The sequence below is a fragment of the Balaenoptera musculus genome, chromosome 5 (genome assembly GCF_009873245.2).
Source record: "Balaenoptera musculus isolate JJ_BM4_2016_0621 chromosome 5, mBalMus1.pri.v3, whole genome shotgun sequence".
Taxonomy (NCBI): domain Eukaryota; kingdom Metazoa; phylum Chordata; class Mammalia; order Artiodactyla; family Balaenopteridae; genus Balaenoptera; species Balaenoptera musculus.
In genome coordinates, this window is record NC_045789.1 from 136,195,290 (window position 1) to 136,423,504 (window position 228,215).

The window sequence follows — 228,215 nt, forward strand, 5'->3', positions numbered from 1 at the left end:
GGTGGGTTTCTACAGGAGGATTCGAATTGTGTTCTCCCCATCTTTTTCTTTCTGGTTTCTGGGATGTGTAGGCACGTTTTTAAATGCCTTCTCCATCTTAAGAGTAAAAAAATATTCTCCCGCGTTAGGTAGAGCAAATCTCTAGAGCGTGCATCTTGCAGACAAAGACCAAAGCTGAAGGAGTCAGCTTCACTTTTCCCAGCTAGCTGAGCGGCCGCCTCGACACCGTCGTCTGTGAAATCCTTCCCCAACCCGACTGGAGGTGACATCTGTAAAGGGAACCCCAGGGCTGAGCACTTAAAGCAGCGCCTCGTGCCCAGCAAGGCCCCGAGCGTTCGCTCGTGGCTGAGCAGCGGGTGGGCGTCATCCCGGGATGCGTCTGCATCCTCGCTGGCTGAACTGGCCGAACTCCGTCTTCCTTGGTCTGGACGCGGCGCCCCGCTGGGCAGTGTGGTGGCAGCCGGCCGCCCTGCCGGAGGCACTGAGGCAGGACCGGAGGCTGGCGGGGCGGCCCCGTGTGCGGGCGCGACAGGAGACGTCACAGGAGTGTGCCCTCCGCTGCCGCGTCCAGGACCTCTCCCGTCCGTCAGCTCCTTGCACGGGTGTGCGCCTCGTGGCCACGCCGACCATTGGCCCCACCTGTCGTCGTGGCTCTTTGAAGACCTGCGAGCGTAACTGCTTCACAAGTGCCCTCACCCGCAGAAGCAGGGTGGGGTGTCGAGCTGGACTGAAACGGGGCTGCCCTGTGCACAGCGGCTGGAGGCGGGGCCCTGGCCTGTTACTGTTCCCAGGAACTGTGGCGTCGCAGCCGAGTGAACAGCGAAGGGCCGTGAAGGCCCCTGCTTAGGTGTCCCTAAGGTGCCGGGCTTGCCCCTTCTGCCACTGCAGACGCCGTCCCGGCGGCCCTGGGCCCGTGGGTGAAGTGGCTGTGAGCAGGCCTGGGCGGCTGGCGGCTGCACAGCGGCCGAGGAGGAGGAGGAGGAGGAGGAGGGCCCCGCCCCGGCTTCTCTCGGGAGCAGCTGGTGGACGGCCTCCCAGGCTGGGCTCTTGCCAGCACGGACACCAGCACCCGAGCCTCTGCTTCGGAGCCCGTCGCTGGCCTTTCGTCGCTGGCGGGTAGTTAACAGCATTTCTCAGGGACAGTTCCCTCCGTGAGCTGACAGCAGCTCCTGGCACGCGAGCGGGGTCGGCGTCACCAGGACCAGCTGAGCACGTGCCGGGCGTTCTCGCAGACGGTCTTCGGTGTTCATTCTCAACGCCGTGGGCTAGGTACGACTGCCCCACTTTACGGGTGAGAAAGCATACACGGGGGGAAGTTAACCACCCGCCTAGGTCTCACGCCTCGTGAACGGTGGAGCCCATCCCAAAGCCTCCATCTGGCCAAAATGCCACTGTGAAAAGTGTGCTGGGGGGGGGGGGGGGGGGAGGTGTTGAGCAGCTGCCTCTGCCCCGCCGTCTCTTTCTAGTCCTCGTGAGTTACGTAATCGTAAGGGCGTCATCTCCAGGAGTCCAGACTGAGTCAGGATGCCGGGGGGGTGAGTCCTGGCTCTGCCACCCGCTGGCCGTGCGCTCCTGGGCTAGTGTCCACGCCCCGGTGTCCTCGGCTGTCAGTGGAGATCACGACAGGACCTCTCATCAGGGCTGGCTGTGAAGATGAAACAGCGCAGCCGCACGGGCTAGAGTGAGCGTCAAGACTCCTCCCGGAAGCTGCCGTGCCCAGCCCTGTGACTCAGGAAGATCACAGCTTCTGCAGGCTGCCCCTCGCTTCCTCCCCTCCCCTCCCTTCAGCCAGTGGCAGCAAAGCCCTGGGCTCAGGGTCAGGCCCTGCAGAGGCCTGTGCCCCTGGGCGCTCACCACGGTCACGTGGCCATCAGGTGGCCTGCTCAGTCCTACCCTGTCACCCTCACGAGATCATACTGTCCCTCCTGGCGGGGGCTGGGGCAGCAGCAGAACCAAGTGTGCCCATCGGAGCGGAGCCAGGGTGGCAGGAGGGCCCTGACCTTCTGGCAAAGCGGCAGCTGGGACCCGGCCAACACTTGTCTCCCTGGGGGACAGGCACGTGGCCGGCTGCAGCTCACACTGGGCTGACCACTTCATGTCACGGTCCCGGGGACCCAGAGCTGGGGAGGCCTGTGTGGGAGGGACAGAGGAGGCCCCACCCTCTGGCCTGCCATCCCAACAGGCTCTGGCTCCCCTGAACCCCAGCCTCGGTCACAGAGGGGGACTGGGGAGGGGGCAGAGGAGGGCACGCTGACCGCTGGGCCTCTCGAAGGAAGAGGCCGGCCTACCTGAGCAGGGCCCCTTCCTCCCCGCTTCTTGTTGCCCCGCTGAGAAGCTGCGAAGTGACCTCGGCCAGCCGTGTGGCCCTGAGCTGGTCCCTCTCTCCGCCGACTGGTGGCGGGCAGGTGTAGCTGCCTCCCCCCCCCCCCCCGGCACGCATGCGCTTCTCTCTGTCTCCAAGCCAGCCAGCGCGCGGGTCTGGGACGCGCCCGGGTCTGGGACGGGTGGAGGAGACCAGGCCCGCCCGCGCCAGGACCTCCTGCTCTGACCCGCCACCGTGGCCAGAGCAGACCTGCCACGTGCCCGGCCCCTCCGCCCCTCGCTCAGGAAGTCCGGGGGCCTGGCCAGGAGCACCGCCAGCCGGGGTGAGCAGGCCTGGGCTGACTGCAGCACCGTGGGCTGGGGTCCCCTCGAGGGCACACGGAGGCCTGGGGGCCGCAGGCCGCGAGCCCCAGGGCGACAGCGCAGGGTGTTGGGCTGGCTCAGCCGGGAGGCCAGCTTCGGGGTGCTTCCTCCCTTTACCGAAGAGGGGCCCTGGACTCTGTGCCAAAACCCCCAGGCTCACCGAGGGCCTCGAGCACGTCCTGGCCCCTCTGGTCCTGGCTCTCAGCTCTTCTCATCCCAGCCCCGGGGGCACCTCCTGTGGCCCTGCTCAGGGCCCAATTCCTGCCGGTCACAGACGTCAGGTGTGACCACGGCGTCCTCCCACACACCGGAAGCTGCGAGCCAGCGATAGGGCGCAGCCCCCTCAGCGGCTCCCCCTCTGGGCTCGCGTGCGCCCCCGGCGCCACTGCAGCCTGCAGCGATCGCTCGCAGACCCCAGGACTACTCAGAGAGGTTGGGGACCCTTCAGGAGGCACACTCGCAGTGGCCGGCCCTGGCTCTTAGCAGCAGCGCTGCCCTGCACTGGTCACCACCCCTCACACTCACCTGGGCCTGTCTCCATGCCCCAGCCTTGGGAGCCTAAAATTGCCTGGCACTCAGTCCCGCTGGCAGCCCCACCTCCCCCCAGTAAGGCCCTACCGGGGGTGCTGGGTGAGCCTGGCCTCTCTGCCAGCAGGTGTTGGTAGGGTCTCAGGTGGTCTCCTTCTGGGCTCCTCACTTCCCCAGGCCCACTCCCCCACCGGGCCTCCCCTTCCTGAGCTTGGGAGGAAGTGGGGAGACCTGAGCCTCTGGGTCACGTCCTCATGCTGAACTCGGGTCCCCCGCTCAGAAACGCTTCTCCCAGGCTTGGTGGCATCGCGCTGGGAGGGTGTTTTGTTACCTGGACGAGGTTGGCGAGCAGTGGAACCTTGGAGTCTACGCCTTGACCTTACTGAGCCGTCACGTGGAAGTAGGGACAGCAGTTTGGGACCTTTTGGGGGCCAGCGTGTCTTCATGTTGGCATTAAGCTACTAATTAGGAAGAAAAGGAGGTCTCTGGGCCTTGGTTGCAAAAATAGGGTTTGGAAACATTCATTCATTCAACAAACACATGTTAAGAGCCTACTAATGTGCCAGGCCCTCAACCTGATGCTGGTATGAATTTTTTTTTTTTTAACATCTTTATTGGAGTATAATTGCTTTACAATGGTGTGTTAGTTTCTGCTTTATAACAATGGTATGAATTTTATTTTTCTAAGCCAGTAAGCCTCCCTCAGCCCTAGCTGTCTGGTGATAAAGATACCACAGTTTCCTCTTTCATCTCTCCTCGATAAACTTCGGAGGGTCTCTGCAGCCTGCCTGAGCTCTGGCCATCTGAAGTTTTCAGCAGTTTGAAGGAAAGCGGTGAAGCCCCCCAAGCCCAGGCAGCCCCCTTCCTTAGAAGGCTGGCTCTTCCTTATCTTGCCCCCAGATTTCCCTGCTTGGAGGCCCCCTAGCCCCACCCCACTCAGGGGCCTCGGAAGTCAGCAGGCTAGGGGTGCAGGGTGAAGCATGCAGGGCCCAGCTCTGCCCTGAACAGCTGGGTGGCCTTGGCAAGGCCATGTGATGTCCCTGGGCAGGGCAGAGGGAGGAAGGCGGTGCAGTCGTCAATTTCACACACTCCAAGGGCATGCATGCGGCCCTTCCTGTGGAATGAGTTACGCGGTTCATCTGGAAGAAACATACTGGGGTCCATTTCCACCCCATCACTCTGCAGATTGGCCGTGAACAGCGTGGTTTCCTTCCTGGCAGTGACCGCTCTCCAGTGCGCTGCAGATGACAGAAAGCACAGGAGACCAAGGCCCGGCACAGGGAGCTCCGACGGCGTGTGGAGTGGAGGTCTCCGCCACACTTTCTGGGGCCCACATTTTCCCAGCCCTGGGGAGGCGGCTGCCTGGGGCCACCTGGAAGAAGCCCGGGCTGAGGCCAGCCTGCCCGGCTCCTCATGAGCTCCGGCCCCCTTTGGCAAGCCGGTCACCCTCTCCAAGCCTCGGTTTTCTCATGTGAAAGCTGGAAAGGTGAAACCCACTCCCCAGTGTTAAAAGCAATAACGTGCCTGCACACATGGGTGCTGGACAGGGGTTAACCCCCTCCTTAGTGCCCACTGAGATCAGCTGGTCAAGCCATAGCAGAAGTCTCCTGTTAGTGTATCAGAATCCGAGTTCGGTGTCCCAGTTGGGTTTGGCTGGGGTGGGGACGGTGATGTGGGAAAAGATGGGAAGAGAGACGTAGGAGGGGCTTGAGAGGGTTTGGGTCTCATCCTAGAGGCGGCAGGAGGCCTGAAGGGGTGTGAACTGGGCCACCACTTGTGGGTGAGCGGAGGGCTCTGAGGTTGGAGAGGGATGCTAGAAACAGCTGATGCACAGCAGAGAACCCTTCAGAACTTTCGTAGCTTTTAAAAGAAGATCACAGGGCCTTTCCTGCCTTCCCTGCAGCTGCATGAGCTCAGCATACTCCAGTGAACGGAGCTCTGGGTGGCGGCCCTGCCCAGGCCTGGCCTGCTGCTCCTATTGAGCTGTGGGGTCTTGTGCCCTTTCCCTTCTCTGATCTCAGCCTCCTTGTCTGGAGAAAATTATCAGAAGATTATCGATAAGTGGGGAGACTGGGATTGACTTAGACACACTACTATGTATAAAATAGATAACTAATAAGAACCTACTGTATAGGGCTTCCCTGGTGGCGCAGTGGTTGAGAATCTGCCTGCCAATGCAGGGGACATGGGTTCGAGCCCTGGTCCAGGAAGATCGCACATGCCGCGGAGCAGCTAAGCCCGTGCGCCACAGCTACTGAGCCTGCGCTCTAGAGCCCGCGAGCCACAACTACTGAAGCCCACATTCCACAACTACTGAAGCCCACGTGCCTAGAGCCCGTGCTCTGCAACAAGAGAAGCCACCGCAGTGAGAAGCCTGCGCACCGCAACCAAGAGTAGCCCCCGCTCGCCGCAACTAGAGAAAGCCCACGAGCAGCAACGAAGACCCAACGCAGCCAAAAAAAAATAATTAATTAATTTTTTAAAAAAAGAACCTGCTGTGTAGCACAGGGAACTCTAGTTAATACTCTGTAATGACCTATATGGGAAAAGAATCTAAACAAGAGTGGATATATGTATAAGTATAACTGATTCACTTTGCTGTACAGCAGAAATTAACACAACACTGTACATTAACTATACTCCAATAAAAATTAATTTTAAAAAAAGAGGAAGATTATCGGCCTGCCTCCAGCATAGCTGTGAGTTTGGTTATTCGGTCCTGGATGGGAAAGCCCTTTGTAAACGGTATGTGAGAAAGTATTAAAGTCATAATTGCATTACACTAAAAAAAAAATAGGTCTCACCATCCCGCAACCCGAATGGTTGATCTAGACCATGATTACAAATGGCTGCGGAATCATCAGGTGATGTGCTGACAGCACCGGGACCCCCCAGTCCAAGGCGATGTTGCTAAGAGTGGGATGCGCTGTCCAGTCCTGATGGGACATGTAGGAAGTACACATGCGTGGATGCTGGGAGTGACCCCTAGATGCAGACCGCTCTACTGGTCCCGCTCCCATCCCCAGTGCAGTGCCTCCTAAGGGACTCTCTTCAGAGGATACTGCAAAATGTTCCTTGGGGGCAAAATTGAGGACCACTGCTTGGGATGAAACTGAGTTTATAGGAAATACTGGGGCTAGAGGGGCTTGTTCAACACCACCACAAATGTACAGTCCTCTAAATCCATAATTCAGAAAGTTCTACGAGACAACGCAATGTCATCAACAAATATATCGCGTAGGAAAAACAAACCAAGGGAGAACTATTTCAGACTAAAAGAGACGTAATGACCCATCTACCAAGTGCAGTGTGTTGCTTTTGGAACCTGATTTGGAATCTTAGTTCCCCGACCAGGGATCGAACCCGTGCCCTCTGCGGTGGAAGCGCAGAGTTCTAACCACTGGACCGCCAGGGAATTTCCCAGAACCTGATTTGAACAAACTATTAGAAGACATTTTTAGAGGTAATTGGAGAATTATAAAACATTGAGGAGTTATTGTTAAGTTTATAGGTATCTGACGGTATTGTGATTATGCCTCAAAAAAAAAAAAAAAACCTTACTACTAAAGATGTGCATGGAACAAGCTGAAGTACTTTCATGGGTTCTGATATATCTGAGATACACTCGAAGTGAATCCAGGAAAAATAAAAATAACAAGAATATGGGGAGGGGACAGGAAGAGCAGCATATAACCAGTGTTGAGATGGGTACATAGGGGATCACTATACGGTTCACTGTGTATAAGTTTGAAATTTTCCACAATAAAAATGGCTCTCAAGATTAAAACAAATAAGTTAGAAGTGGACCGAGAGAACAGCAGTCAGCAGTGGAGCCTAATTCTGAAGAGTCCAGCTGGTTCTCAGCCCCCGCACGCAGGGCACGCCCCCTCCCAAGAGGCAAACGCACAGCTCGCCCAGCCTCGCCCTGTCTGGCCCGGGGAGGGTTCCCCATCAGCACTCTAAACAGAAGTCCTGCTGCTTGAGAATGGAGTGTAAAATCAGTGCCCAGCCCCTCCCTGGGCTGCCCCAAGCCTTGCTGGGCGGCAGATGTGGTGGAGAAGAGGGTGCCTTCCTTCCACCCTTTCAGACCCTGGGCCGCCCCCCAGCCACCTGGGCGCCAGGGGAGCAGCGCTTGCGGGCTCCACGGGTCTGCGCAGAGCTCTTCTTGCCGCGGGACTCTCGTTTGCCTCTGCCTGCCTGCATCCCTGGAGGGGTGGCCTAACTTCACAGATGCCTTCCTCCTGGCCCTTCTTTTTTTTTAAATATTTTATTTATTTATTTATTTTTATTTTTATTTTTATTTTTATTTTTGGCTATGTTGAGTCTTCGTTTCTGTGCCAGGGCTTTAGTTGCGGCAAGCGGGGGCCACTCTTCATCGCGGTGCGCGGGCCTCTCACTATCGCGGCCTCTCTGGTTGCGGAGCACGGGCTCCAGACGCGCAGGCTCAGTAGTTGTGGCTCACGGGCCTAGTTGCTCTGCGGCATGTGGGATCTTCCCAGACCAGGGCTCCAACCCGTGTCCCCTGCATTAGCAAGCAGATTCTCAACCACTGTGCCACCAGGGAAGCCCCCCTCCTGGCCTTTCGAAGCTGTACTTTCAAGGTACCCAGACGTCCTTGGCACTGCAGGCAGTGTGCGATCTTTGCAAACTGCAAAGCTGACCTCACCGCTCACATTTACCCCCTCTTCAGCCCCAGCCGTGCTGGTGGACCCTCCCCACGGTTGCTCCCGCCACCACCACAGGACCTTTGCACATGCTGTCCCTATGCTGGGCACTCTTTCCCCACCTTCCCCGACTAACTCCCACCGGCCTTCAGGTCTCAGCCTCCTGGACCAGGCCAACCCCCTTCTCCCAAGCCCAGTACATGTTTTGGTGACACGTGTCACAGTTTCCGTATCTCTACTTTGTGTGACTATTTGATCCACGTCTCCCCCCTAAAACCACAGGCTTCACGAATACTGGGACTGTGCCTGCCTCTGCTCCCCAAGAGCCCCTCACACTCAGGATGGGCGCTCCCGGAGGATGTGTGAACCGGGGCAGTGGGGGGTAGTGTAACCTCCCTGCAGACCTGTCACTCTGCTCCCTTGCACCACCTTATTTTAGTAAAGATTTAAAAACTCTGATTATGAAGATAAAATAAGGGACTTCCCTGGTGGTCCAGTGGCTAAGACTCCACGCTCCCAATGCAGGGGGCCCAGGTTCGATCCCTGGTCAGAGAGCTAGATCCCACGTGCTGCAACTAAGACCCTGCATGCTGCAACTTAAAAAAAATAAAATAAAAAGAAAGAAAAAGATAAAATAAGACTGTAGAGATTTTGAAAGTTAACAAATTATAAAGTGTATGTGGTAAAACCCCACCACAGGCTAATTTTTATAGGCATGTTTCACAGTCAACATCATTCCATAGGTTTGATTTTACACCCAGTGCTTTCCGTGGAAGTTCACAAAGCATCGTCTCACACCAGGAAGATGTTCTAAAACCTCCGTCAGAGAAGCAGCCCCGCCTCCCTAGGCTCTCCCCATTGGGGCTCGAGAACCACTGTCATTTATGCAAAAGCAATGCTTCGCCAGCTATCTCAGACCAACAGGCAGGCTTCGTGGAGAAGCAGGCGCCTTAGAGAAACTTCTCTTTTTACTGCAGGGGCCACAGCCCAGAAGGGGTCGGATTAGACGTTCTAAGGCCGTGCCCGGCCGTGGTGGGTCCCAGGCAGGAGAGGAAAAGGCTGGGTTCTCATCTTGGCTCCTGTAACCCTCTCCTCCCTGGGCCTCGGTTTCTGCATCCGGAGAGCAAGAGGTTGGGCTGTGACGTCGGCTGGCGATAAAGAGAAATTAATAGCCTCCAGATGCTCTGCTCATCGACACACAGCAGCCGCTGTCTTCCAAGCACCTGCCGCCCCGCCGGCTACACCGCTTCATGTTCACTGCCGCACTCGACTTCACACTGTCCCACGGGGGAGGGAATGCTTTTTAAGCTCTGTTTCAGAGATGAGGAAGATGCAGCTCACAGAGGCGGCTTGCACCAAGTAAGCAGCAGAGAAGGACCGCATCGGGGCTGTCTGACTGTTACAGAGGGTAGTCCACAGGAAGAGAAGACAAAGGGGACGTCTGAGTGGCTCACCTGCCAGTGGTTCTCTCTGGAAGGGAGGGTGGCAGGCGCCGTGTATTTTCTTCTGGGGACTCATCTGCATTCACCAAATTTTCCACGGTGGGTATTCCTCTCACATGGAGCTAAAGTAAAAGTTTGAAATAAATAAAATATCGTTTTACACATGTCTCCTCTATAAACTGAGAAGAGATTGTTCCTGAATCATTTCTTGGTCCTAAGCTTTTACCACATGACCTGGCACACACGAGATAATTTGGTAAATATTTTAGCAATGATAAAAGATCCTTGTTTTTTAACCTGTAAAAAGTACCTAGGGCAAAAATCACACCACCAGCCAGTTAACGAGCAGGAACCCAAACTACCTGGGCCCTCACCCCTTCAAGGGCCACTCAGGGTCTCCGTGAAGATGCTTTATATCTTCTGCAAATGGAAGGCCAGCCTTTCTCTCTAATATCTTTTTTTTTTTTTTTTCTGGCAGCACTGCATGGCATGCAGGATCTTAGTTCAACAACCAGGGATCGAACGATCAAACCTGCGCCCCCTGCAGCAGAAGCTTGGAGTCTTAACCACTGGACCGCCAGGGAAGTCCCTTCCTCTAATATGGAAACACATAAAAATGCAAGTGCTTATCCCTGTACTTCTAAGATCATCCTTGTGAAATTCTAGCTTGTCTCACTCCACACACACATTAGAGCTCTGTCTGTGCCACACACTCCGTGCCTCGGGTAAACCGCACACCTCCTGATGTGCCCATTTCACAGATGAGGAGACTGAAGTTCAGGCATGTTAAAGACGCCACCCCATCGTTACACTGGGATGGGGTGCTGACCCCAGTCTCCTGGCTCTTAGCCTGGGCCTCTTTCCTGACCCCACATGGTCTCCCTGCATAGGCCTCTGGAGGGGCTCAGGGCGGCTTCTTGGGCCCCTCCTATGTCTCCAATGTAGATGTCTGCCGGGAGCCTCGATGGGGCGCTGAGGGAGGCTCTGTGTCCCCCAGAATGTGGGCCCGGCTCAGGGCTCCCTGGCACACCCCCGCTCACCTCCTCTAGGTGGTGCTGCGCCTGCCCCTTCCACACGCAGAACCCCACCTGCCACTCCAGCCCCGCCTCTCCCCAGGGATGCACCTCCCCACAGGCTCCCAAGAGCCCAGGGAGGTGGCGACGGTCATCCGCATTTTACAGATGAGGAAACCGAGGCTCAGAGAGGGGCAAAGTCAAGACAAGCCAGTGCCAGACGGGTGTCTCCAGCCGCCACCATGTGCTGGGGGAGCAGAGGCCGGCAGGGCAGGGCGGCCCGGCCCTGCATGTCAAGGGCAGTGAGAGGGTGCGAGGCAGTGTGGATCCGAGTGTGTGGACCGCTCTTTCTGGAAGCTCAGCTGGGCAGGTTTGGCAAGAGGTAGCGGCAGCTGGGAGCAGGCCTCGGAAGAGGTTTGTCTCCTGCTGGGACAGGAGGCAGCTGAGCCTTGCATGGGCCCAGGGGAGGAGCTGGAGTTGGGGAGAGGAAAATGGGGACTGGCCCTGGGTGCGAGGAGGCCCCCAGGGAAGGCGCCCGGGGCCTGGTGGACCCTGAGGGAGTCCAAGTGACCAGCTTTTTCTTTCTCGCCCCTGGAGCCCAAACCCAGCTCTTGCTCAGCGCCCCCGGGCAGCCCCAGGCCCATCTTTTCTGGACGTCCCACCCAGGGAGTGGTTGTGCTTGTTGGGTGAAGCCTGAATCTCCCTGGAGGGCTAGGCCCACTGGGACTGGGGATGCCTGGAGGGGGGACCCTGATGCCTGGAACAGCCATCCTCAAACCGGCCTGAGCACTTCCTGTGTGCCAGGGTTAGGCTCACAGCCTAACGGGGAGGCAGGTGGACAGACAATTCTAGAGGCCACTGACCGGGACCCGAGGCTCTGTCAAGAGGGCCCCGAGAGGGCTCTCCGGGAGAAAACCAGAGGCCAGCGTGCTCGGCCTGGTCCGCCTGCGGCTGCAGACAGCGCACTTCACGTGTGGCTCTCGGCCCATTTTAGAGTTTAGGGGCAGCTCCTCCCACCCGCAAGCCCAGCCCCACCCCCGCAGGGCAGGAGGAGGACGGGACCATCGGCGGGTGTTGACGACGGAGCGCGCCCCAGGCCAGGCTGCGTGGGGTTGGGAGACCCCTACTCCTGCGGCTGCCACCCCCTCGGAGAATCTGGTTCACGCGCCACGTGTCCAGCACGGAGGGCCACGGGGATGAGCAAGGGGCTCCCGGGCCTCTCAGGAGGGCGTGGCCAGCTCTGCCGGGTGTGGGAGCTGGAGGTGGCACGTGGCCAAGGGGACCAGGGTTGTGATGGCTGGAGAAGGCAGGAGGGGGTCCAGGCAGAAGGAAGAGGACAAGCAAAGGCGGGCTCTGTGCAGCCAGGATTGTGACGTGTCTGGAAAACGCCAGTCTGGATGGGAAGGGGGCGGCGAGGCTGCAAGGTTCGGCTGGGGCTGGATTTGGGAGGGGGTCCTGGAGAGATCGGGGCTGGTGGCTGTAGGGGGGTGGGTGGAAGTGAAGAGGCAGCAGTTTGGAGGTGGGTCCGCCCCCCTCTGTCTCCTGTGTCTCCCTGGCCGCCACCGCTACGCTGCTCCTCTCTGGCCCACGCACCCTCACCTTCACCTCTGCAGGCCTGTCCTTGGGAAGTCCCCCCGCCCAGATTCAAACAAGAACAAAAGCCTCGCAGCCAACTGTCTCCCAGCCATGAGCTCACCCTCCGTAGGAGGGAGTGGGCAGCCAGTGCTCAGAGAATCAGCGCGACTGGCAGAATCTCAAGGCTTTTCCTGGAGACGTCTGCGACCTTGAAGGGCAGAGGTGGACCTCGTTCAGGCGCTCACCGGGCATCAGCTGGGCATCAGAACCTGGTGCAGAGAGGGTGCCTGCAGTATCTGGGGGTTGGGGGTGGACTGGCTGCGGGAGGGGAGGTCTCCTGATGGGTGACACTCGGTGGTGGGGGGGAGGAAGATCAGCCGGCCTGGGGCTTGTGCGAGGCCCCTCAGCGCAGAGACCCGGGGCGGGGAGGCTGAGGCCTGCTCCCTCCCCAGAGAGGAGGGGCGGCCGCTCTGGAGGGGAAACGGCAAGGAGCCGCCAGGGGGGTTTTTGTGAGGGCCAGGAGCATCCTCCACTCCAGGTGCAGGACGGAGGAAGGACAGGGGCTGGACTCGGTGCTGGGACATTTAGGAAGCCAACTTCTGCAGCCAGGAGGGAGCTGAGCCCAACTCTGTGTGTGTGTGTGTGTGCGCACGTGTGTCTCAGGAGCTGTTGGTTGGTGGGTGGATGAGTGAGGAGAAAATAGGGGCTGAGGTTTGGCAAGAAGAGGAACATGGGGTGCATCCAAGAAGGTTCCTCTAAGGCGGGCAATATCTAAGGTTGTCTTAGGATGGAGGAGCAAAGGGAGAGGTTGAAGTCGCTAGGTCAGGGTGGGTAGATGCGCCAGGAAGAAAGACGACACATATTAAACCCCTCCCCCACCTGAGGTATGTGGGCCACCCCTTCCTCTGAAAGAGGAAACCAAGGTTCAGAGAGGTTAAGTAACTTGCCCAAAGTCACACAGTAAACACCAGAGCTGGGATTCCAGCCCAGATCTGCCTGACCTGAAAGCTCATGTTCTCTCCTATCATCAACTGCTTCTCAGGGGCTGGAAAAAAGGGTCTCTTGTGGAGGGGCAGTGGGGAAGGAGGGGTGGGGAGAGTGTGGCGTAGGCAGGGCCTCACCCCAGGTGTCCCATCTGTCACCACCAAACAAGCACCACACTGTATGTTACCTGGAGCCAGACGGCCTGGTTGCCAATCCTGCCTGTGTCCTTAGCAGCTATAGGGCCTTGGGCACGGAACGTTCCCCCGCGTGAGCCTCAGTTCTTCTCAGCGACATGGGCGACTGTGAGGACGAAGAGGGTAGACACACACTGCGCAGGGCTCAGGCAGGCTACGCTCTTACCCCCTCGTCCGTGTGGGCCCTCGCTACCCGCTGGGGACCTGGGGACTGCACAGAGACCAGACAAGGCGATAAGGCATCTGGGAGGTGGCCCAGGGGCTGCTGGAGCCCTGCACGGCCTCGGGTGGGAGTTGGGTTAGAGTCGGGGATGCTGTTCTGAGGGTCAGAGCACCTGGGGTACCCTTCTGAGCCACACACCAGAGGGGACTAGGAAGTAGAGGAGAAGGGAATCCCAGGAGGTCCAGGCGGAGGGCAGAGCAGGTGCAAAGGGGAGGACTTGAGAGAGTTCGAGGTGCTTCCGGGGAGCCTCACGCGTGGAAGGGGGGTGAGAGTTTCCCACAGCGGATGATCGGGCGTGAGAAGCATCTGCATCCCCTGCCACCTCTGCCCTCTGCACCCATCTCACGTGGCTCCCACGTGAGACCTGATCCTGCAGCTTCTAAATCGGGTTTCGCTTTCTGAGGGTGGCGGCAGCAGAAGGCAACGGGGCGATGCTTTTAAAAAACAAGGCTATTTGGAAAATTCCACTGTGGTGTGCTGTGACGCAGAGCCCCACCCCCATGTGCTTTCTGTGGTTTCTTAGCACCTAGAGCCTTAAGGCCTCCAGCCCTGGGCTCTTCTTAAGCATCAGTGAGCCACAAGCCACAGGGGGTCCCCTGTACCACATCTCCCACCACCACCCCCATCGCCAGGTTGTGCATTCCATACTTTGCAGGGTCTGTTGGTTTCATTATAACTTACTTCCTCCAAGCAATTACTTGGGATGCTCTGAGAAGTAGTGACCTTTGAGTTGGGCACCAGACCCCACTGGTTCAAGTGTCCCCAGTAAAATGGGGCAACAATACAGCATCATGGGGCTGCTAGGGCAGCTAGAGACGCTGTTACAGACGGTAGAACACACAGACCGTAGTCACAGGGCTCTGTGGTCAGCACTCCCATCACAGCAAGTGTGTTTGGCTGTGCATTGATTACCTAACCCCCTGGAGCACGAGTGTTCCCACTGACAAAATGGTGACAGGACTTGTCTTGCTTTGGTGAGAAGGGCCAGGGTGCAGAGCCCTCATCCGATGGCCTCAGGTTACTGTGCTCCTTAAATCCTGTCGGTTACCCATCAGTCAGCATCTTAACACATCTCATTATAAATAGAGCACACAGGGAATTCCCTGGCGGCCAGCAGCTAGGACTCTGCGCTTCCACTGCAGGGGGCGTGGGTTCGATCCCTGGTCAGGGAACTAAGATTCCACAAGCCACGTGGCGTGGCCAAAAAAAAAAATTAATTAATTAAAATAAAATAAAAAAAAATCTTCAAGTAGTTTATTATAGCAAAGAGGAAATGCATAAGTTGTAAGAGTGATGCTGAATTTTAAATAAAATATAATCATAGAATATGGAATGTCATCCACAGAAACAAACAGGAAGAAACACTCAAATGATATCAGAACACACATGATTACCTTCTGATTATGTATTTTGAAACTTTTAGATTTCCCCGCAATAAACGAATGCTCTATTTATAGTGTTGTTTTTTTAAATTTTATTTTAATTAATTAATTAATTAATTAATTAATTTTTGGCTGCATTGGGTCTTTGTTGCTGCGTGGGGGCTTCCTCTAGTTGCGGCGAGCGGGGGCTACTCTTCCTTGCGCTGTGCGGGCTTCTCATTGTGGTGGCTTCTCTTGTTGTTGAGCACTGGCCCTAGGCGCATGGGTGTCAGTAGTAGTGGCTCGCAGGCTCTAGAGGGCGGGCTCAGTAGTTGTGGCGCACGGGCTTCGTTGCTCCGCGGCATGTGGGATCTTCCCAGACCAGGGTTCGAACCCGTGTCCCCTGCATTGGCAGGCGGATTCTCAACCACTGCGCCACCAGGGAAGCCCTGAAGATTTTTTTAAATGGCTGCATAAAAGTCTCTCCAGTTAGTTAAGCTTCCCCCGTGGTTGGACATCCACATCATATCCATTTCACTGTTGTAAGTAACACTTCAGTGAGCATATTTTTACAACAGTCTTTGCCTGAATTTGGGGGTATTTTTTTTAATAAGGACAGCTCCCTTCAAGTGCACTATTAGATGAAAAGGATTCAGTGTGTTATAATTTTCTCTTTTGCTAGAGCCACGCCTTCTCCCTTTTATAAATGTGCTATAATACTTCTAGGAGTTCCACCTCCCTGAATTCACTGATTTTAACCTCTGCAGGTAAGAAACAGGTAACTGCCCTTGTTAAAACTGAGTAAAATACGAGTTGATGGTCTGGTTGTGAGGGTCTGATGCTGCTTCTTTGCAGCAAACTGCAGAGGTTCGTGGTGACGACTCTGGTTGTTATGACACTTTTCCGTCTCCGTGTCTCTGGCCATCTTCTCCGGGCCTGAGGTTGCTGGAAGGCTTACCTCCAGCTACCTGGGCTACTCTTGACTTTGTTTTTTTTCCTCATCTTGATCAATTTTCAGAAGCGACAAGGCAAACCCAAGTTCCAGGCATTGTGTCCCAAAAACGAGAACTTCCATCTCCACAGTGAATTCTTTTATTCCAAGGAATGAAGACAGAAAAGATAGGCTTTCCTGGATTTCTGAAAGCCCCTGGGCCAGAGGAAAGCTCTTTTGAAATAAATGATGGTTGCGCAATCTGCCTCTGCCTGGTGGGGACGGCCTGCTGAGACTCCCAAGTGAAATGTGACTGCCGCTGGTACTTTCATTCACATCCTGGGCCCCCGGTGGCCCTGAACAGAAGCTGGGGGCAAGGAGGGTGGGAGGGAGGATGGCGAGTGGGCAGGAGCTTTTGGACAGTGGGGGGGCAAGCTGTGAGAGCCAAGGTGCGCGGCCTCACCTCACTGCGCCTGTTTCCTCACCTGTAAAGCAGGAGTCAACGTGCCAGTAGGTGTGGTAATGGGGTGAAACAGCCAGCACAGCATGGGGCACCTGGGAAGGCTCACGTGAGTGCAGGTATGACAAAGGTTTATTCACGCATTCAACAAATATTTAAGGAGCTCACATTCCCGGGGCTGGGGAAGAGTCGGGGGCAAAACATGCCTTTGGGAGACTAGATCCCCACATCTTCCGAGAAGAGGTGCACAGGGGGTTTGGCAAGGCAGAGGCTGCTGGCCAGGGTCCTGTACCCACCCCCTTCCCCACCTGACCTTGGGCCCCTCCCCATGTCTGTCTCTGGGCCTCACTTTCCCCACTGAATAATGAGAGGGGTGGGCTTGAGGACTCGTAAGGGTCCCGCCAGCTCTGACACCCTGCTGGTGACCCTTCTGGGGTCTGCCCCTGGTCAGTTACTATTTTCCTGGCGAGGGGATGTGAGTGCATTTGCGAGGTGCCACGTCTGTCTGCCCCTCGAGGGGCTCCATGGGCGCAGGAACTGTGGGCTGTCAGTCACTCTGATGTTCCCGGAGCCCAGGGCGCCGGCACAGAGTGGGCTCAGGCCTGGCTTCCGTGGGAATCAGTCACCCTGGGAAGGGCTTCCCACTCCTGCTTGGCGAGCTTGGGGAGGCTCAGAGGTCAGGCTTGAAGAAGTCCCTCCGAGGGATCCCTGGAGAATCTTAGCATCTCTCCTCACCTTGGCGGGTTGACTAACACACTTTCTCTACATTATATTGCTAGGAAGAGCTCCCTCAGATATGCCAGAAACTGACAAAACCAGACAGCTGGGTTTTTTCTTTTCTTTTTTGGTCCTGCCATGTGGCTTGTGGGATCTTAGTTCCCCGACCAGGGATTGAACCCGGGCCCTCGGCAGTGAAAACGCGGAGTCCTAACCACTGGACCACCAGGGAAATCCCCGGACAGTTGTTTTACATTTAATCCTCACACAGTTCGGGAGGCGGAGATGCTCAGAGCCTTGTTGAGGTGGGGAAAGTTGGGGGAGGGAAGGGAGGGAAGGTTCCAGGGCTTATCCAGGCCAGGCCACCACCCACCAGTCCTGTGCCTGGAACTGAGGCGAGGCAGCTGCAGGCCTGGTGCTTCTCTACATCAAGCAGCAGCTTTACAGCCCCCAAAGGAGCGACCAGGTGAGAATCAGGCTGGGACCCTGGCGGTTAGGTCTGCACAGGGGAGCCGGGATGGCTTCCCCTAGGCAGGCAGCGGTGAGCCAGCAGAGGGGGACACGGCGCTGACCACCCTGATACAGTTGTCATCTCCGTATCAGAGACGGGGGCTGGGAGGTGCTGTGAGTGCCCACTGCCACGCAGCTCATCTTGTTCACTGTCTTTTTAATTTTGTTAGGCTGAAGTTGCAATGAGGATTTATCTAGAACACTCCTGGGTGCTGATGACAAGGGGTAAGAAATAGGTCAAATCACACTGAGGGTGTTAAGTGACAGATGGGCTCCAGTGGGGAGCTCTGGGCTGGGGCAGGGGTGAGGAAAAGGCAGACAGAGGGCGCCAAATGCAAACCCATGGACCACAGACTTCCTCGGTTCTGGATGTAGAACAATGGTTCCTGTCATTGTGGGGTTTTAAAACCCTAAGACTGACAATGAGGGCTCGAAGGGATTTGGGGAGTCGCAAAGAACACTGTAAAGGCAGATTTATTAATCTGATGTATTAAACTGCTAATTAAGTCAGGCCTGAAGCAAGTCTGTACTTTCCTGCTTCCTTAAACTAAGCTCAGGAGGGCACACTGGGGTGGGGGGGCGGGGGGCGCTTGAAGGAGACCTGGTATTAGTTTTCCTTAAAACATCCAGAAATGTAAGCACTTATAAAGCCTCCATTATGCCCTAAGCATAATAGAAGCACTGTGAAGGGTGTTAGTGTATTCTATTAACAGATTTCCTTTTTAAAGTTCTCATCCCTCCTGCTATCATAATAGGTGCTAAGAGTTATTAGAGCTATGACCCAGGCAGGAGAAACAAGTCAGGGGCTCTTCGGCCCAACGCTAATGACCACAGCCCAAATTAATCTTCCACTGCATGCTTCCAGATGCTGTGATGGAGAGATCACCCTTCCTGTCCCTGACGGCCCTGCTAGACAGGCCCTGGCTGTCTCTCTGAGGTTTCCTCTGTGGTAGTTCTGGCCGTGACAGCCCTCACGGGTCCTGGTTGGCAGGAGCCAATCCTAGCTTGGAACCCAGGCCTTCCGGCTCCCAATCACTGGAGTCTTTCCTCTTGCCTTGATGTCCTCAGAATATAATCTTTCAGGCTCAGGGAACATACCAGTAAACAAGATAAGCCCGGTTTGGCTCAGGGAGCCTACATTCTAGGAGGGGGATGAGGAAGGGGTCAACAACCAGTGAACAAGAGCTTTCTTATTCAGGGCCTTGATCCTGGAAGGCGGTCTGGGGCGGGGCATCTGGCTGCTGACCCCTCTCAGCTACTGACCAGCCCTGAACCTTGGGTAAGTGACTTCACCTCCCACTCTGTACGACGGTTTTGATCACAGACCCTGTCTCTGGAGTTTCTGCAATATTGACGGGAAGTAATGCACATTAACGCTAGGCCAGCGGCTCCTAAACTTGTCTGCACATTACGCAGCTTCCAAAACTGTACCTTACCTCCAGAGACTGATTTAGTTGGCCTGGGGTGTGGCCTGGGTTTTGAAATTTTCTAAGATCCCCAGGAGACGCTTAAGTGCAGACAAGTTTGGGGAGGCACGGCGCTATGCATTGCGTAACAGCTCGATAAAAGACAACAGAAAAGCCCGTTTTACAGATTAAGAGACTAAGGCCCGGCAGGGAAGACCTCAAAGCGACTTTCCCGAGGCTGTACGTCCCGGGCCCGAGCTCGGAACTTGCCCACCTGGCCTCTCGCCTGCGGCCAGGTGGGGGCAGGGCTCTTCCTCCCCCGCACACCTGCTCGGGGCAGGGGCGCCCATCGATGCGCTCCGCTGCTCGGCTCCCCACGCCTGGTCGCTGCCCGCTCGTGCCCCTTCCCCCTCCCGGGCGCTTCCCACTTCCAAGATGGCCGCGGGTGGAGCCGACCAGGTAAGGAGGCCCCTGATGGGTGTCCACGGGGGATCTGCGGGCATGAAAACCCCCTCAGGCCTCCCTTCGCGGCTCCTCTTGCCCTTCGGGAGAGAAAAGGTCCGGCAACGCCGCTCCGAGGCCCGTGGCGGGCGGGCGAGCGGGCCGGAGGAGGGGCAGCTGGACGAGCGTCGAGCTCGAGGAGCAGCGGCAGCCCGGCTGGGCGCGGCAGCCCGGGCGGAAGAGCAGCCCGCGCAGGCGCGGGGCGGGGCGAGGGCGCGCGGGGCGGGGCGAGGGCGCGCGGGGCGGGGCGAGGGCGCGCGGGGCGGGGCGAGGGCGCGCGGGGCGGGGCGAGGGCGCGCGGGGCGGGGCGAGGGCGCGCGCCGCTGTTGGCTGCGGGCGGCTCGCGGGCACCTGACGGCCCGGCCCGCCGCCTGCAGCGCCGGGTGTCTTCGCCGCGCAAGTTGCGGGTCCCGCAGGGCCTGGGCTGCGGGCCCGCGGGCCCCGGGGATGGCGTCGGACCCGCGCTAACTCCGGTACTGAGGGCCTCCGGCGAGGGCCGGGCCGCGAGGGAGGGAGGGCGCCGGGGCGCCGGGGCGCGCGGGGCCGCTGCCACCTGCTGCAGCGTCGACCGGAGCGGGGAGGCGGCCTGAGGCGGGGCGGAGCTGGCCGCGCGGGTTCGGGTCCTGCCTGCGCGCCCTCTCGACGCGCGGCTGCCGCTTCCTCCCGCGCCGGGGGAGCGCGTGGGTCACGGGGAGCATCGCGGGGCCCGGGGGCGCTCGGCTCGCCCGCTCCTAGGTGAGACGCGCGCCCCGACCCGCTCCTTTCCCGGAACTTGACGAAAAGTTTTCCCCCTCAGACGCGCGGGGCTCCCGGGCCGGGAGAGGAGCCGGCTCGGCGCCCCCCAACCCATGAGAGCCCCCACGGCGTCGGGGCCACCGAACACCGGTATCCCGCCACTTCGGAGCCCCCCAGCCGCCGGGACCCCGTCCACCTCAGGGCCCCCGACCCCTGGGACCCCCGGCACTTTGCTGTCCCCGACTCGCCGGAGCCCTTCTCCCCACACCTCGGAGCCTCCGACCGCCCGGAACCCCCTCCATCTCTGGGTCCACCTGGCAGCTCTCGACCCCCTTGCTTCTCAGATCCCTGTTCTGGGGCCGCAGACGCCCCCCTTCTCTTGGGACCGCCTACTCCCCAGGCCGGGGACTCCCTTTTGCTTCAGGGGCCCCCGTACCTGGACTACAGCCCCCCTCAGCCTCGGGGACCCGCGCCTGGGGATGCTTTCCAGCGGGAGGCTGAGGGGCAGGAGCTGCGTGGGGACAGGGAGCTGCCCCGGGGAAGGAGCGGGGGGCTGCGGCCGCCGGGAAGGCTCCTCCTCACGAGGCCGCAGCGCCGGCCGGCGGACCCCAGACCCCGCGCCTGCGCAGCGGGCCACGGGCAGCGGCGTGTGTTTCAAAGTTGCACAGGCGCCATCTGCTCCAACTTGGACGTGGAAGTGGAAGCTTGGCTTTGGGAAGTTCTGTGGGCAGGAGGCTCCTGGGCACGGACTCACGCCCTTCGTTTACGGGGGAGGGCGGTGTCTTGGGACCCGTGTCTGCAGGCTGTTGGCACCTCGCCGTTGTCTTGGCCGCCTTTGTAGAGGATGGGTGGCTGCTGGGCACTGTTAGGGGCTGTGCATGGACCAGACCAGACCAGACCTTACAGCAGCCCCTTCCTCTTGCCCGGTTTATCTGGCCAGTACCAACCCGTGTCTCAGGTTTGGGTAGGGCTTCTTCCCAACTTCTTGGCCCCTGTGCCACCTGGGTTGCTCCTCCCTCCCACCCCCCAACCAAGGCTGTCTTACTCCTGTCTTGGTGGTGGTATGTTTGACCCCTTGAGACTGTGGGCTCCACCTGATTTCCAGCCCTCGTGAGAACCTGGCATGTTCTTGGGGCTCAGGGTTATTGAGTGAATGCACCCTTTGAGACACATCGAGGGCGGTCGGGTAACCGGTTCAGGGTCACCCAGCTGGAGAGAGGCAGGGACGACATTCACACTGAGGCAGGTCACGGGGCCAGGCTCCGCTCATCTCGGTGTCCTTCACGGCCCCAGCAGGTCCTGGCAGGTCCCTGCTCAGCACTTCGCATGGCGCCCAGCTGGGCTTGCTCCATGCTCGCGAGACTGAGTTTCTGCAGTCTGCCCCCAGCCCACCCTCTCACGCTCCGCATCAGGGCCGCCTCACCTGGCCCCCGCGGATCCCTGCAGTTCCCCTCAGGCACCCTCTCTCTACTTCTCCACCCCTCCGCCCTTCCACTTCTCCATCTCCCCCTCCCACTGCCCTACTCCCCTCTGTCCAGCGGGTGAATTCCTGCCCATCATACCTCCACTTCCTCTTGCTTGTGCTCTGCTGAAGACCTCTCAACAGAGAGGACACAGCTTACCAGAGCAACGCGTTTAAGAATCTGTCTTCCCTGTTGGTCAGAGCTTCTGACTGTCACATCCTCACCCTCGGCACAGAGGATGCCTGCCCAGCATGCCGTGGGTGCTCGCAGAGCTTTGAGACCTTGGAGAAGATTTGTCATCACACTAGACATTTATACCTAATATGTAAAAGAGGACTTTAGGAAAATGGCTACGTGTTGTCTGTTAATGTTTGCTGTAGGGAGGGTATAAAGTTTCTAGGGTCTGGGTTTGGAATTCTAGATTGTCAAGTTGGAAGGACCTCGGGTAGCTAATCACCGCATTTGACAGATGGGGAAGCTGAGGCCCAGCGCTCGGTCAGTGCCGCAGCGGAGGTGCAAGGAGAGATGCTGGTGACAGGGGGAAGCCGTACAGTGAGGCTGTGCAGACTGGCTGTGTCTGGGCTTGCTTATGCAAATGAGTTGCTAAAATAGGGGGCCTGAGCTGGCTGGCCGTGTCGGGTGCCCAGGGAAGAGTGATGCCAGCCAGCATCTTCCAAGGCATGATTCTAAAGGCTTTATGTGGATTTCTTCCCCCCATCTTGTCAACTGCCTAATGAAATAGAGTCTCTTATTGTCCCCCTCTTACTACGTGGAAATCGAGGCACAGAGAAGTTAAACTAGTCCAAGGTCACACAACTGCTAGGCGGAGGAGCCAGGATTTGAACCTATGCGGTCTGCCTCCAGAACCTGCATTATTTTTTCCCCTTGTGTATTTTAGTTTTAAAACTTTTCTATTGAAGTCTAACATACATACAGAGAGGTCTAAATATTGCTGTATTTAGCTTATTGATGATCACAAAGTTTAGGGTCCGTACTCTTAAGCACTCCAGCAAGCCATGTTTGGCCTTTGATGTCAGACCCGGTTTGAATCCTGTTTCTCTTGCTGTGTGACCTTGGGTGTGTCACTCAGCCTCTCTGAATCTCATAGTTTCTTGAGTGTACTTGGCAGGCTTGTGATGATTAGAGCATGTGATAGCTCCTAGTATGTTTGGTGTTTGGTAAATATTCAGTAAATTATTTGTCTTATTAATAATTAAGATTATAAATTGTGTTGGCTTTGTTAAGTGGACTATCTTCCGAACCTGTGAGTTGCCTCTCGGTCACTTTACAGGTACTTATGATGATTAGTTTTGGTAAATCACTATATGAAGCTGAAACATTTTGGGGTAGAGGGGAAACCTCCCCTGTGCACTGAAAGTCCTTAATTTAAAATGTCCCACCTATGCCTTTTAAACATCACCACCTTTGGGCGGTGTAAGTTAAATATCTGTTCCTTAGGGTTGGGAAGGAGCCTCTGGGGACCCTCAGCAGTTTAATGCCAGTTTCTGCCTGGTTTGCTGATGGATGGAAACTTATTGAACTACATCGTGTTGAGTTCCAGGTGCCTCAAAGTTGCCGTGCACCCTCCAGAGGAATATATTGGGCTTCTAGGAAATTCTTTTTTAGGATTGTTTTTATCCTAAAGAATAACTCTTTTAAAAAAAAACAAACTACTTTTCTAGTTGACTTTCCCATTCTGTGGTTTTTTTTTTTTTTGGCTGTGCCGCGTAGCACGCGGGGTCTTAGTTCCCTGACCTGGGATCAACCCCCCCCACCCCCTGCAGTGGAAGCATGGAGTCTTAACCACTGGACCGCCAGGGAAGTCCCGACTTTCCCTTTCTATGTAATGCACATTAATCCATTATTTTAGGCCGCTTGTGCAGCAGTGGAAAGAGTAAGCACCTTTCCAGGTGTAGGATCCAGGTCCGCCCCAGCAGGACCACTTCATTCTGCATTCCATCTGCGCCTCGGTCTTGTCTGTGAGATGGTGATGACGGTGTCCTCAGCTCTGGGAGTTGCTGGGGAGGTTACACAGATCATAGATGGTGGGCGTGGACACCAAACACAGTGCCCAACGTGCCGCGTGCACCGGTGAGCAGAGGCAGCTGCTTGTGTTAATTGTTAATGCCGAGGTGCCTGAGATCCAGAACGTCCTATGCTTTTCTTTCCAGGCTCTTTTCTGCCTAAGCCAGGACTTGAATTAAAAAGAGAAAGAGACTCACAGTGGTTGGTGCTTGTGAGCCCTCTACACAAATGTCTGATTCTCTTGGGAGATGTCTCATAGGTCAGTGGGTTGTCCTTGGTGTTTGGTCCAGGCTTGAGGTGAAGGCCTGGGGGAGCCACTCCTGTGGGGAGTCTGGCGGTCCCAGCAGCATCCTCACCAGGAAACGTGAAGGACCCCTGAGAGGCCTTCTGGAGGGTGACGCAGGTGTTGGAGAGAGAAGACTCAGGTGGGACCCTCCCTGCAAGACCTTGGGCAGGTCGCTGCCTCTGGCTCAGCCCAGCGTTGTTCCCATCTGTGGAATCCTCTTCTTTCACAGGAGGGATGAGGATTTGAGGAGGTGCTTGATGTCTGCATTAGGGCTGTGAGTAGCAAAGCTTACCAAGGGGCTTTGGGGTCACAGACTTGGGCTCAGGCCCCAGCTGCTGCCACATAAAAGTGGAGGCCTGGGTAAGCTGTGTGCTTCAGTTTCCTCCTCTGTGCAGTGGGGATAATACAGCGCAAAGGGCTGCTGAGGGCTCTGAAACAGAATGGCATGTTAGGAGCTTAGAACAGGGCCTGGTACTCATGAAATTGTAGTTTTATGGCGATGCTCTGGTGTTGTCAGGAGTTGCAGACCTAGTTCCTGCCCTCTTGAAACTTTGGATCTGTGACAGATATGCCCTCAGGCCATGGCTGATGGAAAGGGGCCGTGTGCGCCTGACCCTTAAGCGGAAGGGTACAGAAAGCAGCGGCAGGCCTGGGTTGACGGGAGGCTTGGCAGCGAAGATGAGCGCACCCTCCTTGGAGGATCAGGGAGGGTGGCGTCGTCCCCGTGCTGATGGGGGTGCCACAGAGGAGCTGGGACGAGGGAGGCTGTGTATAGCACGCGCCCCGTGGGCAGGAAGGAGCCACGGGAGATGAGTGCAGAGGATGTCTGCCTGGATGGGCAGAAGTATCTCTCCCTGAAGCCACCAGTGGGTGGACTTGTTTTCCCCTGGGACCCTAACTAAATCATTTAGTTTTGGTTTCATAGACTGTTTCTATTATTTATGAAGACTTGGTCAAGACTTAGTCCCATTACTTTTGAAGGAGGAGAAAATTAAATTGTTGCTTCAAGATGGACTTGTTTTCCAAAGCCTTATTCAGAGTCACTGGCAGAGCTGCTCTCCACTCTCTGACTTGTATTAAACTAAAGACGGGCCCCTGGGAGTGAAGGTTGTTTCAGTCTCTTGGGCACTTTTCCTCTTTGCTTCCTGCAGAACTCAGTTTTGTGGCAGGTAAATAAAATTCAGGTGGCCTTGCTGCCTGGAATAAAAAGTCTTCCTCTTAGCTGTGCGTTGTGTCTTGTGTGTTTCTCTCCTCCGGGCGGTGACGGCTGCTCTTCATCAGACTTGGATCTGGTGCCGGGCTGTGCCTGGGTGACTCTGAGAGCCCAGGTCGCATGCTGTGGCGGCCACTGCGCAGGGCGTCGTGTGAGACTTTGGGAAACAGCTGCAGAGGGAAATTTCGTTTTGCTTTCCTGAGCCGTCAGGTGTTGACAGTGTTCCTCGCCGGCTAGTCTAGCGGCGGGTACGGCGCACAGGGCGGTCACCGCTCACCTGCTGGGTCTGCTGTCTGCACGCACTGCTGGGAGCGCGATGGATTTTCTTCCTCTTCTGTGACCTCCCCTGCTCACCTTGTTCTTGAAACACAACCCAGCTCTCAACAGATGTTTCTTGGATGGATTGCCCCTGAAACCTGCCCACAACTAGAATGTAGTTGTTAGTAATAATTAATTCAGCAAATAGAATTTTTTTTTTTTTTGGCTGCACTGCGCGGCATGTGGGATCTTAGTTCCCCCACCAGGAATTGAACTTACGCCCCCTGCAGTGGAAGCGCAGAGTCTTGACCACCGGACCGTCACCAGGGAAGTCCCGCAAATAGTTTTTTAATCCTTAACCATGCTAGGCATTTGACCAGGCAGTGGTATCCAGAATCTGTTAGCATGTGCCCACCTGAAGCTTAGGAGCCAGGGGAGAGAGATACGGAAACTGCTGTAGGTGGGGTGTGGCCGCAAGGAGCTCAGGAGGAAGGAGGGCCTGCAGCCTCCTGGGAGAGTTGAGGAAGCCTTCTCAGAGGAGCGGCCTTGGAAACGTGCTGTGTCTCCTTGTGGCACACGCTCCCAGATCCCCAGGGGCGCTGATGGCAGAGCTGGGGAGAGTACCTGCGGCAGTGGCGCAGGACGGCTGCGTGTTGAGAGAGGTGAGGGTGACGGCATGAGGCTGGTGTGGCTGGCAGGGATGGATCCAGAGGGCCCTGGGCCGGCCTGGGGAACTTAGGCTTACTCTGTCTTTAGAACACGTGTGATTTGGAGGCAGGTCATCCGCAGCTGGTCTCCTGGCTGGCTTCCAGAGTCCACCCTGCCGCCTCTCTTGGAAGCACCCCCTTTGTGCAGCCTCCCCCTGCCGGGCCCCGTTGGAAGGCAGGTGCTCTGGAGTGCGGCTTCTGGTTTTATGGCACTGGTAGCACCAGGTGAAAGGGCTTGAGGACAGGTGGCCTTGGCCCTTGCGGAGTTCGGTCTTAGAGTATGTTGCAAGGGGAAGTACTTTTTCCCTTTTAGGTTTATTTCTCTGAAGGCTGTTCTCTGAGGCTGTTCCTCAAGTTTAAGGAACTTAAGCTGGACTTGGAACCATCGGAGGCCTCAAAGGTCCCTCAGCTTCTCCCTAGAAGAGGCCCTCGGGCTTCTCTCTGTGGCCCCAAGGCAGAGGAGAGAAGACGGAGGACGAGGCCACCGCCAAGCGGCTTTGGACTCTGTCTGACCTTGTTTCTTTCTTTCCTGTGCTTCCATCTTGGCAACTCAGAGGAGAAGGGGTCCTTGGGTTCACATAACACACTTGTTCCATGTTGCTGCCTATTCTCGTGCCAAAATTTCAGTTTAAATTCAGTGTTTTTTTTTCAGGTACTTCAGTTCTTTATGTGGCTGAAGTGGAGGAAATTCACATTTATTGGGCACCTGCTGTGTGTCAGGTACAGGTGTGCCGGTGCTTCACCAAACCTCATTTCATTTATCCTTAGCCAGCCTGTGAGGCGTATGGTAACGCCCCCTTTTACTCCTGGGGAGGAGGGAAGTTGAGGCTTAAAAAGGTTGAGCATCTCCCCAGCTAGTAAGTGCCAGGGCCAGAATTTCAGCTGGGGCTGTCAGAGGGTCTCAGCTCTGCTTACTGTGTTTTTCCTCTTGTGTTTATGGATTTTTGCCAGTTTGACCAGTTGGTGTGTTGATGGTATTTGGATAATTTTCATTACCTTTGACATTGCCAAAGATTAGCTCTTAACTATGTGCTAAAAATGTTTCTTACTGGATTTTTCTCTTAATTAAAAAACAAGAAAAGTAGAACTTCCAAATTGGTGTACAGATTTGTCTTCCTGTGTCTTCCCGTTGTGAATCCTGTTGTTTCACAGCATAGTTTGGTTCGGGAGTTTTCCCAGCACAGGGTTCCAGAGACAGTTTGCTATGGCCTTGCCTGGGAGGAACTCCTGGCTGGGGACTCAGGGTAGGGGCCGCAGCCCAGGAAATTCAGGGCAGTGTGAACTGCAAAACAGTTAAGACAGGTTCCCATGTGGTGAGGTGATGCCCAGATCCTTTCCGAGGATGAACTGAGTTTTTGCTCTGTAGGTTAGGGAAGCACTTTATTTTGTGCAATACCTTTATAATCTCATTTTTGTATTAAGCTCTAATTTTGCTTGTAGTTTTGTTTTGGTGTAGTTCTACCTTCCAAGAAAAATTGATAACCAATTAGTACGACACCGTGATTAAATAACCCTTCCTTACTCACTGGGTCATATTTCAAGTTTTTATACATAGTTCAGTCTATTTCTGAATTCGGCAATTGAATTCACTCCTTCTTATTTCTGTTTTTGCTCCAGTGCTGCACTGTGTGACTGGTTCCTTCAATGTCTGGGAGGGAGGGAGATTACCCCTCCCCCGTTTTCTGCTTTTAATGAATTTGCTTTGGCCGTGTTGACAGTGAGAGGCAGGCCAGGCTTCCTGAAGGGGAGCGGGAAGCTCATTGCAAAAGCTAAAATAACACCCGAAAGGGAGTGGTTATCAGTGTTATTGCCAGGCTTCAGACCTTCAACTGTTTGCTGTTTTATGATAGCAGCTACTAGCAGTGCCTGCGGTGGGGGCCGCCTGCTGAATGCGTTTCTCATGGCACTTTATTTAATTCTCCCAAGGCAACCTAGTGGAGTTGGGATTAGAACCCAGGAAGGACTGAGCCCAAAGTTCCCTTCTTTACGTGGTTTCTATTCCATGGATCAAATTTAAATGCACCACCAGGTTTCTTTAGTTTTTGATGTTTTAAAAGGACAGGAGAAGGTAATGTAACACACCCTAGGGTTCTCAGTCCACAGGGGACTGTGCTCTCCAGGCTGATGCGCCTCCTACCCCAGTCTTAGGCCAGAGAACCATAGGCGGGGCCTGGGTGTCAGCGGCAGCTCTGACTCTCCTTGCTCAGGTGTTTACTGCAGGTTCACGGCCTTTATTTTTTCCTTTATTGATCATCCGTCTTCACTGAGCCAGCCTTCTGACCCGGGTTTTTATAACCCCAAACTACGCCATTCATCCACTACTATGGCTTATTTTGGGGTCAGTCCTGTAGATCCCAGCTCTGCCGCTAAATAACAATATGATCCTGGACCCATTTCTTTTTTTTTTTTTTTTTTTGGTTGCGTTGGGTCTTCGTTGCTGCGCGCGGGCTTTCTCTAGTTGCGGCGAGCGGGGGCTACTCTTTGTTGTGGTGCGCGGGCTTCTCATTGCAGTGGCTTCTCTTGTTGCGGAGCACGGGCTCTAGAGCACAGGCTCAGTAGTTGTGGTGGACGGGCTTATTGACTCTGCGGCACGTGGGATCTTCCTGGACCAGGGCTCGAACCCGTGTCCCTTGCATTGGCAGGTGGATTCTTAACCACTGCGCCAGCAGGGAAGCCCCATGGACCCGTTTAACCTGAGCCTCAATTTCTTCCATGGTAAAGGGGATAATATGCCCCGCCTTGCAGACCTGAGTAAGGTGACTAAAACATTGTGGAGACCCACGGCTCACTTGAATGTGTTTGGGGTAATCTCACTGCACATGGCATACACAGTTCCTCTTATTTTCTGTCACGATGAAGGCATCTTGATTTTTATGCTGTCTCAGAACAAGTTGGACCTGGACTTATGTATGGGTTATGAATTCACATACTTTTGACAGAGGTATCCTGTTTATCATTTAAAAAAACATGGAAAGCAAAACCCCTTCTCTCTGCCCGGCACAGCCCTCACACTCCCAGTGCTGTCCTGAGGATCACAGATGTGACTGGGGGCAGTGATGGTGATGATAAAGATGGTTATTTTATATATTTTTACTCTAGATGTATCCTTTGTTTGAATTATCTTCCTGTTGTTTTATATCATGCTAATATATGTTAAAACTCTAGCTTCTGGCCGTGAATTAAAACTTGTGTATGTAGGACTTTTTTCAAGGATTCCTCTCTTAAAAGGGATGTCAGAACATTTGAACGTGCGTCAGAGGAATTGCATCTTTGGCTTTTATATTCACTCTCCTAATTTCCATTTTGGTGTTTTTTCTAGTTTTTCCTTGGACCAAGATGACTGATGGAAACCTTTCCACCACTACAAATGGCGTAGCCTTGATGGGCATTCTGGACGGTCGACCAGGAAACCACGTTCAGAACCTGCAGCACTTGAATCTCAAGGCACCCAGGTCCCTCTCGTTGTCTGAGTACGGGCCCAAGCTGAAACTTGGTGCTTTAGAGGATCGGCACAGCCTTAAATCGGTGGACTCAGGCATCCCTACCCTAGAGATCGGCAACCCGGAACCTGTCCCCTGCAGCGTGGTCCACGTGAAGAGGAAACAGTCCGAGTCGGAGATCATCCCGGAGCGAGCCTGCCAGAGCGCGTGCCCACTGCCTTCCTACGCGCCACCAGCTCCCACCAGTGCCGAGCGGGAGCAGAGTGTGCGCAAGTCCTCCACGTTTCCCAGGACAGGCTATGACTCGGTGAAGCTCTACAGCCCCACCTCCAAAACGCTGAACCGCAGCGACAATGTCTCAGTCTGCAGCGTGTCCAGCCTCGGCACAGAGCTGTCAGCCACGCTGTCCGTCAGCAATGAGGACATCTTGGACCTCGTGGTCACGAGCAGCTCCAGTGCCATCGTGACCCTGGAGAATGACGATGACCCACAGTTTACTGACGTCACCTTGAGCTCCATCAAGGAAACCCGTGACCTACGCCAGCAGGACTGTGTTGATGAAACTGAGGAGGGGAGGAAATTGAAAATATTGGGACCATTTAGTAACTTCTTTACAAGGTAATGCCGCCTTTATCTCTCTAGAAGAGCCAGGTTATTCAGTTCAGACCAGTGGCGTTGTTGTTCTTGTCTGCAGTGTGTCCTGTGTTTCCTGCCCACAGAGCAGACACTGTCATACAGATAACTATGCCGTTTCCAGTAGCCCAGAGTCCTGTGGACTTGTGCGGAGGACTGGTGATTCTGCTGTTTGATTCCTCACTGCTGGCTGTCACTTCTGTGTCCCTGTCGCTTGCACAGTCTCTTGTCACTTCCTGGCCTCTGACCTGCTGTGGCTGAGGCTGACCCGTAAGTGACCACCGTTACGAAATCAGCAGCCTTTGTCAGCTTTATCCTCCGAAGGGCCCTTTATGCTGATAACTTGAGTCTCTTGGGCCAAGCGGAGGGTGCTGGCGAGGGTGATATCGGAGTCAGTAATTCCAGCCTCTCCTGGCACACCCCGGGGCTGGCATTTCTGGGTGCCCCTGGACGCGGGCCCTGTGCTCCTGCCCGGCCGTGCTCCTTTGTTCGTGTTCCGGCCCTGGGCCTGCTGCTGAGCTGTGTGCTGTCACTGCGCTGCCGCCACACACGTCCCCACCTGTGCCAGGACCAGGCCATGCGCCCCACTCCCCGTGGTGCCCTGTCCCCAGGCGCCGAACCCGGGATGCTGGCGTCCCTGTGTCTCACCTTAAGCCCTGTGCAGCCGTTCCTACAGCCTCTTTTTTGTGCCCTCGTGTTTCCGTTCAACAAGTGTTTTGTGTTTGCGTCCTAGGCTCTGCCCTTGACAGGCAATATAGGAGTAATTCGGTACTGACCTTGGGTGGGCTTGCAGGCTGGGGGTGGTGGAAGTGGACTTATCAGTCAGTCACATAGGCAAGCGTGAACTCCCAAACTGTGGAGTGCCGCAGGGAAGGGCCGAGGGCCCTGGAGACTGTGCAGAAGGGCCGTCTGCTCCCCAGCAGCTCTCTGGAGGGCCTGGGCCCAGGGCCTGGCAGGTAGGAACGCCGCTGTGGTCCACCTGGCTGCCCCTGTCTGTGCCTGTAGCGGAGCCCGTGTTGGACACTTGGCGGTACGGGTGTCCCTTCGAGGTGGTGGACGTGCTGGCTTGAATCAGCCGGGGGCTTCTGCGGCTGTGGGCGCGCACGTCCACTTACGGCTGCCTCGGCTCACTCATCGGCTGAAGGTGGGGTCGTCTTGGATGAGCCGAGACCAGTCCTGAGTGAGAAGCTCTCCGATGGGGGCTGTGGTTTTATGGGGCACCGCTTCTCTCTGATGCACCCGCAGACAGGTATTGTGCTACTCCCAGGAGAATTCCTGGCCCCAGAACTCAGTGACTCCACGGTTGTCTTCAGTGGGAAGAACCCAAGAACTGTGGGGGAGACCCACGATCCTCACTGAGGCCATAGCCCTAAAATAGTGCTGCTGCAGATCAGATTTGTGTGGCTGAACTGCTCCCTTTGCTCAGATCAGTGTCTTCAGCTTTGCCTGTTTATGAATACCGTCTGGGTGCCGGTTAAATATGGCTCTTCAGGCTCCATCCCAGAACTCCAGGATCAGAATCTCAGGGGAAGGGCTTTGGGAGACAGGTTTTTAGAATCACCTGAGGTTCTTGGCAAATTTGGGAAACCTTGCTCGAAAATGGGGGTGGCTGGGAAACAGCATAGAGGAAAGAGCTTAGCTTTGGAATTCAGCAGATCGGCACCCACATTCTAGCTGTGTGACTTGAACAAGTTACTTCACCTCTCTGAGCTTTCTCATCTCTAAAATAGCGTTAGTAAATAACCTAGCACAGGATGCCTATTATGTTGTTGGTGTATTGATACCGTGTTTGTACTCTTACCTGCATTGTCCCCATCGTCATTTGCTTTCTGTCTCAGCTTCATCATCTACAAAATGGGTATGATGAGGCCTACTCCTACGGTGGTCAGGGGGACGAAGTGGGCTCACATGTGTGAACCTTAGTACGGACCCAGACAGAGTGAATGTTGAAGCATCCATTGCTTGTTGTGATGGTCGTGACTGCGTCTTGCTTTGTCTGCTTGCCTTTGTCTTACTGTCTATGTGGGAGCCTCATTTCCTTTGAAAGGAAACACCGTCAGTTACTGCAGATTGTTTCTTGAAAATCTTTCTCGGCTTTGTGCCACAGAAATCAAATGTCTCCTCTTTGTTTTATTTCTTAATTCTTGTCTCCTTCCCCTTGTTTTGATGACTGTGACATTATTATTGTGAGCCATTATTAAGTACCTTTGGGAAGCAGGTGGAATATTAATGACAAGTGAATCAAGATGTGTGATATCATGGGCCAAGTGTAGTGAATTTTTTGTCCTAGAGTCTTAAGTGTTAGAGAAGAGTTTCAGTCCATAATTCCTTTGAGGGGAAAAAGGGGGGTTCTGTGCCAAAAAATGTCTGGAAGCCACTAAACATTTTACAGGTGAGTTTATAGGCAGGGCCTGGCACACAGCAGGTGCTCTGAGGACGGTGGACCGTGTGAGTTCTTGTTGAGGGCAGGGCTGGGGCTGGAGCTGGTCCTTCGCGGCTCCCAGCCCAGGCTTCTGCGTCATCCTGTGTCTCCACTCTGTCCCTTCAACCCAGCGACTCCCTTGGCCCTCGTGCCCGTCTGTTGCCCTTGTCCTCACCGAGTCTGCTTCTAGGGTGTAGAAAGCAGTGTGGGCGGCATCGTGGAAGGCCAGTCTAGGAGAATGGGGCTCAGAGGAAGCAGTAGAGGTGGTCAGGGAACTTGCAGCCTGAGGGAGCAGACCTGTTGGTGAACCTGCCTGCTTGATGAGGGAGTCAGGAGCAGAGGAGCGCCAGGAGGGCTGGCTGAGCCCGGCCACCGCCCCGCGGAAGCCCAGGCCCAGCTCCCGTTTGTGCCTTTGCCCCTTCCTTCACATAGACTGCGGTAAGCACCGCTTTTGGAGACTCCGCCTTGAGCTTAGAGATAGTCCCTGCCCTTAAGGAGCTCCTTCCAGTGGGGGAGGTGGACACACACTGCAGGGGTGGGGGGCACGCGTCTTGACAGGGGTGTGTGTGTGTGTGCGCGCGCGCGTGAGTGTTGAGGGTACCGAGGTCAGGAGCGCTGGTTCAGGAGTTGGGCTGGCTGGGTTCAGTGTTAGCTGTCCTACTTAATAGCTGTGTGACCATGGGCAAGTTACTTCACCTCCCTGAGCCTTAAATGGGGCATAAAACTACTGTGCGAGGTTAGAGATCAAATAGGTGAAGCATCTAGCACACTTCCTGGCCCTCCGTAAGTAGTAGCTGTCAGTGATTCTAACATAAATATGATCATTTCTAAAAAATATGTTTTCTAAAGCTTTCTCTAGTTCTTATCCCCCTATTGTGCTTTACTTTGATCAACCCAGGATTGGAAAAGATCAGGATTTCTCCACTTTGGCTCTGTTGACATTTGGGGAGGGGTGAGTCTTTGTGGTGGGGGCCGTCCTGTGCATTGAAGGCTGTTTAGCGGCATCCCCGGCCTCTACCCACTAGATGCCAGTAGCACCTTTCCAACTATGACAACCAAAAATATCCTCAGACAGTGCCGAATGTCCCTGGAGGGCTGGGGTGGGGAGATGGGCAGAATCGCCCAGCTGTTGAGAACTGCTGAGCTAGCAGGTTGTAAATGTTGGTATTTAATTGCTTCTTTGAAGGAAATTTACTAACGTTATATACATATGTATACTTTTTATTAAAGTCTAGTTGATTTGTAGTATTAGTTTCAGTGATTCAATATTTTAATAGATTTACTCCATTTAAAGTTATTATAGGGACTTCCCTGGTGGTCCAGTGGCTAAGACTCCACACTCCCAGTGCAGGGGGCCTGGGTTTGATCCCAAGTCAGGGAACTAGATCCCACATGCCGCGACCAAAGATCCACGTGCCACAGCTAAAGGTCCCGCATGCCTCAACGAAGATCCCGTGTGCTGCAACTGAGACCCGGTGCAGCCAAATAAATAAATAAATAAATAAATACAAAAAAAAAAAAGTTAATGTAAAATATTGGCGATTTTCCACTAATGTAATATATTTTGAGCAGGATCCTCATCTTATATAGAAGAGAGGGACTGTGTTCAGGGCTCCTGTGAGCCCAGCGGAGCGTAACAGCCTTTATCTGAAAGGCTGCACAGCAAATATGAGAGGAATTCAGTAACACGCTTGCTTTCCACAGGAGACAGGGTTGGGATTTCTGTGAAGCCCAGGCTTTAAGGCTACTCATCTGCTCCGGGCTGGAAGGTAGTAATTAGCTTTGATCACTTACATCTTCTTTTGCGCAGCCCTTTATTAAGCTCTCAGAAGAGATGACCTGAGTATCCTTTGCTGAGAAGAGATGCTTGAACTGCATCTGAAGGGTGAGAAGGAGCTCGCCAAGTGAAGACGTGGGGGAGAGGGAACAGCTTGTGGACGGCTGGGAGGTGTGGAGCCCCTGGGTGTGTTTAAAGGACTGTAATGAAGCATTTTTCCGGTCCGCTTCCTGACCTGGCTGAGAGCTCCTCGTGGGCACAGTCTGTGTCTGGTTCGCCCTGGCACTGAGTTGTAATTCAAAGACAGAGAGGAGTCGGTGGTTCAGAGCCGGAGCTGCTCAGACCCAGGTTTGAACCTCAGCTCTGCCATTTTTGACCTGTGTGACCTCAAGAAACTTCCTTAACCTCTGTGGTCCCCAGGGTGTACTGGGTGACAGGGGGTTAATGGTACCTCTTGTGAAGAGTTGATGTGGAGGTTGAACGACATCCTACACGTGAGGCTCTGGGCAGAGCACATACCCAGTCTGAGCAGGTTGGATTCCTGGCCCTGCTCTCTGCTTTTGTTGGGTTTCCCATAAGATTTCACTTTTTTAAAAAGGGTGTATGTGAAAAAACTTGAAACCACTGGCTTAAGAAAAATAAATCTTGAGATGGGCACTTTGACTCAGTGGGGAAGTGCTCAACTAAAATTTTAGTTCCTGTACTGATCTAGGCATTTGGGATTTGATCGTTTGAAGGGTGACATGAGCAGTGCTAAGGAACACATCTGCCGCCTGCTTTCTTTTTAGGGAGGTGCGTTAGCTTAGCAACAGGGTGGACGCACTTCAGAGACACATGACAGCCAGAGCCTTTGGCACAGGGAGTAACAGACAATGTCCAGTGCTTGCCGGGTGCCATTCTCAGCACTTCTGAGGGGTCACCTTATTTAATCTTCAACTACCACACGAGGGAGTGTGGTGTGTTAGATTCAATGGGCTGGCTTGTTCATCCTTTTAGGGGCCGTTCCTGCACTGTGGAGCCAGAGAGTTAAAAATGTTGTGTTTCCCAGAGTTGCTTGCAGCCAGGGTTCTAGGCATGAATTAGGTCCCGTTGATGAAAGATTGGAGGCAGAAGTCAGGCGGAGACCACGTTTCTTCCCCTTTTGGCTGTTTTCTGCTGTTGAGTGATGTCGCAGAGATGCGAGGCTGCCCTGCAGCGTCCCCCCTGTGTCCCTCTCCTGAATCTGTAGAGGCAGCTGCGGTGGAGGAGGGGCTGCGTCCTGCATCCCAGGGTTGAGCGGAGTTGTGCTGGCTTCCTGATCCTGCTGCATTCTGGAATTCCATTCCATTCCAGTGGCACTTCAGATGTGGCCGCTCCCCTGGTGCGTCAGTTCTGTATCGTTCAGGGAGCCGTTCCTGGGGGCCCAGTTTAGAGGCGCCTACCTCAGCCCTTGCGACGATTTTGAAATCATCTAATTCCTTGGGTTAAATCCCTTTCTGCTTAAAATTCCTAGAGTGGGTTCTGTATGCTGCACTGAAAGCTGATGGATTCAGGTAAGTACCGTAATAATTCTCATTTATAGGTGAGGAAGCTGAGGCAAGAGGTGGTCAAGTAGCTTGCAAGGGATACAAAGATGATACGGGGTTTGGGACTCTGAACTTAGGTTTCTTTTCTGGAAAACAGAAATAAGTTCATGCTTCAAAGGATTAAATGGGGAGGAAATGTACATGGATGGGAAGCACCCAGCACATGGCAGGCATATTAATGTCTAATTTATTTATTTGTTTATTATTTTTTTGCTTGACTGTAGTTTTCTACTGCTTTGACCATTTTAGAATTAGCATCAGTGAATTGAGGTATAACATTGTAACTGTGAATCTTCTGTAAAATGTGCTTGCCGATATTCTTGGTGACTTTGACCTGGCATTAGTGATACACAGAAAACACCTGCTGTGTATCTGAGCTGCTGGGGTGTGCGTATGTGTACACACATGCACCGCTGTGATACCTGGAAGGAGCACTGATTGGTCTTCTCTTGATCTGCCTGTTTGCTGGCGTGGGGTCTCGGGTAAGCCATCCACTCAACCTCTCTGGGGCTTAGTGTCCTTGTCTGCAAAATGAGCTGAGGGTGTCCTCCTCTGAGTTGTGAAAATGAAAGGAGGGACCTGATCAAGGTGTTGAGCTCAAGTGCCAGGCGAGAAGATACGAAGATGGGCAGACACAGCTGGAGGCGGCTGTGCAAATCCCTATACTATGCCGTGTGATGAGGGTTTGAAAAGAGGTACGAGCACAGCAGCAAATGCCCTGGGGAGGTCCAGAAAGAAATACAGGGCTGACATGCCAGCAGGCCTTCAAAAGTGTCTTCCGTGTGCACAAGGTTGAGACAGTGTTTCTTCGTCAAAGTCACAGGAGCAGGGAAAAGCTCAGCATTTCTGGGAAAGCACCGTAGCAGGAGGTGCTCAGGATGGAGAGCAGAGGTGGGAGAGGAGATGGAAAGGTGGGCAGGAGCTCATATTGGGCGGGACCTTTAGGACCACATTTAGGCTCAAAGCACTCAAAGCACGTTAAGAGCCACACAGAGTAAGATGCAGGTCTGCCCAGGAGCTGCCTTGACAAGAGAGGGTTGAACCTGGTTAGAGGAGGGGCTCCCCTTGGGGGAGGGAGTAGCTGCCCTGTTCTGAGCACACCAGGCGCTTCACTCTCTCCCTCAGGTGCTTCACTCTCTCCCTCAGGCGTTTGTTTGTTTCACAGCCCTTCGAGTAGGGATTGTGACCTTTCACTTGTCCAACTCCAGAGTCCGTCAGCCCTGCCCCTTGTCACGTGTGTGTCGTGATCAGAAAGGGGAGGGGGGACTTGGGCAGGGAGGGCAGGAGGAGAGGAGCTGAAGGCAGAGGTGCGTGGCGATTCTGCAGGCCAGACCAGCAGAGACTAACCCGGGTGGATCGGGGGGCAGGGCTGCGGGACTTCCTCAGGGCACGGGAGCTCCTGAGGGGGAGGAGGGCGATGTGGGCAAGCAGGTGGAGAACGCCTTTCCTGGGTGTTCCAAAACGTGGCATGGGGCTGGGGTCAGCTCCGAGTCCTGAGGCTTGCTGGCTCGGGGGCGGGAGGTGGGGGGGCTGCGGCAGAGCAGGGTCAGTGACAGGTGCCGCCTTGGTCTTGAGCACAGGAGGAGCAGGAGGGTTTTAGCAGGCAAGGACCCCAGTAGGGTGGTTCCGTTGTCCCTAAGAGAGATCTGTGAGGTGTCTCCGTTACTCCGAGTGCTGCCCTTGCTGTGTGCCTTGTTTTCACAGGCACACGTTTACCCTGGGCCTTCTGACCCTGTTTTGAAACCCGCACCCCAGGGTTTTCAGTGCCTCCGATGTGAATTCTTGTACCAGATGGATTTTCAGTAGCTCAGCCCCCTTGATTACGGAATGCCTGCACTTCTTTTCCAACCCCTATTTGCCCAGCTCAGTTCTCACCAACTGTTGTTTAGGCACCTGGGAGGTCATCGGTGACCTTGACTAGAGATGTTTCTCTCTCTCCAGGTGAGCGTCAATTTGAGGTTGTCCTTTGAGTTTGGAGAGGATGCAGCAGATAGTGGCCCTCTGCCGACATGTGACGGGAGCCGCAGGAGGCCGGCCGTCTGTGCTGGACACTTGGGGGAGGTTGGGTGCCCCTGCAGGCGCCGTTTGGAGAGCCCTTCTGTCGGTGATACAGCTGTGCTCAGAAAGAACAGCTGGGTTTGTTGAGGTTGTGTTGCCTCCCTGTGTTTGCTAGGCTTTGTTTGTTTTCTTTTGGCAGCAAATCACAGCCATAGTAATTTATTTACTGAGTGCCTGCAGTGTACCAGGCCTTGAGCTAGGTCCTTAATTATGTTTCTCATCATACGTTCTTTCCAGAAATATTTACTGAGCATCCACCATACACCAAGGCACTGTTCTAGGTGCTTGGGATTGATTTGTGGACCAAACAAAGACCTTTGTCCTCAGAGAGCTTACATTCTAGTGGGGGGAAGCAGATAATAATCACCATTAATAAATAAGTGAAGCATAGATGTTGGCAGTGATGAGTGCTGGGAGGAAAATGAGAGAGGAGAGGTGGTAAGAGGGGCAGGGGGACTGGAGAAGGCAGGTCAGGGTTGCCCACCAAAGCAGTGCCCATCAGGTGAATGAAGAGGAGAGGTTTAAGCAAAGACTTGAAGCAGGTAAGGAAGTTCACGGAGCAGATGCCTGGGAGAGGAGCGCCTCAGGCCGGTTCGAAGGGCACAGGCAGGCCTGGAGCAATGAGGAGGGGGCTGAGGTCAGTGGGACCAGGTCCCGTGTGGGCCTGGAGGCTGCTGTAGGTGGTGACGGAGGAGTCTGGACTTGGGGAGTTGGGTCTGAGCAGGGATGCGAGTTTGGAGTTGTTGGCACTGTAGGGGGTTTGAGACAAGGTGAGGTCACCAAGAGGAACGAGAAGTGAGCCTGAGGCACAGAGCGCTGAGAGGCCTGCGGAGAGGAGGAGCCCCGCGGGAGGTGGGCCGGGGAGGTGGAGGAATGGAGTGCGGTAGCCCGGGGAAGCCAGGCGCAGACGGGGCGTCGGGGTGGGGTATGATCGGCTGGGCTGAGGGTGCTCGAGGGTCAGGGGAGATGAGGACAGACAGGTGACTTTAGCGAAGGGACCTTGGCCAGAGCTGTTCTAGTGGAGCCGTGCAGGACCAAGCATAACTGGAGCAAAGTTAAGGGAATGGGAGGAGGGAAGCTGGAAGCGGCGAGCACAGACAGTTCTTTTGGTGGATTAGCTGCATCGGGGGCAAAGAAAGGGGGTGATAGTGAGGATAGGGAGGAAGAAGTGGTGTGAGCTTGCTTCTTTTTTAAGATTGGAGGAAGAAATGGTGTGAGCTTGCTTCTTTTTTAAGATTGGAGAAATCCTTTTGTTTTTGTTACTGTTTTTGTTTACTGTGAAGTAAAAGAGTAGAAGTTGAACATACCAGAGAGAGGAGAGAATTCTGGAGCATTGTCCTTGAGTTGCCTCTGCCGGAGTGGGATCTAGGGCTCAAACAGAGAAATTGGCTTTGGCCGGGTGGCATCATCTAGATAGACAGGCGGCGGAGCAGAGTGTGTGGGCACAGATGCTGGAGGCCAGATGTGGCCAAAGGAGACTGGAAGTCCTCTCTTTCTCAGTGCATAGAGACTACTTTATTGTTTTTAATGCTGCTTCATTGTTTTGTGTGTGTGTGTGTGAATATAGATTTTAATCAACATATTTGCTTTTTAAAAGGTAGACTTTATTTTTTAGAGCAGTTTTAGGTGCGCTGCAACATGAAGCGGAGTTGCCATATACCTCCTCGCCCCACACCTGCGCAGCCCCCCACTGTCAGCATCCCCGCCAGAGTGGTACCTTTGTTGCAGTCAGTGAGCCTGCGTTGATACTGGGTTGGCAAAAAAGTTCGTTCTGGTTTTTCCATAACATTTTACGGAAAAACCCGAACAAACTTTTTGGCCAACCCGATAGGTAACATCATTATCACCCAAAGTCCATAGTTTACGTGAGGGTTCACTCTTGCTGTTGTACGTTCTGTGGGTTTGGACCAATGTGTCATGACGTGTATCCACCATTATAGGATCAGACGGAGTAGCTGCACAGCCCTAAAAATCCCTTTGCTCCGCCTCGTCATCCCTCCCTCTCCACTAACCCCCGGTGACTGCTGATCTTTTTACTGTCTCCATAGTTTTATCTTTTCCAGAATGTCATATCATCAGGATCATACAGTACGCAGCTTTTTCAGATTGGCTTCTTTCACTTAGTGATATGCGTTTAAGGTTCCTCCATGGCTTTCAGCGCCTGGCTGGCTCATCTCATTTTAGTGCCGAGTGACAGTCACTGTCTGGATGGACCACAGTTTATTTATCCCTTCACCTACTGAAGGACATCTTGGTGGCTTCCAAGTTTTGGCAATTCTGAATAAAGCTGCTGTAAGCATGCGCGTGCAGGTTTTTGTGTGGACGTAAGTTTTCAGCTCCTTCTGGTGAATACCAAGGAGCCCAACTGCTGGTAAGAGTATGTTTAGTTTTGCAAGAAACTGCCACACAGCCTTCCAGCGTGGCTGCAGCATTTTGCGTTCCCAGCAGCAGCGAGCAAGAGTTACTGATGTTCCACGTGCTCAGCAGCCTTTGCAGTTGTCAGTGGAATTCTCTTTCTGTTGCATCGTTTTCTTGGTGAAGTAGGAAGCAAGATCCTCAGCTGACAGTGAGGGTGGGGATGGAGGAGCAGGGAAGAGGTGTGAACGCCATCCAGGTGTGTGGGAGAATAAAGGGCAGGGCAGTGCGACTGCGGGGGCGTCAAGGGTCTGGCCCGTGACTGGAGAAGCTGTGCCTCTTCTCCCGTGTGTTCCCTGCACGGGTGCGCACGTGGGGCCAGGGGTGTAGTTTCGCTGAGTGAGTCCAGTGAAGTGAGAGGCAGGCAGGGGAGCTGAGGGTATGTGTGAGAGTGTGACCTGGCCTTTAAGCTGAGCCAGGGGTAGGGGGTGTCTGGAGGGTGAGGGGCAGTGAAAGGAGGAAGGCTCAGCAGAGACTCCGGTGGGCGGGAAATTAGAGGAGCCAGTTGGAAAGACGCAAGGCTCGAGGTTGGTGGGGTGTCTTCACCTCGTGAGCAAGCAGGCTTATGGTCACACGGCTAGATGGCAGTGGGGCTTGGAGGGGGTCAGCCCGCCTCCTCCGCAGCCCCAGTCTGTCTGCTCTACTCTGGGCCGCCACGTTGTTAGAGCTCTGTCTGATGACTCTGGTCAGGGAAGGTTGAAGAAAGGCGGTGAAGTGCCTTCATCCTGCTCCTCTTGCGTGCTGGGTAGGGAGAGGAGGGCAGAAAGGGCAGACCCTTTCTGTCCCAGGGACATTGTCATGATTGGCGCTGCTCTGGTGGGCTGGCCATGGGTATAAGAAAACCCCCATTTGTGAACAGCACCCCATCCTTAGGGAGACGCTGGCCTGGGGTGCGGGTCCCGTGTTTGGGGCCGGGGGAGAGCCGTGGTAAATAGCACTGAATGGGCCGTGTGGCTCCCCCTTCCGCGGGGCTCACTGCAGGCCCCACTGCTACGGAGCTGCATGGGACAGTGGTGCCCTGCTCTGGGGCTTTGTGCCCTGGAGTGGCCGCCCAGGCCAGGATAGCAAGAGGGGAAGGAAATGCCACAAAGAAAGGTCTGCGAGGAACGTGACCGTTGTCGAGCTGGACGCGAGGTGTCCCTTCTTCTTCTTCAGTCCTTAGTGTGCAGGGGACTCCACCCTCGCTCCAGCTGGCCGCCCGTGCCTTTGTGTTGATGTTCCTCTGGCCCTCCGTGTCCAGGCCCAGGCCTGCTCGCTCAGGGACACCTTCTCCATGCTCCTCTGAGGCTCTGCACCCTGAAGCGTTCCTGTAGATGCTTAGCCACTGTCAGGAGGGGCCGGTCCAGCCTCCACGTGGGGACCAGCCTCACGGGCCTTCTGTGTGCCCCGAGGAGCCCGTGTTCACACAAGAGGGGGGCTCACGGAAGATACTGGGGGCCGGGGAGCTTGTGTGCGTCATCGCAGCTGCCCGGTGCTGGGGCTTTGGCTGCCCTCCTCCTGGTGGGCCCCATCTCCTGGCTGTTCCAGGTCCGTGGGTGCCCCCCTTCCCCCCGCAATAACACTTCCCAGAATGTCTGTCGGGGCCACTCAAGGGCAGCATGGGGACTGCACAAGTAAAGGCCTGGACGTGCAGTGACACAGCAGCGGCTACCCTTTCCCGGGGGGGTGTGGGCTCAGCTGGAGTGACGTGTGGGAAAGGGCAGTGGGAACCTGATTGAAGCCCTCCCAGACGTCAGGTGGTGGCCTCTTCCTCAGAGCTCTGCCGCCTACCCCCTCCGCACCTGTGGCAAGTCGCTTTGCAGGTGCGGTGTCCCCACGTGTGAAACGGAGAGTGGGGCCAGGCGGCTGACCCGGCGGGAGGAGCTGTCTTGAATCAGCGTCTCATCTCCGTGCAGCGCCTGCTTTCCTCCCACAGGCTTGCCGACCCCTCCTGCAGTAGGTTCCTTTTCTGCCCCTCCCTGCTGCACACGCTTTAAACGAGAAGGATCTACCGCAGGTTCCCAGGGAAGAGCGGAGGGCTCCCAGCTCGTGCTGCTGCTATGGCAGCTGCCATCGTGCAGTGTCATCCGATGGGCTCCCCCCTCCCCCAGCCGGGGTGCCCCGAGGGACTACATCTCACTCATCCCCTGCTGGCATCTAGTTAGAACTCAGTAGATGCTTGTCAGATAGTTGAATTCAGATGTTCATTTCCTCAGTGAATAGCTACCCAGGACCTGGTGCTGGGGATGCAGCAGCCGACAAGCCCCTCCCCCAGTAAAAGTACCGAGTGGCACTTACAGTCTACTGTGGCCTCAGGGTTGCAGGAGGTGCTCCATGTCAGGCTTTCACTGCTGGGGAGAGATCAAAAGCACCGTATTGGGAGAGGGATGAGGGATGGTGCAGGGTCGGGCTGCGGGAGGTTCCGTTTTAAATAGGGAGGTCAAGGAGGGCATCACTGAGCAGGTGACATCTGAGCAGCGATCCGAGTGAGATGAACAAGAGTGTTCTGGTTGAAGGACACGGCAGGTACAGAGGTGCTGAGGTTGGTGGGGACTTGCCTTGTTTCTCTGATGTGTGTGTCTTATGGGCTCCACTAACCTATACCCACCTCCCTGAGAAGCAAACCAGTGGGCTCCACGTCCCTGGTTCCCCGGCAGCTTGTGCACGCTTCAGCAGAGGCGCCCTGCTTCGTTGTTTGGGTCCTTATGTTGGGACACAGTTGGTGCTTATGCTGGAGTCCAGACCTGAGCTGTCCAGCATGTTAGCCACTGGCCACACGTAGCTATTTAAATTTAGATGGAAACTTTGGTTCCTCAGTAACACTGGCCACATTCCAGTGCTCAGTAGCCACACGTGGCCAGGGTCTGTCACATGAGACAGCTCAGATTTATACATTCCCATCATTGTGGGATGTTCTGTTGTCCAGTGCTGGTCTAGATAGTCCAGATGACAGTCTGTGACTTGATTTTTCACCTTTGTTTTCATGTGTAAAAGCAGCACATGGTGGTTGTGAAACAAGCGAATCAGTAATGAGGTGTATGAAGCCAAGGGAAGCCTGTAGAAAGAACCATCCACGGGACCCCTAGAGAGAGGGAGGAAACAGACAGGGTGGCCTGCTTCCTCCTCGGGAACAGAGGGGTGCGGGGCGAGAGCTGCTTGCAGGGTGTTGAGGATCTGCCCTGCGGCCCTGTTGGACACTGCCTGTGAGCTCTAGTGCAGGTTTCAATATCCCCAGGTACTTGAGAGTGGACAGGGGGAGGACTTCCCTGCTGGTCCAGTGGTAAAGAATCCGCCTTCCAATGCAGGGGACGCGGGTTCGATCCCTGGTCGGGGAACTAAGGTGCCACATGCCGCGGGGCAGTTAAGCCCGCGTGCCGCAAACTACAGAGCCCATGCGCTCTGGAGCCCGTGTGCCACAACTAGAGAGAGGCCTGTGCGCCGCAACAAAAGATCCTGCATGCTGCAACTAAGACCCAATGTGGCCAAAAAAATAAAGAAAATAAGTAAATAAATAAGTATTAAAAAAAAAAGAGTGGATGGGGAGGCGCCTGCGCCCTCAGAGGTGTGTCCGGAAGGCGGCTGTTGTGCCTCCAGTGAACTCAGGGGGGATTCGGAGCGTGCAGTTGTCGAGCCAAAGATGTGAATATCCGTTCTGCCCTTCTGGCTGGGTGGCGGGCAGGTTGCTTCATTTTCCTGAACCTTGGTTCCCTTATCTCTGAAGTGGCGATAAGGAGGCAACGCATATAATAAAGTGCTTGGCACGGTGGCGGGTGCTGCGCCCTCTCTAGAATTTATTAGGGGTCTCTTCCCTGCTTCTTGCTTGAGTGAATGAATGAACGCTAGTAAGTGCGTGCCAACGTGCCCAAGAGATGAGCAGCAGGAAAGGGAAAACAGAAACAATGGATTCAGTCAGCCCTGAAGGGTGAACACAATGGATTTCTTTCACGTTACTGATGACTTGACTAAAATCAGGCCACTGGTTGGTTTTGTGTGGTCTAGCCAGTTCTCTGTTAGGTGTGGACCTTAAGGGAACAGGAAGATATTCTGGGAGATCCCAGCTGGGTTTGATGATCTGTTTCCTTTGCGTTTGTGGGTTAGGAAACTTGTCCGTATCTGAGGAAAGAAACCTTTTAAGTTCAGCCACTTATTGTTGGGTGCTGACGTTGAAATGCCGGTTGGCCCCCGGGGTGAGGGCAGGGACTTCGCTGCAGAGTGCTGGAATCGGTAACATTCAGGAGCGGCCTGAACAGAACCAAGAAAGAATGTCTTCAGCCTGTGCATATGTGTCCTATTCAGTAGCCAGACCATGTATGTTTCTGGTAAACCTCACAGGCTACACTGATTTCTCTGCCGCATTTCTGCCCTGGCTTCTGGAAGGTGTTCATGTCCTTAGAGATTTCACAGCCATAAGCAAGGTAGTTTTGGGGAGTGGGGGATGTGGAGAATGTATTTGTTCTTTTCAGGATTCATCTGGCTTCCTGAGTTTATGCAGCACCCTCAGTGTGCTAGCGCTGTTGGGAAATCATACACTGCGTCTTTGTGGAAGTTTGACGTTATGGTCAGCCTGGGAGGGGTGATTCACTGTGAAATGCAGGACACTTTGGGGGGGTATAGGAGTTTGTGGGATTTTGAGAAACCCACAGGCAAACGCATTCCTGCAAAGCAGTTCTTCAGCCGTCGGCTACTTTCTTTCTTTTTTTTTTTTTTTAAATTAATTAATTAATTTATTTATTTTTGGGTGTGTTGGGTCTTCGTTTCTGTGCGAGCGCTTTGTCTAGTTGCGGCGAGCGGGGGCCACTCTTCATCACGGTGCGCGGGCCTCTCACTGTCGCGGCCTCTCTTGTTGCGGAGCACAGGCTCCAGACGCGCAGGCTCAGTAATTGTGGCTCACGGGACTAGTTGCTCCGTGGCATGTGGGATCTTCCCAGACCAGGGCTCGAACCCGTGTCCCCTGCATTGGCAGGCAGATTCTCAACCACTGCGCCACCAGGGAAGCCCCGTCAGCTACTTTCTACTCATAAATTAACTTCCCTTTGCCCAGGTGGGTATAAAATCTGTTATACTTAAAAAATGTTAGTGGAGTGATACAACAATTAAAACTGCCTTATTCTGTTTTCTACCTCGAGTAGTGCCTATTCTAAAATGAATCCATGTTTGTTTGTAGAACACTGGGTACTTGATATAGCTAACATTAAAGCCATCTGAGCCTTCTGCGTTTTTCGTGGTACACATCCTACTGGATTGCCACATCAAATCAGCTAGTTCCTGTTTATGTGAAGGGAACTGGGTGTGTAACCGAGAGTTGTTTCAATTCCAGTTTTGCTGATTCTTTGTTGTGAATAGTTGTGGTTTGTCTCAGGATTCCTGTAAGGCTCTGTACATGGAACAATGATGAGTCAGGCAGACTTGCCTAATAGCCGTTTTGGGCCCCACAAGAGTCCAGTTTTCTGTTAATTCCCCTTTGCTTCCAGCCAGAGGCTTTTTAGAATCCAGGCTGTGTACCGTGTTACAGGGAATAGTAAATGTTCGTAGGGGTTTGAAAATTAGGATTTGGAATGAAGTCCTGATTTCCTTTAGGTTTCAGATTTGGGTGGTTAAACACATTTCCTACCAGGAGGGGAGGTCCAGGGGAAAAGGTCAGGAGGGCACGGGTTCTGCCTCCCAATCCACGTCCTGCAGAGGTGTGTTGACTGAAAAAAGATGCGCAACCTAAAAGTTGAGAATTATGTTTCACTCGTGGCTTTACTGAGGACTATAGCCCAGGAAGGCAGTCTCTCAGATAGCTCTGAGGGACTGTTCCGAAGAGATAAGCAAGGAGCCAGGATATATAGGAGTTTTTTGCTGGGGAAAAAAGAAAAACTTGCAGTCAGGCACAAAAGATTATTGCTAAATCACCAAAAAAAACCCCCAGATATCTCAAGTTAATGATTTTAGAGCTTTTCTGTGTATGGGAAGATAGGAGTGTCTGTGCTGATTGAAATTATTCCTTAGATATGCATCTTAACTATCTAGGGCCAGTACCCTGTTTTTCTCCACCCTGAATCCCCTCAGGGCGCCCCAGAGGGTTGGCCCTAGTGGCTTGATGACTTGATGGTGGGCAATGTTCCTTGTTTCCTGGAATGGCAGGCCGCATTTTTTTGTCCACAGGTGGAAGGGAGCCCAGAATGAGGAGGAAGAAGAGGGCAGGAGGCCAGTTACATGAGGAAAAATATTTCCCGATCCACCCTCGTGCTAGCACCTGACTGTTCGTTTACTCTTAAGTCTTTACCCTGGAATGAACAGGTTTCATTCTTTTTAGACGTTCCCTTGACAGCAGTTGTTTTTAAAGCAGAAGAAATTGAGTGGTGGTCAAAGTTTGTGAGGAGAACACACAAATATGTATTGATATTTACTTAGATGAGTGCTAGCTGCTGTAACAAACTTGAAAGATAATGGCTCAGGCACAGTGGAAGTTTATTTCCACACTCTGCCATGTTCTTTCCATCTGTGGCTCTGTCGATTGCAACCTGAGGACTCTGGGCTCCTCTGCATCAAGCCAAAGAGGGGAAAGAGCCCGAAGGCGCTGGGCATGGGAGGTTTTCTGGGCTAGGCACACTTGACGTGGTACACATCACTCCACTCACAGTTTGTTGTCTGGAACTCTGTCCCGTGGCCACACCTACCTGTAAAGGAGGTTGGGAAATGGGACCAGTTCCTGGGATAGTGAGGAAATGGGTTTGGTGAAGAGCTAGGAGCCTCGCCGGCCATTTTTCGGGATCATTTTTCTTGATTCCCCTTCTTCATGAGAATTAGATGCCTGGAGTCCATGAGTTGAATGCTGTGTCATTCTCTTGCTTACATGGTAGTTCTCACCACCTGCAACATAAACTCCAAACTACTTGACTGTAAGGGGCATTCTGGATCCAGCCGCTGCCCACCTCTCAGGCCTCCAGCTCCGCTCTGTGCTCCAGCCACAGACCCAACAAAATGTTACTCAGCATTCTCTGGGCGCTTCCCTGGCGGTCCAGTGGGTAAGACTCCACACTCCCAACGCAGGGGGCGCGGGTTCGAGCCCTGCTCAGGGAACCAAGATCCTGCATGCCGTGCTGTGCAGCCAAAGAAAAAAAAAGGGAGTTCTCTGAACCAACCGTGTCTTATCCCTGCACCTTTGCCCGCTCTGCTCCCTCTGCCTGGCAAACTCCTGTTGTCCTTTAGGATTCCGCTTAAGTGGCACCCCCTCTGGGAAGCCTTCTCTGATCACCCTACCCCCTTCCAGAGCCCTCAGACAGCACCCACACCCTCTGCAGCACCCCCCTTTTGCGACAGCACCCACACCCTCTTCACGAGCTTCTTGAAGGCCGGGGCTGCGTCTTCATTCTCTTTTCCTAGCCAGTGCAGGCACTTAGTAGATGTTCAGTAAATAATCTTAAGGGATGGAAGGGTAGACTGTAAGTCTAAAAAAGTAATAAAGAGATCTGGAATACTTAACTTTTAAAATCTAAATATTTTCCTTTTCGGCTCTATTACTGTTCTAGAATTTGGGAGAAGACCCTCCCCCTCAACAGTTTGGTCTCCCTTGTCAGGTCACCCATCAGAGTAGGTTTCAGACTGCATGTGTGGCATCCACACCTGGGGTGTCTGCGAAACTGGCATGTTCTTCTCAGAGGTTTTTGTTTTTTGTTTTTGACGATAAACCTTTTTAACCTATGTTTTCTTAAAGCTTCTCTTTGTTTAAAAATATGTAGGAAAATTTTGGGCTTTTTATGTTCATCATTCTGTTTTTGTCCTTTCCACTTTTACACCTACTACTAATTTTCCTTTTTACTGTTATCTCCTTACAGACTTTCTGTGAATTTTAAACATAAAAATGGGTTTTGTTTCTACAGCTTGGCATCCTGCTTTTCTACTTATAGAAAACATTTTCTCACATGATTAAAAATTAATTGTTCATACAGTTATTACTATCTTTGTGGTATTCCGTCCAGTGAATCATTTACTTATCCAACAATAAGGAAATAGTTTATGTTCCTGCTTTTTGATGATAAAATTACCTGTGTGCACCTCAGTGTGCATTGTGTGCATTTCAGATGATTCCCTGGGACAGACTCCCAGAAGTGCTTCTTGCTTCCTGACCACGGTCCTGACCCCGGTCAGCTCTGATCTGCCCTCTCCCGAGGTGATGACGGCAAACCTCTGGGAGCCCTCTGTCCTTGGTGCAAGTTTACTGGCAGCGAAAGTCCAGCCTTTGTTTTATGAATGAGGAAACTCTCAACGAGAGCTGATGGACTGTTAGAATTGCTCGTAGCTCTGGCCTCAGGTTACTGTAAATTGAAGTTTGGGAGGATTTGTCCTTCCAGGTCCTACGGTCTACAGAATGCAGAGATGCCTTTGGTTTCCTCCTCTGCTTCTCCTGGGCCCTTGCTCTGGCTCATGGGACTGAATGCTCTGAGCCCAGCATTGCTGGTTCACACTGCCCTGCCTTTACCTGAGAGTCTCTCTTCCCCTCTGCTCTGTGTCGCCTTGGCCGATTTCCGCACAGCTTTACAGCGCAGCACAGCTGATACCTCTTCTGTGAAGCCTTCCCAGCGTGGCCAGGGCAGAGGCAGCTTCCTCCTGGCATTCCGCTCTCTGTTCCTGCAGCCTCGCTTAGTCTGGTTTTGTTCTGTGTCTTGCTCTTACTGTGAGCCTCTCAGGGACAGGGCCTGGGTCTTTGTCATCCCTGACGCCCAACTGATGTCCCGTCAATGTTCTTGACTGGCCCTGGAACATTAGAACGTGGCTTGGTTCTGTTCACTTGCACAGTATGGACTCTTGTCCCTGGAGCCGCATGTAAGAGGCTGGTTTGTTTTAATGCCCACGGGCAGGGCCTGCTTTGTGTACGCTCTGGGCTAAGCGTTTTCCACACGAGAAAAGATAGGGATCTGCTGGGTTCCAGCAAATCCAGGGGACGTGGCCTGGATATGCTGCAGTGGAGGGAGAGGGCACACCAGGTGAGCTCCAGAGCTACCTGACCAGGTAGCCTGGTTAGTGGAAACAGAGGAGACTGGAAGACACTAGAAAAGTTTACACTGTAAGGCAGGTGTTCACAGTTTGGTTTTACTCTAGTGAGTAGAATTGTTGGAATAGTTTAAAGCAAAATCTAAAAGTAATTCACTCTTCATGGAAACTGCTGGAAAGGAGTTAATCTTAAATTTGTATGTGTAGATTAAAGCATCAATTAAAGAAACAAGATAGAATAGGAAGGGAACATTTATTAGCTAAGGAGCAAAGTTCTCAGCCCTTGCAGCACAATAGAATTGTTCGGGAAACTTAAAAAGCAAACCAACAAAAAGTGTCCAGGCCCTGCCCTCAGAGATCAGTTTTAATTGGTTTGGGGTGAGAGCTGGGCATTAGGATTTTTGAAAAAGCTCCCTACGTGATTCTAGTTTGCAGCCGGGATTGAGAACCACCAGGGGAAAATACTGGTGACTTAAGTCCAAATCCAAGCCTTTCGGTTTACTGCGTGACCTTAGGCAAGGTTATGTCTCTGAATTTCCTCATCTTGAAAGTCACACGGAAGCCCGTTGGGGATGGGGACCTGTGTCTCTGGTCGTCATCGATTGTATTCCCTGAACTTGACACAGCCTCGGACATGATCAGTGCTCAATGTGTACTTGTCGAATGAAAAGAATAACATGTATGACGCGGGTCAGGATGAAATGAGATGAGATGCTTGGCCCTGTATAATGAATGAATGCTTTTAGTGTTACTGATAAGCACACTTAACAGTCGCAAACCAGGTAACTGAGCGGTGGTGCCTCTGCTCCACTGAGAAAACTTGAGAGGTTCATTTCTTACCCAAAGTCAGGCAGCTTGTTGTGAAGCTGGGATCTGAGGCCGCATCTGCTTGAGCTGAATCCTGTGTTTGCTCTTTCCGCCTCAGGGCAGATCTTATTCCTTATGTTCCCTAAAAGTGAAAGAACGTGGCCATATCCTCCCTTCTCTCAACTTGTCGCTGCGGTCCCCAGACCACTCATGATTTGTGATGCTTACAGATTGTTACTGACTAGCAATTCTGCTTTTCCTCTCTTCTTTAGTATTCAGTCGGAGATTAAGAATAAATTTGTATTTTTTTCCTTAGCAACGTCTGTACTACATTACATAGGCATTTTCACCCTGCCTTCTCTTTCTCTCCTTGTAAAAACCTAAGCTGGTGTTAGAGAAGGCATCTCTATTTAATTTTTCCTTCCTGTATTTAGATGTTGGGAGCGTTCGAAGGAGATTTCAAGGAGGTCGTTACGCAGGAGAACACTGGATTTTGTTTTGCACTCTGACTTATCAGTGAGAGGCGCACAGGCGGGAGTGCGTTTCAGGGTTAGTTAATGAATTACCTGCTAATGCAGCAAATCCAGCAGGTTTTATGCCAGGCCTTGGGGGTACAAAGACCAAGGAGGACCCCTCCCCGTGTAGTGGGAGGTGATGCATAAATAACTAACATACAGTCCCCAGCTCTCTGTCAGACATCAATGTAAAATCAATGTAAAAGTGCTCTTGGGGGCACAAAGGAGGGACTCGGGAGGAAGGAGGCCCATCAGCCCGGAAGGCTCCAGAGGAGAGTGGCTGGAGCTGAGTTAGTGTTTGTTGAACATGGACAATGTGAGCCCTCACTCGTGTGCCCTGGAGAGTATCCCCAGTGCCCCCAGTCACACCCCTTCCTGGTCAGCACCTCACTCCCCAGAGGCAGCCATTGTTTTGAGTTCCGTCTCCCTGGATGAGTTTTGCTTTTTTTGGATGTTAGGTAAATGGAGTCATACAGCATATACTTTTTTTTTTTTTAACATCTTTATTGGAGTATAATTGCTTTACAATGGTGTGTTAGTTTCTGCTTTATAACAAAGTGAATCAGCTATACATATACGTATATCCCCATATCTCCTCCCTCCCACCCTCCCTATCCCACCCCTCTAGGTGGACACAAAGCCCCGAGCTGATCTCCCTGTGCTATGTGGCTGCTTCCCACTAGCTATCTATTTTACATTTGGTAGTGTATATATGTCAATGCCACTCTCACTTTATCCCAGCTTACCCTTCCCCCTCCCCGTGTCCTCAAGTCCATTCTCTACGTCTGCGTCTTTATCCCTGTCCTGCCCCTAGGTTCTTTAGAACCATTTATTTATTTATTTTTTTAGATTCCATATATATGTGTTAGCATACGGTATTTGTTTTTCTCTTTCTGACTTATTTCACTCTGTATGACAGTCTCTAGGTCCCAGCATATACTTTTGCATCTGGCTTTCTTTGCTCTACTTTGTCTGAGGTTCACCCAGGTGGTCATTGTGTGGCAGCAGTATTTGTTTTCTTTCATTCTGTATAGTTTTCAGTTGAACAAATATCTCTCTTTATGTTCTCCTATGGATGGATGTTTGATTTGTTCCGCTTTTGACTACTGGGGAGAATGCTAATCATAATGTCTTTTGGTGCACATATACCTCAGGTGGAATCGCTGGGTCTGCTTTAGTGGGCACTGCTAAGTGGTTTTCCAGTGTGGTTGTACCAGTATATACTTGGACTAGCAATTTTCAATTTTCTGTTTTTTTTTTTTTTTTTTTTTCTTTTTGCCATTCTGGTAATAGGGTAAGGGCATTTGGTTTTAATTTACATTTCTCTGATGACTAATGATTTGATGCACTTTTTTATATCATGTTGACCATTTGGCACCTTCCTTTGTGACCTGCCTATCTGGGGTTGTCTTACTGATTTGTAGGTATACTTTCTGTATTCAGGAGGAGAGTCCTTTGTGAGACATACGTATTGCAATATCTTCTCCTGCACGATGGCTTACCTTTTTATTCTCTTAATGTTTTTAACTTTTGTTTTCTTAACTAACAAAAGTTCTTAATGGTAATGAATTCTGCTTTATAGAATTTTTCTTTTTATGGTTAGTGCCTTTTGTGTTCTGTTTAAGAAATTCTGTGTTATCTTCTAGAAGCTTTGTTTTGCCATTACCAACTAGATCCATGATCTGTCGGAATTAATTTTCTGTTATAGTGTGAGGCAGTGAGTGGTTGATGTTTATTTATTGTAAAGATTATCCATCCCACTGAGCCTTTGAAATAAATCCGGTGACTGTATATGTTCCATCATCTATTTGTCCTCTCACTAATATTCTTTTAATTACTATTACTATATAATAAGTCTTAATATCTATAGAGTAAGCCCTCCTACTTTGTTCTTCTTTAACATTGTTTTGGTTATTCTAGGTCCTTTTCATTTCCATATAAATTTTAAAATCAATTTAGCAATTACCACAAAAAATCTGCTGTGATTTTGTTTGGGATTATGTTGACTCTGTTGGTCATTTTTTACTATATGAAGACATCTGATCTCTGAATATGGTATGTCCTTCCATTTATTTAGGTTTTTAAAAATTTCTCCACAGTACTTTATAATTTTTTTTATGTAAAGGTCCTGTGTTTCTTTCATTAAATTTACTCCAAGATATTTGTTATTTTTTGGTGGTTTTTAAAATGTCATTTTATAAACGTTTGTTGGAAGTGGAGTTAATTTTTGTGTGTAGACCTTGAATCCCATGATCTTGCTAAAATTCAGTTGTTCTGATAGTTTATCTGTGGATTCTTTCGGATTTTCTCTGTAAAAAATCACGCTGTCTGTGGATGAGTTTTGTTTCTTTCCGATTCTTATACCTTTTATTTAGTTTTCTTGCCTTATTGCATGACTAGGAACTCCCATACAGTGCTAAATTGCAGTGGTGCTGGCAGAATGCCTTGTGTGGTGCTGGTCTCTGGGAAAGCTTTCACCATTTCGTCATTAAGTGTGATTTTTGCGGTAAGATACCTTTCATCAGATTTCTTACTTTATAATAAATATTTTTATCAGATTAAGGAAGTTCCCTTTTATTCCTAGTTTTATGATTTAAAAAAATCATGAATATGTTGCATTTATCAAATGCTTTTTTCCTGCATCTAGTGACGGTTATATGTGTTCTCTCCTTTATTTTGTTTATGTGGTGAATAACGTATTTTTCTAATGTTAAGTAAGCTAACTTTGCATTCTTAGAATAATCCCAACTTGTTCTTGATAGATCATCCTTTATATCTGTTACTGGATTTGATTTGCTAATATTTTGTGTTTTTAAAAATTTTTTCTGTATTCATAAGAGTGTAGCCTGTAATTTTCCTTTCTTATAATGTCCTTGACAAGTTTTGGTATCAAGATTATGCTGACCTTATAAAACGGGTTGAAGAATGTTCTTCCTTCTGTTTTCTCAAAGAGTTTCTGTAAGATTTTTCTCTGGTAGGTAAACGAACTGACCAGTGTGTTAAAACTCATAGACCTGTACACCAAAAACCTGTACAGTTTTATTGTATATGAATTTTAAAAAATAATAAAAAGCTTTCATGGGAATATTTTAAAGTGTTAGGGTTAGGGTTAGGGTCAGGGTCCCTAGGGTTAGGTTAGGGTTAAGGTCACTCAGCTTTAAAATTTTTTAACCCTACTTGAAGTCATGGAGGGAGAATCCCCTAGTGATGGTTCTAATGCAGGTATTTGGACAGAGATTTATGTGACCGTGTTTGTGACTCACCTAAATACCTGGTTGCTTCTTCACAAAGTGCAGGGTCTGGCCCAAAGGAGTTGCTCAAAGTGGTTCCAGATACATTTTGCCTTGCTTCTCAGTCAGCAGTGCCCGTGAGTTTGGTGGTCGTTCGCCTGTCCTGGCGTGGTGTGGCTCTGGGTCTCGGCAGGGCGCTGAGATGCGAGAGCAGAGCTGTGCTGGGGCCCAGGAACCCGGTCACTCAGCTTTGCTTCCCAGACTGCCCGCACCCTCCCTCCCTGTGATTAGTTAGGAGTCAGAGCCCTGCCTACCCGCACTGCCTGCCTTTCCAGCTGCTCCGCTCCGCCCTGCATGCCTCAACCTTCCAGACGGTGTGGAGCAGGGCTCGGAAGGGCGCCCATGGTGCTTCCTGGGACTGTGGCTCCAGCTGGTCAGGAATGTTTCCAGGGGAGGGTCAGCGCCTCTGTGGCTGGCCTTGCAGACCCGGGTGCTTACCGTAGACGTGATGGCCTGCTCCCCGGCGCTCCTGTTAATGGACAGGTTTGTGGTTGCTGTCTTGCCTTTCTTGCTTTTGTAACTGGAGACTTAACTGGAGCAAGGTTTCTACCACGTTACGGAGGCTTTAACATGATTTAGCCCGCCCACCCCACCGTGGGCGCAGAGTTGTTTCCTTGGATGTTCCTCAGTTTAAAATGGGTCTGATCCAGCAAGGGTGTGCTGTGTGTGTGCCCGAGTTCTTGGGCCTGTGTTTACATCCGTGCTGACTGCCTGCGCCCCCCTCCCTTGCGTGTTATCACTGTTTTTAGGGGATTAAATGTTTAGCGTCAGATGCTACTTGGGTAACATTTTCTGAAAGAGGAGAGACTCCGGGTACTTTTAGTTGTGTGTGGAGCTGGGAATGTTTGGCACAATGATTTTGATCGCAGTAATAACGCCTCAGTGTCTTTCTTACTCATTTCCTATTTCCCACAGGGGAGGGAGAATTTTATCACACAGGAGGTTTGCTTTGCCCAATGCTGTTTTATCTTTGGTGTTTCTGTGGCAGTTGAAGTGGGCTAGCCTCTTCCCCTTGCGTTTTCAGAGCGGAGTCAGAGGCGCAGCGTAAGTATATGTGGCAGTGGAGCATGTCAGTTTTTGAGGGGTGGACATCTGGAAAAAATACCTATGAGGTGGAACTTTAGTGGAATCAGTGGAGATTTTTCCCTTCTCTACCTCAGATGAGCGTCACGATTGATATGTCCCTTGAGAAGCAAATTGCTTAACCTCACCAAGCCTGTGTCCTGTCTGTGTGGTAGTAACTATAATACCTTTCTTGTAGGGTTGTTTCACATATAAGATACACTAGAAGTGCCTGGTGCAGGACCAGTGCCTGACAGGTGATCTGTGATGCAGGAAGTGGTGGAGAAGATACCCATCTGGGCCAGGGAGTTCTCGGGGCAGCTGAATGCTACGTTTCCGCTCGTTTCTGATTGCTTTGGAAGCAGGATTTGCTAACAGTTTGTTAATGAGATAGGAGGGCGAGGGCAAGAAGAAGCCCCAAGTAATTACTGAATTACAAACGGGAGTTCAAGCGTACATTGTCTTGAAGGAGGAGGACTTTAGAGGTTTATTTCTTAAGACTCTGAGAAGTTTTGAGAAACCCCTGAGGACCCCTGAGGAGCGTCAGTGGCTTGTGGAACCTGCCCCACCAGGTCAGGGAGGATTGCGTCCTTCCATCCCAGCTGTCCTCTGTCTTCTGGGACAGCCCTGACTCCAGACCTGCCAGGGAGCAGCCTCGCTCTGCGTCGTTTAGCTGTGTCTCTCTGGGCAGGACTCCTCAACCTCTCCGAATCCTAGCTTCTCCTATTTTAAATGGGCAGGAATAATTCTCATGTAATCTTTATGAAAATTCCCTGAAAAAGCATGCACTCAGTAAGTTTGAGTCTTTTCCTATATGCCAGGAACTGTTCCAGACACTAGAGGCACCACAGTAAATAGAAGAGACAGCATTCACCCTCGTGGACTTTACATTCCGGTGACGAAGACAAAATCACAGGTCAATAGTATCTAGGAGTGTACTTGAGTGCCTGCTGTAGGGCCCACACTCCTATCAGCGCACTCACAGTGCCTTGATGCTCGCGAGCACAGGGACCCAGGTCTAGCACCTCATAGTCTCGTCAGCGAGCATTTTTAATTGCTCCCGGAATCGCCTTCTTTTGGCTTCGGTAACTTGGGAAAGTTAAGTTCGTGGCGGGTGGAGGTGAAGGTAACAACCTCAGCCTCACAACACCTATGAAGAAAGGGTATTGGTTTTTTGGCTCTACGATCGCTTGTCTAAAAACAGAGACATGGAACGTTAGACATAAGTTGGTGCTGGAGTTTCACCTGCTGGAGTTTCGTCACCTGTGAGCACCGGCAGCCACTGCGTCACTCGTCCCAGGTTTCAGAAGCCAAAGACATAGAATTGGGTTTATGACCACATTAATGATACTTAACCTTCAGGACCCCTCACTTGTACCTAATTAGGTTTTTTTCTTTAAAGAGGATTCCCCAGATTGTGTAAGCTTCAAGGCTCCCCTGATCCTTTAAGCCTGCCTATGAATAGATCATGAACCCTTGGGTTGTTTCAGTCTTTTTGTGACACTTGAAAGAAAATCTTTTTTAATCCAATACATCATTTCAACATGTGCACACTTCAAGTGCTCAGTGGCCGCATGTGGCTAGTGGCTCTGGTGTTGGTCAGTGCAGGGCCAAACCTTTTGTCAGGTGAGGGGTGTTCAAGTCTCCAGGTGTTGTTTTCCCCACTCACACTCAGCTGCCTTTTGCCTCTTCAGATGTCAGCTTTCTCTGTACCTCCTGTCAGTGGCGCACAGGGGACAAGCCTGCAGCAGTAAGGATCCTGGTGACTTAGAGTGCAGAGGAGGTTGAGGAAAGGGAAGGTGTGGTCAGGATCTGAGCGGGCTCATACCTGACTCTTCCTGGTGAGGACTGGGATCCTACAGGTCCATCTTGTCCCAGTTAAATGTCAGTAAGCAAGCTTGCTCCTAAATCTGATGGCGCTAGTTTCTTGCGGCATGGCGTCCGCGGTGCCTGTGTACGTCCAGCCCCACGGGGGAGCTGGCAGGACCTGACGCACTGTTAACGTTGAACATTACTTTGTCATCGGTGTCCCGTGTCTTGTCCTCTGAGTTGGTGCGTATTGAGACAAGAATAAATATTTTGCAAAAAGCCCTGGGATAGATGCCGGGGGAGACCCTGGCTCCTTTTTCTTGCCTCCCTCAGGCTTTCAGGATGAGGCTCTTCCCTTGCAGTTGGATGTGGCTTAACCGTTGACAGCCCCCAAAGTGTGTTTCCTGAGGTGGAGCCGGAGCCTCCTAGGTCACCTTCCTTCAGCCCGCAGTTCTTGAAGCCTTGCCTTCGGGTGCAGAGGGCTGGCTGGGCTGAAGGGCGTTGAGCCTGGGGACAGTCACTCCCTGCTCGCCAGCGCTCAGTCCCCAAGCGGAGTTTCGGTGGCCAAGTGTGTGTGCAAGTGCCTGTGCGGCCTGCGGGGTCCAGTGCCTCGTTTAATCCTCACGACCCCCCGTGAGGCAGGCACTCGTGGCTCCTCTTTCAGGAGCACTTTGAGGGCAGAGGGAACAGCATGTGTGACGGTGCCGCGAGCAGCTGGAAGCCACTGAAGGGATTTGGGGCCGGGGCTGCGAGGTCCATCCGTGCTTTCAAGAGACGGCCCTGGCCGCTGTGTGCAGAGATGGCGTTGGAGTTCTGCAGGCGCCCAGGGCTTGTTGGGTCACAGAGCCGTGCCCGAGGGACAGCGGGGGAAAGGGTGGGGCGAACACACGCGGGACCACAGGCCCTTAAAGGCCCGGGCCCGAGGGGGCGGCCAGACCATAGCCATTGGGCCCAGCGGTTTGCAGTTAGCCTGAGGAGAGGCCGAAGGTTTCTAAGCACATAAGGCTGCCTTTTCTGTTGTTCAGTATAGTTGCGGCCCTCAGAGAGTATTCGTTGAATGAATGAGGCCTGGTGGGTTGTTGAGGGGCATCTCCACTCTGGTCCCCTGCCTGTAGAGGGTGCTTCTGGGGCAGGGCTGGTGGAGGCTTGACGCCACGGTCAGCCTCTTGGGAGACATGCTTGTCCTCTGTCTTCGGAAGAGTCTTCAGGTGCTTCCCCTGCCGGCTGTGAGGAGGGTAGATTTGAGTGGATTTGAGTGGCCCCTTGGAAGAAGGGGGCTAGTGAGGAGTTAAGCCATGCCCTCTTGCACGCACGCATGTGTGTATGTGTGTGTGTGTGTGTGTGTGTGTGGTGTGTAGGTAGGCGGGGTGAGGGGTGCCATCTTGGTGTGCTTGTGTCCGCATGTGTGCAGGTAGGCGGGGCAGGATTCATCATCTGGAGTCCTGGGTGGCTCTCAGGGAACCTCCATGTGGACAGTTTTGGTAAGATTGTCATTGTGCCCTGTGGACTGGAGACAGGGGACGTATCCAGGAACGGCACGGTTTCTTTATTAGCCCTTGGTGGTCTGATTCCCTTCAGGTGCAGGTAAGCATCTCCTCCACTTCTGTGTTGTTTTTTCCCTTCAGGGACCGAATTGAGGCCATCAGCTGAGGTCCCTAATGCGTCCAAGAGAGGAAGTGCTTGCTCTCCTTACGGCGAAGGATTTTAGCCCTCGCACCGCAGGGCCCTTCACTGGGATGCCTGGCTCTCATCGCCTCCTTGGCACGGTGCTCAGGCGCTCCCCTGGAGCCATCAGCCCCCACTGGCTGCCTCCCCCCAGGAGCCAGCTGTGGTGCTCTCCTCTGCCACCCCCTGCCCCGACCTCGCCCAGCCCCCCGCCTTCTGCTGCCCCTCCTTTCCAGGGGGACTCCTACCCCCGCTCAGAGGCCACCTCTGTGTAATTCTCAGTCCTGGGCTTTGATTTTTCCAGATACGGCTCTCTTGCCTTGAGCCCTGCCTTGAGGGTGCCCACGCGTGTGCCCCACCCTTGGAGGTGGCCCCCGCTGGCCTTGGGGCGGCTCCCGCCCTGCCTCCTCACGTCCCCTGCAGACGCCTATGCTGGCTGCTCCATTTGCCAGCAGGCACATGCTGGATAGAGCGCTGGGGACGCAGAGATGACCCTGCCCTGCCGTCTGGGCCACCCCACCCCAGGGGAAGGGTGTGCGGAGAGGGGAGCAGACAGAGTACCTCCAACAAACACGGAATAACTTGGGGAGTGCTCTAGAAACGGCCGGGCTGGTGGCAGCCAGACAGGGAAGGCTTTGCAGAGTAACCCGAGTTCAGTAAGTGAGGACTTGCTAAAGGAAGCTTCAGTCACACAGCCCCCGTGTTCTGCCACCTGGTGAAGTGTCAGGGATGGCGGCTGTGACCACTGCCTTCTCCAGCAGCACGAGAGCGCTCTTAGGCATCTGAGGGCCAGGCTTGGGCTAACGCTGTGGCCACACAGCTCACGTGGGGACCTCCCGAGGGATCCACAGACGCGTCTTCCCTCTGGGCCCTCCTGGACTGGGGAGGAGCCTCGCCACTTGCGGGCGTCCCTGAGGGCTCCTCTGAGACCCAGTCAGGAAGGCGGCACAGGTGCCGAAGGGACGGCTCGCCCCGCCGCCCGTGTTCTCTCACTGCACCTGGCCCCCGGAGTGGGGTTGGGTCGTGTGATGGGCAGAGGCGGGTCCTTGGGGCCACCTGGCTCCTGGGCCCAGCAGCCAGCTCCATGCCAGGCTCCCCATGACCCTCGACTTGAAAGGGGAGCAGGGGGCCGGAACTGTTTTCTGGCTGGGCTTCCCCGCTCCCTGTGCCTGCACCAGGGCTGCAGATGGCACAACAGCTGAAGCTAGGGAGGGATTCCTTTCTGCTCAGAGCTCCTGGTACTTGCGGTGACCTCAACTTCACAAAAAGTAATATATCCAAAGATACCTTTTACAGACCTTTCAAAAGTCATGGCCCATTATGTATAGCTTAAGCTCTTATGCTAAAAATAATTCTGCAACTCTGATTTTTTTGGCCTCGCCATGCGGGATCTTAGTTCCCCGACCAGGGATCGAACCCGCGCCCCCTGCACTGGAAGCACGGAGTCTTAACCCCTGGACCGCCAGGGAAGTCCCACAACTTTAATTTTTGATAAACTTTATCTGCACTACATTTGTGTGAAATTATGTAGCCTTAGCAGTGGGTGGAGAAGCCAAGGCTTCTGTTCCTCCTGGTTCACCTCCTGCTGGTCGGTCTCAGCGAATAGCACCACCGTTTACACTCAGCCTCCCAGATCACAAAGCCCAGACTTCGAGTTTCCCCGTACCCAGTCCCTTCTTAGCGGTTCTCTACTGTTACCCCTCTAGACCCTCAGCAACTCACATCCCTCCAGAGCAAGGTCAGGGTCCTTTGGGAGGCGTACCTCTCACTCCTGGCCCCTCCCCTTTCTGGGTGCATTTGGTTTCCTCACCTTTTGTCCCTTGCACCCAGTTCCCTTCCTCAGAGGCAACTCCTCTTTAGCAAAATGTTAGCCTTTAGTGAATCCAGGCTCTGGATGCCCAAATTCTTAGAACCTTTCTGGGTGGCTGAGGTTTTAGCTTGGTTTTAATTGCGTAAGTCTTTCACGGCTGGCTGAATCTTAGATGTTCAACAGGTTGGGCCTGGAGACACCTCAAACTTCATTTCTTACTAATGTAAATAGAAATTGCCTTGGGGTATGAAACCATTTCTGAAATAGGTTCTATTATAACCACAACAGAAAAACAAGGAAGAATACAAAGAAACCTTGTTTGAAAGTTTTTGTATAATAACTTTTTTTTAATATAATTTCAAATTTACTGAGACTTTGCAAGAAAAACACAAGGAATTCCCTTATGTCCTTTACCCAGATTCACTAGCCATTTACATTTCACTCCAGTGTTTTATTCATTCTGTGAGTGTGGTATCTATTCTGTGTAAGTGTATGAGAATTCTGAGGAAGCATTAGAAGAATCATTTGGTGGCATCATGCCCTTTACCCCTAAGTAGGTCAGTATGTTTCCTAAGAACAAGGGCATTCTCTTCTGTAACCGTAGTGCAGTTATCAAGATCAGGAAATTTAATATTAACCCAATGCTGTTCTCCTCTATACTCTATGTTCAAATTGCGTCCGTTGTCCCGATAGTCTTCTTTATACCTTTCTAGGCCCATGGTCCAGGATGCGGTACAGGATCCACCTACCGCATTTAATTGTCAGGTCTCTTTAGCCTCCTTTTAATCTGGAACAATTCTTCAGCCTTTCTCTGTCGACTGAAAAAAAAAATGCACAACCTAAAAGTTGAGAATTATGTTTTATTTCGTGGCCTTACTGAGGACTATAGCCCAGGAAGGCAGCCTCTCAGATAGCTCTGAGGGACTGTTCCAAAGAGATAAGCAAGGAGCCAGGATATATAGGAGTTTTTGCTGAAAAAAGCAAAAACAAAAAACCCTGAAGTTGAACATCAAAAGATTACTGCTAATCACAAAAAACAGACATCTCAAGTTAACGATTGTATGGGGAGATGTAGGAGTCTGGGCTGATTGAAATTATCCCTTTGGTATGCATCTTCACTATCTAGGGCCAGTATCCCGGTTTTCCTCCATCCAGAATCCCCTCAGGGCGCCCCGTTGAGATGGCTACAGTGGCTGATGGCTGGACTGCAGGCAACGTTGTTTGTTTACCGAAACGACAGGCACTATTTTTTTGTCCACATGTGACACTGACATTTTTAGAGTCAGATTCATTATTTCATAGGCTGTCCCTCAGTTTGGGTGTGTCTGCATTTCCTCATGGTTACATTCAGGTGATGCATTTTTGGTAACCACTGTCGACATGGTGTGTTGTTCTCAGCATCAGAGCAGGTGACATGTGACATTGGGGATGCCAGCTTTGATCACTTGGCTAACGAGGTTTCTTGACTGTAAAGTTAACTATTTTTGCCTTTGTAATTACAAGTAATTTGTGGGAGGTACTTTCAAACTATGTAAAATTCCTTTTCTTCATCCAACTTTCACCTACTAGTTTTAGCATCCATTGATTAATTCCTAACCCCATCAATCTTTCTCTACTTATTAGGGGGCATTCTAAGAGTTTTCCTTCCTCCTCTATTTGTGTATTTGTATCCATATCCACTTGGGCTCATGGATTTCTTTTTCATTTGATGGGTTATAATCCCATTATTTATTTTGATGATTACATTGTTCCGGATTTAGCTAGTGAGAGCCCTTTTCAAGCTGGGTACTGTTTTCATTAAACTTGTCCCCATATTTCTTTGAGCACCTTCTTTCTAGCACACAAGATGCTTCATGCTCATCTTATACTTTCCAGTGAGCCCTAGAAACCATTTGTTTTTAATGAATGCACCAATACAATGCATTCCAAAACATAGTTTATTTTGTAGTACCATTTGGGATTTATTTATGTTATCTGGGTTTGTTTACATGTTGTTGGGAGAGAAGACCTTGTGATTATCTCATGAGTGGCTTTCTTTTTATGATACATGGAGACTCTTTATAAATAGATAATATAGATTTACCTTATAGATAATTTAAACTAAGCTAGAGGTTTAAGTAGTAAAACAACTGTTATCCTTTGAGCACTGATCATGTACCTGTAATTTTAATTCATATAGTGACCCTTGTTAGACATAAGGAAACTGAGCCTCAGAGAGGTTAATATACCGGTCAGAGTCACACAGCTAGTGAGTGATTGAGCCAGGGTTTCAATTCAGTTTGGTCTGACTTCAAAGCTCACTTTTTTGGATATGCTTTGTTACGCTATAATACATTTCCTTACTCTAAATGATAGAAATTGTACATGTTATTGTTGAATAACAAAAAACTTATTGTGGTTCAAGTCTTTTCACCTGCTTCATAATTCTTTGTCTACATGAAAATCAAATCTGCAGAATTAAAGTTTGTGATTCATCACATTGTTCTCTCAAAGGAAAGTCTACCTGTTTTCATTAGAGAGTGATTCGGCTGTCCTAGTGTTTCTGTAAATACCCAACAATTCCCTAACCCTTTTATTTTCTTCCTATAGGAATTTGCTTGCTAGAAAACAAAATGCAAGACTTGACAAACAAAATGACTTGGGATGGAAGTTATTTGGAAAAGTACCACTCCGAGAGAATGCTCAGAAAGAGTCAAAGAAAATACAAAAGGTATACAAGATACAAAAACACAGAAATATGCTGTACAGCCAACATTTATGAACCGTGCAAAAATGTCCATTATTGAGGCTTTGAAATTGGAAAGCTTTGTTTTAACTTGCATGCTAAGTACCTAAAATTTAAGTCTGTCTTCAGAATGTGGATGACTTTAACCTTTTTCATTTCTTATAGCTTGTATGCACACATAGGAAAGCTCAGCTGAGAGAGCTGGGCTTTAGATATTTATAACTTGATGAAATTTAGTCAGTTTTTTTTCAATAAGAGTTGCAAATGTGTTTACTATCAAATTTTTATTAATTGTGTTTGATGTTAAAGAATTCTCCCTCTCTGATCCCAGGGGTTTCTTGGGAAGGACTTAATCCTTCCAGTGCTTCCTTGGACCAGGAAACCTAAGGCCACTGTTACCCAGGCTGCAGTATGACCTCTTCCCCTCACGGGCCGACGCTGCCCACGTGTCTTGGGGGGAGAGGATGGGGTTCAGGGTCAGGCCAGGCCTGTGCAATGTCACCACCGCTGGGCTACTTCGCTCCCCGTGGAGGGAGTGATGCTAGCCGCTGGAGGCGTGTGCTCATCTTTACAGGGAGGGGGGCTCGAGCACAGACTCAGCCAGGCCGGGGCTGTCAGCGGCCTCGGCAGCCCTGATTGTTACCACCTGCATCTTCTGCTTGGCCCTGGGTCCCAGCCATCCTAACAGTGCGGTGCTTGCCCGGTGCTGTGACACTGCCCCGCAGCCGCCTTACCCCCCAACCTCAGTTTTGTATTCACGGACAGTTGTTCAGCAAACACTTCTAAGTGCCAGCACTGGAGTTAGAGAGATGGCACTGCACGCAAGCTCCAGAGCACCCCTCTGGTGAGGGAGTGATTCCAGCGCAGGTGTCGCAGGGAGCAGCATAGGTGCGTGGGGAGGGAGGCCGGGCCTGATGGGCGAGGCGGCACAGAAGTCTGAGTTTAAAGGTGTGACAGAGAATTAATAGTGATGGGGATCGTGTACTGAGTGATTACTATGTCCTGGCGATAAATGAGCTAGCACGTGGGTTTCTAGTTCATTTAAAACTCACAACAACCTCATGAAGAAGGTACTGTTACTGTCTTCATTTTACCAAAGAAGCCCTGAGACCAGGCTGAGTGACTTGTGCGGCTAGTAAGCGGCAGAGCTGGTGCCAGGCCCTTGCAGCTGCGCTGCCCCTGCAGGAAGGGAGGGGCAGGTGCTGGGCGGCTCGTGCAGCGTGAACCCAGGGAGCAGTGAGAGGGGCTGTCCATGGGGCCTGTGGGGCGGGATGTGATGCATTCGGAACCTGTCTCTAACCTGGAGGCTCTGGGGAGCCCCTGAAGGGTTTTACTTATGTAGGGAGTGAGGAGGTCCCCCTGGCGAGAGTGTGGCTCTTGGACTAGCCCAGGTGGGAGACAGTGGGGTCTGGCTCGGTGCAGTGGTGGCAGTGGGGCTGCAGAGTATTGCGGCCCTCTGAGAATAAACATGTGAGGTCCAGGGGTGCAGTGTGTGAGCACGTGCTGGGGCTCTGGCTTGGACAACAAGCTGGCTTTGCACATATTTCGTTTTTTATGCCTCGTCAAATTAAAGATGTTTTGAATGTTGTGTAGTGTTCCTTATAGCAGTTTTCTGGACCTAGGAAGCTCACAATGTAAGTCAGTGTTGGAATTCATTTTTATAGACTGTTACATTATGAATTTGAATCACTTATTGTGTAGGCTTGTTAAAATAGCATACAATTAAAATATGATGCGTTTGTATGCAGAGCTAAGCTATACATTTCTTAGGAAACTCAGTAGCTAAGCTGTTATAAAATTCTTAAAGAAATCTACGCTTTTCAAAAAAGTAACCATTATGCTAAATAGATTTTCCCATGGCTCTTAATGTCACTTGCATCATGTTTGAATTTCTTTGTTATGCGTGTCGTACCCTGTTTTTTTTAAGGTGAACATGGATTATGTTCTTGGACTTAAAGGATTTTTGTGAACTGAAATGACTAGGTCAGCTAATTATGTAGTAACACAGTACTGCAAAGAAGAGGACCATCTGTCTCTAACCATCAATAATAAAGGATGTAATCGTACCTGCAGCGTCATACAATCCTGCCTCTGTCCTGTTTGCTCGTGCTTTGTGTCTCTGGCCCTCTCATTTGTCACCCTGTCCCCTCCTCCCCCAAGCTGGCAAGGCCTGAGAGGGATCCAGAGCCAGGGACCTGCCCCTGGGAGGAAGCTCCTGGGCACCACGCTCGAGCTGGCTGCTGTCACAGGTGTCGGCTCACACAGCCTCCCGTCCCCACTTTAGAGAGCCCATCACTGGGGTCCGAGTGTCCAGACTTGTGATCCCAAATGGTGACAATAACTCTAGTTAGAGCTAAAGCATAATTAAGATATTTAGTAAACTCTAATTCCTTTTCCCTTTCTCTTTGGAAGTTTTTTGTACTTGAGAGAAGTAGCATCACGTAGTGATTTAAAAGCATGGACTCTGGAGTCAGACTTACTGCGTTTGGATCCCCGCTCTGCTACACTTTGGCTGTGTGACTTTGGGCAAGTTCCTTAACCCTTCTGAGCCTCATTTTCCTGCTCTTTAACATTAGGAGAATAATAGTACCTACCTCCGAGGTGGTGAGGATTAAATGAGTGAGTATACATCATGTGCTCCAAGCAGTTATGAATGTCGCAAGTGCTAGGAAGTGTTTGCTGGTATCATTGTTCGTTTCCTGTGAATGAGAAATGGACCACAGTGTGAGAGGGTGAGCCTGTGCCCTCCATAGATCCCTTAGTTTGCTTGTTCAGCAAACCTTGCGCCATTTTGGGGCCAGGTCTTGTACTGGGCACTGGAAACACAAAAGAGGATGGGTGGACATGTCTCAAGGAGCCCGTGGTGAGCCGAGGGTTCAGGTACGAACACCAGCCAAGATCTTTGGACTTGAAGGCTCGGGTTTGATTTCCGGCGTCCCCTCTTCTCGTCCGTATGACCTTGGGCCAGTGACTTCTCTGTTTCCTCATCTGCAGAATGGGCCTGTTAATTTATAAATTAACAGATAATGTATGTGAAGTATTTTTGCCCAATGTTTAGCACAGTGTGTGGCCCAGAGTTAGTACTCGGGGTGTGGCTGTCATGACCTTTTGTTAATAAATTGGCCCGTGGAGTGCACTGGGCGCTGTACGTGGTTTGCCCAGGGCGCTGTGGGCACAGCTGACTTCACTCTAACTGCGCCACATTCTCTTGGCTTGGGCCTTCTTTTTTGGCTGCCATTTTTAAGGAAATGATGAAATGTTATTGATACTTTCAGTTAACTTTTCAAATTTCATAAAAATTTTGAAATGCAAGTAATTTTCTATCAGCTTGCATTATGATTTTTCCTAGGGGAAGCAAAAATGACCAAGAATAACTATGAGAATCACACTAAACCAGTGGTTCTCAAATTGTGGTCCCCAAGCTAACATCATCATCACCTGCGCATTTGTTAGAAACACAAGTTCTTAGGCCTTTCACCCCAGACACACTGAAACAAACTCTGGGGCTGGGGCACAACAAGTTGTGTCTTAGCAAATGCTACAGGCATTTGTTCTAATGCACACCAAAATTTAAGAACCACTGCCGTGTGAGAAGGGAATGCTGGCTATTAGGAGGAAAATAGCTGTCTTTGCCCACAGCGGGTTAAATAATGGGCCCAAGTATGCCATGTACACTTTTGGCAATTGCTGGTGGACTGGCGAAGCTCTTGAGAATAAAGCTGGGGAGAATGTATTTGAAGATAGTTGCCTTCAGGTTTCCTGTCGTTGGGTTTGTGTGGACCAGGGCTCTGGCCAGCTTGGCGCGGATGGCAGTGCTGTCTCAGAAGTACAGTCCTTTGTTTTGTGAATGAAGAGGAACCTTCTTTCTTGGATTCCATGGTCCTTTCACGGGTTCCACAAATTTGAGACATTGTGTGGATCAATCCTGGTTATTATAATGAAGGGCAAAGACTCATTCGGCCCCTGCCTTCACTGGAACTTACCAGGGGTCGGGGAAAGAAAGATTTGAACAAATAACCCTACAGATAATTGTAGCTGTGATAAACGTTGCGAAGGAAAAGTAGAGTGCAGCCATCCTGAGACGCTTCTGTACCACTGAGCACATTTCTCTGAGACTGGTTTCCAGGTGACCTGCAGTTGCTAGGTCCAATGGTTATTTCCCTCAGCCCTTGTCCACTTCTCTGCTCCTTGGGAGGCTTTCTTACCGTGGCTTCCAGGTCACCACACTCTTCCCCCTTTTTCAGTTTCCTTTGCTGGGTGCCCTCAGCTTTCCAGCCCTCTGGGTGCCTCTCGAGCGCTTCCTCATCTGTGGGTGCCTCTGGGAGATCTCCGCTGGACTCAGGCTGTAAATGTCATGCCTACGCTGACCACCAGCCAGGCCCTCACCCCTGAACTCCAGACGTAGGCAGCCAGCTGCCTACTGGACAGCTCCACCTGGACGTCTGATAGACATTTCGTGGTTAACAAGCACCGAGCTAAACTCTGATTTTCTTTCTTTCTTTTTTTTTTAAATTAATTTATTTAATTAATTTATTTTTGGCTGCGTTGGGTCTTCAGTGCTGCGCACGGGCTTTCTCTAGTTGCGCCGAGCGGGGGCTACTCTTCGTTGCGGTGCGCGGGCTTCTCATTGCGGTGGCTTCTCTTGTTGCGGAGCATGGGCTCTAGGCACGAGGGCTTCAGCAGTTGCAGCATGCGGGCTCTAGAGCGCAGACTCGGTAGTTGTGGTGCACGGGCTTAGCTGCTCCGCGGCATGTGGGATCTTCCCCAGACCAGGGCTCGAACCAGTGTCCTCTGCATTGGCAAGCGGATTCTTAACCACTGCGCCACCAGGGAAGTCCCAACTCTGATTTTCTTTTTCCACTCTGTCGGACCTGTTCCCTTTGCAGCTTTCCCCATTTTGGTAAATGACAGCCTTAGCCTTCTTTTTCAGGTCTGAAACTTTAGAATTGCTCTTGACTTCTCTTTCTCATACCTCGCTTCCAGTCTGACAGGTGTTTTGTTTTTGTTTAGGCTCTGTGGGTGAATCCGATGTGCCGTAAGGTTTGAGAAGTAGTGACTTGCTGGGAAATTTTGAGCCTCTGCTCCAGTGAGGTCGTGTGGATGAAATCTTCTTAAAGAGGTGCTCCTGGTGTAGCCTTGGCAGGAGGTGGTTGTGGCTTTGTGGTCCGTTATTGGGAAATGGGGAATGGGTTCCTTTAGATAAGTTAGTAATACTTCTCAGTTATATATATATATTTTTTAAATTTTATTTATTTATTTTATTTATGGCTGTGTTGGGTCTTCGTTTCTGTGCGAGGGCTTTCTCTAATTGCGGCAAGTGGGGGCCACTCTTCATCGCGGTGCGCGGGCCTCTCACTATCGTGGCCTCTCTTGTTGCGGCGCACAGGCTCCGGACGCGCAGGCTCAGTAATTGTGGCTCACGGGCCCAGTTGCTCCGCGGCATGTGGGATCTTCCCAGACCAGGGCTCGAACCCGTGTCCCCTGCATTGGCAGGCAGATTCTCAACCACTGCGCCACCAGGGAAGCCCCCTCAGTTATATTAACGTGTAAAAGATGTATAAGATATTAACAAATTAAGAAAAAGGAAGCTGACTGTGATTTTCCCATCAGAAACCATGGAGGCCAGCAGGAAGTGATTTCAGCATTTTTAAAGTGCTGAAAGAAAAGAACTATCAACCCCAAATTCTATATCCAGCAAAAATGCCCTTCAGGAATGAAAGTGAAATAAAGATCTTTTCAGATAAAGGAAAACTGAGAGAATTTGTTGCCAGCAGATCTAAAAAAATTACTAAAGGAAGTTTTCCAGACAGTAGGGACATTATACTAGAAGGAAACTTGAAACATTAGGAAGGAAGAGGAATAGAAATGGTAAATGTCCAGATGAATACAGCAGACCATTGTTCTCTTAATGAGTTCTTTTAAATATGTTTGGTTTCAGCAAAAAGTATAATGTTGTATGGGGTTTTCAGCACATGTGGATGTAATACGTATTACAAATAAAACACGAAGGAGGAGGGGATATGATGGTAAAGTTTCTACATTCCACTTGAAGTGCTAAAATATTGATTCTAATTAGATTGTGAAAAATACATATTGTAAATCTCAGATCAACCACTAAACTACACAAAGAGAGAGTGAAAAACACAGTATGTTACAATAGAATTCTCAAAAGTTCCAAGAACTGAAATCAAGACAGGAAAGAGGAAATAGAGGAAGGAAAAATAGAAAACAAATAAGATGGTAGGCCCAAATTGCAATATACCAATAATTTACCTTAATGTAAATGGTGTGAGCATACCAATTGTGTGTCTGAATGCTCAGTCCTGACAGATTGCTGTCTAAAAGAAATTCACTTCAAATATAAAGCAGGCAGTTGAAATTAAAGGATGGAAAAAGATAACACTACCATGAAAACATTAGTCAAAATGAAGATGGAGTAGATACATTAATATCAGAAAAAGTAGACTTCAGAGCAAAGAAAATTACCAGGGATAAGGTGAGATGTTACCAGTGAAGACATAATGCTATTAAATGAGTGTGTACCTAATAAAAGACCTGCAAAAATACATGGTACAAAACCCTACAGATCTGAAACAGGTAGACAAATCCATAGTTACAATTGAAGTGTCAGCACCCCTCTTTGTAACTGATAGAACTATTGACAGAATTAGCCAGGACATAGAAGAACCTACCGTCAATGAGTTAACGGACATTTAGAGAACGCTCCACCCTCCAACAAGAGCACAACACACATTCTTTTCAAGCACACGTGGATGGTCACCAAGATAGACTGTAACCTGCATTATAAAAGAAACTAAATCGGAAAGGATTAAAATTACACAAAATACGTTCGCTAACCACAATGAAATTACACTAAAACAGTGACAGAAAGATAACAAGAACATCTCCCCAAACTTGGAAATTAAACAGGTAACATATTTCTAAATATGTTTTGGAACAATAATGATGTCACAAGGAAAATGAGAAAATATTTTGAACCGAACAAAAACACAGTCTATCAAAATTTGTGGGATGCAGTGCTTAGAAGGAAATTTATAGCATTAAACCAGTCAGATTAGAAAAGAAAAAGTTCTCCAATCTAATTTTCTACCTTAAGAAACTGTAAAAATAGCAAATAAACCCAAAGCAAGCAAAAGGAAGAAAATAATACATATAAGACCAGAAATCACTGAAATCGAAAGCAGAAAAATTAATAGTCAATGAAACCAAAAGCTAGTTCTTGGAAATTATCAACAAAATCAAATGCTAATAAAACTGACAAAAAGAGAGGAGAACCAAATTATCAGTAAGAGGGATGAAAAAAGGAGATACTACCATAGACCCTGAAGAAATTAGAAGGATAATAAGAGAATGTTATGAATAACTCTATGTACATAAGTTTGATAACTTAGATGAAATGGTCCATTTCCTTGAAAATCACAAATCACCAAAACTCACCCAGGATGCAATAGATAACCCAAGTTGTCCTGTAATTATTAATGAAATGGAAATTTTAGTTAAAAGCCTCCCCAAAAAGAAATCTCCAAGCCCAGAGGGGGTTTCATCGATGAGTTCTCCTGCATATTTGAAGAAAACTAACACCAATTTTCGAAGAGGAAGGAGTGAGTCATAATATGAAGCCAGTATTACCCTGATACCAAAACCAGACAAGGACAGCACAAAAGAAGCACACTGGAGGCCAGTATCCCTTATGAAGACACACAGAGTCCTCAACACATTATCAGCAAATTGAATTCAGCAATACATTTAAATGCGGCATTTATCCAGGAATGCAAAGCTGGTTTATTATTTGAAAATCAATCAGTGTAATCCACTATTTTAACAATCTTGGGCAGATCTCACAGGTATTATCTGTCTGTAGGAATCCAGTCTCAAAAGGTTACGTATGTGCTGTATGATTTCATTTATATGATATGCTTAAAGAGATAAAGCTGCAGTGCCAGGAGTGGGTACTAAGGGAGAGCATGGATGAGGTTTTGGGGAGGATGGAACCGTCCTGTATCTTGATTGTGATGGCTGCAAGACAGCGTGTTTTAATAGTCATAGAACTTACCCACCAAAAAGCTAACTATATGTTAATTTAAAAAATAAAACTAACATGAATGAATGACTCAATCAGTCAAGCAGTTAGGGTACTTTTTTTTTTTTTTTTTAATTGATTAATTAATTAATTTATTTTTGCCTGTGTTGGGTCTTCGCCTCTGTGCGAAGGCTTTCTCCAGTTGTGGCAAGCGGGGGCCACTCTTCATCGCGGTGCGCGGGCCTCTCACTATCGCGGCCTCTCTCGTTGCGGAGCACAGGCTCCAGACGCGCAGGCTCAGCAGTTGTGGCTCACGGGCCTAGTTGCTCCGCGGCCTGTGGGATCCTCCCAGACCAGGGCTCGAACCCGTGTCCCCTGCATTAGCAGGCAGATTCTCAACCACTGCGCCACCAGGGAAGCCCCAGTTAGGGTACTTTTGACCCAGCATTTCCACTTCTAGGAATTTATCTTACAGATGAGTTTCTGCAACTGATGGTTTTATAGGGTATTGATTGCGAAAGATGGGAAGATTACAAAAATGATTGATTAGAAAAGACCGGAAGCCATGTAAATGCCCGGCAATAGGGAATTGGTTAAATTCCTAAACGCAATACAGTGCATACCTTAAAAAAGCAAGCTGAATAACCATCAGTGTGCTCTGTATGCATGAGATACATGCATATGCTCGTAAGTGCGGATACTGTATCAGGAAGGCCCCTTAGGAAACTGATAATAATAGCATTGCTTTGGAGAGGCGAATGAACTGGGGGAGGAGGGAGACCTACTTTCACTGTTTACCCTTTTATACCTTTTGGATTTTATTTTGTGTGCACGTCTACTCTAAAAAAAGTTTTTAAAAAGTATGCAGAATGGTAGACCAAAAAGTGTTAAGGAATTTGGGCAAAGGACCACAAGACGAAACAAGAGCCTAATGGATACGCCAAACTACAGCTCACAAATTCCCATGTAGCTCGTAGAGGCACACTGCAAATTGGACACTGAGTTTCCTAGTGGTAGGGCAAAGAGGGAAACTTTACCCAGCTAGTGGTGATCCAGAGTAGGAAGCTGAGGCTGTTCTGGAAATTCTGGCTTGTCACGGCGGTAGACGGCACGCTGGTACAGGATCAGGGCCTTTCAGTTGAGGGTGAGCCTATCAGGAAATCACCTCATAAAATGTCTAAGTGCTATTAATTTTGGATTTTAGAGAGGCAGCGAGTTAATTACGTATCACATTTCTACATGATGCCTTTCTGGAAGAGAAAGAAAAGGGGAAGAGAGAAGAAAGGGAAATGGCAGCGTGGTCATTTAATTTGAATTTTGTTTTTATTCTATGGATAGATTGTCTCCCACTGTTGTCGTGGCAACAGTTAGTTGATCTGAGGAGTATAACTCTCTTACCTCAGATGCCTTTAATAATACAAGCTGAAGTTCTAGTGCATAGTGCTTCTTAAGTTTTGCTTATTTTTCCGAATGTGGACACTTCCCCGTCAGTCTGAGAGGGCAGCATTCAGAGCGCACTCTCAGTCTCACCGCCGTGGCTCCCAGGAAGAGACAGGAGTTCAGAGAACAGGAAATGGACAGATCTTTACTGGGACCACTAACAGTGCTGGGGTCAGAGGGGTCTCAGGCTTGGGAAGGCAGGGGGCCAGGGAAGGGCTCTAACTCTGGGATCACAGAGCCCCTTGTCTGTGTCCTGATTCTGTCACTCACAGTCAGCTGTGTGACTTTAGGCCGCCGACTTGACTTTGCCTCTCTGACCTTTGGTCTCCTCCTCTGCAAAGATGATGCCCATCTTGCCTGTGCTCATGAAGGTTCAGTAGGACAAAGTGTGGGTGTTCCGGAGCAGTGGTTGGTGTCCAGTGGGAGCTCAGTAAAGGTCAGTGGTTTCTCTCGTTCTGGTCTTACATCATGGCTACATCTTTACTCCTCTGAGTGGATAAAAACAAAAACTTTGCTGTTGCTCAGGCGTGTTCAGTGTGTTTTGGAAAGTGCAGTTGCCAAAATCAGCCTTGGATTCCATCTGAAATGGCTTAAAAATTGGGTTTTTTTCAAATTATAAAAAATAGTTCATGGGCTTCCCTGGTGGCGCAGTGGTTAAGAATCTGCCTGCCAATGCAGGGGACACAGGTTCGAGCCCTGGTCTGGGAAGATCCCATATGCCGCGGAGCAACTAAGCCCGTGAGCCACAACTACTGAGCCTGCATGTCTGGAGCCTGTGCTCCGCAACGGGAGAGGCCGCGGCAGTGAGAGGCCCGCGCACCGCGATGAAGAGTGGCCCCTGCTCGCCGCAACTGGAGAAAGCCCTTGTACAGAAACAAAGACCCAACACAGTCAAAAATAAATATAAATAAATAAATTAAATTAAAAAAAAAAAAACCTAATGTGTTTAAAAAAAAAAATAGTTCATGAAAAAATACCTGTAAAATACCCAAATGATGGCGGTGGGCAGAATCAAACGGGAAAGCCCTCTTCACCTGAGACTCCACAGCCCCTTCTGCGTTGTAGTCTCTGACCGTTTAGTGCCCACCCTCCCAGGCCTTTCTCTGAGCCATATTACGTTTGTGTACGTTTCACTCACATGCATACGTTTGTGAGACAGTTGTGCAGCTTCTCTCTGGTGTGTACACGATTGGTTCTCAGGAGACCTGCCCAGCACTGACCTTGAAGGTGCCGTGGCTGGGGCTATTCGGAGGCGACCGTCCGTGTTCTGAATCCACTTTCTGACTGACTCTGGGCTCAGGCGATAGTGTCTGCAGCTGGGTGGCCTGTTGAATAAGCTGAACCAGAAAAGTACGTTTCATGGAAGTAGCTGAATCGAGGCAGCTTCCTAGGAAGGCCTGGGGAGGTGGCCCTTGGGAGCTTTCAGATGCTTTTGCCCTTCCCCCAGCAACTTAATGTGTTGATATGAAAATATTGACAGCCAAAGAAAACTGCTTTTTTCACATTGTTCTAATTCCCGATGGAAGGTTGAGATTTTAAAGTATTTGATAATCTCTAAACACCGTTGGATCAGCAGGGGAGATGCTTCTTGGGTCTTTTCCAGGCCCGGCTGGCTTGTCTTGGGCTGTGGTGCGTGGTGCAGGGCCCGGAGCACAGCTGGCCCTCGCGAGGAGGCGTCATCGGCAAGTGCCCGCATAGACTTGGAGAAACCTCAGATTTGAGAAGAGCAAGGCTGTTAACCTTGCTTTCCTTTAAGTTTCCTCTAAACTCCCCTTTAAGTTGCTTGTCTAAGTTGGACTCAGAATATTACTTAACATCTTGTCAGCGTGTGGAAGCACTTTGGGTAGAGTCTTCTCTTTGGTGCTGGAAACTCCGTGGTATCCCTGATTAATAGGCAAGTGTTGCGTTTGTTCCTTGATCTTATGCCTGTGTCTGGTAGTTAACATGGCCTTAGGGCCACGAAGGGAACACTGTTTTGGGATCCTAGTTCAGAGGCAGTGCATCAGGGGAGTTGATAGAAAGAGGCTCTGGAGCCAGACTGCCTGGGTTTAAATCCCGCCCTGCACCTGACCAGCTGTTACTTAACTGGGCAAGTTACTCAGAGCCTTAGTTGCTGCATCTAGGGAGAAGAGGGGGGTAGGGGAGATGATGCTGATAGTACCTATATTTGTTTCCTGTTGCTCCTGTAATAAATTACCACAAACTTGGTGGCTTAAAACAATTCAGATTTATTCTCCTATAGTTTGGGGGTCAGAAGTCTGAAATGAGTCTTCCAGATTAAAATCAAAGTGTTGGCAGGGCTGGTCTTTTTAGAAGCTCCAGGAGAGAATCTGTTCTTTCTTTTCCAGATTCTATAAGCTGCTGGCATTCCTTGGCTTGTGGCCAAGGAATTTCTGTTCCCATCAATACACTGCCTTCCCCTTCTGTAGTCACATCTCCCTCTGCTTCCATCTTTTTTTTTTTTTAATAAATTTATTTATTTATTTTTGGCAGTGCTGGGTCTTCGTTGCGGCTCATGGGCTTCCTTGAGTTGCAGCGAGCGGGGGCTGCTCTTCGTTGCGGTGTGCAGGCTTCTCGTCACGGTGGCTTCTCTTGTTGCAGAGCACGGGCTCTAGGCACGCGGGCTTCAGCAGTTGTGGCACGTGGGCTTCAGTAGTTGTGGCTCGCGGGCTCTAGAGCACAGGCTCAGTAGTTGTGGTGCATGGGCTTAGTTGCTCCTCAGCATGTGGGATCTTCCCAGACCAGGGCTTGAACCCGTGTCCCCTGCATTGGCAGGCGGATTCATAACCACTGCGCCACCAGGGAAGTCCCTGCTTCCATCTTTTAAGGACACTTGTGGTTATTTTGGGCCCACCCAGATAATCAAGGATAATCTCCCCATCTCAACGTCCATAACGTTAATCCCATCTGCAAAGTCCCTTGTGCCATGTAAGGTAACAGTCACAGGTCCCAGGGATTAAGACATGGGCATGTTTGGGGGCCGTCACTCAGCCCAGCACAGTACTTACCTCATGGGATTGTTAGGGTTGAATGAGACTCATCGGGTCCTAGCTCAGATGCTCCCTCCTAGGTGGTGTCTTCTAAGAAGTTTTCCCTGACCACCCCATCTGAAGAACCACACGCCGTCGCCCCATCAGTTGTCACTCTGTCACAGAACTCTCAGATATTTTCTGCACAGCCCATGAAACCTAGGACCAGACCTTGTTTGGTTCTCACTTTATCTCCAGGGCCCAGAATAGTACCTAGCTTTAGTGAATGGTTAATACAGGTTTGTTAAATGGATGAATGTCAAAATTTCAAAACATACCACTTTGTAGACTTTCTTCTTATCTCTATGACAACAGAGACATTTCCCCATATCATTAAATATTCTTCCATGATCTCGTTTTTACTCACTAAGTAATGGCCTTTGTGTAGCTGTATCATGGTTCACTTAACCAGTCTCCCAGGTTGAAGTCGTTCCTTCAGTGACCTTTTGATCCTGTGAAACCCGGTCTAGCAAGGTTGGGTTTGTCAGCCTGTCTCTTAGGATGCTGCATCAAACAGCTCACCCAGTCTTACCTCCTTGATCTCAAAGGATAGAGACAACAATGTTGTAGGTTAATCAAATAAGCAAGTAAATCCAGTGTGCTGGTGGAGATACAGGAAGCCGGGGGATGAGCGCTGGTTAACTCAAAAACTTCAGGAGGAAGAATTCTTTTCAGGTGGATTAAGATAGAAGTCACATCTAATGCCAGATTGAGATAGAGAAAAAGGCTCTGTTAACGTCTTATTTTTGCTTTAAGTTTCAAAATTTAGTAAAAGTCAACCTGTCATCACATGGTATAATAGTTAAACGTTTATGAATGGTACCCAGTTCTGAAATATGTGATAGAAACTGTTGGTAAAGTAACCTGCAGGTTACAGCCTGTCAAAGGAGATAAGCAGTGTGCTTTGGAAGCACATCTTAATGTGTATTTAACACATGCTTAATGCGTCTGTCTCATATTTAAATTTAGTGAGCCTGTGGGCCCCGGTTGGCTGATGTCTACAGTATGCGTGGCACTAGGTGTTGGTAGGAGGCGTGGAGGGGTTGAGAACCCATGCCTCTCTGTGAGAAAGATGCTAGCTCTCTTCCAGTTGCAGGAATTATTTCTGGAAAGTCACCAGTAACTCCTCAGGCCAGGTCAGCTGCCTCCTGGGGCTCCTGGAGCCCTCAGATTTCTCTCAGTCATAGGACCGAGCACCCGTATAGTGTGGTAATTGTCTGTTTGCTGGTCTGTGAGGGACTCGAGGGCAGGGACCTTGTTCTTCTTTATTCTTAAGGCCAAGCACCAGAAGTGCTTATTGGACGGGTGCAATGAAGGATGGAACAGTGATGCTGAGCGTCTCCTCTGTGCCGTGTACTTTGTTAGCAATCGGCGGGGAGAAGACTACAGCAAGGCCCCGCCCTCAGAGGTTTCACAGTCTCTTGAGGGAAATAAATATTAATCAGAGAGTCATGTTATTACAAGTTGTGATTAAGTGCTATGAGAAAACAGAACCTGATGCTAGGAGAGAGAGGAACCAGGGCCTTGCTGTAGTTTACATGCGAGGGCAGGAAGTGCTTCTGTGGGGATGTGTATTTAAGATGAGATCTGAAGGACTGGTCATCAGCCTTCTTACTGGTTTATTCCCCTTGTGAAGAAAAATTTCAAACCTGGAGAAGGGTTCAAGGAATAATTTAATGATGAACAGCCATATATGCTCCACTTAGATTGAACAGTTGTTGACATTTTGCCATATTCATTTATTGTGCCTCTTTCTAGTTTTAAAAAATGGAATCATTTGAAAGTAAGTTGCAGATATCATGACATCTTATCCATAAATACATCAGCATTCATTCAGCTCTCTACACAACCATGAAGGTGTTATCAGGCTTAAGAAAATTATCAGTTAATTTCCATAATAGCATCTGACCATGACCATGTTCAGACCATGTTTGTGACCAGATCATGTTCTGCTTTCTCTAGTTACACCAAACTGTTCTTTATGAACCAGCCTCCAGTCAGGTTTGTGTATTGCCTTTAGTTATTTGTCACTTTATTCTCTTAATAGAAAACAGTTACTCTACCATTCTTTCATGACATTTACCTTTTATTTTTTTGAATGATCATGGGTTAAAGGTTCATTTAACACATTGAGGAGATGCATTAAATGAATCAGTTAAATGAACCAGTAAGATGGTAAAATTGATTCCAAAGGCACTTGAGGAACTAGGTATTTATAGACATAAAACCAAAAAACTTAGAATAAGATTGCTACATTAGATTTAAGAAAACATCATCTTCAGAGTTATCTATTCTATTGGACATAAATCCACAAGTTAATATGTCACTTCACAGTGTCTGGGCTCTAACAGAGTAGTAAGTAGCACAGGCACATTCTCCTAGAGAATTAAATAAACCTCAGGCAGGCATATTAAAAACGCCCAGGTATAAATGGAAAAGGCACCTCTCCCCCATGATTTTGTCTTATTTCCAAATTTTGAATAATTTTTTTTTAAACAAGGCTTTCCCTAATCATTCCAGCCAGAATCAGCCTCTCCAGTTTTATCCTCCTATTACTTTTAAAAATTGGCTTTATTGTGGTATAATTATTATACCATAAAATTCACTCATTGTACATGTTCATGACTTTTAATAAACTTATGCAGCTATGCAACTGTCACTGCAATCTGGTTTTAGAATATTTTCACCCCTCGACAAAGTCCCCTCATGCCTGTCTGCAGTGGATCTCCGCTTCCGCCTCCAGCTCCAAGCAAACGTTAATTTGCTTTCTCTCTAGAGAAAGAAATTTCACATAAATGGAATCATGCACATTACCTTTTGTCTGGCATCTTTTCACTCAGCACAGTGTCCCTGAGGCTCACCCGTGTGGTGTCCATGTGGTGTCCATGTGGTAGCGTGTATCAGTGCCCTTTTCATTGTTGTGTCAGTGCTGTTTATCCATTCCTCACTTAATGGGTTTTTGGAGGTTTTTTTTGGTGTTGGGCTCTTATGAATAATGCTGCTGTGAACATTTGCATGCAAGTCTTTTTGTGGATGTATTTTTTATTTCTCTTGGGTAGGTTCCTAGGAGTGTGGTAGGTGTATATTGAACTATGTAAGAAACTGCCAGATTGTTTTCGAAAACGGCTGCAACTACCAGTGACTTATGAAATTCCAGATTCTCCACATTCTCGCCATCTCTTGTCATTGTCTGTCTTCTCGATTATAGCTTGATGGACATTGTAGACTCCTTCTGAGTGAAGAAGTTTCTGGTGGCAATTTGGTAATGCTGTTATCTAGAAAATCAGCTGGGGAAAGCGTGGTACCATGGTCTGGGGACTTGTGAGTTTCCTTCCGGAAGAAGAGTCTGTGTTGTCTCAAACCCAGTTTGTTCAGCACTTGGACACTGGACCTATGGGCTGACCAGAAATAATTTTGACCTTATGCAAATTTTAAAGACTTAAAAAAACATTGAGGTATGATCTGCAAACAGTGGAATGCTGTCATCCGAAGTGTACTATTCAGTTAGTTTTGATGAATGCTTATCAAGATAATACTTCTGGGCTTCCCTGGTGGCACAGTGGTTAAGAATCCACCTGCCAATGCAGGGGACACGGGTTCAAGCCCTGCTCCGGGAAGATCCCATGTGCTGCAGAGCAGCTAAGCCCGTGCGCCACAACTACGGAGCCTGTGCTCTAGAGCCTGGGAGCCACAACTACTGAGCCTGTGCTCTAGAGCCCGTGAGCCACAACTACTGAGCCTGCGTGCCACAACTACTGAAGCCCACGCGCCTAGAGCCCGTGCTCCGCAACAAGAGAAGCCACCGCAATGAGAAGCCCGCGCACCGCAACGAAGACTAGCTTCTGCTTGCCACAGGTAGAGAAAGCCCACATGCAGCAACGAAGACCCAATGCAGCCAAAAATAAATAAATAAAATAAATAAATTAAAAAAAAAAAAACTTCTGTCACCCCCCTGGGGATACGTTCTGCCCCTTCCCAGTTAATCCCCAGAAGCAATCACTAGTCAGATTTCCATCATTATGTGTTTCTGTGTGCACCCTGACGCTTTGATTGCACTGATCTTACTGTGGAAAACATTTGAACCGCAGTAGAGTATACAGAAGAGAATAAAATGGCTCATAATCACTCCACTACCCAGAGGTTACTAGTGTTACTATTTTTATGTAGTTCCTTCTGGTAATGTACGTGTGTCATTTTAAAAAAATCTCACAAAGCAGAGCTTTGGCGAATGTTTGGCGTGTCACCGCTTCCTTTTTGGAGTGTACGTTTTCCAGCGTGGTATGTGTGTGCTGAGGACGCAGCCTAACTCGCTGAGCGCGAGCATTTAGGCCCGGTTTGTATCGCGGGCGGACATCCCGCGTCTGGACTCCCCGCCTGCGTGGGCACGTCCGGTGTCTGGAGGGCGCCGCGCGACCTTCCCTACCTGGGCGGCCAGAGGAGGGACCCCAGCGGGATTTGGGGGGCCCGGGTCCTCCCCCAGCCCCGCCCGGCGCCCAGGGTCCCGGCGAGCCAGGCCTGACGCACCGAAACCGAGCCGCGGATCGGCTGCGCGGCATCTGCGCGCGATTGAGCGGCCTGCCGCCCCCGCCCGGCCGCCGGAGCCGCCGCCCGAGGTCCCGCCGCGGAGCCCCGGTTGCTCGCTCGTTCGCCCGCTCGCTCGGGCATGGAGCCGCCGGCCGCGCGCCTCTGAGCCCCGCGGCGTTCATGGTGAGTGGGGCCGGGGCCCCGCCCGCGCCCCTCCGGGGGTCTGTCCGCCCGTCACCGGCCGGAGGCCCCAGCGTGGGTGCGCCCGTGTGCATGTGTGTGTGTTACACGCATCTGTTCCAACGAGCTGAAGCTTGCATGTGGCCGCGGTGATGCGCTTTCCTCCCCCCTGCCATTCTTTGTCTGTGATTCCATGTAATTTCCTCACAGGGTTGAGTTTTAATGGGTACAGTGGGGGACTGTAAGAGAGCGAGCCAGCGCGTCCTAATTCTTACCACCCAGAGGGGGATCGCACCCTGTGTTCAGACTGAGGTCAGTCCAGGCCAGGCACCCCTCTTAGAGGCCTGAATGGCATTCATTGCCCGTGATCCTGGGGGCAGGAAGCCTTTGTACGGAGCTCAGGCTGTACCCCGTTTGCTCCGGGTCCGAGTAAGGTGGTCAGATCACAACAGTAACCAAGCTTGTTAAAACCCTCAGTTCAGTTTTAACACATTTCATTCACTAGTCCACAGATGAACTTCTGTGTTCTACATGTTTTGTAAGTAACATGACAATTAGAAAGGCCTTCTGAGTTGCTGTCCCAAATGCCAACATTTCTGGTAACCTAGAGGATGCTTTATGGGAAAAAGACTGTGGTAAGGAGATAAAAGAGTTGAAGTATGAGGAGCCCTTCAGAGGATTCCGGAGGGTCCTTCTTACTGTGAGGTCAGCCTCATTGGTCACCAAGACTGTCGTTTTGGGAGCCCCAGCATTTGTAAGACCTGTTCAGGCCACTCTTACCCACTAAAAATGGCAAAATAGAACAGATCTCGTCCCAGATTGTGAGACAACACCCGTCTCCCCCCAAAAGTTGCTTGTTATAAATGGCAGAGTGTGAAGCCAGCTGCAGTGTTCTGGGCTCTGTACTTTCACCTACTCTTCACCACAACGTTATTAAGCACCGCTCTTGGAGGGAAATGTTGTGAAAAGTAATTTTGTAGCAAAATAATGACAGTAATACTCCCTGTCATTTTTGGGCACCTGCTATGGCCATGTGTCTTATGTTAATTCATTCTCATTTAATAGATGGGGAAGCAGGCTTGGAGGAGTGAAGGGACATGCCCAAGGTTACGCTGCTGGTGGTGATGATCTAGAGGTGATGGTTCAGACCCAGGCCTGCCGCCAGCTCCCAGTGCTTCCCCCGCAGGGTCCTCAGCCGGTGCCCTCATGGTTGCTGTGCTGTCTGTCCCTCGTGTTGGTTCGCGTCAGTCTGTTAATAGGTGCCACGTGGTGACCTGCTGTGCTTTATTCCAGACATACCTCTAAAACCCCCTGGTTATTTTAAAAGGCTAATCTTGATGCTGTAACCAGTTGAGTCCAAGGCTTAAGCACAGGTTTTAACTGAGGACCCTCTCTCCTTGTAGCTAACATAGATTTCCAGGAAGGCAGGGGGCTTCTGTTACCACATTTGGGCGTAACTGGCTGTCCTTTACAGCACTCTTCCAGTTCTGTGAGTAGCAGTGACACCCCTCTTGTCATCCTACCAGGAATACTTTGTTTTCACCGTTTGAGAATCTTGATCTTTTTCTCTTACACAAATGTCTGTCGAGGTAGACTTTTTTTTCTTTTCTCCTTCAACTGGCAGATTATACACTTTATTCAGGAGTCTAATGCCCTGTCCTTATCTTCAGCACTGTTCAGATCATGCACATGATGTAGACCTTGCCATTGGATGTATCTAATGGGCTCATCACACCTCACACTTTACTTTCCGGCTCTACACCCAGTCTAGCTCTTCCTTTCTCTCTCTCGCTTGGTCTCGGCTTGTCCCATCAGCTTTGGGTAGCTTGTTGTTGAGACCATGAAGTCTAGGACAGAACTTTGACTCGGCGTCATTCCCCACGTAAAGTGTTCATGCTCACCCACAGAGAAGCCTGTTCGCCGTCATCTCCTGGCTGCCGCTTGTGCTGTCGGGACGCCCCTCCTTCACGGCTTCCAGCCCGGCTCTCCCCTGTCCTTTGTCCACTGAGATGGCACCCGTTAGGAGCTGTTTTCTTTGATTCTCTCCAGCCATAGGTGTCCTGTCCTTCGGGCTCCCACATTTTTTATCGTCTGCTCTGGTTTCATAGCCTCTGCTGGCATCGTACTGCCCCTGCTAGAGTGAGCCCTTCAAGGTGGGGTCTGCAGGTCTCCTAAAGTGCCAGGCCCCATGCGGCCCCTTCACAAATGAACTCCTGGCCCGTGTGTGGAGTTGAGGCTCTGCTCAGCTGCCCTGGCCTACTGCTTTTTTCCTGAACCTTTGCTGCATTATCAGACCACACCCCGCACTTAGCCCCCAGCTGGGTGCAGTAGGCTTTGTTTGCTGCTGTCTCTCTGGTGTCGGCCTTACCTTCCCAGCAGGACACAAGGCACACCACTCCGGGCGGGGACCGTGACCTCTTCTAAATTAGTGACTTGTAAACTTTTTATTCTGACACAACACCCCACCCCCATCTCCGGGTTAGAAAATTTAGGTTGAGACTCAGTTCTCTCATGAAGGCATAGCTATAAGTAGGTATAGAACTGAAACAAACTGTCCTTACTATGTGCACTCTGTATTTTTGTATTGTTTGATTTAAAAAAAATACTGTCGTGACCAGTTAAACTGATTTGCCATTAGAACTTTGCAGAACCCTGTTCTAAATTCCCTCTAGGGTTATGCAGGGTGTTGGAATCTGTAGCGGTTCCTTGAATGGATGGGTTATACTGATTAGCCTGCAGGACTTCTGATGAGCACAGCAATGAATGGCATTGTTACTTGGTTTAAACCAAGAGACTTCAACTTGATCCCATAAGGGCCCCAAGAGGAGAAGAAACTTTGGAACGATGAGTTGCACCGAGGCTGGGCCGACCCCACCATTTGCCTGGCACACGGAAAGGGCTCATACTTTATGGGCAGCCGTTGAATGTATGTCTCGTGATCTCATCATCACAGGAGTCTTCCCAGTTGCTACCGTTTTATAGCCGCGAGAGAAGCAAGATGATTTGCCCCAGATCAGAGCCAGGACTTAGAACTCAGTCTTTTCGCTTCCAAAGCCCCAGCTCTTGCCATATCACATGCTGACCTCAGCGTTGATAACTCAACAGCTGAAAGTTGTTTGTCCTGAGAATGAATCGTCCTCTTTCTTGTTCCTGAAGTTGGTTTGTCTGGCTTGGAAGATGAGCTTACTGTCGACCCCCCTAGGTAGCAGCGTGAGAACTACATTTGGAGTAGGATCTGTTCACAATTTCCAAAGCCATTCGTATTCTGAAATGCCATTTAGAATTTTGAAAAGGCTTTCCCTGGGATTTCAAGTATGGACAGGCCAGGCCTCCTTTTTTTTCAATCATGCAGGGCTCTATGGGACTAAAACATAAGTATTTGCCTTGCATCTGCACTTAATCACTATTACAGGTTTGTGTCATAGTTGAAAGCTTTATTTAGACTGAATATAAATGATTAAACTGGATCATGCATTCTAGCGAGTGGCAGTCTGCGGTGAGCAGTGCGGGGGCAGAGCCGGGGTGCTTGGCTTCTGGTCCAGCTCCTCCAGCCCCAGCCCGGCCTCCACCTTATGGCAGCTCCTCTCTCGGGGTTGTGGGGAGCTGGTGTGAAGGGGAAGTTGAACCTATTTCGTGTGTGTAAAGCCCTTGGAAAGTGCGTGGCCTGTTGCAACTGTGCTGCTTGTTATCGTTTGTGATGGAGCCTCCGAGCTCTAACTGTGAAGAGACTGATTTTTTTAAAATCACAAGTCAAGGCATTTAATTAACTTTACAACGCGTCTTCATATCTGTGCTCTTTGCAGACTTTGCAGGGCTCCTTGATTGTTGTTTGGCCATAGAGCATTTTTTCTGCCTTATACAGTTTCAAGCCCGAGGAGAAAAAGGGACATGGCAGACAGCAGCCAGGGCCAGCCTTCATGGAGCACTTCCTCTGCACCGAGAGGCTTGTGCTGACTGCTTCACAAGCTTCTCCCCACTCCTTAGACAGCCCTCTCTGCTAGGTGCTGTTTCCCTTCTTGCAGATGTGGAAACGAGGTGCGGGGATTCTAAGCTGTGCTTTGCTGGGGGTCGCAGCTGGTTCCTGGTGGATCTGAATTTGCTCCCAGGCCTGTCTGGCCCCAAAGACCACACTTAACTCGAGTAGGACCCGGCCTTTTCCCTCCAGAACTGCACTCCTGTTTGTTGAGTATATCCACAGGAGAGGTTGGGCCTGCGCAGAGTGGCGGAGTGGGGAGTCCTGCAGGCCCAGCTCCTTGCTGGCTATGGACTTGGGGGCAAGTCACTTCACTCTGAACCTCAGTGGCCCTACCTGTAAAATGCGGTGACACTCGCCATGGAGATCGTTATGGAGATAAAGTTAAACTATGTGTGTAAAAGCACACAAAGCAAGTGGAAGTGGGCATCCACATGCTGGGGCATCTGACTTCGGGGCTCAGCATCTTTGGCCTTGGCATATAGCTCACTAGACCAGCATCAGCAAATAAGTAGCACCTTACAGGGCGTTCGCTAACAATTCTTGTTAATATGCAGCGTGCCTCAGGATCTTTCTCAGCACACAACTTTTGGTAGATTTCCTATAAAATACAAGATTTTACATTGGGTGCTACATATGATACTCCTGATGACTGTTTAGTACCATGTTAAGTTGCAGCTGAGTGCTTGGCTCGTGGAGGTGCTCAGATGTTTGAATGGATGAAAAAGTGAGCCCATTTTCTCAGCTTTGGGTGAGTGGAGGTCGTTTTAGATTTTAATGGAACCATTTTACACTAGGGTAAACAATGTTAAGACATCTAACCTTGTACATCCAGACGTACAGAAACTGCCCCACCCACCTGCTTCTTGGTACACACCCTTCTCATAGCCTGTGGGTTTTGAGGAAATAATTTTTTCTTTTAACTTTTTAGAAGCCTCTATAGGCTTTTCTGGCTGAGAGAATAATTGCTTGCCAAGTAATTTTACCAGTAACACCCCACTTGACAACTAGTGTTAATAAAATTCATTTAGCAATTCATCACTTTCCACTCCTGATACTGCTTCTATTGTATCTGGAGTGGTTATTTAAATCTTAGTTTAAACTACTCGGTTGTTTGTCCTGTCTTCCCAGTTAGGTTGCCTTCCCTTAAGGGAGGGTCCTGAGAGCCTTATCTATAATAGGCAACAAGAAAACACTGGTTTTTTATTTTTGCAGAGGGCTAAGGGTACACATGCACAGGCGCGCATACACACACACACAGTTTCAGAAACTGGGCTCTTGGGCACAAATTACTTGGCTCTCCTGAGCTCTGCTGGTTGGGTGTTTGGAATGTGGGTCACCAGGTGTGACTGAGGCTTTGTGGTTGCAGCTCATAGGACGAATTAGTGACCCGGAAGTGTGGAGGCCGCTCGTAGATTTCCAGGGCATGGCACAATTATTCGTGTAACAGCTTGCAGTGATGGCTTCACACAAAGATGTTAAAGAATTTCTTTTTTGACGTTCCTGCTTTAAGAAAATGAAACAGCTTTAATCATCTTTAAGCAAAAGATTTTTAATTTTTAAGCCCGTCCTCATTTCAGGAAAGGTTTGAAAGGCAAACAAAAATAGATAAAATGCGGTGGGGTAAAAGGAAATGCATTAGAAATTTAGGGTGGGAGTGGGAGATGAAGCCAGGGGTGGGGGTCAGATGAATGCTAGAATTGGCTATCACTCTGACTCTCAGCTTCCCTGTGGCCGCTGCAATGATCAGTTCAAATTTACGGTGTCCAGAAGACAGAATACACATCTCTTACCCAGAAGAAGCCTAGGAGACTCGAGTCGATGTTTGCGGGCCTTTAGAGGAGCAGCTGGGATGATGAGATCCTTAGTGACTTCCCTACCAGTATGGGAAACCCACAGTCCCCATAAAGTGATGGCCTGAACTGCAGAGCTGAACCCCTTTCATTGGCAGTTTTTCCTTCTAAAGAGCAAGAAATATTTTCAGTGCCTCATCCTCAAAATCGACTTAAAGGACTTCATAACAAAACACCTTTCTTACTTTGAAAAGGGCTTCGTAATATCAGAATTGGCCGGGCCTGGAGTTATCCCTGGTTTCTTTGTCCTAGGAATATGAAGACAAGGCTGGACGACCTAGCAGGCCACCCTCTCCAAAGCAGAATGTGAGGAAGCATCTTGACTTTGAGCCTCTTTCCACCACCGCACTCATCCTGGAAGACAGACCAGCGTGAGTCTGAAGAAGAGTCTGTGGAGAGTTTGTTTTCAGGGATAAGTACATTTGCTAGTTACCTTTTCATTAGAAAAGGGGAAGAAAAATTAGCACGTCACTTACTAAAAATGCGGGGCCCCTCTTTATACCCTCTACTAATGTGTATTCTATATGATAGCATGACTAATTTGGAAAACTTTCATTTAACATAGAAGTTTTGATCAGGATTTTCCATTCAGGTGATATTTTACTTTAATTTAGCATTTCCAAATGTTTAAATAGCTGTTATTAATTATAGACTGGCTTGTAATGGTAAGAAACACCAGGAAGTATACTCTAAAGTGGGTGTTTTGGAGGCACCCCGGTATTGTAGAACAATTCCTGGACTAGCCTGCTGGTTCTTTGGGATCTACAGAAAACAGGCTGGGTGATCCCAGCAAGTTCCCTTCCCTTCTGGGCCTCTGGTTTCCATCCATCTGATGAGGAGAGATGGGTTTTGATGACGGGCTTGTAGATCGTGTTTGGAGAACTTAGTAAGGGAAAGGGATTGCTCCATCGTACCAGGCCATAGCTTATCTCTATTTAAGCATCGAGTTTCCATAGAACACTGTATTTGAATAGAAAGATTCCACAGCTTTTAAAAAAAAGAGAGAGATTGTAAAACATTGGGCTAGAATCCCTAAGGTCCCTGCCAACCCTGACATTTAAAATTGATGAAGTCTGCAGAAGAAATGTATCTTCTGATGTTAATTTTTGGTCCTTGGAAATTGTGGATGTGTGGGTAGATGGGGAGAGAAACCCTGAAATGGAGGATTCACAAGGTAGGTAGAGATTATTGGTAAAAGCCGCCACACTGTGAGGATCAGTCCTTGTAATGCTGTCTAAAACATGAGCTGTGGGAAATCCTGCCCTGTTCTCCTGCAGCAAAAAAACTGTGATGTGCACAGACAGCCAGACATTGCCGCCCTCCCAGTTTTCAGGGGCCAGCATATTCACCACCACGTTTCTGAAAGAGAACATGCATTTTATTTTTTTAACCAGGATTCAAAGTTGTACACACGTTTAGTTGTTTAGAACTATTGTATGAATCTGTGTGTGTGTGTGTATAAATGAGATGAACCACATAGCTAGTATGAAACTTACACACTTAAAAAAACTGGCCAGGGAATATATTCATACACAGATGTATCAATAATATATGCCATTAGGGTACTCTACTTCAAGGGTAACTGTTGACAATTATTGTATTCGTGCAAAGTGGTCAAATCAAAGTTTCTTTGGAGACTGGGGTGAAAAAAAAACACCCAAAGATTAAGTGTTTATCTCTATTGGAGTTATGGTTAATTGCTATTTTCTTCTGTCTGCTAATCTTTAGACTTCAAGTTTTTAAAAATGAGCTTATTTTAATACTTTTGTAAAAAAATATTTTTAGTTTATGAAAGAGCTGCGTCTTTACCATCTAACAAATGTGGTTTTGGTCTTTGAGCTTTTCATTTTTTAGTAAATGATGCTTCAAGTTTCTCTTATTTACTATTTAAAATGGTGAAAAATCATTTATTTTCTATCAAGAAATCTCCCGGCAAAGCCAGCTGAAGAAGCTCAGAAACACAGGCAACAGTATGAAGAAATGGTGGTTCAGGCCAAAAAACGAGGTAATGGAATTCACATGTGTTTGGTTATGTAAGTCAGCACAAGATTTTGTGTCTTTATGGATATTTTCTCTTTACCTTTTGGAGCTGTAGAACCTGAACTTTGGTGAATGCTTTATTTAGTATTTTGAGATTTATAATTTTTCTTCGCAAATGTATGTTTCTACTAACTACTTATTCCTGGTTACTTTATTCAAGATAATAACACTTTGAATTTACACAAGGAAAGAGACTGTGTAGGATAAAAGTACTAGGCTGGAGAAAGCTTTAGCCATGGATGCTGGGGAGGCAGATCTCTTTCTGTCCGTGGGCTCAGTTTTCCTTATTTACAAGAAGGTGTGATGGGATTCGATAAAGTGCCTTGTGACACCTAAAAACCCTCTGATTCTTAGATGTTTAAAAAGTATGTATAATAAAACGTGGTCTGTCTGTACAATGGAATATTATTCAGCCTTAAAAAGGAATGAAATTCTGACACACACTTAACATGAAGCTTGAAGACATTATTCTAAGTGATATAAGCCAGACACAAAAGGACAAATGCTGTATTTTTCCACTTATATGAGGTATCTAGAATAGTCAGATTCATAGAGACAGAAAGTAGAATGGAGGTTGCCAGGGGCCGGGGAGCAGGGTGGGGTGTGTGTGTCGGGGGGTGGGAAGTTAGTGTTTCGTGGGGAGAGAGTTCCAGTTTGGGAAGATGAAAAAGTTCTGGAGATGGATGCGTGGTGATGGTTGCGTAACAATGTGAATATGCTTCATGCCACTGGGTGTACGCTTAAAATGGTAAATTTTATGTTTTGTGTATTTTACTACAAAAAATACAAAAAAAGTATATATAAATGAAAATGCATGGCATTTCTCAGAGTTGCTGTTATGCCGTAAGAGTTATTCTTAAGCTGTGAGAAGTGAAGTTGCAGGTTCCATTGGAAAGGGTGAGAGGAGCACAGAGAGACTTCTGGTGTCTGTTCCTGTTCGGTCTTTTGACTGGGGCTGTAATTTCATGGGTTTGTCTATTTTGTGATAATTTCGTTAGGTTCTTATTTGTATACTTTTCTGTGTATATGTTATAAGGTATGTAACAAAAAAGCTTACTAAAAGATGGATAACGCCTAAGCTTTCTAAACTCCGTAAGGTGTGAAATGAGTCTTGGAAGGTCAGGTCTCAGTGCTCTACTTCATTGCCCTCTTCCTGGTGTTTTTGCAGCCTGGCTCTTTGAGAAAAGTCACCTAGCTTGAAATCAGTGGATATCAGTTAATAGATGTTGCCTTCTTTTAACTGTGATTTCTAGAGCTGAAAGAAGCCCAGAGGAGGAAAAAGCAGCTGGAAGAAAGATGCAGATTAGAAGAAAGTATTGGAAATGCTGTCCTCACTTGGAATAATGAGATTTTGCCTAACTGGGAAACAATGTAAGCTCTCTAGACTTTACATTTCTTTGCAGAATTCATGGGAAGCAGCTTTATTAATTGTAGCTCCTCTCACAGCCCCTGATGTAATTATCTGATAAGTTTAAGTTGCACAGTCTCCTTCCCCTGCCTTGGTTCAGCCCTTGTCGTTTCTCACCTGGTACTGTGACAGCTCCCCTCCCACCCCTTCCAGTTGTCTTCTGTTCAGCAGCCAGAGGGATCTTCTAAGGCACGAATCTGTGTCACTTCCATACTTTACATTTCAGTAACTTCCTATGACTCTCAGTGTAAAATTGGAATTGCTCAGCTTAGCCAACAGGACCCTTCGTGGGACAGCACGTCCCTTTCCCTGTAGCCTCACCTTTCATCTCTCCTTTGCTTGGACAGTGCCCTTTCCTTAGGGAGCCTCAGGGCCTTTGCATGTTCCATTCCCTCTGCATCGAGTGCTCTTGCCCTGTATCTCCTCATCCAGTTAACACTTTGTTCTTTAAAGCTCAGTCTTCCTTGAAGAAGCCTTTCCTGCCCTCGCCCTGGCTCCAGGTGCCTGCAGAGGACCCCGCTGGGTACACTGCATCTGTCTGCTCAAGTTTCTGTTGTCCTGTCTGAGGAGGGGCGCCAGGTGTCCTTTGGTGACAGCCCCCAGTAGCCGGTACGCAGTAGAGTCCGGCACTGTTGTCTCCTTTGCGTCTGAGGGACAGCTGTAGGTCTTTCCTCCTGCGTGGTCAGAATGGTTAGGGGCCGGTGTCTGGACAGCAGTCCTGGAGCCACGCACAGAGGCTGGTGGCTCCTTTTGGGCCTCCCCCTATCAGCAGGAGCTGGGGGAGCTTGGACCCCAGTTTCCTTTTTTCTCTTCCAACCTGAACCGTGTGTCAGGTTGTTGGGGACTTGCTTCTGGCACTTACTTGGGTGTCACTCACTCCCACTATGGAGGTGGGGTCGGGGGGAGCGGAGATTGCCCTGTTGAGGCTCTGCACGGGGAACACAAGCTGTGCCCAGAGCCTGCTTTTCTGGGCAGTGTCTTTAATAGGCTGGACATGGTCAGGAAACACTTTTTCTCAAATGGGGCCCAGTAACAAGAGTTAAGGTCCTCAGAACCCTTGGACTGACTGACCCCCTGTGTGGCTGCAGAACCCTGGCCCAGCCTACACTGACTGATGCTTGATGTGGCCCGGACGCGTGCATTCATACAGGAACTGCCACTTAATGACCACCAGCTGGGTGCCGGGCGCCCTTCTGATTTGTCCCACTTAATCCTCACAGCAGCCCTTTGTGGTCAGGGGGCAGGTTCCATCATCTTGGTTTAGGGAGAATGATACTGAGTGAGAGAGGAGAAGGAGTTTGCTCCGGGTTCCCCAGGTGAGGGTGTTATGGGGCTGCAGCCCTGGTTTCTGCAGCGTCAGCCCGTGCTCTCCCCTCGGTGCTGTGCCGAGGAGCACCATGTTGGGAGTCTTTGGCACCTTTATGTCTGTCCCAGTCTGTTAGCAGTGTGTGTTCACTGTGACCAGCAGACCTCAACGACTCTGCAGTTCCGAATGTTCTGAGTTAGCAGAGCCGTCCTGCCGTCAGAGTTGCCTTGCCTGAGCGCTTCACGTGTGTGTGTGCAGCTGTGCAGAGCCTGGCGGCCGTGCTCTCGGGCTCCCTTCACGAGGCCCCCTGGGGTCTGCCCTCCATCGGCAGCTCTGCGGCAGTGCCTCCTGGCTCCCCACACCGTGCCCAGCCGCCTGCCGTTCCTGGAGCAGGCCAGGTTATTTCTTGTTGCTGTGCTTTCTGCTCAGAAAGTCCTTCCCACCCTTCCTCTGCTTCGACTGCGACTGGTCACTGAGAATTTGGCGCCAGAATAGCGCTCTGGGCTCCTCTGGTTTGTGGCGCCCATCTCTGCGTGTGCAGTGCCTGTGGCACACCTGGCACAGCAGTAGCCCAGTGGAAGGTAGTCGTCGACCTCCTGGTATGTCTGTTTTGAACGGCGGACTGTAAGCTCCCTGAGGCCAGGGGCTGTGACATAACGACTGTGCCTCCCCCGCTTTTGTGGTTTGGGGTTAAGCATGTGGGCAGACAAATATTTCGTCCCTGAGAACAAACTCATAAACTCATGCTTCCGTTTTTGTCCAGGTGGTGCTCTAGAAAAGTTCGAGATTTATGGTGGCAGGGAATCCCTCCCAGTGTGAGAGGCAAAGTCTGGAGCTTAGCCATTGGCAACGAGTTAAACATCACCCACGGTGAGTGACTTACATGATCCTAGGCCTGGGGATTCTACCCCTGGGTCCTGTGGCTTCTCCTGTCCCATTTGCCCCGTTAGGAAGAAAGGCAGCCATCGCCACGCCGCTGTGTCCTCGGAGAGGCCAGGTGAGTGTGTCTTCCAGGAGCGGAGCCGGTGGGGAGCCGGGGCTCACTCCTGGGTGCTGCAGTTATCTGGTGTCAGTTCAGAGCAGACGCCGCCTTCTTCCTCATAGCTGTCATCTTCCCTGAGTACACGGGGGAGCGCACATGGGGCTCAAAGCTGTAGTGGGCTGAGCCATGTTCGGATCTCTCTCAGAGTCCTGCAGAAAGCGAGCCTTGATGGGGACGTGAAAGTGGAAGGGAGGGATGTTTCTTTCTGTGGAAGTGCTGTATCTGGGGTACTTTTGGTTTTATCTGACATTTTTTTTCCCCCAGGCATCTTATACGTCAGCACCTTAGAAGGGGACAGCATACTGTGCTAGGCCTGGGTCCTTGAGGGTCTAGTAGCTTGAGTCCAGAGGGAGGTGAGCTCTGTACCCTCCTTTCTTAGGGCTGTTTGTCCCGCCACACGCACTCGTACAATTTGGGTGTGCTTCTCCTCCACCAGTGTGTTCACTGGTTCACTCCCCTCTCTGCCCAGCGCTCTGCAGGCTGTGACCCAGAGTGAAACCGACGCTAGGAGCTCATAGACTTACAATTAAGTGCTGAAGAAATGGTAATCCTTCCTTTTTCCCTTTTCCTCCCTGTCTGCACTCTAAGCTGCTCAGGACAAGAACTCCTTCCTTGTCTTCTTTGTATTAGTGCCCAGCTGTGGAGTTGGTGGTGGCAGTTTTTACCCTGTTGAAGGCCCTTGAGTTTAAAATAGATTGATTTGTATCTTCTCTGTGTGGCTCGGGTTCGTGTCGTTACTGTAATTTTTATTTTGTCAGGTGTTGATCTCATCACGTGCGATGGTAGCCTTGGCCGGCAGTGTGCTCCATCTTGAGTAATGACAGCTGGTTGGGTGAATGGTGACTGGTTTCCTTTCATTGTGATCTCCTCAAAGTTCCATTTTTTTGGCTAATCCATACCTGCCCAAAACTTAACATCTGTGCGTGAGACGATGTATAGCATTTAACTTGTGGAAATGGTTTTTCAGCAGCTTCCCTGGAAGTAGATGTCTGGAGAAATGGATGACCATTTATCTCAATCCCTGTTCTTGAAAATTTCTAAACTGTACCAACAGCTCTACACCAGTTGGATGTAATGCAGAGTACTCTGTGTGTGTGTCTTTAATTTTTGGTTCTCACTGTTGGCTGCACTGATTTTATTTAAATTAAAATCCTTCATAGACCATATCATAGTGTATCAGGCTAAATGGCTAATTAATCAGTCACATGCCTTGAAAGTTTGTCTAAATTTTGATATTGGCTCGTTTTATTTAAATTGTGTCTTTCTTGTATAATTAGCTGCCTAATGTCAGTTGCCCACCTAGAATTGATGCTCAGGAAGCTGGGGCGTCACCTGTCATGCTTTCCTTTCTGTCACCCGAGCCCAGCACAGCTCTCTGTGCAATCAGGACCTCAGGAAGTATTTGCTGAATGAATGAATGAGTGAATGAGTGCCACCTTCTTGGGTCCTTCTTAACCTCAGTTTTGCTGCATATTCAAGCCAGTGTGACAACACAGATGATCTTGAAGTCTGCTGTTGAGGCCTGGCATCGGATTAGGTTCTTTACTCACGTCTTAGTTAACATTGGCAGCGGTCTGAGGGGCAGGTATTGTTGACCTTATTTCCCTACTGAGAAAGTCAACCACTGGCTGACTCTGAAGCCTGTGTTGCGATTTGGGAAGCCCCAGGGTTTTGCTCTTTCTGTGGCTGTGCAGTTGGAAACTCGCTGAAAGTCAACCTAGTCGTACTGTTAAACTTCACTCTTTGGGAAGTCAGCCTTGTACTTTGAAGCTTCGTCTGGAAAGAAGGTGTGTTCACTGTTCTAACTCCCTCTCCCCACACAGACACACGCCAGTAAAACCGTGGGGGTGTTTTAAAAACTGACACTTTGACCCATTTTACCCTGAGGCTGCCAGCATCTGTGCTCTAACCGTCAAGTACCTCATTTGGAAAGTTGTTCCCAGTAGTCAGGGGCCACACAGTTGTTTCCTCCACCTCCTGCCAAAATGAGCAAAGCTAAGCCCACCTCCTGGAAACTGAGAGTGGGCAGAAGTTCCCCAGACCCTCTAGCCTGCAGCTCAGCACACCTCCAGATTTGTTCCATAAGCATTTGAGTTAAGATGCATGCAGTCCTTCCAGGTGATGATGTAGTATGAAGTTATATTTCATAATTGTACTGCCCTTGCAGACTAGTGTAGATTGTAAATCAGATCCTTCACAAGGTTAGAAGAAAGTCGTTAATCAAAATTTAGCTTTGTTGAAACACAACAGTGTTACTAGAATTTGACTTGTATTTTAAAAAATAGCATATACTGTCTGGAAGGCAGATGTGCTCTTCTTTATTTTCCAGAAGTATTGATGGAAAAAATAAAGTGGTAGAAATTCTCTGGGTAGCTGCAATTAAAGTCTTAGTGATTGACTAGTGGTCGTTCATGATCCAGGGCAACCGGTGGCTGGGAAGCATCGGAGCCGGAGGAGCGGGAAGCGCCCAGCCAGATGGGTGGGCCCGCAGAGGCCTGGGAGGCCTCTCTCTGGGAGTTCAGTCTTTCAGGAGGAGTGGGGCATGGCTATACCCCTGGAGGTCTGGGTGTAAAAGTGAGATTTGTGAGCATGAGTTATTTCACTACTGCCAAACTACCCAAAGAGAAGAAGTATTGAAAAAATAAGTTCTGAATATGGAGGAGATTTGGAAGCTGTCTTGTGAGAGACCTGTCTTGATAACGTCTCTGCCACCAAGAATCCTTATTTTTTGAAACTTCTGCCTGTGTTGCTTGCACCCCTATCCCACTTTCAGGCAGCAAGTTCAGGAAGACTGGGCCAGGGGGTAGCGGTTCCATCTTGTCTTTATTTGAAACCAGACTTTCTGCTTGTTCTGGGTCTTCTGCTTGTTTCTTCCTTTCTTCATCAGTCAGAGATTCATTGATTATATTGATCTGTGTCAATCTCAGAGCTATTTGCTCTGGATACAGACATGAATGAGAGACCCTCATGGTCTTACCCCAAGGAGCTCACAGTCTAGTAAGGCGATAGACTCACAAACACATCAAAACAATATAGCTTTATGGGTGGGTTGTGTAACAGAGTGAATACCAGGCATGGAGGCATTTTATGTATTTCTTTGTATATAGTGATGTCTGTAGACAATAGAACAGAAGTACCTTCTGGCCAAGTTGGGGGGATCGTTTTAGTAGCTGTAATAAGCCTGTGGTGTGTAGTTGAACTGTAAATATTTGAACGAGGCAGCAGTGTCTTCTCTGGTGTTTCTGAGGAGACACGTGTGCACGTGACACTTACCCAAAGGCTTTTCTTCCAGAGCTCTTTGACATCTGTCTTGCCCGAGCCAAGGAGCGGTGGCGGTGCTTTAGCACGGGAGGCTCTGAAGTGGAGAATGAAGGTATACATGACGCTAACCCCGGTGGGCTCCTTTGGTCAGTTACGCGTATCATTATTTAGTACATAACAAGGAAGGTTTACTTAACTGAAGTAGTGGTTGGTGCAAATTTATAAAAGCTTCATGGGAAAGGGGATTTTTTTATTTTTATTTTTTGGCCACGCAGTGCAGCTTGCGGGATCGTAGTTCGCTGACCAGGGATTGAACCCTGGCCACAGCAGTGAAAGCGCCGAGTCCTAACCGCGGGACTGCCAGGGAATCCCCAAAAAGGGAGTTTTTAGAGCGAACAGGTTAAAGAGGAAAACTTTTATAAGAAAGATTATACGAGTTCCTTTGAGTTGTTAGTGCCCTAGCATGCTGGAGGGCTGGTCATGACCAATACCTTTTCCTTTATTCACTGCTCACGTGGTGTACAGTAGCCGGGCACCCAGGATTGCTTGAGTGTTGGTTTATAGAGGAGCATCAGAGCTACTTCCAAAGAGACAAGAACACTGCGTATTTCCTAGATTATGCTTTTAGAATTTTCTATGACACACGAGAATGGTTATGATTACTTCTGTTGGTTAAGTAGTATCTTTTTTGCTGCTCTTTTTTTAATATTGTCTATGTGGTATTGGAATTTAAAAAATATAAAGCAAGTTATTCATAATTATTTGTTAGAAATAGTACACATGAGTGATATACTGCAGTAACTCACACATATTCTACGTTCATACCAGTGATGTTCTGGATTAAATAATGATTCTTTTGGTGTTTTCTATGCCTGGAATTCATTTGTGTCTGTTCCCTGACTTGCCCTTACTTCCACTGACAGTCGTTGATAAAAGGTAATTTCAAATTAGATTTTGATTTCAGACTCTAGAAGATGTCCGATGATGGGCTAACATTAGATGGTGCTCTGAGATTTTTACTCTTAAAGCAAGAAATCCTACAAACTGTTGATCCTGTTGGTTCAAGTGGTAATTAGGCCCATGTGCTTCTGAAGAACTTCCTTCCCTTGTTTCATTCTTGTAAAAGTTCTAAGCCTCACAGTTATTCCACACGCTCACCTCTGAGAGGTGTGATGACTCTTGATCTTTTGACAGATGCTGGTTTTTCAGCAGCAGACAGAGAAGCCAGTCTGGAGCTTATTAAACTGGACATTTCCAGAACGTTCCCTAATCTCTGCATTTTCCAGCAAGTAGGTGGTGGCAGTGATTTGTTGCTCGAAGTATGTTTTGTCTAAAATTCACAGATGTCAAATTGCATGTATTTGTAATCAAGTTTGAAAAGTACTAGGGGTTTTTGTTGGGAGGGAGGGTCCTTTGTTAATACATTTAGACTTTTAAAAATAAGGGTAACTGATCCTTTCCAACAAATATTTAATATGATTTAGGAATACCCAATCTGATTCTGTCATGCCCCTGTTTCTAGCATCATGCCTTGTACACACTAGGTAACCAGTAAAGGACAGTGGAATAAATTACAACAGATCAGTGAGCGACCACCTAGAGTGAGCCAGGAGATGTAGAGTTTAGACACAGTTGGGCTTCTCAAAAGTGTGGCGTGTCCCAGGTACTCTCCTGGTAGTACACACGGCAGCCAGGAGAGGTCAGGGATGAGGCGTCAGGCATGCTGTCACTGAGGAAGTGGCTCCTGGGTTATGGTTGGACTAGGTTTGAATGACAGTCTGACCAGAGAATGGATGGGAAAGACATTCCAGGCAGAAGGAGGACCAGAATGGAAGCATCAAACAGCTTATGGTTCAGGGAATCCCCAGTTCCTTTTGGGAGAGGGAACCTCGCTAAAGGAATGAACAGAGAGGATACAGCTCAATTCCGTGGACCCTACTTACTAACTGTTGGCTGCTCTATTTGAGGTAGGAACCAGCTGCAGGGCAGTCCCTGCTCTGGAGGAAAGAGAGTGTAAGGGCAGAGCTTTGAGACACACTTGGAGTGTAGCCAGGAAGGGCCGTCACAGAACTGGGACAGGACCTGAGAGGGTGCTTGCACCCTGTGGGCACTGAGGCCCAGCCTTTCCCAGACCCAGGCCCCAGAATGTTTTCCATGGAACATCTCTTGGGGATTCGGCATCACTGACTTTGAGAGTCACCGGGTGATTATCTTGGTGCCGAAAGACGTGTTCAGAAGAGGAGGAGGAGAGCTTTAGGGATCTCTTCCGGGTGAGGTTGGGGACAAATGGCTTTTCTCTTTGCTCTGGGTTCCTTCGGGTGTGTCTCTCTCAGTCTGTGGTTCCCAAAGTTCTAGATTTCATAAATGGGCAGTATTAAAAAAAAACAAAGGGGGAGTGTAGGGAAACTATGAAATGTCCAAAACAAGTTAAGGACATTTACAATAAGGAACTGCCATCTACTAGCACCATATTTTCATCAAACAAAGGACATTTAGCACCAAAGTTAGAGGGACATAATCAGAAGGGTGGTGGAAAATCTTTTAAGTTAAGAACATTTAGCTTTAAGGAAAGTTCAGTATAGTGCTTTTGCTTTTTTCTCATTTGGCCTTAGACCAGATTTCACTTGGTGACAGTCGACACTAGTCCTCAGGTGGACATTTGATGCTACCACAGGGTCCCTCCTTGTCCCCCCTTCTCTTACCCGCTTAGCCCTGGGTGTCGTCTTTTTACCCTCCCGTTGCTGTTTGCTTTTGTCCCTCTGTGATTCGGAAGTGCCTCTTCTTGTTACACGTCAGGATGGGATGGCTGGGCCATGGCACTCTCGTGCAGCCACACGGTAGACGCGCACAGTGAGCACGTGATGTGGGTCGAGCCCGTCAGCCCCGTGTCTTCAGACACGTTAGCATCGGTGCGAGGCACACCTCTGTGCTCAGTTAGCAAAAAGAAATTCCAACACTTAAGTTTTCGGAAGAAGTTACAGGAACAGATGGAAATCTTGGAGGGATGGGAGAGCTGGAGAATGCTTAGAATAAAAAGGTAGCTATTAGGACTTAAGAATTAGAGTGTATCTCCTGCATCTGCCATGCTGAAAAATACAAAAGAAACACAGACAGTGGCCGTTAGGGCAAAGGAGGCAGAAAGGGTGGTCAGGAGTGGGGGCGTGCTGGGGGGGCAGAGCGCCGGTGGGCACGCACCGGCTCTGAAGAGCCTGGGTACCTGGCCACCTGCTGAACTTGCCAGGGAACTACAGTTACACAGCAGCAGCCAAGCTGAGGGAGTAGATCTAGCGCAGCGCTCACACCTGGCCCACCCGCTCAGCGCAGCTTTGTAGGCAGAGCTACAGATGACCTGCTCAGCTGTGGGTTGGTAGGCGGTGTTTGTCCAGTCACGCGATACGCGCCGAGCTGCTAAATAATGCTTGGCAACGAGTTCTGCTTGGAAACAGCAGGCGTGCCTGGTGGCGGCGACATCCATCACCCAAGCACTAACACGGCTGACGCGTGTCTCTGGTGTGTTGGTCCCTGTAGGGTGGCCCGTACCACGACATGTTGCACAGCATTTTGGGCGCTTACACTTGTTACCGACCGGATGTGGGTTATGTAAGTGAACTTTTCCAATATTTTATAATGTTCTCCTCTAGAGAGAAAGTCACAATATTGCCCGGCGCATCGTAGCTGCGGATGTTGGGTTGAATGCCATTTTTTGTTGGGTATGGAAAGTCTCACGGTAAATGACCTGCCTCAGTTTCCTCGTAGAGAAATGGAGCTGACGTGGCCGCTCTGTGGCATTGACTACGTTTTAACTGGGTTCGATTTTCATTTTTTGCATGTGATTTTTTTTTCTCAGCGTTAAATCAGAAAAGCTTTTAGCAGTAACAGTTTCTAAAACTATGCTGCTGACGTTGCTGTGGCTTAGCAGACGTGTGCATGCATGGCTTTAGATAGAGCGACGTGTTCGCTCAGACGTACATTTCTGCGGCACCAGGAAGCTGTACATTCTGCAGGGCAGCGTGTCAGATGCGGGGTGGGGGGGGGCGGTTATGGTTTCCCACGTGTTAGGGGTGGGACTGAAGGAGCGCACACAGGCGGCTGGCGCGCGAGGGCGCTGGTTCCGAGTCAGGGCACGTCGGGATCCACGAGGCTGTCGGTCCAGCCTCCGGTGGGTGGCGATGGGTGGGCGCAGTGTGGGACCTTCCAGCGTGAGGGTGCTTGGGTTCCTCTTTCAATAAGATGGAAGAGCTGCTCTGACCGTGGTGGCTGCCGTTCGTTTAACGCCCCTTTCTCTTCTCCTCTCAGGTTCAGGGCATGTCCTTCATAGCGGCCGTGTTGATCTTGAACTTAGATACTGCAGATGCCTTCATTGCTTTTTCTAATCTTTTGAATAAACCCTGTCAAATGGCATTTTTCCGAGTGGACCACGGCCTTGTAAGTATCCCCTGTGTGTGTTGTGCCCTGGGTGCTGTGTCCTCACACAGCAAGCGTTGTTGCCTAATCATTCTCTTCGGCGGGAAAAAGAATGCATTCTCCCTCCACTAAGATACTTAGAATAGGCCGCCCTAGGTAACATGGCGGCTCATTTGGGGCATTGTGTTGGACTTTTAAAAACACGTGGTCAGTAGCCATACGGATGAATTTCTTAGTACCTTCTTTCAGAAAGTATTTCTGAAAATACATTCTTCAAGTGAGGGAGGAGGGAGACTCCTGCACAAACGTACACACTTTGTGTCCAAGCAGAAGCTCAGGCGCAGGCCCCGCGTTAGGGTCTGTCAAATAGCCCGTCGCACAGTGGGGCCCTGTGGCTGCCCGCTGCCACGCGGGGCGCTGCTTCACGCGGTGGGCTGGTACGCAGGAGGGCAGATGGGATCGAGACCAGCGTCTCCATGGGCGGCGGCGTGTTCAGGAAGGAGTTGGCAGTCCTTGCCCTGGGGAGGCCCCACCTGCTCCTGGCGCGGTGAGGAAGCGAGGCTCAGGAGTGACGGGGTTCCTTCGAGGCGCATAGCTGGTCCGCGACCAGCCGGCCTCGGAACCCCTTCTGCTTCCCGTAGCCCAGACGAGGAGTCACCCGTTCAACAGACCATCAGCTTTTTAGTTAACGTTGTCTTGATTTGCTGATCATTTGTTGATAGTTCACTGATAATTAATTTATCGTCGGTACTTTAGGACCAAAGCGATCTAACAGTTTAGATCAGCTAGGCAGTTTTTCTCCTTAATACCTTAAGGACTCCTGAGTATTTCTTGCTCAGGCCGTACATACATTTTTTTTTTTAAGAAAGTGTTTTAAAGCTGCTGCTGAATGCTGGCTGTGAAGGGAAATGTAAATCGGCAGAGTCCTTCTAGAAGACAGTTTGGTGTTAGATGTCAGTAGCAGTAAATGGCGTTGGTATATAATTCTGCTCGTAAGAATCGGTTCTAAGAAAGTTCAAGTGTGGGCAAGGCACTTTGCACAAAGGTGGTTATTACACGGTTGTTTGTAATTATTCAATAAAATTTAAAATTATTTTTCATTGTAAAAAATGAAAACATTTAAAAATGGGGATTTAAGGGAATGCAGAATGGTTCCTTAAAATCTGGAAATATATCCAGCGCAGTACTGATTGCAAAGAATTGTATTGGAGAAATATTTAAGATAAAATGCTAATTTTTTCAAAAGCATGTAAAACAGAACGTATTCCATAATAGCTACCATATTTAACGATAAAAGGAAATATACCACAATAGTAACAGTGTTTATGGATGATCTTTATTCATTTCTGTACTTCATAAGTTTTCCACAGTTAGCATTTTACAGATACTACTTTCATAGTCAGGAAAAAACTCTTCATATATAATAAAATGATTTACATCTAAATACCTTCTCATTTTGAAGATAAGACCCCAGCTTCCTCTTTGGAAACACATGATAAAAACTGTACTTAAACACTTTAGCTTGTATTATTAAGGAAAAAATCATAGAATCATAACGTTGAGTGGGGCCTGCATTTCCAGCAGGGTTTCTCTGCAGCAGCGCTGTGGACGTTTGGGGCCGGATAGCCGCGGTGGGAGCTGTCCTGTGCATCGGAGGCTGTTTAGCAGAATCCTTGGCCTCTACCCACCAGATGCAGTAGCACCCCTGCTCCAGATGGAGCAACCAGAAATGTCCCGAGGCACAGCCAGACGTCCTCCGGGAGGCACACTCCCCCCAGTTGGGAACCCCCGGTTTAGCGTACACGCCTTCGTTAGGATGTGCAGACAACATCCGGGAGTTGCCATCTGCCCACGTGCATCCAGCCTCTCAGACTCGTATGGCTCCCACCCTCTTGTAGCTGTTCTTTCTGTTTCAGCACCGCACCGCTGCTCTGTGCATTTCGTTTCCCTGCAAACCCTGTAAGAAGTTGAAAAGCATGTGCTCATAAAACAGGCTGTGGCCGCTTCCTTTCCCTCCAGCATTTTCTCCCTCAGTGCCTCAAAAGAGCTGCACTTTTGAGCCAGAGCGCTGTTGCCCTGCCTCAGTATCAGCATTATACACCCTCTGGAAATGCTGCGGGTCGGCAGGGAGGCAGGCGTGTTTTTTGAGATCATTTTCGACAGTTAATTCGTTCCTGGTTCTTAGAAAAGACTGAGCCCATCAGGAGTCAGCCTAGCCTAGCCTGCGGGACAGGCATGGGTTCAGGGCCCTGCCTTGCCACACGCTGGTGATGTGACCTCATTAGGCAAGCTACGTAACTGCTCTGGGTTTCAGTTATCTACAAATGCAAGAAATGATAAGATATAGTCGGTAACGTTATATGAGGTTAGAGAGTGGGCTTATTTAGAAATTGCCTGTGTAGTGCCTAGTTTCGGGTTGCCGATGAAGGTGTGTGAGAATTTACATACGAAGATGATTGTTAGATTCTAAAGGTGTTAAGTATATTGACTTTTTTGGGTAGATTGGAAACTTGTGCTGATAATGAGTTTATTAGTGTATTTCACATTATCTCCCTAGATGTTGACTTATTTTGCTGCATTTGAGGTATTCTTTGAAGAAAATTTGCCGAAATTATTTGCTCATTTCAAGAAAAACAACTTAACTCCAGACATCTACCTAATCGATTGGTAAGACTGCATTTTAATGTGTTTTCAGAGTGTTTTCTCATCTCCGTGCCCCCATTTTTCATTCCTCACTGCCAGCTTCTCTCAGGGTTCAGCTGAGCCCCGCGTCCTGCCTTACAGTCTCCCCAGCCGCCCTGAGCGTGATACGCCCTGTGTCCTCAGCCCCGTGTTGCTGGTCACCTGCTCAGCTCTGTTGCTCTCTTGAGTACTGCCTGTGGCTCTGACTGGTCCTCCTGAACTCCCTCCAGGGGAGAAGGGTGTCTTGGACTCTCAGTTTCCAAGGTGCCGTTTACCCATTCCTTCTGCGAGACGTCACTAAGCACCAGGTCTGTGCGGGCTCTCCGCTGGGATCGGAGACAGGCAGGCGCTTGCCTGTCCGGAGCGTCTGTCTAGGGGGAGAGGCTGTCCGTGCACAGCGCGGCTGCGCAGCATGGGATGAATGCTGTCTCTGGAACAGGGCGGGGACCGAGCCCTGGAGACAGGCCGAGGGGTCAGGTACACAAGGTAACACGGGAGTTTGAGCCAAGACGTGACGTGAGCATGCGGTGCTGCAGCATCATCAGGGCTGCAGCAGTTGGTGTGGTGATGTGGGAGCCTAAAGCACAGGGCAGAGAATGGCAGGCGAGAGCTCGGGAGGCCGAGTCTGGTGCATCTTGGATGCCAAGCTGAGGAGCTCGGGCAGGATTACCGGGGCCAGAGGGAGCGGTTGAAGTCCTTTGCTTGGGGTGAGGATTGAGGTGCGTTCTGTCGGAAGTGAGTTTTAGGTTAGGGGAGGCGGGGGAGCCTGGAGGCGGAGACAGACGAAGGGAGGCTGTGCTCAGCAGGGCCTGAGCTGAGGCTGCAGAAGTGGGTGGAGAGTGGTGAGGGAGAGGCGCTGGCGAGGGCAGGCTGTGGTCCCAGGGCAAGCGCTGTGGCCACGCGACCCGTGGGGCTGCTGGTGCCACCAGCTGAGATCAGAGCACGGAGGGGCCGGATGCGGCGACACGGCAGCTTTAGGGAGCCTGTCGGACATCAGAGTATACTTACAGGCTTCCAGAGAGTTCCGGGGTGGAGCGGTAGACCGGCAAGTCTTCCCACACAGTGGATGTGGTGGCCTGGGGAAAGGCTGGGATGTCACCCACGGAGGGCCAGTTGAGAAGGCTGGCGGTAGCCGGGGGAACAGAGGGGGCAGTGTCTCAGGCCCCCACCACAGGAGGAGTGTCAGCTCCAGAATCCTGCAGTCCCGCCCGACCCCCGGCCTCTCTCGTTGCTTATCTGTGGCCTGAGCGAGGGCCATGGAGCCTCTCTGAGCCTGTTTCCTCATCTGTCTACCCAGATGGTTAGCCTTTCAGGGCCTGGTAAGGTCATCACCCTACATCCCCCCACCCTGCCGTGCAGAAGGAAAGATGTACTTCGACTGAAAGGACCGTTTGGGCTCCAGCACTAATTTGCGCAGTGAATCTAAAACTGCTGGGAATGTGTAGCTGGTTTGAATTTTTCTTTTTTTTTTGGCTCACTTTTTTCAGGAGACAAAAGGCTTACTTCTAGAAGGTGAAGTCCGAATGTCATCTGAAACGAGGCTCAGTCCCTTAAATAAAGCTGATTTGTCTGCACCCATGGGAATGAGCCTTTGGGACTCTTGGCGTTTCATTGCTTCTGTTCTAAACCCTGAGACTGTTCTGACTCTGCTGAATTCTTGCTGGGAACAAGGGTTTGGAGGTCAGAGCTCGTATCTGAGGCCACAAGTGCTGGCGTCACTACAGAATAGTATAGACATCAGGCCATGAAGTGGCCACTGCTGGGGTGCTGGGCTCACCTTTCTGGCTATGCCGGGTGGGAGTGTTTGGGGCCTGCCTAAAAGGCCACCTTAATTTAACCAACAAATGATTTCTCTACACCATGAACAGTCAGCTTTTGCATAGGCTGTGCCTCTGCACCCCTGTTGGTGCACCTGTGCTGTGATTTGACTATGAACCCTGGCCTCACAGATTCCCAGGCCTGGGGCCCATGACCCCTCGGGGAGGGTGTTAGGAGAGGATCACATGGGACCAGAGTCTTCAGCTTCTACCTTATCTGTTTTAGGCCCCCAAGTTAGATTCTTAGGATTCCAGGGTAAAGGGAGGTTTGGAAAACACTGTCCTGGAATAGTGTCTTTCAAACTTTTTTCACCCTGACTTGCAAAAGGAAATAAATTTTATGTTGTGACCCGGTGTGTGGCCATGTGTGCAGCAATGTAATATATATATATATATATATATATATATATATATGACTGAGACAGGTTTTATGAAATAGTACCTAGCCTTTACTATGTGCAGAGCGCTCTGAAATTTCTTATTTTGTTTGTTCAAAAAAGAGCTGGTGCTGATCCACTCTGATGATGTCACAGTGCAAGAGATCAGTGATGGTCACGACGGGCAGTGTGCAGAGCGCTGTCCTGGAGAGTGTTTATCTGTTTTCGTTCTAGGTCGAAGATGGCTGTAATCCAGTGGGGGCAGAGGCCAAGGGGACTCACACTGATTGACTCCAGTGCTTCTCACATGATCTCATTTAACCCTTAGAACAAGCCCTTGGAGTGAATTGTAACACCTCTGTTTTACACGTGAGGAAATTGAGGCCCAGAGAGGCAGAGTGACCTGCCCAAGGTCATATGGCTAGCTGGATGGCACCGCTGGTGTTCAGGCACAAGTCACCTGCTCCAGAGCCTGTGCGCTTCCCCACAGAGTCCTCTCGTAAGGGATTTAGTTATAAGGCAGCATAACCCACGAGGTGGGTCCCAGAGCTCAGGCTCCAAAGATGCATCAGCACTCTGATGAGAGAGTGTACGGTGTGCGTCAGACACGTGGGCAGTGAACGTGGAGCAGAGCACTGGGTGTCTGAATGAAAGGGAGCTCCAAGGATTCCTCTCCTGAGACCTTTGTGATGTGATGTAGTTGGTGCCTGATGCCTCGTGAATGCTGCCCGCTGTGCTTTGATGCCTAGGCCTCTGCTGGTGTTGGCTTATTCTTGGTGAAGTGCTTGACTGCTTTCTAGAATTAGGACCAAGTAGAACATTGCCTGTATCTGCAGTCCTAGCGCAGGCTTTTAGTAACTATTTAAGTTGAATGCATTCATGATTTATTCCTTGCAGTCCACATTTATAGATGGTCTGCAGTGATTCAGGCTCTTGGTAAAAGCTCAGATCAGACACAGGGTGGGCAATGGGAAGGAGGCCCAGGGAAAGAGCAGGTGTTGCTCAGGACCTGCCCTAGAAGCTGGCATTTCAGAGACATTCATTGCTTTGTTTCATCTTCACAGCATCTGGAGCAGGTCCGTCTTAGCACAGAGGAAGCCACTGAGGCCCCTTACCCAGTGTCACCCCTGTAGTGCGCGGTCCAGATCGGTCTCTCTCCAGAGCTTTTGCTTCTTCTGCTACATCACATCACTTTCCCAAAGCCACGTCTACACCCCTGACATCAAGGCCTGAGTTGCACACGCCTGGTGGAGCTGCACTGTGTGTGTGGTCTGCAGAGGGTGCCGGTAGCTGACTCTCCGTGTCCATGTCGGAGGGCTGTGGAGCCCCTGTGGTTCGGCCGCCGAGTGTCCTGGGTGAGCTGTGTAGGTGCTCAGATTAGATGACAAAATCTCCTTTCCTGCCCCGCCGTCTGCCCACCAGAGGCCGTCTAGGGATTGTCCTTCACTCCCAGGACAGCTTCTCCACCCCCTGGATTATAACATTGTAACTTTATAGGACATTGTCTTGCCCAGTTTGAGGGTTATTCTTCCAGAATCCTCTTTTCTCTCCCCTCCACCCCAGCAGTTGATTCTTCCGTCCATCACGGCACCGACCCACTGAGAGCATCGTTGGTTTCTTGCTGCTCCGGTGACAGACTGAGCTTTGTCAGTCCCCTCTGTGTCCCTAGTGCCTGGCCCCGTGCTGGGCTCAGAGTCCTAGAGCCAAGAACGCATCTGTTCCTGAGGGGCCCTTCCTGGGTTTAAAATCCATGGAGTCCAGCCCGAGGCTCACTCGGGTGCTAGCCTCCCCACGTGAACTGGGGGCTGCCGTCTACCCAGTGTTACAGAGGCTTCACAGCTGAGACTTAGATTCACTTGCCGATGCCGCCTTCCTGGCAAGGGGTCTTGTTTAGTGTGCTTGTCGCTCTTCTTTGCTCACACAGAGACGGGAGGGTCACAACAGGGTCTTGCCCGCTGTGCTCATCTTCCTACAGAGTTTTGAGTGTTCAGGCAGAGGACTGACATGTGGTCATTTAACTTACCAAAACATTTCCCACTGCTGTCAAACGGCAGAATTATTCGGAGGCGTGAGTAGGCTTTGTAATATATAATCCTGAATTAGTAAAAGAGTCAAGCAGAACTTTCTCTATCCTGATTAATGTTTCTTGAATGACGTTTGGTGATACTTGGAGATCCTGTCATTACACTCAGTCTCTACCTTAAAGGCAGGTTCAAGGTGAAATTGCTGTCGGAAGATTTTAGTTTCCATCGCATCTTGCATACATTTCACCATTAGCTTTTATTTATTTTATTTTTAAATTAATTTATTCATTTTATTTTTGTCTGCGTTGGGTCTTCGTTGTTGCGCGCGGGCTTTCTCTAGTTGCCGCGAGCGGGGGCTACTCTTTGTTGCAGTGCGCGGGCTTCTCATTGCGGTGGCTTCTCTTGTTGCGGAGCACGGGCTCTAGGCGTGTGGGCTTCAGTAGTTGTGGCTCACGGGCTCAGTAGTTGTGGCTCACGGGCTCAGTAGTTGTGGCTCACGGGCTCTAGAGCGCAGGCTCAGTAGTTGTGGTGCACGGGTTTAGTTGCTCCGCGACATGTGGGGTCTTCCCGGACCAGGGCTCGAACCCGTGTCCCCTGCATTGGCAGGTGGATTCCCAACCACTGCGCCACCAGGGAAGCCCCTCACCATTAGCTTCTAACCTCCGGGTCTGCCTGAGAACTCCTCCAGGGTGGGGTTGTCTCGCTGAGCTCCCGGCATCCGGAGCAGCATCTGGCCCACGCGGGGGCCTCCTCAGCGCGTGTGGAGGGCTGGAGGGGGGTTCCAAGCCCGCAGGTGGGAAAGCTGCTCGCAGGAAGGGCCCGCACGGCCTGTGGTCACCAGTGCACCGCAGCCTGGCTGGGATGGAGCCTAGGTGCTAATGCAGGGGTCACATTGTTTACCTACTGCTTGGTGCTGGCACCTAAGGTGAGAACACCTTTGGCCTCAAGTTAGAGGGTGCTCTGGGGGCTCAGAGGTGGATCCGGCTGATGGCTTCCAGGACTGGGGCAGGGGTTGGGCTTATTAATTAAGTTTGAACCGACACACATACAACTGCCTTCAATTTTTTAATGAATGCATCTCTGCGGTGGGTGTTTAATGTTGTTTTATTTAATCCTCACAAAATCTAAGGAGGCTAGGTAGTTATCTAGCAGCGTCTTCCCTGCTTGTCTGAGTTTCTAGAGCGCTGGGAGCACCATGCTGGGGTTGGGAGTGGGGTTCAGGGCCACTTCCAAAGCCAGCTCTGGGGACAAAGGCTCATCCTTAGGAACTTGGTCAGGGTGGGAAAACTTGGGCACAGCTGGAAATCGGTGATGTCAGGCCCTGAAGGTCCACGTCTCTGATGGTGGCTTCTCCATGAGGGAGACTGCTAGGTGACCTTTGGTCTTTTACCTCAGGCTAAGTCTGTGTTCCTACAGCCTCCCTTTATTTGTGGTTTCTTCCCCTGTAAAATGGAGACGATTGTTGTACTTCCTCAAGGAATAACCTGGGTAATCCAGGTAGGAGCTTGTAAAGCAGCGCCCAGCCCCGGGAAGTGTGTGCTTCCTGGCGGCTCTGTTTTACTCGCAGCCAGGGCCTGTGAGGAGCAGACCCGGGTGGGTGTCCGTTCTCCCACCACTGGTTTCTGAGAAGGAGCTTCGCCTCCGCGCCCGGCTTGGGAAGTGGTGGACTCCCTCCCCGTCTCCCTTCCCTGACCGTGCCCCCTGTTTGCAGGCAAGCAGTTAGATCAGGCTTCGCCAGATAAGAATGTTTTCTGGAAATTGTGAAGGCTTGACAGGGCAGAAACTGTTCCTCTTACATTAAGGGGGAAATAGATACCCACCCTTTGTGTTTGTTGTCTTTTATGAGCCTATAGCCACTTCATCAGTTTAGCAATATGAAGAGACCTTTTTTTGCATTAGTTGAATCGGTACCTGAAACTATCATCTTTGATATACAGTGCAGTAATATGCAGTGGTCCAGGGGAGAAAAGCAAACATGTCTTGGGGGGGAAAAATCCTCGAATTCTCTCTTCCTCCATGGGAGAAGAACACCAGCAGTCCCGGGAAGGCCCGTGGGGCTTTCACCGTCCGCCCCTGTTTCTTCCACACGCATCCTGGCTGGAGCAGGATGAAGCCCAGAGTACACCTTGCAGGACTGCAGGCAGGGCGGGCCCTGTGCACACAGCAGCCCTCGTGTTCCTGGGCTGTGGGCTGTGGGCTGGTGCGGCTCACCTCAGCCCCACGGGAGCTGAGTGGCTCTTCACCCGCACGAATGGAGTCTGATTAACCACTCTTCTGAGAGGAAACCAGGAGGGCATTGTTTCAGTGTCCTATTCACAGCTGGTTTTGAGTCTAAATGTGGTTTAGAATACAGTCAAGCATTTGAAAGCTGCTGGTAATGAATGGTTTTCCAGTGAAAGGGGAGATGGGAGGAGAGGGAGGGAGCCTGAGGACGCTGGAGCACATCCGAGCGGCCCTGCTTGAAGGGGAGGGGGCAGGAGAACAACCTCGCTGCTCAGAGGCTGGCCGTCCGGGAGGCAGTGACCCTGGACTCTTGGTGTCGAGCAGGAGGTGGCCCGGGCTGGATCCCAGGGGGGCCGGCAGCTGACTGCTGGGAGGCCTGCCAGAGCCTGTGAGGCTCAGAGCACGGAAGGTGGCTGGGGTGGGAGGTCCATCCCCATTCGATGAATGTTATGAAAGGGATGTATGAGGTGCAGTGTGAACATCTAACGGGAGAGACCCAGCCTAGCCCAGGGGCCAGGAAACGGCCTTCCCAGAGAGGGTCATCTAGGCTGAGCTGTGGATGAGTAGACATTTGCCAGGGGAAAATTTTTAAATGTTTTTCTTTGAAAGGCACATTTTATTTAAGATACAGTAACATTCAAGGCCTTAAGAATTCCATTTCAGTACCTAAAAAATAGTAAATGATAGTGTATGGCACAGTTCATACTTTTCTGCATGAAGTATGTGCTTGGTGATCAGTTCTCAGTCTTATTTGACTTTTCAGCAGCATTTGACATTCTTCACTCTCTGATTCTAGAATACTTCCTTTATCTGATACCATCTATACACAAACTGTCGCCAGCCCAGAGCCCTCTGAACTCCAGATGAATTCATCTATCCGCTTGGATGTCTGGCTTACCAACTTAACGTGCCTCAAACTCAACTCCTGACCTTCCTGTCCAAACCAGCGATCCCACATCTCCTTAAACGAGAACTCCATCCTTTGAATTGCATCTTAGACCCCTTCATTGCATTTCTCGTGAGACACGTCCATCACAGAGTCTGTCCACAGTCTCTGTGCTTCAGGCCGCCTCCACTGCTGCCGTGCTGTGCTGACCTGCCTGATTGTTTCAGTGGTCGCCCAGTGAAGCCTGCGTTCCCCTGCAGGCGCTTCCCAGCACAGGGGACAGGCCCCTCCCCTGGTCAGATGCTCCACTCATAGAATGAGACCTGCAGGCCTTGTAACAGCCTGTAAGGTCCTGTGTGCTGGGCCCCTGGGCCCCACGGGCATCCTCGTGTTCTCCCCTTGGCTGTTTTTGGCTTCAGCCCAGCGGCCTCCTTGCTCTTCTTTGCATGTGCTGGGTTTACTCCTGCCTCAGAGCTCGTGAACTCACGCTTCCTCTGTCTGGATACTTCCCTGACCCTTTCTCCTGCCTTGCCGCTTCCTCTTCGGGGCTTTATGGAAGTGTCACTTTTCAGTGATGCACTCTCCTTGACCGTCCTGTTTACACACCCAAACTGGCAGTCCCAATCTCCCACCCCTGCTTCTATTTAAATCAACATCTGACATTCTGTGCATATCCTTTCCACCCCTGAGGGCAGGGAAACTTGTCTGTTTTGTTCAATGCTGTATAGCCTCAGCACAAAGAACAGGGACTGGCATAGAGCAGGCTTTGAAAAATATTTATGATGAATGGACTGACCTGATGAGAATCATCAGGGCTCAGATCTCAGAAGTTACCTCATGGAGTAATGGGAATGCCTAGGATGGTTGGCAGGATCGAGCAGATGGGCATCACAAGCATTAAGGGTGGCGTTCCCTTTTTTTTTTCTTTTTGGGGTGGGCTGGGCTTGGCTGTAGTTTTTATATCTTATTTATTTATTTATTTGGCTGTGTTGGGTCTTCGTTGCTGCGTGTGGGCTTTCTCTAGTTGTGGCGAGCAAGGGCTACTCTTTGTTGCGGTGCGTGGGCTTCTCATTGTGGTGGCTTCTCTTGTTGCAGAGCATGGGCTTTAGGTGCGTGGGCTTCAGTAGTTGTGGCTCACGGGCTCTAGAGCACAGTCTCAGTAGTTGTGGCACACGGGCTTCGTTGCTCCGCGGCATGTGGGATCTTCCCGGACCAGGGCTCGAACCCGTGTCCCCTGCATTGGCAGGCAGATTGTTAACCACTGTGCCACCATGAAAGTCCAGTTTTTATATCTTAAGTTCATCCTAAGTTCAGGGTGAGTTTTTTGAACTTTGAACCGTTGACTTACCACAAATGCTACCTGCAAATAATCTGTATTTGCCAACTCAGTAAAGCAAATGGTTGATAACAGCTTGATTGGTAAATTCTTGTGAATTTTTAAAAAAATGTAAATTGAAGATGATTAAATTAATCATACTTCTGAGTTCATGGTAAACTAGTGTCACTATCTAACGCAAGGCTCCTCTTGTTTGTCTGTAGTTATTCCTTTTTATCCCATCCCCATTCCATTCCCTATAGACATACTTCTAATGTGTTTAATATGTATCATTTTTGGTATACATTTTTTTAAAATGTAATAATAACACTTGTATAGAACTTACTGTGTCCCAGATGAATGTGGCATTCTTCATCATTTGTATGTTCGCTTAATTTTATAAAGTTCAAAATATATCTGAAGTAGTTTATGAAGACCCACACACAAATCTGAACTTGAGAATATTATGTTTGAGAAATTTCTTTTGTCGTTTTTCTCCCTCTTTGCCTATAGCCACTCAATTTTCCCATCTTTTTTTGCTTAAGACTCTGCTTTTAAGATGTAAAGGTTTGATTTCCACTGCTGAATTGGCAGGTAAGTAGTACTGGGGATTAGGTCAGTTCTTTTTCATTTTTTAAAAATAAAATGTCTTCTAGATAGAATTGATAATGTTCAGACTGAGAGGCGAAACAAAGATCTTGGCTGTCCCTTGAACTGTGTTTTCTAGACTGAGTAATGAGATGGTTTTCTGTTTTTTGAGACAGTAAGACCCTCAGGCTGAAGGTTTGTTGTACCTTTTAAAGGTAGGTTGTCCTCCTCAGCATGTTGCCTGAGGGCACGTGGCCCACTGTGGACATTCAGGGCATGGGTTCAGGGTCTGGTTCTGTTACTGGTGGCGGGAGCTGGGTGATTTTTCTCTGACATCTGCCTCCCTCTTCCATCATCTGAGTTGAAATCTAAATTATTATGCCTTTCTTGAACCTTGTGAAGCACTGACGGGGGTAGCCCTGAAGGTTATCGGGGCTCAGCATGCTGTGTGAATGTTCCTTCGCAGAGCATCCTGCCAGGGGGAGAGAGGCAGAGTAGAATGCACCCTGGAGGTTGCGGCAGACAGAAAGCCCGCGCCTGTGAAACCTGTGAGCAGGACTGCCAGCATGGGGTGACATTTCTTTTTTTTTTTTTTAAAGATTTATTATTTATTTATTTATTTACTATATTTATTACTTTTGGCCCCGTCGGGTCTTAGTTGCGGCACGCGGGCTCTTGTTGAGGCGCGCAAGCTCAGTAGTTGCCGCACACGGGCTTAGCTGACCCGCAGCATGTGGGAGCTTAGTTCCCGGACCAGGGATCGAACCCGCGTCCCCTGCATTATAAGGAGGATTCTTTACCGCTGGACCACCAGCGAAGTCCCGGTGTAATGTTTCTGGTAGGATCTGTTGTAGGAGAGTGAGAGTCCTGCTGTTAAAGGCCTGGTGACATTACCTCCTGACCAAGGAGTCCAGCACCTGAGCTCAGCTGCCTTCACGGGCCCTGTGGGTCTCGAGTCAGCATGGGCACTAAGGAAATACTGAAACCTGTGGAAAAGTGATTTTGCAGGAGGGCTAGAGAACGCGCCCCCACTTGTGATGAGACCTAGTGCTGGGAAGAAGGCAGTGAGAGCCACCAACACCGGTGACGTCCTGAAGCGGACTGGGAGTTTGTGGACACACTTCCTCAGCAGAGATTGCCGGATGCTGCGCCGGATGCTGCGGATGGAGATGCAGTGGGCGGGCTCCCTACTCTTGGGCAGTGTCCGTGGGGAAGACAGGAGCAGACGGCTCGTGGGCAAAGCACAGGGGCAGAGCGGGGCCCCAAGCGGGTGGGGTCAGGAGGCACCCGGAGATGGCACCCGGGCTGCGTCTCACAACTGCGGGGAGGGCGGATTCACAGAGAATCAGCTTGGCCTGCATCTCGACCTGGACTCGCCTTGCTTTGTGACATAGGCCCAAGTCCAGGGTAGAGATGATTAGTTAGACCTGTTTGCTCACCTAAGACTGTATTTGGTAGTTTGAATTGTGATCATCACAGTTTTTTAAGGGAATACATATCTGTGTTTCACTTACGTTTTTCATCTGATGGTTTGCATTGCTAAATATAAGATCAGTTTCTTGTAACCCACTGTCAGATTTATTCGGAAAAATTTACTCTGTTCCTTTGCTGACCCCTACTGGGAGAAAAGTGTATGGTACTCTTCAGAAGTAACGGGTATTTGTGTATGCTGAATTGTGTGTGTGTGTGTGTGTGTGTGTGTGTGTGTGTGTGTATTTTTTGTGGCCACACTGCGTGGCATGTAGGATCTTAGTTCCCTGACCAGGGGTCGAACGTGTACCCCCTGCAGTGGAGGCGTGGAGTCTTAACCACTGGACCACCAGGGAAGTCCCTGAATTATACATTTCCTTTTACTGTTTTTACTCCCCACCAGACTCTAAGCTCTGTCTGCCTTATTAACCTTATATCTAGCACTTACCTCAGAGTAATAAGCACATAGTAGGTGCACGGTAAATATGTGTTGCACGTAGAAGTAATTGATGTCTAATTCAGAAACTGTACGGTGTTTGAGATTCTCTATGAAAGCTGATAAAGCTGGTTTTTTAAAAAAATTTTTATTTATTTGGTTGCGCCAGGTCTTAGTTGCGGCAGGGGGGGCCCCTTAGTTGTGGCTCAGGGGCTCCTTAGTTGCAGCATGCATGTGGGATCTAGTTCCCTGACCAGGGGTCGAACCCAGGCCCCCTGCATTGGGAGCACGGAGTCTTAACCCCTGCGCCACCAGGGAAGCTCCCTGATAATGCTGTTCTATAAAATGTTTAAAGTGACCGTCAGAGTGAATGCAGGCCTAGGGCTTCTCCTCCCTCCCAGCAGTGTAAGTATGAAAGTGACTAACTCAGGGAGCATTTTAATGAATTCGACCTGAATTCAGAGCTCTTTCTTTGTGCCATCCAGAATGTGAAAAACTCAAACTTTTTTTCCAGGATCTTTACTTTATATAGCAAATCTTTGCCCCTGGATCTGGCCTGTCGCGTATGGGATGTGTTCTGTCGTGACGGGGAGGAGTTTCTGTTCCGCACGGCCCTGGGCCTCCTGAAGCTGTTCGAGGACATCCTGACCAAGATGGACTTCATTCACATAGCCCAGTTCCTAACGCGGCTGCCCGAGGACTTGCCTGCAGAGGAACTTTTTGCTTCCATAGCTACAGTTCAGATGCAAAGTCGAAACAAGAAGTGGGCTCAGGTAAGCGGGTCTTTTGTTCTCTATTCCGTAGAGCAATGTCTCAGTAGTCTGATTCAGGAAGTGAGTTATGCGAGTGCCCTTTGAGGAAACAGCCCTCTCTGAAGTAGTTCTTGGGCTAGAAGTGAGGTGACCTGGGCTTGAGGCTCGGCTCTGCCACAGGGGGGTCTTGGGCAGGCGTTTCCTCTCTGGGTCTCTGCCAGAAGAAGGGGCTGGAGAATAAAAGCCTTCCCACCCATTCTGCAGTGGCACTGGGAGGTCAGAACTTCTGGTTTGCCGTCACAGTACTCTCTCCGTGTTAGATAGTATTTTGTAAAACAAGCCTTCCCCCCTTTTTTTAAATGTCAGTGACAGAAAACAAAGGGAACAAACTTGTCCCCATCTCACCGATAAACAAAGGAGGCCCAAAGAGGTGAACTGTGTGTTCTCAGCAGTTGCAGAGGCGGAGGAGGGTGGGGGGAGGAGGGGGAGGGAGGGGGGAGAGGGGGAGGGCGGGAGGAGGAGGAGGAGGGTGGGGAGGGCGGGAGGAGGGCTCCCCTGGGTGTGGGGATATGTCGCTCCGGCTCCAGCAGCTGTTAGCGGAGCAGCTGAGCTGATAGCTCGGGAGTGCGTCCACCCTGGCCTGCTGCTTCTAGGTTCCTCGCTTCTCCTCTGGACATCCCTCTTAGGTTTCGTCCCCTGTGGGATTGGCTGGAGTTGTCTGGTTCTAGTCTTGATCATTCTGAAAGGGAAAAAATAAAACCCTGGTTCCTGACCCTGCGCATGCTCAGTTTGCCTGAGCCTCAGGTCCTAGGGGAGGCTTGTACTTGCTCAAGTGTGCCATGCAATGCTTGTTTCTGATTAATCTTTCTTATTAGTAGAAGATTTAAAGTACATTGAAAAACAGAATAAAACAGAATAACGAACCCCCATGTGCCTGTCAAATATCCAGTCAGTTTCTGATTTCTGTTTTCAGATGTCAGCAGTAGCTTTATAGTTTGCTTAAATCAAGATCCAAATAAGGTCTACACATTGCAGTTGGTTGAAAGGTCTTTTAAGTCTTTTTTTTAATGTATAGGCTACCCATCTTTCCACTTCTCCCTTCCCCCTTTATTCATTGAAGAAACGAGGTCATTTGTCCAATAGCAGTTCCCACCATCTGGATTTTGCTGGTTCTATCCCTGTGGTGTTTTAAAAATTTATTCATTCATTCATTCATTCATTCATTCATGCCTGCCACGCAGCGCAGCACGCGGGATCTTAGTTCCCCGATCAGGGATTGAACCCGTGCCCCCCGCGGTGAAAGCACAGAGTCTTAACCGCTGGACCGCCAGGGAAGTCCCTTGTGGTGGTGTTTAACGTGGTCCTTCTACTCTGTATTTCCTGTAAATTGACAGATCTGACGGTTCAGTCAGTTTTCAGGTTTGGCCAGATTACTTCATAGGTGATTAGACTCTCTTTGATCTCAGTTAGCAGCCTCTTTATTTTTATAACAGCTTTATTAATTTACATACCATAAAATTCACCTTTTTGAAAGTGTACAATTCAGTGCCTGTTTATCTGTTAACCAGAGAGAGGCTCCCATCTCACCTGGGTCCTTGGTCTGCCTCCCGGGCTGGTCCTCCCTCACCTCCGTGTCCCGTTACATGATGCTCTCTGGCTGGTGGTCTTCCTTCCTATCTGCGGCTTTTGGGAAGGAGCACAGCTGCTATAGTGGGCCCTTGGGTGATACTGTGAAATGCTCCCCTGGTTTTACAGGGCGGGGTGGGCACTATTTTGTGCTTAGTGTGACATGAGTTGCATTTCTGAAATAAATACGTTCAGCTTATAAAAAGGAATGAAGTACTGACTCATGCTACAACGTGGATGCACCTTCAAAACATTATGTTAAGTGAAAAAGCCAGACACTAAAGACCACATACTATGTGGTTCCACTCTTACGCAATTTCAGAAAGGGAAATCTGTAGAGACAGGAAGTAGATTAGTGGTTGCCAAGGGAATGGGCGAGGTGGGGGGCAGGGCTGTGATAGCTGGAGGATGGGGTGATGAAAATGTTCTAAAATTGACTGTGGCGAGGGTTGCACATATCTACGAAGATACTAAAAGCCACTGAATTGTGCACTTTAAATGGGTGAATTGTATGGTATGTGAATTGTATCTCAGTAAAGCCGTTAAAACAACTCAGCTCATGTGTGAGCAGGACTGGCTATATAATTATCAGGGATCTGGCGAGAGGGAAGAAGAGCCTTTCTCTGATTAAGAAATAAATGGGCAACGCAGAATGAAAATATGGGGCTACATCTTGAAATCCTTAATTAGTATTAGTATTTTTCTGTAAGATTATGGAAAAACCTGAACGAACTTTTTGGCCATCCCAGTATTTCACTGGTCCTTCCCTCTATCCCCACCCTCACCGGCATACCCATAGAGACACGCAAAGAGAGAAGGACTGAATCCAGATCTGTCATTTTGCTCCTTGCATTTTAGGTGAAAATTATTGGTTAAAACCAGGTCATAGGTTATTAAATAGTAGGACACTCTCTAGTAGTGGGACAGTAATAGGAGTTGGCCTGATGGTAGGCATCAGTGAGTTTATTTAGTTCCAGGGCCCATGGGAATTGTGGTTTATGCACGTTTCTCTTAAATACTGTGCTTAAGGTTAAGATCCTGGTGAGTGTTACAAAACAGTTCAATGTTTGTGTTTGGTTGAAAGTGTCATTTGCTTAGAGGTAGAGAGGGGGACTTTTCTCTACCCTTGGCCCTTCTGTGCAATTTATCTGAAACGCACATAAAATGTTTCTGCTTTACCCCTTGTACTTTGTAATTCAATTAAAGTGGCATAGCCTGGCCCAAGTAGTTCAGCACAGGTGCTACAGAGAGTCCCGTGGTTTTGAAGTCAGACAGATCTGGGTTTGCGTCCATATGCGCTGTTTGGCTTTTAGCGGGTCACTTGTATGAGTGTCTCTTGTTCAGGTGACATACAGTGTTGTGTGGATTAAACAGCTGCTACGCTGGAGGTGCCTGGTGAGCGCCCTGCTTGGCTAGAGTGGGCATGCGATAAATGGGGCCTATTGTTACGTCACGGCTGTTATTAAGCAATCAGAGTGGAATGTAATGTTTTTAAAAAACAAAGGTGTTAACTAAGAGCCGAGCACCGAGATGGAGGAGCTAAGTTGCCTTGGGAACTCTCAGGAAGGCGTGCGAGGAGCTGATGTCTCTGAGGCCTTAGAAGGATGCATCGTTTGCTGGTGGAGAGAGAGGGGCAGGGCAGCGGGGGCAGCTGCGTGTGGAGGCCCCGGAGGGCGTTGCCATTCTAGAGTGGGGCCTGCGGGGGCTGGAGCCAGACTGTGGAAGGAGCAGAGCCCTGTAGCCCTGCCTTGACATTGGTACCTGCTGGCTGGTGGGAAGCGGTTGTAGACGGTAGCCCGGCGACGGCGTGGTTGGATCTCCGTGCGGAAGGGTGGGTCTGGATGCAGGCGTGGAAGACGGACCACAGAAGTGGCAGGTGGGGAGGCAGAAGTGGCAGGTGACAGGAGGCTATCAGGACCTGTGCTCAGTGTGTATTGCAGATCACCCACCGATGTCTTCCTGTGATTCCCAGGTACTGACCGCCTTGCAGAAGGACAGCCGGGAAATGGAGAAAGGAAGCCCATCTCTCAGACACTGAGGCGGCAGGTGGACTTGCGCTCGGCACTGAAGCAGTTCTCCAAGGGGCACCTGTGTTGTTTCAGGCGGACACACTGGCAGCTCCGAAGAACAGGGGCTATTTTCATGTTTGATTCCTAATGCTGGAGTTGGCCTTAAACAAAACAAAACAAACAAAAAACTTTTAAAAGAATTAAACCAAGGCTAAGCCTTAAGAAGCTCAGTGGAATGATGGCCATGGCCAACCACTGCATATTCTGCATGGTTTAAAAATAGGGCAGTGGCTAATCCCCTCCCCTCATTTCAGCAAAAGTTAATTAAATTGTAATGCTTTTATGTCAACTACTGGAAAGTACATTACAATTTTTCATAGCCAGGGTGCATGAGAAATGTTATTTGGGAGACCTCAGAGATGTTATTGACTCGTATTTACATATTTTCGTCAGAAAGGGATTGCTGATTTAGTTACCGAGATAATCTTTCCAGGGCCGCAGGTCATGTTTTTAAAGCCCAACTACCAAAGATAACATTACAGGAAAATGGGTTCTCACAGGACAGCCGCTGACGAGTGCGCGTGGGCTCCCCGGGACACGATCTGACCTTCAGGTTGACCTTCTACCACGTTGCCTTGACAAAGTTCCAGCAGGAGGGCTGACAGTGCATGCTTAGGTTCCAGGGGGAGCCCTGCTGTCCCAGAGGCTGCGCCCACGTTTGTCGAGCGGTGGCGGCGAGTTCGAGCAGGAGGAGCCGTGCACAGAGATGCCGCGGCAGTTGAGACGGGCTTAACGCTGGTGGGAAACGGACGGTGGCGGCCTCTCTGAGCCAGAGGGGAGGCAAGAGGGTGCTCAGACCTGCGCCCTCTTGCACCCTCCTGGTTCCCGTGGAGGCCGGCGCAGCACGGCGGGGTTGGGGGCTGCTCCCTTGCTCTGCCAGCGCACTCCCCTTGTCCCCTAAACGGCAGGCGCAGTCCTGCGTGCGGTGATCCCGCCTCACGCACTTGACTTACGGACGGACGGTTGTAAGGACTGAGGAGCTAGCAGCACGCATCCAGCAGCCCACACGTCTTGTCAGGATTCCCAGTATCCGTGCCGGCAGCCTTTCCCCCGCATAGCTGGTTTTCCCCAAGTTCGTTAGCAACTTTTTCGTTCTAGCTTTTCCTTGACTAGTTTGGAGAACTTTGTATTGAGGACTTTGGTTATCCAAATTCAAAGACATGAACAGTCTTGGCACAGAAAAGTCCAAAGGACAGGCCAGTCTCCATGGAAACCAGTTCCATGCTAACGCGTTGGCATGTTGGTCTCTGGCGCGCTCAGTAGGCCAGGTTCAAGGGCACCCGCTGCCCTGCAGCCCTTCTCAGCCATCTGTCCCACCCCCAGGGAGTGCCCCCAGCTGACCTGGTTCCTGATGTCGGGAGCGCCCTCGGCTCTGAGGGTATAGCGCGCGGCAGGGAGATACGGGTTGGGGTAAAGCCTAACTACGGCATTATTTTTATAGGTTTTCTATATCTGCCATATCCGCCGATGACACTTCAGGGACAAAGCAAGGTGCCGAGCCAGTGGCCATCCTCATGCCCTCCGTCCCAGCTGTGTTCCGTGTGTCATTTTTTCCCTTGTGTTCCTGGCTGAACTCTCCAGGGAGGTTGCAGAGCGTCTTGGTACACTGTCTGCCTCAGCCTTTAAACGCTGACTTGCCTGACCTCCTGGAGGTGTTCTGTCTTCACCCAGCTCTTGGCAGCCTTCCAGACGCAGCCGTTCCCTGACTTCATGCGGCTGAGTGTAACCCAGGCTGAGCCCGGCCTGGGAAACAGGCCGCGAGCCCGGTCACGCCGTTCCTCACGGATATACTTGGTTTTATTCCATGACATGGGCTTTCTGTTCTTGAAAGATGTATATATTTTCTTACTGTACATAAAGATGTTCCTTAAGTGGTGACAGAAAGCGATGTAGCAAGGGGCATGGGCAAGTTATTGAGAATGCGTTTGTGCAACTTCATGTATAGTCAGACCCCAAGCCCTCAACATTATTGTCAGACAGTTTGACGTAAATCTCTTTGGATAGCACCATATATGCATTACATTTTTAAACAGGATTCCAGGCCAATCTGGAATACTTCCAAATCTTTAGTTCAAAGGAGGTTTTCCTGACCTGTCCAGGGACCACACGAGCTCTTGCTGGTTTGATGCGTCCACTTCAGAGGCCGGGAAGTTCTAAGGCCCAGTCTAGGGTCACTTCGCCCCTTTCCGCAGAGGGCTGCCGGACAGCACAGGGCTGTGCTTCTCTGCTTCACATTCTCGTTTAGGAAAACTGGAAGCAGAAATTGAAGTGCAGCCCCTGGAACCCTGCCCTCTCCACTTCCCGTGCCATTGATTTTCAGGATGTGAGGCTTCAGGTTTGGGACCTCTGTGCAGCTGGCACTTCGGAGTCGGATGCTGTGTCCCCACCAGTCATTGAAATCCCATCTGGAAAAACGTTCACTTTAAAGGGTACTTTTTAACTGCTCAGTTTTTGACTATTTTAAATAGTTTGCTGATAGAAAACCCCTGATAACACTTGCTACATATCATGTTTTAATTGCTTGTACAGTTAACCTTTAATTTTATTTAGTAAAGTGTATCAAACTAGGACTTTTTCAATTGTAAATATGTGGTTTTATTAAATAAAAGTCATGTAAAATTGTTACTTACGTTCACGGCAGTTTGCTTTAAAGTTGGAGTTCTCACCCTGAAGTACGGTAAAATTTGAGTGTCATGCTGTTTGAATATTTTAAAATCCACTTACTAGTCTCAGTTAAATAAAGAAGATGGTACAGTTATGGTAAGTTAGTCAAGGGCTGGAAAGTTAGCGCTGCACCCCTTCTAGGCGGATGGGAGCCCCAGGCTAGCTGCTCCTCGAGCCTGAGCGCCCGTGGCTTTAGCCCCTCGTCCCCACGTGTCTGCCACGCTCACCCGCTCACATCCCTGAGCCTGCCGCCCGTGCGAGCAGGTCATCGGGCTTTCTGGGCCAGCCGCCGGGCTCTTGACACTACTTCGACCCTGCTCGGGGCCTCGTAACGTCAGCGGGTGGCCGTGGCCCCTCCCCGTCCGGGGTGGAGACCAGCAGCACCGCCCGTGGCGGCGGTGAGCGAGGAGAAGGCCACCAGGTCCCGCAGAGCGGGGCAGAGCGATGCTCGCGTTTCGGTGCGCTCTTCCTTCCAGAGCTCGGAGACGCGCGGCTCGTGGGGTGTTCGGGTCCTGTCTCCGCGAGTGACCTGCCTCACCGCTCTGGGCCACTGCCCTGTGCTCTCCGTCCTCCGCAGGCCGAGGGTGCTCGAGGGTTGACCGCCGGGGGCTCGCTCACTGCTCCACCCACGCCGGCTCTGGGCTGAGTGCTCCGTGGCTGACCTCATTCACGTCCACGGCGGCTCTGTCACTGCCCCATTTCTGAGGTGCGGCTCAGAAGCGATCTGCTTGGGCCCCTACAGCCAGTTGGTGGCAGAGCTGGGGTTCGGACTCTGGCCTTGGTGGCTCCCCAGCACTTGCTCAGAAACACCCCTCCCCAGAGAACACGTTGCTCTGGGGCCTTTGGAAGCTTTCCTCTGGGACCTCTGACCTCAGCTCGGAGGAGGTAGAGCCATGCCCGACGGCCGGCCCCTGGGGGAGGACCCCCGTGCAGCGCGCGAGCCGTGGGTGGGAGCGGAAGTTGGGGACCGTTTTCCCGAGAGAAACTTGGGGGCTGTCAGTTCAAAAACCACCCCCTGCAGTGTGCAGCCTGCCGAGAAGGCAGGAGAGGGAACGAGGTGCTGCCAGTGGGGTGGGGAGGTGCCGGCCACCCAGCGGGGCCTTGGGGTTAGCTGTTGGTCACCAGGTGGACCAGAGGAAGGGCGCGGTCAGCGGAGGGAGCTTAGAGCCAAGGAAGCCCTCAGATGGGAAGCGGCGGAGGTACGCTCCTGGAGTCCTTTTCACTCATAGCATTTGCATGCTTCATCACTCTGACTTAAGGCTTACCTGAAAGTTTAAAACAAACAGTACCAAATTGGGGTGCGTTAACTCTTTTTATAGACAGGCACCCCTGTTGAGTGGCAAAAATCTAAATTATGGCTGCAGATGAACATGTATTTCCACTTACATAGTAAAACATTTCCAATGTGATGTCACCAAAAAATGATTTTCATTTACCAATGAAAAAGTGTTTCTTTTTCAGATGCCTGGGGCTCTATCCAGATAGTGCCTGCTTCTCTCCTGCCACTGCTGCCAAAAACAAACAAAAAACCCACTGTAACAGTGGACACATCCGACTGAGACCAATTTTTTAAAAAAGGCTAGTTCACCCTGAATGTTCCTGGCCCAGTAGGCTGCTCTCTGGCATGTCCACATCTACGAGTTGAGTGTAAGTCATTGTGATTCTTTTTCCAAAGTTTGTTTATGCCAATGGTAGTAGTTACTGTATTTACATAATTTAATGTTATGTGAACCGATGGTGCAAAAAGAAATTGTTGTTTCTAAGAACACTTTGAACGCTTTGAAAAGTCTCAATAAAGGCAGATCTCTTTAAAATGCTATGGAATTGGGTGTGGGTGAGACAACTGGAAAATAGTTAACATCTGTTAGGCGTTTACTATGTGTCAGGCACTACGTTAAGCCTTTATATAAAATATCTGTTGGATCCTCACAGTAACTCTGAAATGGGTACTGAGAAAACCAAGGCACAAAGACGCTGAGCAACTTGCCTGATTTAGGAAGTGGTGTGGCCAGGATTCTGAAAGAAAATAATAATGGAGTCTGCGCTGAGATTGTTGTACAAGAAATTTAAGTTTTTGAAATCCATAGACAATTCAAAATGGGTGCAGTCATTCGAGAATCAAAGAATCTACCCTTAAAGGAAGGCCTTGGCTGTCTACCTGAAGATTAGAAGTGGTTGTGCATTTGTATTTCGAAATTAGAATAAAGTGTTGAAAACAAAAAAAACCCCAGAAGGCTGGTTTCATGTGACATCTCATTCAAATTTTCTCGTGCCTGCATTTTTCAGGCCCTGTACTTTTTGACAAGGAGATGAAAAACAAATCTTTAGCCTTTTAGTGTTCATAAAAATAATCTTAGTTCTAGGGGTTTCTAGTCCAAACTCAGGCACTACTCTTTAACTCTCCCCTCATGGAAGGCAGGGTCTCTGCTGGAATGGACAACTCTCCGTATGTCCTTCTTCCCGTGGCTGCAAGCTGCTCCCCTGTCATTTTCTTCAGTGGTTGCACTTCGTGAGAAATCCTCCTTTCTACCTGTAATTGTTTCTGAATCTGACATAGAACTTGGTGCCTGACATACAATAGGCATTCAAGTAACCCTTATTTTCAGAAAATGAGACTGACATTATGCATTAGTCCAACAAATTTATTCAACATTGATTATGTGCTTGGCACTGTGCTTGGCCACTAAGGCGGATGGTAAGCCAACAGTCCTTGTGTTCCGGGGCCTTTGTCTCGGGGGCACAGAGGACGAAGCAGACAGTCACAAAGCGGTGGGTCAAAGGCTGGCATGGGGCTAAACGCAGGCTGCTGTGGGGTGCAGAGGGCTGTCAGTAAGACAGGGGAGAGGATACTTTAGGGTCCTGGCATTCTTCCTCGGACAGCAGTCTGTCTAAAACAGTTTGTGAATGTGTTGCTGTTTCATGATCAAGAGTTCTCCTATAATCTCATTAGAAAGAACCTCGTTATGAAATAATCCACAGAAGATTATTTATCTTCTAGTCAATTGGAACACCTCCAGCACAGGTCATGTAATTTGAGAGACCATCGGTAGCTTTGCTGCTTAAAGCAAGGCCAGCCTCATCAGTCTATTTTGTATCTTTGTGCTCTCAGAGACCTGCTAGTCACTGGGTTGAAGGCTTATGAGGAAAGGTTTGGATCCACCTGGGTAACTGCCAGTGGTTCAGCATCAGCTGAAAATACCTATTCTCTCTAGTGAACCAAGGGGCCGGACACTGATAATGAAAGCTGCTCCCTTGGTGAAGGCACCGAGCCTATTGCCAGTTTGACTTTCAAGCCTCCTCAGCCACAAGAGAACCTAGTGCACCTGTGTCGCTTTCAGTTTGAGGCACCGGGAAAACCAAGTTCTATTTGTCAGTGATTCACTACTTCACTTAGGTCTTGATGAATAGGATGGAGAGAAGACAGAAATTGTAAAGGATGAGGAGAAGGAAGAAGGAAGGCAAAGCTTTTTACTCCTCTCCTTGTAACGTTTGTGCGCTCTGATAAGTACGTTATAAAAAAGTGTATAAGTGTGCTGAAGAAAAGGAGTTTTAATCAACCTTTATTGGGTTTAAGGGGAACACACTTTAGAAAACAAAATCATGTCATCAAAAGATGAAAGTTATTGTGATTTTCTCACAACCAACTGAGTCATCTGCCTAGAGAAAGAAGGGTTTCTAAAGGTGTTTAGCACCAAAAAAGAGATCACCCTTCTTATGATCTTTCTTATTCTTAAGTTTAGGGATGAGAGAATACTGTTAATCCCAAATCTGCACATCTCAAAATTCAAGCTAAGATTAAGAAGAAATAAAACCAAGCCCCTAGCTCCCAAAAGCATCAAAGAAACCGGAAAATATTCATCACTGATTCCAGGTTAAGGAGATAGACCTACCAGGGGTTTCTTACATGAACTCAAGGAATGAGAGACATTTTAATATTTGATACAGAGGAAAATCATGTGCACAGTGAGGGTCCAAGATCTGAAAATATCTCGCGGAAAACAGAAGGCTTATGGACAGTCGGCAGTCGCCAGTCCGTATATTTTGCACCTGGCGAAATACACAATACAGTCACCATTCTGTCTTCACTGGAAAACAAAATTTCATTTTTTGGCACAGATCAATGCATTTCTTTCGTGGATCCAAGAAAACGTTTCATTAGAATTGAAGACTCGTTGAGCCAGAAACAAACATTCACAGTTAAGCAGACAGACTGAGCCTCCTTTCATTGGAAAAGGAGAGACGAAGGAACGTCAGCTCCTTTCCCTGGTTCTCATTCCTCCTGTTCCTGGCTATTTTTTTATTACCCCAGAAGCTAGTGCTACTTACATGCATAACAATTTTAGACTAAGGGAGTTAGTGAGGTTCGAACTGAGCCGGCGACTCAGGACCACACAGTTCAGTGCATTCACAGGGGATTTCACACTGAGCTTAATGCACAGGAATGTTGTTGGCACCCTGCCCATTTGTCGAACCCTCTCACACATGGAGGAAGAACAGTTCTCCTCAGTGTCAGGACACTGAAATTATGGAATTGCTCAGATATAAAAGGGCTTTTGACAGCTTTTTATGAGGAGTAAGTCATCCCTGTTTGTTCCTCTGTACCCATTTTACTTAACCCTGTATGAACTGAGTGCTAACTCAATTTTGTGCACAGCACTAATTGGGAAGCTGAAAAATTAAGAATACAAAACACAATTCCATCCCAAACATCATAGGCCTTTGTAAGAATGGCAAGAAATGGAGAATAAGAGTTAACGAAGGATGAAGTTTGCTGAGATTGAAGACGTTCTGCTGACTCTTCCCGTCAAGAAGGCAGAAAGGCTTTGGCCTCCCTGATCTTCTGCTTCACGCCTCTGCAGGACAGAATAAGCCCAGCGTGATGGTGCTTCAGGGCTTCCAAGCGCTGGTTGAGCTCTTCAGTCCTGTCCACCTTCTCTTCCATGTCCCGAAGGAGTGCTTCCTTGCCCAGAAGCCCGCACTTCTGATTCAGCTTGATGTTGTCAATCCGCAGGCTGTCTCGGGCTTGCTTAGTCTTGGTCAAGATGTCCCTCTTTAGGGCCACCTGAGTCTCAATCTCCATAAGCTCTGACTTTTTACATGCATTTTCTATGTCCACAAAGTGTAACTTTTCCTTCACATGGGTTATTATTTGCACATTGTTGGTCACCTTGCTGCGCAGTTTCAAAAGCGCCTCATTTCGCTCCTCGACTTTCTCATTGAAGGTCTGGTTCTCAATCTTAAGCTGTTCAAAATCTATCAGGAGCAGGCCCTCTGTCAGGTCCTCCTGGGCCCTCATCCTGTTTTCAAAATGCACCAAACTCTGCTTCAGCTGCACGTTCTCTAGCCTCACGGCGCTTATCTCCTTCTCCTTCTTATCCTCCAACGCCTGGATCTGCTCCACCTCTCGCAGAGCGGCCTGGCGACCACCCCTCGTCCGACAGCTGCCCATGGCCTGCATCACCACCTGCTTCTTGAGTGCCTGCAAGCGTCGCCATTCCTTCTCCGCCCGGGAGAGCTTCTCTTTGCACTGCTGCTTCAGCTGGTCCAGCTCGCGGTGGTACCAGCGCAGGTCATCTGACTCCTGCTTCCTCAGATCCTCCAGCATGGCCAGATGGCGTAGGTATGCTTGCTCTTTCTCGGGGGCCTCAGGCTCCGCGCCCTTCTCGGGCACCTCGGCTGCATCCAGGCCCTTCTTCTTGCGCAGCGCCTCGAAGATCTTGTGCTGCAGGTAGATGTTGTAGCGCTGGTAGCGGCCTCGCGCCACCATCAGGGAGCGGTACTGTTCCAGGAGCTCGGCGCGCAGCTGCTGCTCCTGCTGCGTCTGCACCTCCTCAGTCCAATCGCAACTCCCAAGCTCTAGCCCCTCGTCCAAATCCCCCAGCTCGTCCTCGGTCTTCCCCAGGCCTCCTTGCACGAGCTTCTTCTCGCTCTCCTCGCTCTCTTCTCCTTCCTCCGCCAGCTGTCCTTCGCGCTCAGCCTCTCGACCTGGCGCAGCCTCTTCCTTGCCGGCCGTGGCCTGCTGCAGAGAGACCTGCGATGGGATTTCCTTCCTCCTCGGCTCCGCCGCCACCTCCGCCTCCTCCTCGTCCTCGTCCTCCTCCTCCTCCCACTCCTCCTTCTCCTCCCACTCCTCCTTCTCTGGTTCCTCGGGGCCGCCTTCGGGCTCCGGCTTGGCTGGCTCCTCAGGCCCGGCCTCCGCCAGGTCCCCTGGCTCGGCCTCCGCCTCGGCCTCGGCCGGCCACTCCGGCTCTCCGGGCCCCTTCTCGTCAGCAACCTCGGTGGCAGCCGGCCGTTCCTGGGACTCGGCCGGCTCGGCGCCTTCCTCTGAAGCCTCTACGGCCTCCGGCTCCGGCTCCGCGGGTTCGGCCGGGGACTGGGGGCCAGAGCTGGTTTTGATCCCGGACAGCCGTGAGGCCAGGCTCTCCACATCTCCATCTTCCTTCTCGGGGTCGCCAGTGTGGTCGGAGCGGTCGTCCATCTCCCTCCCTCCGGGCCGGCGCCGCGGACCCCGGCTGCAGGCTGTTAAGTTTCCAGGGGCAACCAGGGGCGCGCGCGGTGGGCCCGGCGATTGGCTGGACGTCCGCCTGACGCCCTGTCCCCTTCTCCCCGCCTCCTAGCAAGAGCAGGCCAATGGGAGGTCGCGACCGGACGACGGGTAGCGTTGATTGGGGGAGGGCGTAGGCTCGCTCCACGAGGGGCGTGGCGCGTCCGCCGCGCTTCCTTTCCGCCCTTTTCCCCGCGCCCGGCCTGGGGCGGGGCGTCGGGGAGACTCTGGGAGGGGCGGGCGGCTGGCGCTAGGGGCGCGCAGGCGCAGAGCGGCGGGCCAGGCCCCCGCGCGGTGGCGCGCGCGGGGCGCCTGCGCGGTGCAGCGGGGCGACGGCGGCGGCGGCGGCCGGGCCGGCCCGAGGGCGCCTGCGTGTTGAGGCGGGACGCGGCCCGGCAGGCCGGCTCTGGCGGCGCCTGGGCGGGGCGGCGCGGTGGCGGCGGCCGCGGCGGCGGGCGACGGTTGCTGGAGCGCGGCGGCGGGCCCGGGCGGCGGCGCGCTGACGGCGGTCGCGGCGGCGGCGGGCGCGGGCGGCGGGCGGGGGAAGATGGCGGAGCTCGGTAAGAAGTACTGCGTGTACTGCCTGGCCGAGGTGAGCCCGCTGCGCTTCCGCTGCACCGAGTGCCAGGACATCGAGCTGTGCCCCGAGTGCTTCTCGGCCGGCGCCGAGATCGGCCACCACCGCCGCTACCACGGCTACCAGCTGGTGGACGGCGGGCGCTTCACGCTGTGGGGGCCCGAGGCCGAGGGCGGCTGGACCAGCCGCGAGGAGCAGCTTTTGCTGGATGCCATCGAGCAGTTCGGCTTCGGAAATTGGGTGAGCAGCGGGCCGGGAGGCCGGCGCACCTGCGGGTTCGGCGCGGCCGCGGAGGGCCGGGGGGACAGGGCCAGTTCACGCCCCAGACCCGGCGCCGAGAGGTTAAGCCACCCGCCCAAGGTCACACAGCAGGAAGTAGCGGAGCGGGGGTTCGGACCGTGGCTGTCTGACACCAGGGCCGTTTTCCCCGCCTTTGGGATTACTTCCGTAGGTGTCTGCCGGGTGCACCCCTTGGGCGAGACACCGGACGGAGTGGGAGTCGGGGGACACAGGCAGGTCCGCAGACTTGACAGCAGTAGGCGCCCGAGGAAGGAGTTGGGTTTGCCTGGAGGACAGTGGTGGTGAAGGCCAGACGAGCTCCACACGGGCCCGCGGCCTCTCCCACCGCCTCGCAGGCGCTCACCTTGCCCTCATGGCCCCACTCGCTTTGTGGCCTGTGTCCCCTGCCAGGCACTTGTTCATCCTGGCGTCCCTGCGACACCAGGACCTCGTGTGAGGAGGGCTCAGTGGGTTCCGCCACAGGAGCGTCCCGTCCTGGGTTTTGGTCTCTTCCTCTGTCAGGAGGTTTCTATGGGGACACTTATCTGACAGTAAAAGGCGAGAGCTGGACTGGACTCGTTTACCTCGGGCTCCTTGAGAGAGAGAGACGTGGCGGCGCTTCTCTAGGTGGTCCCTGAGGAGCGCTCTTTTCACTCTGCAAGAGGAAGCTCTCATCCCTATTGGAAGGGGAAAGCCGGGCTGTACTCTGGGCCGCAGCCGCCAAGGATGTGCGGCCACCTCCAGGCATTGTGAGAAGTAGGGAGGAGAGACCTGACCCCAGCTCCCCATCTTTCCAGACCCTTCCACTTGATGGTCCCCCAGCTTCCCCGAACCAGTGTTTCATCTTGCTGCCACTTCTCCAGCAGTACAGCCGGCCCTCAGTATCCATGGGGGATGCGTTTCAGAACCCTCCCAGGCCACCAAAGTCCTCCAGTACTCAGTCCGTTGTATAAAATGGCGAAGCGGGGTTGAACCCACGTATACCAAGGGCCGACCGTACGCCTCTCCTCCTGGGCTTACTGGAAGGCATTCCACACTTCTCCCCACATTCCCAAACACACCCTGCCTTTATTTATGTCTGCTTTTGTTTCTATAAAGTGAGCCAGTCTTCAGGGACCAGTACCCGTTTCACAGCCCTGGAATCTTTACTCTTCTCCCCAACTCCTTAGAGACGCTGCTGTACAAATTCTCACCTAGGCACCAGCATCGTGATGGCCACCCGCGAAAACCTTCCTTCTTACTTTGTTCTGAAATGCCGTTTATTGATGTGTATTGAGCATCTGCTCTGTGCATGTTACAGAAGGACTTCACCCGGGTCTTCAGGGGCTTACGGTGTTGTGAGCATTTGGTCCTGAGCCTGGAGTTCTGCCCTGAGCTCCAGCCTTCGATCGCGAGCCCATCCCTGACATCCTCGTGCTTATCTCCCGGACATCTCGACGTTCCTTGACCCAGATCTCACACCTCGAGCAGTTACTCGGGCTACAAATGAAGAACCATCCTCAGGGCCTTCTGGGTCCAGTTCAGCAGCAGCCTGTCTTCAGAATATTTCCAGAATCTAACCACTTGTCTCAGCCTTAGTCCAGGTTGATGTTTATCTCTCGCCCGACCACTTCGGGAGCCTCCTTACTGGCCTCTCTGCTTCATGCTTGTGCCCTGCAGCCCATTCCAGGCAACAGGATCAGAGTGATCTTTGAGGACACGTCACGTCATATCAGGTTTCCGTGGCTTCCAGTTTTCTGGAGATGAAACGTCAGGGCCTGCAGGCCTTATAGTACCTGCCTACCCCTGGGATCCCAGCTGCTACCCTCCTTGATCATTTTTTAGTTCTTCTGCTTAGAGAGTTCTTCCGCCAGATCAGGGCTTGTGACTGGTCTTTCTTCTTATATATCACTGCCTTAGAGAGCCTTCCCTTCCCCACTTATTCTTGCAGCTATTGTCTCCACAGTAGCAGCTCAAAGTAGCTAGCGTGGACCAAGAGCCTTGCTGGGTGCTGGCCACCGTGCTGAGCTCTCCTGCGCTTCTTGTGAGATCCTCCCAGCAGCCCAGTGCAGCAGGTTTTAAACTGAATAGTTTGACTTCAGAGTCCGTGCTCCTAGCTGCACTGTCTACACTGCCTGCCCTGCAGCACTGTGGAAAATACTCGAAAAACAAGCCGGGGACTAAAACATTTGTAGTGTATGGGAGGAAGCTGGGAGGGCGTTCTCGAAAGCAGTACTTTTCAAACTTTAACTTGCACATGAATCACCTGGGGAGCTTGTTAAAAATGCAGATTCCGACTCCCGGCTGGCAGCAGGCTCAGCTGTTACGAGAGACAAAGCCGGGTGCTTCTCCCTGCTGAACCGGTGGTGGGTTCTGGGGGAGGCTAGCCAGGCCTGGAGGTCCACAGGCCACGCCGAGGCGCCGGCTCTAGTGTCTGTAGCTGTGCTCTTTGGGGCTGCTTTACCCTGAGCTTCACTGTGCGTCATCAGAAGCTCCTCTGCTGCTCTGAGATGTGTGTCGTTCCCAGGTGTGAGCTCGTAAGTGGCGTGTCCCACGCTTGCCGTCGTTAGCAAGCGCCGGTTCTGGGTGACGCTCCTCCCAGCAGCCCTGTGGGGTGGCTCTCAGTTTACAGCTGAAGAACAGCGACTCCGAGAACTTAAAGTACTCGTGCAGGATGCCCCAGCCTTCCACGCGGTGGAGCCAGGGTGTAGACACAGGCCTGACCCGGAGCCTGGGCCTTAACCTCCTGGGGTAGAGCGACGCGGGAGCCAGGTCTGGACCCGGCTCGGCGGGAGGTGAGTGGGTGGGGCGGGGCGGGGCGACAGTGACGGGGCGGGCGCAGGAACTGGCTTTCACGGGCTGAGTGTGGAGTGTGGAGAAAGGCAGTGGGGACGGTGGCGCGGAGGAAGGTGACACCCTTCATTCCGATTTCTCCGCGGGGTCGTGCGGACTTCGTGGGGACAGGCCGCTGTGTAGCCCGGGCCATCTACTCACGCCGCGTCCCGGGGCTGCGGGCCCAGCCGAGGGGTGCCGGCAGTAAGGCCGGGAGGGTTTGGGGACGAGCCGCGGGGTCGGGGGTACACACAGCTGTGACGGCGAGACCGGGGCAGGGCTGGCGGGTGGGCCCACAGGGTCTCATCACCGTGGGTATTGAGACCTCCTCCCCCCAGGGCAGCCGGTCGTGTGGTGGACGCTATGCAGATTCAGAATGAGACATGGATCCTACAGGAACGCAGACACAGACGTAAACACAAGGGTGAAATATTCTACGTTTGTGGATTGGTTGCTGGAGCATCGAACAGTTTGAGGGAGGCCCGGGCTCCTGCAGACAGACGGTGGTCAGGAGGACTCTAGGAGGAGGTGGGGTTCAAGCTGGCCTTGAAGCTAGATTTCAAACTGAAAAAGGATGCGAAGTTCTCTGTGGGCTCTGCGGGGGCTTGTGCTTGTGCACATACATTCGGCCTAATTATCGGAGGCAGGTGGAATGTCCTGCACAAGGAGTTTTACTCTTGTAGATGACAGTAGGCATCCGGCAGCCGGGTGATGCCGGATATGTAGGTGATCGCTGTGCTGTGCAGTCGTTGGTTCATTTGTTCATCCGGCACTTACTTGGGGCCCGTTTTATATCAGCCCCTGTGCTAGGTGCACAGAGTAGCCCCTGGGTGAGGTCTGGAAATAGGTGTTTACAGACATTCTCAGGGAGTCCTAATGCAGTGGGTCAGCAGAGCCTCGTTTGGGGACCATGAGAACGGTCACCTCCTCAACCAGGCGAAAGTCCCTTCTGTGTGCTGGTGGGAAAGGGTAGGTCCATCCTGTGAGCCTCCCGACAGCAGGGTTCTTAATTGCCATTAAGGATGGGGAGGAGGAGGAGGGAAGAGCCTGGATGGAGAAACCAGCTAGAATGAATACGGTTATGCAGAGCATTGTGATTGAGAATACCCTGGACGGCTTGTTAAACACGAATCCTGTCCCCCCTCCCCCTCCGGGTTCTGAAGTCAGCAGGTCTGAGGCTTGGTGTGAGAATCTGCATTTCTAACCACTTCACAGGTGACGCTGCTGCTGGCCCAGGGACCCTACTCGAAAACCACTGATGTGGAGTAAGGCGTGTGACTCTTATATATATGTGTATATATATATATTTTTTTTGCTGTGTTGGGTCTTCGTTTCTGTGCAAGGGCTTTCTCTAGTTGTGGCAAGCGGGGGCCACTCTTCATCGCGGTGCGCAGGCTTCTCACTATGGCGGCCTCTCTTGTTGCGGAGCACAGGCTCCAGACGCACAGGCTCAGTAGTTGTGGCTCATGGGCCTAGTTGCTCCGCGGCATGTGGGATGTTCCCGGACCAGGGCTCGAACCCACGTCCCCTGCATTAGCAGGCAGATTCTCAACCACTGCGCCACCAGGGAAGCCCAGGCGTGTGACTTTTAAAACTTCTATTATTTTTTAAAAAGTATATATTTTTATTGTGGTAAAACATACATGATGTAAACTTTGCCATTTTAACCATTTGTAAGTGTCCAGTTCGGTGGCATGAGTACATTCACGTTGGGCAGCCATCACCACCATCATCCCCAGAACATCTTCACAGACAGAAACTCTGTCCCCCGTTTCCACCTCCCCCAGCCCCTCGTAGTTGCTCTTCTACTTTGTGTCCCAATGGGTCTGCCTGTCCTAGGGACCTCACGTAAGTGGGTTCATGTAATAACGTTTGTGCTTTTGTGACTGGCTTGCTTCACTTACGATAATGTTCCCCAGGTTCGTCAGTGTTGTAGCAGGTGTCAGGACTTCCTTCCTCTTTAAGGCTGACTAATACTCCAGTGTGTGGATGGACCACCTTTTGTTTATCCAGTCTTCCATCGATGGGCACTTGGGTTGCTTCCACTTTTGGCTGCTGGGAATGATGCTGCAGTGAACGTAGGTGCTCAGATATCTCCTGGAGTCCTTATTATTTTGGGTGAATACCAGGAGGTGGAATTGCTGGATCTGTGTAATTTTCCTGAGGACCCGCCATGCTGTTTTTTGCAGTGGGGCACACAGCTTTTTCAGGCTCTTTCACAGGTAGCCTGATCTGACCTGAGCGGCTTTAGTCCCCTTGAGGGACAGTCCCCTGTGTGAGCTGGTGAATCCTGAGTGAGTTGAGGGAGGTGGACAGGGCCCCTGCAGTGGCTGATGACCTGGAAGCACAGACAAGAGACCCGTGTTAGTCACCAACCTCTGCGGTCGGAGGCGGCCCTGACCCGGACAGCAGCGCATCCCAGAGGAGGGGTTGGGCTGGAAGGCAGGGGAAGGTCTGGGGCCTACGATGCGGGGTGGGCGGCCCAGGGCGTCCTCCCAGCCCCCAGAGGCAGACGGGCTGTTCTCTTCACTGTAAAAGGTGACCGGCCGGGGCTGGAGGAGGCAGTGGCCGCGTCCAGGGCCCCGTGTGAGCGCGCGGGGCTCCGGCGCAGGGGGCTGGCCCGGCCCGGGGTCCTCGCAGCCAGTCCGGGAGAAGGGCACACGTGCACGCGGGGGCGCGGAGGCCCAGGTGGGGCTGCAGGTCCGGGTCCGAAGCCCAGGTTTAGTCCACGGGGCAGGCGGACGAGTGTAAGGAGTGACTGAGGGAGGCCGGTGCCGGCTCCTGCTCGCGTCCCTGTCACAGGCTCCGGCCCTTCGTCCCGGTGGCGGGCGGCCCGGGCGCTCCTCTGGGCGCGAGGAGAGCCGTGGGGGGAGCCGGCCGCGGAGCGCCCTCCGGGCTCTGAGTCCGCCCTGGACCCCGCTCTCTCCCGGCCCCGCAGGCCACTCACTCTCTGCTGCCCCGGGGCCCCTGCGGCGTCCTGGCTGCTCTCGGGGTCTCTGCCCCAGCCCCTGGGGCTGCTGGGTTGCTTCTGTCCCCTTGAGGCTTCTTCCCTTAAAGAAAAAGGAAGCTGGAGCCGTGCCCCTCTCGGGAGATGCAGCGCGCGCCCGCCCCAGGCCTGGCCCCTGAGCCTCCGGAGCGAAGCCGGCCTCCGGACCTCCGCCTCCCAGGCAGACGCTGCCGCCGGGAAAGGATGTGCGCTCTTCAGGATGCTCTAGAGCAGAACCGCCAGCCTGCACAGGAAGGGTGCTCTGTGACGCTAGAGATAGTCGTTCTGTGAAAGGCACTGGTTTGTGCACAAAGGTTGGACTGAATTCTCTGCCCGGGAAGAAGTAGGTCGTGCGGTGCCCTCACACATCCCGGAGGTCAGAGAGGGAGCCGTGGCCGCACTTGTGTGATGCGGTCCGTCTGGAAAGGAGAGCAGGAGCCCGGCGGCGGGGCCTTGCGCTGCCTTTTGAACGTCTCAGAAAGCAGTTGACTGCACGGCCTGCTCTTGGTGTGCCCTGCGCCACTGGGTGGGCGAGTGCTGGCCGGTGCCCTGGGGGGTAGCTTCACCTAGGGTTATTCTCCCAGTCCGCAAAACGTGGGGAGTAAAAGTCATGGTACCTCGTGGGAACCGCTAGGAGGATGAAATGAGGTGACAGATGTAAAGGCTCGTACACGTTAACTGTTATTATTCATGATGGTTTTTGTTTTATCCTGACCAAACCCTTTAAGAGGAGGAATTACAGATCAAGAAGCAGAAGTTGAGAGGATAAGGATCCCACGCTAATAAGTAATTGAGCCAGAATCTGAACCTAGTTCTGGGGATCATCGAAGGCTCCCTTCAGGAGATGATCTGGGTCTTGAGAATAAACACAGGTTGTGGAAGTGACGCTGACCGCTTCGTAGTAGTAACGATAGCCAACATCCACGGGGGCAAACTGTGCCCGACACTGGGCTAAGCACTGTGCGTGTGTCACCTCATTAACTCCCCCTTCTGTCCCGTGAAGGAGGTGGTGGCGTTACCTCCGTAATTCAGACAAGGAGACTGAGGCACAGAGAAGTGATTCGTCTGAGCTACTGCACAGTGAAGGGGTGGGGCCAGGAGTGGGTCGCGAAGCCCGGCCCCAGCCTGTGCACGTGGGAAGTAGTTGGCATTTGTCTGGAGGATGTCGGCACAGCAGCCCGGCGAGCAGACCTTCAGGTCAGGAGGGGCAGAGGCCACCTCGGGCGGGAGGGGCAGAGGCCACCTCGGGCGAGAGCGGCCAGCACGGAGGGGAGAGACCCGAGGCGGCCCCGCTGGCGGGAGCGGACCGGCCCGCAGTGCTGCCGGTTCTCTGGACTGTTCTTTCTTCCTTTCCCTGCTCAGGTGCTGGCGGCTGGCATGAGTGCGCCTGGGAAGGCCGGAGGGCGTGCAGAGCAGCCGGAGCGCCCAGGGGAGCTGTTGCCCACTGGGCCTCCTTCCTCTCCTGGAGAGGCTGCGTCCTGGCCTGGGTCTAGTGACCTTGGAAAGTAGACCTCACGGGCCCAGTTCAGTGTCTGAGCGACACGTTTTCCTTTATTTTTCTGAGGACTTCAGGAAGCAGCATACCTAACTCTCCTTACCTTTTGGCAAAGATGGGAGTCTCTTTTTTCCTAAGCGTTTAGCGTTAGGCTTTGGGCTGCTTACCGGTGTGGTACTGCGTGCTGCGGCGGGAGCGGAGCCAACCGCAGGATACAGCTGTGTTCCTTGTTTAGTTCTAGTGGTGCTTGAAGGGAACTTTCTCTTCAAATCTCTTTCCCCCAAACTCACTTTTGTTGCTTCTGCCTGCCCAGCCGTCTGTCTGTCCATCCATCCTTCTGTTCATCTGTCCCTCCGTCCATCCATCCTCTGTCCATCTGTCTATCCATCTATCTGGATTAAGAAACAACTTTGACCTTGAACATGTGAGGGAAAGAACTTCCCTCCCATTCACCCGCCTGCTGTCACATGGGACGCTGTAACGTGGTGATGGGCCACTTCTCTCACTTGTGTGACCACTGACACGTGAAGATTGAAGGGTGTGACGAGCAGGGTGCTGGGCCTGTGGTAGGAGTGCTGTTGCTGTTTTTAACCATCATCTTTTAAAATACGTTCATTACTGTGGTTTCGCTTCCCTGAACCTGTCTACCTTCTGTGGACTCCTATTAGAATCAGAGCTGGGCCATCGCTGTCATTTAGACTATTCCATTATGACCCTCACTGTTCGAGGGCCCTTGGAAACTAGGACCTTGCGTGCTTTCCTGGGCCTTGTTCACTGCTCATTAAGCTAATGTGGTGGCCCCTGGGGGCGCGATTCTCTCAGCTGTAGCTGGCGGCCAGTGTCTCTCCCAGCAGTGGCCTTCCTTAGGCAGTGGCTGGCGTGCTTGCTGATGGGGGTTCCTGGGCTCCTAGCCCAGGATGGGGGTGACAGGGCGCTAGCCCCACTGATCTGTGGCTTCATAAATACCCATCGCCCGGGTCCATCTGGAGCCAGCGACCCCCTTTGTTACCTGAAGAGGAGCTGGATAACTGAGGAGTCAGCACAGGGCCCACAGCTGTGTGGCCCGCTTGCCCGGCGGGGCTGGGAGCCCAGGCCGCCCGCCTGGCCGCCACGCAGCCGCGGGAGTGTGGATATTTGCAGAGCAAGGCGTGGAGCCACGGAAGCATTGGGGTGTCGCCCCCCGGAACACAAGAGCCGTGTCTTTTAAGGGCTCTGTATGTTTTTCCTTTAAACATTTTGGATGAAAATCTTAGACCTGTGTAAACAGAGTATTGAGGCAGAATTTAACTTTACTTAAAAAATACTTGTAGTTTTACTCAAAAGAAGTGAAAAACCAGCACACCGAATCCCTCCCGAAATGTGAGCATCTTGCATCTGCTCAGTGCAGGAAGCAGCCCAGAGCCATTAGCTCACGCACAGACAGGCCCGCGGTCCCACCAGCACCCCCGTTGAGGTAGCTGCCACGTCTCGTCCGCTCTGGGGCTGCACGCTTCCTTCCGTGTCTCTGGGCCCGGGACACCTGTGGGGAGTACTGGCCCGGTGCTTGTGGGGCGTCTGTAATTTGGGGTTGGCTGCCGGGCCCTGGCCTCACAGTGGTGAACAGAGCCGACCAGGGTCCCCTCTCCTGATGCTTCCCTCTGCTTGGGACTTTTCCTTAGTTTTAAAAATGGGCAGTACGTTCATAACGTTGAAAACGCTAAGTCATAAGAAGGTGTGCAGTGAAGTGGCCCCCTGCCAACCTCACCTGATGCCCTGGGGGACGGGGCTGGAGTCGTGTGTCTTTAGAAGGTGTCTGATGCACCACAGGCGGAGAGCTTTCTGTCTCCCAGCCATTTGGGCACGAGGGCAGCAGCGTGAACACACCCTTCTGTTGCGTGCGTTTTCAGCTGCCCCATGTGGGAGCAAACGCAGGTGAGGTCCCGAGAGCCCTCGCTGGGAGGACGCGCCGTGCATCCCCGGCCTGCGGCCCCCGGGCTTCCTTGCTGCCTCCACAGCCTCTGCTCTCTGTTCCCAGAGTGTCGAGATTGATGGAGAGAACCTCAGATCAATAAAAATACCTTGGTTTGGTCAGATGCAGCTTTGCTGCCGAGAATCCTTCTGTTCTTTCAGGGTTTAAATTTTACCCTCAGTGTGGTCCTCTGAGCATCTGATGATTTCTGGGAGGCAGGTCGCTGGGGTTCAGGGTGGACAGCAGACTTGCTGGAGGGCAGAGCTCTCACAGCAGGTCTGCACTGGACCAGGGACGGGGCCCAGATCGGGGGCCCAAGTTCCTACCCACGCAGCCTGGGTGGAAGCTGCGGTGAGGGGGAGAGGCTGAGGGGCACGGCTCCCGGAGCTGGCAGCTCAGACCAGGCGCAGGCGGGCAATCCCGCTCCCCAGACACGCTCACCAGGGTGACATGCTCCCGAAAGGGCGTGGGTCAGGGACAGTGTCTTCCCAGTGTGTCACGGGGGCTCTTGGGCCCCAAGGTGGAGCCAGGGGAAGACCGTTACCGTCCACGAGAGCCTCACCGGCCGCTGAGGGGGGCCTCCTGCTCCTTTACTGTGGGACTCAAGGCTCTGAGGAGGGAGTGGCCAGCCTGGGTCAGTGACAGTAGCTGCTGGGAATGGTTGTGACTTGCTTTTGTTTTGTTGTTTTTTGGATGAAATGCTTCCTGGGGAAGGATTATGACAGAGTTGATGCTTAGAGTGATTTTTTAAGTGTCTTTTTTTTAATATAAATTTATTTATTTTATTTTATTTATTTTTGGCTGTGTTGGGCCTTCGTTGCTGCGCACGGGCTTTCTCTGGTTATGGCGAGCGGGGGCTACTCTTTGTTGCCGTGCACAGGCTTCTCATTGCAGTGGCTTCTCTTGTTGTGGAGCACGGGCTCTAGAGTGCAGGCTCTGTAGCTGTGGCTCGCAGGCTCAGTAGTTGTGGCTCGCGGGCTCTAGAGCGCAGCCTCAGTAGCTTGGTGCATGGGCTTAGTTGCTCCGCGGCATGTGAGGTCTTCCCAGACCAGGGCTCGACCCGTGTCCCCTGCATTGGCAGGCGGATTCCCAACCACTGTGCCACCAGGGAAGCCCGCTAAGAGTGATTTTTAAAGAAGAAACCATGTAGTTTCTCCATGAGACAGAGTCTAGCTTTAGCTGTGGTCCTCCCTTTTCCCTGCATGGTGCTCAGAAAGAGGCCTTGCAGTTAGGTCCTGGTCCTGCCTTCTTTGTTCCAGTGCCTTTCAGCCCCGCCCTCTGTGCGGCACCTCCGGGAGGGACGCTGGGTCTGGTCACTGTGCCAGGGATCCTTCCTAATGCTTCCCTCCCCTCCCCTACCCTCCATGCCCAGTTTGTCAGCAGCGTCAGCCCGAGGAGACTGGCTGGTTTCTTGGGTTCCAGTTTGGCCTTTGGGGGTGCAGGGACCATCCCGATCTCGGGGGGCGGGGGGGCGCGCGTTTCTGGGGCGGAAGGCAGCCTGTGCGGCGCCCCGGCGGCTGCCAGAGCCGGGAGGGCAGAGCGCGGGGTGAGCGAGGCGGGCGGGGTGCTGAGTGGCTGCCGGTGAATGAGTGCGCATTTTGGGCAGTTACTTTCTGAAGTGGCTTTAGCGGTTGACTTTGAGGAAGAGGCCTCTTGGCAGAAGGAAAAGATTGAGGGAGTTGTACAATTTCCTCCCATTAATAACTGTGTTCGCGGAATGAACGCCTGCTTGCAGCCCGGGCGTTTCCAGCCGCCAGGCCACGGGGGCTGTCAGAAGTGATGGCCCACCTTCCCCTTTGAAAGGCTCTTTCCCACTCAACGCGACTGCCCCCTAGGAAAGGGACAGGCGGACGTTCGGGGCCGGGGTGTCAAAGACCGGGCCTCGGCCCTTTCTGTTGGGAGGCGGGCAGCGCGATGGAGACCCGGGCGTGTCTGTTGTCTGGTCTGGGAATGGAGAGGTGGGCTGGGATGAGGCGTGCGCCCCCGGGCTCTGGCTGTGCGCCCGCATCCTGTGAGCCCCTCAGCCAGACAGCCGCCCCGAGAGCGGGGCGTGCGGCGCGCAGATCGGCCCGTGCCAGGGGCCTCCGCTCGCTCTCTTAGGGAGCCCGGAGCAGAGTCGGGATCTCAGGCGTGGGTTCCAGCCCCGCTCTGCTGCCGGCTCCCACCGTGACCCCGCGCATGTTGGCGCCTCTTTGGGTCCTCACTTTCTCACGGGCGGGCGGAATCCTCGAAGGTTCCCTCTAGCGCTGACTTCCACGTGATCAGCCCAGCCCTAAAGAATGTGCAGGAGGAGTGTCTCTGGAGAGGGGACCATAATGATGCCATAGGAAGTAGTTCAGGTGAACCTTTGTGAAAGCGTTAAGGGAATCGCTTGAACGCTGAGTCTGACACTCTGACTTTGGAAATGACCTCTGACCTTTGCCGTTGTAGGAGGATATGGCTGCTCACGTCGGCGCTTCCCGGACTCCCCAGGAAGTGATGGAGCACTATGTAAGCATGTACATCCACGGAAACCTGGGGAAAGCCTGCATCCCCGACACCATCCCCAATCGGGTGACAGACCACACCTGCCCCAGTGGAGGCCCCCTGTCTCCCAGCCTCACCACCCCCTTGCCTCCCCTAGACATCTCGGTGGCCGAGCAGCAGCAGCTGGGCTACATGCCGCTGCGGGACGACTACGAGATCGAGTACGACCAGGACGCCGAGACGCTCATCAGCGGGCTCTCGGTCAACTACGACGACGACGACGTGGAGATCGAGCTGAAGCGCGCGCACGTGGACATGTACGTGCGGAAGCTCAAGGAGCGGCAGCGGCGCAAGAACATCGCGCGCGACTACAACCTGGTGCCCGCCTTCCTGGGCAAGGACAGGAAGGAGAAGGAGAAGACGGCCAAGCGCAAGGTCACCAAGGAGGAGAAGGAGCTGCGGCTGAAGCTGCGGCCGCTCTACCAGTTCATGTCCTGCAAGGAGTTCGACGACCTGTTTGAGAACATGCACAAGGAGAAGATGCTGCGCGCCAAGATCCGGGAGCTGCAGCGGTACCGGCGCAACGGCATCACCAAGATGGAGGAGTCGGCCGAGTACGAGGCGGCCCGGCACAAGCGGGAGAAGCGGAAGGAGAACAAGAACACGGCCGGCTCCAAGCGGGGGAAGGAGGACGGCAAGGACAGCGAATTCGCCGCCATCGAGAACCTGCCCGGCTTCGAGCTGCTGTCGGACCGCGAGAAGGTGCTCTGCAGCTCCGTGAACCTGAGCCCCGCTCGCTACGTGACCGTGAAGACCATCATCATCAAGGACCACCTCCAGAAGCGGCAGGGCATCCCCTCCAAAAGCCGCCTGCCCAGCTACCTGGACAAGGTCCTGAAGAAAAGGATTTTAAACTTCCTCACGGAGAGTGGTTGGATTTCCAGGGATGCTTCCTGAAGGCGAGTCGCTGTGAGCCCTGGAGTGATGCGGAAAAGCTTGTGAGCCAAAATGACCGGGGGAGGGGGGGTGGGGGAGGGGCGAGGAAACGCTTTTTTCCCCGTTGCTCTTTTTTAAACAAATTGAGTTCTTTTTTGAGGATATAAATTCTTTTTATGGTCCTCTTTAGAAGCAATAGAAACACTCTTATATCGGATCGTGGGGGAGACAAGTATCTATTTTAACTTAGTCCTGAAAGTAATACTTTAAGATGACGATTTGCCTTTAAGTGTTCGGTTTGGAGAATATTACGAGATTGGGTAATTTCCCTTTATTTGTGAGTTTCTTCCCTTTGGTACATGACTGTTGTGCTGTGGGCAGAGGGACGCCTTGCCCTGCTGGGCTGCCAGCTTCGCCCTGTGACCTGACACCCCGGCACAGCCCGGCACGTGGCACTTTAGATGGGGGCCGGGCAGGGCAGGTGGAAGAGAGGCCGGGGAAGGACAGGACAGGGTGTCCGCAGGGACTGGAGAGGAGGAATCTGGTGTGGAACAAGTTGGTCAAATGGAGCGTCCGTAGCTCCCGAATCCGACCGCCCCGGCTTGTTCCCGGGGGGCTCACCGTGGGAGGAGCAGCGGCCCTTGGCAGGCTCCCTTGGGTCTCGGAGGACACCGGGCCCAGCACGGACTGCCAGAATGCTGGGGCTGCTTTTTGCTGCTCTGAGAAGTTGCATGCGTTTTACTTGGAAGAACTCGTTTTAGAAGGTTCACGGTTGAGAGTTCTCTGGGTTCTGGCGTTAGCTCCCCCCCGGGGTTTTCACCCCGGTTGCAAGTACCTCTTCCGCTGCGACTGTGGCCCTGCATCTTACTTGGGGTGGCGTCAGGCGCTCAGCTTGGCGAGGCCTGGGCACTGCTGCTCTGGGTCACCGTCTTGAACCCCACTCAGAGGTGGCTTCTGCCCGGCCCTGTTTAGAGATGCTCCCAGGGGCGCTCTTTCGTGGACCTGGACGGTACCTTCCTTCTGGAAACTGAGGAGTCCCTCGTCTTCCCGCTGCTCAGGGCTCTTGTGTCCAAGGCCCTGCTTTGGAGTTGGTGGAGTGGCCAGAGCCCAGCGGTCGGTTCCTCCCGGGGCACGTCCTGCCTCTCCTCCCTCACAGCTACCAAGACTGTTTACCTCCCAGTGTGTCTGGGCTTGAAGTTACATTAAAGTGAAGTTATTTGAAAGAAAAAAGAAGAAAACCTCATCATTTCCAAGAACGACTTAATTACGGTGCCTTTTCCTTTCTTCTTACGTTCTTCTGTCCTCTAGGGTAAAATTTTCAGCATTAAATAAGCCCTTCAGATACACTGTATATGGCTTTAGTTGTAAACTGCGTGGCACGCTGGCAGGGAAGCACTCCCTGTGACCTAACGAGGAGCCCGGCATGTCTGTGTGAGCACGCAGTAGCGGGCAGCGCTCTTGCTCCCGGGCGCCCCGCAGGGTAACGGCGGCTGGCAGAGCGCAGGTCCTGCCTACCACTGAGCAGAGATGGAGACCGTGCTACGTGTCTGCAGGTGTTCCAGCCAGTGTTCTCACCTGGGGTTCCTGGACTGGCAGCCTCGGCATCCCCTGGGAACCTGCTAGAAATTCAGGTACTCGGGCCTCGCCCCCGTCCTCAGAAATGCTAGGGCTGGGGCCCGTGGAGCTGTGTTTTTACTGGCCTTCCAGGTGACCGGGATGCAGGCTGAAGTTTGAGAACTACTGGCTTTAGCTACTCTGATGTCATTGATTTTCTACATCAGATTCCTAGTTTGATGAGGTTTTAACTTTAGTCTTATTTTTATATAAAATGATTGATTGCCAGACTTTCATGAAGCTTGAGAAGCAAAAGCTCCCTGTAAATGTGCGTGGCCCTGGCTGAGAGCTGTCAAATGAAAAACTTTTGTGTTTAAGCAGGTTTTCAGTATGTGTATCTTTTTTGATGGTATGAAGAACTTATTTAGGCTTGACTGTTTTTAAACAAACAAACACCATAATGAATGTATAATTTATGTTAAAGTATTAACGCTTCGTTACAAGGGAAATGTAATTTTATGATTGGTTGCCTCTTATCCCATCAACTCCAGCTATTACTGTCACATTAGTCCTTACCCTGCTGTTAGCTCGGAGCCTTTAAATTTCTGTATTTAATTCTCATGATAAATTAGTCACCATAATCCCATGGAATTAATTAGGTCTTTTCAGAATTTAAACTCTTTGAGTCACAAAAGATAATCAGCTATTCAGAATAATGCTCTGGGTGGCCAACATTCCGAGAATGTATTAAAACCGAAACTCTGCCTACTGTTCTTATTTCCCTTTTACATATTAAACAGGTTGAGAACCAAATAGTGTCACTGCTTGCTTTTTACCGCCTGCCCCTGGAGCCTTAGCTTTTCAGTCTCATAGATGCTATGAGCCAGCCTTCAAAATCAGGATGGGGGACAGTCAGCCCGTGACGTCATAGTGTGGCACTAACGTGTCACACCAGTTTTTCCTCCAAACTGTGAAGAGTTAAAATAGATTTCAGTTAAGCAGAAAACCCTTCACGCCACTCTCCTTCCCTGAAAGAAGCGGAACACCCAGAGCTCTCGTGGAGCCAGGCCGGGAGAGCCGATGGTGAGTAGACAGCGTGCCTCTGTCACCTACACTGTGCTACGAATCCAGGCCGCGATCACGCAAAACCCAGGAACTCGACGACGGTGCGGCCCACGGGTCTTTAATTGCCAGTGTCAGTGTGTACAAAATTAAATGTTTTCCTGTTAGCAGTGACTGTGGATGAGTGAAACAGTAAATAGCTGATCACCTTTAAGCGAGACCATCTCTAGGTTTAGCGCCTTTTTGCAGGCGCAGCTCTAGGTGAAAAGGGATGGGAGGGGACTGCACACGTTCACAGAAATTAGTTTGAAAATTACTTTTAAAAAAAAATTATTTATTTTTGGCTGTGTTGGGTCTTCGTTTCTGTGCGAGGGCTTTCTCTAGTTGCAGCAAGCGGGGGCCACTCTTCATCGCGGTGCGCGGGCCTCTCACTATCATGGCCTCTCTTGTTGCGGAGCACAGGCTCCAGCGCAGGCTCAGTAGTTGTGGCTCACGGGCCCAGTTGCTCCGCGGCATGTGGGATCTTCCCAGACCAGGGCTCGAACCCGTGTGCCCCGCATTGGCAGGCAGATTCTCAACCACTGCGCCACCAGGGAAGCCCCGAAAATTACTTTTCTTATTCACCCTCATTTTACAGGTGAGTCCAGGGAGGCGAAAGGCTGTGCTCACAGCCACAGTGTGAAGAGCAGGCGTACCTCTCGGCTGTTTCTCAATATGCTGTACTGCTGCCTTTAGTTCCGGTCTATGCCCTTGACCAAGTTATTTAAAGCAGCTTAAAAGAAAAGGGGGAAGGGCTTCCCTGGTGGCGCAGTGGTTAAGAATCTGCTTGCCAATGCAGGGGACCGGGAAGATCCCATGTGCCGTGTACCAACTAAGCCCGTGTGCCACAACTACTGAGCCTGCGCTCTAGAGCCTGCGTGCCACAACTACTGAAGCCCGCGCGCCTAGAGCCCGTGCTCCACAACAGGAGAAACCACTGCAGTGAGAAGCCCGCGCACCGCAACAAAGAGTAGCCCCCGCTCGCCGCAACTAGAGAAAGACTGCACGCAGCAACGAAGACACAATGCAGCCAAAAATGAAATAAATTTATAAAAAGGGGGGAAATTTCTTGAAATGGTATAAATTGGAATTTTAATTATGGAAATATTACCTACACCTTTCAAATCGACTGCCCACCTTTTTTGTGCAGTAAATCGAAGTAACAGTGTTGACCTTTAACCCTAGAAGTACCTCTCAGAAGCAAAGCTAGTGGAAGGTTACTTTTTTCCCTCGTTTTTAAGAGTGCCTCACTCACTCAACTCTTCCCCTAACGTGAGGAACGGAGGGTCCTGCGGCGAGTCACAGGCTCAGCGCCTGCCGGTCATGTGTCCTTGCTGCTGCTCCCGAGTGTCCACGGTCCCCTCCCGGGACAGAAGCCAACACGTTTGCGCGTGTCAGGCACACAGCTGCAGGAGTGAGCAAAGACCCGGGAAGCTAAGTCACACTTCGCTTAGTAAGGGTCTCCTTGCTCTCCTCCACCAAAGCACAGAGCTAGCAGAACGTAGGAAAATAAACAACAGGGCTTTAATCCTCTGAAATAAAATTTTAAATTTAACATTTAAAACATACCAAGCACGCAGTCCTCAGATTTCTAAGAAAATCCATCTTACTAGGGAAAGTACCTTCTGATCATTAGTAACTAGTTGGGTATAGATTTAAACCTTTCTATAAAGAGACGAACAAACAGGACAAAAGTAACTCAGCGTGTCAAATTCAGTTACTGGCAAAATAAGGAGGTGAGGACGTTAGGGTGTGCCCGCGGGTCTCACATCTCCCAAAGCCAGAAGATGATCGCTCTTAGCAGCGAGCCAGTAACTGATCATGAACGAACTCAAATATGTTCTTCACCAAGGGCATCGTACAACTTTTCTTAGCAAGAAAAATGTTTAAACTCTTGCCTTGCCTTCACTGAGTGACGGGTGGTGGGCTAAGCAGTCCAGGAAGTCGCGTGCTACAGGGAGACGCAGAGGACGCAGTGCAGCCGGCGCAGCCAGCTAGCGAACAGCAGGATTCCTGAAGACCTTTTATTCACTTGAAATACCCTGACGTCCCCCGAGTCTGAGCAGACACGGTGTTTTTCCCGATACCCTAGGGTCCAGTAGCGTCCCGCCGGCCTGTCCCGTAAGCACGTGGAACTAGTAACTCCCGAATGTTCATTAACACGACTGTGCAACTGGCTTGCTTCCTGTCCAGCCACTGGTCACTAAAGCCTGGCAACAAGGTTTAGGAAAAGGTCAAGCGCGCCCGCAGACCAGAAAAGATGAAGCGGCCCGAGTCAGCGAGTGATCCTAACAAAGCCCCGGAGCCCGGGAGGGCCGCTACGCCTCCTTCACCACCCCAACCAGGGCGGGTCTCAGGGTGCGCCCGTGCAGCTTGTACCCCACTTTGTTAACGAGCGCCACCATGCCCGGCTCCTTGCCCTCAACCGGCGTGTGGAACAAGGCCTCGTGCTCGTAGGGGTCGAACTTGGCCCCCACAGGGTTCAGCCGGAGTAAGCCGTGCTTCCTGAACACCTTCTGGATCTGGACCTCAGTCATCACGAGCCCCTCGTAGAGGTTCTTCAGGTGCGGGTTATCGTCTCTAATCTCCTCCTTTGGGACACACTGTGTTGCCTTCTCCAGAATGTCTGCCACCTCCAGCAAGTCCTTGCAGAAGCCCTGAATGCCTACACGAAGTTAAAGAAGAACAGCATTTGCATTCCGTATCAACTGCATGGGCAACTCAAAACTATAAGCCCTGTTTATGTCACACGTGGGCTATTTAATGACACCTTTTCAAATCACTAATTTGCCCTAGAATTTCAATGGCTGGATTAAAAAACAGACAAACTTTTCTGGGGTTTAGACAAAAGCCAATGAGGAATAAAGACCAGCAGCGGAAAACCTGCAGAACCACCATCAGTCCTGCTCCAGGCTAAGAGGACATGCAAACCCCGGAGCACGTCGTTCCCGCAGACAGCAGAGCCAGGAAGGGGCCCAGGTGGCCGCCTCAGCTAAAGAGCATGGGGCCTGGGGCCACATCCCTGGCCATCACCGAACTGCCCGTGTGATCCTGGTTAACCTCTCCAGGTCTCAGCTTCTTTGGTTATAAAACAGGGATAACAGTACCTAACACAGTGAGGCTATGAGGACAAAACCACACACACTCAGAGCACCTAGAACACTAAGTACTCAATACACGTTAGCAATTATTTGGCACCGTGGGGTAAAACTTACCGGGACACACCCCAAGCCTTAACCTTTATCTAACAAAAGAAATAACGTGTTAAAAAACTTCGCATAAATACAGACGTTTGTGGTTCCAAGACAATGCTTCAGCTGCTGAACGAAGGAGGTCAGGGCGCGTGAGAGGCCCACATGGGGTCAGCTCCCCTGGCCCGCCCCACCTTGGCCCTGGCAGTGCAGCAACCGTGAGGCTCCAGCGCGGCCCACTCAAGGCTTCTCGGGTCTTGAAGGCTGTGCGCTTCGAAGGAGGCAGCGCTCGTTTTAGGCTTTACCCTTTCACACAGGGTTTTCACCCCACTGCTTTAAAATGAAATTAAAATTCCACCTATCCGATAAAGATGGGAGCGTCTATTAACGATTAACCCTGTGCTAGCTCCCGGGGAATGTCTGCCCACATGGAACGTATGGTCTCTGAGACATGCAGGAAATGGTCACACAAGTGGCAAGTACAATCACAATCACACTTACACAAGGCGCACTCATGAGTGCTGAGGACAGATTAACCTAAGGGACGCGGTTCGGCAGGGTAGGCGGAGGAAGGTTCCAGGAACCGAGGCCTGGAGAGTCGGGAGGGAGCCACGCGTTGGAGGAACTGAGGGCGGCCAGCCTACCAGGAAGATGCAGACCCAGAGTAGCTGAAGGTTCCAGATGGGGCAGTGGAATGGGCAGAGGTCTGCTGTGGCCACTCTCTGCCTGGGGTGTGGAGCAGGGATGCAAGAGCTGAAGCTGGCCTGGACCAGAGCGGAGGCAGCAGAGACAAGTGGATGAACCAGAGTCCAGGCATCACCACTCACTGGAAGGGAGGGGAGTGGGCTTGAGGGAGGAGAGGGTAGTTCACATGCCTGACCTAAACACCTGGGTGGGCAACGGTATCATTTACTCAAATGAGGAAGAAAGGAAGCACAGGCAGAGGGGAGAATCCAGTTTAAAATACCCGTGAGACATCCAGGTAAAGACATACAGGACTAGAACGCAGAAGAAATGTCTGAACTGGAAAGAGAACCTGTGCGTGGATGCCATTCAGACCCGTGGGAGGGCAAGTCAGCAGGGGAGACGGCGAGAGGAGGAGGGGAGGCCTGCTCCGCGCCCTGAAGAACCCAGACACGCGGAGGGCGACAGACACGCAGCCAGTGCAGGGGATGACCAGAAAGAGGAAGAAGAACAGGAGTTGAGGTGACTGCATCCAGGAACGAAGAGTGTTCCCAGAAGAAGTGAAGCGCCGTTGTTAAGGGGCCCGCGAGGGGAAGGGTGGGGCCCGCCATGGCAGCCTCTTGCTGGGTGCCGCCTTTATGAGCTCTGGGGGTGCCAGTGCCAGGGGGCTGCCCACACGCAGAGGTGAGACTGAAAGCAGAGCCCCCTCCCCGCGGCCGTATGATCCACGCCACTGCCGCCGACTCTGTAAACTCAGCAGCGCGTGCGGGACATCCGAGTGGAAACGGGTGCTCCCGCGGCGGGGAGAGGTCTGGCCCTCGCTGCCGTGGGCTTTGTGAGCACGCACAGAGGCAGGGCCGGGGTCTGGGCTGCCCCCACGGCTCCCACGGCAGGTCCCGGCGCACGACTACTCCGGTCCTGGTACCTGACCTCTGGATCTGTGCTGATGGTTTTGTGCACAGAGCACCTGAGGGACCCCAGGGCCGACTGCCTGCATTCCCACAGCGCAGGCGGGGCTGAGGGCAGTGTGACAACAGCGCACTTCGTGAGCCCGCACAACGGGTGACAGATGGCATCACAGAGCACACTCCCTGGTGGATGGCGCTGGTGGAGGGACGGTGAGTGGCTCCCCTTCCAGCGGGAGCGCTCCAGTCCTGCCCGCCCCACAAGGCAGCTCAGAAGCGGATCTGGGGGCCTCTATTCCAACAACCAGGGAGCAGGACCTGCCCCCAACAGGGCTGTGACAGCCACAGAGCAGAGAGGAGGCCCCGCTCAAATCCAGTGCTGACTCTGGTCCCCACACCACCAGTCACACCTCCTATCAAGGGGATAATGGCCAGGACACGATGAGGAAAGAGGCGGCAGGCATCCACACTAAAAACAGGCCTTGGGCCTTCCCTGGTGGTGCAGTGGTTAAGAATCCGCCTGCCAATGCGGAGGACATGGGTTCGAGCCCTGGTCTGGGAAGATCCCACATGCCGCAGAGCAACTAAGCCCATGCACCACAACTACTGAAGCCCGCACACCTAGAGCCTGCGTGCTGCAACTACTGAAGCCCACGCACCTAGAGCCCGTGCTCCGCAACAAGAGAAGCCAACTCAATGAGAAGCCCGCGCACCGCAACAAAGAGTAGCCCCCGCTCGCCACAACTAGAGAAAGCCCGTGCGCAGCAACGAAGACCCAATGCAGCCAAAAATAAATAAATAAAATAAAATAAATAAAAAACTCACTACAAACAACAGTCCAGGACCAGATGGCTTCACAGGCGAATTCTACTAAACACACAAAGATCCTATACCAATTCTTCTCAAACTCTTCCAAAAGACTGAAGAGGAAGGACACTATGAAGCCACCATCACCCTGATACCAAAACCAGACAAAGACACAACCAAAAAAGAAAATTACAGGCCAATATCTTTGATGAATACATATGCAAAAATTCTCAACAAAATATTAGCAAACCGAATCCAACAACACATAAAAAAGATCATATACCACGACCAAGTTGGATTCACCCCAGGGTCATAAGAATGGTTCAACATATGCAAATCAACCAATGCGATACACCACATCAACAAAAGAGAAGAGGGTTTCCCTGGTGGCGCAGTGGTTGAGAATCTGCCTGCCAATGCAGGGCACACGGGTTCGAGCCCTGGTCTGGGAAGATACCACATGCCGCGGAGCAACTGGGCCCGTGAGCCACAATTACTGAGCCTGCGCGTCTGGAGCCTGTGCTCCGCAACAAGAGAGGCCGCGATAGTGAGAGGCCCGCGCACCGCGATGAAGAGTGGCCCCCGCTTGCCACAACTAGAAGAAAGCCCTCGCACAGAAATGAAGACCCAACACAGCCGTAAATAAATAAATAAATAAATAAATAAAAATTAAAAAAAAACAAAAGAGAAGACAAAAACCACAAGATCATCTCAGCAGATGCAGAAAAAGCATCTGATAAAATCCAACAACCGTTCATGATAAAAACTCTTATGAAAGTAGGTATAGAGGAAACACCTCAACATAATTAAAGCTATTTACGACAAACACACAGCCAACATAATACTTTGGTGAAAAGCTGAAAACCTTCCCACTAAAATCTGGAAAAAGACAAGGATGCCCACTTTCACGACTTCTATTCAATACAGTACTGGAAGTCCTAGCCACAGGAATCACACAAGAAAAAGAAATAAAAGGTATCCAAAATGGTAGGGAAGAGGTAGAACTGTCATATGCAGATAACATGATACTATATTTTGAAAACCCTAAAGACTCCATATAAAAACTACTAGAACTGATAAAGGAATTCAGCAAGATAGCAGGATACAAGATTAACATACAGAAACTGGTTACATTTCTTTACATTAACAATGAAATATCAGAAAAGGAATGTAAAAAAAAAAAAACCTCTTAAAATCCCATCAAATAATACTTAGGAATAAACCTGACAAGGAGGTGAAAGACTTACATGCTGAGAACTGTAAACCATTAGTAAAGGAAACTGAAGATGATTCAAAGAAATGGAAAGATATCCTGTGCTCTTGGACTGGAAGAATTAACATTGTTAAAATGGCCATACTACCCAAAGCAATCTACAGATTTAACGTGATCCCTATCAAATTACCCATGACATTCTCCACAGAACTAGAACAAATAATCCTAAAATTTATACGGAACCACAAAAAACTCAGAAATGCCAAAACAATCCTGAGGAAAAAGAACAAAGCTGGAGGCATAACCCTCCCAGACTTCAGACAATACTGCAAAGCTACAGTAATCAAAACAGCATGGTACTGGCACAACGACAAACATATAGATCAATGGAACAGAATAGAGAGCCCAGCAATAAACCCACACACCTATAGTCAATTAATCTTTGACAAAGGAGGCAATATTCAATGGAGAAAAGACAGTCTCTTTAGCAAGTGGTGTTAGGAGAGTTGGATAGCCACAGGTCAATCAATGAAGTTAGAACACAACCTCTCACCATACACACAAATAAACTCAAAATGGCTTAAAGGATTAACCAAGATGGTGGAGTAGAAGGACGTGCTCTCACTCCCTCTTGCGAGAGCACCAGAATCACAACTGGCTGCTGGACAATCATTGACAGGAAGACCCTGGACTTCACCAAGGAGGAAATCCCACGTCCAAGGACAGAGGAGAAGCCACAGTGAGACGGTAGGAGGGGCGCAATCAGAGTAAAATCAAATCCCATAACTGCTGGGTGGGTGACTCACAGACTGGCGAACACTTATACCACAGAAGTCCACCCACTGGAGTGAAGGTTCCGAGCCCCACGTCAGGCTTCCCAACCTGGGGGTCCGGCAACGGGAGGAGGAATTCCTAGAGAATCAGACTTTGAAGCCTAGTGGGAATTGACTGCAGGACTTCTACAGGACTGGGGGAAACAGAGACCCCACTCTTGGAGGGCACACACAAAGTAGTGTGCACATTGGGACCCAAGGGAAGGAGCAGTGACCCTGGGGGAGACTGAACCAGACCTACCTGCTGGTGTTGGGGGGTCTCCTGCAGAGGCGGGGGGTGGCTCTGTTTCACCGTGGGGACAAGGACACTGGCAGCGGAGGTTCTGGGAAGTGCTCCTTGGCGTGAGCCCTCCCAGAGTCTGCCATTAACCCCACCAAAGAGCCCAGGTAGGCTCCAGCGTTGGGTTGCCTCAGGCAAAACAACAGGGAGGGAACCCAGCCCCACCCATCAACAGTCAAGTGGATTAAAGTTTTACTGAGCTCTGACCGCCACAGCAACAGTCAGCTCTACCCACCACCAGCCTCCCATCAAGCCTCTTAGATAGCCTCAACCACCAGAGGGCAGACAGCAGAAGCAAGAAAAACTACAGTCCTGCAGCCTGTGGACCAAAAACCACAGTTACAGAAAGATAGACAAGATGAAAAGGCAGAGGGCTATGTACCAGATGAAGGAACAAGAAAAAAACCCAGAAAAACAACTAAATGAAGTGGAGATAGGCAACCTTCCAGAAAAAGAATTCAGAATAATGATAGTGAAGATGATCCAGGACCTCGGAATGGAGGCAAATAAGAATGGAGGCAAAGATTGAGAAGATGCAAGAAATGATTAACAAAGACCTAGAAGAATTAAAGAACAAACAAACAGAGATGACCAATACAATAACTGAAATGAAAACTAAACTAGAAGGAATCAATAGCAGAATAACTGAGGCAGAAGAACGGATAAGTGACCTGGAAGACAGAATGGTGGAATTCACTGCTGCGGAACAGAATAAAGAAAAAAGAATGAAAAGAAATGAAGACAGCCTAAGAGACCTTTGGGACAACATTAAACGCAACAACATTCGCATTATAGGGGTCCCAGAAGGAGAAGAGAGAGAGAAAGGACCAGAGAAAATATTTGAAGAGATTATAGTCGAAAACTTCCCTAACATGGGAAAGGAAATAGCCACCCAAGTCCAGGAAGTGCAGAGAGTCCCATACAGGATAAACCCAAGGAGAAACACGCCGAGACACATAGTAATCAAAGTGGCAAAAATTAAAGACAAAGAAAAATTATTGAAAGCAGCAAGGGAAAAACGACAAATACATACAAGGGAACTCCCATAAGGTTAACAGCTGATTTCTCAGAAGAAACTCTACAAGCCAGAAGGGAGTGGCATGATATACTTAAAGTGATGAAAGGGAAGAACCTACGACCAAGATTACTCTACCCAGCAAGGATCTCATTTGGATTTGATTGAGAAATCAAAAGCTTTACAGACAAGCAAAAGCTACGAGAATTCAGCACCAACAAACCAGCTCTACAACAAATGCTAAAGGAACTTCTCTAAGTGGGAAACATAAGAGAAGAAAAGGGCCTACAAAAACAAACCCAAAACAATTAAGAAAATGGTCATAGGAACATACATATCGATAATTACCTTAAACGTGAATGGATTAAATGCCGCAACCAAAAGACATAGACTGGCTGAATGGATACAAAAACAAGACCCATATATATGCTGTCTACAAGAGACCCACTTTAGACCTAGGGACACATACAGACTGAAAGTGAGGGGATGGAAAAAGATATTCCATGCAAATGGAAATCAAAAGAAAGCTGGAGTAGCTATACTCATATCAGATAAAATAGACTTTAAAATAAAGAATGTTACAAGAGACAAGGAAGGACACTACATAATGATCAAGGGATCAATCCAAGAAGAAGATATAACAATTATAAATATATATGCACCCAACATACGAGCACCTCAATACATAAGGCAACTGCTAACAGCTATAAAAGAGGAAATTGACAGTAACACAATAATAGTGGGGGACTTTAACACCTCACTTACACCAATGGACAGATCATCCAAAATGAAAATAAATAAGGAAACAGAAGCTTTAAATGACACAATAGACCAGTTAGATTTAATTGATATATCTAGGACATTCCATCCAAAAACAGCAGATTACACGTTCTTCTCAAGTGCACACGGAACATTCTCCAGGATAGATCACATCTTGGGTCACAAATCAAGCCCCAGTAAATTTAAGAAAATTGAAATCATATCAAGCATCTTTTCTGACCACAATGCTATGAGATTAGAAATGAATTACAGGGAAAAAAACGTAAAAAAGACGAACACATGGAGGCTAAACAATACGTTACTAAATAACCAAGAGATCACTGAAGAAATCAAAGAGGAAATCAAAAAATACCTAGAGACAAATGACAATGAAAACACGACGACCCAAAACCTATGGGATGCAGCAAAAGCAGTTCTAAGAGGGAAGTTTAATAGCTATACAAGCCTATCTCAAGAAACAAGAAAAATCTCAAGTAAACAATCTAACCTTACACCTAAAGAAACTAGAGAAAGAACAAACAAAACCCAAAGTTAGCAGAAGGAAAGAAATCATAAAGATCAGAGCAGAAATAAATGAAATGGAAACAAAGAAAACAATAGCAAAGATCAATAAAACTAAAAGTTGGTTCTTTGAGAAGATAAACAAAATTGATAAACCATTAGCCAGACTCATCAAGAAGAAGAGGGAGAGGACTCAAATCAATAAAATCAGAAATGAAAAAGGAGAAGTTACAACAGACACCGCAGAAATACAAAGCATCCTAAGAGACTACTACAAGCAACTTTATGCCAATAAAATGGACAACCTGGAAGAAATGGACAAATTTTTAGAAAGGTATAACCTTCCAAGACTGAACCAGGAAGAAACAGAAAATATGAACAGAACAATCACAAGTAATGAAATTGAAACTGTGATTAAAAATCTTCCAACAAACAAAAGTCCAGGACCAGATGGCTTCACAGGTGAATTCTATCAAACATTTAGAGAAGAGCTAACACCTATCCTTCTCAAACTCTTCCAAAAAATTGCAGAGGAAGGAACACTCCCAAACTCATTCTATGAGGCCACCATCACCCTGATACCAAAACCAGACAAAGACACTACAAAAAAGAAAATTACAGACCAATATCACTGATGAATATAGATGCAAAAATCCTCAACAAAATACTAGCAAACAGAATCCAACAACACATTAAAAGGATCATACACCACGATCAAGTGGGATTTATCCCAGGGATGCAAGGATTCTTCAATATACGCAAATCAATCAATGTGATACACCATATTAACAAATTGAAGAATAAAAACCATATGATCATCTCAATAGATGCAGAAAAAGCTTTTGACAAAATTCAACACCCATTTATGATAAAAACTCTCCAGAAAGTGGGCACAGAGGGAACCTACCTCAACATAATAAAGGCCATATATGACAAACCCACAGCAAACATCACTCTCAATGGTGAAAAACTGAAAGCATTTCCTCTAAGATCAGGAAAGAGACAAGGATGTCCACTCTCACCACTATTATTCAACATAGTTCTGGAAGTCCTAGCCACGGCAATCAGAGAAGAAAAAGAAATAAAAGGAATACAATTTGGAAAAGAAGAAGTAAAACTGTCACTGTTTGCGGATGACATGATACTATACATAGAGAATACTAAAACTGCCACCAGAAAACTGCTAGAGCTAATTAATGAATATGGTAAAGTTGCAGGATACAAAATTAATGCACAGAAATCTCTTGCATTCCTATACACTAATGATGAAAAATCTGAAAGAGAAATTATGGAAACACTCCCATTTACCACTGCAACAAAAAGAATAAAATACCTAGGAATAAACCTACCTAGGGAGACAAAAGACCTGTATGCAGAAAACTATAAGACACTGATGAAAGAAATTAAAGATGATACCAACAGATGGAGAGATATACCATGTTCTTGGATTGGAAGAATCAACATTGTGAAAATGAGTATACTACCCAAAGCAATATACAGATTCAATGCAATCCCTATCAAATTACCAATGGCATTTTTTACGGAGCTAGAACAAATCATCTTAAAATTTGTATGGAGTCACAAAAGACCCCGAATAGCCAAAGCAGTCTTGAGGGAAAAAAATGGAGCTGGAGGAATCAGACTCCCTGCCTTCAGACTATACTACAAAGCTACAGTAATCAAGACAATATGGTACTGGCACAAAAACAGAAACATAGATCAATGGAACAAGATAGAAAGCCCAGAGATTAACCCACGCACCTATGGTCAACTAATCTATGACAAAGGAGGCAAAGATATACAATGGAGAAAAGACAGTCTCTTCAATAAGTGGTGCTGGGAAAACTGGACAGCTACATGTAAAAGAATGAAATTAGAATACTCCCTAACACCATACACAAAAATAAACTCAAAATGGATTAGAGACCTAAATGTAAGACTGGACACTATAAAACTCTTAGAGGAAAACATAGGAAGAACACTCTTTGACATAAATCACAGCAAGATCTTTTTTGATCCACCCCCTAGAGTAATGGAAATAAAAACAAAAATAAACAAATGGGACCTAATGAAACTTCAAAGCTTTTGCACAGCAAAGGAAACCATAAACAAGACGAAAAGACAACCCTCAGAATGGGAGAAAATATTTGCAAACGAGTCAACGGACAAAGGATTAATCTCCAAAATATATAAACAGCTCATTCAGCTCAATATTAAAGAAACAAACACCCCAATCCAAAAATGGGCAGAAGACCTAAACAGACATTTCTCCAAAGAAGACATACAGACGGCCACGAAGCACATGAAAAGGTGCTCAACATCACTAATTATTAGAGAAATGCAAATCAAAACTACAATGAGGTATCACCTCACTCCTGTTAGAATGGGCATCATCAGAAAATCTACAAACAACAAATGCTGGAGAGGGTGTGGAGAAAAGGGAACCCTCTTGCACTGTTGGTGGGAATGTAAATTGATACAGCCACTATGGAGAACAATATGGAGGTTCCTTAAAAAACTAAAAATAGAGTTACCATATGACCCAGCAATCCCACTACTGGGCATATACCCAGAGAAAACCGTAATTCAAAAAGACACATGCACCCGAATGTTCATTGCAGCACTATTTACAATAGCCAGGTCATGGAAGCAACCTAAATGCCCATCAACAGACAAATGGATAAAGAAGTTGTGGTACATATATACAATGGAATATTACTCAGCCATAAAAAGGAACGAAATTGAGTCATTTGTTGAGAAGTGGATGGATCTAGAGACTGTCATACAGAGTGAAGTAAGTCAGAAAGAGAAAAAACAAATATCGTATATTAATGCATGTATGTGGAACCTAGAAAAATGGTACAGATGAGCCGGTTTGCAGGGCAGAAGTTGAGACACAGATGTAGAGAATGGACATATGGACACCAAGGGGGGAAAACTGCGGTGGGGTGGGGATGGTGGTGTGCTGAACTGGGCGATTGGGATTGACATGTATACACTGATGTGTATAAAATTGATGCCTAATAAGAACCTGCAGTATAAAAAAACAAACAAAACAACTAATACTAAACTTTCATTGGGTTATTTGTGTGGAAATATGTTAATATAAATGTTTCAGACATTACATGAAATTTCTAAAAATCTTATATTTGTATTTGTATGGAAATATGTTAATATAAATGTTTCAGACATTACATGAAATTTCTAAAAATCTTATATTTGTATTTGTATGGAAATATGTATGGAAATATGTTAATATAAATGTTTCAGACATTACATGAAATTTCTAAATCTCTTATATGTTCTGGTATAATGTTATAAGTCATAATCCTAGTTATTACTTTAAAATGTATATCTCAGAAATAACTAATTTTCTTGTCAACTGCATTATTATGAACTTTCATCAAATCTTTAACTGTGGTCATTTTTAAGTCTTGTCATTTACAGACAGTTCTGGGTGTACTCTGATGCTTTTGCAAGTATGTTCCTATAAAAGGGTTTCATCTTCAAGAAATTCATGGAAAAGACTCTGACAAGTACAGGTTTCTGGTAACTGACTGTACTGCTGAACTGAATGAATAAGCATTTTCAGAACTCTAATGAAAAACTGATGAACTCAAAAAAGTGCTAACAAAAGATCAAGATGAAAAAAAAAATTTAATTACATGGGACTGAGTGAACTGATGAGGATGAGTATAATTTTTGTGACTTTCTGTCTGAATTAAAAAAAAAAAAATCCCACAAGGTCTCAGAGGCAAAGAATATACAAATCAATTTTCACTGCAAAGTAAAGGAGCTGTTACAGTGGAGGATTACTGGACTGAATGTCAATATTATAACATAGTATGAGTGTGTTTCAGGTTTGGTAATTGCAATAATCATTGTTGCTTTTGTTGTGGTCATCCATGTACAATGCTTGGTGTCAGTCTATTTATCTCTTGTAAAAATAAAATACAGTGTGTGTGTGTGAAAAAAAAAAAATGGCTTAAAGACCTAAATATAAGACAAGACACCGTAAAACTCCTACAAGAGAACACAGGCAAAACATTTTCTGACATAAATTGTACCAATGTTTTCTCAGGTCAGTCTCCCAAGGCAATAGAGATAAAAGCAAAAATAAACAAATGGGTCCTATCAAACTTATAAGCTTTAGCACAGCAAAGGAAACTATAAACAAAACAAAAAGACAACATACAGACTGGGAGAAAATATTTGCAAATGATGCAACCTACAAGGGCTTAATTTCCAAAATATACAAACAGCTCATAAAACTCAATAACAAAAAACCAAACAACTCAATCAAAAAATGGGCAAAAGACCAAAATAGACATTTCTCCAAAGAAGACATACAGATGGCCAATAAGCACATGAAAAGATGCTCAACATTGTTAATTATTAGAGAAATGCAAATCAAAACTACAATGAGGTACCACCTCACACCAGTCAGAATGGCCACCATTAAAAAGTCTACAAATAACAAATGCTGGAGAGGGTGTGGAGAAACGGGAACACTCCTATACTGTTGGTGGGAATGTAAATTGGTACAGCTACTATGGAGAACAGTATGGAGGTTCCGCAAAAAACTAAAACTAGAGTTGCCATATGATCCAGCAATCCCACTCCTGGGCATACATCCAGACAAAACCATAATTCAAAAAGATACATGCACTCCTATGTTCACAGCTGCACTACTTACAATAGCCAAGACATGGAAACATAGAAATGTTCACTGACAGATGAATGGATAAAAAAATGTGGTATATATGTATATTCAATGGAATATGACTCAGCCATAAAAAAAAGAATGAAATTATGCCATTTGAAGCAACACAGATGCAACTAGAGATTATCATACCAAGTGAAGTAAGTCAGAAAGAGGAAGACAAATACCATATGACATCACTTATATGTGGAATCTAAAGTATGGCACAAATGAACCTATCTATGAAACAGAAACAGAATCACAGGCACAGAGAACAGACTTGTGGTTGCCAAGGCAGGGGGGTGGGGAAGGGATGGAGTGGGAGTCTGGGATGAGCAGATGCAAACTACTATATATGGAATGGATAAACAACAAGGTCCTACTGTAGAGCACAGGGAATTACATTCAATATCCTGTGATAAACCAAAATGGAAAAGAATATAAAAAAAGGAATATATATATGTATAACTGAATCACTTTGCTGTACAGCAGAAATTAACAACATTGTACATCAACTATACTTCAATAAAATTAAAAAAAAAAAGATTTGTTCTCTGTGTTGAACTCAGATCTTATCAATAGTTTCCACTGTGAGCACCTAAGGTCTTACTGTGAACCTGAGGTTCTGCATCTACAACAAGGGGACCGGAAGCTCCGTCCCCACAGGTACTCAAATGGTAGCCTTCTGGGTAATCAACACAACACATCTGGGGTTGGGAGACGAGCCTCAGTGCCAGCGCCGTTACCAGGTTTGTGCTGAATGGCAAGTCATTTCAGCCTCACTGATCTCGACTGTAAAAACTGGAAGGATGATGACAGAAACATACAAAGGTGACAATGCAGACAGCGTCTGAGGAGGTCCTAAGTGAGACCAATGTTAGGGCTGCTCCAGCTAAGGAACTGAGCCTCACAGAGCCGACCTCTTAGTTACCTGCAGGCTCACACTGAGGTCTTTGTGTGGAAGAGCAAAGGATACGCTCCTCATTGAAGGAATCACGCTCACCACTCCGAGTGCGAGTCATAAGGGCAATTGTGCTCCTTCTAGACAACAGCTGACCCATCTCAGAAACTGGAGGGGGTGCAACCAGCAGGCTCCCCACCTCCTCACGGGGCTAATCACTGTGCCTGGCACTCTGATACTCCCCTTCCTTGCCCCATGTTTCCCCACGATCAATATCATATAATGTTGAAAGTTACCATATAGTTTCGCCTCCTCCACCAATTTTTGGCTCCTCTGCCGCAAGTTCTCACTATCTGCTAAAGCTCGCTTATATTTTTCCTTAAAAAAAAGAAAGGGAGAAAGAAAGACTGATTCACATGAATTAAATATGGGACAAATTCATAGGAAAGCAAATCTGATATAATAAACTCCAAGTCAAAACACAAGTAACAGCTATCATCACGTTTGAGATTCTGGGTTAGACAGCTGCTGCTTAATAAACAGAAACAAATTAACCTGCGTCACTATTTCCACCAAGTGGGGAATAAGATGGGCAGGTGTCGCATATTCATGTAGCCCCCAAGGCCATTCTCTCTCAGTATATAGCTGGGGAAAGGACAAGGAAAAGCTTCTAGTTTCTCGTGGTTCCGATGGTTCTCCTCAAGGAAGGACCATTCATTCATTCCTCAGCAGAGTCTCCAACTTAAGGGAATCCTAGAACCCCAGTTAGGGGCTGACCCGCCTCAGTTCCCACACCCTGAAGAGAGGTTTAGGAGAACAACGAACCTGAGTGGACAGCTTTGGCCTCTACGCCACAGAAGAGGAAAAACCCCATCAATGAACCTTTGGTATTGTTAACATTGCCCAGATATGATTCAGCTGAAACGTTTATTGTGTACTAATCATCTGAATTCTGGTATCTTCCTCATTTTGAACCAACTTTTCCTGTAATCTCATCCATCTCCTGGAATTTCTATTTTTCGTGTGCACCAGGTTACTGTGTTCAGCCTTCAGGCGATTCCAATGCCGTGGTTAAGAGCAAGGCCTCCCAGGCTCAGGCCCTCGCCCTGCCACTCAGTGGCCAGGTGACCTTTGGAAGTTTACCAAACCGTCCTGGACCTCAGTTTCCTCATCTGTAAACAGGGATATTAACGGTTGACTCACAGGGTTGTTGTGAGAACTAATATAAATAAAGGGATTAAAACAGCCCCAACACACAGTATTTGATATTATCATTCTTAAATGCTTACAGAGCTCGATTTGTGCCACTCATGCTTTTCCACATGGGATCATAATCTATATTACTAATCAGTTCATAAAACTCCTACCTCCCTAGGAGAGCACCACGTGGCCGTACCTCTGCCCCCCACCCTTGTCCTTCCCTAAGACCAGCTTAAAGGGCCCTACTGAATAGTCCTCACCTGTAAAGACCATTTTAAGCCTTAATTCAATATAACCTAGGTAGCACACAGAGATGACCCTCATGACAACCAGAGCCACACAGGATTTGGGTTCTATCCCTTCTCTGGTAGTAACTTGTTGTAGGACCCAGCCGTAGTCCTTGGACAATGATGGGATTTGTCCGGCTTCCGTCTCTGTCGTCACGGAGGCTGGCCAGACGTCCTCGGAAAAGGCTCACCTGGAGTTCGAAAGACCACGCTCCCCACGAGAGCCCGCAGCCTTACCATGGTCTCCTTCAGCTGCTCTTCCAGCTTGGCCTTCTCTTCCATCAGTGTCTTCTCTGCAGAGGGCAGATCTGTCTTCTGTTCATTCTGACCCACGTCCTCCTCCAAGTTCTGGCCATTGTTCTTCTGCTTTGTAGCTGTGCACAGCAGCCGAGGAGAGGACCTAAAGACAAGTCCACATGCTAGAAGTTAAGATCATGGTTTTTCTGCTTCGTAAAGTCAGATGTATGACTTCAGAAATCAGAGCGGATTTAAAACTATTTGCTACTGACTCATGGGGGAGAGAGGATTTACTTTAGATCCAATAAAGGTAAACTGCATATGACGTATAGAAGCTGTTTGTTGATATAAAGTCTTCTGCAACACATTCCTAAACTAATATGTCAGTGTACCAAGGCTATGGTACTAACCTCCTCTTCTCCCCACTTTAAACATCTCCTTCTGAGATATGGTCACCCAGACCCCACCACATAGCAATGCAGTAGCTACTACTGGAGGTGAGGCCCAGTGCTGATGCTGATTACAAAGCTAAGGGGCAGAGATCTTGCCCACAGGGTACTTGGGTCATGCAAAAAAGATATCTACACACAAAGAACCGTAATGTGAGGTTGAAAGTGATAAAAGAGGAACCATGCACTTTGGGAGGCTCAGAGTAGAATATTTCTAGCTTTGGGGAAATGGAAGGCAATGAAACGGTTTGTGCAGCAGGGCTTTGAAGGATAACTAAGAGTTCACACAGAGTCAGGAATGGACGAGACAGACCCACTTCAGGAAGAGGGAAGGGCTTGGACAAAGGCATGGAGGTTGGAAAAGCATGGGGATGGTATGTACAGGGGAAATACAAAGAGCTCTAAAACTAATGTTGCAAGGGACTTAAAGTATTACCCAATCTGATCCCCACATGAAAAAGGTTAAGTGATAAACTCAAGGCCACAAAGCCACTAAGGAATGATACACATCTCTGCACCAGGTCCAGTGGAGCTCTTAATTATGCCACAGTCCAACCTGAAAATAAACCACATGCGATTTCTTCCCAGATTAAAAAAAACTGCCTCGATGAACAGGAAAGCTAGGAGTACACAGAACATATGTACAAGGATGTTTACAGCAACCGGAAACAGATCGTTGGTCAGAAGGAGATGGCTGAACAAGCTGTTGCTTCCGTGATCTGGAATACTGAGCAGCTACCAAATAGAATATGTTAAACTGCCATCTTTTGGCTACGCCACGGGTGCACTGTGCAGGAAGAAATGCAACTTAGAGAAATGCACAAAACACGACCCTGCTTTTATAAACTCAAACCAGAAATCCTGTGTAGGTACATGTGTCTGAGGCCCGCAGAAAGCAATAAGAGGATTCATTAGTCTGTTACCCTGGGGTTGAAATGCAATAACTTTTTACTGTTATTTTTACTTTTGTGATGAAAAAAAACCTGATAATCTGAAAACTGAGTGTGCTGTTGTGAAGCCTGCCTTTCTTCCTAGATGTCCTGACCTCTGGGTGCGACAGTCACCGCCCTTCTGCAGGTCACCTCCGCTCTACCGACCTCCCTGGAGCGCCAGAGGCTTCCGCAGCAGCCAGAGCGAGTCTTGCTTTGCTTTTCAGGGAGGGAGACGGAGGCTCCGGGGGCTCAGTTACTCCGAAAGCTACGCATACAATTCAGCTCTCTAGACTCCCCAACTTGAACCTCTTTCCACAAAACCAGCTCTCAGAGCAGAAATTCACGCTGTCCTGGCAATTAATTCCAGATACAAAAAAATCACAAATTACTTGAGCAAAGAGGCCTTTTCACTCGGGCTTTCCAGGTGGGCTTGTTCCCACACAGTTCTACACCTTGTATCGGGCTGGAATCGCAGCTGCATCCCCGCGCACTACCATAGTCCCCGCTGCCCGGCCCGGTCTCCCCATCACTCAAGCAGCTCCTGCGGGGAAAGCCCAGCTCCTGCTCTGCGCACCTTCTACCCAGCCTGTCTTCTACCAGATAACCTGGTTCTGGGAAGCTCCCCCAACGCAGAAGGTGCTAAGCACTCGCTAAACTAACTTACGAGGCTGGACTTTGAAAAAGCAGAAACCGCAGGTTGAAAAAAAAACACGAAAGAAGAAAAGCCAAGGTGAGGGCACTGCCTCGTGACCCCCGCCGCGGAGTCACCGCTCTTGTCGAAATAAGCCGCTGTCCCCACGGCGGGGCAGGCGCCGCTGCCCTTCTGACCTCAGGCTCCGGGGCACGCGGAGGTGGACGAGGACTCGGGCCGAGCGGAAGGAGCCAGCGCGCCGCCACCCCGCGCCCCGGGGACCCGCACACGCGGCCGCCTCGTGCCGGCCTGGGCTCGCGGGCGGCTCGGCGCGGCCTCAGGCTCGCGCGGGGCGCCGTCCCACCCTCCCAGGGCCCGCCCCGCGGGCAGCACGGGCAGCGAGGCCGCAGGGCAGCCCCGCGGTGTCCGCGCCCCGCGTTGGGGAACCGCCGCCCACAGCGCCCGGGCCGGAGCCGGGCAGAGCTCGGGTCGGAGGGGACGGGGGCGGCACGCGCACCGCGCTCTTCCTCAGCCCGGGCAGCCTGCGCCCCTTACCTGAGAGACAACGCCAAAGCCGGGAGGTTGTGCCGCGCCAGCCTCACACACCGAGCCGCCATCACTGCCGCCGGCACTGCGCGCGCACGGGGCATGCGCTGAGGCGGCTGGCCCGTCCCTTCGGCCACCAGGACACTCGCGCAGACTCTGTGCTTCCTTCCCCGCCCAACTACTTCCCCTCAGCCAATCCACCACCGCTTCTCCTCTGATGGACAGATCATACTCACCACTAATTGCAGGTCTTGGAGGCGCCCTCTCCCCTCCCCCGGTGGGCGGGGTCTGAGGCCTTCCAGATCCCGAGAAGGTGAGGAGGTGAAAGGTGAAGGAAACCGTGGGAGGAGATTCTCCGCGGAGGGGCGTGGTCAAAGGAAGAACCAATAGGGAGGGAGCATGGGGGTGGGGCGCCGGAAGTGCGAGCTTGAGAGCGCAGAGAGGGGCTAGTCGGTTTTCCCGTCTGGTCGCGCGTTGCAGCTTTCGGGCCGCCCTTTCCTCTGGGTGTCGGCGGTGAGTCGGGGCTGGCATTTGCCCCGTTCTCACTTGCAGCGCGAGCTCCTGGAACCGTGCCGGGCACCGGGCGCTCAGTGTGGGCTAAATGCAAATAGGCCAAGGACAGAAGCACGTCCACGGGCAACCGCAGGACTTTAGAAAAGTCGGTTAAAACAGTGTTAGGGGAGCACCGCCCGTCCTGCCTGTGGCTCCGCGGCGGCGGAGGAGGGGGAAGGGGCGAGGGCTGGTGGCCGGAGGGGACTCCGTCGCTACCTGTGAGTTTTATTAACGCGAAAACCAAAACCCAGGAAGGCGTTGGTGCTGGGTGAGGGGAATTGGGTGTGTGTTGTTGTCTGTTTGCGCTCTTCTTTCACCTTCAGTTTTATCAGAGTAAAACACAAAGCATAACAAGATAAGAACAGCACCGAGGAAGGCTCTGGGGACACAGCCAAAGCTCATAAATCCAAATGTTTTCGTTAATCTGTCAAAGGTCAGTGCTACCGTATCATGTGCCACGAAGGACCCGAGGTGCTGGAAGAGGAGGTGTCGCTCAGCTGCTGTCCCTGCAGCGAGGCGCCCTGGGAGCTCTGGCGTGGCCCCTGCTTCAGCACTGCCTGGCCTGCTGTCTCTCCGCCAGGACGGAGGACTGGAGCCTGCGGCGTCCCTGAGATCCCGGGGCTGGAGCCCGTGGTGTCCCAAGTGCAGTGCTGCCTGCATGTCATATTTGGGGGTTTTTTTGTTTTTCTTTAAATTAATTATTTTTGGTTGCATTGGGTCTTCGTTCCTGCGCGCGGGCTTTCTCTAGTTGCTGCGAGCGGGGGCTACTCTGTTGCGGTGCGCGGGCTTCTCACTGCGGTGGCTTCTCTTGTTGTGGAGCACGGGCTCTAGGCGCGCCGTCTTCAGTAGTTGTGGCACGCGGGCTTCAGTAGTTGTGGCTTGTGGGCTCTAGAGCGCAGGCTCAGTAGTTGTGGCGCACGGGCTTAGTTGCTCCGCGGCATGTGGGATCTTCCCGGACCAGGGCTCGACCCGTGTCCCCTGCATTGGCAGGCGGATTCTTAACCACTGCGCCACCAGGGAAGCCCCGAAGTTTTCTGTAATAAAATGTAAAACATGTCAGGGGGAGGGATTAATTAGGAGCTTGAGATTAACACACAGACACTACTATGTATAAAACAGATAACCAACAAGGACCTACTGTAGAGCACAGGGAACTCTGCTCAATATTCTGTAATAACCTATATGGAAAAAGACTCTGAAAAAGAATGAATATAGGTATATGTATAACTGAATCACGTTGCTGTACACCTGAAACTAACACAACATTGTAAATCAACTATACTCCAATAAAATTTTTTTAAAAATTTAAAACATGTCATGTTTCTCATTGGCTGTGACCTTGGGCAAGTCATTTAATTGCTCTCAGCATTGATTCCCTCCCTGTAGAACTGGGATTATATCATTTATTGTGAGGTTTAAAAGAGGTACAACTATTCATTTCCTAACTCTTAGGGCTCAAGGGAATCAGATGGGAATCCTGCTGTAAATAGCTCACAGTGCAGCATGGGGACGATCAACAGTGGTAGCCGCTGTGTCCTGAGACAGAGACAAGCACTGGCTGTTGCAGTGGCGATGTTTCTGGGACACTGAATCCCTGGTCCGTCCAGGACAGCCGAGAGGCCAGGCCCCAGATCTACTATTACATCCCAAACGGCAGATTTTCCGGAACAGAGGCCTGTCTGTGCTGCCACCTCGTGGCAGCATTGGGAACTACGCCCTTGGGAGCCTGCTCAGGTAGTTCCCTGAAGTCTGGAACTTCTTTGTCACCTCATTGCAAGTCATCAGCACGCGGAGATGAAGCTGCCTGTGTGGGAAGACTCCTGCATCAGCCCTTGGAATGAATTTCTAGCAAAGAGAGTGGGTGGCCCGGACAGGGGGTGCAGGAAGAGCAAGCTAAACAGCCCATGGTGACCCCAAAAAGGATGGGGCTGTGTTTAAAAGAAAATGTCCTCAGGAGAAGGTCGTGCAGAAGGCACAACAGCAGGTGGGCTATGGGTGTGATGCTCATGACAGCTGAGTGCCCACAAGTGCCAGGCTCCATGCAGGTGTCCTCTACTGGACCAGCCTGCCCTGCAGTGATGGGGGGATGGGGGATGGGCCAGGTTCGTCACACTTGGGAGAAGGCAGAGCTCTTGCCTGTTTTTCCCGACTAATCCCAGCCCATGTGACCATCAGGGCCAGAACCCTCATCAGAATGTTGGCTGCTGCCACAAGGTGCATCGTCATCTTTATTATTATTATTATTGTCCCCAGCTGGAGCATGGAATTTCATCCTTTAACTCTGAAATAAGCAAATTAAAGAATATATATATGGGTATGATGGGTGTGGTGGACAGAATTCTAAAGGTGGGCCCAAGATACCCATCCTCTGGTTATTCAGTCAAACACCAATCTAGGTGCTGCTGTGAAGAGGCTTTGCAGATGTAGTTGGCGTGTCAAGTCAGTGACCTTCATGGGGAGTATCTGGGAGGCTTGACCTTGGTGACCCCTTTCAAAGCAGAGAGTTTCCTCCAGGAGGCCAAGGCAGAGAGCTTCACAGCATGAGAAAGACTCGAATCACTGCTGCTGGTGTGAAGATGGGCAGGGGAGTGAGAAGGTGGCCTCAGGGAGCAGATAGCGGCCCCCCTCTGGCCACCAGCGAGGATGTGAGGGCCTCACATCTGCTGTCTCAGGGCACTGGACTCCATAGGCCATCTGCGCAGGTCCCCAGACCAGAGCCCAGCCCGGCCTTTTGAGGGGCATTACTTCTCTCCTCTCCACTTTATCTGTATTTGGGATCTCAGTACACAGAATGGAGTAACCATAAACCTTGTTCCCATTCCCGTCATGGGGTCTTATTCTTGGCCCACTTTTGTTTGTTTGTTCATTTGTTTCCGTGCTACAGGAGACCCCCACCGAATAAAAACCTCCACCTGGAGGAAACAGGGGCTCCCTGGTTAAGAGACTTTCCTGGAAGAGGGACCTGAAACCGGCAGCAGATTTCACTGACATTCCTCCCAAGCACACGGGCTCCAAACTGAAATGTATGTTCTTGGTAAGAAAATGCCACCAGAAGGGGCCACAGACGTTCAAGCTGAAATAACTTTCTGCAGAAAGAGCCAAATCAGTTGCATGAGGAACGAGCAAACACGTTAACTCGCAGCCACTTCCCCGAGAGCATCTGAAGGCCAACAGCAGCCGGCTGGAACTAGTGGCCTCCAGGTATGACTCAGGTGCAGCCCTCGGCACCATCAGTTCCTCCCACAGAGACCCTGGAAGGGCAGGGAAGGAGAGAGCAGCGGCAAACTCCCCAATCCTGAGGAGAGTGTCTTAAAGAGCCCTTGGACATCAGAGAGTTTGAACCCGAGGCTGATTAAATTGTTCATCACAAGCCTACTGTGATTGGAACTCTCCTGTGTGTCGGTCGAATCAGCCATTAGCCAGAAGAAAAGTCAGAAGGGTGCAAAGCCTGAGAGTTGGCAGGAGGGACAGTTTCTCATTATAAAAATAATGGATGCTCATTATAGAAATGTTACAAAATGTAAATGGTAGGAGAGTATAGGACTATTAGCCTTTCCCTCCTGGGTTCCTCTTTCTCATCCCTGTTGGGACCTTGGGCACCTGCACTCTCTGTCTCCCCTTGACCCTGGATTGATCACAAACCCAGAACTAGAGCCAGAGGCATCTTGAGGTGACAGCCATGACCCTGTGATGAGCAGAGATGATTGGGTCTCTTGCCTGTATCACGAGGCTAATGACACTTATTGTGAAAAGCCCGGGCTTCCCACGAGCAGGGCTCGAGGGCAGAGGGGCTCCCAGGAGCTGTGGCTGAACCCGGGGTGCTTAGGAACCTCCTTCCCCTGCCACTGGTGGCCTCGGGTGCCTGTCAGGAAACGTGGACACGGACGCAGGGCCCACACAGGGCAGCCACGGAAGCAGCGGGCACACCTGCCCCTGCTCTCATCCTTAAGCCCTCCTGGATCAGGAGCCAGAGCAAACCAGAAAAGTTTATTTCCCCCATCTGCAAAAGGCCAGGTGGCTCTGTGGCTCCAGGTCCTCAGGGGCCCAGGCTCCTTCCTGCTCGCAGCTCTGCCCTCCCCAGGGCAGGGCCCTCGCCCTCACGGTGAGAATGGACCTCTCTGGTCCTGACAGCAATATCTCAAACAGCAGGCTGGCGGAGGTGAGGGGAGGGAAAGGCCGCACTGCAGGAGTCTTCTAAGGAGGTTGCCAGGGTGCCAGGTACCATATCAGCTTATACCCTATTGGCCTTAGTCACATGGCCACACCTAGCTGCAAGGGAGTCTGGGAAAGAGGTCTTTGTTCCTAGTGATCCCTTCCCAGCTTAAAATTCTAGTCCCGCAGAGGAGAAAGGATGCTTGGGGACACCAGCCAACAGCTCCACCTGGGGTCTTCTGTGACCCTCCACTCCCTCTGGGTATGGGGGACCCCCTCCCTGACATCCCAGGGATTGGAGCAAACCCCTTCTACGAGCCAGGGCCATGCTCTCACCAGGCTGTGAGGGTGGGTTCTCCATCCATTCATTCAACACCCCCAAGTTCTAGGCTCTGCTCATTCTCCCCACCCCACTGATTGATAAACTGAGACCCAGAGAGGGGAAGTCCATAGCCAATGCATGCTGGAACCAGGGTTTGAGCCCGGGTCTGTCCCGGGCCCACACCCCACCTCTAATCCCTCAATCGCGCTTGGCCACAGCCCCCTTCTCTGGCCCAAACCCCTGGGGTCCTCCCACTCTCACCCCCGACACCCCGTCTATCAGCAGGTCCTGCTGCTCTGCCTTGGGGACAGGTCCACCTCCAGCCCCTGCGACCACACCCCCCGGTGGTACCACCCAGTCTATTCTCCTCCAGTCCTCGCTGCACAGAGCGCTCCCAACACACTCAGTCCCGGCTACGAGGCCAGCCCCACGTTGGGACCCACCTGCCCTCTCCCCTGTGCCCTCTGACGTCCACTAGCTCATAGCAGGCACGGTGGCCACCATTAGCCCCTAGGGTGCCTTTGTGCCAGTTAGAAAGAGGTGCTCTCCATGAGGACGTGGCTTGCAGGGCTTGGCGGGGGAGCCCAGCCCCGAGCTCAGCCCCCTTTTGCCCTCAGCGGGCCGTGGAAGGGGCTGCAAGCTGGGACACTGGGTCACTATGCGCCTCGCCAGCCAGCCTGCTTCTTCCAGCATTTGCTCCCCGTGTCCACATCCCCCCGCCCCACAAGTCCATCCCGCTGCAGATCTGTCTTGCTTATTCGTCTCATCCTCCGCGGACCTCTCCTGACCAGAACGTAAGCTCCATGAGGGCAGAAGGGGTGTGTTCTATGTGCTGCTGATCTCAACAGCTCATGACAGCCCCTGGGGCTCAGTGCAAGTACCCGTAGGTGAGTGGGTGTATGAATAAGGGTTTCATGAAGTCCGGGGAGAAAACCTCCCTTTCATGACCACGTGAGAATTATTTCCCTCTCCATGATATGATTAAAGTTATAGCTGCTTCACGGATTTGACTGCTTTTCCCTTAGGTGTGGAACCCCAGAAAGCACTTGCTCTAAGGTGAGTTTTCAAAACTGAAGATTTTCCTTTCAACAGAGACAAGGCCAGCGTTCCAAGGCAGTAGAAAAGCCGATCGGAGCCTGGCTGGGGCTGGGACCCCAGGGAGAAGCCCGTCCACTCCCGGCCGGCTTCCCCGCCCTCCTGCTGGGCCTCGGCCCATCTGCCCAGCTTCATAGTGTACAGATGGCCGGTTCCGAGTTTCATTTCTGAACAAGAAGCATCTTGAGTACAAAGCAAACATGCTTCAGTCCAGATACTGTTTCTCAAAAATTGGGTTCAAAAAACATGCACAATGCTTTAAAGTGTTTTTTGAGGAGGATTTTCTGCTGGTGGGGGGTGGCGGTGACAGCTGGGGGAAGGGAACCTCATTTGCATGTTCTCTGTCCCATGTTGAGGACCTACTGTTTGCCAGGGCCTCTTCCAGTGCATCAGAAACCTTCACTCATTGAATCCTGTGGCCCCTGTGGTTGTTTTATCTTGTTTTGTAATAAACAATTACAACTGGCTTTTTTTGTTTTGTTTGAACTTCCCAGCGTGTGTTTCAATTCCCTTCTTTTTGTGACAGACTGGGCAGAAGGCTGTGCCTGGGACCCAGGCTTTTATAGATGCCCATCCTTTTGGCAACTGTGGTTGGTCCAAGAACTGGCCATGTGACCCAGGCAGGGCCAATCAGATCCTTCCCTGGCAATGCTATATGGAAGCTGGGGGAAGCTCTCTCACTGCCAGGGTTCTCATGCTGGGAGACAGATCTGGACCCTGTGATCCCTGCCGCCCCCCCCCCCACCAGAGGGAACCAGCAGAGACAAGTAGAGAGGGGAGGTGAGGAGACTGAGGTCTGAGGGCCTGAGTCCCTGTTCCAGTGTCCAAATCCTCACTTCTGGCAGCCCTTTCCTCACTCCTGAGGTATTTCAGCATCCGTCCCGGCCTTGAGAACCAACTACGAATTAGCCCCGTTTGCTTAAGTTGGTTTGAGTTGGTCTTCTGTCCCTTAGAACTGATGGTCCTCACTAACATTCATGTTGACAGTCACTTCCAAGGCCGTAACCCCAATGGACAGAGCAGGTGGTGCATCCAGGATCCAGACGCCAATCTGTCTCGCTCTGGACCTCGTGCTCTTTCCAGCACACACTGTCTCTTGTGTAATTACATCATGACAACCTCAGTGTGACTGCTTCATCATAGCCCTGCGAGGGTTTTCTAGATGAAGAACCCGAGGCTCGGAGCCAGATGACACACAGCTGTGGGGCAGAGGTTGGGCTGCCCCCTGCACGGTGCCACCCACTGCCCCATGCTACACATAAGGCCAGCAGGAGGACCTCAGCAGGTGTGTGAGTGGCCGAGCGTGATGTGCAGTGACAGAGATCAGAGCACCCACAAACCTGCCCCGAGTGATGGCACTGCCTGCGATCTACTTCCACTGAAATTCTCACTATCATCTTATTGGTGTGATGATAGTAACTTCAGCAACAACAATGGCACTGATGAGAAGAGGGGCCTCCGTGCCCTCTCCTGCTTACGTCACCTACCAGCCGCGTGCTGGGCCCTGGGCAGGGGATTCTTGGTCTCAGCCCGAAACAGTTCTGCAAGGCGGGGCTTCATGCTGTCCTGCAGACGAGGGATGGAGTGTCAGAGGGATTGGTGGGAAGAGGTGGCGGGGAGAACCACGTCCCTCTTTCTCAGTGCTCAGGGCAGTAGCAGGACCCACCACATCAGGGGCAGGGTAAAATCCTCTGCATTATCAAAGACATTTTCTTTTTTGATTACACAAGTGGTCAATGAATACTTTCTTGTGAAAATCCAAACAACGCAGAATGAGTCTGCATGCCTGAAATGGTCGACTACTTTTAAAGGTCGTCATGTATTCTTCCGGATACATTCCTAGCCATTTACATATGTGTGTATGTGGGTAGGTGATAGGTAGGTAGATATATAGGTAAATGCATAGAATTTTTTTTTCCGTCTTCACTGCGTCTCTTTATTTATTTATTTATTTTAACATCTGTACTGCAGTATAATTGCTTTACAATATTGTGTTAGTTTCTGCTGTATAACAAAGTGAATCAGCTATATGTATACATATATCCCCATACCTCCTCCCTCTTGCATCTCCCTCCCACCCCTCTAGGTGGTCACAAAGCACCGAGCTGATCTCCCTGTGCTATGTGACTGCTTCCCACTAGCTAATAGATTTGGTTTTATAAAGATGGGTTCCTCATGTTATTTCTATGTTCTACACTTGCCTTTTTTTTTTTTTAATAAAAAGACTGATTTCCTGCCAGTAAATATATTCTTTACTGGCAACTGCTGATTATGTAACCATTTCCCTAATGATGAATATATTGTATTTAGGTTGTTTCTTTTTTTCCATCATCAAAGCCACATTTTTTGGTTATACTTACTCTTTTTCTCTTTCAGGTGAACTCTAGGGTCAGCTCCTTAGTCCCGTGAACTGGAATATTGAGGTTTAAATGTATAGATTAATTGGGGGAGAACTGGCATCTTTATAATATTAAATTGTCTCTTCCAGAAAAATGATACAATTATTTTATTCAGATCCCCTTAAATTTTTCTTTAGGAAGGATTTTGTTGTTTTCTCGCACGTATATTGTGGTAGAGTTTTCCTAGGCGTTGTACAGGTTTTGCTGCTTGTGTGAAAGGGCTGTTCTGTGACCTTGCAAATTGGCCACTGGTGTGTAGGAAGCCTATGGTGTTCATATGTTGACCTCATGTTATGTAAATGGATTGAAGATGGCACCACATTGGCCCTGGGTTGCTTACTTCCTCACGGCGGCCTGGACCGTTAGCCCAAAGCCTGCTGGCCCCAAGCTCAAATTTTTACACATCCAGTTACTTTAAATATACGCCAAATAAGCATATTTTTGCCATTTGGTGCCTGCCTCCTTTGCACATGTGAAATCTGCCGGCAAACGGGGCCTGTGGAAGGTTCCAGGTAGCCGCCGCTCTTCAGAGCCCTCTGGCCCAGAGACACCACACATGGTGCTGAGCGACATCAGTGATTCCCCAGGAGGTCCTGTGCCCTCCTCCCTCTCTGGCTGGTGGCCCTGGGCTGCAGTCTCTGGAAGGTTTCACACTGTGAGGGACTTCCCTCTCCCCCATCCAACCATGACAAAAGGCAGCCCAAATGATGGTCATCCCACTCTCCTGCCACCTTGAGGTCAGATCTTTTTCCTTGATCTGCCCTGAAATCCTCAAACTCACTACAAACTCACTACAACCTACTGAATTGTTATTTAAAGTTGTTTTCAGTTGATTAACGTTATTTTTCAAGTAACTGTATAGTCAGCTATGACTTCTCTATAGCTTCCTTTCTGTTATTTACGGCTCATTTTGTTACCGGGGCCAGGCTTGTATTGCTTGCTGCAAGACAGGCCAATAGATGGAGTTGTTGGGACAAAGAATAGTGTGACTTTATTCAGAAGCCAGCTGACCGAGAAGATGGTGGGCTTGTGCCCCAGAGAACCATCTTGTCTGAATTAGAGTTCAGGCTCCTTTTATACTAAAAGAAGAGGGAGCAAAGTCAAACACTTCCTGGTTCCCGGCAGCCTCCAGAGGGGATGTGTTAATTTCTTCCCCCTGCAGTCATTCACAGGTGGGCCCGGTCAGGATGTTTCATGTGAGCTGAACAAAGGTATTTTAGCTTAATGCTCATTACCTGGGAAGCAGGGTTCCCAGAAATGGACAATTATGTGTGATTTAAGCTTATTGGCAACATCCCTTTAGTGATTAACTTGTAATAGAATACAAAAAGGTTCTTCCCTATTACAGAAGGAGGACCAGTGTTGGCGTCCCAGGAACAGAGGCATTTAACCTTTATTTTTAAGGTGGACATTCTTTACATCTGGTCAATGTGCCCTTTTCTTCAGTAATTAAACAGATGGACAATGTATGTTTGACAGGCCACAAACAGGCTGAGTTAGCATGAAATTCAAGGTGACTCATGGATAAGCCAGAATGACTTCCCCAGACCTCAACATGTGAACATTTCTTTCATCACTACCATGCGGCGGTGAGGCGGATTCTGTGCTCACGCCCCGTGTCTAGGGGCGGGGGCTCCAGGAGCCCAGGGACAAGGGCCTGACGTCGGGCGGTGGCACCATCTGGGCCGTGTGGCCTCCCTGGTGTCTTTGCACAGTCTTCCCACCAGACCGGCTGCGGCCCTGCTGACTGCCTCGGGGCCCCCAGGCGTGGCCTCCGGACCAGGTGGTTCCCCTGCGGGCACCCTCAGCCCTCCCACCAGCACCCAGACTCAGGCCAGCCGGTGGGTGGCACTCAGGGGCAGGTGGGTGAAGGCGGTGGCCGGGCCTCTGGTTTGTGCAGCTGTGTTTGCTGCTCCCACCTCTGGGCACCTTGGCCTCTCCCTTGTCTCTGCTCGGTCACGCCTGTCACCACCTGCCCACCTGGTCCCTCCCAGGCCACAGAGGGGCCTCTGGTTTCTCTCACTCGCCTCGACGGCTCTGATGCTCACTTCACACTGGGGGCTCCACACAGGGGCCCCTCCTGAGTGTGTGTGTGTATCTGTGTGTACCTCTGTGTGTCTGTGTGTCTTGTCTGTGTGTGTGTGTGTGTGTGTGTGTGTGTGTGTGTGTGTGTCCTAGCTCTGGTAGCCTTAATCCTGGTGTTATCTTACTTTTCAAATATAACAGACGTCTGACTTCCCCTGTGATTTTTGCTGCCCATTATTCAACCCAGGATCCTTTACCTAACAGCACTCCTGCTGGGCTTTTATCCCAACTGAATTCAATCTGTGCTCATTGTAAACTGATTGTGTGGAAATCCTCAAGTCCACCCCAAACCAGTCTGGAGTCACCCAGGTGGTTACCACTTTACCCCCACCTCCTTGAAGGATCAATGCTGAGTCAAGCTGTGCAGAGATGCCAGGAGGAGCGTCAGAGGTCAGTCCTCACAACCTTCCCTCCAGGGGACACGGTGAGTTTCCCAGAGTTTCAGATTAGAAATCCCTGGGGAGCTGTTTGGTTTCTACTAATTTATTAGACAATCAGGTAAGACCCAAGTGCACAGACCTAAAGATTTTTGACAGTTAAACATCTGGGATGAGCAATTCCACTCCTAGGTATTCACCCGAAAGAATTGAAAGCTGGGACTCAAAGAGATATTTGCACAGTCATGTTAATAACAGCGTTACTCCCAATAGCCAAAAGGTGGAAACAGCCCAAATGTTCATTGGCAAATAAATGGCTAAACAAAATGTGTTATGTATATACAATGGAATTTTTTTTGGGGGGGGGATTCCAGCTTTTTTATTTTTCCCCTTTTACACAAAACAAAGTAGAAGAAATAACACAGGATTAAAACTACAAAAGTAGTTAATTGGTAGAACACACATACACACAAAAATCTAGGAAGACAAGCTTATTTACAATGAGGAAACACATGTAAGTTACGGTAGTTTGTATACGAAACATTAAAAAAGAAAAGTCAAACATATGCTACATGGGTGCCACTGTTTACAGCAATATTGAAGGGGAGAAAACAACACTTATTTAGGAACAGATATACCACAAGGTCCAGGTTTTACAGCATCAGTGCAATAAATTCACAAAACTATATTACAGCTAGTTAATCAGTTTAAGAATTGTTCCCAAATATATCACATTTCCAGCCCTCAGAGGTTCATTCGTACAGATTTCAACTACTCCATCTATGGGGACAAAAAGCAGCCAGTGTTACCATAAAATGAGAATCTTGAGGCTTACCTTTAAAGGCTTATTCTGGTCTTGAAAAACTAGTAGGATTTTCTACTGAAATGAATCTTGACTAAACACAGGATGAGTTTTGTTCTTTATTGGCTGGTCTTGGAGTGAAGGTCATAGACATGACTCTTAACCTATTATGTACTTTAGTTTCAGTTAGCTGAAAATCTGAAATTAAAAGTATGCTAAAAATCCTAAATACCATCTTGCGTAAACCTGCTACTAAAAAGCCCTTAAGGATGTACTAACTTCAAGTTTAAGTGCACGGGAACAAGAGTTCTAAGCCTGTCAGATTACCCATCTGGGAGGAAGGATCAATGTTTCCAACAAATTTCTACATTCTGCACAAGGGAGAAGCCAACACATACTAGGCCATGGAATTACTTTCATTTTATTCCATGAGGATTCTTCTCCCACAGTATCGAAACAGAATGAGGAATGAATCTTAACTGGTCTCTTCATCAGAAGTGGTAAACTTGGTTTCTATATTCACGAAGCCAGACAGTTGTTTAAGCAGACTGTGGAAGCAGACAGTAGAACAAGCTTCCTGTAGCCACAGACCACGATCTTGTATCCAGCTAAAGCAAAGATCAACTTGAACAGTTCTCCCAAGCCACTGTTAACTGTACTAAAGGATGAAGTTCATCACTATATTATTTTAAAAGTAAGAGTTCAATTAACCTTGGGTGAGAAAAACCAAAACAAGTGGTAATGATGAATGAGTTGTCCATATAAGGCCAGCTGATGACAACACACCCTTGAAGACACTGGGCATAAAGCCTTACTTGGCAGGTGGGAATTTCTACTAACTAAGGGCAGAATGAGGGACAGCAAAGAGCTACATCTGTAACGTTTTAGTATCCAGACAGCATAACAGACACTGTCCCCAAGGACAACGTATACGCCATTAATCACACTGAATAAAGCAGATGCATTATTCATTTTTCTTTTCTCTTTGTTTGAGAAGCTTGTTTCTCTCTCTTTTGGCCATTCCAATGTACTTCGAAATGATCCCATGTTGGTTTAGTCCAGGAAGCAAGAGTAAGAAAGTCTTATTTTTCAGGTGGCTGAGAAGGAAGTTGTGGACTTGCTGTCCCACCCAAGCAACCGCAGCAAGAGAAATGATCATGGTCATGAAGTACATTTTAGGCTTTTCTTCCTTTAGCGCAAAGAGGCGTTTCCACCAGCCCGCAGCTCTGCGTCGAGTTTTTACTAGATTGCTGCAAATTCCATGGAATCTCTGCCGTTGCTCAGTGGTCCATTTATTGGAGCCAAAAATTCTAGGTGCTAGAATGGGAACAAGGTAGTCAGCCAAGCACAGAAACATAACAAAACAGGAAACACCTGACAGAACGGATGGATCTAGATAGTAGATAGAAACACCAAAGAAACCACACCCATGATGGCAGGTGGAAACCAGGCTCTTTCCCATCGGAGGACTTTCTCTGCCATCAGCATCACTTCTCCCCATCCTTGCAGCTGCTCTTCCAGACTTGCAGTCTCTGCAGCCAGCAGGTTGGTGCTGCGATTATCTCCTTCCACCATTGTTCCCGAGGTGCCCCCTCAGCGAGTGCAAGACGCCCCCAAAACCCGGCCTTCCTCAGAGGCACTCACGACAACCCTAGCCTATGCAGTGGAATATTATTCAGCCTTGAAAAGGAAGAAAATTCTGACACATGCTACAACAGGGATGAAACTTGAAAACATTATGCTAAGTGAAATAAGCCAGACACAAAAGGACAAATACTGTATGATTCCACTTACAGGAAATATCCAGGATAGGCAAATCCATAGAGACAGAAATCGAATAGTGGTTCCCAGGGGCTGAGAGGGGAGAGAGAATGGAGAGTGATTATTTAACAGGGACAGAGTTTCTGTTTCGAAAAGTTCTGGAGATGGATGGTGGTGATGGTTACACAACAAAGTGAATGCACTTAATGCCACTGAACTGTGTACTTGAAAATGGTTAAAATGGAAAATTTTGTTATCTATATTTTACCACAATCAAAAACAATGAATAATGTAAGAAAAAAAAACCTAGGATGGGTTAGGAAAAATTTTACTAGACATGGGCATGGACGTGCTTGGGAAAATCCTGGCAGAGTATCAGGAGGAATGGAAGCAAATTAAACCTCTTTGAGACCTCTTGCTTAGTCAATTTCAATTTCTTCTAAGTAGCAAAACATACAAGACCAACAACATAAAAGCTTTTCACAAAAACAGGATTGATAAATTTTATGGCCCATTTACATTGTAAATCTTCAATTAAGATGAGATATAAACCAGCCTTGAACAGGTGTTATGAATTAAACTTTGTCTCCCCCCCCCTCAAAATTTATATGTTGAAGTCTTAATCCCCAGTGCTTCAGGATGTGACCTTATTTGGAAACAGGGTCTTTACAGAGTAATCAAGTTAAAATGAGGTCATCAGGGTGGGCTGTAATCCAATATGACTGGTGTTCTTATAAAAAGGGGAAATTTGGACACAGACACACAGGGAGATGTCATGTGAAGATGAAAGCAGAAATTGGGGTGATGCTTCTACAAGCCAAGGAACACCAAACATTGCCAGCAAACCCCCAGAAGCCAGGAGAGAGAGGCAGAGAACAGATTTCCCCTCAAGCTTGGAAGGAACCACGCTGATGACACCTTGATCTTGGACTTCTGGCCTCCAGAACTGTGAAGCAATAAATTTCTATTGTTTAAGCCAGTCAGTCTGTGATACTTGTTATGGCAGCCCTGGGGAACTAATACAGGTGGCTTAAAACAACAGAAATTTTTTCTTCCCTCTGTGACTGTGTTCAAATTTCCCTCTTCTTAAAGGACACCAGTCAAATGGGATCAGGGCCCACCCCACTCCATCTTAACTAATTTGTCTGCAGAGACCTCATTCCCAAGTAAGGTCACATTGACGGGCATGGGGTAGGGGCAGGGTTAGGACTTCAACGTATCTTTGGAGGGGACACAATTCAACCCATGACAGTCTGCCCTCTGGCTGCCCACAATTCACGTCCTTCCCACATGCAAAATGCGTTCACACTATCCCAATATCCCCCCAAGTCTAAACCATTCCTGCATCAATTCTAAGTCCAAAATCTCATCTAAATACCGTCAGGTCAAAGTCCCAAATTTGTGCTCCTCTCTGTGTCCCAGACCTGGCACGGAGGTGGTGCTCAGGGAATGGGTACCTCCACACCCATTTATTCACTCACTCACTGTTCACTGCACACCTACTGTGGGCTGGTCCTGGGGATCCTGAGCTAAGTCAGACAGAATCCCTGAATCTGATGGGGAAAATGAACACATTAATACATAATCTGAATAAAATGTAATACTTGGCTTCTTCTATCACAATGCTTATCACACTGTTTTATAATTGTTTACCTGAAACAATCTAAAAAATGCACAAGATTGCATTTTGTAAAACAAAGCAAAATGGTTTCCACTGAATTTTTGTTTCTTCTTCCTGAGATTTTACATCTCTTAGAACTGAAAAGTGTTTTTCATTAGAAGCTTGTGGTTTGGGCACAAACTGAGCAAAAAATTTTTTAAAAGTATCTGTAGGGTCTGTAATGATGTTACCTCTCATTCCTGATGTTGGTAATATATGTCGTCTTTTTTTTTTTTTCTTTTACTGATTAGTTTAACTAGAGGTTATAAATTTTATCAACCTTTTCAAAGAACCAACTTTTGATTTTCTCTATTGCTTTCTGTTTTCTATTTCAATTGATTTCTACTCTGATTTTTATTTTTATTATTATTCCTTTTCTTCTGTTTATTTTGGGTTTCAGTTTTCCTATATTTCTGGTTTCTTATGGTAGAAGCTGACGTCAATATTTCACTTTCCTTCCTTTCTTTAAAAGATTAAAAAACAGCTTTATTGAGATATAATTCACATACCATACAATTCACTCTTTTAAAGTATACGATTCAGTGGTTTTAGTATATTCATAGATGTGTATACAACCATTACCACAATTAGTTTTAGAACATTTTCATCACTGCAAAGAGAAACCCGTGCCCATTAGCTGTCATTCTGCATTTCCTCCTCTTCCCGCTCCCGGCAACTGATAATCTACTTTCTGTCTCTGTTAAGCTTCCTGTTCTGGACATTTCCTAAAATGGAATCATATAATATGAAGTCTTTTGTGACTGGTTGCTTTCACTTAGCAGAATGTTTTAAAGGTTCATCTCTATTGTAGCAGGTATCAGTATTGCATTCTTTTATTTAAAACAATTTTTTAAAAGCCCCTTTTTTAAAAAAAATGTTTATTTTATTTTATTACTATTTATTTATTTACTTTCGGCTGTACCCTGTGTCACGTGGGATCTTAGTTCCCTGACCAGGGATCGAACCCCTGCAGTGGAAGCGCAGAGTCTTACCCACTGGACCGCCAGGGAAGTCTCAGTATTGCATTCTTTTATATGGCTGAATAATATTCCAGAATATTCCAAACAAAAGGTGGAGGAAGGAGGAATTCGATCTCTGTGCTTGAGCTGAGACGTCCATCTTCTCCTGCCCTCAGGCACCCGCTCCTGGGTCTCCAGCTCTTGGATTCAGACCAGGACTTACACCTGACGCCTGCCTGTTTCTCAGGCCTTTGGACTTGGACTGAATTACACCATCGGCTTTCCTGGGTCTCCAGCTTGCAGACAGCAGACTGTGGGTCTTCTCAGCCTCCATAACCCTGTGAGCTGAGTCCTATGATAAACCTCCTCTTATATAAATCTCTCTCTATCCCTGGTTCTGTTTCTTTGCAGAACCTGACTAGCGCTAACTCAGACCTCTGCTTCTGGGCTCTGAGCCAGTGACAGGTGGCTGTCCTAGAACATGAAATATGGCAGCAGAGACCGAGCACACTTCTCTTGGCCCGATGAAGGATGCCTGCCCACACTGGGGAGGCCTGGGGCCCGCTGTCAGGAGACCCACTGGCCCGCAGATAGAAGCCACATTCTCCAAAATCAGCTTCCCCAGCAACAGAGGGAATATTTTGGTTTCCTATCTGCCATGTCATTTTCCTGACATCTTTTCTTGTTGAAAACATAGGAGAGGAGCCATTGGCTGGGGCCCTGGGAACATCTGATCACGTGGTTCCTTTTTGCCACCCACAGGTGGCTCCCTGCTGCCACCAGGATGAAGCTCACATCCCTAGGATGGCCGGCCTCAGCTCCCTGCGTGCCCCTCCAGACCCCATCAGCACACTGAACTGACATCTTGCAGACCCTCTGGTCTCTAGAGCCTCAGCCTGGAGCACTCCTTCCTCTCGTCCTGAACACCCCACCCCAAGTTTCCTTTGCCTGGCTGATAGCTATCTTTTGACTCAGGTCCCAACCTGGCCGTCACCTCCTCCAGGAAGCCCTGCCCAGATTGCCCACGCTGCTTTAGGTTTCTCCTCTGTGTCTTCCTCCATCGGGGCCCTGGCCACACAGGGATGTGTGCATGTGTGGGCGTCTTTGCTCTTGTCTTGGCTGAGCTGTGGGTTCAGCTTGACTCCTCTCAGGTCGTTGAGCTGAACAGAAGGAACTGTCTTTCCTCCCGTCCTTCTCCCATCACTGCCCCCTCCTGGTCCCTTCCTTCCTCCTCAGCTTCACCTGGTCCTCCTTCAATGTGTTGTTTCCCTCGCCTGCCGGGATAATGACAGAGCTGCAAGCGGCCTCCTTCCGTGCCGCTGACACCCACTCTCAGAGTCCAGCCTTCTCTCCGGGTCGCCCCCACCTTCAGTTCCACACCAGCCTTGATTTACTGGGCGGGTCGGGCCGTTTGCCAGGTCCTGTCTAGAAGCAAGCGATTTGCTTCGAGGTGATAAATGTGGCTCAACGGGCAGGTGATAAATGTGGCCCAATGGGCCTCGGCCCAGCCGTGGTTCCTGGGTCAGTCCCGAGCCGCCTTGCTACTTCCACCCCGCCACTCCCAACTCTGCCAAGAGTTCAGCCCAGAGGGATGATTTAAATAAGCGGCCCCCAATTTTTCTTTGTTCCTGGAAATATCTTACACACACTATTTATGTTTTGAAAAATCCATGCAACAAGTGATGTTAAATACACTCCTTAGCTGGGAAAGGTGGTTCCTTCTGCCGGTGCATTTCTATTTCTGCCAGCAGGGGAGGCACCTGGACTGATGGATGTCCACCACGAGAATGACTGCAGGCGTTTGGAATTTGTCTTCAGAGAGCGGAGGGGGAGCAGGCGTTCTGGTTGCTTTGTGCAGCCGGGGAAGTATTATTTGTACCTCTGGGCTCATGAGGGTTTTGAGTGAACAACGTGTCAATATGCCCTCAGAATGGCCCTCCCTGCAGGATCCCGAGCCTGGGCAGAGGACGTGGCCCTGTGTCACGAAGCCACCTCAGCAGGAACGCCTGTATGGCAGGAACAAAGCAAAACAAAACACAACACCTGATCATCAGGCAGAGAAAAGCAGCTAAGTGTCTCCTGCAGCTCTGAGAGGGAATATTCTGTATTCGATCACAACGCAGGTTATGATTTTCAAAAAGGCAACATACAGGGTAATGTATGTGGCAGAATTCTAACTTGCAGAAAATCGCGGAGTGCATGGAGGGCCTTTGTTTTGGGAGCTGCTTGGGGCTTGCAGCAGTGGGCTGTGTCTGTAAGCCCTGGGCCGGGCTGTGGCCTGTGTGCCGGCCTGACTTGGAGCTCCCGGTACCTGCTTCTCTTTGCCCGGTCCGCTTTGGGCTTCCGGGACCAACCGTTCACGTACACCAGTGCCTGGGAACCGGCCCATCCCAGGGCCGACGCCTGTTCAACAAACACGACAGGTATCCGCCCTGCGCCGGGCACGGCTGTGGGTATCAGCGCTGGAGGAGGTGGTGAGATGCCTCGCTCCTGCTCTAGAAGTGCCCCAGGTGAGACAGTCAGAAAAGCGATGTATAAGTCAGAACCCTTCCCTAGGACCTCCTCTGCGGAGTCACCTGCCACGTGCAGTGCCAGCCCTTTTTGCGAGTTCATCCCCCCACCCTGGCCCCCGGACTACAAGCTCCTTGAGGCCAAGGACTCTGTCTTGCGCCCTGTGTATCCCCAACATCCAGCACGGGGCCGGGCACCTGGAAGGTATAGGTGCATGAGTGTCAAGTTGAGCTAACTTGATAAAAGCTGGCGTCCACGCAGTCAGGGGCGGGACACAGTGGGCTGCCCGCTCTAGCCAGTGCAGGCTTCCGCTGGCTGCGTGTGTGCCCAGTGGAGGTGCTGAAAAGTCTTGAGGAAACGGCAGGGAGGGGAGCTGGAGCCGGGGCCGCCCTGCTCCCCCTCTCTGCACTCTCGGTGACCCGGACGGGTTCCTGCCCCTCGCTGCCACGGTAGGGTGCACCCCGGGCTCCGTTACCTGCAGGACCTTCTCTGGGGATGTCCGGGGCAGGGCGAGGGCGTGAGTGTTGGAGTTTGATGGACTCAAGTTTTAGCCCACCTCCACCCCTCCCTGGCTAGTAATTCCCCACCGCCCAGCGTCCACTTCTTCCCCTAGAAACACAGGGGAAGCAGCACCAGCCCCACAGGATGCTGTGCAGGTTCAGGGAGATGAAAGGTCTCAGCACTGCACGGGGCTCCGAGCAGGTGCTCGAGACAGAACAGCAGTCACTGTTATTGATATTGGCCCTGAAGGGCAGTGTACTGGGGTGAAGACGTGGCCCCATGCTCCAGAAATGTGCACCCCCTGAGAAGCCCAGGAGCTGGCCTCTGATCCGGACCCTGCAGTTAGCCTCTCTGGGGAGGCAGTAGCGGGAGAGAAGGCTGGCTTGGTTAGTTTATTTGAAACAGGCTCTGTCCCTTCCTAGCTGTGTGGCCTTGGACAAATTGCTTAATCACTCTGAGCCTCAGTATCCTTATCTGTAAGAGGGTGTGATCTTGAGGTTAGATAGAGGAGGGTGGATGGTGGGCAGTGATGTGTGAGGGACACTGCTCCCCGTGGTGGAGGGAGATGGGGCTTTTCTAAAGGCTGGGTCCCTTCTTTGGAAAGTTCACTTCCCTGATCTTCCCAGGGCTGAGGCTGAGTGGCCCCCAGAAAGTGAGAACGTTGGGCTTTCTGCCTCGGTAGTCACTGGGTCTGGGGAGGCCCTTAGCAGGTCAGTTAGGAATGAGTTTAGCTGCAAGTCTGAAAACCTGACCAGCACGGACTTGAACATATAGGAGTTTATGTTCCTCCTGTAAGGAACAGAACAAGAAGTCTGGAGGGAGTGGCCCCTGGCATGATTTCGGCTGCTGCATCATGCTGCCAGGGATGAGGCTGCTGTGTCTCCAGACATCACATCCACATCCCAGGCAGGAAGATGGAGGACAGCAAGACCTTTTCCCTCCATGGTCTTTGCTTTTGGGGTCAAGAAGGGAAGCTCCTCCATCAGAGCCCCCTTATATCTCATTGGTCACCACCAGGTCATACATGCCCAGCCTTTAAGCAGTCGCAGGCCGGAGGAATGTGATGCCAAGACTGGTGTGGACCAATCAGGACTCACCCCTTTCTTGGGGGGGACCTGACTTTTCTGAGATCCTGAAGGCTCCAGGTGCTGCCTGCAGCCTGGTGGTGTGCGGGTCGGAGATAGGGTGGTGGCCGGGGCGGTGAGGCAGTGCAAAGTCTGGGCACACGTGGCCTTACCCAGGCAGGAGCTGCCCCTGTCCCTTGTAAAGATGGAGAAAAGAGGACAGGTGACACAGTCCCGTGTGCAAGGTCACACCTGGTGGGGACTTGCCCCAAGCCACCACTGTCCACGCCTGACCACGTTTCCCTGGCAGATGCTGGAGCCGAGACTCTGGCAGGGAGTGTCCCCTGCAAGAAGTTACTTAGGCAGGGTTACATCCAGCTGGGTGCCTGGGAGCCATCTCCATCGGAGGCATCCCTGGCTTGCACGCCTCCAGCGACGGGGAGCTCTCCACCAGCCCAGGCCAGGCGGCTCTGGCCAGGTACTGTGAGAACAGGGAGAGCCTCTCAGTCCCTGGGGAGGCCGGAAAACAAACAGACAATGGAAACTCAGCCAGGAAAGTTTTGTGCACCATCTGCACTCTGGCCATGGTGTCTAGAGGAAGAGCCTATAAAAATGCAGCCTTCTAACCAGGCCCAGGGGTCAGGGGGTGGACTCGTCCAGCCCCTGGCTTTCAAGTTGTTAAGCAGATCTCTGCAGCCCTCCCCCCAGCCTCAGGTTCGCCCTTGTGCCCATGGCTGTGAGAGATGAACCAGATCCAAGTGGGTCTTCGGATGTCTCCCTCTCTGTCTCTCTGTCTCTGTGTCTCGCCCCTCTTCTCTCTCCTCCCTCATTAAAGCTAAAAGAGTACTTAACAAAAAACACCTTGAGAATTTCCAGAGCCAGCACGGAGCTGCCAAGAAAACTGCAGACTCTGGAAAACAAAGAGTTGGCAATGATCCTTTGGCCCGACCAAGGAGGGTCTGAAGAAAGATTCACCCTCAACCTCCCTCCAAACTCCCCACCAGAGACAGAACCCCGTCCCCAGGAGGGTCCAAAGTAGGGCCACCAAGGCTGATCTCAGTGGGGTGCCTGTGTGCAGAGGCTGGTGGGAGTCCCCCAGGTGGATGAGAAAGGGGATACTGCTCTGTTGGGGGGAGAATATGAACACCAGAGGAGACTGTCATCTTTTCCAGACCCTGGGCCAGCGTGTGTGCTGGTCTGCAAGGTCTGGTTGAAGAGCAGAAACGGCCTCTGGTGGGGAGGAGAGCAGTGGCCACAGGGTGCAGGATTGCAATGGACCAGTTGCAGAGCCTTGGCTGCTCACGGTGAAGCCAGGAGCCCTGGGCCCTGTGGGTCCTGCAGGCTGGGAGGAGTCACCTCCCTCCCCGCCTCCTCGGTGGCTAAGGGCGCCTGCCCTGGAGTGGGACGCCGCTGTGAGCCGGTCCTCCTCTGCCACTCGCTCCCTGAGCCTTGCGTCTGCATCTCCAACCTGGCTCATAGTTCCCGGCTCGGCTGAGTTTTGCTGCCGTAACAAACGGCTCCCCAATCCCAGGGGCTTGAAGCAAAGGCTTGTTTCCTGCTCAAATCCCATGCCCCTCAGGGGCCAGATGAGGGCCCTGCAAGACGTCTTTCTCATCCCTTGTCTGAGGCTGGGGTCCTCAAAAGCCGTCCTTGAGATAAAGCTTTGCCTGCAAGCAGCTTACCTGGGAGATGACAGCAGGAAGTGCCAGTAGGGGAAGGCGAGAGAGAGGGAAGGAGCCATACGAGGCTGCTTTATTTGGGGCAGACGACCCCTGTGGACAACGGGCTCAAACCCACGGGGCCCTGGGAGAAGGTATAGAACCGCCCCACCCAAAGGCAAGGTTACCTCGTCGAGGGCAAGGAAGCTGCGGGTAGTCTTGTCCATCATGGGCCCCGGAGGTGGGTTGCCCAGCACTTTCACCCGCCTGCAAAGAAACCCAGGCCAAGCACCCAGAGACAGAGCCGGGGTCCTGGAAGGAAGCCCAAGCACCAGTGACACCGAGGATGGGCACCAACCCCGTCTGCTCTGCCCTGGAACCCAGGCCGACTGGGAGCCCACTCCCTGAAGAGCTGCCAGTGATTCTGCAGGACAAGGGGATGAGATGTCCTGTACTGGTGCTGAAGCTTCCGCCAGAGGTGATGGGGGCTACAGGTGCTCATACTTTATTGGCTGAAGACTGGGACCTGCCCCCGAGTTCTCCTGGGTGGGGATGATAGTCCTCACCTGGGGGTGGGGGGAGGATTCTATCAAGCGTGATAGCAAGCAAGTAAGCATGTAGCTTAAGGGACTATATGCCACGTAGGCGCTAGGTAAATGTGAATTTCTTTATTTTGCATTAATTCAGCAAACCTTTCTGAGCCCCTCTGGGGGACCAAGCATGGAGCTGGTGCCAATCCCTGCCCTCCATGAGCTCGGACTGGCGAGGACAGATACGCTGGCACATCATCGCAGTGCTGGGGGAAAGCTGGGTCTGGGGTCTGTACCCTGGAATCCCGCAGGGTAGAGTCACGATAAACATCCTAGAGGGGGGATGTTGGGGAGGGGCTTTGAAGGAGGGTTAAGAGCTCTTCCGGTGGAGAAGACGCCTAAATAAAAAAGTCATCCTTCCTCAGGAAGTAAAATGCATCACAACTCATGGATGCCTAGAACTTTGCGGTTTACGACAGTATTTCTTATATGTAATTTCATTTATATGTCGAAGTGATTCTTTGTGGTAAATATTATTATCCCCATTTTATGGATGAGTAAAACTGAGGCTCAAGGTTAAGTCAATTTCCCAGGGTGATGCCATTACAGGGTGACTCAGGATTTGAGCCTGGGTCTCGTGTTCTATGACAAGTATCTCCTAGAGGGGTGTCTCTGCCCCTCAGTAAATGTGTGACTTTGCACAGGTCACTTTTCTCTTCTCAGTTCCTCATCTGCAAATGGGGACAGGCCCCCAGGGCCTCAAAATGAGAAGGTGAGCCTGGACCAGAAGGCCCTCTGCTGACATCCCAGGCTGCTGTGGTCACGCCTGTTTTTGCTCGGCTGCCCTAACAAAATACCACAGACTGGGGGGCTCAGACAGCACAGGCTTATTTCTCACAGTTCTGGAGACAAGTCCAAGATCAGGGTGCCAGCATGGTCGGGCTCCTGGTGGGTTTCTCTTCCCGACCTGAGGATGGCCACCTCCTTCCTGTGTCCTCACAAGAGGGCGCCGGTGTCTCCTCCTCTTAGGAGGGCACTAACCCCGTCAGGGGCTCCACCCTCATGACCTCGTGACCTGATCACCCCAAAGGTCCACCTCCAAATACCATCTCACGCTGTGGGGCGGGGGGGAAGGGAGGGGGTTAGGGCTTCATCATATGAATTTGGGGGGGACACATTCAGTCCACAGGAGACCCCTCTTCTTTTCGGGCTCAGTACCAAGTGCCAGAGTGTTGAGTGCCCTCTCTTGCTTTTATTGGTTTACCGGAAACACATGCTATTTTTGTTTTCCCTGCTGGTGGGAAGCAGTGGGTGATCTTTTCTTTACTGGTGATGGCTTAAGGGGCAGAGGCAAGGCCGGAGGCTGCTGTGGGCACGTGCAGTGCAGCTTCTACGGTCACCAGCAAGTCTCCAGAATGGTCCACCTGAGTGTGTCCACTTCTGTCCAGCCCCACGGCCACTGTCCTGGTGGTCTAGATGGCTTCTATTGGCCTCAGCCTCGCCTCTCTCCTCAAACCCACCTTCCGTGCGGTATCCAGAGGCATCTTTCTAAAAGGCACATCTGACCCTGGCAACCAGCCGCCTCAACCCTGCCATGCCACCTCACTGCCTTTAGGGTAAAATACCTCTGCTTCACACAGTCTCAGGGGCCCAGGGTCTGGTCCTCATTTTCCTCTGTGAGATCACCTCTCCTCTGCCCAATTCCCTAAACACCAGGCCAATGGAATGGATTTTGGCTCTGGCCCCTGGCTGCACTCCAGCTGAGAGCTTGTCTCCTCCCTCCCCCCTCTGCTTCTCTGACTCAGGCCCCAGCCACCTGGCAGCCTCCCCAGCCCCTCCCACCCAGGCTGGGTCAGGGCCCTCCATGCTGGGGCTCCTGAGTGTCCTGCGCTCCCGCGAGAGGCAGGTCAGCACCACACGCGGGGATCCGGAGCTGGGCTGCCTCCGTTCACATCCCAACTCCTCCGCAGACCTGCCTGGAGACCTGGCAGGTCTCTACCACGCCCATTCTCCACTTCTGCTTCCTTCCAGCCCCACCCCCACCTGATGGGGAGCTTGTGAGGATTAAGTGATTCTCGGACGTCGCCCGACGTAGCTCCAGGAGTGTCCGCAGCGTGAGCCGGGCTGGCTCTGTGGGCAATCAAGGAAGCTCACACGCAGTCTGTCCTCTGATCGGACAGACACGGGCTCCCTGAAGGCAAAGCTGTGATTCGTCCACCCCATGGGTTGGCCAGAGCCAGGGCTCGGACAGCATGTGCTGAAGGGTCAGAAACCCTGCTGTCCACTTGCTGCCTGGTCCTTGGAGTGTGGAATTCCTGTAAAGGTGTAAAGACACCTTGGCTCCTTTCCATGCTCCTGTGACTCAGATTTGATGACTACTTCATTTTGCCTAAAAGACTGGCAATTAGAGATCTATGTGCAAAGCCCCTGCTGGGTCAATACCAGGCTGGCAATTGCCCCCTTAATCTTCCCCTCTCCCCCTCCCCCTCCCTTCATCCCTCCTTCCCTTTCCTCCCCCCAGCTGCCCTCCTCCTCTCCCCTCTTCCCTCCCCGCTCCCTCCCTCCCATTCTTCCGTATTTATTTAAGTCCCTGATTTTGATGTTAGGTGCTCAGGGTTCAGGGGTGAATGAGCTACCCGCCTGCCCTTCTGTTACGGTCTTACGGGTTATTCCAATTCTCTCCAAAGCAGGCACCAAAGGTGGTGTGATGACACAGGCGTGAAAGGAGCACGGAGGTCAGAGGTCGGGAAGGTGAGAGGCAGCCAGGTGACAAGAAAAGGTCTGGCTCCTGGAATTGTGAAGTGCAGGTGCTGGGCTGGCCCTGGGCTCAGCCAAATTCATTCCTTTCTAGTTGGACGATGACTGAAATCTTATCACCACCCCTCCCCCATCTCTAACATGGGCTGATCCTTCCTCCCAGGTCGTTTGGAGACCAAATAAAACAGTGGCTGTATAAGGTCTCTGTAAATAACAAAGGCTGCACCCATTTTTGATTTATGGAATTCTACCTTCCCAAGTAAATGAAATTTTCTTGTTTAAACTTTTTTTTTTAATTGCAAAACTAAAACATGTGGATTGAAAAAAGTTGAGCCACATGCAAGCTGGTAAACAAAATGGGAAAGGTTTCTCTCCAAATCCCAAGATTCACCACTGTTAACATTGTTTATGCGGTAAACACAGAAACATCTAGAAAGTATGAAGGCTCAGCCACAGAAGTCGTGCTGGCCTCACTGCTGCATGTTCTTGGTGTGTTCCAGACGCTCTCCGAGCCTCGGCTTTGCCAAGTTGACACTGGGGAGGAGAATCGTCTCTACCTTTTGTGCGGGGATTGAATGACCTTTACTAGGCATAGCTTTGTCACAAGCAGTGTCGGCTTGTTCCACAACTGTGGTTTCAAAGCCCTGAGACGCGTTTACTGAGCAGGCGTGATTCTTGACTAGCGTTTTGCAAAGGCCCAAAACATCGTGACTCCTATTATGATTCCAAGAGCGACTTTCATGGCAAACAAGTTGCGCTGGGCTTCCCTACTTTGTTTGCTGAAGTTACTTAATGCCTCCCATTCAGTGTGTTTCAAGTCCTGCTTTCCAGGTTTTTTAAAAAGTTGTGATAAAATACACATAACATAAAACCATCTCAACCATTAAGTGTGCAGTTCAGTGACATCAAGTGCATTCACATGGTTGTGCAGCCATCACCACCATCCGTCCCCAGAATTTTTCCATCTTCCCAGACTCTGTCCCCATTAAACAACAACTCCCCGTCCCCCCTCCCCCAGCCCCTGGCCCCCACCATTCTACTTTCTGTCTCCAGGAATTTGACTGCTCTGGGGATTTATATAAGTGGAATCATATAAGTGGATTTATCTTTTGTGATTGACATTTCACTGGGAATAATGTCCTCAATTTTCATCCATGTTGTAGCCTGTGTCAGAACTTCCTTTTTTTTTTTTTAAATTTATTTATTTATTTATTTATTTATTTTTGGCTGTGTTGGGTCTTCGTTTCTGTGCGAGGGCTTTGTCTAGTTGCGGCGAGCGGGGGCCACTCTTCATCGTGGTGCGTGGGCCTCTCACTATCGCGGCCTCTCTTGTTGCGGAGCACAGGCTCCAGACGCGCAGGCTCAGTAGTTGTGGCTCACGGGCCCAGTTGCTCCGCTGCATGTGGGATCTTCCCAGACCAGGGCTCGAACCCATGTCCCCTGCATTGGCAGGCAGATTCTCAACCACTGCGCCACCAGGGAAGTCCCCAGAACTTCCTTCCTTTTTAAGATTGAATGTTATTCTGCTGTGTGGATGGACCACATTTTGCTTATCCATTCATCCATCCAGGGACACCAGGGCTGCTTCCACCTCTGGGCTGTTGTGAACAATGCTGCTGTGGACGTGGGTGTGCAAACATCTGTCCTAGTCCCTGCTTTCGGTTGTTTTGGCAGTAAACCCCCCCAGGTTTCTAGCACTTTCCGGGTCTGGCGCCAGGTGTCGGGGGCACAGAGGTGAGGAGGCCGAGGCTTCTGCTGTCAGGGAGCCGTGGTCTGGAGGGGGAAGCGGAAGCGGACAGGTGATGCCACTGGGTGGGAGACGCCAACCATTCCTCTGAACGGCACTTTGACTTTCTCGCGGCCTCTCACCTCTGTTGTTTCGTCACTTCCTCACGGGTGCTGAGGAGCAGCTATGAATGTCAGCTCCATTTTATAGGTGGGAGACCGAGTCGTGGGAAGATGCAACGCCTTGGCTGGGATCACCTGGTTAGTCGTGAAGCTAGTGCCAGAATTCAGGTCCATGGAGCCCAGCTCAGCAAGCTGTTCTCAAAAACAATATCCCCCACGCAGCTAGTTTTAGAATTCTTGGCTGCACTTGCAGGTGACAGAAACCCAGCTCACGCTGGCTCCAGAGAGGGAGTTGATGGGTCATGTAATTAGCAAGGCCAGGTGTTGGGCTGGCCCGGGCTCTGCTGAACCTGGGGGCGGCGGGGCTGTGTGCTTCTCTCTCCACCTCCTGGGTCTGCCTTCCTCTGGGCCTCGACTTTATCGAGCAGTTCTTCCGGGGGCCGCTGGGGAAGCTGACGGCCCGAAATCCAGGTTTCCGTGGTTCCCAGAACTCAGATCCCACGGTAAGAGAGAGCTTCCCCAGCCCTCCCGGCCCAGGGCGCCAGTCTTTGGAGACCTTCTGGGGCCTAGTTTGGTTCCCAGGCCTGGGCTCGAGCTAGGCATGTGTCAGGAAGATCGATTTGGGATTGGCAGGTCCAGCAGACCTTACGCGTAAGGGAGGAGAGGCAGGCAGGCTGGCAAGGCACGGAGTCCTCACAGGGCGGGGAGGGCTTTGATGGCAGAGCCCAAACAAGAATGGAAACGAAACATCGACTGTGGGCGTCACAGGCCCAACGTGCTTTTTATCTTCGTTATGTGTGAGCCCACTCTGAGGACGGATTGAAGTAAAAGTAGCTGCCTTTCCAAGCACCTCACGGAAGCTGATCATCCAAAGGGATTCTTGTATGAAAACCTTTCTTGTTTTTTGACACAATATTTTAACTTTGGTCCTTCAATGTGCAGATACAGACTTGTGCCAACTTTTTCTCCCAAGCAGAAGAGCTCCTCCAATTCCTTTCCTGAGTGTTGCCCACAGGCTGAGCTGGCCGTGTCCATCCCAGCAAACCTGCTGCCTGGGGCCGGAGAGGGCGAGACCCCAGCCGGACACCTGGCCCCTGTTCTGCATCCACGCTCGCCTCTGACGAGGAAATCATTATGCACAGCTCCCTGGGTAAGGTTTAAATAAAAACAACTTGGACGAGGATGCTGTACAACCTAGGAAGACGAAGGGAATGAGGAGGAATCAAATCACCTTTTGGTTTTCTGCACCCACTCTTCCAGCAGGGAGGCGGGACCCCCGTGGCCACCCCTCCCCCCAAAGCGGGGACTTTCTGTCGGGGCCTTTCCTTGGCGTCTTCAAAAGCTACTCATCAGACAGACAATGCTTGGAGGTCTGGACTGGGGAGGTGGCAGTGCGATGGGGAGTGGATGGAGGGAGGCCCCACAGGGGGATGATATGTCACAGGGTTGCCATGGCTCAGAGGCGGGGGAATGAGGCAGAACCTGGGTGGGCAGTGGGTCTGTTTGCTGAGATGAGTGGAAGGGAAGGGAGGCGGGTGCAGGGACGGATTAAGACTGCCCTTTGGATCTGCAAGTGCCGAGTCTGGACGCCTGTGGGAATCCAGGGGACCATCGGATCTACAAGTCCCTCTGCTTTATTTCTGGAGCTCTCAGACATTTCTAGTCATTGCTTCTTCTGAGGGGCTCAGGAACCTCACTGCTGTTCCCTCCGACCCACCCCGATCTTCGCCATTTCCCAGATATGTTTTAAGCTCCGACTGGGTACTGGGCCCTGTCCTAGGAGCTGGGGATACAGCTGGGAACGACATAGACAGCCCCCCTCCCCCGAGTGGTGTGTATGGTCCAGTGGGGAGAAGTGGCCGCAAACAAGAAACAAAGCAAGCAAGCAGGTTGTGTGCCGGACGAGATGGGGAGCTGGGGCAGGCCCCGTGGACGGGGTGAGGGAGCTGCATCTGGGGGAGAATGTTCCAGGAGGGGGAGGGGCGGTGGTGGGGGGGGGTGGGGAGGGGAGTGAGAGGAGGCCAGACCACACAGGTCTCCTGCCTTTTCTCCCAGGCGAACAGGGGCCACGGCGTCTTTTAAAAAAAACTTAGCAGTTTTATTGAGATATAATTCTCAGACCATGTAATCCACCCGTTTAATAGACAGTTAGATTTAATACATTCAATGGCTGTGCAACCATCACCACAGTCAATTACAGAACATTTTCATCACCTCGAAAAGAAACCCCGTACCATTTAGCCATGGCCTCCGTCCCTCCCATTCCCCGGCCCAGGCCCTGAGCAGCTACTAACCTGCTTTCTGTCTCCGTAGACTGCCCTGTTCTGAACATTTCGTATGAATGGCATCCCATAGGGTGTGGCCTTTTGTCTCTGGCTGAGCACCACGTCCTCCAGGTTCCTCCCTGTTGTAGCCTGTGTAAACCTCATTCCTTTTTCCGGCTGAATAATATCCTGCTGTGTGGCTGGACCACATTAGGTTCACCCTTCGTCCCACGTGGATGCGTCTGGTTCCCGCCCTTTGGCGACCCTGGGTGGTACCGCTGTGAACATGCGTGTGCAAGGTACCGCATGGACACGCTCTCATTGGTGGCAGCGTTTTGAGCGGAGGAGAGTCATGCTCCAGTGCACATCAGAAGTTCCTATCTTCATCACTCTGGTGAAGGAGAAATAGGGAGTGTCGGCCCTAAATGGAAAACGGGGGAAACCAGGAGGCCCCCGTGGTTGGAGGAGCTTCCCTTCCAGCCCTGCCTTCGTTGGAGGTGTGGGCTCAGGTGCATCTGATCCTGGCTGAGTCTCGCCCCTCTCTCTGGGATTTTTTTTTCTTTTGGCAGCTTCACCTGGCTTGCGGGATCTTAGTTCCCCAACCAGGGATTGAACCCCCTGCAGTGGAAGCACAGAGTCCTAACCACTGGACCACCAGGGAATTTCCCTCTCCCTCTCCCTCTTTACGTTTATCTTTGAGATCGTTTCCAAAGAGCCGAACATCAAATTCCCCTAAAGTTAACTGTGAGTCTCATTACAGTGTATCAGAATAATTATTTAAAAAATTAAGTAACTCACGTATACAGTACAAAACTCAAAATGTACAAAAGGCATGTCCTGAGAAATCCATCTCCCTCTCAGCCGCCAGCCCCGTCCTCAGCTGACCCTACGGTCACCAGCCCAGCACCTCCTGCCCTGGCCTGGGAATAGGGTCGCCAGGTAAAACACAGGATGCCCAGTTAAACTTGAATTCCAGATAAACAGTGAATCATTTTTATTTAATTTTTTTAATGTGTATTTTTTTCAAAGTAGGATTTTTATTTTGATGGTTTCTAGCTTCTTTCAATGACTACTTTACTGAGTTGTAGACTCTTTTTTTTGGCTGTGCTTGTGGCATCTTAGTTCCCTGACCAGGGATTGAACCCAGGTCCCTGGCAGTGGAAGCGCGGAGTCCTCACCACTGGACTGCCAGGGAGTTCCCAGGGAATCGTTTTTAGTATAAATATATCCCAAACAATGTATGGGACATACTTATTACTAAAAAGCATTCGTTGCTTAATCTGAAATTCAGATCTCGCTGAAGGTCCTGTATTTTTATTTGCTAAAACTGCAAGCCTGCCAAGCAGAGAAAGAGGCCCATGAGAGAGAGAGATTCAGCGTGGAGAATAAAACAAGGGCTGGGGTGGATCAGCTACTTCTGGGCCACAGCTGTGTTCCTGATGATTTATGTTTGGGTTACTTTATTCCTGTCTAGCAAATTGGTCCTACAGATCTCATTTTATTTTCCATTTGTTTATTCATTCATTCAACCCAAGACACCTACTGCATGAGGGCCGTAGCGTAGTAAAGGCAGATGCCGAGCCCCACAGCTGCTCTGCCCAAGCTGCTGAGAGAACAGATACAGTAACAGCACCCTCGCCTGACACGTCCTTCACTGTTTTCCTCTAAAACATCAGCCCCATGAGACCAGGGGTCCTGCGTGTCTCGGTCACCGCTGTATCACCAGTGCCCAGAGCAGGGCCTAGGACAGAGCAAAGCTTTCAATCAGTATATTTGTTAGGTGAATGACTCTGAAAATGGGCCCCAAGCATTAACAATCATGTGAAACTCAGCATGGCGATGGGGGCATGTCATTAAATTCAAAGCACCCCTTTCTTGGGTCATTTCATAGGAAATACTTGCAGGAAAATGGGTTTCTGCTAGATTGCACCTTTCAATTACTTACTGCCCAGGAAAACAGCTCAATTTCATTGCTGTGCCTGGGGATTCCGGAATCTCTTCCAGGCAAATGTGTTATCCTGGGGACCCCTGTAAGCTCTATATCTCCCAGGTTCTCCCCACCTTCCCTCCCCTCCCCTGCTTCCCTGGTCTCCATGTGGCCTCCACCTGCGAGCTGGGGGCTGGGATGCTGAAGGCAAGCCCTTGCTGCAACTTTGTGAGCTCTGTGGACCAGAAAGAAAGGCCGGGCAGGGAGGAGGAGCCAGAGTAATGTTTCTCTGTGTGTGTAAGGAGTGTGTGACTTTGGTGGAGACGCACGTGTGTGGTGCCTCCCCACGTGTACGGTGCATCCTGTGTGCATAGAAAAAGGTAACAGGGACCAAGGCCCCAGCCCTGACGGGGCGCATGAGGACGACACAAGACTGCCTGATTCTCCTTAGCAAGGACTTCGTTCCATGCCCCGAGCACCCTGACCACTGGGTGTGTTTCCAGCTGGAACCTGACAATGCAAATGTCACCTTGACGTGTGTGTGTGTGTGTGTGTGTGTGTGTGTGCGCGCGCGCACACGCACATGAGAGGGACCGTTTGTGGGGAAATGAGAATTTGGCAGTAACTCAGCCGAGTGGGGTTTTTATGGTGTGTCTCCTGCTTTGGGGCCCTGCCTGCACCTTCTGCGGACCAGCAAGTTTCCATCCAGGCCCATTTCCCTCCATCTGGTCCACACCTCCTTCCAGACCCAAGTCCAGAAAACAGACCTTCTGGAGATTAAGTTAAAACCAAGAGGTTTCCAGCCAGCAGCCAGCCTGGGGCCATGGGAAGAGCTTCTATTTGGGAGGGGTGGCTGTTTTTCTCTCAGAAAAGTGGACGAGCTAAATCCCCCTTTAGAGGTAGAAAGCCCTACATGGGCACCGAACCAATGATCCTCACGACCCCTATGCCGGAGGGACAGAGGCACATCCGTCTGTCCAGCACCCCTGAGTTTTGGGAACTCCCCCACGCTTCCGTGTGGCTCCAGTGGGGCTGTCAGGGAGGGGCTGTGACCTCCCTGCCACAGGGTGGGCACAAGACCTCAACAGGCAGGTCAGAGTGGCCTATACCCCGCATGCAATGATTGGGCCAAAGCTGAACGCAGGACTGAAGCAGAGTCCAGTATCCCTGTCCTAAGATTGAGGTTCAGAGAGGTTAAGTGACCTGCCTTAAGACACACAGCTGGATCAGAACCAGAGAGGCCCCCAAGGCTGTGGCACCTACAAGGGAGGGGCAGGAGGCTGAACCCTGGCACCACCAGCGGGGAGGGAGTGATGGTGGAGTTCTGACTCTGAGCTGAGAAGGGCCCTGGGGTGGGAGATGGGGGGCCACAGTGGGACCCCCAAACACAACCAGAACTTTCTGACAGAGACAGAAGCAGCCAGACAGCTCCTCCACTGGCCCGTGGAGGGTCTTGGCTGTGTTGGGACGGCTGGAACAGAGTTACTGCCTGGGGAGTCTGCTGGAGTCACGGGCCAGGACCACGGCGCCTGCACAGGGAAAGGAGCCCAGGGAGGTGGCGCAGCTGGAGGAGGCGTGAGGGCCCCTGCGCTGCCCTGAGGGAGGGGGAGGGAGAGAAGGCCGGCTGTGTGTCGGGGCCACAGCAGGGCCACTGGGCCAGAGCCGGGACGGTCCGGTCCTGGCAGGGTGGGTGTGGGCTGTGGTGGGCGTGCCAGCATGTGGAGAAGAGGGCGTGTATGAATGTGTGAGTATGCACACGTGTGAGACAGTGTGTACACGTGCATATGTGCACGCACACGCATGTGGGAATGTGTGGTGTGCGTACACACATGCACATGTGAGTGTGTACCTGTGTGTACACATGCATGTGAGTGTGTACGAGTGCACGTGTGCACACACGTGTGGGAATGTGTGTGGTGTGTACAATGCACATGTGAGTGTGTACACGTGCACATGTGAGCGTGTACCTGTGTGTACACATACACACGTATGCATAGTGTATGTGTAAACATGCACATGTGTGCAAGTTGTGTGTGAACGTGTGTCCTCTCAGGGCTGGGGCACGTGGAGGTGGCAGAGGTAGAGGCACCACTGGTGGGGCTGCAGGGCAGATGCCAGGGAAGGGATGATGGCAGCTGAGGGAAACTGAGGCAGGTTGACTTGGGGGTGGTGAGGGGGGTCGGAACAGGGCCCTGCAGGGAGAAGGTCCGGCTCAGGTCCCCGGGCCAGGCCGATCCGCTCCCTCTACCGGTGGTCTGTGGTCACGGGCGGTCCCACAGGGGCCGGGAAGAAAGCTGAGCTGCCTTCTGCCGCAGCCCCTGCAGATCTCCCAAGCCGCCGGCTTCCGAGGCAGAGGTTTTGGCAAACGCCGCAGAATTAAAACCTGGGAGGATGTTAAGAAAACCACCCAAACAACCGACACCCACAGCCCTCCAGTCTAAGGCGGCTTTAACACGTGCCTGCCACCGCGCAGGGAAAGGAGTTGACTCGGGAATTCCTAGAAAAGGACTGTTCCCAGCCCCAAGTGCAGGGCCAACAGCGCCTCCCTGGGCCTGTCCTGCCAACCTCCCCCCTGCCCGCCCCTCCTCCGGGCCTGGGCTGGGCACCCAGGACGAGGACGCCAGGGAAAAGCCAGGAAGGTAACTGGGGCGAGGAGGACGGAAGGGCCCGGGGTGGGGCGCTGCGTGAGGGGGCCTGGGCCAGGCTGCTATGGGAACGTGCTCACGGCCCCAAACAACCAGCTTCACAAGGTCACGGGCTTTGGGGCACCTGCACGCTGGCTCAGACCCCGCCAGCTCGCTCCTCCCATGGACCAGTGGGAGATGGCCTTGCTGTGTGGCAGGCTGTCCTCTCCTCCTGCCCCATGGCCTTCTCAGCTCTCTTCCGGACCATTGCCCAGCCCCTCCCTGGGATCCTGCCTCCATTCTGAACCTTCCCACCCACCCTCCACACAGTTGGAAGACGATGAGTTGCCTACCCAACGATGAGTCCCTTCCCTCTTTACATCAGGCAGACCCTGATTTTGTGCGGGGCAGCATTGTGTCCGGATAAAATGCAGATTCCCCAGGCTCTGTTGCAGTTTGGGTGGCCATGGGAGTCAGTGCTGGCCATGAGATGTGTGTGGAAGTTCCTGGGTGGGGCTTCTGGAACGTCTTTTGCACTTGGTCTGTTCTCTACCCTCCTGCCTGGAATGGCAATGTGATGCCTGGTATTCTGGCAGCCATCTTGTGACCATAAGGAGAGACACTATCCCAAGGATCCTAGAGACAGAAAGAGTCTGGGTCCCTGAACAAGTTCTGGAACTGCCCAACGATCCCTGGACTGCTGCTATCTAGCCTGCTTGTTATCTAAGAAAGGGTGACGGGAGAGAACCTTCTAAAGCCTCACAGTGCAGGAAACAGCCTGTTCCAAGGAATGGAGATAAGAACATAGCTGGAGAGTCCAGGGAATGGAATGCATCCCCAAGTCTTCCTGGCTCTTTGCCTGAGGCAGTCTGCCCTGTTTCCTCTGGCCCTTGCTATCCCTGATGGAGCATCCCAGGATGAACTCAGGAGAGACCAGCCTCACCCTCCTCCTGTTCCCAGCCCTCATCTCCAACTTCAGCCCCTCTGTGTCCTTGAGGGCCCCTTCACCTCCATGAGGGCCCTGAAACCCCCCCTCTGAGTCCTTTCTTCTCCCCCAACTGGAGGCAAAGCCTCTGCCACCCTAGGCTGCTGCCCAAGTGTGCCGGGCTCTCAGACCCAGGACACGGCAGCTGCACAGAGAAGGGGGTTGAGCATTTATAACGTGGCAGCGGGGTTCACAGGCTCCCAGCATCCCAGGCAGCCCAGGGGCTCCTACTGGCCAGGGGCTGTGACCCAGGCAGGTGGGGGTGATGGCTTGCTGCACCTCTCCGGACCGCATGGCTGTTCAAACACCTGATGACTGAAATACCGTGCCCAGCACCACCCCCCCGGGCAGCCTTCCTGCGCGTCTCATTCCTGCACACAGACACGATTGTCCTGATTCTCCAGGTTTGGAGGGACACCATGGCAGCCACAGGTGTGTGCGTGCACACGTGCGTGCTCTGCCTACGAGGCTGGGATTGTCAGGCCCTGCCCCTGCCGCCCACCCCCTCCTCTCCCACCGCTGCACTGCTGGGCTTGCTCACAGGACCCTCGGCTCCAGGACCTGTCCTTCCTGGATGCTGGAGGGGCTTCGCAGTTCTGGCCCCTGAGACGTGCGGGCGCCCTTATCTTTCCTCCTGGGTCCGCTGTCGGGACTCGGCTGTTCGTCCAGTGCTGTATCTGAGAGCGTCTACCACGCCTCTGGGGATGCACATGCTACTCCTTGGTGTCCCAGGCGGGGCCTCCCGGGAAGCTGACGCCGAGGTGGTGTTATTGTGCGGGGTTGTATCAGGGAGTGACCTTGGGAACCAAGCCCCGGGAAAGGGAGGGGAGAGAAGCAGGATTCGGCAGGAGAAGAAGTCCAGCTGAGCTCAGGCCCAGGGGCAGCCCTGTCTAGCCTGTTGGAGGGCTCTAGAGCTAAAAGGCCCTTCAGAGTTGTTAAATGTTGGGTCAGAATGCTCAGGGCCTTCTATTCCAGCCTGGACCATCCTTGAATGTGGGCTGCCCTGCAAGGGCGTGGCCTTGGACACAGAGCCCGGCAGCCGAGGACTTTCCTGAGGGGGTGGGGATTGAAGGCTGGCTCCCTCCTTCCTTGATGGGGAGTCTGGGGGGTGATCTCCATTCTACCCTAGACGGTCAGTTCCCCCGATGTGGTTCATGAAAACTTACCCTCTGGTGAAAGCAGAAAGTCCACGCCCCACCCCCCTCGCCATCCCCCCAACCAGTGCCCTCCCGAGGGCCTGTCCTCCCAGGGAGGCTCCCGAGTGCCCATGGGTACAGTGGGTGTCCCACGCAGCCCAGCCCGGCCTTGGGGCTCTGGCTGCGGAAAGGAGGCTGCCGTTACAAGCAGCTGAATGGAATCCTGGCCGAAGCGGACTCTGGTGCCCAGAAGCGCATGCCATGAGTAATAACACTGAAAATGTGGACTTGGTTGAATGGAAAAGGGCGGGAGGGGATGTTAGTGCAGACTCATGGCAGCTTGGAAAGCTGGTGACCCATGCGATGCGGTGGAGAAATATTTTATCTGACGGTCCTCTGCTCCGCTTTGGACAAAGGCCACGTGCTGTCTGGTCATAGCGTGAGGAGGATGGAGGGAAAGTTTCAGAATGTTGGCATGGGCTGGTTCCTCGGGGCTTTTGGAAAGGTCCCTCAAGAGACATGTGAGCTGAGACTAGAGCCAGCCCATCTATAACGAGGGATGGAGGAGGACACAGTGAGTATGAGGCCGTGCCCGCCATTTATGCTGACCAGCTCAGGCCTCCCAGAGGTGAAAGGGTCAGTGCTTGTCTACCCCAAACTGAAAGTGATGTGGGCAGACTCGGGGGTGGGGCACGGGCGTAGCAGGAAATGGGTCGGATACCCTAATCCTCCTGCCAGCACGTACTCTTGAGAGAACAACCCAGTAAGAATCCAGCTGAGGGCGGTGTTTCTCTCTGGAGCTTGGTGTCTTGAATGACCTCAAGATGAAGACAGCTGGGCTAAGGCTGGGGCCCTGGGCAAAGCATGGGGTGGACACACTAGAGTCTTCACGCTTTGAGCCTAAGCGAGACTGTGGACGTGTGCACGTGGAAAGGACTGGAAGCTTTCTAGGTTTTTGAGGGGCTTCTGTTACTAAAGCAGCCTTAGATCTGTCTGGGCTCGAGGCTATTGAACCCCTAAGGCTGTCCCTGGGCTCCCCAACCAAGTTGCACCAGAAACAGGTGGGCTATGAAGGGGTCGGCCCCCAGGAATGATGGCATTCTCTCCAATGACCATCTCAGAGGTGGCCATGGAGACCCAGGGACCAGCAGACTCCCTCCCCACAGAGCACTGAGCCACGGCTGTGGAGAATAGTGGGCAATAGAACATCTCCCAGGTGCAGTACGAGAGTGGCCATTGGCTCACCAAGGAAGAATTACTGCTCAGGCTTGACAGTTGCCAGGGACTGTGTGGGTTTCCTGTTCTGCTGTGGTCCAGCTTGGCTGTTATTGTGATGATCATGTCCCACGTGCTCTGGTTACACTGAGCATCTTGTAGTGCAGCTTCCCTACTGAGCCCATGTTCTTCCTTGCCTTTGTTCCTTTTCTGTGGTTACTCTATCGGCCTGGAAAGACTTCTTAGTTTCTTTTCATGCTTATCCTTCAAGGCTCAGTCCACATGTCACCTCCTCCCAGAAGTCTTCTCTAACGGCTCAGGGCTTCCTCTGAGCTCACCTGGGTATATTTCCAACCAAGCACTGACTGTACCATGTCATTATGTATCAGTCAGTTATGGCTGCAATAATGCTGCATAACAAATTATCCCCAAATTAGGTGGTTTATTACAGGAAGTACTTATTTTCTCACTCATGGGTCTTCAGGATGGCTGCAGCAAGTCTGGCCAAGGCTGGGGGTCAGTAGGGCTTGGTTCCCAGCCTTGGGTTGGTTTCAGGTTTCCTCCACGTGTCTCATTCTGGGGGCCAGGCTTGTGGCGGATCATCACGACACAGGTGCATTTAAAGCCTCTGTTTGCATCCCGTCCTCTAACACACCATGGCCCCAAGCCGAACCTGGTAGGGCAGAGAAGTATCCTCCACACATGTTGCTTATGTGTTGGCTCCTCCACTGGACTGTGAACTTCTCATGGCCTGTGCCTGAGTCTCACGTGGTCCCAGCGCCAGTGAAGAGTGGGTGCCCAGAGTCCTTGAAGAGCTGACTCCACCCCCTGGGGCCACCTGCTTGCCTGTTGCTGCCCTCACCAGCTGCTAGGTCTGCCCACACAAGTCCTCCTTCTATTGAGGCTGTCTTCAATTAATGAATGTCTCCTATTCCTCACTTATCTTATTGATTATGTTAGTTCCTTCTGATGTAGGAAGTAAATTCATTCTCCTGATGGGGAAGGAGTCACAGAGGCTGAATTCTTTGCCTCGGATACACAGTGGCATCATGCACGCAGCAGGTGCTTTTTTAAAGTTGGCCGGCCGGAAGGTGGACTGGGGTTTGGGGTGTCATCCAGGTCAAGCAGGCTGCCAGGCAGGTGCGAGCAGCGGTCCTGGCGGCGGTGCTGGCACGTAGTAGGTGCTCAGTGAGTGCTCCTTTCCTTTCCTCTGTTGGGTGGCACCCCCTCCGGATCAGAACCCCTCACAGGCCTCCTTTCTTCCCTTTCCTTCTCTGCACCCACCCTGTCTGTTCACGGCCTCCCAGGCTTCTTTCCCCGTTGCACGCCGTGTGCCTTCCATCTGAGTGCATTGTTTCTCCTGAATGGCGAGAGGCTCTGGGAATGAGGTTGCCAAAAATGCAGGCTTGAAACCAGAGATGTTTTTCCAAGAGGAAAAAGAATTTTAAAATCTTGGCCTTGGGACTTCCCTGGTGGCGCAGTGGTTAAGTATCCGCCTGCCAATGCAGGGCACATGGGTTCCAGCCCTGGTGCGGGAAGATCCCACATGCCGCGGAGCAAATAAGCCCGCGTGCCACAACTACTGAGCCTGCGCTCTAGAGCCTGGGAGCTATAGCTACCGAGTCCGTGAGCCACAGCTACTGAGCCCGTGTGCCTGGAGCCCGTGCTCCGCAACAAGAGAAGCCACCGCAATGAGAAGCCTGCGCACTGCAACGAAGAGTAGCCCCCGCTTGCCGCAACTAGAGAAAGCCCACACGCAGCAACGAAGACCCAACGCAGCCAAAAATAAATAAATAGATAAATGAAAAAAAAAAAAATTTTGGCCTAAGAGTTTTGTTCCAGGGAGAAAGTGAACCCCAAATCTTCCTTTGGGATGTAGCTTCTTCCAGTTCCCCATCTTGAGATGAATTTAAAAGGGAGAATCATGGAGGGTTGAAGGGACTCTGTTTTGGCCTGCAGCTTTGCCCTCCTGGCTGCTCACCTCTGTGCCTAAGCTCATCCTTCTCCCCTTTGTGGGAAAGGCCTTTCCCTGCCCTAAACCGCTCTGGCTCTTACTTACCCTTCAGGGCTCAGCACAAATGCCTCCTCCTCCACGAAGCCACCCTGGTCATTCTGTGCTCACACAGTGAGGGGCAGGTGAGTGGACTGGACTCAGAATCAGACAGCCCTGGGCTCGGGTCCAGGCCCTGTCAGCTGTGTGAGCTTGAGCAAGTCCCCCAGTAACCCTGGGCCTCAGTTTCCCACCCATACAATGAGGATGGTAAGGGCAGCACTTACCTTAGGGGATGACTGAGAGAATCAAACAGCATCTATCCCCAGAGTGCCCGGCCCCTGCAGATGGCAGGAATTGCTGTCTCTTCATCACTGTCCCTGAGTTTCTGCAAAAGCCTCACAGCTCCCATGCCCTGTGCACCCTGTTCAGGCTGGGAAGAGGCTAGCAGAGAGCTCATTTGGGGGTTTCCTGGCAGACTCCTCTCTCTGTAGCTGCCTGCAGAAGCAGTACAGCTTCTGGACTCTGCCTCCCAGGCCAGGGTCTAAGAGCTACCCCTGGTTGCCCTGAGACCCCGACAAAGTTTGACCTTTCTCCCTCCCTGCTCCTGCGTTGCTCTAAAATGTCTTCAACTTCCTTTATTACACAAACGAGCATCGTCATCTGGCAAAGGCTTTGCTTAAATTAGTGTTGCATAAAAAGATGGAATATCACTTATTGGCATTGGCAGCTGTGTGACAAGACAGCCGTAAAGCTAGTGACCTGGTCACTGGCTCTTAAGAGTTACAGAAACATTTTGCTGATCGGTGTAGAGGTTTCTCCCTTCCTGGAGCGGCACAGATGATTTTGGCAGGATCAGACCTGGAGTGCAAACTCTCTTCTAATGCATGGGGTTGCAGCAGGATGTGATTGAAAAAGCCTAGGTTTGGTGTCTGTCAATTCTCGCTGTGCCCCTACCCAGCTGGCCAGCGTGGGCAGGTCACTTCCCGACTTGCACCCCAGACCTCTCATCTGGAAAAGAGATTAATCTCTCCCTCAGAAGGGAGCTGTGTGGATTCGCTGAGATGGTGCGGGGACTTGACTGGCCCACGGGAGGAGCTCAGAGGATGCCAGAGGCCCCTCCTCAAGGCCCCTAAGTCCAGGCAAATTCCCTGAAATGTCAATTCCAGTAGGTGACCCTTTTGGTCAAAATCTCATGACCTTAAGAATAAACTCAATATTCTTCTGCTCGGTGTTCAAGTCCCTCCAAGATCTGCCCCCTGCTGTTTTCTTGCCCTGTGACCTCCCAGGTTCCCACCTGAGAGGGGGTGGTTAACCCTCGGAACTCCACCTTCTCTCATCTCCACCTCCGAGCACACTCCCTCATTTCTGTCTCAACGCCATTGCTCGTTGGCAGACAGGCCTGCGTTCAGACTCTCCTCTGTATCATCAGGGTTCTAAGCTATAAGTAACCGAAATCAACTCTGGCTGATTTAAGCAGAAAAAGAATTTGCTGAAAAGGAGAGTGAGTCACCACGGAATTGCTGGACAACGAGGTGGGGAGGCAGCTGGGGCGCATTCAACGGAAAGTAATAGCAAACTCGGCTCAGAATGACTAAAACAACAAAGAAATTCACAGTTCCCTGTAACAAGCGGAAATCCAAAGGCAGGGCAGCTCCAGGGGTGGTTAATTCACGGGCTCCGTGATGGACGCTAAGACCCAGATCTTTCCATTTCTCTGCTCTGCTGGGCGTTCCTGGTGGTCACAAGGTGGCTGGAGAATCACATCCGGACACAATGATGTCCCGAGGAAGAGGAGAGGTGCCCTCTCCCTATGAGTCATTCCTGAAATTAAGGGAATCTCCCGGCATCCCTTGGGGCAGCCCTCTCCTCAATCTCATTGGCCAGATGGACATCACGTACCTATGCCCCGACCAATCATTGGCAGGCATGTGGACCAATCGGGAGGCTTGTCCGTAGCGGGTGGGCGTGCGAGTTGGTGCCAGCCCTTTGGAAACAGGCTTGGCAGGATCTTCTAAAGGTGGGCCTTCAGTGCCTCAGGACCAGCAGTTCCACCCGCACAGCAGGAGCCGCGCGGCAGAGTGTTCTCAGCAGCTCTTTGTTCGCTCGCAGAGCTCTGGTTCCCTGGGAACCAGCCCGGTGTACGTCACCCGGAGATTGGACGAGTCAGCTACGGAATAGTCACCCAGTGGAATGCCACACAGCCGGCAAAATCAACAGCCGCAGTTGTGTGCGACGGAACAGATGATCTTAATTAACAGTATGATGTTGCGAGACAAGGTACGTTTAAAAGATTATAGAGTCAGTAAGCGCCATAACGTACAAACCTAAAAACAAAATACGGAGGTTTTGGCAATGATGCCGACTTACCTGCGAAGGAAAGCAAGGGAGTGATGCAGCCGCATCCAGACAGGGTTACCTTGGGTTGGAGGTGGGGCAAGCCGTTTGGCCCTGCTGGGCTCTTTAAAAAAAAAAAAAAAATTAATTAATTAATTAATTAATTTTTGTCTGTGTTGGGTCTTCATTGCTGTGCGCTGGTTTTCTCCAGTTGTGTCGAGCTGGGGGCTACTCTTCGTTGCGGTGCGCGGGATTCTCGTTGTAGTGGCTTCTCTTGTTGTGGAGCACGGGCTCTAGGCGGGCGGGCTTCAGTAGTTGTGGCTCGCGGGCTCTAGAGCGCAGGCTCAGTAGTCGTGGTGCAGGGGCTTAGTTGCTCCGCGGCATGTGGGTTCTTCCCAGACCAGGACTTGAACCCATGTTCCCTGCATTGGCAGGCGGATTCTTAACCACTGCGCCACCAGGAAAGTCTAGCCCTGCTGGGCTCTCTTTCCAAGGAGGATAAGTGACATGGGATGGAGATGGTGTCTGTGGATGGTGTCCGTCCGTTCTGGATGGGGCCAGACCCTCAGAGCCCCCCTCCTTGATAGCTCCGGGTCTCCGAGCTCCACACCTTTGAGGTGTGGCAGCTCCTCCTTGCCTCTCTCCTCTGGGTCATCTCTAACAGGCCTCCCTGCTGGGCCTCAGCTCCGTCTGCCGTGCTCTCCCACACAGCACCCTCCAGCCATGCGGGACCCCTCTGCCTGGAAGGGGCTCCCTTCCTCCGTTTGACAAACCCCTACTCTCCCTCAAGGCCCAGCTCAAAGGTCATGTTCTCTGTGACATCATCACTGACTGCGCAAAGCCCTGAAGGAGGGTGGAGCAAACCCTGGAGTACTGATGGGAGTGGACTCCTGGTAGAGGGCACAGCAGATACAAAGGCCCTGAGGCAGGAGTGTGCCAGCAGTGTTTCTGGAACAGCAAGGAGGCCAGTGTGGCTGGAGCAGAGGGGGCGTGGGGGAGTAAGAGAGAGGGGCTGAGAGGGTGAGGTCTGGGTAGTGTCGGCTGTGGGTTTTATTTTTTAATTTTTATTTTACATTGGACTATAGTTGACTTACAATGTCGTGTTAGTTTCAGGTGTACAGCAGAGTGATTCAGTTACACATATACTTGAATCCATTCTTTTTCAAATTCTGTTCCTATTTAGGTTATCACAGAATATTGAGCAGAGTTCCCTGTGCTCTACAGTAGGTCCTTGTTGGTTATCCATTTTAAATACAGCAGTGTGTGCATGTCAGTCCCAATAGGTTGTGGTGTTTTGTAAGGACGTGGCTTGCACACTGCCTGTGATGGAGGGAAAGGTCAGACTTTGGGTTTCAAGGGAACCTCTGGCTGCTGAGTTGAGAGCAGACTGTCAGGGGCAGTTAGGAGGTGAGGATGAAGTAAAGTCCTGGGTATGGCAATCATGGCCTTGCAGGTGCTGGGCTGCAGTGTCATCTCCTGCCCTGTCCCTCCCTGTTCCCCGGTTTCTTCCCAAACACACACACGTACGCCCCAGTGACACCCACCCAGTGGCTCCCTTTGTCTTACTTTCCTTCCTGATCTAACTACCTGGTGAACTTCTGCATTTGAGACCCCAGGTGGGTGTCCCTTCCCAGGGAAGCCTCTCTGAGCTCCTCTGTGTCCCGATGGCATACTCACCATTCCCTCCTCTCAGTATTCCAGAACCTTCCCCCCCCCCCCACTGTGTACCATGACACCAGTGACCCTTGACTGAGCACCTCCTGTGACTAGGTCCCATTTGACCGTAAAATAGTGCCACCACTGTCCCCATTTTACATATGGGACAACTGAGGCTGGGAGAGAGGGTCAGGCCACCTGCTGAAGAGCACACAGCCCACAGGTGGCCAGGGCACCGGGCACGGTGTGTGTGTTTCCTCTGCTGGGCTGGTGGTCTCGGGGGGCAGGGGCCTGGCCCCCTTCGCTTCTGGGTCCCGGGGCCTGCTGTAAAGGCTGCAGCGGGGCTTCTGGGGGCCCAGGCGCGTCCACGGGCAGCCACCAGGGGCCATCTCCAGCCTGGGTCAGTGCCAGGTGGGCAGCCTACCTCGGGGTCTCAGGCTTGGGGGCACTTCCTCCCTGCGAAATCTCATTCTTGCTGTGCTGGGAAAGATGGAGCCTGGCTCTTTCTTCCATGTGCGGGGCTGACTCTTCAGCTCTTAGCACTTTCCAGCAGTCTGTTTTCTCCGTTTGTCTTGTTTACTGTCTCTCGCCGTACAACAGTGCTCCTCAGCATTGGCACGCTTGCTGTTTTGGGCTGCGTCACCCTCTGTGGGGCGTCTGCCCTGCCCGTTGGAGGATGTGGAGCCCCACCCCGAGGTTTGTGAATACCAGACGCATCTCAACATGGTCAAGTGGCCTCTGGGGGGAAAAAACCCACCCCTGTTAAGAACCACTGCCTGGAACGTCAGCTGCGTGAGGGCAGAAAGTTTGGTCCGTGTGTTCACTCTGGTGTCCACCCTTGACCCCCTTACCCACCCAGGATGGGGCCTGGGACGTGGGAGGCCTGAATAAATACTTGCTGAGCGTCGCTGAGCCGATCACATGCAGGCACGGCCAGGTCTCTGCAGGAGGTGGTGTCGCCCCATTTCTCAGGTGCGGAAATGGCTGTCAGGAGAGTCGAGCACCTGCCAGAGGTGAGCGTGAGATAGGAGGTGCCAGGAACAGGGCACACCGTCAGGTCACAGTGTCTTTGGTGTCCCAGTGCAGGGACAGCCTTCAGCTGGCCAGTGCCAGGCCCGGAGGGGCCACATGGAAGGGTGAATGCATCGAAGGGGCCAGTGACTGCATCTTCTCTTGGCTCTCGTGTGGACCCATGGCAGCCGATGGCAAAGTGCAGCAAAATTAATGGGAAAAAAACAACCAAAATATCATCCAGCCATGAGAAAGGACATCCTGCCATTTGTGACAACATGGCTGGACCTTGAGGGCACCATGCTAAGTGAGATAAGTCAGACAGAGAAAGACAAATACTGCCTGGTATCACTTATATGCAGAATCTTAAAAAAAAGTCAAATTCATAGAAACGGAGAGTAGAAAAGTCGTTGCCAGGCCAGTAGGGCTTGGGGGGTGGGGGAATAGGGGAAGAGGGAGAGGTTAGTGAGAGGTTACAAACTTTCAGCTGTAGGACGAATAAGGGGTGAGGATCTAACGTAAAACATGGTGACTGTGGTTGATAACACTGTATTGTGTAATTGAACTTTGCTAAGAGAGTAGACCTTAAATGTTCTCAGCAAAAAAAAAAAAAAAAAAAGAAAGAAAGAAAGGCAAAAATGATAAATGTGTGATGTGACGGCTGTGTTAATTAGATGGGAGGAATCTTCCCACAGTGTATCCGTATATCAAATCACCGTGACATACACTTTAAATATCTTACACATTTGTCAGTTGTACCTCAAGAAAGCTGGAAAACCCCACATCAACCAGAGGTTTTGGGGGAAGGCTGGTGTGGAAGCCCAGGTCGGGGTTGGGGGGGGACCCTGACCTTGGAAGGCAGGGCCTGGGACGTGTCAACCTGCCTGTCTTGGCACAAAGCCCCCCGCCCGCCTGTCTCGATGCGCTGGGCTTCTCTGCGAAAGCCGCTTGCTTGGATGCCGACGGGGCTGGCGGGCCGTGTGGGGACCAGGCGCTGATTGATGGGCTCTGGGAGATGGGTTACAGTCAATCTGAATGGACTCGGGGCCTGATTTGAAAGTCACATCCTGACTAAACAGAACGTTAATCTGAATTTCATGTTTTGTTACTCTTGCAGACCCAGCTGTGTCTGTGCCAGGCAGGGCGGGGCTGCGTAGACTTCGCTGGGAGGATGCCACCCGCCTGTCCTCCCTGCCCGCATCGCAGACCCGATGGAGGGAAACAGCTTGTCTCTTTTTTGGATAGTTCAGCTGCAGGTGAACAACAAGGCGGAACAGCAAAGACTGGGGCCAGCCTCCTCCAGTGAAGGTAAGTGGGGACTTTGAAAATGGGGGTCCCCAAGCCACATCGTCAACATCGCCGTGTTTCAGAGCAGCCAGGAGGCCCCGGCCTTGGACCGGGGATGTGGGTTCTGGGAAGAGGGAGGAAGTGGGCACCAGCTGGGCCTGGCAGCAGAGCTGGGAAGTGGACTTGTGGGCCACCTGTCCTTGACCTCGTGAGGAAGGGGTGGGAAATGCCAATCAGAGGAGGCTTGCAGACCTGCCCCTCCCGCCCTCAGGGCTGGCAGATCTGCTGCCATCACTGCCAGGCTCCGACGTGGCCCCGGCTCTGCTGTCCCGGTGCCGCTCCTCACTGCCATGCACTGGGTTGTGCTCAGGCCTCCACCTCCAGCCTCGTCCTCCGTTCCCCCTCCCCCCAGCCCCATGTAGAGCAGCCAGGCCCCTCCCTCACTCAGTAACCTTCGGTGGCTCCCTATTGCCCGAGAGGCATTAAGGCACCAGCTTGTTGGGGGGGGGGGTCACATCCTGGCTCAGCGTATTAGCCAAGTGGCCTTGGGCAAGTTTCTTAGCCTCTTTGTGCCTCAGTCTCCACATCTGTACATGGGGATAAGAGCAGCCCCCAGGGTGATGTAGGGTCAGGTGAGCGAATGTGTGAGGCCCTAGGGCAGTGCGGGTGTGACCTGGGTCTGTCTGCCTCCCCCGCCACCCCCTCCGCCTGCCTCCTCACACTCTGGACAGGACCAGGGACCCCGCCAAGGCCCTTCCCCGCGCTCAGCACCTGCTCCTGCACCTGGTCTGCCTGAGAGCTGTCAGGGCCCCTCCTTCCAGGCAGCGTCCTGGCCCTGGATCAGCCGCTCCAGGGCTGGGCTCTCACCCGATGGGTCTCACAGGCTCTGAGCTCCCTGGGGACGGGGCTGGGCCGTATTCATCTCCACCGTCTCTGCTGGTAAGCGCAGAGCCTGGCCCCGAGCTGGGACTTGGGGGATGTTCGGGGACTGCAGGCCCCTCCACTGTTTGCCGAGTCTCTCTACTTGTCCCCTCCAGCCTGGCTTGTCCCTGCCCCCCATCTTCAGGGGGCACCCACTGAAAGGGGGGTAATTTCTGAGCCTCCTGAAGCCCACTGACACGCCAGCCCCGGAGCTGGGGCCTCCGGTGGGGTTGCTGGCGATGGACGGCGGGCCGTCTGTCTCTATTTCTCTCTGCCGAGGCAGCCCCTTCCGGGGCTCCAGCACCTTATTTACGGCCAACTTGAGGGGCTTGCGAAATCCTTTCTGGATTCGGCTCCATTTATCAGCCCCTTCTGACGGGGTGATCACGGCCTCATCACTCTCCTGTCATTGGCTTCCCCGCCTCCCTTTCCCAGCCTTTCCAGGGAGGAGGAGGGGTGGAGGGCAAGGAAAGGTAGACTTATTAATGGTCGTAACGACAGTGACTTCTTGAGGGCTCACCGTGCACCTTGTACGTATGCTCTGTGCCGTCCCCCAGCTGTTCTTCAGGGCACGAACATGACCACCTCCATTTACAGCCCAGAAACAGAGAGGTTGAGGGGCCATCTGGTGTCACACAGCGAGAAGTTGGCGGAGCTGGGATTGGAACCTGGCATCCTGGCTCCAGAGTCTATACTCTGTGGCCTCCACATCACTGCTTGGCACCTGCAGCATTATTACCAGAAAGAGGCCATGGCGAGGTGGCTGGGGCAAAGTTGTTTGCCCAGTCAGTGAGTCAGTCAACAAGTGTTTCTGAGACCTGGGCACTGGGGACACAGATGATAAATGTCAAAAACGTTTTATATGTATTCGCTCATTTAATTTGCTAAAGTAAAATGCATGCAAGTTAGGTGCTATTGTTATTATTCTTTTCCAGTATGGTTTATCCCAGGATATTGAATATAGTTCCCTGTGCTATACAGTAGGATCTTGTTGTTTATCCATTCTCTGTGTAATAGTTTGCAGCTGCTAATCCCAAACTCCCACTCCATCCCTCTGCCCTTGGCAACCACAAGTCTGTTCTCTATGTCTGTGAGTCTGTTTCTGTTTCATAAATATGTTCATTTGTGTCGTATTTTAGGTTCCACATATAAGTGATATCATACGGTATTTGTCTTTCTCCTTCTGACTTACTTCACTTAGTATGATCATCTCTAGCTGCATCCATGTTGCTGCAAATGGCATTATTTCGTTCTTTTTTATGGTTGAGTAGTATTTCATTGTATATATGTACCACATCTTCTTTACCCATTCATCTGTCAATGGACATTTAGGTTGTTTCCATGTCTTGGCTATTGTGAATAGTGCTGCTATGAGCGTAGGGGTGCATGAATCTTTTTGAATTATAGTTTTGTCTGGATATATGCCCAGGAGTGGGATTGCTGGATCATATGGTAGTTCTATTTTTAGTTTTCTGAGGAACCTCCGTACTGTTTTCCAGTGGCTGCACCAACTTACATTCCCACCAACAGTGTAGGAGGGTTCCCTTTTCTCCACACTCTCTCCAGCATTTGTTATTTGTAGACTTTTTAATGATGGCCATTCTGACTGGTGTGAAGTGGTAAGTTAGGTGCTATTATTAACCTCATTTTACAAATGAGGAACAGGCAGAGGGGCGTTAAGTGACTTGCTTAAGGTCACACAGCAAATAAGTGGGGAAGACAGGGTTGGAGCCCAGCTGTGTCCTGCCTTGGAGGTGTTCATGGTCTAGTCCGGCCGTCACCATGCAGGGCCACGGGATCGCCGGGGAACACTGAGGAGTCTGAACCCAGGTGGGAACCTGGCAGGCCGATGGGTGGAGGGGCGGCCACCCTGGAGGGGAGAGGGGAAGGTCTACGTGGGGAGGCCTGAGGGTGCCCTGTCTCCACCCGCCACCCACTCACCTGCAGACATGCCCTGTGGTTACTGCGCTGAGAGCTGGGCACACGGCCTGAACGGGGTTGGCTCCTGCCCTCTGGGGGCTCTTCCGGGACCAGGGCAGTGGGAAGGGCAGGCCCACTGCCGATGACTTGGTGCTGAGCCCTGGAGGAGCATGGGGCATGGAGTCCTCCACTCCGCTGAGGCCCACCTGATCTCCAGGTGGGGTGGGCCGGGAAGCCAGGTACCACTTCTGTTGGGGACGAAAGGGCTTTGGTGGTGGACCTGGCGCCGAGGCCCAGAGGCAGCCGAGTCCCTCCCACCCCGCTCGCTCCAGCCACTGTGAAGTCGCCACCCTCCTGACCTCATCTGGTAGAATTTAGACCTGCCTTTGGAGGCCTTGTTTCACCAAACCATTTAAGAGTCAGTGTGAAGCTCATGTGGTGTTTGCACTCGCCTCCTCTTGTTACGCCTTGGGCCTCTGGGCTGAAGAGAAAGGCCAGCAAGAAGAGTTCATGGTGGGGAGGTTGTGATTGGGCGGGGGACAGCAGGGGATCTGTGGCCGTGGAGGGGCAGAGAGTTTGGGACTTCTGCCACCCAGGTGCTGTGTGACTCTGGGTTCATGACTTAACCTCTCTGGGCTTCAGGGCTAGAGGTTGGAGAAATCCATGGGTGTGGGGAAAGCTGTTGTCCCACAGAACAAAAACAGCCAACTGCTTTGTGCCTAAGAACCTTAGTTTTTGTCCAGTAGGGTCACATTAATGGAACATTCCTGTCTATCCTGTCCTTTGTTACCACTCACCCTTCCCTAGCTCAGCCCCTTGGTATAGGATGGTGTTGTCCTAAGTACCATACACATTCCACTGGGTACACAGGACACTGGGCCCAAGAGGACAGCTTCAGGGGCACAAGGGAACTTTTTGGGGTGATGGAAATGCTCTCCATCCTGATGTGCTCGTGGTTACATGACTATATGTATTTGTGAAGACTCAGAACTGTCCACCAAAAAGGATGGATTTAACTGTATATGCATTATATCTCAAAAGTATTTTTCCATAAAACTCTGGCACATAGTTATTAGATTTATTTCTAGGTAGTTAGTATTTTGTGTTGATATTCTACATGGTATATTTTTAAAATTACATTTTCTGTTTGTTGTTGGTGTATAGAAATAGAACTGAGTCTTCTCTATAAAGGTTACATCCAAAAAGCTTTCTGGATTCTCTTAGTACTTCTAATAATTTGATGGTAGGTCTCTTTTGTGTTCTTTATGTAGATATGTTGTTTGTGAATGAGAGTTGTTATTACTTTCTTATACTTGTATTTATTTTCCTTGCCTTACTGTAGTAGCTAGGATCTCTAGTACAGTGTTAAATAGAAGCAGTGAGAATGGACTTCTTGTGTTGATTCTTTTTTTTTCTTTTTTTTTTTAAAGTATTTGTTTATTTATTTATTTATGGCTGTGTTGGGTCTTCGTTTCTGTGCAAGGGCTTTCTCTAGTTGTGGCAAGCGGGGGCCACTCTTCATCGCGGTGCGCGGGCCTCTCACTATCGCGGCCTCTCTTGTTGTGGAGCACAGGCTCCAGACGTGCAGGCTCAGTAATTGTGGCTCACGGGCCCAGCTGCTCCGCAGCACGTGGGATCTTCCCAGACCAGGGCTCGAACCCGTGTCCCCTGCATTGGCAGGCAGATTCTCAACCACTGAGCCACCAGGGAAGCCCCTTGTGTTGATTCTTATTAGAGGGAATGCTTCTAAAGTTTTCTCCCAGGAAAGATTACATTTATTTTAGGTTTTGGTAGATATACTTCTCAAGTTAAGAAAATGTCTTTCCATTTCTCATTTACTAAATGTTTTTTTGTTTTATTTAACATCATGGTTGTTGGGTTTTATCAAAATCTTTTTATGCATTATTGAGATGATCATGTTTCCCTTTAATCTGATCATATGGTAAACCACACTTAAGAATTTCTAATGTTACATCATCTTTGCATTACCAGGATAAACCCAGCTTGGTCATGGTGAATTTACATTTCACTTTTACCTTTATTTTGTGTATACGGCTAGATTCTGCTTGCTAATGTTTTGTTTAGGATTTTTCCATCTTTGTTTATGAGTGAAATAAGCTAAATTTTTCTTTCTCATGCATTTTGTCTCTGGTTTTGGCATCCATGTTATACGAGTCTCACAGAATGGGAGAGTTTGGATAAGACTGGAATGATCTGTTCCTTGAAAGTTTGGTACCATTCAAGCTTGGTGCTTTCTTTATGAGAAACTATTGATTCAGTTATCCTATTTTTAAAAAAATGTATTTATTTTAATTTTGGCTGTGTTGGATCTTTATTGTTGTGTGCGGGCTTTCTCTAGTTGCAGTGAGCGGTGGCTACTCTTCGTTGCGCTGCGCGGGCTTCTCACTGTGGTGGCTTCTCTTGTTGCGGAGCATGGTCTCTAGGGTGCACAGGCTTAGTAGTTGTGGCTCACGGGCTCTAGAGCGCAGGCTCAGTAGTTGTGGCGCACAGCTTAGTTGCTCCGCGGCATGTGGGATCTTCCCGGACCAGGGCTTGAACCCGTGTCCACTGTATTGGCAGGCGGATTCTTAACCACTGTGCCACCGGGGAAGCCCCAGTTATCCTACTTTAAATCATGAGGCTCTTCAAATTTTAAATTTTTTCCTCAGTAAGTTCAGTTGTCATAGTTCTTGTTAGGAATTTGTCTATTTTATTTTAATTAATTAATTAATTAATTAATTTTTGGCTGCATTGGGTCTTCGTTGCTGTGCGTGGGCTCTCTCTAGTTGTGGCGAGCGGGGGCTACTCTTTGTTGCGGTGTGTGGGCTCTAGGTACGTGGGCTTCAGTAGTTGTGGCATGTGGGCTCAGTAGTTGTGGCTCGCAGGCTCAGTAGTTGTGGTGCACAGGCTTAGTTGCTCCGCGGCACGTGGGATCTTCCCAGACCAGGACTCGAACCTGTGTTCCCTGCATTGGCAGACGGATTCTTAACCGTTGCGCCACCAGGGAAGTCCTGTCTATTTTATTTTAAATTTAAAATGTATTGTTATGAAGATTCTTATCATATTGTTTTATTAGTATTTTAATCTCTAATATATCTATAGTCGTATCCATTTAATTCCAAATATTGTTTATTTATGTGTTTTTTTTCTTGATCATTCTTGCCAGAGATTAGTATATGTATTTCATTAGCCTTCCCAAATAATGGACGTTGGTTATTTATATTTTTCTTTGTTTTCTGTTTCACTTATTTATCCTCTTCCTTCTACTTTTTTGGGGTTTATTCAGCTGTTACTTTTCTGTCTTAAGTTAGATGCTTATAGCTCATTGGTTTTCAGTCATTCTTTTCCAGTGTAAACTGTTAAGGCTACCCATTTCCCTGTAAGAACAACTTTAGCTGTTCTCTACAAGTTTTGATATGCAGCATTTTCATTACCATGTGATTCTGGGAATTAAAAACATCTGTATGTTTTTTGCTGGACCCATGATGAACTTTGTTTTCTGGAAGAGAGGAAATGGTGGGACATGATGTTATTAGCGCAGGTGATATAGGTCCTGTCAGGGTCCTTAAGAGGCGTTTTTTGTTTATTTTGTGTTTTAGTTTGTTTTAATGCAACATTTGGGAAGGAGCAAGGTGCAGAATTAATGCTTTACATCGTTTACATACATTTCAAAAACACCAAAACAATTCTCTAACTTCTCTATGGACACATAGTCGTGAAGGTGTAGACTAGCTGTCCGTCTACCAACTTCACTGTAATTGTTGCCCTGGGAGAGGAGGGAGGACAGGCCCCAGGGATATGAAGGAGGCCTGTGTCTGCAGTGTTTTGTTTCTTATAAGAAAAAGACCTCAAGCAATGACAGTAAGAACTGTAAGAAACTATAAGAATTTAAGAAACTATAAGAACTTTCTTAAACTGTAAGAAAAATCTATCATTTGTGAGTTCTGAATGATGAATACCCAGGTGTGTGCCACCTTGCTCTGCCTGGGATTGAAAGTTTTCACAACTAGAACTTTGTGGGCATTAAAGGGAAAAGAGAGAAAAGAGATTAAGACGATGCCAGAGAGTAGCCCCTAAAATGCACATTGCAGGGTCTGAGCAGCTGCAGAGGAGGCTTTTAGGCAGCTGAATTAAAACAAGTCTTTGGGAAGTGATTCATCACTTCCCAGAGTGAAACAGTGATTCATCACTGTTTCTCAAGAGCCTTCCTCTTTGGTTTAGGGATTCCACTTTGGGGAATTAAGGGAGGAAAAAGAATTTGGACAAAGAAATAAAGAGGTGAGAAGATGTTTATGAAAATCGTTTACAACAGTAAAAATTTTGAAACAATAGATGATAATAAATAAGTTATTATATATTTATGTGCTAGAAGATTTTATATCGTTTTCATAAAAATGGGGCTGATGAAAGATTTTAATAATGTAGGAAAACGCTTATGGTTACATTTTAAGTGAAAAAAGCAAAATTATTTATACCATATGATACGTGTGTGGGAAGAAAAATAAATTCAAAATATCCAGAATGCTATCAGGGACGTCTCCAGCTGGTTTTTATTTCCCAAAGTATAAGAGTTTAGATCTGATTTAAGAACGGAAAAACTGTGCCACAGGGCAGCCTGGTAACAGAGCAGCGAGCGGTAGCTCACTTCCAGCCAGGTGAGCTCTAAGTGCTTTGTGTGTGTTGATCTCGTTTGAGCCGTCCCTGTTGGTTGGCACTGTGATTGTCCCCATTTACAGATGAGGACACTGAGGCCCGGAGGAGTTCAGTGATTCGCCCAAGGTCACACACCTGTAAGTGGCAGAGCTGGAGCCCCAACCCAGTGTCAAGGAGAGAGAGCTGTCAGGTGACCTGCCCCCACGTCAGAGCCCAGATTCTCCTGGACTGGCCACTCCCTGCATGTGCTAGGGTCTGCCTGTGGTGTTAATTTGGCTGGGCTGCGGCGCCCAGATATTTGGTCAAACACCAGTCCAGGTGTCACCGTGAAGGTATTTTTCAGATGAAAGTAACATTTAAATCAGTAGACTTGCAGTAAAGCAGACGACACTCTGTGGCCTGGGTGGGCCTCGCCCAATCAGGTGAAGGCTTTAGTGAGAAAAGGACTGAAGTCCCCAAGGAAGAGGGGGGTCTGCCAGCAGACGGCCTTCAGCTCTTCCCGGGGTCTCCAGCTCGTTGGCCTGCCCTGCAGATTTTGGATTTGCCAGCCCTCACCATTACACGAGCCAGTTCCTTAAAATAAATCTCTCTCTCTCTCTCTGTGCACACACATGCATTCACTCTGCTGGTTCTGTATCTCTGGAGAGCCCTGACGGCTACAGACCCCTTCGAGGGCCAGGTCAGAGAACCTCCTGTCACCTCTGTTAGGACCTGAGTCCTGCATGGCCCCCTGGATGAGTGACTTCTGGACACCAAGGGCCTGGCTTCCACACTAGAGAGACGCGTGGCAGTCCTGTGTTAACTGCACGTCCAGAGAGGGGGCTGCTGCTCTCTGCTGCTTGTGGGGCGATTCTCCACTCCTGGCAAGAAATCCCCTCTCGATATTGGAAAGTCATTTCCTACTTTCAAACTGCGTGTTCATCTGTCAGCGTTTCTGCCGGTCTTACCCCACAGATCAGCCCTGAAATGGAATTTCTCTGCTGCACGTCCCTCAGCTCTGGCCCATCTCACCCCCTCTAGCGATCCAGATTGGGTTCCTTTAATCTCCCCTCATAAATCAAAACCCTGGCTATTAATCATAGTTGTCTCTCAGAGCGGTCTTTTTACTTCTCTCATGTGGGTAACAATGCTTATCCCCTTTTCCTACCCCAGATGGAGATTGATTATCTTCATTTGTGTGCAGGGAGATGAGAATGACTGTGCCGTGAGCGCAGGCGGGGCCCTGTAGGATTTGGGAGCTCCATGGTGCGGGAGTCTGTCTCCCAGCACCCGTTCCCAGTGTCCTTGGCCAATTGGAGTTGAGCGCTCTGTCTAGCCAAGGCTGGACCTCCAGGTGCCATGGGTGATGAAAGATGGTACCTACGCTTCCAGTACCCTCAGCTGCACTGCGCCCACCTTGACACGTGCCAACCTTGCTGTTTCTCCCTCTTAGATAGCTCTGGTCTCTGTGGCATCCTCCCTCTGGCCCTGCCCAGGCCCCGACACCCACCGTCTCATACCTGAATCCTCAGAGCCTTCTCTTTCCTCATTGGCCTCATACACCCCAGTGTGTCTTTCACACTTTAGCAAGAGCAAGTCCACTCACAGGGAAATCTGACTGTGCCATGTCTGTTCAAACCCCATTGCAGTCATGAGGCCCTGTCCTGACCTGACTCTGGAGGCCTATCTGGCACACTCACCCATGCGCTCCTGCTCCAGCTGGGTCCCGCCCCGGTGGTTCTGAGGGTGAAGCCCGTCTCTCTTGCCTCTGGGCCTTTGCACGTGATGCTTCCTTTCCTGGTTCAGGTTTCAGCTTATAATAAAATAGTAGCAATAATGACAGTGGCCTTGGTGGGTTAATATATTCGGCCTGTGAGGAAAGAGAGGCAACTCTTAACCTCAACCCTGGGGCACCCCTTCCACATGAGCCACAGCCAGGCCACTGGGTTTTGGAGAAGTAGCTCCTGTCCCTTGAAAGGTGAACATAGTTTCCACCTAGGGCCCAGGTGCACTGATTGTCACCCAGCACGTGTGTCCACACTGGCTCGTAGGGCAGGTGTTCGCTCCTCTGTGTGGATTGGCTCAGAGAGGCTGAGTAACCTGCCCAGGGCACACAGCCATGGGGACAGAGCCCCAGACACGCTGTGCTGGGGATGCAGGCCTGGGGCTGGACTCTCCACCTGCCCTCTCCCCAGCTCCTGGCCCTAGCACACGTCCCCCAGCTTGGCGCCTGGGGAAGCAGGCAGTTCTGGGTGGTGCCGTCGTCCAGAATCATGGGAGCCCCTCATGGGGCGTGGCGGTGGACACGGCGTGTCCCTGTTGCAAAGGCTCATGTCATGTCCACGGTCACAGTCTGCTCATGGGTGCGGGCTGCTGCCCTGGGAGGCATTCTGGACCTTTCGGGAGCCAGTCAGGATTCCTGACTACGGTGAGGAGGGCAGCTTCTCCAGTGGGGGAAGAACCTTGGCACTCAGCTGGCACGTCAGGGGAGAGGCCGGTCAGCATGGCAGGAGCAGTGTGTGTGCACGGGGACCTCCACACACCATGTGTCACCCGCCACGTGCCGTACTCAGCCTGGCTCTCTGCACCCGCTGGGACCCCAGCCCCCTGCTGGCTGGCCCCCTCCTAACAGCATCCACTTCCTTGGACTGCCAGTGTAAGCGGTTCAAGTTCAAGCGTGTCCACTGCGAATGCCAGCACACAGTAGGAGGCAGGGTTGTTAAAGGGATGGGCGAGTGGATGATTCTTCATGCTCTGACCTGCGGTTTGGCATGAGAATTAGGCTTAACTGTGGAGACCCCATGTGCACTGGGTTGGTGGCCGGTGTCAAAGATAACAAAGCCGGACACTGGCCACAGTGGCAAGGACAGATTTCAACCAGTGATAACTGTCACAGTAGGGGAGAGTCCAGCGTGTCCCGAGCTTCCCTTGGATTTGTGCAGAGGTGACTGGGCGTCTTAGAGGGAGTAGGGAGATGGGGGCTTGGTGGAGTCAGGGAGCTGAAAGTTACAACGAGTGGAACAGGGCATGGGTCCATGTGACACCCATCTGGGTTTGCTGACTGTGCTTCTGGAGTTAGGTCCTCCCCTCCCATGGAGGCCGGGACACGGGCTCACCTCAGGTATGGGCTGGAAAAAACAGTCAGTTCTTGTCAGCCTTCAGCTTCCCAAGCAGGCTCTTCAAGGGGGCCTGGGGTCCTCCTAGGGAGGCTGTCTTGAGCTGTTAGAAACTACAGTGGTGTTTGGTCAAGTCTTTGCCAGCCAAGGTTGAGGCCTGAGAAAGGGCTCCGTGGAGGCTGTCTCGAGTTGGGTGGAGGAGGGCATCTTTGTCACCAGCCAGGTGGGGATTTGGGATTCTCGTGGGGGTGAGCCTCCGTGAGGGAGGGGGCTCCTGTCCACAGCAGAGCCCGTCCTTGTCTCCATCTGCAGAGACCTGCGCACTGGACCAAATGCAAAAGATGAAATCCCAAGAGGATAAAGACACCTGCTATGGGCTGAATTATGTCCCCCAAGTTCACGTGTTGAAGCCACAACCCCCAGTGTGACTGTATTTGGAGACAGGGGCTTTAAGGAGGTGATAAAGGTTAAATGAGGCCATGAGGGTGGGGCCCCGATGCTCTGGGGTTAGTGTCCTTATAAAAAGGGACACCCGAACTCACTCTGTCTCCACCATGGGAGGTCACAGCGAGAAGACAGACATGTGCACCTCAGGAAGAGGGCCCTCACCAGAAACCGCCCCTGACAACACCTTGATCTTGGACCTCTGGCCTCCGGAACTGTGAGAAAATATATTTCTGTTATTTAAACCACTCGATCTGTGGTATTTTGTTACGTGACAGGCCGAGCTGACTCAGACAGTGACTAATGACAGACTGATAGGAAGGAGAAAGAACACGAAATTGGCCAAACCCAGAGGCTTCAGCTGTGTTTTCTCCTGACAAGAAAGACCCTGCAGAACAGTCGCTTTTGCTAAATAACAGTGTCCGTCTCCAGATGCGGCTTCACACTGTTCTGAGCCAGTAAAGGACAAGGGAAAACTGCAGCCGCCAAGATTGATGTCCTGGCACGAGGCCCCGGATCCTCCCTGCAGGCCAAGTTCTGGCCATGTCCATGAGCCCGAGAGCTGCAGGGAGAAGCCGCTGGGAGCCGGGGGGCGGTGTGGGGCTGGCGGGACTGGCCCCCCTCTTGGCCACGTGATTCTGTGGGCCTCCCCCAAAGGTGGCTTGAGCAGCGCCGTCGACGGATGAAGTCGGCTTGTCACACACCATGCAGAGTGGGGACACCTTTGAGACAGATTTTCGGGTCCCCTTGGAGAGAGGGTCCGTTGAGCTGTGTGTTCCGTCATCTGTCCCGGTGGCATCAGCTTTGGGAAAGCGAGACCCGCTGATGCTGGATGCTGGATGTGCTGTGATTTCTCTGGGGTACAGGGCCCAGAGCAGAGGGGGCCGCAGCCCCTCTTCTGTGGCCCTGTGTTCACCAGGGCCCCAGAGGGTGCGTCCGTGTCCTAGAGCTGTTGGGACAAGTTGCCACAAACTAAGGGCCTTAAAATAACAGAGGTTTGCTCTCATAGCCCAGGAGGCCAGGAGTCGGACACCAGGGTTGTTCCAGGGTGGCTTCTCTGGTGACGCGGATCGAGGGTCTGCTCCGGGCCCCTCTCCCAGCTCCCAGCCGTTTCCAGCAGTCCTCGGGGTGGCTTGGCTCTCCCTGTGTCCTCACACGGTCTCCTCCGTGTGTCCCCGTGTCTGCAGTCTCCCTCCTTTCTCATATGAGAAAGGTCATTGGATTAGGGCCCACCTTAAATCCAGGATGGTCTCGTTTCAAGAGCCTGAATTACATCTGCAAAGACCCTGTTTCCAAATAAGGCCATAATCGCAGGTTCTGGGGGTGAGGATGTGGGCATATCTTTCTGGGGCCCCCATTTAACCCCTCTCCAGAGGGGAGTGACTGGATAGGGGCGAATGAGGGCACCGTTCGCAGGGCTGTGTTGGGGTCAGGGGACCTGCAGGACCCTCCCTGCTTCAGTAACCACATCTGAACCTCAGGGATAAGGAGATGCGTGGACACCCTTACACCGGGGCGGCCTCCAGACCGCGGGCCTGGCTGACAAGTACCTGGATGATGAGCCAGACGCGTGAAGGCTGGAGGGCTGGTCCGTGCGCGGCGGCAGGTGAGGGGGGGTCCACCAGGCAAGAAGGGGCAGGAGGCGGGGCAGGTCGCTCTGGACCCAGCGGGAACCGCCTGGGCACGGTCAGAAGTGAGAAGCCAAGAGCCAGTAGCTCCGAGCTCAGCACGGGTGAGCTTGGCCAGGCCAGTGTCTCCCCACCCGCTGCTGTTCTCATCGTGGCTGATGGCCCGCAGGCAGGTGGGCAACCACAGGCCTTTCTGAGGCTGGACGCAGGTGGCCAGGGGAGAGGGTTCTGATGGGCAGCAGGAGATGATCGTGCTCAGCTCCCGGGATTGCGACCTGCCAGTGAGCCCTGGCCCGGAGAGCAGGGCCCGGGTCAAGTTCCCACCGCGGTGAGAACCCAGCTCCCTGCCCCTGGCCTGTGTCTTCTGCGAACACAGGACAAAACCGAGACGGGACGTGTTTCTCCAGGCCCTTCTCACGACAAGGAACCTGGTGTTGTGTTCAGCTAGCCTGTCCCTTCCCACCCGGGTTTCATCTAAAAACTGCAGAAGCGATGCATCTGCCGTGAGAGCGTGAGCGTCGGACGGTACAGGGGGACCCTCCCCGGCCGCCCAGCGCTGCCCCGAGGTGACCGCCCCCCAGCTTGGCGGGGACTTCCAGATTTGCTGTGATTTGTTCAGTGAATGTATGAACGTCGAACTGAGTTCCAGAAGCAGAGCTTGGTGCCTCCTGTTCCCGTGCTCTCCGTGCTCGCTCTGTCCTGGGCCTTTGCCCTCTGGGCGGGAGGCCACCTCATTCTGCAGTGGCCGGGAGCTGGCTGGGTCTGGGTCTGACTGTCCCCCGTGCACATCATGAGGCTGATGCTGAGGGACACTTCGGTGTTTCCCAGTGTCCTGGCTGACAGACATCGCCGCAGCGGTGCCTTGTTGCCTGCCTGCTAGCGCCTGCCCGCCGGTTCTCAACCGCGTGTCTTGCTGGAAGTGGAACGAATTGCTGGGTCAAAAAAGTCACGTGTTTAAAGCTTTGATGGAGATCAAAAAATCGCCCGCCAGATAGGGTCGAGCCACACTTTCACGGCTCTGAGTGTTGGCAACTTTTACAATTCTCATTGTCTGAGGAGTGAAGGCTCTTAATACAACCCAGGACAGTCGTGATACGGCGTGAATCTCCTTTTCCACTTCAACCCCTTGGTTCCTCTGCCCCGTCCGGAGGGGCCCCGGGTTGGGCTTGTCCTCACTTCATGGCCCGTGATCCCCTATCCCCATTCCCCGCTCTTCCCTTCCTGCCCCCCTCCCCCCCAGAGGACTGTTCTAAGTGTTTAAATGCACATCTTCATTTTTATAAAGTGTGCACAGATCTTTTCTGGGCATGGATTTTGAGTAAACTTTTAATTGAAAAATCACACACGTAGAAAACACACATAGAAAAGTACACAGATCCTAAGTGTAGAGCTAGAAGGATTTTCACAATATTTACTAAACCTGTGTGATCAGCACCCAGGTCAAGAAACAGAATGACACCGTCCCCCAAAGCCCCTTTGTTCCCCTCCATATTCTACAGGGGCTGGTCTGTGGGTTGCTTCTGGTTTGCTGGGGCTTTTGGTGAGCACATGTGTGTGCGTGTAAGTTGAATTCATGCCAGTGAAGTTGTGATGCATGGCTCACGTGGTTTCGCTGAGTTCTGTGGTTTTATTTATTTATTTATTTTTAAAATTTATTTTATTTATTTATTTTTGGTTGCGTTGGGTCTCGTTGCTGAACGCGGGCTTTCTCTAGTTGCGGTGAGCGGGGGCTACTCTTCATTGTGGTGCGTGGGCTTCTCATTGCGGTGGCTTCTCTTGTTGCGGAGCTCGGGCTCTAGGCGCGTGGGCTTCAGTAGTTATGGCGCGTGGGCTCAGTAGTTGTGGCGCATGGGCTCTAGAGCGCAGGCTCAGTAGTTGTGGCGCACAGGCTTAGTTGCTCCGTGGCATGTGGGATCTTCCCGGACCAGGGCTCGAACCCGTGTCCCCTGCATTGGCAGGCGGATTCTTAACCACTGCACCACCAGGGAAGCTCCCCAGTAATATTCTTTATGACTCTTTTTTAAAGCCAGGATCCAGTCAGGGATCACAGGTTGTGTTTAGTCGCCGTGCCTCCTGCTCTGCTTTAACCTAGCACAGCCCTGCACTCCCCCCACCCCGCCCCTTATAAAACGTTTATAACTTGACGCTTTAGAAGAATTCAGGCCACTTATTTCGCAGAGTGTCTCTCGCTTTGGAGTAGCTGATTTTTTCCTCACTGTAGATTCAGGTCAAACATTTGTTGTGTCTTTCCCGTTACGTCACGCCGGGAGGCACATGAAGTCATTTTGTCCCCTTTGGTCACCTGGTTAAGGTGGTCTCCGCCTGGTTTCTCCAGTATAAAGATGCCTTTCCCTTGGTAATTCGTCGGTGACCCAGCAGGTAATGTTCTGAGACTGTGGGAATAGTTCATGACCCAGCATCCCTTCACCAGTGGCTCCAGCATCCATCCGTGGTCCTTGCCTGAATCAGTGAGTACAATGATGGCCAAAAAGCGGTGATTTTCTAGTTGTATTTTTCTGTCTCCATTTAATCGTGTCCATTCTTCTGAACAGAGTGTTCCCTCCCCCACTGCACACCTAATGTATATATTCCTTTTCCCCCCGCAGTGTGCTACCATCTGTCATTGTCATTAATTTTTTTAAATGTTCAGACTATCCCAGATTTGAGCGGTGGGAGCCCATCTTGTTCTTTTGACGTGTCCCCATGATTTTTGGATTCTTTGTTAGTTACTCTTTATCATACCAGCAAGATGTTGCAGACCCAGTTTCTTTGCCGCAGACCTGGAGTTAGCCATTTTTCCTAGGAGCTTTGGTTCCTTTTAGAGGGTGGTTTTTAGAAATCAGTGTCTTGGTATTAGCTGAACTCATTTATCAAAAGGTTTCGAGCTACAATGATTGATCTGTTATTGACTGATTCCTTCTTTCTCACAGGAGAGCTCTGGAATGAGACACATGGATTTAGTTATACTCAACAGCTACTTCTAGCAGGCTGAAACCCCCAAGGAATAACCCTTCTCTTTCTCCCAGGGATTCTTTCTGAAAGCAGATCCCCCTTGTCCTGGCAGAGATGTTGCTGGATTAAACACAGTCTAATCCCTCATTGGTCCCCATCGGCTCCTCCCTCTGGTGTCCCCAGCAAGCAGAGACCGTTCTGGGTTAGGCCACAGCTTTCAAGAGTTACCTCCATGCCTGGGGCCCCTGGAGGCTTCCAAGACTCCCACCTTGTCTCTGTCCCTGGGAGGGTCACCTCCCCTTAATTGTGGGTCGGGGTTTATGTGAGCCAAGTTTTCTGGAAACTCTTAGAAGGTACAGTTTTCTCTCAAAGTAGGTCAAACTGGTCTTGTTTCCAAGTCCCTCCCTGACTCACCTGGGCCAGAGAAAGCATTTTAACAGGGAAAGAACTGAAAACAGGAAGGAGGGGGATTTGAAGTGAGGAATTTGCTGTGCTGCCTCGCTCAAGCCTCTCACGTGTTTGTGTTCCTAGGCGCAACGTAAGGAAGCCTAAAGGTTTCAAGTCAGAAATATTTGTGTCCGAAGCATCACTTTGCTGCTCACTGGCTGTGCAAGACTGGGCAGTCTGTCCATGCCTGCTGAGCCTCAGTTTCTCCATCTCGTAGGGATGACAGTTGTCCTCTCACTGCAGGCTCAGTGCGAGCATTAAAAGTGAGAATAGTAGGGAAAATGCTTGCCCAGCATCTGGCACATAGCTTGTAGTTAATAAATAGTGCTATAAATATTACTGAATGGAGTAACTAATATGAACCCTAAAGTGCTCTATAATTAGAAAGGGTTGATAATTTAAACATAAAAGTCAGGGTCCTTATGATCTACTACCAAGGCTGGCACATAGGAAATCCTAACTCCCAGCGCTCAGCGAGATCTCACTTGGGGCCTGACCCCTGCCCACTGTCACTTCATCATGGAGAGAGCATGGTGAACTTCTGTTTCCTAGAAGGCTTAGGGGGACTGTCCCTCCCACGAAGGATAACTAGAAAATGGAGCGATACTAACAATGGGCAGGGTCTCAGGGGAGATACAGGCTCAGGGAGGGGAGCACGGCATCTGGGGCCACGGCTGTCCTGGAGCATACTTTCTGAGACGTTGAGTGATGCCTCGACAGCTTCATGCGGTGCCGGGACAGGAGCGGGAGTCCAGGGCTCTGGTCGGCTGAGTAATGGCCCCCCCGCACAAAAACATCAGGTCTCAATCTCAGGAACCTGTGAGTGTTACCTTCCATGGCAAAGGGGCTTTAAAGATGTGAGTAAGGATCTTGAGATGGGGAGATTGTCCTGGATTATCTGACTGGGCCCTAAGTGCTAACACTTGCCTTGTAAGAGGCAAGCAGAGGGAGAAGACAGAGACAGAAGGTGAGGCCATGTGGCCACTGAAGGATGATGCCACACTGATGACTTGGAAGATGCAGGAAGGGGCCGTGAGCCAAGGGATGTGGGACGATGTCAGAGGCTGCAAAAGGCAAGGAAGCGGATTCTCCCCAGAGCCTCCAGAGGGAGTACAACCCTGTCAACACCTTGATTTTTTCCCAGAGAAACTGATTTCAGACTTCTGGCCTCGAGAATTGTAAGAAAATAGATGTGTGGTGTCTCGAGCCACCAAATTTGTGTGTAATTTGTTACAGCTGCCACAGGAAATGAGTACAGGGACCCTCCAAGGCAACCTGACCTGGTCAGCCCACCTCGTTTTGAGTTAGGACCCCAAAGGGCTGCACCTTATAAGTGAGGGTGAACAGGAGTAGACAGACCCTTGCAGGACTTCACTCCAGCTTCACATAATCCTAATCCCTGAAATTGTGCTGAGATCATCCGGGATAGCTGCTGCCCCAGACAACCAGCAGACACATGTAAATCCTTTCTGGACAGAGGTGATATCATCCTAAACCTCAATTAGGTAAATACAGTGTTTAGATACAATAACAGATTACCAGGCATGTAAGGAGACAAAGCAGCATGACAAAAGCTACAGAAACAACAGACTGAAGAAGCAGACCCACAGGGAATTCAGATAAAGTGGTTATCAGATATGAGCTTTAAAATAACTCTGTTTCCTGCATTCAAAGGGATAAAAAACGGGATTGAGGATTTCAGTGAAGAGCTGGAAACTATAAAAAGGAGCTCACTGGAAATTGTAGAACTCAGAAGTGTACTCAGTGAGTTGGGAACCCAGTGGATGGGTTTAACAGCAGATTGGACACAGCTGAAGAGAGAGTTGGTGACATAAGAAGGCTTGAAAGAAAATAACCAGAATGAAGCACAGAGTCAAAGCATAGAAAATAGAAGAGAGTAAGAAACAGAGGATAAGATACGGTTAGAAATCTATCATACATGTAACTGAAATTCCAGGAGAAAAGGAAAGAAATGGGGTAGAAACAATATTTGAAGAGATAATGGCTGAGAACTGATGGAAGACTATATTAGTTTGCTTGGGCTGCCATAACAAAATGCCAGGTTTGGAGGAGGGCGTTGCTTAAGCAACAGAACTTTATTTTATCATGGTTCTGGAGGCTGGAAGTCCAAGACCAAGGTGTTGGGGGGGGGGGAGGTTTCTCCTGAGGCCTCTCTTGTTGGTTTTCAGACGGCCGCCTTCTCACTGTGTCTTCACATGGCCTTTCCTCTGTGTGTGTCTGTATCAAAATGTCCTATTTTCGTAAGAACAACAGTCATATTAGATGAGGGCCACCCTGACAGCCTCATTGTGACTTAATCACCTCTTCAAAGATCCTGTCTCCAAATACAATCATATTTGGAGGTATCAGGGATTAGAGCTTTAATACAGGAATTTTTTTTGGGGGTGGGGGACACACAGTTCAGCCATAACAAAGACAGTACACCATAGATTCAGGAATCTCTATGAACCTCAAGCAGGATAAATAAAAGAAAACCACATCTCTCCACCCCATGGTAAAAACTGCCAAAAACTAAAGGTAAAGAGGAACTCTTAAACAGCCAGCAATAAAAGACAGTTTTCCTTCCAAGGAGCAACGGTTAGAGCGTCAGCTGACTTCTCAACAGAAACAGTGGAAGCCATGAGACAGCGAACGGTATCCCTGAAGAGCTGGAAGCAGTAAACAGCAACCTAGACTTTTATACCAAGAGAGAACGTCCTTCCAATTTCAGGGCAAGGTCACTGCCGCAGTCTGGGTCCAGTCAGGAGCTGAAAATCACACAGTGCGTCAAACAGAGGAGTTGAATGTAAAGAACAGTTAAACTCTGATGAAAGAGTGCCCATAGGTATAGGGAAACTCTATATGGTTGCTTAGGGCTGAGAGAGAAACCAGGAAGAAGATATTGGAAGGGCCCCTCTCCCGCCAGGGCTGGGTTCGGGCCTTGGAGGGGATGTGGCTCAGCCTACCTGACAGCAGAGAACTTGGCTGGGTTTCCTAACCTAGAGCCGGTCTGGAGCCTTTGGGCGAGCAGGCAGCAGTTAGGACACAGTGATAACGCAGACGGTGTGGCCGCACAGAGAAGGTGGCATCTGGGGTGCAGGTGAGCTGCATGGGGGCTGCAGAGGGAGCAAAGGCTTGGTGGGGAGCCTCAGGGGGGTGTAGGGAGGAAGTCAGTGGTTTCCCAGGGATTAGGGCAGTGGGGAGGAGGGAGCGGTGGAGAGAGGGTTACACAGGGCACCAGGAACATTTGGGGTGATGCATTTATTTTCTTGATTATGGTGATGGTTTCACGAGCTGTACAGGGTCAAAACTTATCAGATTTTACACCTTAAATAAGTACAGTTTATCATCTGTCAATTATACTGCAATAAGGCTGTTAAAATATATAGTGTCTTGGGATGCTGGCTTAGATAGAAATCTATAAAGAATACAAGTGTTTTCCTTAAATTTTTTTTTGGCCACGTGCTTGCGGGATCCTAGTTCCCTGACCAGGAATCGAACCTGGCCCCCCAGCAGAGGAAGCGGGGAGTCCCAACCACTGGACCGCCTGGGAGTTCCCAGCGTGTTACCTTTTGATAGGGGTTATGTCGGGAGGGGGGCCTGGCTCAAGGAGGGACGCTGGAGGTCTTGGCAATGACCC

General features: G+C 50.8%; 4 protein-coding genes and 1 pseudogene across 14 annotated transcripts; 2 read left to right on the forward strand and 3 right to left on the reverse strand.

Annotated features, from left to right (window-relative positions):
• Nucleotides 1–19,020: 19,020 nt before the first annotated feature.
• TBC1D14 (TBC1 domain family member 14) lies at nucleotides 19,021–120,224 on the forward strand. 11 transcript variants are annotated; one of them, XM_036853744.1, is made up of 15 exons: nucleotides 19,519–19,667; nucleotides 29,201–29,939; nucleotides 62,694–62,814; nucleotides 86,122–86,240; nucleotides 87,792–87,874; nucleotides 89,163–89,280; nucleotides 91,387–91,493; nucleotides 94,958–95,038; nucleotides 96,121–96,215; nucleotides 98,455–98,526; nucleotides 99,223–99,351; nucleotides 101,888–101,997; nucleotides 113,663–113,921; nucleotides 117,499–117,572; nucleotides 119,037–120,224. In XM_036853744.1, exons 2-14 carry the CDS (start codon nucleotides 29,218–29,220, stop codon nucleotides 117,562–117,564), a joined length of 2,082 nt encoding a protein of 693 aa, XP_036709639.1. In that variant the 5' UTR covers nucleotides 19,519–19,667; nucleotides 29,201–29,217; the 3' UTR covers nucleotides 117,565–117,572; nucleotides 119,037–120,224. The 11 variants fall into 11 exon arrangements, with proteins under 11 accessions (XP_036709643.1, XP_036709639.1, XP_036709636.1 ...); XM_036853748.1 differs by lacking the exon at nucleotides 19,519–19,667 and adding an exon at nucleotides 19,021–19,152 and having other exon boundaries at nucleotides 117,499–120,224; XM_036853741.1 differs by having other exon boundaries at nucleotides 117,499–120,224.
• Nucleotides 120,225–123,829: 3,605 nt separating this feature from the next.
• Nucleotides 123,830–126,901, reverse strand: CCDC96 (coiled-coil domain containing 96). Its single transcript, XM_036852099.1, has one exon. The coding sequence runs from the start codon at nucleotides 126,735–126,737 to the stop codon at nucleotides 125,064–125,066; it is 1,674 nt and encodes a 557-aa protein (XP_036707994.1). The 5' UTR covers nucleotides 126,738–126,901; the 3' UTR covers nucleotides 123,830–125,063.
• A 354-nt stretch (nucleotides 126,902–127,255) lies between these two features.
• On the forward strand, nucleotides 127,256–142,668 carry TADA2B (transcriptional adaptor 2B). Its single transcript, XM_036853033.1, has 2 exons — nucleotides 127,256–127,620; nucleotides 139,330–142,668. The coding sequence occupies exons 1-2, from the start codon at nucleotides 127,351–127,353 to the stop codon at nucleotides 140,320–140,322; spliced, it is 1,263 nt and encodes a 420-aa protein (XP_036708928.1). The 5' UTR covers nucleotides 127,256–127,350; the 3' UTR covers nucleotides 140,323–142,668.
• A 1,792-nt stretch (nucleotides 142,669–144,460) lies between these two features.
• On the reverse strand, nucleotides 144,461–163,212 carry GRPEL1 (GrpE like 1, mitochondrial). The gene is made up of 4 exons (XM_036853677.1): nucleotides 163,060–163,212; nucleotides 160,493–160,655; nucleotides 159,065–159,146; nucleotides 144,461–145,621 (listed from the first exon to the last, which is right to left on the reverse strand). The coding sequence occupies exons 1-4, from the start codon at nucleotides 163,152–163,154 to the stop codon at nucleotides 145,275–145,277; spliced, it is 687 nt and encodes a 228-aa protein (XP_036709572.1). The 5' UTR covers nucleotides 163,155–163,212; the 3' UTR covers nucleotides 144,461–145,274.
• A 12,586-nt stretch (nucleotides 163,213–175,798) lies between these two features.
• LOC118895985 lies at nucleotides 175,799–176,426 on the reverse strand (annotated as a pseudogene).
• Between the last annotated feature and the right edge of the window lie 51,789 nt (nucleotides 176,427–228,215).

Bases quoted from the DNA above. Each gene is read 5' to 3' on its own strand.
- TBC1D14 (XM_036853748.1), top strand. From the start codon at position 29,218: ATGACTGATGGAAACCTTTCCACCACTACAAATGGCGTAGCCTTGATG. The intron at 62,815-86,121 runs GTATACAAGATA...TCTTTGTCCTAG, and splicing joins AGTCAAAGAAAATACAAAAG to GAATATGAAGACAAGGCTGG. The intron at 98,527-99,222 runs GTAAGTGAACTT...TTCTCCTCTCAG, and splicing joins ACCGACCGGATGTGGGTTAT to GTTCAGGGCATGTCCTTCAT.
- CCDC96 (XM_036852099.1), bottom strand. From the start codon at position 126,737: ATGGACGACCGCTCCGACCACACTGGCGACCCCGAGAAGGAAGATGGA.
- TADA2B (XM_036853033.1), top strand. From the start codon at position 127,351: ATGGCGGAGCTCGGTAAGAAGTACTGCGTGTACTGCCTGGCCGAGGTG. The intron at 127,621-139,329 runs GTGAGCAGCGGG...TTGCCGTTGTAG, and splicing joins AGTTCGGCTTCGGAAATTGG to GAGGATATGGCTGCTCACGT.
- GRPEL1 (XM_036853677.1), bottom strand. From the start codon at position 163,154: ATGCCCCGTGCGCGCGCAGTGCCGGCGGCAGTGATGGCGGCTCGGTGT. The intron at 159,147-160,492 runs GTAAGGCTGCGG...CTTTTTTTTAAG, and splicing joins AGCAGCTGAAGGAGACCATG to GAAAAATATAAGCGAGCTTT. The intron at 145,622-159,064 runs GTAACTTTCAAC...AACTTCGTGTAG, and splicing joins GGAGGAGGCGAAACTATATG to GCATTCAGGGCTTCTGCAAG.